Source organism: Platichthys flesus, chromosome 13 (assembly GCF_949316205.1).
Source record: "Platichthys flesus chromosome 13, fPlaFle2.1, whole genome shotgun sequence".
In the NCBI taxonomy this organism is placed as follows: domain Eukaryota; kingdom Metazoa; phylum Chordata; class Actinopteri; order Pleuronectiformes; family Pleuronectidae; genus Platichthys; species Platichthys flesus.
In genome coordinates, this window is record NC_084957.1 from 6,459,575 (window position 1) to 6,747,932 (window position 288,358).

The 288,358-nt window shown below is 41.5% G+C and overlaps 1 protein-coding gene across 1 annotated transcript; it reads left to right on the forward strand.

The window, feature by feature from the left end:
- The first annotated feature begins 9,742 nt into the window (after positions 1-9,742).
- On the forward strand, positions 9,743-239,939 carry lrp1bb (low density lipoprotein receptor-related protein 1Bb). The gene is made up of 92 exons (XM_062402272.1): positions 9,743-9,833; positions 70,749-70,871; positions 88,680-88,817; positions 106,730-106,849; positions 107,529-107,657; positions 109,955-110,212; positions 111,220-111,382; positions 116,202-116,424; positions 117,615-117,807; positions 117,947-118,090; positions 119,340-119,576; positions 119,968-120,148; positions 123,436-123,655; positions 125,501-125,690; positions 127,476-127,598; positions 127,911-128,054; positions 128,742-128,867; positions 129,753-129,866; positions 134,459-134,539; positions 135,007-135,177; positions 136,405-136,587; positions 139,534-139,734; positions 142,193-142,438; positions 146,754-146,951; positions 147,664-147,868; positions 152,223-152,387; positions 152,723-152,967; positions 159,123-159,254; positions 159,458-159,685; positions 159,882-160,056; positions 160,354-160,448; positions 163,338-163,487; positions 167,908-168,048; positions 168,138-168,263; positions 168,414-168,545; positions 171,837-171,971; positions 172,222-172,351; positions 172,849-172,975; positions 173,104-173,255; positions 173,930-174,054; positions 174,207-174,578; positions 177,132-177,321; positions 179,324-179,528; positions 181,673-181,865; positions 185,105-185,230; positions 186,442-186,570; positions 186,734-186,853; positions 187,722-187,835; positions 188,285-188,434; positions 188,687-188,809; positions 191,448-191,567; positions 193,282-193,410; positions 194,003-194,125; positions 194,876-195,016; positions 195,266-195,453; positions 196,808-196,991; positions 197,084-197,169; positions 199,144-199,266; positions 202,229-202,410; positions 202,630-202,829; positions 203,243-203,431; positions 203,555-203,703; positions 203,970-204,063; positions 204,301-204,417; positions 205,189-205,308; positions 206,142-206,261; positions 209,306-209,422; positions 210,504-210,610; positions 212,202-212,334; positions 213,944-214,050; positions 214,285-214,417; positions 214,840-214,962; positions 215,111-215,233; positions 216,480-216,620; positions 216,896-217,030; positions 218,021-218,140; positions 218,281-218,522; positions 218,832-219,055; positions 219,702-219,808; positions 221,341-221,457; positions 221,676-221,849; positions 223,050-223,175; positions 223,959-224,123; positions 229,397-229,558; positions 230,106-230,280; positions 230,567-230,671; positions 232,751-232,864; positions 234,751-234,827; positions 235,368-235,458; positions 235,733-235,883; positions 237,311-237,385; positions 238,735-239,939. Exons 1-92 carry the CDS (start codon positions 9,743-9,745, stop codon positions 238,873-238,875), a joined length of 13,932 nt encoding a protein of 4,643 aa, XP_062258256.1. The 3' UTR covers positions 238,876-239,939.
- Positions 239,940-288,358: the final 48,419 nt, after the last annotated feature.

Consider the following 288,358-nt stretch of genomic DNA (forward strand, 5'->3'; position numbering starts at 1 on the left):
GGCAAACCACAACCACAGACTGTCAGGTTCTGTAAATGCAATCAACACCAACTCATGCAAGATTAACAACAGAGAGAGGGAGAGCGGAAGGAGGTGCAGCTAGGGAGGCCCCGAGTGCATCTACCGATAAAGAATCTGTGAATGATCAGCTGTCTATGTAACACGGAGATCCTGTTCCCTTCTACAGCGCTCCTCCGACTGCCTTTCAAGCATCGGAGGAGTTATAGAAAACAGATGGCGCCTATCTGTAGATGCATCCTGGATGATGGCGACCATGCGATCCAGCCGCGGTGTTTTAGTGTTTCCGTTCTGCAAACCTTTCCGAGGGGTAGAGCTGCGGTGAGAGTGGAAACAAAGCCGGCATTTGAGTTTAATCCAGGTGAACCAAAGATCCATAGATATTTTTAAATTTCAAAGCAATTAAATCAACCTCAACAATTTTTGCTTTTGTGGCGAATAGAGGAGAAACGTATGATAATAGCTTTCAATATCCTTTAAAGACTAAATCAGTGTTGGTCAGATTGTCAGATTGATTGGGACTGAACTCGAGAGACCAGCAGGGGCACGAAGGCCACTGCATGGACGGAACCTGTATTATGATGTCACAGTTTGCGTCACAATTTGCCCACCGACTAGTGAACAATCTACTGTAATGCAGGCAGTGTCACATTCAGTGCTACCTCATCTACTGAGATAAGAAGTATAATACATTTGAATATAGGTCTGGCTCATGTGCACGCATCGGCTCTGCAGGGCTGTTATCTTGTTTTTTAATGGCCTGAAGGTCTGATGATGTTTTTCATGTGAACATTGAACACAAAAGTAGTTTTCTCTTGATGAATGGATAAGATGATCGTGTTTAACTTTTCAGCTCTGAATGGAAAGGACAGAAAATCCCAGAATCATGCTTAAGCCATTTATTTATATTTTAAAGAGAAAACATCATGGCAAAATAAATTGGTAGGATTTTGGCTCCCGATAGATCAGCAAGTGTGAAGAGTAATTTTGGCTTCTAGGCGTACCAATCCCAATTTTAGATAATGATGGTTATTAAACTCAAATTATCAGTACAAAAGAGTTTAATATGAGTATAGTTAAAACGACTTAGTTACCAAAGTAACCAAACCATTTACAGTATAATTCTGCCTTCCCAGCAGTACTGGGAATTATTAAATACATTAAGCTTAGAATTGAATAGAATATTATAATAATAAAAAGATAATACTAATAAAACAGCACTGTTCTGAACAATGTCACACAGTGCCTTATATTGAAGAAACAATAGTGGAACATGACCATTGAAAAAAGAACAAGAAAACAAGAGAAAATAGAATCATATATACAAATATTATTAGTCATTATAAATAAGAGCCAATGCCAATTTTTTTATTAAAAGCTTTCATTAAAAGGAAAAGTTCTAAATAATTATTTTCCAGGGAGTGAATTCCATAATGTGGAAAGCTTCGTCACCCTTTGTTTCAGGTTGAGAAACTGGGAGAAACCAGCAGGGCTCCATCCGTGGATCTCAGCGGTCGAGAGGGCACGTACCAGGTCAATAAATCCGAAAGGTATTTGGGTGCAAGGCCATTTGAAGGTGAGCAATAGAATTTTAAAATCAATACAAAATGCAAGAGGGAGGCGAGCACATGCAGGGCAATGTGGTCCAGCCTGTTTGTCGCAGTGATGAGCCGGGCAGCAGCATTTTGTATTAATTGAAGACGATGGAGGGAGGTCTGAGCAAAGTGCATTAAGGCGGGATGGAATAATTTATTCAGACTTGTATCTCAGGCTACAATAGTAACAGTCGTGTTTGATATGGATGACGACCGAGATCTGAAAGCCATATTGTATCCTCACAACCTCAGCAGCTGTCTGTCTGTCTGTGTGCTTGTTAATGTTGGACTGCGACCAAACACTGACGCTTTTAGAGACGCCTCCCTTTAGTGAGTGCCGGCTTTATTTTATTCATTACTTACAAGTCTGGTAACTCACCAGGATAATGTAAAGCTACAAATACAAGCTGTCTCTCTCCTGTCCCGCTGGGCATTTAGCTTCTTCCCTTACAAGACAGATCAGAGACACAGCAATAAAACCAAACCTCTCCCTCCATCCCTCCCTCCCTTTCTCTCTCTCTCTCTCTCAATTCAATGTATAGGCATGTATATATATACTCCAGATATTAATACACTCTCCAAAGTTGTCTCCACATGTTTTTCAGCCACTTCAGTTTTGAAATTGGGGTAAATGTCAGTGAAAAGCATTTTATTCGAAAACGCACATTTGAAAATAGAGAAACCTTCTTCAGTCGGTTTCTTTTTTTCCCCAAGAGCGTATTTCTTGTAATGCTATAGCTGCTTTCAGACATTGGTGATATTGGTAACACATGATGGAATAGACAAAGAATAGAAATATCTCAGGATGAAGAAGAGGTGGCCTGCCTCCTGCCTGTTTCGCCACCATTCACCTGAGTGCTCCGGAGGTTTCTGTGTTGTTGTGAATACGTCTGAGTGAAGAATCTCCTGCTGCGTGCCAAACACAACCCTCCATTGTGTGGACGTCCTCAAGAGTTCATGTCTGAAAACCTTTTGTGTGTCTGGGATTTTTTGTTCAATAACGGCAACAACAATCTGAACCGCTTTTAAAAACTCAATGTAAAAAGGGTTTCACTTCCCCACCGCCTCAACTCTCATGTTGTTTAGTTTTTTTCTTGGCTTGGTGCATTTCACAGTAGCTCTTTTCTCTTTTCACACTTAGCGCTGATAAGACTGCACATGACATCATGGAGTTTTGATGGCAAATTACAGACTTGGATCTGGAGCTCAGCGGGGCACTTATCCGTGTAGAACCACGGTGCGTATCAATAAGCCCAGGCAAAGAGAAAAAGAGAGAACGTAAAAACCCTTTCCCGAGGCACATGGCTAATATTCTTCATTACGAGGCTGTTCTGACGTCAGCAGCTGCAGCTTCACAGGAAAAGGTCCAGGTCGCCATTGTATTTGATTTTCCTCCGTGATCAGAGAAGGCCAATTTCTGACCCTTCCCATAGGCATGAGGAAAACCTGCATAATGGATTATTTCTCCTCGTAGCCACTTGCCCTCCAAAGACCAACAACTCCTTTCTCTCTCTCTCTCTCTCTTCCTCTCCTGCTCTTCTTGCCCTCTCTTCCTCTCCTCCATCCAGCGCTGAACGAATATCACATGTTCTTACAGGTTAAGACACAAAGCCGGAGGCAAAAGTAATCGCCGACATTATTGCCACCCTGCTCTCCTCCAACAACAATAACACTATTCAGCGAGCTTACTGGGACACTGTTAGCCATTGCCTGTTGATAGGCAACTACCTCTCTCTCTCTCGCTCTCTCTCTCTCTCTCTCTCTCTCTCTCACTCTCTCTCTCTTTAAAACTCTGACTGCCTGTCCACTTGGAAAAGGTCATTAATATTCCTTTCCTGAGTGGAGGCTTTAGTTTCAGGCGGATCACGTGGAGCGTTCTGGCTGCGGCAGCCCCACCAGCACACCACCCCACTCTTACAACTCAGATAATTACCTAGCTATTTAGATGTTGCTGTGGGAGTGCGTGTGTGTGTATAGGCTGTGTGTGTGTGTGTGTGTGTGTGTGTGTGTGTATCGGCTTTGTGTGTTTGTGCGGGTGTTGGCCTGCTGCCACAACTTGTGAAAGAAGAACCATGAAGTGGATCTGTCACTATGAGTTAGGGACACCGGGCGGCTGCTGGGACAGAAGAAAAAAAAAAAGGCACAGGACCAGTAAACCAAACTATCAAAGCCACCCAATCAGACTGTGTGTATATTCATGCTCAGTGAGCAGATTCAGACATTGCATTTTCTTTCTTTTTTCTCGCGTTGCAGTTGCGGTTTTTGTGATGCTAAACGCAGCAGTCCACAACTCTCATTCGTGTCCCGATTAATTACGGAGGATCGAATCGAAAGCTGTCATATTTCTGCAGCTAATAGGCTGGCGAGGTGAAGGGCTTTTTTCCCTGAAAGGTCAGCTGCTCGACCCCCCCCTTCGGCTCAACCCACCCACACCTCTTAAATCTCTATCAGGAACGGGAAGAGCCATTCATTAGCTCCGTGCCTAACGCCTGTTTCCTTCATCTTGCCCCTCAGGTGCCTCACGCCGCCTCCTCACTGCTGCCCCTTCCTTATCCGTCCATCTTCCCTTTACCTCAGTAGAAACACTTAACATGGAAACACCCCTGGAGGTACAGTGAGTACTGCTGGGTAACTGCTATCACACCCTTGTAGCTCACATGCACACACACACACGCACACACACACACACACAGGAACCACCTTGTCTCTCCTCTCCCTCCTCCATGTTGAAATCACCACTATCCTTCGATGTCTCCTGCTTCCGCCTCCTGTGTATTTCTTTCCTCTCCTCTGCTGCCAATCAGAGAAGCATTTCACGAAAAAAGCCACTTGTGACAGCGAGTGTGCACGTGCAGTGACGGCACGCTTGTGTGTGCACGTGCGTGGATACTGTACGGGCAACAAAGCCCTCGCACCATGCTTGAGACGGCTCCAAGCACCTTCCCACCCCCCGAGCCAGGAGCTGAGATTGGGCTCATTATTCACTTGGGTTCCATCGGTGAGAGGAAAGAGACGGTCTGTGTTGAGGCTCCTCTGACCTCACAGTCCACTGGGAACCAGCAGAAAACACTGGGCTTTAACTGTCACAGTGGTGGACACATAGCTATTGGAGTTTCTCTGCCAGTATGGTGTCCAATGCCTAAGGAACACTTTGCTGACGCTGGAGGTTTTTATATTTGAACATAAAGTCTATTTTCTATTTGTCCCTTTGGGCTTATTATCTCATAGTGTGATTGCATGTGTTGTGCCGCTGATGTGAATATGACGAACTCATGAAGCAGCACTTAAATGGAATTTCCATGCATCCCTAGATGGCAGTAGTAAGTTAGATATCAGTGCGCTGCCTGCCACAGAGAAGAGAGGGTGTCTTTGAATTTGTATGAGCCTGTGTCTGCTCGTTTGTTTTCCCCTCGTGGTTGATAAAGTGTGCGGGAATAATTTCCAAATAAAAATGTAAAAAAACACCATGATATTGGAATGTGGGGGGCGGGGGGGTATGCAGGCTATTCAAAACCGCCCTGCTGTTACTCTCTTTCACAACCCAGGTTTCTCCTTCACTCCTGAATAAATACAGATTGGGGAAGCAAATTATTATTTATTTTTTTTGATTTTTTTTTTCCTTCTTCACGCGAAGGCAATTAACTTGAAATTGCTTTGTTCAAATTGCTCCTGAAACAGCTTAGTACCAGAGCAGGAAGCGGCATCACAGCTACTCTCTGTATATGTGAGAATTAAATGTATCATGTTCATCTCCTCTGTGATGTGCATGAAATTGCACAGTGTTTGCATGAACGCTGGCTCTTGATGGAATCTCTGTATGCAAGCAAACAAGTAATATCTCCGTGATGGAAGTCATATTCTGGCAAAAACAACGTCTATATTTAGGAGAGGAAACACAAAAGAAAACGATTGTTTTAGCCACGGCCGACTGGCTGTGAATGAGGAGTCTTTAATCGGTTGTGAAGGGAGCTCATCCCACTGAAACACACACAGCTCTGCTCCCACGTTACTCCGACAGGGACCAGCAGTTTAAAACTCACCCCTCCCAAAAAATGCAAGTCACTTTCGTGCAGAGTGCAGTGATTCATGCAGCAAAAGGGCCTGTCATCCCACTGCTTGATTAACAAGCACTGAGACCCCGGAGGAGCCCCCGCGGGTCCTCATCACATTATGGCCCCGGCGGAGAACCGTGCTCACCTTTCGAAAAACAAGACGGCTCTGCTCTCCATCTGATGCCATCCCTTATTTCAGGATAATAACTGTCAAAAGAAACAAAACATGGACCTCAGAGCAGATTGGTCGGCCGATCTCTGCTCATTCTTCATTTTCTAGAAGTGCGTTTTTACCTCCGAGCAGGCATCTAGTGCTAGCGCTGCTGGAAAGAGTGCTGAGGCTTTAGGCTGGGGTGAAGAACCACAAGCATCGGTGTTGTTAGCCTGATAATGAGCCTGCGACTATGACAGGGTCAAACAGAGTCAATGGCTGCTGCTAAGTTTAGAGGATGGCACTGCCATCTGAAGCGGGGGTATCTCAGTGCGGCCAAATGCTGTGTAAGAAGTAGCATGCCGAGCAGCAGTCATCATGTCAGTCAGCGGGAGGAGGTCCGAGGGCAGAGCGTGACCCGCAGAGCGTCACTGCACACAGATCCAGTTTGACCCTGAGGTAACACGGGGGCATGCGCCGTGCAACCGCTCTGTCCTCTCAACAGGGGGGGGGGGGGGGGGCAGGACCCATCCGTTCCTGCACGTCAGGACCTGCACCGCAAGTGAGTGACACGCGATGCATGAGCGGCCTATTAGGCGGCCCTAGCCTCTGCCATTCAGCGACTGCCCCTGTCTCCTGATTCCCTCTGACTCATCTGCACTGAAGCAAGGTCTGTGCCGGACTGCGGTGAGCGTTACTTTTATTGACAGGTTCTTGGCTTCTTTGTGCACAGCAACACTCAGATTTACCCCGAAGGGTGTTGAATCGAAGCTGAGGCGATTGTGTAGAGGGGGAGGACTTTTTTCTTTTTCTAATTAAGGGTTAAGGTGAAAAGATAAGGACACCCGGCATTGACAGCTCTCACAGCTCCAGCCATCAAGGATGTACATTAAGTAGAGCTCTGCACAGCGGTCAGGAAAAAGTTGGGAGCATTTCAATCACAATCCTGCCTCTATGATTGCCGTGGAAAAGTGCTGTCTGCTCGCTCTATTCAGAGGAAAGAAAGCCTCACGAAATTATTCTTCTTTTTTTTTTGAGAGAAAGAAAACTGTGCAAACCTGGCACGGAGAAATAGCAGATAGTCTGTGAAGAAAATATCCTTGAAGACTTGGACTTTCTCATTTCTCTGCGACAAGTCAATAATAAAACATGACACACTGTTCTGGATGACAGTTGCCACCTCATCCAGGAAACGTTTTTTTTTCCCCGTCACCTTAAACAATGTTTCGCTTAATGAATTCACGTCAGGGTGACAGGACACGGCTCCTCGAATGTGCGTGTCGCTAACAGCTCGGTTCCTCAGCGGATCATAAACGTGTCGCGGTATCACGTGTGTTTTAGAAAGCCACATTTAAAACAGGATACGTGGATAAGCTGAGAGGGATCTAGCTGTTTAATTTCTGTCTGCCATGAGCTTCAGAGACGGGTGTTAACAGAGGCCGTGCTCACTGACTTCATTAGCGCCAGACGTCACCTATTAGCACCGGATCTTTTATTTGCAGTCGCTCCATTCTCATCGCTAAAAGCATTGCACAACAAGTGGTGAATGAAAGGAGATGGCGAACCATCCTTAAGGTTGAGGGAGTGCTTATCGAGGGTTCTAGCTTGGATCCTGGCGAGGCGGTCGGCTGCGGGAGAAGTCTTTACAAAACTGCTCGTTGCCATTTACTTGGCTTTTACCTCTGAGATCCCTCACCGGTCCAGAAGAGAGAGCAGCAAGGATTTTTCTTTTTCCTCTTCTTGTCTTCGCTGTAGTCGAGTGTAAACACTGAGGCCTCATTTCTCTCGGATATGAAAAGTACCTTGTAGGATTTGTATATATTTAATGTTTTCTTAGGCCAAAGATGATTCGGGGCAACTGCTGATTCCAAGGTCGTGAACCCTCACCGCACGGACATAGCACATTTGCATTTGTTTGCAGTCAATCTCTGAGTCTACTGGGAGTATCTGCACATTACCACAGTATATGAGTACAAGCCAATAAGCTTCTACCGTCGAACTCCTCCAGTAAAAAACAATGCACCTCATGCATTTGGCTTCAGTCACTACTGTTCAGATCATTTTGAATGATCTCGCTTTCTTCTCCTACGGCTCCTGTGCAGTGCGATGCCGTCCTGCTTCTCTGAAGTTCTCCCACTGTCTCGCTCAGAGGCAACATCCACTGAAAATAACAGAAAACAAAATGCAGGAGACTCCTCTAACGTCGGCCAGTTCCCCGGCAGACATGAGGAACAGTCCACAGAACAGAGCAAAGCCTTTCACCCACGAACAACAGTGATATCGAGACAATCCAAGAGATTTCCAGTGCAGGGAAATGTCCAAAAAAAGGCAATGAAACCAGTTTCACAGGTGAGTTCTGGACTGGGAATGGCAGACATGAGTGTTAAGGCTGGTGTAATTAACAGTGTGGGGACCACAATCAGCCTTGATGAAATGAGATAAGAGACGTACTGCAAGGAACCCACATAGTTCAATAACTCATTTCGTTATAACTACCGTCTTTCTGTCCCAATTCAAAAGCTATGTTGGGAAAAGAGTGATTCTTTACTGGTAAAATACCCGCACTATGGGTACATTTACCTTTGAGTTCTCCTGTAATGTGTCATGATGATGTATTGTGCGTCATTGTAGTTTTTGATACTCTGGTGAACCATTTGAACTAGAAATGAATTTGTATTTCATGACTCAACATGCAGGAGCGTTGTGTAGAAGCATTGTGCACATACACTTTGAACTTGTGTTCTCAATAAACAGTTCATGCAAGATTCAGTAGCACGTCAGCCGGGATCGACGGCACTTCATTCTTCTCCCATTAAAACCAGCCGATTCCTGAGAAGAGAGGAAGAACCAGACTGCAGCGCCCACCAAAGGACCGTTTATCTCAGTGGCCAACATCTGTTAAGCAAACATCTGCTAAGTCCTACAGGGGGGGGGTCAAGTTCATTTCTCTTGCTCTGGCGGAAAACATCCACACACACACACGTGTCTTGAAAGCCAGCAACTTATTGACCCAAATGGATGTCATCAAAAAAACTACAAATAATAGCTGACTTCATGTGTGTCACTTCACACATACCAGGAACCGTGTCACTCTCTGTATTTCTGAATTAGATTAGTGTCATGTAGTCTGGTTTCCCTGCAGAATAGGATCTATGCTAAACCAGTCTGTGGTGTCATCTCTGCGGTCCAGTCCCAGTGAGTGACGCTCTGACGTGTCCTTGAGAGTGAAGTGTCTGCAGCTTCTAATGTCTCAGATTCTCAGATTCACGGTCTGATCAGTGGCTCGATTCTCCCGCTGCTGCCTCCATCCCGCAGGATGTGTGTGGTTTTTTGTCTATTTCGATTCATTGAATGTGCTGGAGACAATAGTCAGACCTGAGATTACTCATTCTCCATCATCAGACTTTCTTTCTTTCTTTCTTTCTTTGAGGACCCTCCTCTGAAACTCCCCCCCACCCCCCACCCCCCCACAGGACCTCAGCCCGCAGCCTGACACCCACTCCTCTGACTGTACAGCTAACCTTTCAGAAGAGCTGCGCCACCTCGGCGGCATTTAATCATTGAGGGAAGACAGGGAACGTACTCATTCTTTCTCCTCCATCCACACTCCCACCCCGCCTTCCCTCTGCGCCTCTGCCACACTCGCTCCATCCCTCTCTCCGCCGCTGCTGTCTCCGGTGCGACTGCTCGCTGTGTGCGGAGCGGCGGTGCGTGTGCATGTGTCGGGGGAGCCGGGGGAGCGCTGCACGGCTCTGCGCACTGGTTCCACTGGACATCACCCGATTCACGGCGCACGGCAACCCCGGTGCTAGTGCTGCTGGCGGCGGCGGCGGTAGTGGTGGAGGGGCAGACCGGACCCGGACCAGGAGCGAGGAGCGAGGACCGGGAGAAGCACCGTGGCTGCTCGCAGCCCGCTCTCCGAAATCATGTCCGAATTTTTCCTGCTCGCCTTCCTAGCCCTGTTCTCGGGATTATTTCCGTGCGCCGAGCCCTCGACGCTGTCGGACGAGGAGAAAGGTAAGGAGGAACCGGGGCCGTTCGGGAATGCGCAGTCCGGGGGAAACTTGGCACGATGGGCCGTCCTCCCGGCGCGGCGGCGTGGTACCAGGGGCGCAGAATGTTGTGCGGCTGCTGGACGCAAACCTCCTGTTCCCATCTGGGGAGGTTCACGGATGCTAAAGAGTTGATCCTGATTTAATTCCGTGGGACGCTTGCATCTTTTTTTGTGTGTGGTTGTTGCCATCATCATTCAGGGGCTGTTAGAAATGTTGGATTATTTGCGTCCTGGCTGATAAATCACAAACAACGATGCCCCCCCTCTCTCCTGCCCTCCCTTCCCTATATAATAAGTCTGTGAACTTGCTCTGTGCATTCATCAGAGATCCTGCTGGGTGTTTTCAGGGACCAGTCTCGAGGCTTGTTGGGAACCAGGAGAGAGAGATTCAGGGAGATTCAGCAGCCGCGTAAATAGCGGCGACATCCCGCGGTGCAGCAGGTGAAAACCTCCCTGTGCCAAAGTGGCTTCTGTGGCTCAGTGCATCACCGCCGTGGATCGCTCATTGTTACAACGACGCGATTGATGGAGAGAGAGTGTGCGTGTGTGTGTGTCTCTGTGTGTGCGCGTGTGTGTGGACGTCGGGGAACTCATTGTTGAGCCGCCTATTGATTGTTGCATGTCTGAATTTCTTATCTCGATCATAATTACGGAACCTTCGCCGCTGCCTGTCTTTATGGAACATGCATGTGGAGATCATGAAGGTTAATCAATCCTTTTACATTCATAGAGCTCATTTCATTTCCTAGATGGCAACATTGTTGAAAGTATCACAGTTCTATAACCAGATGGAATCCCTTAATATAATGTTTAGGACAAAACTGTGGGGATACTTGCTTACAATAAAATATGAATTCTTGCTCAATATAGTTTCCCTCATGCTTGGAATTAAACATCCCATATTTTTAATTCGCTCCACTTGCATACACACACATGCAGAATTACATGTGTCGGTCCCACAAGCAGTAGGATGTAGAAGAAATACATACTCCTGTGGAATATGTATCCAAGTATTGCATGCCTAGATGTCACCCCCCCTCCCCACTTTTTAATTCCCCTCAGCATACAGAGCAGTGACTGCTCGGCTTGTTGTGACATCATCCCAAATGTCACCAAATAACTCCCCCTCCGCCGCCACCCCTCCACCTCCCCTCACAACACAGTGTCCTGGAGTGTGCCCTGGCAATCACACTGCAGGCACGAAGAGCACTCTTTACCTCTCTGTGTGCATGAAATGAAAAGATGAATTTGTGTTTTGAACTACCCCGAGTCCACTCTCTGAGAGCTGGTGTGTGTGTGTGTGTGTGTGTGTGTGTGTCTGGGGGGGTACTTTAGGAGTTTGTGTTTGTCAGCATTGCTGGACTGAGCTTTATTAGTGTAGCTTGACTCAAAGTGAGGAATTGTGTCCTGTCAGATTGTCTCCTCTGGGCTACTTGAGCAACATTAAAACTGTTCATGTCTTGAAGAGTTAGGATGACACACACGCACGAACACACCCACACACACATGCAAACACACACACGCACACACACGCACATGCACACGCACACACACACAGATCTTAAAGTAGATGTATCTCAGCTCATTTCGATTCTGTCCTGCCCCCTCTGCTACGAACTGATAATAAATGAAAGCTCTCATGGCTCGCTCTAATTGGACAGTAATGATAATAGCATTTCTTATTTCTTCCAACACCAAAGCTGGTTGTTAGCGTAATTAGTTTGAAATTAATTTGCTTTGTGGTAGCGGGCGTTATACCGTTGAATGCCAAGTAGTGAGGCTGTGGTTTGCTCTGCACGACTCTGAAGCCTTTCCAGAGCTCCATTCATAGAAGGGGATTGTCTGTTTTTGAAATGTCTCCGCTGTTTTCCTTATCGCTCGTGTCCATCCCACATTGAGCGAGCTTGACCTGGCCGAGGCCGGCGTGCACGGCAGCGCACTCTGCTGATGTGACAGAATTGACAGGCGGCGAGAGGTTTCAGCCCGTCGCCGCCTGGGCTGCCTGTTTATTTTTGAAAATGAAAATACCCTTGGTCTCAGGAAGCGACATCAGTGCCAGATAAGCATCATCCAGTAGGAACAGCTCAAGGTTGTTTGAAACGTACACCTCATTTAAAAGACGATGGTATAGTGGGGGACACAGATAGGTCCGTGCACTAATGCATCGGAGGCTGCCCTCGGGAGCTAATTGAATAAGATAGTGAGATAATGTGGGTGAAGTGTATTTAAGTGGTTCTGTACAAGTGTGTTAGAGTCCAGCACAGGGAACCTGCACAAAGTCATTCAGTGTCTCTGTGCTATATCTGCCATACGTCTATAGGTTTGCTTTATTGTAATGGCTGCCTTTACATTTACAAAAAAGTCATTAGCAGTATACAACGATTTCTAATGAGTTTTCTTTACTTCAAAAAAGTACATTTCAAGGTTAAATGACAATGTAACCAAACTACGAATGTTTAGGAGATTCATCAATATTAGAACAAATTTTCAATTCAACACAGATTTTAAAAATGTTGCACTTTCATCAGTGATTTAAGTTGATGTTGAAGTGATTTTTTTTATTTTTATTTCATTGTTTTATAACTATTTAGCTCAGTAGAATAACAAAGCACAGTGAGGACGTTGACCTTTCACATACAGAACATTTGAAGAGACACGGGTCACCACGAGTACAACTCAACCTGGAAAAAGAGTTGTTAAAGTGCTAAAGGCCAAAAATAACTCGTATCTACTTAGACTTTGACTTTTTGATTTATGCAATTATTTAAAAACAAATCCAGTGGCATTGTGGGAAATGTAGGATCCAGTGTTCTTGGAACATAAAGGGACTAAATCCAGGGTATTTCAGTCCACGATGCATTGATATGTCCTGTGGGTCAGTTATTTAAAAACAGATTTATTCCTATTTTTAATACGTACCAGTCCTCCCACATCCATGAAGACTAGCAGTAGAACTAATAGTAATGATTTATATTTCTTAGTCCCTAACTTGTTAAACTAGTCCTGATTCCGTTGAGTCACGATGTTATCAAAGCCAGACAGTTGTGACACAGCAACGGGCTTCATGCTAAAATTGAGGGATTTGGGCATTAATAATCTGAGACGTCTCCACAGTGACTATCTATAACTCTCCTTCCCTCAAGCTGCAGAGTTAAGTAAATGTTCATCCCACTTAATGTCATCATTGTGTCCTTACTCATTTAATAGATAGCTTGGAAGCAGGAAATTGGTCACTTAATAGCAGCTGGACATGATACATTGCAACCAAATGGAGTTTATGTAAATCACTCGTCTTTCATTACACTTAACCCAAACATTCATACTCCTGTTTTTCCAGCCGGTTCATTCTGAGACACTCAGCACCGAGGTTGTTGTTCTATGAAGATCAGGATGTTGTTTTTACAGGAGAATCATGGGTAGTGACTAATGGTTGACCTTCAAAGGTTGGACGGAATTCTGTTTTCATAGCTGTTTTACGTCTTTTTCTGGAAGGTATCAACAGAGAACGAGCTCGGCAGCGGCACGGCTCTCCTTTGTAGCTCAATTTTCTGCCCGCGTCCTTTTTTTCCCGACCGGCCGGCGAATGTGCCCACATCAGCAAAAAGGTGATCCTCGGGACGGAAGGTGGCCCAGCTGCTCTGTCTTTAACCTGCTGATTGAAGAAACCACGTGGAGATTCGAGTCAGAGCTGGTTTGGCGGGAGTAGACGAGGTGAACGCGGGGTGGGGGGGGAGACAGGATGAAGGGAGGGAGGGTGGTCTGAGTGGAAGTTGATGCAGTCAGCGCTGGAATTAGAACTCAGCGGTGGGAAACCTGTGGAGCGGGGCCCTGCCTGCTGTTTTTATTGGCATCAGGGTCACATGAACTGTACTTCAGGTGCTTTCTTCTTTATTGAGTGTTGCTTCCCAAGTGTGTTTTGGCTTAAAACCAGACGTGTCATCAGAACAGCGACTCAGCTCTTCACATGCGGTGAAGGTCAGCTTCAGTTTATACATATATGATTATAAACTAAATAAATGCAGTTCTACCAAACCTCAGTGTTTACTTTAACTACTTTAGACATCATACAAGTCATCACAAGTTTTATGGGAAGCATATGTGCGTGGACAGCACTTTTGCAGAATGGTCTTCTATAAGCCCTGAAAGGACATTAAAGCAGCTGACACGTTCATCCGGTGATGTCAGCTAAATGTTGCCGCCATTGTGCTCTTAGATCTATATCAGGGCAGAGGTGAAGAATGGCCTGGAGCTACCGGAGTGCAGCTGTGAAACCGGCCCCCGCCCGTCTCGCTTCAGTTCGGTTGCAGCTCAACCCTCCTGTACAACAAAGTTATTGCATGAAGCCGCTGGATTTTGATAGTGTCACCTCTAATATCACCCCCTCGCGGTCTTAATGGGCCTGAATTGAATCAGTGATGGATTTTCTCAGGTTGCGAAAGCCATTGGCTGCAAATTGACTCGCAGCATTGATTACCGATGGGAGGAGGAGCAACGTTTGTGACCCACATGATCTATTTGTGTTGATGTTCCGGGCAGACTTAATTATGTGAGTGTCACGGGGTTTCATATTAAATTTTTTCCAAACTAATACATAATTTAAAAAGTGAATAATGAATCAGTAATTATTTTTACTTAGATTCACTCCTGCTGCTGGACTTGAACCCAGTGGCTGGGCTGAGCCGTGCACTGGAATGACTGCTGGATTAACAAAATATGTAGGTACATTATTAATGGAGTAAAGAGTGTTTTATGGCCAAATATGCTAATGAAAATTGGTCTTTTAAGGGCAACTGTATTAGTAGAGTATGAGGTCTTAATGGGTGATGGATGAGATTGAGAGCAATTTGAAAACACAAAATATAGAGCCCCTTTTCTAATAGTCAAAAAAGCCACTAACACCCGCTATCATCTGAATTTTGTCCCCAATGGGGATGGATACAATCTGCATTCCAGTTTCTTCATCCTCATTATTTTGGCAGTGGAGCTGCTGTCACTGTATCTTTACCTGCATGATGGTAGTACGTGCATAGAATTTCCAGCCTTGGAGCTTAACTACCCATGAACATTTCACAGTTTCTTTTTAAATCAGTGTTTTTGCTTCATATCGTGCAAACTGCAACGCTGGCAAGGCAGTGGGTTAGAGAGCTTCTCAGTTTTCTGCACTTCTGTGATGTCGAACATGCCTCACCAGGGACAAAGAAAGAAAATTTAAAGGATGTATACTCGCTAATTTTAATGTGATAGAGATATTTGTTTAATGTAAAGTGCCGTGCGAACAAGAAAAACCTCTAGTCAAGCGAAACCTTCAGCTGAAACAGACCTGTGTCTTGATGGTAACACTTCCAGTTAGCATGCAGCTAGGTGTGAAAAGCACGGCCTGAGCTGAGCGAACATCTCTGTGGAAGTGTCTCGAAGGAGCCAACGAGTCTCTGTCTCAGGCTAAAAGTCTGTCTGTCAGTTTGAAAGGGGGGAACAGTGAGGCTGATGGAGGCGGCACCCTGAGGAGATGTCCCGTGCATCGTGCAGACGCTCTGTGCGGCGGCGGTGGATCCGTGGTTTGAAGATGACAGTGATTGCTCTTAGCTACGAGGCTTGAACCTGCAGCCCTCTCTTTCTTTCTTTAGCTTTTGACCGGTTGGTTGAGGAGTGCTCGTGGTGTACACCTCAATCTTTCACCTAAATACCAAAATAGCTTTTTCCCGTCAGTGGTTGAGTTGCAACGGCTGTTGAAGAGGATTGTTCAGATTTTGAAGATTTTCTTAACGGTTTAACAATTCAACCTTTCACTTGACTGGCCTGGTCTGTTCTGTCTGTGGTGTCTGGTTTGTATCAGTGCCGAAAGGACGGCACTACTTTGATTGATTAGCTGAATGCTTGGCAGGCTGCAGGCTGACCTAAATCAGTTTCGTGTAGGTGCTACTCCATTGCTCTATATATAAGTCTCAGAATGACATATGACACGGACAAGTGGTCAAAGCTAAAATGATAAAGTACATTTAAATAGAGTTAAGGTGGCTGTCTGTTCCAGTACGCGTGTTAGGTGTTTCAGAGGTGGCCATCTTTTCGGGGGGGGGTCAGTCCACCCTGCACAAACAGATTTCTCATTGTTGTTTGAAAAAGGTGTTGTATTTCTCCCCGCACTCGTCTCCAAGTATCAAATTGACAATCCCCTGGTCAATGTTTGAGCTTGAATGAGCTAAGCATCTTGCCGACTGATACTTAAAGACTCGATTCATCACTTTTCGCGAGCAGAGAGCTTTACCTGCTTGTGTCCATACCAGGCGCAGCAGAATTTAATTTAGGAGAATAGAGTGGAGATGGATGCTCTGCTCGTGCAGCAGCCCCTACTTTGTGATTGAATATGACCAGCTCGATGAAATTCCACAGGAGTAAAAAAGAAGAGGCACGGTTTTCACAAGGGCGATTCCCTGAGTGGAGGGGCACATCTGAAATGATTGGCTGACCAAATACAGTGCGGACAAAAGGCAGTTCCTCAGGCGAACTGGATATTGCCAGCGGACCGTGACCAATCAGCGGGTCAGGAGTGCTGGTGTCAAGCCCCGAGTGGCAACGGTGGTGGCCAGAGGACCAGAGTGAGGGCTGCTGAAGCCTGGCCGGGGACTCTCTCTCCCAGCTGCCACCTGGCACGGACCGAGGGCTCAGCGCCCCGTCATGCAGACTTGGCTCGGAAAACCAGAACAGGGGAGGGATTCATCCGTCCCCCAACGAGCTTCATTCAGCAAGACAAACCCGCGGCCAGTTGGTGATGGTGTGCCGTGTCCTTCTTAAGAGAGAAATTGGTGCACGGGGTAATTAGGGAACATTGAGCCGTCAACGTGTTTCGTTTTAACGTATAACTCTGCAATCATCCGTAATATCCTTTTTATGGATTTAAGGATGAAATGCTTATGCATTAACAGCTAACCACAGAACTATACGCCTCTTGCCTTTCAGTCATCCTCACAGCCCATTGCCTTTTAAAGAGCGGAAATATATTTCGGCCATTGAACAGAAGATAAATACACAGAATGAAACGATCTTTGGAAAAGATGCAGGGCATTGTATTGTGTAAGATGTTTAACAAGAGGCACACAAGGCGTCCTTGGTTTACTCCGTGGCAAACTAAACCTTCTGTCGCACATGCAGATCATGAAGGATGCTATGTACACACGCCCAACACGCACAAATTAGGCCTCTGTAAAAAATTGTGCACGTGCCCTGTTTGTGTTGTGGCTGCCTTCCCTGGCTCCGCTCACTGTGGTCCAGAGGTTAGAACGGGAAATTATTGGCATCATTTCTATTCCTGTGTGTGCAGAGCAATGAGTGGCTAACATCTACTGTGCAGCCAATTCATTGTCAACCGCTATGAATTGCAGGGGCGCGCTAAGAACATCTGACAGTCCGATTCGCTCAATATCAATTTGGGGGAGTCAGTCAATGTGCACTCTATGTCCAAGCCTGACAGTGCACTAAAAGAGGTTTTAGGGCCTAAAATATTTGTGAGATTGCCACTGAGGATGAATAATTTAATGCACTTTGATGGCAAAGTGCACGAAACAGAAAGTCAGAGAGAGAGCTGCGCCGCTGCCCCTGTACCTCCTCCACCTGCAGCAGGAACACAATTCACTCTCGGCAGCTGTGATGCTGCCGGGCCCAGGAGGATTGAGTTCAGTCTTGTGCTCGCACCATCACTGAGTAACTTTGTGTTAAAATTAGATTGCCAAATACATCACCACCAGCTGTCATCAATCTGATCCTGAATGTCTCCCTAACATGCTTCCGAGCTGCTATTGATCTCCGTTCCCCCCCCCGCCGCCCGCCCGCCCCTCTCACACACTGTTGGATCGGGAGTCCTATTAACTGTGTTCCCATCAATCACAGTTCACCCATGTTTGTTTGTAGAAGTCTTTGATACGATTAAAGCGTCACGCTCATGCTATGTGGTTTTTCTCCCCCCCCGTTCCCTTTTCTGGTTTCGGCTGATTTGAAATGTGTGAAGTTTCTCCCTCTTCGCTGCGGTGATGTGCTTCACTGCTCTGGAGCAGAGACCAGAGATTAAGCACTTGGGCCTCAAACATGTTGACTGTTGCAGGTATCTCTCAGTGCTCTCCGCATGATAACGGCCACTTGTTCCTGAGACAGCCCCTTGCCAAGAACAGAACCAAAGAGAAACAAGGGCCCCACTATATGGTCTTACTGAGATTTAATAAGCTTCTCCTGGAGAGAGCATCCCTGTGATTGCCTCTTTGGCCTTGTACATGTCAACAACTGAAGTTTAGTGCTGACTTTTGTTCTCTCTTTTTTGAAGATTTGTGATTTTTCTCTAAAAATGTCTCATCTGATGTTTTCTTTCTGCGGGCCTTTACATGAATACCTTTATTAAGCTGTGATATAACTGATTCATTTCCATTAAGTTCTGAAGGTAGAAGTCGCCCAGAGAGCCAAACAAAGCCCGCAATTAGTCTGGGGAAGATTTCCAGTAATTATTTTACATTTTAAAACTGATTCAATTTTCTGTGAAATTACCATTTCCTGCCAACAAGAGGCAACACAGGACAGGTAGTCTGCAGGGGCTGGTAATACGTATACTGAGCAGAGGAAACGATGAACATTGAAAAGTGAAATCAGGACAAACCTTTTTGTAATATGAAAATGGGAGGACATTGATACCAATCTCAAAACCGCAGTAGAGATGATAGGTACACTGTCCAGAGTTTTCTTTGAAATACAATTACATTTTAATTGGATCAGTTAGTCCAGACGTCTATGCAACTATGCAATATGAAGTATTTCATGATGTGAGTAGTTTCTTCATTGTTTCATTGTTCATAAAACGATCTATATATTTCTGTTGTGTGTTGATTCATCATTCAATTTGATATATTTTTTTCATCAGCATATATATCACAAAGAAACTCACAGAGACACTAGTTACAGCCTTTCCGCAATGCTCACACACAAGCACATACACGCGCACATATTCACACAGTGATGATTACGCAGTTTAGGGTCATCCCATCAGCACAGGTGCACATATATGGACTTTGCAGGAAACCCAAACCACTTGAGAGTATGGGAAAGCATTCAGACTTCACACAATAACAGCCAGAGCTTCTCTCTCGTCTGCGGAGACGACAGTGCTAACCACTCGGAGCCGCTCACATTTATACTCCCAAATCTCTGTCATATATTTATAGAGAAAATTGACCCGAGTAAAGTGGATTTCAAATGAAAAAACTGAACTGAATAGATGGACAATGAATCTGTCTGTGGAGAAATGTGTGTGGAAAGTCTGTGTAGGTGTGTGTTCTTGCGAGAATGCATGCATGCCTGCTGACAAATGTAGAAGGGGGGGTTTGAGATAAGGTAAGCAGTCAATAGGTGCAAATTGAACTGGGCTCGGCAGGAGGTAGCCATTTGTTTAGAGAATTAACAAGTGAAGCAGCAGGATGGTGTTCGCCTAGCGCTGATATATCAGCTCACAGTCACTGTCATCATCAGACGACAGCTGGATATGAAAACCTGGGGTCAGGACGAGATGTAATGAACCCCTGCTGTGTGAGAGCCAAGGAGGTAGATCAGCTGCAACCATCTCTCAGTGGCTGGACTGGGATTTGAGTAAACCAGGGGCCGTAAAGGGGCCACAACTTACATATAGGGGCTGATTATATGACCAACATCCATGCTCAGATTCCTGATTCAGTAAGGTGCACATTTAAGTCATCCCTTGTTTGCTGTTTGCTCTATGGCTCTGTTTCGAAGCCACACATCATTGGCTATATTTGAAATGAAATGGTGATGGTGTTTTTAGAACAGGGAGACGGAGCAGGGGCTTGCTCCATCCGATCCACAGATCTACCTGGTTTTACAGTATTTACACTAACACAGTAGATGGCGGTAATGCACCTTGACCTTGGTCTCCACCCCCTAAATACTGAATAAAGAAGAAGTGATGGTGAGAATCGTTGTACAATTACTTTAATTGAATGCTCTATATTTGAATTGATCCTGGGTTGATCTGCTGGGGGCAGTTTCTGATAGTCGGCACTGTTTTGCTACAACTAGTTAAGGTGGAGAAGAGAAGGAGAGAAGAGGGAGGAGGTGATTAGGGCTTGACTCGTGTTGACTCAGCTGTATTGGGACCTCACTAAAAGTACTCAGCAAAAGCGTAGGACTGATTGATGTCTCCGCACCCACCCACATCCTGTGTACTGGGAGCACTGGTGAGATGATGACGATGTGAAATATCGTCTTGCGGGGATTCTGCTCAACTTGGCGAGTCTCTGTATCTATCGGCTAAACCGCGAGTTTAGTGTTGTTCGTTGTTTAAGCACATTGTGTACTTCAGAAAACGTACAACAAAAAAACAACGGAACAAATTGTCACTTTTATTGTATTAGTACGTGACATGTTTATTATAGAAAACGATTACTGACAGGACGGGGGCATTTCAGGGGCCAATCAGGTTTCAGCCCGTGCCCCCTCTTTCCCCTCTCACAGCTGGATCCGCCTCTGGCTGAGTTGATCATTTCAAACAAATGCAATCACTTCATGACAGCAGCAATTATATCGAGTGTGGCTGCTTTCAGGCGTATTTAGCTCGAGAGGGGAGATGACATTTTGTGTGTAGCATTGCCAAACACAATTTAAATAAACATACAGACACTACGTAAATTAAAAGTTTGCCTCAGTTCATGTGATCCAATAAGTGCGGGCGGGTGTGTGTCTGGCTGGGCCACTCGTGTGTAGACGACTGTGTTGTCTGACGTTGTTGTCTCATCATTCACAGAGCAGGGTTATTATTTGAATATGCACTCTCTCGTCGAGCTTCTCCTGTCATCTCTCTCTCTCTTCTCTTTTCATCCCTGCCCAAGGAATTAGCAGCTTTTAGTGGAGGCATAATTCTAGTGAAGTTGGGTGGGGCCAAATGAACAGGAAGGCAGCACAGACGTGCACTATTAAAGGTATTTTATGGAAATAAGAAAGCGATGAAAAGTGCAGTGTAACGCTGTAAAGACATGAAGCCTTTATGATCTGCTCCTCCGTGCCGAGGTGACGTTTATGTTGATGTGCAATAAGCATGGGCACGCGTTCAAAACAACAGATTGCAGGAAGGCTGTTTGGTGACATAGGTGTTGTTCCGTGATTCCTTGGCTGTGAAGTAACACTTTGAACCCCCCCCCCCCCCCCCGCCCCCATTGATGTACAAACAGCCTTCACCGGAAAAAAAAAAAAAAACGTTCTGTTTGAAGAAGAAACAGGTTTGATGTTTGATTATTTTGTTGTCAACTCTGATTGTTGGAGCTCTTGAAGGAATCATCAAGCTGCAGAGACACCACATCTGCTGTGATCATTAGAGAGTCACTTTATCATTAATCAGGACGTGAGCAAGAGAAAGTAGATTGTGCTTACCTGGAATGCAAAGTGATAAGCATCGTAATTAGACACAAACTTGAGAGAACTGTCTGGCATTGTAGCTCTGAAAGAATTTTTTTTTAACTGTCATATTAATTATGATGTATTGACAGTGTAATGGACTTTATCATGACCCTACACGAAAGAGAATCTAGGCCAAGGCTCAACAGTCACTGTATGCAGTTGTCCAGGAAGTACTCAAACGTTTTAATTAAAAAGTGAAAAGTACCCTGAATTAATTCTGCATGGTAAAGTTCTTTGTAACATCCCAATCATGTACTTATGAAACAACGTTTAAATTCCCCATGGATTTCATTTGGATCAGTTCCCTAAACATGTCTGAACTTTCTCCTTAAGATCTATAAATTATATTTTCAGAAATCAAGGAAAATATTGAAAAAAATTCCTATCTCACAAAAGGAAGTCCTCGGTCTGCACCAACAGTTTATCAGTTATATCTCAACCCAAACCACATCTTTCCAGTTTCCTGGTGATCCATCCAATTCTGCTAACAAACTAACAAACAAATGCTGAAGTAAACATAACCTCTTTGGCAGAGGTAAGAAAACAGAAAATAAGAAACAACACAACAACACAACATAAAGAGTTTGAACAAACCTTTATGTGTTACAAACATTGATTTAGAGTCACTTTATTCCAGTCAGAGCTACAGAAAATGTACTGAGCCGACGCACAGTTTGTTCAAGGCCAATGCATGTTCCTAAAACACACAACAAAAGAACACACAAAGTTAATTCCACTCCAAGTGGAACGGCACAGTCTTTGTTCAGTTTGAAGTAGATTAGTAGATAGTCGACATTATGAAAACATTTAAACAGAAATTTACTGAACGACATAAATAAAGTGTACACCATGTAGCCTGAAAACACACACTAGCTGTGCGATGTGATGATCTAGTGATTTTTTGCTTCATTAATGATAAATGGCTTAGTCCGTTATATGTTGGGAAATAATGAAACATTCCCGTGACAATTTCCTGTAGCCCAGGCTATTTTAATCAAAGATAATGTTTTGTCCCAAACACAAAGATATTGACATTTGTGATTAACGACTATTCTAAATTTAAATTCTTATCAGCGTTGCAGGTTATTAGCGGATAAATCACAAACACTTCAGAATCAAATAGGAAAAATCCAAAGTAGTGTTTGATGATGATGTTGAGATACCGTACTGACAGAGGGGATTATTGTTGCCATAAAGGTGATTTATGTCGTGGTTCGGTGCTATGTTAACAAAACATTTAATTTAATTGATGGCGCGGTGATTGTTCTGAAAGCGGTTTCCCTCCTGTTACTAACCTCTGAGATTGTAAAAACAGCGTGCCTAAACGTTGTGAGACATTGTAATGACAGTAATTGGCTATGTGACTCTTCCCCTAATCTCTGATGCGGCGACAGAAATCACCTGACAAGTGGCTTCAACAACAGAGCGACCTCTCCTGAGAGGCGGCTCAGCAAAGCAGCCGATTAGCTGTGTTGACAAGTGTCTTCTTGTCTGGTGTGTCAAGGCGTCTTTTTTTTTTATTCTGTGAAAATTCTTAAAAGCAACTGCAATACATTAAAAAAAAATATCTAAAAATAAACAAGAATAAATAAATAAAAAAAGCGCTGTCATCATCATTTGTAGCAAGCAGGACATGACAGCTCTCATTTTTAGATACATCCCTCTCGACCTTCGTCTTGTTCAAGTAACCGACATCTGCGTGTCTGACTCAAATTTACCTCGGCGCTCTGATTCATCGTTCGTAACAGTCGGTTAAGACGAGACATGGCTGCGCCCTCGTCGGCTTTGATGTGCGCTCCGGAAAAATGACGTCTGCGGAGACATTCGGAGGCGGCCTGTGTTTTTTCTTCTGAGTGCACCGAGCTCCCTGACACAGCAATCAGGGGCCAGGCTGCAGCAGCTGTCTACCTGAGACACTCCTCACACAGGACATGTCGCTTATCTCCCTGGCTACAGTATCCCTGAGGAGGTCCAAGGGGGATGTGTATGCCAGGAATGGAACTTGTCAGACGTAAGTTAGAAGTGCACATTGGTTAAATAGGCATCTAAGAATAGCACCGCAGAGCTGTGGTGATGGCTGATTGGATAAAAGGAATCGATACTGGCGGCGGTATCTGTCTAATAACTCTGTTTGTGGCTCACATCTCAAGAAGCGTTCATCTTACCATGCGTTTTGTTAAATGTTAAATAGGTATATAATTGGGATAAACAGACGACCAGTGCTCTGTAGCAGCGGCAACTGGGACTCATTGACATAAGTGATGTCAACCATGAGAAGTGGCTCTGCATACTGAGTTGAATAAACAGGTGAACAGCAGTAGTGGCATTCAGGATTCTATACGAAGTTTATAGAAATGCGTGAGGGGCGCATCTACCTCGTCCTAATAGACAGTGAAATTGTCTCTGTCGAAAAATGTCACAAACATAAATATTTGCTATAGTTCCTGTACCTGTTTCAAAGTAAAAGCACTGTAGTGTTTCTTTCTGACTGAATTCATTCATTTATTTAACAAGGTTTTTTTTTTTATTAGAGGAAAGCTTCATATTCATAGTGCCCTGGCATTTAGTTATTTACATAGACCTAGTTTATTGTAGGAAGAACAGTGGTCCTATCAGGAACGTCACGTAGCAGCTCCGCAGCAGGCATGCAGCAAACGTGTTTCCTGTGTGAACAACAGACGCTCGCGATATGCAGCCGATCAGTGAGGCCCAGTGTGGCCCAAGTGTAATCCGGTTCTCGAGAACCCCTTCATCTCATCGCCTTCACACTGGGCATGTGTATTGTTAAGGGCCCAAGGAAGTGCAGTGTCGAATACGGTGCAATACGGAATAGCGATATTTTCAATATTGATTCCTGTTGAATAGAAAAGCAACACAATAACAACCCCGGATTGTCCAGTTCGAGGTTCTGAGAACTCGTTAGGCTTCACTGAGCTCTGAATAAAGAGGGCAACAGCTCTTAGTGCAGCAGCGGTGGTGCAGCTTCAGGCTTCCAGAGACCGATTCCAGCAGCATTTCTTTACTGGCTCAATTACTGAAGGTCACTTTTACAGTTGCAGAGAGAAAACTGCAACTAGCATCACCACAGGCAAAGCAAACAGCTTGTCCCAAACCAGGCAGGTTAAGCACGTCCATTGCACTAGTTTCCTAGAATTTGGGGATTTACTGCTTGAAATTCAGATTTGCAGTCACTGTTCTCGTTAATATTTTATGTAGGTGTACAAATACTACGTGGTTACAGCCTCTTGTTACCGTACACATAAACTAATGATCCCGATCAGTTCCACATCGTCTGGAACAGATATAAAGAAATCTGTGTCTCGGATTTAATGTTTTATACAGGCTATAAGCTGAGAGTATATGTTGAAAGTAGGAGAACAAATGTGGGATGTGTGGATCCCCGGTGACCGAAAGTGGAACGGTGGTAATATAACACTACCCTTCTGCAGATCTTAATGCCTTGATAAGCCGCTGCTTTTATTGTTAAAGATATGAGGCTGAGGGGAATAGGACTGATGTTGCTTTCTTATTGCTTGATAAAAAAAAGAAGCATATTGCACAGGGTCAGCTTGAGAATGACAGGAGCTTATGAGTGTGTCACCTGATAGTCAAGCTTTGTCGCTCTCGCTGTGACATGAACTGAGCCCGGCTATAGAGCTGTTTGAGAATGCAGTGAGCTGCATGTGCACCAGCCAGTGGAGCCGCTAGTCTTCTCCAATAAATTGCAACTGAGACCTAAATTTGGATGTTCATTCAAAGCAGTTAAGTCCCGGAAGAGGATTTGCATCTGCCCATGTATTTTGATTTGCCCAATTCCACTGGTGTGTGTCTGCCAGTGCCGAAGGTCTCATCCACTTCACGCTTTGCTTTTTAATTTCTGTCTTATTTTGGTGCACATGATGTAAATCTTTAAATAGTTTGATATGTTTTAATTGATGACTTGCTCGCTAGTAGAATTGCTATTCGTATTCACATTTTCATTTTGATTCCGTCTCAGATTAAAAGGCTGCCAAGCGAGTCACACAGCTATCACTTTAAGGAGTGTTAGCCGGCCCGTTTTCCTTTAGAGGCATGCTGGGACCTTTCTGCACCTCAAAATCTTTCATTTCCATAGCCGCCTTAGTGCGAGCGCCTGCTGCAGGCGGTGTTTCCCTGTGGAACACAAGCTCTTCATTATTAAAGGCCCCTTGTCGACCATCCTCCACACTTCTGACCTAATGACTTTCTGAAGAGTGGAGCCGCAGTTTAAGGCTCATCCCTGTTTTGCTCTTTCTCTGTATTCCTCTGGAACCGGAGCCTAAGCATTCCATCCTCGTTGTTGTTGTTTTCCCCACAAATCACTAGGATACGAACATGAGATTGGCCTGTAGATTAAATATTGATATGTTCGATCTGACACATGCTGGGCATCTTGTTATTAATTATTTTTTTCATAATTAAAAAATCAACATGATACAGTTTTCGGTGTTTATGTAACTCCATATTTCAGGATATAGTGAGCGCTATCAATAAACCAATTAATAATCTAATGAGAAGCAATTTCATGTTAAACTACAAGCAGTAGACTCTTCTGATGTCATGTGCTGTGTTGTGTTTGTACCATTCACGAGAAGGTTGACAACAAATTGCACATCAAACGCTGTTTCATATCTGGCTTCCCAGCCACCAGACCATTTACAGTTGCTTTGCACAATAAAGGACAGTTAATTGTTGCTCGCCTGGATGCAGCTCTCCACCGCTGTTCGTCCCAGAACAAATACTGTATCCTCCAATAATCAATCCCCAAATGAAATGAGTTTAATTTACATCATAATGACTCACACTGTGTTAATGAGACATGCCTGCAGTACATTTTTTACTGTTAATTCTGCGCTAATTTACACAGAGGACCCAAGGAGAGAGATGGAGAAATGGACACCATATATAATTCATTACACATATTTATTTAAATTAAAAAGTCTAATTTGTCTCTTGTTTTCAGAACTACAGTGTTAATACCCGAGCCGAGTCTGTTGGGACCATGACAGGGTTCTCACAAAAATATTTGAAGTTTGGGTTGGGTTCAGTCACGTTGCCCGGGGTATCTACTTAATGTTTTATGCTGCTCATGCTTGTAATCAGGGAAAACATTTGGCTCAGTTAGGTTCGGACAAAAAAACAGAATGCCTGTCGCTTCAGGTTGGGCTCAGCTCATTTTATCTGGGGCTCCGTCGGGTTTGGACAGAAAATTGCTGCCTGAGCCACACACTCATCACAAGAGTCATGTCTTGCTTATACACAGGAACAAGCAGCATGTGTGTAGTTCTACATGAAACACAACACAACAATACAACAGATTTAGATTTGACCCACTTTGCAATATAACAAAAAACAAGATCAGACAGAGTCAAAATCAAAAACAGCTCTGGTTTTACCTTCAAACTGTGTAGTACATTTTAAACCACTGCGTGTTACTGAGAATAAACAAATATTTCAGGCTTAAAAATACCTGTCTTCTGATTGTGCCCGAGGGTTGGTATTAATGAAAAGAGATAAAAAAGACATGCAGCATCGAGACTGCCTGTGCACAAAGGAAACCAAACATTCTGTAATTAAGTAAATAACGTTTTATTTTTATGTGGCAGTTGTTACCACCCACTGATGTAAAACCCCTTAAATTAAAGTGGAGGAAGAAACAAATTTACAGTATTTCCTTTGCAAATATTTTATTATTATTATTATCATTGTATTATTTTGCATATGTTTGCTTTTCAATTCTCAAAAGGGTCATTCCAAGCCCACTCACTCAGAATAGAAACCTTTCCGTAGTTCATGTCATGAATTTTCTCAAAAGAAAATCATGGAAAGGTTTTGCCCTTTTGAACTCAATTTTATAATTTGTGTGATTCTCTGTCTTTCTAAATCTCGTGCATTGCTTGTATTTCACTCGATTGTGTTTAAATGAATAACCAAAAATTGCCAAGGCTAATTTTTTGTAACATGTCATAGGGTTAGGAATTAGTTGATCACAATTTGTAACCTAGCAGTAAATCTTGAAAGGGCAATTCGTCAAATATATTTAAACATGCATATATATAACTGTTCTATGTTGACTGAGGTTTTATGGAAAAGGTTTTTGGTCTTCTTGCTAAATGGATTTAACGTTCTTCCTAGTTTTCTCATTGCTTAGTCATAGTAGTGGTAGCAGTATTTACTCAGTTCCTGTTATGATTGTCTTGCTCTGTGCATGGATGGAGGTGGTGGGGGGGTGCTGTTCTTTATCGTTTTTTATTGATTGTATTCTATGAAGCCCTTTGTGTAACATCGAGTGATTGAGCATACCCTAAAAGTACACACAGTGGAAAAGAGTGGAATCCTAATTTAACTCCTCATTAAACAGCTTGATGAGATGGTGAGATAATGGAGCCCTGCTCATGAGGAAAAGAAGCAGAGAAGAATAGGCCAGTTCTTACCATTCAGACAGGCTGCACTAATGGAAAAGTTGATCCTTCCAGTCTGAGTGAAGAACAGACAAACAACTATAAAAGCTGATGACACAACATGTCTGGCCCTCGCCTCAGTTCTTATACATGTATTTCAGTCTGCAGGATGCACACCGGGTCTTACTGCATGGAAAACTGAGAACATTTTTTTTTTTCTGTATCCATGAGTTCATGGAAAAGTTACCATCAGGATGTCAGTGTGAGGAATTAATGTGCTTAATGTGCTGCATCTAGTTACCATCATGCTGTTCCTTACGCTGCTGTGAAAACACAAAAGTGATTGTGTGTTTGTTGGCACATGCTAATTCGGAGCTGCAGTTGTTCGGCTGCAAACAACAACCAGCCATCAGAAAGATGTGCACACTACTTTCAAATTATATACTAAATTTTAAATTATATGGCAGGAGAAGGCAGAATATGGGAACAAGTCAAAATGAATAGACTAAGTGTCTCTCAAAAGGAGTGTTAGAGAGAGACAAGTGCAAAAGTACAACAAAAACAGTGAAAGGCACAATACTGTGGAGTGTTTCCATTCCGTTTGATACGTTTAAAATAGCGATATCAGTCGGGTACTTCTGACTGTATTCCCCTCATGAACCATGGTTGGGAGGGCATCTTGTGGATAACAAGCAGGTTAGATGAGGACATGTAGGGCTTCCTATGTAACCCCATCAGCTTGAAATGTATAATTATATTATATAATTATGATCTGAATATTGTTAAATTTGACCCACGACCTCTTTCAACCTGCCTGTTAGTCCGGCGACTGTGGCTCTAAAGGTAAAGAGGGTCCTTTCATTAACCAGAAGGTCATGGGTTTGATGCCCTGGCTCGGTTGCTGAAGTGTCCTTGGGCAAGATAAGATAGGATAAGGTGAGTTAAGTTTGGATGAGATAATCCCTTATTCAATGCCTTTCACAGAAATGAGTATTAAATGAGCCCCGCTAAATGAAGTTAAACCTGACTGAGTTGATTGTGCTGTTCCAATGTGTGAATAGAACTGCAGCATATGTAGCGTTGTATGGATTTGTAATGGATGGGGAAATGTGGCTTTTAGTAGAAAGTGCTTAAGGTGGTTGATAGAACTAGAAAAGCCCTAACTTAGCAACTGAGCATAGCATGTTAGCATTTCATGTTAGCCAGGTGCGTTTTTTTATTATTTTAATTAAGTTTTTGTTTATTTGCAAGCTTAGTAGGACTTTTTTTTTTCCGAAATTCTGGACACGAAATAACTCGCTACTTGCTACTGTGCATTAGCCTAGCAGCTACTGAACTGTAGCCTAGCAGCTACCGTGCATTAGCCTAGCAGCTACTGAACTGTAGCCTAGGAGCTACTTTGCATCAGCCTAGCAGCTACTGGAAATTAGCCTAGCTGCAACTGTGCTTTAGCCCAGCAGCTACGGCCATTAGCATATAAGCTACTTTGCTTTAGCTCAGCGGCTACTGGACATTAGCATAGCATGAACTTTGCATTAGCATAGCAGAAAGTGTGCAGTACGCTAACAGCTTCTCTACTGTAGCATTCCTTTGGAGTGACGCTTCTTACCACCTGGCGGATGTAAGTCCAATATTCATCTTCCTCTTAATTGTGTTTTGGTCCCTTTCTACTTTTGCTGAATATGTATTCAATAATTCTGATGCACATGAATCAGTCTCAGTATCTTCTGTACACATGCTAGTGTTAGCCAGCCGGCTAGTCCAAAGCTACAGTTGTGTTACGAGCTAATGAGCGTTAGCTGCTCGTCCTCAAGTTGTCTTCTGAGACAGTCAGCGTCCAGTGGGTCTTCTCAAAGTTTCCCAGTAAAAATAGCTGCCAGCTGCTGCTGCAGAGAACTGGGGGGACTTGAGTGCGTTAAATGTGTGCGCTGTAACAGTTAACAGTGAACCGAGGGGCTGAAAGGCTTCGTAGGGCTGCGGAGTCGGAGGATAATTATCCGTGGGTTTGTCACTTGGAGTCACACACTGTATACATGGCATGAATGATGAGGAAGCCATTAGTATATAATTAGAGAAGCTTCTTTTTTTTTTGCACGCGCTGAATTACTTTGATGAAAAACAGCCATGAAACAAATGAAGGGTTTAAAATGCAAACAGCTGCTCATTACCACAAAGGTTTTATTTGATTTATTTATCCAAGTACCCTCCATCACATGGTACTCAGCCCGTTTGACTTCACTATAGTGTGTGTGTGTGTGTGTGTGTGTGTGTGTCTGTACAGTAGTGTGTGATAAGTGATGAAACTGAAATCAAATTCTGCTTAAGGTCACCATTGGGCCAGGGGCAGCCTTGAGAACAGTATATCTTACCGCTATCTTTCGAGAAGAAAGCAGTTCTTATTGGGATGGGGGGGGGGCTGTAGTCTTTGTCCCGCTGCACTTTTAATTAAAGGAGAACATGAGAGTGTATAAGGCACCTTGCCCCGTGGGGAGCTACACCATTTCATATTTCCTTTTTAATAGCTGGTTGTATTTTTCAAAGGACCTTCACCTGGCACCTCTGACTGGTACTGATCACAGACAGCAGTCATTTGCGGGGGGGAATTGATTTTTACTCTGCCTGTCACCATGACTCGTGCACGTCATGATCTGACAGGGTGCTTCTGTCTTTTCACTGTGAGTACGAGCTGTCAAATGAGGGGGTTTTTGCAAGTTGCATGGGAGTGAGAAGGATGTTTAGTCAGTAGTGATGGTTTAACTTTTATATAATGCTGCAAGGTTTTGCGATAGGTAGCACATTTTATTATATGCCTACGTTTGTGGGATTGCTGCGTGTTTGCACGGGGCAGCCCTCGACGGTGCTTGTGAGGCTTAACGAGTGCTTAATCTCAGTAAAGAGAGTCTTATGCCTCCTGCATGGTATCGTAATTTCCATAGGATGTGCAGTCAACTGTTAATCTCACCAAATGACTCTGAGGACCAGTGGAGAGACATTAGAACAGCTGGCATCAGGCTGTAAAATGAGAAACTAGAGTTTGAAAAATCTCTCTGAAGAGACGGCGTGGAAACACTGTGGACCATCTCAATCAGCCCAGAGCAGCAGGAGGCTGCAACTTCACATTCAGCGTCGTCATAGATGGGTGCAATATGTGCAGCAGTGATAACAACAAACAACACCGTGCAAAACCCTCCTGCTGGCATGAACAGGCTGATCTTTTCACATATCCTTTGAATTAGGGCTAGTGTTTTGCTTTCAATTTGAGCCATGCCTATCTACATTGCTGAACAGCGCTATCACCATGCTGGGGAGCGGATCAGACACCCTGACACTGAAGCTACAAACCGCTCTTGTATAGATGTATGTTGTTGGAACTTGTCTTTGGTCATTCGTTGAAGATGCAGGTTTTTAAGAGAGAAAAGAAGCTTATTTTTATATATATTTTTTGCTTTGGGCTATTTGCTGCTTCAGGAAAGTGAAATCAGAAACAAGAACAAACATTTATCAATAATTCAAATCATTCAAAATGTAATTCATCAGAGGGGTTTATAAATAAAAATGTAACAGCAACTTTGGAAAAATTCTGACACACACGTTTTTCCCGACCAGACGACTGATATGGAAGCAATTTCTGTTGCTACATCTGACAGTATGTTAACACTGTGGGTGTCACACCATATACCACTGTCATTCTGACTGACTGGAAGACAACGTATCTCCGTCAGTTGTGCGGTAACACAACCTTTGTAATTTCCTCACACCATTTTTGGCACCGGAATATGCCAACAGAGAGCTTAGCTTGGGACTTGCCACAGCATCCGGCTTACTGCTCTGTGACTATGATGGGATTTGCTGATAATGTTAATGTAGTCCAAGAACCCCTCTGTACACCGCCATGCTGTCTCCCACCCCCACCAGTGCCCACCGACGAAAGATGGCCGTCGACCAGAAAATGGAAACCTGTTACGCAGAGCCAATACATTCAGTGTGAAACATTGTGCTTACATTTGAGGGGTGCCAAATTCACTGCTTAAGAGCAACCATTATCGGTTCCATTGAGGCCACGATAATTGACTGAGGATTAGATTTTCTCTGGACAAACATGATTATGGTGTTGCTTAGTAGGTGTCTGTAAATGCTGATTTGTCGCAGGTTGTTGAGGCTAGAATTCAATCAAGGTGGGACTTTTGATAGAGCTCTTGTCCTTGTTCTGAGTTCACAATGTTTCAACAAAGAGGTGGTCGAATAGAACAAATCAAACCTTATTTCTTTGGGAAAATACATTTTCTTCCCGGTGAGCCCTAGTCTGTCCGTGTTATTATATTTTCTCAGAGGATAACTGGGATGCAAGACAGGAGAAAGTCTAACTAAATGCATCAATATCATACAATTTTGTGTATAACTTTATGTGTTAATGAAACAGGAAGAGTATTATACCAAGACTTAAGTGCTGTACATCCTTGACGTATTTAGCAAAATGTGAAAATGTGCGGATATTGATCAACTAGTCCCAAGGTCTGAAAAATCCTCGTCTCTATCCATCATTACAGTATCTAGTGCGTATATGAAGGCAACCGGTAACAGCTGACATTAAGCCCTGTGGTAAGGCGTCCCATGTGGCCAGCCATAAGGCCAGAAGCAGGTGGTGAGGAGTCTTCGACATTGACTTAGAGCAAAGTGCATATTAATCAGTGTGAAGAGTTCAGACTTGAATTAAACGGTCCCTCTTATTTCCAAACCTTGCCTTGATATTACATGTGCTTGTTGCCAAATAAAACAAAATAGTTTTGCTTTTGGTCCACTGCAAACACACTTTCTTAATAGTTTGGCAGTATTGTTTTTTTTTTGCAATAAGCTTTATGGACAAATACTTCTTTGTGGGGCAAAACGCTGTAACTCTCACTTTATAGCTTTACATTACACAATAATAGGGTTATATAATATTCTCCTGGTGTCACTTCTTTTTGCTGTACCAAGTCATCACACTATGTGATGTGCTGGACAAGTGCTGTGTAATACCCTAGTTAGTAATCAATGAGAATATAAAGGATTCGGTAAAAGCTGTAGGTTGCAGGTTCTTATAGTCCCCCTGCAACCAAGCTGCAATGTAAATAATAAGCAACCAATGGTTTAGGATATTCATTCAGACTGCAGCCGTACTGACATAAAAATCACGCCCACTCTGTCAAATATGTCACACACATAGTTATTTACACTTCAGATACCCATTTCAAAGTAAAAACACTTTGGACAAATCTACACATTTATTTTAACAAGGTTTGATCGTTATCGTAGGATAGGAAGATGCTCAGCTTTACACCGGGAAAATACAGTAGTCATACTAGAAAGCTCAAGTAGCAGTACCCCCTCCAGACCTGCAGCCGACCAGCTGCCTGTGTGAACAACAGACGCCCATGACACCCAGCAGCTCAGCGAGGCAGCCGTCACGCCATGCACATGCAGCCAGTGTTGCCCAGGCGTCAGAGGGCTACTTATGGAATTGCCAAGGAGCAGCCGAAGTTATAATCTTTCTCTGAGGAATGTGTTTAAACACTACATATGCTATGCAAAATCTTGCCTGCAATTAGAAGATATATTGTAAGGCACTAAATGAGGGGCACAATATCGCCATAGAGGATGACATTAGAAGAAGACTCGTGATGTGTGTAGTACACAATGGAAATGGTTCATCCTTTATAAAGCATCGAAATATGTATCATATTTAGGAAATTTACTTTAGTGAAAAGCTGGTAATGCCCAGGTGATCACAAAAGCAAATTAAATCATCCATTGAAAAATGAGAAGCTGGCCAGTAGTTGTTGAGATATTTGAGTTTTGACCAAAGTGCTGAATAATATAACTGACTCATAGTTGCCCAGTTATGCTGTGCTCTGAAATATCTATAAAAGGTCCAGATAAAATCCTTTAACTGAGCTGCAGCTTTTCATTCACACCCTCACCAGTGTGTACTTTCAGTTTTGGTATGGATGTGTTATTTTGAGTTTGACATTGGCTCAAGGTGGCACAAGGAAAGTTTTGTTTTATATTGTCGTGAAGAATTTACTCTCTATCTTCTGTGCCTTGACATTAAGACTCTGCCATCGTAGTGACGGGGGCGTTTTATCGAATGGCTTCTAATCATGTCTAATGTTCCATGTAAGAGTCCCCCCTGTGTCTGTCCTGCCTCGTCCCAGAGGCCACACTATGTGACTGTTAAGTGTGTGTCTACGTACACGACCGCATGTGTACGTTTGCAAGGCAGCAGCACATATGGCCTCTCAGTGGACCATGGAAGTGCAACTCAGATTTGGAAGTGCTCAGATGTCTCTTCATAGCCAGGGTCTCTTGGCGCGTGACCTTATTCCCTGTGACATTTTCAGCCATTAATCCGCAGACGTATAGTGATGGAGTGGCCCTCTTGGGTTACATTGCGCTCATGTCACACCATTTTCCAGATAACAGAGGTCGCGTAACCCTGTGGTGGAGGGGACGCTCGAGTGAAGTTTAGCTTTGATTCAGTCAACCTCCATAGGAGCTGGCTGTTCGGCTATTGACATTTTTATGATATTAACAAGAACTGCCATTCGGAAATACTTGAATAGTTTGGGGGTGTTTTTGAACCATTTCTACTTTTAGCCCTTCAGATTGATTTTTCCGTCAATCCAAGGGTTTAATTTCTATCGGGAATGGGATGGACTGAGATGTGCAGGGATCCTGTGTTATCTGTTAACACCAATTCCCCAGACGTATGGGATTAGAATTGATGATAATATGATTTAAACTTAAGAGCACAAAGCTCAGATCCAGCTACCTAGCGCACCATTCATTTCATCATCATGATTTGTTGCTCAGGTCATTCGTCTCATGTCATGTTGTGCCCTTGTTATGTCAGTAGGGGGCAGTTATAAGTAGTGAATTCACACTTTGATATGATTCAGAATTTGGCAAATGGTTGAATGTTGTCAGTGTTTTTCTATGTACATGGAGATGCATCAGAGACAATGGGTTTTAAAGTGGTTTAGTTAATACTAATCGGGTTTAAGTAACCCAACATAACACATTCAAAGTGTCCTCAGCCTGTTTATTTCATGTAGCTGTTGTGAAATTTCTCTGTCAAATTCTTTGTAGCTGAGTTGTTTTCGGAAGAGAAAAGTGCTTTGGTGAACATGCTGCTACAAAAAAAAGTAACTTTAGATTTGTCAGAAGGAGAGAAGTTTTTAGCTTACATTATTTTTTTATAGGCAATTCAAATTCCAATTACAAATGCATCTAGTTAAACACCCACTACCAGGTGTCAAACTGATTATATGGTCTGATATTTATCTTAATTAAAAAAAGCTCTAATCCGTCATGAATAGATTTGGTTCTCTATATTTACAGTCTGTAAATTAAACACTTGAAACCTGTTGTGTATGGGTCAACTGATCTCATTCCAGTTATCATAATCATCATTTAAAAATATGTTTTACCTCAAGCAATTTGCTGCCCACAGCTGATGTTATATAAATATAACAGGTGGTGAAGGCAGACATTGCCAACGTTGCAATTAACATCACAAGCCTCTCCACTTAACCTGTGAAGACAACACAACATTTGTTACAAGACACACTGAGCAAGAGAGGTCAGGGAAGTTTCGAGCAGAAAACGCGAACAATCTCTAACTGCTAGGCTAAAGAAACTAATGAATCTGAATAGTGAGTAAAATGTGGCCGAACTGGGAAGGAAGTAGGATTATCGCTAGATGTTTACAATCAGGAAGGTAAAGACTTACAATATGTGAGATCAGCATATATTGCAATTGTATATTGATCCTGCCTGGTGGGTCTTTCCCCCTCATCGTAGACAGTCCTGTGTATTTCAAGCTTGTAGCCAGCACTTGTAATCCAAATCTTTTAGCACTTTGTGTAAGGGTCTCCTGTGGGCTGAGTTTGGCAGAAGACTGATTCAGTGTCTCTTGATATAGGAGAGCAACACCAGGGTAAACAGTGGAAGTAGGCAGACATCAGGTGCGTTGCAGTGAAAGGTTGGGCCTGTCACTAAAACAGGGATGTGGAACAAAGCTGACACGTACTTACAGCTGCGCATCCGTCCCCTTCTATCGACTTTGCTTTATCTTGAACAGTAGTAACATTTTATAGATCTGTTGACGCACCGTTCACGGCAGTCATTACACATCGCTCCTCTCTTATCACAGGCGTCTAGAATTAATGTTTGCTCTCTGTTCAGAGTCAGTAATGCCCACAGGTTTTAGTAAGCCGGTGTATCACAATTCCTGGTGACATGATGAATTGAACTGATAAATCGTGAAAATCAATGATGCTGATGGGGGGGCTTAAATTCCAAGCATCCATTGAATTTCTTTACGTTGCATTTCTTTTTACGTTGGCAGATGTTGAAACAGTCTGTAAAGACTTTTTTCAGCACCGAGCTTTCAGCAGTATCTCCAAAAACAGAATGTATCTTCTTGCATGAGGTATTCCTCTCTTCCTGCTTTTCAGAGTCTTAAGACTTTTGAGTGATACGTTCCACCTACTTTTTGTAGTTTATCACCATGAATAGCGAACAGAATTTGGATTCAGATGGCGCTCTGTCTTGACCCGACATGTGGGCAGTAACCTGCTATCTCTTCTGGTGTGGGTATTGACAGGCGGGCCAGAGAGAGAAGCCACAGTATTACACCTCCAACTGTTCCAGTTTCTCATCCCGGCCTCTGAAATGATGCTGCCACTGCTGTAAGCCTGAAACTGAATTAATAATGAACAAAGTCAATAGGTCTCCGGATCCCGTTTTTCCAGATATCACCTTCAAGTGACTTTGCTCAGGTACTGAGGCTCCAAGTATGAAGAGTAATCCAACGTATTTATGGCCAGAGTGAGGAAAAGCTATAGCCGTTAGTGAGTTTAAATGATTGCTGCTGTTGGCGTGTTATCGTCTCAGGCCTCTGATTTGAACTGCTTACGAGTCTTTGTTGCCCAAAGTGAAGGGCAATTTCTGGAACACTTAAAGTTATTTCGAACAGCAAGTGGCCTCTTTGTATTTTCCTCTTTGAAAGCACAGCCTTTAAGAGTAAACAATTTCTCAAACTGTAGCATTTCTGTCACATGTTTTCTGTGCCTTCATTGTCCAGGCCATCTGTGATCTCTGCTCAGAGACGTTTCAGTGTGTGTAAGTCATGGAAATGAGATTGTTCTGCATCTGTTTTGTTTTGTGCAAGCTAATAAAATATGCATCTGCTGGACGCTATTTGGAGCCCTGCTGATCGATACATGTTCCCATTCTATGAGAATTCTCCAAAGAGAAGCCTTGTCAATCTGTCAGAGATCATAAGCAAGACTGGCGATGTGATAGATGTGGCTCTGATAGGAGAGGAAATCAGGTGGACCTGTCATTGAAATCTCAGTGCCAATTTTTTGTTTGTCTTTCTGTTACCAATTTATTCTGAGAAATGTATGTAGAGAAACAGACGTAACTATTTAATCGCTCATGTAATTGAATCCAGGGATAGCATTATATCCTACAAGACAATAAAGGTTATTTATGCATATTCACATCATGTCACACAGCGTTTAGATTTTTTATTTTCTATCAATGATAAAAAAGCATTTCCTGATTTATAAAAATATATGTGACCTTTCAAGTGCAAGTCAGTCAATCTCACCTCAGAAAATGATTCACCACAAGGTGTTAGTAGTCAATTAAATTCAAAATGATTCCATTTAACTTTCGGTGTAAAACTTGCAAGGGTTCAAAACCCAAATCAGTTTTTCATTTCTGGCCTAAATCTGACATTTTGAAAAAAACAGCAGGTGGAAATGTTGAATCCATTTTGTGCTTTTGTTACTCATTTAAATTCTACCATGTTTTTATAAAATATACCACTTCATCTATATTTGTAGTATAAGTATATGGGGGTGGAGGGAAACAAACGGGTGCAGTATGTTATTATAACGTTAATAGATAAGTTAAGGAAGTGATTTGATTAAAACTCTGGTGATATGATGAAAACATTTTTACAAATTAATTTGTTAACAGTTTCTCAGATACAAATGTGCTGTTGTTACTTTCTGCCGTCTACCATTCATCATTCACAAAACCCACAAGACATTTGCTGTTAAAAGCAATGTTTGTCTATTGGGTTATTTGATATTAAATCCAGTTATATATTTTCAGTGTATATATAACTACTATGTCTATAAAGTCCTCTTTTGGAGCCCACACATAGTGAACAGATAGGCAGGTGGCAGGGGCATGTGTGTACCAAAGCCCTGTTATCTAGGCTATACCCACTTTGTCTGGAAGTTATATTATATTATGAATGGAGCAGAATATACTGCCAGCTCTTGTGTGTGTATAACTCATGGTTTAAGATATTATGCAACACATTAAGCTTTTGGGTTGCAGCTCCATTTTCGATTTGACTGAAATCATCAACATGTCAGTTTCCTTCTTCCTGTTAAAAGTCCATGGGACATGTTCACACACCGTCCAACAAAACCACACCTCCAGTGGAGGAGGTGCAAATTCAATAAGTGTCTAGCCAAAGTGCGCCACAAGGGTGCAGAGGCGTTTGAGAGAGAAGGGACCTGCTATATTCGTATTTCTTTTGGACCTAACAGAGCTAAATCCTAATAGCAGAACTGCTGTAGACAGTGCGACTTTACACTGGAGGATTGTGTGTGTGTGAAGAATTGCATCATGGGGCATGGCAACGCAAAGACTGACACCAGAGCGCTTTATGTCTGAGAAATAAATGGTTTGGATGCAGCAGTGCATACAATTCATACACACAACCATGAGAGAATGTATTTCAAACTGAATGCTGGGACTAATAATATATAATATGGAGGAGTGGATCTAAAAATGTACAATTCCTCTAAACTGGCTATACTAGCCCCATGCACAGACTTTATCACTACCTATTCTTAGATATTTAGATATTTATATTTTTTATTGTTTTTATATATATACATTTTATATTTTATTGTACTATCCACTCCAGCAGCACAAGAACACTTTCCTACTGGACACTGACACAATCACTTCATTGCATTCCATTCCTGTATCTTTAAAGTTGTTCTCCGTATGTGATTTATGTATGTATGTCAGTGATGTGTTATGTGTACAAGCTACTGGATGATCTGAATTTCCCTCGGGATTAATAAAGTATCCATCTATCTATCTTTCTATCTTTTGAAATAGCCTCTTTGGACACTAGCCGGATCATATAACGTTTCTTGGTTATGCAAGTTGTTAATGCTGTTTTCTTATATCCTGTCATGACATTTGACCTTGAGTAGACTTGTCTTTATTCTCTTTCTCCAAGGATGAATTGTGGTAAAGAAATGCTAATAGCGTCTTTATTTATTCTTTGGCAGGAGGCAGTCAAGATTGTGTGTCTGCTGCTTGAGTGAAAACACCGGCCAACGGGCCAGCTCAATTACTGTCTTACTGGGTGTCTCTCTCAATCCACTGTAGCAGTCAAAGGTGGTGGTGGGGGGGGGGGGGACAAATGCCTTCTCATTATCCCTCCTACAAAACCCTGCTTCATGCCCATTACTATTCTATGCACAGTTAATTGGGCAAGATACGAAGGGTGACAGCAATGGCGATATTGGAAACTCTCACTATCACTATTGAAACTCTTATTTTTGCCAATTGGCGAAACAACAAACCACAATCCTCAGAATGGGCAGTTTTTATTTAAATTTTCAAACACTCTTTTTCAAAATGCCAATCATAAACTGGATATTAATTATTTTACTCCAGAAAAAAAATGACTCAAAAAATCAAGAGGGGGTATATAGGCATCATACATTTCGTTAATCAAATTTTACTTTGGAAGTGCAGTGTTTGCAGTGTGATATGATCACATGAAATGAGAAAAATAATTTTTGCTCCACTCAACAGACTTTTATGGGCCTTGTTCACTGATGAAGCACTTTTGAGCGATTCAGTTGAATAACTGCTGTATTCACTCATCTATTACAGCATGAATAGAGAATAAAACAGTGGGCAATCAGACGAGTACCTGCGGGAATTTTTGAACTTGTTTAAGGGCAAAAATAGCTAATAAATGATTTTCCAGCCAGATTAGCTGATCTTTAAGCAATGGGTGGCCTCTGGCAGCGTCAATTGTGAAACTGCTGCTCCATCATTTACTGTGTGTGTCACCAGGATTAAAAAGGCTTGATACTTGGTTAATTTTAGGAAACATCATGGTCTGGTTTCATAGAAGAAAATGTCTGAACTGACCGTGACAAAAGCTTTCTCTTGTACCTTGAGTTTTATAGAAATGTCAGAAATTATAGAAACATTAGAAACTTCAAGGAGAAAGGGTCGTTCTCTGGAGAAAGAAAATACGCTGCTGGCCCAAAGATCCCCGAAGAAAATTAGTAACAGGACTTTCAACATTTCACACACGGGTTTGTTGGTGTGCGTCCCTTTGTGTGTTTGTCTGTGCAGGACAAATGGCTCTTCCACAGGTGCGTTCGTCATTGAGATGTCAGCCTTTCGCACCACAGATTTATCTCGACAGCAAGAACAGGAAGGAGCGGGAGAGTGGGCAAAACGATAGGTAGAGCTAGTGACAATTAAACTGTAGCTGTTAAGCAAAAGAGAGGATTTGGATCCGCCAATGTTCCTGTGTGTGTCAGTCCTGTCTCTGTCCGCCGTGCCCCTCCAGGCTTAGACGGACAAGCTTTGCCTGCACCTGTGCCGACTGTAGTGGGCAATTATGCAATCACAGCTCTGCGTCTGCTGTATTTCACTGCTATCTTTTAATTGGAGGAACAGGGGAGACATTTTATACCGAGGATGAAGGAGATGTGTTGTACCTGCCCTCAGCTTGCTAAGAATAGAGTTGAATAGAATAAGAATCTTTAGCCGTCTCTGTAATGTGATTTCACCCCCAGGCCACAATTTTAATAGCCAGGGAAGGCTCTCCTATCGAGGTTACTTTCATTTCACTGGCATGATGCGTCTTTTGTGCTGCCCTTGCACAATAGGGATGAAGGATTTTTCAGCTTTGTCATTAATTTGTCCTGTATTTAAAAACCGCCATCACATATCTGGAAGGGTTACATTAATCATATTAGCACAAGTGGACAAGTGAAGTTAAAAGTGAACGAAGGATGAAATGTAGTGCTAGTGATGAACGATATAATCGGGTTACAGGCGTGGTACTCCTCACCTGTCCTTGGGAGCAGAAGGAAACTTCTAACCAAGAATTAAGTGCGAATCAATTTGATTGATTTGCCCAATGACATGGTAAATTATGCATAACTTTTTAATTGGCTGGAGGATGGTGGTTGTGGAATTTCTTCTGAGGATATGTGACGTGAAAGGTGAGGGCATGTTGTGTCTTGCAGGGCTGGATGGTTTCCAGAGGTCACTCAGCTGAACAGTGGGGAGCTGACTACCTGCTGTGCTGCCTCTCCCCGACATACCTCTCCCACTGCCCCCTCACCTCATGCTGCCTCTTGATAGCAGCCAGTTTACCCTCAGGCCAATAAACGGGACATATACCACATGTTCTTGCAGCTCTGATTCACTTTCTGTATAAATAGTCTTAATATAGCCGCCCTTCTTCTGATGAAGGTGTTAGATAAAGGACATGCTTCTGACCTTATCAGGTTATCCTACAAATACTTTGAATGGAAAGGCCAAGCTATCCCTGACTTGATCCTTTGAAAGGGATTCATATCCAAGACAATGCTTTAGTTTTATTTATAAGAGCGAAATAAATATAAGAATTTTCAGAATGTACCTTAGTGTCACTGGACCCTAAGGTACAAACTAGTATTGTGCTGCTGATGTGAAGGATTTGTCTAACAGGTTTTATAATATAGAATGACCTTTGGCTAACAGCTACCTGTGCAGGCTATGTTGACCTGTGAGCAGAAATACAAAGCCCTTACATGCTGTAAAATGTAGCTGACATTTGCTCCACCAGTTTGCTTTGCTCCCATTAAGAGCCAATACATGCTATTACTGAGATATGGTTAAATCACTGTAATGGACCGATGTAAATTATTGCAAAAGCTTTTTGGAGTTTTAAATCAAGTGCTACTATCAACTGCAATAAATTGCAATTAACAGAACTTTTACAACAACTTCTCCCACAGCTAATGATCCATTAGCTTTTCTACTGCAAGGTGTCTTCTATTCAGCTAAAGCCATCTTTGTACATCCATATTTGTGGAAATAAGACAGAGAGCCCAGAATTGAAAGCGTTAAAATGATGGGTACTTTTCCATTAGCTAGGTGAAATGTGTACTTACATAAAGATATTAATAAAATGCCGTATCTCCAGTAAGTGGTGATTTGCAATTAGCAGTGCGATATGTAAGACGGCTCTGTATTGTATCAAAGCTGACTTAATGAGGTTTCTTTAGATAAGACTGGAGAAATTGGCTTGTCTAAGCTTGGGCAGAAAGTGCAACTGAGGCTGCTAATGCATGACTTATTGTTGAGAAGTAATTAAAGCATTAAAATTCACTGAAATGAGATAAACAAGGACACAAACTTTAATGTTGCACTTGGTTTACATGCAGGATTGTAAAAAGTTAAAAGATTGATTTGTTTTTCAAGCGATTTGCCACATTTAAAGATTCCTCTAGTTTCCTTTAGTAAATCTTGCACATCTGTTAAAACTTTTAATTCTGTCAATCCGCGACATATCATGTTCCCAGTGTGAGCTCAGGTAACATCAGTTGAGATCTGTGAGGCACAAAACTATCACTTGGCTTAAACAAGTATTTATGAGATTACCTACAACTAATATTACATAATACACAATATTGTATCATTTTTTTACATGGTGGGCTATTTTGGAATTTGATTTAAATTCTTAGTTGGTAAGATTAAGAGAAAAAAAAAAATAAATACAGCTTTTGAACACTGATTTGGACCCTGATTACCTGAAGTCTTTCGGTCAGTAGTTTTGACAGGTTTCCATCTTTCTCAGAAGGTGACCTGCAGGTTATTTGTGCGGCTGAGCTACCATGATGATTTACCTCAGTAAGAAGTGAGACTGCCACTCTGAAAAGACCGGGTTAAACCTGAAGGTGCCTTGCTAACCCCAAATCCTGTGTGCCAGTTGGAGCCTATGCTGTTTTGAACTAAAGGCTGAACCTTATCTCTATAGATGCTCACTGTAATGGGTCTTTTAAAAGACGAAACATGGCCTGTCCACTCTGCCGGCTGCTTTATAAACATTGGCCACGGTGCATGTTGCTACCAACCCCCCCCTTTCTAGTCACATAGGTTACCCTCTCTTTTTGTAGCAATGCATGATGGGAAGAGCGTCTGATCTTGGAAAAGCTTCTATAGAAACAAACTGATGTATAACTACACAACAAAAGATAGAGAGACAAGATGCTGCTGTCCTTTGGACACGAATAGAATCTAGTTGGTTATGACGAAACATCATGATCATGTTTGTCCATCAGCTGGGAAATAGCACTATAGATCTCAATTATTCTTTCTTGCGTGTTATTGAGGTTTAACATATATGTAGATTTAGTTCAATTGCAGCATTCTTCTTCTTTTTTACTGACATGGTTTCCTATATCCAATACTTGATGAAGTTTTTAGTCTGATAAGCATACGATAATGGCTTTGGGTAAAGTTCTGTGGCTGCGCAAAATATATTTTTGCTGTTGTCATCTCATTGATATTGTTAATGCAGCAAACTTCAAGCCTGCACTGTGTAGACAAAGTGGTGTGAGATTGTTAGGAAGCGGAGTGTGTGGGTGCTTGTTTGTATCTATGTGGGACCGTGATTAGTGCTGATGCACAGAGGAAAACCCAGGATGAAACACTTATGCCCAGAGCAGCCTCCAAAACCGAGCTCGCCTGCAGCCACACCCGCCAGGCACCAGTGCATCTCTTTCTATATACCCGGGGGACTCGCTCGGAGGTGTGATAAATGTTTTCTTCTTAGATGCTGCTACAATGTGACTTTGAGTACGACGGCTGGTCTTCAATAAAAGGAAATGATCCAATCCGGTAATGGCAAGATATGTTTTTCAATGACTACCTCTGTCTGCACATTAATCGCATCTTATGCCAAAACCTAGTGCCGTTAAGATATAACTACCTAATCCCTTTCATTACAGTATTGATATTGGAGCCACTGAGATAATGGACTTCACGTTCTTGTCTGTATTTTGTTACAATTTCCTTTAAAATGTGAATAACTGCTCAGCATGCTGGGTAACAATTCATCGTTTGACCCTCTTACTTACTCAGTAGTTATGGAATTCCTGGAGTTTAGTTATCCGCCACGTTTCAATTTGCCCTTTGTTTAAAATATTATATTTTCAAATGACTAAATGAGGAAGAAAATTATCTTTAAACCAGGGGGCAGGTTCTTTTTGTCATCTCCACAACAGAACCCTGTGGCAGGGGCTGATTGCTGCTCTGCTGATTCCCATGGAGCCGCTGGGCTTTGCAAATGCCTTTTTGACATGGGGTGCATTTTTAATGTGTCGACTGAGACCTAAGGCAGGCCATGAACTAAATCATAGGCGCATTGCTTCTGGTAGTAGAAAAAAAACGTATGCGACTTTCAGGTGCATTTCGCGATGTTGCCGGCGTCAAAAGCTCATTTATCTGTTAAAGGCCGTTTTAGTGTTGTATAACAAATTATCATCTTTTCACCAATAAATTAGATCAGCTTAAAAGCTGACATTGAGTTTCACTAGAGGCTATTTTGAACACTTTGTGTTGGCTAGGTAATTTTCCAGCTGTGGACCAGCTGTGAGTAGGGGAACCTTCAGTTCTCCACACCAGAGGGGGGGGGGAGTTGCAGAGAACTGCTGTTTGAGCCACCACACTGAGAACTGACCTGCATTCTGCCCATAGCTGATGGGTTTATCCTACACATGGGTAGATCTCATGGAAGGGAACTGGCTGTTTGTGCTGGCACATAATTTTGCGATGCCTAGGTGAGCACTGTCACGCACCACAGTCGGGCGTACCTGGATCCGCGGCTGGCCAGGACAAAACAAAATCAGCTGAATAGTAACAAAGGGCTTTCTATTACTGTCAGAGAAAAGAATTGCATTATACAGCGGCATGCTGAAGTCTCGGATTTTGCAGTCCTCACAGCAGCGCAGTACTGCTTATCAAAACAAACTCAAAGTCTGGTCTGCGACATGTCAGAGATAAGTCTTATCATCAAAAACAAAACATATTTTCCTTGAATACAGAGAACAAAAAAGCAACGGCTTACAAATGCTGTTGTATTAATGCTGTGTCCCTCTCAGTGCTCTAACAAGCTCAGCCGACCTTCAGGTGATACAAATCATTTGTATCTAATTGCTGGTCTACCTGAGTCAACAAAAGGTTTCTTCTATACAGCTGTACAAACATTAATCATCACTCAGAATAAGAGTCCTGTGATGAGCTGGATAACAATAATTAAAGTTTGAAATATGGAGCGATGCTGTCACATGAAGACATTGTTAATTATCTAAGGTGACATTTTCTAAACAGACAAGGGCGTTGTGAGCTTTCAACATGACTCCGTCGAGTGCTTTCAAGAAACATCTGAGATAAACTGACGTTAGAAAGTCAAATAGAGCCTGCGTTGAAGGATTTTCTCACTATACGTTTGGCTCAACCCACGTCACACAGGATGTGTTTGTTTAACTTACACTAACACTTCGTGATGTCTAGCCCCGGGTTGCGCCTTTCATGTATTGCCATATGATTTGAGTCACAAAAGTAAGCCACATGTTTTCTTCTAGAGGATATTTATATTATTCACACTATTTAGAACATTTTTTTTATCTGCTGCACAATATCTATTTTTTTACCTTCTTCCCCATTCACGTTATCAACTATTTCTTTTCCAGAAAAGACCCTAAAAACACCTACCTGCTGTGGCTGAACAATATGTTGTGGGATCATTAAATCCTGGATGATAGGTCACTTCCTTGGTTAAACACAGATAGAAATGAGTGGATTATCTGTGGCCTGAAAGCACATCAGGAATTCATGAAGCACACTTTTCCTCTCATATCCATGACTTCACACCGCTATCTGTGTGCTCTGGAGCATTGCGAGGACACAACACTTTCTTCCATTCCAGTACACACAACCCCTTATCCATGCCTTTTGTTCAAAGCCATGTGGACTACTGCATTCCTTATTCAGTGGCCTTCCCCAGTAATCGATTGACAAGAACTCGAAAATATGACCATATTTCTTACTGTGCCTTGCACTACCTGTGGAGGAAATTTACTTTAGACTTATGGAACTTATTCTGAGGCACAGATACAGTAAGTCTTGCTGCGCCTTGTACAGTTCTGACTTGCTTGTTCCCTGTAATCTTCTAGCTCGTTGTGCAGTTGACTGTCAACAGGTTTAGGCAGCTTTTAATTTGCTATATTTAACTTCTTGTTTCTATTCTCCCAATTAAAATGTTCTTTAATTCAAGTACCATTTCCTGTCCTAACCTTCCAATCAGACAGAAAATCCTCATTTGTCTGGCCTGATACACTGCCAATTAGTAATCCATCCATGAGGTTATCAGCAATTAAATAAATGTGCTAAGATAAGAGTTGTTTTCTTTGTAGCTAAGCATGAAGACACAATTCTTAACCACATCAACACTTTGTCCATCCTTTTAGAAATATCCATTATTTGGCACAACACCAGATTCACTACAATCTATAATGGAACAAATCAGAAATGTGATGGTCTAGAATTGGCTTACTCCTGTCCCACTGTTCTGACAAAGCTTGGTCTCTGCCATTTTTAATCCATTAGGTTTGTCCTACAAACACAAACTGTCTGTTTTTAGGATACTGTGGATACATTTATTTATCACAGGTTATCAAGGTGATGCAAATATTTCAGTGGTGGTCTGTTCTCTTTCATCTTTGTGTTTTAAACCGAAGCAGTCAGCAATGGAAACAGTGACATGCAGTTGTTATTGTGACTTTAAGAACAACATCTGTAACAAGTTTATAAACAGTTGTGACTGAGCCGCTCACACACAGAGAACCACACAAACTTTCAGTTGTAATCCTGCGGCTGCATTGTAATAAAGTGTGCTGACATGTTTGCATGTTAAATATCAAAGCTGATTTTTCAGTTAGTGACGCTGTATAGAAATGTGTATTTCAAAAGTTTGACCAACAAAAAACTGATTTTCCTTTTTTCCAATTCTTATTGTTGACCACTTTGATTAAAATGTAAAACTATCAATTAGTATCTATCCATAATGTTATTGGCAATGGAATAAATAGGCAGATTCAAGAGCTGGTTTTATTGTCACTGGCTTTGTGGGAATATGACTCTCAACCACATCATGACTTTACTCATCCGTTTGGATTACAATTAGCATAGAACCCAATTTCCCTTGTTGCATTGGAATGGATACAACGATTCACAGACAGCGTTTTGCATGTATATGTCAGAGCTTTTAAATTACAAGTAGCAAAAGCTATCTCATAATGTCTGTGTATGCTTCAGTTTCCAGGGGTTTGGCTTCAACACTTAATTTCATCTTCAGATTGGACAGACCTTGGAACCCAAACAATTACTCTCCTATTGTCACATAACTTTCCGAACTTTTGAGTTTTCTCGCAGGACTGGCGCCGTAAGAGATTAACTAAAACATGCAGAATATATTAATTCTAGACCTCTATCATTTCATTTCCACCCATCCCTCTGAGGATGCTCATAGCTAATTCGCCCTTGAAGCCACATTTTCCTTGTTAAGACTCGAGGGCTTCTCTTTTATCTCAGCCGTGCCGGTGCTGGTGGAGTACGCCTGATGTATGTGAAGTGAAAGGCCAAATCTTTGCATAGAAAGAAAATTGGATCCGCTGTTACATTCTTACGGAGGAAAGCATTATTTTGTATCCCAAGGAGTCGCTGCTGTTGGGCAAACATCTGCCATCAGGTAGACCAACAGCCAGGCTGTTTTTTGTCCAAAAGACAGAACATTATTCAGGATGTGAGCCTCCACAAATTACTGGGCAGCCTTTCAGTCCTCGCTGTTTGGAGGGATATTTAGAAAGTAATACTAAAAGGAAACACCTTGGTGGTGGAATCTGTGGGGAATAACGGGAGCTACAGTACATGGCTGTGTGATTATATTAAGGGACTATTAACTGGTGGAACATAGTTTTTAAATAGATAAGTTATTACTGTGGCACAGAGCGGATTATTTTTAACTGAAAGGTTTTAGGAAAAGATTGAAAAATGATGGATTGATAACATTTTTAACATGTGGAAATATAATAAAGTACCATAATGGGTATTTGTATTTTACACACACACACACACACGCACACACACACACACACACACACACACGCACACACACACACACACACACACACACACACACACTCATACACATATGAGTTAAGCAGTGTGCATGCGCAGCTACAGATCAAGGACAGCAAAGTGTGGAAAGGCCCAGAGCACACTGATTGATTCACAGCTTTTAACAATACAAACACATTTACATTTCAATGCATTTGACTCCGGGGAAGTCACAGCAGTGTCAACACATCTATTAGTGTGATTATTCTCTCACTTTGAAAATTGCGGTCAGACATGCCGAGAGGTCACAGTAGTTTCAGCCCTGAGTCGTGCGCACAACCACATGAAGCTCCAATTATTAGAAGTCAGAGTCTGTATTGTTCGGAGCCAAAGCACAGAGCAATACAATTCAAACTGCACTCACTGTTACTGTGAGAACACGGTAATGACTTACGGCAAACTGGATGAGCATAATTTTATTTTAAACTCTGAGCATTTCTCGTCTGGAGGCGGTTTGGTGGTAAGAAAGCCTTGATAAGAGATTCTGGAGTGTAAATCAAACTTAAATTGAAGTAGTGGGGACAATGTGCAAACAGGTTTAGAATAAACAATCTAATCCAGCAGCAAACAAATTGACTCAATCAACCCATCTACTTGTATTGCTATTCTTCCTTTCCTCCTGAGGGCCTCGGAAATGATGGTAGTTAACCAGGAGAAGCAACAGAGCCAAAGTAAAATAGGTTCAATTAGGAGTCGACAGGATTTAAGTGAAACCATTGTTTGTAATATACTGCAATAGAGTGAGAGCTGTGGATGCTTGGCTGCTAGAGGAAGCTACTGTACCTGAACCTGTCCTGCAACCTGCTATTCTTAATGTTGCAATAAACTTAGTTCTGCAATATTGTGTTTGCACAACTCTAAGACCAACTCAAAATATCAGCAGCTCTAAAGTAGAAATATCAACAGTGTGATAATATCTAGGGCAGGTTGAAGTTTTTCTCTCATTACAGATATAAAAACAAACTCACCTCAAAGGTCCTTGTACTGTAGAGCTTTGAGTCTCATCACACGATCTTCATTCATGTAACACTAGAAGCCACAGTGAGGTGTGCTCAATCTACTTTCACACTATAAACTGATGTAATACTCGTTGTTGGACTGACTGGTATTATTCAGATTTCTTGTTGCTCTTCAACACGTTGCCGTTTGGCCCCTGTTCCTCAGAATGTGATGAGGGTGGGCATGACGTTCACATGGGAAAACATATCAGGCGGAACGATTGGGCACCAGAGTCACCTTGCCTGGGTGTTGATGGGGACATGGAGCCAGTGACTCATGCTGGCCCAAGGCCACTGGAGTCTATCACCTTCAGATGGCCGTTTGCCCATTAGTGAAGAGTTGCTGTGACTGCTGGTGCTCAAAGGCCCGGAAGCAGGTGGCACCAACATGCTCCAGGGAGGTTTTAGGTATTTTTTGTGTACGATTTCCAAGTGGAAATAATCTTTCTCTCCTGATTAACTCTTAAATAGAAATATGTGTACTTTGCAGCAATCTATAGCAACTTCTTCTGACTTCAATTTGATCAACAAATAAAAGGGATTTCTGAAGCTATTCTGTTTTATTTGCACATCCAAGCAGTGAACTTAAACAGCGGGTTGAGGGTTGGTTGATAGATGTTTGTTTTTAAAACTGTGGTGAGCTAAATTCTGCAATTGTGAATCCTAGGTGGTGTGTTGGGGCTATTAATTGAGAACATCAATAACAGGCCCTGTTTTTCTCTCTCTTGAGGAGCGCATTCATCATGTGAGGTCAGTGCAGCCAGGCAAGAGTAAACAGGGCAGATTTGGTCATAGTAAGCACGGTCTGGCTGAACTGAAAATCTCCCCTCCCCTCACCGAAGTGACAAAGTGCAACAACATCAGCCACACTTTAGTGTGAAATTACTACAGCATGTTATTGCCCGTGGTCGTGTGCATGGGCGACAAATCCAATCAGATCTTAGACAGGTTTCTTTTTTCTATCATGCATTCGTTTTTGTGGTGGGCCTGAAACACATTTCTGGGTTTGTGGAATTCACCTGAGTTCACTTTCATCACTATTACAAATTAATAAAAATTTAATGTAAAATTATTTTGTTTTAATTGTCTAGTATAATCCGACAGGCCTTGAGCAGTTTCTCCAAAACTAAATTCACTCCTCCTGATCAGTTTATAAATAATCTTTTTTAAATAATCCACTCATTAATTAGATATTAGGCCTTTAAAGAGAGCTATGTCTCAGGGTGGGGTGGAGGGTAATTCACTATAAGATACCTCCAACAAGTACCTGGAAAAAAACAAAACAGAATTGTGCATGCTGTTAAACTGATGTCTGTGTTCCACTTTGGTGTGTATGCTATTCCGTATGAGCATCTTCGGCAACTACACAATATAGTCTTAAAATAACACACACACACATGCAGGAGAATCTCAATTTAGAAATTATGTTCAGTCAAAAATAACCCACCCATAGTGACACCAACCAACTTCCGATTCAGAGTGCACATACAAACCAGGCTCATGAATATGCAAGGATACACATGTGGCCCCTACATTATGTACAATACATAATGTGCATAAGAACATCTGCCTTTGTATGAGTTTGTTCATTTGATACTGTAAGCACATTCACAATAGTTCTGAACTGAGGCAGACGGTTATACGCATCTCATGACAAGCTGCTTTACTGTATATATATATATATATATATTTTTTATTCATTGTGACCCATTATGTCGCAACTCTCTGTGTTTGTCTTTTACTGTTATTTGAAAGTATGTAAAGAGGTACACACTCTTCTTCAAGTAATTTGTGTTCAATTTGTAGTTCTGTCAGTGTAGTGAAGCTCATGTAAATGAGATTTATACACATGGTGATTAACAAATGTGCAACAAGTAAACCTAGCGTGGTTCAATTGCAGTGCATTTTCAATTGACTACAGAAGCATTGTCTGGTTTGTCGCATGATGAATCAGATAGGACACTAATGAATTGGTGTTTTTATTGTCATTAAAAGTGAAACATAGGACTCAGGGAAAGCACAATCTCTCATATCTGTCTTAATCCTTCATTGTCAATGATCACAGCCAGCAGCGTTTAATCAACATTTCTATTATTTATGTTGTTGATTAAAGCTGAAGTAATAATAGCCTTGTAATTAATTACAAATTCTGTCAACACCTCCATCAATGTGTTTGTGTGTGATTGTAATACATGTTGCTATTGTTAAAATCCACATCAGACATGCTCCATAACTACATAAGCTTAAATTAAAAGCTTCTCAAATGTACATTCATTTCATAATCTACAACATGAATAGAATTATAAATGGATGAATTGAGTAATGTGGGCCCACGACTCAACATTACAGCAGAGGAATCGGAGATGAGAAACCACAGTATAGAAATGAAACTGAATTTACAGAGTACAGTGCTTAGTGCAGCAGTGTAGCCGCTGTAGGAGTGTGGAGACATGTTTTCAATTATCTGCCGAGATTACTTCATAATTTGAGATAAACTTTATGGCCAACTGTGAGCAGCTACTTCACAGGGAGCAGTGGGGAGCCTGGTGTATCTGGTCATCTGTGTAGACTGGGGTGCAGAGCCTCCTTGTATTCTCAATTAGATCAACCCCTCGTGCCTCTCCATCTCCAGCCCTCCTATCCAAATAAGATCGCTTCTGGTTCCCAAAAAATAAACAAATAAGTGTAATGGAAATGTAATGGAGCCAAAAATGCCACTATCAGGGCTTCACAACTCCATTTCACAAACCGATGGGTGACTTCATGGTGATATGACACCCGGGTCAAGCCACATATTCCGGCCCCAGAACAGTAGTGAGTGCAATCACTTCCATTCCCCCCCATTCCTTTCAAACAACCCCTTCAACAGCTCTGACCTTAGCCATTGGATTGTTAAAATATAATTCAAAGCACTAATTACAAAGCATCAGCACTGCTATTACCTTCCTTGTGTGTATTATTACTTTGCATAAATCTAGCTTGCGATTGAGGGGTAGTAGCTGTGTGCCAGAGCAGTAAATGTCATTGACTGCAACACTGTATGACTGTGTTCTCTGGGCTCTCTCTCCATTCAAAATTACATAAATTGAGTTCAATGTATTATTAATGTGAAAGAGTCTTTTCTTCAGTGAGGCAATCGTGGATAATGTGGATGGGTAATTAATTGTCCGTCAAGATATCAAATATCATTTTAAACTATAACCATGGTAATACGTTTACAACTGATGTCCCAAGCCAGCCAGGTACCAAGATAAAGGATATGAATGTGGACTGTGTGTGTTCTGGCTTCGTCTCCAACAGCACAGCTTCATCTGAAGTCATTCTTAATATAAGTTAGAGCAGTCATCGCATTGCCTTAAGTTCTGTTTTCTGAGAATTGTACTAAGTCTGGTTTTTATACCTCACAAACCCCTCAAGGACTGAGACTGACATTTTCATTTTCACTATTGTCAGTCAGAAACCATCTTTGGGCAAAATTGATTTGATGTGTACTCTGATTTTTTTATTTTGGTGGATGTCCCATCAGCTAACATTGAGGGGGCGGTGTTTATGACCTATACTGCTGCCAGCCATCAGGGGGGCTACCTGATGTTTTAGGGAGCTATCAAATTGTCCATCTTTTATATACAGTTAAAGCTCTAGACCCTCCTGCTTCAAAGGATTCATACTGACATGTTCTCTCTCAGTGTTGGTCTAAACCTTGCAATAACAGTTGAATGATTTAGGGGGAGAAAGTGAATTAAAGTATATATATATATCTATTGCAGCACGTTGTCAGGACGGCAGAATACAACAGCATACTGTGAGAAGCTACATTGGCTAACAGATTGGAAAACCCAGTCCTACAAACCAAAGTTATTCAGTAGGTGAAGTCATATGTTGAGTCTAGTGGCTCCACACCTGTTTCCTTGGTAGACAAAAACAAAAACAAAAAGACATTTGGTGAAAATGAGTCATGTTTTGCATGAGGGGTGTGAGTATTAACTGTAAGGTTGTTTTTTTTCCTGCAGGATTTAAGTGAGACAGCTTTCTTTGCCAAAGTCACTTAGACCATCAGCTGGAACACGGCTTTGACATCGCCTACCTAATGAGATCTTTATCAAAGCAGCCTTTTCACAGCCTTTCATGAAATATGTATACGCTTAAATTCAGGTGTTGACATGATTTTTCTTTTGCATTTCACTGAGCATATGTAACGCGCTTGAACCATTCAATACAGAGCTAAGTCTCCAACTTTGAATCTCCTCGTATTACATCATGGCTTTCTTAGGCAAAATTACCCAAAAGAAGAAAAAAAAACATCCATACTCACAGAAACAACCGCCCCCCGCCCCCCCCTTTTAAAAAAAACATTCATTCACTTTGAACAACTTCAATTTTGAACAACTGTTTCATGTCCGCTTCCAACACCCCACTGTGCTCGCACTGCCTTGGCATCGCAACTGTGTCTTGGAGGAATACCAAAATACCGGGCCTTATTCGAGCCCCACAACACAGCTACTAACTATCGTGTTCCTCTGAAAAGCAGCCGTGAAACAACCCGTAGCTTATGTTTTGACATCATTGACAGACAAGCTATGAAGAATCCCAAGAAGGGAGATAACAGAGAAGCACAGAGAACATTTAAAATCGTATTTAAAAAAAACAAAAAAAAAAACGGTTAATGTCACTCTTGACACAGTTTTGCCTTTTGCTTTATCTCTGGAGTTTAATTCCTTAGATATGACCTGAAAAATATTATATTTTAATAATATATAATCCAAGTAAGCATTGATCTCTTTTCTTTCACATTTCAGACATGGGCATTGTTCAGACATTCAAGGGTTGATGTCATGGCCTCCTGCTAAACAAAAGTAGCGAGTGAAGCTTAAAAAAGAGCACCCCTATTATGCCGTCCTACAGACTTGGTATCAAAGTACTGTTATCATATTTTTTGTGTTTGCCACACAGTGTATGAGTTGAGCACCCATACAAGTACAGAACCCTCTCTTTACTTGTCAAGATTGAAAGCTTGAAAGCCTTTGCCTTCTGAGAAGTGGAATTGCTATCATTTGTCTTGCAAAGCTTGAAAGCTTTCAGCTCCTTTTCCAGAGGAGGAATTGCAATAATTCATTGAACAACAGGGAAACGACGCTGAGGTATTTAACAAAGCTCGCAAAAATGTCAGCTGAGAGAACACCAAAAAAAAATCAGCCCTAACTTTTCTCAGATTCTGCAGCCAACAGATAAGCATGCCTCTTCCTTTAAGATTTAGTTATGCTCATTGACCAGTATTTGCTATCACTTTTTTTTAAAGATTACTTGGGCACACATGGTACGAGGCAAATGTGATAGTGTCTTTCTCAATTAGATGCCATTCAAAATGCAGAAAGTAAACAGGACTTCCACAAGGACCTGAAAGAATCAACACCTTCCAAAAGCACTTTGACAACAAAAGTGAGAGTTGTCACTGCTCCTGATTTCACAAGCTCTCCCTCGGAGGAAAATATGAACTTTAGCTGAAAAGGCCTATATTTTATCTAAAGCATCTCTCAGTCAGTTACAGTAGTTTTTCTCACACATATTGATCTGTACTCCTCGAGAGCTGTAATAAACCTTTTTATTGGTTCTCATTAAACAGTGAAGGAGCACAGCAAGATGACTACGTCTTGGTTTGGCTTTGTGGTCAGAGCTTTCTGACCGACTCTGCAGTTTTCCCTCCATTTACAACAGAATCTTTGCTTTGCACTGATTTTGTATTTTTTAAAGGCACTGCCGCAGCTTCCTGCAACCCTGATGTGGGTGTGATATGAATATTTTGCTGACAATGTTGACTAGTGTACAACAGAAGCCATCTTACAAACATGTTTCCCCCTTTGTAGGGAAGCCCCCTGAAGAGCACTTGCACTGAGTTCAAATCTAAATCAGAAAGTGATATGTTGAGCTGTAAGAAAAACAAAAAGAAAGGGGAATAAATTAGAGTTGTATATACAGCACCATGTATAACGAATGAAAAACATAGTGAGTACAGTTATTGAGATCAAAAGGTTCAGGGTCACCTATAGTACAGTTATGCACAATGAAATCAGACTTGTACTTTGAATACTTAAAACAGGGGACAATGTGGTGAATATTCCTCTTGCATTTCCAGGTTGCCAACCACTAGCACATGTTAGGGACATATCATTGGTTGTGTACCTTAGTGTCATCGGGTGTTTTGGCCTGTCAATCACAAGACGAGATCCTGCAGTCCATGATGTTTAATTTATGGTCGAGAGCAGGGATTGTCCATGTAGGCCTTGTTCTTTGAGCAACCTTGAATACTATTCTTTGAAATATTCTATAAACTCCAGTATTTATCTTGAATTAACTGTACATGTGCTGTGATTAAAAAAAAAAAAAATTGCATACTATTGGATCTCATTAGTAAACCTACACGTGACTGTTTTTCTATAAAAAGGTAATAACAGGGAACAAGGTCATGCGGCTTCATCTTTCCAACCAGTCACCACTGGCTTTGCCATTAACTCTTATTCTCATTATGTTGCATTAGATAGCTTGGAGGACAAAGAGATAGGTAATATTGTAACAGGCTATGGATGGCTTCATAACTAAAGCTGCATATTGGATATAACAGAGAGGTGACAGAGGCAGAGAGGAACAAGTTGATGGAGGTGGAGTAGTAGTGTAGTAGTGGAGCAGTCAGTTATTGGCTTTATCTTCTGTGTCTTTATCTTTTGGTAAATAAAAGATACAGGACATGTGTTTGTCTATTGATCCACTGGCCCACAAAGTCTGTAGTTTTGTGGTCACGTCTTTGGGGGGTAATTGCTATATGCTTAAGTCCCAGTGTTGATAGATTTTCCTTCTCCTGTGGTCGCACCACATCACATTTAACAGACTACTGCTCCCACAAACCTTTGCCACACTTTATCACTGTTATGTGGAGAAACCCAATGGTTCTCTTCAAATATTATCATGGGGTCTGGATTCGAAGATATGAGGACGGTACAATAATTCAGTTCTGGGGGAGTGTTTATTCGTGGCTCTTTTTTATAATATGTTGGCGGATGTGACAAGTCTGTGATCCATCGTGTTCCTCCCAAAGGTATAAAGACAAACACAGGGTGAAGTGTTTTCGAATCTGCTCATTGTGTCATAGAAATGAACATGAATTGCTGTTTTCCCCACTCTGCTTTCTACTAACAAGTACCATGGGTCTCCTTTTTAAAGCTTTTAAGTTGTTGGGATTTTAAGGTACAACGAGAACTTTACGTACCAATTTGCTGCACGGGGCTTTGCTATAGTTTCGTTCAAAGCTGTGTGTATCATGCTGTTTTACCTTTTCTCCCATGCGTTCTCAACATATTAACCCAAATTCAAAGTTGATGACAACCATGTTAATTATCTGTGTAAAGGTCATCTACCGAGTAATGAGGCAAGTTACACAACTCCACCGCCATGACAAAATGTTCTTGGTAATTTCGAGGAAAAAGGTCACACTGTTGTTTTCACACTTAATTACACAGGAGAGTGAATGGAAAAATGAAGCTCTCACTGGACACTATTTTGCATTGATATGGATTGGTTATAACATTTTGCTCTGACATATCTGAATCAGGTCATGTTCTCCACCTAGTTTGTCATTTTCATAGACGATGAAATGAGCAGAGAAAGCTCAGGTCACATGTGATAACTGTTGAAAATAAGTGGAAACGTGTAATTGGACTAATTGAATTTGATCTTGCATGCATTGAATATGTGGGTTATTCATTCTAATCTGGGAGTGATCATTACCGCAACATGTCAAAATAGTATTTCATAATCTGTCTGTTTTGCATGATGGCACACATCTGATGACCTTTCTGTTTTATTTCCTGTACCATGAATCACAGTCATAGAGATGTCACAGCGGTTTCTTCCCTCCACACACTGTTCTGTAGCGAGAGAGGAGGAGATGCTTAATCGTCTCCCATTGCCTTCGCTCCACCTTCAGCATTGGACACACCAAATTGATTTTAATCAGGCGATAAAGCAGAGCCGATCCTCCCTCTGTTGACTCACTTTCATGCCCCAAGGAGGCCGACCCGATCGACTTTCCTGATGGATTCTACTCATAACTGCCTATAGCCCTGCTCAATATGTACAATCTCCTTTTATTTTGGTTGCATTAGGAAGAAAGACTGATGCTGTGTTGGTGTTTGCTGTGAGGTCTCATCAGTTTATTTATTCAATTCCTGTCCTGTTGCTGAGCTGCTGCTCAGGAAGAAAAAAGAAGCTTGAGTCTGAATGTGAATGTTTTTTTTTCTCCTAAAAGCTTATTCTGGAATTAGCTTGGAAAGATCCAATAAAACCCAAATGACCCTGAGATAATCAGCCTCCCTGTCTTAGCCTCAGACACCTTTATTTATTTAGTGATTCCTGTAAATAAGTAGCTGCACTGGGATGTAATTACTGAAGATACTGGTGTTGCACTGGTGTTCACTGCCACTTAATGGACAGAATATCAAGCATGGGGATGGATATTTATGAATATGCATATCTGAATAAAATGATTAGACTGTTTTGCTTTGGTGGATGTATGCACTCATTAAGTGCCCTTATAGTATTGAAAGTGGAAAATATTTTTGATTTGAAATGTTTATATCTACAAACTGTCAACTTGTTTATTTTTTGTTGAGGTTTTCAGACTGTAAATATGTTTCCCCCCATCTGCTCAACAGTTTGATGATGAGTTTGACTGTAACTGCACTTTCATTATATTGTACCAGATCCTAAAACAAAACAAACTGAACGAAAAATTGCCAGCAGTCATAACTTCCATCTTCCATTAGATTCCATCTGTTATTTTATTGTATTTCCCAAATGAAAGGCAATCAAATCTGCATAGATTAGACTCACACAAAATCCTCCAAGCTGTGATATCCATGGTTCCAAACTGACTAGTTATTTCACATGTGACTTTAAATCCAAATTAAGAGGCAGCTGCGACCGCTCGTCAATATATTGTCCCCTTGTCCATCTTGGTAGGCAATTTGAAACATAAATTACCTTTAAGATTTAAAGTCCCATAGGAAATGTTTGTGTGACCTGAATGTTGCAACAACTGCGGGTAGTAACTGTCACTGTGAGCTATGTGCTGCAGAGTCACATTGTGGGTTTGTAAAAACACTGTAAAAAGGCAACAAGTGGTCATAGGTCACGATCAACAACCACAGAGGCCTGGTTTTGCTCTTTTACGTTCAATCAGGCCTTGGACATCAGCCAGTGACATAACTAACATCATAAATGTGTAAAAAGGCTGCTGTTCATTGTCCCACAGCTTTGCAGAGAAATCGTTTCTCTTCTCGGAAGTGTTAATGGAGCCAGATTAGTCTTTGCTTCAGGCCGAGATGTGGAAAGCACTCCGTTCTCAGCTTTGTTTAAAAAGTAATGTGTGTTGCTTATCATTGCCTTACTTTCATTAGCTTCAGGACCTAAGGCAGCTACTAAACACACAATACACCCACTTATATACGCTTTGGCATGTTAATACATAATTAATGCAATTGTCCACAAACTGGTTGAAACACCCACACCATATCAATTTGTAATGTGTAGCAGATTTGTTTATTTACATGAAAGTCTCTCTACTTTTACAAGGTGTGACACCCGACGTCTGTCTCATTTTTATAGCAGCATCCTTTTAAATCCTTGTTTAGGAAATTGGTTAACTTACTGCTTCCCTGCAGCGGTGTAAGTAAACACAGCCTTGACTTACTAATGCAAACAAGTCCTACAGGTGCCCTATCTGTGGTTCATGACTTAAGACCCTCTGTCTCTAAAAAAGCCAGCGTTGGGACAAAATGTTACAACGCCCTCTGGGGCATCATAGACAGTACTCAGCTGCAGGAAGCAATAGAATATATTTAGAGTGGTGAGGAAAGAAGATAAGTAACAAAGGGAGACATTCTGCCTGATTGGTCATGGGTTCAACCCTAGAGGAAGATAATGAGAATTCAAATAATGGAAGAGAAGCACTCTAATCCCTCAGAGCTGGTTTTGAAAGAATTTGAGCTTGAAATCTGAACGAAAAATCCAAAGTTTGTATTATAAATTTCCCTCTGTAGACATCTAAAATAAAAATAAATTAAAATATATTTTACAGGCTGATATTAAGTCAGACTTTTTGTGTTATCAGTGTTGATCTAGAATTGTGGGCATTAAGATTACTTATATGTAATGTGAAAAAAGACCAGTCACTAAGATAAGGTTTGGTTGCTGCTTCTCGGTCTGGCTTATCAACTTCAAATCTGCTGCAATCACAGTTTGTAGAGGTGAAGCTGTGGGGGGGAACTGCACAATCCCAGAGAGAACAGCATTTAGCCAGATCATCTCTTCCCTCAACGCATCACATAACTGTAATTGTAACACAGTTGTTGTCAGTCACAGAGCCTGAATGATTAGTAAATTAAGTTTAAGTTAGAGAACCCCCCCCCCCCCCAAACGAGTCTTGATCTGCCCCCAAAATGATAAATCATAAGGGTAGATCAATAGTGATGTAATTATTTTAAATTTCTCTCCTGTCTGCAGAAGTGTGTGTGTGTGTGTGTCTGTGTGTGTGTGTGTGTGTGTGTGTGTGTGTGTGTGTGTGTGTGAGCCCGTCTCTCTTCACACAAACTGAAATAATCACATTTATCCAGTTATTAATCGATAATGTCCGAACACGAATCCGGAACGCTCCGGTCACTTTGACCCTGATGTCCTGGCTTTGCGCGTCATGTCCAAAATCATGTTGTGTGACGCAGGTGAACCTCTTATCAATGTGTTTCAATACAGTACATGGCTAATAAACTCAGAAGCAAATCTAACAGACGCAGAGTAAACTTCAAGTACTGTACGTGTCCTTATAACTTCTTGTTAGTGATGGTGTTTATTAACGTGTTTAGTGAGCGCAGGTCAGCGGGGTAGTGAGGAGAGAGGACATGGTAATACAACACAAACGTGCCCTCACATAATGTGCGTCTGCCCTGATCCTGAAGCAGCTGCGACAATATTTTTTTGCTGCAAAGATCACTGTTTTTATCGACCTTATACATGGTTGTGCTCATGCTTAATTGGTATCATTTTACTGTAATAATTAATAATAATAATGCTGCATTTAATTGACCTGGATTGTATTTGCATTGTATATTTTTAAAGCACCGTACCTAAGTTATCTCTCTGCTGTTATTGAAGTTGATGCTGCATGAAATGATGCCTCTCAGCAGTGTTGACGTGTCTGTGGCTTCGCCGGGGGAACTCAGATTAGCTGACACTCAGGGATCTGTCCAGACATGTCACTTCACTCGACAGGGGCAATGCTTAATCTGTTTACACAATATAGTTTCTACAGTCATGTTAATTTGAGTCTTAACTGGTTTGAACTGTTGTCACACACAACATCTCGTTCATGTAATATTAATCAATTCATCAGCCACTGGGTCATTTCCTCAGTGATCTTATTTTAAATGCAACAATGCGGCAAATCTTGTTAGGTTGTTTTTCCTCAATTATATCAGTGTGTGGATGTATTAGAAGCTAAACAGCTGGGTTAGAGTTTAGGGCACCACGATGTCTGGAAGCTGAAGCATTGAAATGATTGAAACTTCATTTATTGAGTAGACTGGGTTTAAAACACATATTTGTACCTAGAGTTTTCGGTATGAGCATTTCAGTTTGGCAGTCATGTGTACTGAGCAAATGCAACCACTGCAGGTTTTAAATAAATGATGAAACTCAATCCATATAATACATTCTTTGATTTACTTTAAATGTACTGAAGTTAGGTTGCCACCAGTTGTAGCAGTGTTACAGACTGTATTACAGCCATTGTCATTAACAAAACAAGAAAAATAAGTCTAAACATATATATATATAACCGTAGGTGATTGTTGTGTAACATCCCTTTTAAAAATAATTTTCCCCCGGAGACTCCAGAAGTGTTTAGTGCATCGTTGTGAGAAGATAATGACAGAATTTTATATTCTCTGTGAACTATCCCTTTAAGAGATAAAGTCATTTACCCACAATTTTAGCCTCTTTTCTGAAAAGAGATTATTAAGCCACACACACCCTCATGATTTATATACAAATGACTTCCATCCCACTTCGATAAGGTTTTGAGTTTCACTCTTAAGAAAAATGCCTTTTGCTCCAATATGGCATTTTCTTCAGTTCCCGGTCCACAGCACAGTTTAAACAGTTATACTGCTATCATGGCTATAAGGCTTCTTTATATTGTGATTCACATTGGAAGAGACACGTCTCTCTGCTTCTAATGGTACAAAACTAATCAGATTCCCAGCTGTGCAACTTCCACTGGGGAGAGGAGTGGAAAAACTCAAATAAAGGCCAAGTCCATAGTAATCACATGGTTCTATGGTCCAGGTTGCAGCCAATGAGACAGAAATGCCACATTAGCAACGTGTAGGGTTATATTTAAATCATATAGAGAGTTAAACCAATGTGCTGTTTGGAGATTTTTGCCTTTTATTGGACAATGCATTTTTGCAGGTTGATAACTATTCAATATCTTATTTCATAGTACGTTTGAAACAAATACACAATTCAAAATATGGACTGTTTCAGAAGCTCTTGTGTTGAGTTGCATTTGAATCTAAACAGAACTTAGACAGGAGACTTGCAGCAGATCGAACTGTTTTATCGAGGAGCGGATGGGGGGAGCTTTCAGGCTGCTGACTCAGAGCTACGGGTGGAGCTGGACAGGCGGAAGGTGCTGGACTCTACGCTGGAACGTAGATTGTGAAACGGTCAGACTGAGATTACAGGTAACAGCCTGAGGCATACTGAGCTAGACATGGTTCAAGCAAACACAAGAAAAGTACAAACTTGACCTTAGGTTTGGCCTCAGTGTTATTACCACCTTGGCGAAACCAACAATCTGCAGAATACTGGAGTGTGAGTCTGGAGAATATAGTGCACTACAGAAGCTTGATGGGAGGAAGGTTAATGGTTACACAGAAAGATTGGCTGCATGAGGAAATCGTAGCCCAACAACTAAACAAACACACATACAGACAGAGGGGGAAATGTTTCAGACAAACACAAGAGAGGGGAAAGATCTGCAGAAAACACTATAAATGAGGAAAAGGCTTTTTGGTGGCACCATGACATAAAATGTTGCCATTGTGCTGTGAACGCTGGTTATTCAAAATTATTGCTGCATCTGGATTAGGGCCTTCATTCTAAGGAGAATGATTTATATCCAGCCCACAAAGGAGGTGGGGCTTCGTGGGCCACATAAACCACAAAGGCAGAACCAAAATAAGTTAGTTTCCACGATCGGCAGCACAAGCTTGTCCCGTCCTGACTGCTGTTGCATTAAGGGTTTTAACGGCCCTTGGTTTTTTAACATGTGTACCGTTAGCTGTTTGATTTAGTTGAAGTGCTAAGCATCAGACAACTTTTCACTTACCTGCATCACTACCCCTTTGAAAAGTGGTTGGTCACTGAAGTGCAATGAATCCTGGGATAGGTTAGGCCAGGTAGGGTCCCGCTTCTTGAGCCGTCGTTTCTCTGGGATGGAAGGATGCATTTGTCGGCAGCACTTGAAGGAGCCTTTGAAATGGGACTATGGGTCTAGATGCACTACCGTGACTTAATCGGTCTTGAAATTTAATGTCTGAAGGATACAGATTTAAAATAAAACAAGCTTTTGTCTTTAAAAATCAAAGGCCAATATTTATTTCCCTGTGAAGATGTCCTTCAACCATGAATGAAATCTGCAAAACGCACTGCATGGTAAATTGGTTGTTAAGAACATTTGTCTGTGAGGCTCATCCCGCCTTTTAACATTTGTTTTATCTCCTTGATTAATTACTCAAATTAATTACTTCTTCTGCTTACAGCTTAATGGTCAACTTGATTAAAATCAACTCCAGTGTGTGATTAGGCAGAAATGACAATCTAACAAACCCCAGTTCCATTTTGTGTTTAAATATATATGAAATTATATTTTTCAATTTGTGGTTTTGGGATTTAATGAAGAAATGTTGCTACAGTTGAAGTAGGTGATATTTTGGTACTGTCGCTGAATTTCAATTCATTCCTGTTTGCAGACTTTTAATGAAGTTAACTTTGTGGGAGTTTCAAGGTGGATATGGAGTTGTTGGATAATGGACGGCTCGATGAGTGTCTGCTGTGGTACAGTGACGGCTGGCGAGGATGTGATCTCCTCCTATAACAGCTCTCACTCCACTCCGATAATGCAGTTTAATCTGGAGGCTGCACCCAAGGCACTGACATGCCCCACAGAGTATCAGCCAGCATTGGACAAACTCAGTGGGAACCTTGACTGGCACTTCACCCCTCAGTGATGACAAAAACCCTGTCTGCTTAAGCAGCCATTACTCCACCTGATTGGTAATCATGACATGGAGTGAGACATAAATCCCTCAGACCGCTCCTGGTTAGGATAGAGGTCTTTGAAGGAACATGGTGATTAGGTGACCTTGGGTGGAGCACGGAAAGGGAGCCAGGCCATGAGAGGCTTGGGGGGGTGGGGTTGTTCTTTTCTATTATTGGCAGTATAATGACACATTCTCATGCAAATTAATTGCACGTGTATAGGCCACAAGTCAGAGAATGACTCAGAGCCCTTTAAAATGTGTAGAAGGATTTCTTTTCGGAGGAGTTTCAATTACAATTCATCTCAATGGTCTTATCTGCCTATATCAATTTTTTTTTGTATTTTGCACAAATTGTGATGTCATTTGGCCAACATTCATTTGTGCTGTTTAACACACACAGATGTGCACCACTATCCTTCCATGGGCTTTTTAAAGTATCCTGTTATTGGGTTTAAGAATATATTTCATATCGTAATATCAGTATCTTGGACAAGTCCATAGCCTGCTTTTAATAGAACCAATCTTACGAACTAGATTACTCCGTGAGTAAGAGGGATACTGGTGCATGTATTCATGTTATACTGGATTTTGACCACAGCAAACTGCGTGTGGAGTTATGGCTTCCGCCTGTGACATACAACCGGTTGAAGGATGCCCTTCTTCTCTCCGTTCTGTGTCACTGAACTCAGTCATGACGACACAATCCCAGAGGTCACGACTGCAAAACCTCATCCACTAAACCCTGGTTCTGTGGCAGTAACAGCCGACACATGCCAAAGCAGAGAACATGTTCAATATTTGTGGTCGCTCTCGTCTCCCATTGCTGGTAATAAGCCAAATCTTTAACATAATGTTGGAATTTAATAGAGCCAAGCCCGCTATGAGCCAAATGTATCAACAGCCACCATTCAGGAATCAAAATTGAATGTTGGTTATAACAAAGGAAACATCCTAGGCCATTGCACAAACAGCCCAGTTTTGGGTAACATGGGTAATGGGAACACTTTTTTGTACAATGTTGTTAAAGCTCCTCACACTGCAGTTACTGCAATCACCCAGATGTAAGAAGAGACTTTCATTCATTAGCAAATATTACATTTGTGTCGGTAATAAGCTTATTATGTCCAAAACCACACATTCTTCCTGCTCGTTCACAGAGAAGTGAAGTTGTTATCAGTAATGAGTTTTAAGTTTTTGTCGCTCAGTTCAAATGCCGTAGTGTATACGCACTTAGCAAGGTTTGTTGTGAGAGGTGTCATGAAATAATGAGACGAGGACTCTGCAACAGAGAAAGAGGCAAGAATTTAATCAAAGTTATTCACGTTTTTTGTCACCTCTGGTAAACTTTTAGATGAAAATCATGATCTCAATCATAAAAAAAAAGATCCCAGGCTGTGGCTCAGGGGGGAGAGCGGTCGTCCTCTTACGGGAAAGTGGTCGGTTTGATCTCAGTCTTCCCAATTCTGTATGCCAAAGTGTCCTTGGGCAAGATACTGAACCCTGAAATGTAACCTTTTCATAGTGAAAGTTCTGCACATAGAAACAACGTATGAATGTGTGTGAATGGGTGAATGGCAAAAGCTGTACTGTTAACAGCTTTGAGTGGTAATCAAGACCAGAAAACCCAATATAAATACAGACCATACAACATTTACACATTCTAAATACACTTAAGTAGCAACATGTAGCAGTAAATCAAGCTTTTTAAGATTAATTGGCACACTGTTAAGATGCAAAGGCAATTTTAATTGAATAGTATGTTATTAATCATAAACATAACTCCAAAAATGCTGAAATTACTTGTAATGTTGTTGTTTATTTGCAAATGTGCTGTAAGGTAAAAGGGCAGCATACAGCATACAGATTCAAATTGGTTCTATGAGTCACTCATTGTTTACTGGAGATGGGATTCATGCCGAGGAGCACGAGGCCATTCTGCAATTGTATTCTGAAACTTTTCATGTGGTGTTCGCTTTCGATAATTTGTTGACATGCCCCTGCTGTTGTAGAGAAAATAAAAGTGACCTCACTCTGTGCTTAAGGTCAGGCAGTATCTAATGAAAACCCCAAAGTCTTCTAGCATTGATTTCTTTCCCATTTCATGGCTAGAATGCAGAGTTGTTCAGCGTTGCCATTTGGGATGGCCCCGGGTACGAGCGGCCGTTTCCTGGAGCCTGTTAAACCTCAGATTCTGTCAATATAATTACCTCTCGCTCTTACCACATCCTTTCCTCTCTCTTTCTCGTTTTCCCTCTATCTCTATATCTCTCTACCCTGAGATGGCTTTGATATTTCTAAGAATTCCCTTTTCCCCCCCTCTACAATCAACAAGAAGGGATGAGTGCTGCAGAACTGCCAAGCACATAAAATCTCGGGCTTGCGTCCAGAAAGTGCTGTGACATTCTGAAATCGTTCATCAGTCAGCGGAGTCACGGTACTCTCTCTAGTCTCCATATTCTGATCAGACTTGACGCGGTTGACATTTAAGTCTAAATACCACATGGTGTATGTCGCCTCTCGTGATCCGCTTGTAATAAAGATTCATTATGCAGGTGAGACTTCATTGAGATGCGCCGCACTGCACTGAATCTTTTGGCAGATTCAAGATATGGAGACCAACTTATTCTGTTGTTATTCTTTATAACCTGCATAGGTTGGCTCATAAACCTGTGCTTATTCATGATGCATGTGCAACCTGCAACTGGCCACAATGCCAAGTCTGCTGACACTGTAAAAAGGGTTTAAGGTCACTCTATATGTGTGTGTGTGTGTGTGTGTGTGTGCATGCACTTGCAGAAGAAAATATTCCAAGTACATTTTAATGTCTGTGCCATAGTGCATTTGCCCCAAGAAGCTAGTGAAAAATGTATTTATTCATTCGACTCATGTCACAAACCCATGAATCCCTGAGCAGAATATTCCAGCCTCATATACTCACAATGTTATTTATATTAACAGTATGACATCAGGGTGATGGAGGAGTTTTTTTTTTTTTTAATATATATATTTAGTTTTTGCACGTGCTTTGGCTACTCATTTGACATATTTCCTATATCATATATATATTTACACAGTATATGATCTGAGTGTGAACTGAGAATGAGGGTGAATGATTTGTACATAACCTTTGAAAACCCAGTAACTAATTCTTCATTTAATGTAGGACGGTCATGGAAGGACGTTACCCCTTCATTCATGAAGATCTACTTCACCTCTCAGGACCATCAGGTTTATATGAAGGGAGCGAAACCACCCGCTGATTGGACTCTGCTCTGTAATTGGATCAGGTTCAGGTGTAAAGACAAAGTGTGCACTTGTAACAGTCTCACTCTGTGTGGTAACTGTGAGGCCTGATCCTTACGTATGTTTTTTTTACTTTGTGTCTGTACAGAATTCCACCAATCGCTTCTTGTTTGTTTTTTTACAGTATCTTTGTGTAGCATCTGCATTCATTTCAGATATCGATCATTGTCCCATCGTCTCTTTTACTTTTCAAATCTTTAACGGCAAAACCTGAACATCACTCTACACAATCTTTTTGTCCAATACAATGGTTTCCAATCCAAGAGGCTGGTAGGCTGTTATCTTTGCTTGGCTTCAGAAACAGAGAAGCAACGTGATAATCAGTTTAAATAGTTGTGTATCATTTGTTCGACATATTACTTTTCATGGTCTTTTGGGGAAATGCAGAAATAACTTTGCTCTTAATAAAGTGTCACCTTATTCACAAGAGGCAAATAATGAACCTGGAGGAACATCTAGCTTGGCTCTCAGAAAAAATATCAGAACCACTTATCTGTACTTCTAAAGCTCACTCATATTAACCTCCAGAAGGTTTGTCATGGCCATGAGATTGCTATGAAATCAAGAGTGACTCCATGAAGTCCTTGACATTGGCCTTTCACCTAATCCCATTAAACCGCTACTTGATATTTTACACATTGATTGTACAACTGTGAGTTAATTAGTGAGAAGTGGTTGTCGTGATTGTCAGGTTTGCTTTTTCCCTCTTCTTCTTGTCTCTGTGCGAGCTGAGCTGATGTTCTGTCGGTTATAGTTTCTTACAACAGCCAGTTTACTGCTAAGTTTCTTTGTGTGGGTTCGTGCAAAGTGCAATTTTTTGCTTTTAAGGACACAATGTTTTTGCTGCCATGGTTGCAATGTCCATGGTTTGATTTCGTCGCACGTCCTCCCTGCTCTCTCTCCCAATGTTTACTGCCTGCTTCTACACTGAAAACTGAAGTGAAGTAAAAAATGAAAGAAAAAAACATTCTGGAAAAACATTATTCAACTTAAAGACATCAATTATTTTTTTGGCCATTTTTCTCCTCAGGAGTGAAACTTTTTGTGAGTCTAAAGTAAATTGTTGTTTATGCTTCACAAATTTATTTCTTGCCAGAGCTATACAAACACTTCTCTTTCCGCTACACTCGTTTGTCGGGTGACTTTGAGTGCCCTGAATGCAACACGGGTCTAATGGACTATCACTGCCCTGTCAAGTTCACACACAGCTTTCTGTGGAGCGCTGAGCAGGTTGGAGGAGCTGCAAATAGCTTCTCTGAGAGGCAGCTCCTCCTCAACCTGCAGCCGTAAGATAGCTCAGACTCAGGAATATTCTCCGATCTTCCTTTTTCCAGCTGCACAGCATAGCTGACGTTTAATTTGCCAGTTTGAGCTGTGCGCTGCACTGCTGCTTTTATAACATAGGTTTTGTTTGAATAGGCCCGTGGCTTACGACTTATCCCCTGTACCATATTGTGAACTGTGTGTCTGATGCAATTCAGAGGATTGTAATGCCTTAGTGCGTTATAGCTCTGGAATTTAATATTGTTTAGAGGGATAAATGAATACCTAAGCTCTCATGTAATTCAGACTTTAATAGGACTGAGAAAATGTGAGTGGATGCTGTATTACAAAAATGCAGGATGAAGAGATTTGCTGTGTGTTCATGCAGAATACTGGGATTCTTATAGATATGATAGTTTACTATGTACTTATACTTACACAGGTGTGTACACTATCTAGCCTGCCTGCCTTACTTTGCTGAAATTTTGCTCCTGTGAAAATCTGTCATCGCTTCAATGAGCCACAATTTTGTGCCGATGGCGGCTCTTGTGTTTCAGGAATGAAGCCCATGAAAATGTGCCTGGCTGAGTGCATCAGTGTGTCTCCCACTGTCATGATAATGGAACCAGGTTTTCCACACTTACTGAATGTCGCTGCTGCCTATATTCTATTCCTGCCACTCATATTTCTATAAAATTACCTGAAATCACCTGCCTCTCTTGTGCAGGTCCATTATTAAATGGAGGCGGAAACAAAGAAACAACATGGGTTTTCCTATTCAGCCGTCTCCTTGACACTGGCTGCACGTGGAGCCAGTGTCAAGGAGAAGGCTGTGTGGAGAAAGAGAAGGGGGAGATGAATTAACACAAGAGGTCATTTGCCTGATTCATATTTGGCCTTTTAGCTTTCAAGGTGAAGTGGCATGAAAGGAGGTAGAACATCAATAGGTAACTGGCTGCTCTGAGATTCAGGGGCAGTTTCTTTCATGGCTTCCATCACGAGCCTAGGAAATGGCCCTTGTGTCACCAACTCCTCTGCTTTTCAGTGGTAATCAATTCGGCTTTAAAGGCTTCGGAGACATCCCTGTAGAGACTTCGGCAAACTGAACATGCTGCTGCCAACCTCCAGCCCAGCATGGGCCTTTAGATGCCTTGGGTTTTTTCTTTATTTTATGTTTCTTTTGAGGAGAAATGTAAATAATGTAGTCAGCACGCTCGGCTCACAAACACTCGACATGTGTTTAAAAATGCAATTAGTGTCAGTGTAATTAATGTCACAAGAATGTGTGACCCTCGTTGTAATTCACCATTAAACTGTCAGAGCAGGCACAGTCCATCATACTAAAATGTCCTGTGCTGAAGCTGACAGCCTTGTTTTTGGTGAGGATCACGGACAAGAATCTCGGCCTTGCTCCAAAATAGTGTTTTAATGAAGTTAACATTTTATTGAGAAATAGTTCTCAGACTACATTGTTTTGTGTTGGTGGTATTTCACAGTTAATGGGCAGAAATAATGATCGTGGACAATTTCCTCGAGTATTATAGAGGCTACTTGGAGTTACCTCATTCTCTGATCAATACGACATGAATTTTATTAAATTTTTTTCTTTGAAGGTTTGACGGCTTAGGTGTTTCATTTTAAGAACCCCCCTCCCCCTTCTTTAAAAATCTGGGGGAAATGGGCTTTGAATATTCAAAAGAGACCTTGATCTAACTTGTACAATTATATTGCATCAGCGTGAATAGAAGAGGAAGAATGGATGAGATGTTTGACCTTTTCAGATTTGTCCCCGGGTAGTGAATTTGCTGGAGGGTGCCGGGGCAGGGAGCAGCCGTGCGTTGAATTATCACTCCCACTGTTCAAACGCTGCAGACCTGATCTCCCACTTGCTCCACTCCCACCACTAATGGGTTAGGAACACACTGGGAAAAGGAGACGGAGATAGGGAGAGGGAGGGGGGGGGGTCGCTGCAGCCTGCCGGATCGTCCGCGGGTCAAGCTAAGAAACAAATTACCGTTTTTCCTCTGGGCTGAGGAGAAGTAGCGACAGGTCACTTTGTGGTGTCAAATCTTTAGCAAAGGCTTATGTCATTCTGCAGAATGATGGAGCGCAGTCTCTGACAGCTACCGGCAGGAAACATGTCAACACTTTGACGGATGCTTGCTATATTGAAAGGCTATGATGACATTTTAGTTGACTGTGCTTCACCCCCCCCCCCCTCCCCATTCAGCCATCAAATGCAAGTACAACACCAAGGAGGCAAGACGATAAGAACAAACTTGCCAAACTGCTTTGTAATAGTTTGCCAAGGCGCGAAGGACATCTTGTCTTTGTTAGAGGGAAAGCAGCTGTCACAATCACAATGCCAGTGAACCGCCTGCTTCTGCTTCTTTGGGTTTTAATCTTCTTGAAAAAAATGTATAGCCTTCTGCTCTATCAAAAAAGAGTGCTTTGCAAAAAATAATGTAGTGCTGACAAAAGGACATGCAGTTCTTGAGATTAAGCAGTACATGACTGTACATGACTGTTCATTCAGCTCCATGTAAAGACAATGGTGTCAGTGTCTCTTCACTGGATCCATTTATGTGCACATGGTTCCAAAACAACTCCTCTCACACTCATGCTCAAGTTTACCTCCAGTGCATGTTATCTGGTGAAACATGTGAACCACCTGCTCAGTGCCATCACCTCATGCTGCATCTTCTCTGTCTCTTTCTCTACCCCCTTTCCCTCATGTCATCCAGAAGCCATTGTGTGTGACATTGGGGAGTTTCACTGTCATGACAAGAGCACCTGCGTCCCGGAGGCCTGGCTCTGCGACGGCGAGCCCGACTGCCCCGACGACTCAGACGAAACTGGTCCAACTTGTAAGTCAGCCATCGCATCCATTCCTCACTAATACAACACTGTCAACACCTCATGTGTCAGCAATTCTCATATCTGTTGTATAAAGACCTGCGTTTGTTAGAAAAGAGCCGAACAAGTGGGAATCCACAATCTGATTTCAGTAGGAACATTCATCAGCCCTGTGATGAACTGGTGACCTGTCTGGTGTGTGCACCCAACCCACTAACTCCAGTATAGGCTCCAGCTTCACCAGCCACTGCACTAGATTAAGCAGTCAGAGATAACTTCTTCAGGAACAATTTGTTTTTTAAATTAGTAAAACTTATCACCTGGAATGCTATTACTATTTTTTTATCAAAACATTTTTAAATGAAGTTGCACAATAATAACACAAAGTGAAGGTCTCAACCAAAACAGTTATACAAATGCCTCCACCCCAGCACAGAAACCCAAATGAATTGAAACATAATAAAACCATAATTAATTAATGATAAATTCTCCAAAGCCAAAACAAACTAAGTATATAAAAAAAAAAAAAAAAACAAGGGGGGAATTGAAATTGAAAGTGTGCTGACCCAACATGCCTCACACCATAGATGTGACAGATACATTTCCATCTAATCTTGCCGCACATTTAAGCTGCGTTCAAATCTCGACACAATCATCCTCAAAATGTTCTTTTCACTTTGCAATTCGTGTCGTGTGTGCTGGCTGCCAGGCCTTATGAAGGTTGTTATTGGATCTACTCAGATTGGATCCAACTTTCTCTAGTTCCAACAGCTCTCATTACTTCTCTCATCCAGTGAGTGGAGCTGGGTAGAAGTGACAGGCCACGTGTGTTGTACATTCAATAATCAAGCAATCATCACTGTGACTCTGGGTTTTTTTCCGAGACTTACTCTTTTGAGGTTTTCTAGCACAACAACTGATTATTGTTAACAAGATAATTGCATGGTCCTTGATTCAAGTGTTTTGGAAATTGCAATCAAGTCTTATGGAGCAAATAATTATAAAATTGCAGTGTTGCACTTTCTTTCTTTTAATAGATTTGATCCATTTTGATGGTTTTTTTTCTTTGTTGGCTGAAGTGCTCATTTCTTTTTCTTCAGTGCAGTGAAATGAGAAACACCTTGTGTGATCGAGCAGTTTGAAATTTATTTGACTGTACGACCTATAGATACATTTAGTTCCACTGCAATGAAATCGGCATATGCTGTTATTAAATATTAAATGCTGCATCTGAGTGCAATTGAGCTATTCCAATTACAGTATCATATATCACATGACAGACATGCAATGATAATAACAATGATACTAATATATCATGTTTATAATCTGGGAGAAACTAAATCTCTAGCTATTAAAAAAAATACAAACTACTGACAATATATTATGACTACTTTATAATGTATTTTTGTTTGTCCTCCACATTAGGATTGGCTCATTACTATCATTATTTACATGCTTCTCAGACATAGATTTCCTTTAATGGATAAACAGAGGATCAGTTTCATGTTATTATGAGTTTAATTAGCCTTTGTAAATAATGACCCAAAAAAAGGAGCCAAATTATAACCATCATTCCTGGTTCCTCATCTCTGTGTCATTACTCTCACTGGCTAAAATGAGATGATCATGAATCCCCTTGTGTGCAACAGGTCATTTATATAGTATGCTACTTGTGGCTGGAAATGCTTTTTACAGAAACAGATATCATGATGAAAAACTATATAATTGCCTGTATTCTAATGTAAACATGCATCGATCGGTACGTTTGTTTATGGACTTTCCAAGCAGTAAAGAGAAAGATAGAAGGTTATATTGGGTTTTTTCTTTGTCCATTTGTCTGCTCCATTCTCATGAAGGCCTCAAAATAAAATTCTGTAAATTTGGCACAACGGTCGACTTGGACTTGAGGATGAACTGATTAGATAATAAAATAGTCCAAGGTCAAGGTCATACTGGCATCACAAGACAACTTTCACCATATCCCCCCCTGCCCCCATTGTTCAGAGATTAATATTCTAACTATGACAAATATTCAGAGAAGTGGAGGCCTCTAGTTGTCTTCTTCCTCAGAGAGAGCATTCAAATATTTGAAAAAAACAACAACCATTAATGATATCATCAGAGTCCCGAGACTTTAACTTTCCGGCTGCTTTTGCAGAAACTGAGCAGCTCTAGGATTGTGTGCTTTTTGGAACTTGGTCCACGCTGGGTACTGAAAGTCAGGATGTCTAGACTGTCTCTGTGCATTAGGTGGTTATCAATCAATGGGTTGAACCTCCTTCTTTAATCTTTTTTCCTCACAAGTTAGCCCAACTTCAAACGTCCCTTTAACCATGTCAGATTGGCCGGCCCGGTCGGGCAACAGCAGCAGGAAATGTGAATCTTCCTCTGTAATCAAAGCACAGAACCAATACATATTAAAGATTAAACACATTAATCACAATTTTGACTACATTGATAAACAAGGAGGAGCTAATTGCATGCATGTGGTGTGTAGTCTGATTATTTAATTTTTAAAATAAGTTTTAAAAATTAAGTTTAAGATTTGCTGTATATTATAGGTACAACCCGTCTCTTTGGCTTTGTGAAAGATGTTTTAAATATAATTGATAGAAAATGACCTATCCTCTATTGCTGTAGGCCAAGTCGTAATCTCCAGAAGGCCATTCATTATCAGTGCTATTAATGTTTGCGCTGCTTTATTTAAAATGCCTGCAACAAAATGACCTCACATATAGATGTGCAATCTGGCTCAACTCATCATCATTGACTATGTATTGATTAAAACAGGAGTTAGATCAACTTTACCCTGCAAACAAAAGACAGCGTTGGAATGTATTCTGTCTTTTTCAATGATAGCAAGGGCTGCAGTAACCTGGAAATAAAAGATCCTTTCGATAGGATGATATACACCGAGCAAAGCGGTGGGGGATTAAAGTAAAAGCACAAGAAATGGTGCAAAGCAAGGTGGGAAGCCATCATTACTCTGATACCACTGTGAATATTTTGGGCATTATATAGAATAGTTTATTATCTTTGGAATAAGGCAAGGTAATACATTACACTCCTGTCACCTCGAAATATGAAAATGGAGCCACTGATGGCCTCTTCCTACCCTGCTCCCTCTCGGTCAGGGAGATGCAATCTGAATCTCCACAGCCTGTGGGGAGGAGGAAAGGGAAGGTGGCCTTGGATTGCAATTCCAAGAGACTTGAAGGAGGCATTGGTTTATCCTCTGAGCCACGGCTCCCGTGGGACTGGGCAGCTGACGACAGTTATTCAGGGAGTTAGGAAAAACAGCCTGTCCCCACTAACGTCTGGAGAAAACCCAGCAAAGAGGCATCTCTCCAATTGGTCATCAGCTCAAGCGAATGCTTTCTGTGCAATGAGTCAAAGTTTTGCTGCGTGTTATGTTATGACACCAAACGACATCTTGTGATGTGACAGTTAAAGTGGAAACATTAGAAATTCACTGAGAGCGTGATAATCACATTCTTAGTTTGTGTGGCATACTTAGAAGGAAGTCTAAATGCCAGGGCTGTCTGTAGACATGCACGTCTGCTGTTTGCTCTACGTCTGAGATTATGTGGGACAGTCATAATTTACTTTCTGTAAATATCACTTCCAGTAGAAATGTATAACAACTCTCGTTTCTAATGGCTGTCTGCGTGAGGCTCTCTCCCTTTTTTGATGCTTCACGCTTCAAAAAAAAGTGACTCAGAACTTAAATCCATGCTGAGTCCTTCAGGAAACGATTTCATGGACTTGGCTCGATTCGGTAGTCCTGCATGAGACACTTTTTGTGAATCTGGCGAACATGGAGACCAATGCATCCTCTGATTGAATTGTCACTCCCAGAGGAAAATACAATATAAAGGGTCAGCGGCTGGCTTCAAAAACATGGCCACTGGAGCTGTAGCCCAGCCCGACCCAGTCAAAAATGATGTTGATCTCGGTGTCCTCTAAGCACAGGGGAGGAGAGCTGTTCAAAGACGGCTCTCTCAGGGGTGCTTTCGCTTATTCCCCTTCAACTACAGGGGAGGGCATGTCTCCCCATGAATTCCTCTAAACTCCTCAGATTCTCTACTTTGGGCTCATCGGTATCCTACGGAGGGCTTAAAAAACAAGCAGCATGTTGAAAGACCAGTAATGAAAGAAAATAAAATATCCTCCATGATCCTGCACAGGTTGCAGCAGGTTGATTTCCTAGGTTTGCCAGTGGGTATATCTGGGTTACAGACTTCTTGAAAATGCCACTTGAATAATAATGAGAGCAAAGTAAAGACATCAAGCATATAATGTTGTCTGTTTCTGCTCAGACACGCAGTAACACTGCCGCCTCCAATGATAAGTCTCAACACTTGTACGATGCATCTCAAACATTAGTTTCCGAACTCCATCTTGTTCACTGTCTGTTCTATTTCCTCTCTCCAGTGTTTTAGTATCCTTGTTTTGATTACCAACATTTACAGACATGATGTGAATACATTTGATAACTTAAACATACAGATGTGTGTGTAATGGAAATAAAGACTTTTGATTCTGATTTATTTTCCTGTAAGTTCCTATTTAAAAACAAGCAACAAATGCGGCTATGTGTTCCCTCGCTGAGATCGTCTGAAACGCAACTTTCAGACGATTTATCTTCAGCAGGCTACGAGCCCTGAAAAAAAGGTTTATATAGATATGTTACATCAGGTCTAATCACAATAGTTCCCTTATCTTATCCATACCTTGTTTTTTCATAATTGAACAAAACATAAACACATGTTGATGCTGTTGTTTGTTGTTTTTTGGCTGCATAATAGTATCGTGGGGTAACTGCAGACAATTACACCAAGATCCCTCTAACCATACTCAACCGTTAATGCTGATCACGCACTTATGATTCTGATCGTGACGCACATCTGCAAGATGTTACACTCTCAAAGCATTTCACCATGTGGAAGTGGTTGATAAAGCCCCTCTGGAAACTCTGCTTACAAGTGCAAACATCATGAGGGGGGTCTGTCTACGATGCAGCTGCAGTTACCACAGTGAGTGTATTTTAAGTTGCCTATCAACCTCCTGCAGGGTATTCTTTCTGGCAAGTGCCATATTGAAATAAGTGTATCGCAAATGTGCCTGGTCCCCATGAGAATTGGTGCCAGTAGGATGGAGGTTTAGGGGGTAATGTAGCGTAGCACCTTGTTATTGAGCTGAAGGACAGGGCCTGTTGCATTATGTAACATTTACTTTCCCTCCTCTCCGTCTCTCTCCTACTCCTGAGAGGTAACCCTCCTGTTGACTCATCCAAAACTCCACTGCGTTGCGTGTTTATTTTCAATCACCACTTTTGCATATATATCGGTGAAGAAGATTCATGGACAGTGCTGGACTTTTTTTTTTTAATTATGTATGAGACGATTACATCACGCTTTCATTCTGCTGTCTTGCGATAGGATGATGTGCCAGTAGGTTACTGGGAAGCTCACAGGTTATATCACACTATAGAGCATGTGTGGTTCCTCAGCCTTGTCCCTAACAGCTGGATATGATTCCAGATCAAATGCAGCACATTGTCCTTCTCTATCAACACAGTTTTGAAACAGAACTTGTGTTCACTTCCTTAGGCTCTTTCCATCTATTTTCGTAGTAGTTCCAATAGACAGGGAGCCGGCATGACCATTACTGTGTGTGTGTGTGTGTTTGTGCCTGGAAACACAAATTCCCACAAAGACACTGTCTCCCTTTATACACGTCTGTGATCACTGCCATCACAATATGGCAGACACATCATCCTCTTTGCCCTTAACAATTGTTTTTATGCAGGTCTCCGCTTGCTGCGTCGCCCCTCTTCCTGTAGTTCTACACATTCCTCCATGTTTAAGCATCAGGCAAAATCATTAGTGTGGGAATGAACGTCGTTGCTCTGTGACACTCTTGCGCCTCCACTCCGTGTCTCCTCTGTGTCAGAAGTGATGCACCAGCAGGAGCTGCTTTGTCTCAGCTCCCTCAGCCCCCATCCTCAACAGTTAAGCTGCACTGACACATTTCCCCCTTTGTATTCCCGCCTTGTATGAATATTATAAAGGATAGCGTTCCCAGCTTGTCACCTGAAGAACCAAAGAAAAGAGCATACTTTATAAACTTGACACGCCTGCTGCCATGGCACCAGTGTGACATTTAAGCGCTAAAGTCTGCATTATCTCCCTGCTGCCACAGCAGAGAACAAAGCATCGAGGCGATATGAGCTCTAACTCCGAGCAAACACAGTGACACACACTTACAGACAGCCAATGAGAAAAACTGAGAGATGAACAGCACTCATCGATGCTGCATGCTGTTCATCTCTCAGTTAAACAGTAGCCGAGACTCCACTCTTAATGAGCACGACTCTGTGACTCTGGCCTTTATTTATTTATTAATAATGAATAATGGGTTCTTTAATAGATAGTGAAAGGAATGAGCTAATGCCCTCTCTTCCAGTCACTCTATAAACATCGTCATAGTCCAATGATTATTTCAAGGGAGCTGGGCCAGTGCCAGAGAAAAATACAGGTCCTCCCACTCACTGTGTGTATTGTACTCTAACCATGGTCCTCATTAAATGGGCCTTCAAGCCAAATCAGATGACTTATTTACTCACTTATGATCAATTGGTAGAGGCCAGCACACCAATCAGGGCCCTGACACTCATTTTATAGTGTGAAATATATAATTAAAGGCAAAGGTCAAGGCTTTCCATGAAAAGTGTATGGAGGGATCCAAGGTTACGGGATATAAGAGCTCCTCCAATTTATTTTTAAAGTCGCAGGGTTAGTTTGCTCCCTCAACCACATACAACAATTATTCTCTATCTTTCAACCAAACCCCAAAACGTGCACATGTCTACCTTGATTTATTGGAAAGAACTCACATCCTCCTGTCAAATGCCAGAAGAGAGGTAACCAGTAAGTTCTGCATGTAGTGGAGGTGGTGTGGATCGAATCTGAGATAGAAGTGAGTCAATTATATGCTAGAATGTTTTCCCACAACAATCTAATCAGATAAAATGGCAAGGCTTTAAAAACTTGTTTTGCTGCTCTCACGTGGCCACATACATAAATAAATAAATGTAGATTTATGAATTCCATGACTGAAAGTGACAGTGGGTAGATTATAGAATGCAGACAGTAGTGTCTCGTCTTAAAGTCACATACATTGTTCAGTCATTTTACGGTTGTGAGCAAATAACCAATATTGTTGTTTTTCCTGCAAAGATAATCTCTTTAAGGGATATTTTCTCTAAACAAAATTTACTGTGCATACATTGGAATGGTTATTGGCTGCAGTGATTGCCCCCCCGTCCACAAAGAGACCCCATCTTAAAGCCATTTCAATGAAAGCGATGGGGGTCAAAGTCCAGTGACCTCATTCCGGGGGGAGGAAACAAATCCATTCTCACGCTCAGCTTCATGTAATGTGAGTTCTCAGCCGTCTGAGCGATACAAATCAAGTGGGGTTTATTTAGTTTGTTTAAATCAACACTATAAATCTTCCTGCAGGGGATCTTAAGGTGCGTGGAATCATGTTGGGCTCTGTCTGCTGTGTACTGTACCTGTTGGTAACATTTGTTATTCAGAATATGTTAAGATTCATTAGCCCACAGCACCACATGTGGTGCAGGGATTGAAGATCTGCGCTGTAATGACTCAGTGAGTGAATCCCACATGACAACGTCCCGACATGATAAACATGAATTCAGTTCGGGCAAAGCAATACATCCGAATCTCATTGCAACAATAACAACATTATCACAATTGTGTATTTACTTCATTGATGAAAGAATGCCAGCATTAAAAGCAGCACTGTGTATTGTCCTCCTAATGAGATCATTCTTCTCCGTGAATATTGGCTTTAACCTCTCTTACTGCAATATACAGTATGCATTATTCATTTGAAGCTGCCCCCAGAACAATTAGATTATCGCATTTGCATAATGGTCGGTCACAAAAGTGTCTCTATCGACTAATTATGTCGGTGTTTTCCAAATAATGATAAATGGGAACATTTGCAGTTTTTTTTTTTGTATGGCGTTTCTGAGATGCAGCTACAGTGAGCTGTCTCGGGGGGGGCCCTCGTTCCTCTCCTCAGACGGATGTATTGATTCTTTATTACACAGAAGAGCCAGGATGACATGGATGCCAACACCTGGCTTCACTCCACTGCACAGTGGCAACATCTCCCCTCTTTCAAATAGATCGGATTGAATACGCAGCATCATTTACAGCAAATAATAAGCAAATGCACACAGGAAGCTAGAGCTTTTATTCATGATTAAGCTCTTATATACTGGACCAGATGCCTATAGCATGTAGCAGATGGTATTGATTTGGGATTTCTAAAGCGATTTTGAGTGAACTATGTATTATGCATGAGCTAATTTGTCATTTTTAAATGTTAATGCCCCAGAGGAAGGAAAAACATGAGCTTTTGACATTTTGACAAATATGCAAACAGGTTAATTCTTCAATATTCGTGTTGGACTGGACTGTTGGAGCATACATGCACATACAATGCACGTTGCACACGATCCAGATAGAGAATAATTACTGTAAAACGGTAAGAAAAAGGCAAATCATAAACTACCTTTCACATATGAAGAGCGCAGCAGGGGATTCTCGAGTCAGAAGCTTTCACAACAACACCAATCTCCGTAGTGCTCCGGTAATGGGTTGTGCAGCATGCAGAGGAAGGAAGTAACATTTGAATTGCACGGCCGGGATGATGTGTTTTTGTTTAAAGCACATCGACATTCGGCCTGTTCCACAGAAAGCTCTCAAATCTCGTCAGCATCTTCCATGGGAATGACACTGCTCTTTCATCCTGACATATGTGTTGTTCTTGGCAGTTTGTCTGGTCCATCGTGTGTTAGAAACCTCATCCATACGGCCACTCTCTGGATAATCTGTATTCCCACGTGGTCTCACAGCCGCAGTCACGCTGACATTATTCAGAGTTCTTGTTCAGATGCTGGCAGGAGAAACTGTGGAGACTGTCCACATGCGTTCTCACATAGGCAGATGCTAAAACTGTGAGGTATTGGGCTTTCGTTCTGCAGAGAAGTTCTGTTCTCAACCTACATGTGATAAGAGCTGCACATGTGTTGTCTGTTTTAACTGGTGTGTCTATATGTAATGCTTGTGTGTTTGAAGAATCAACGTCATCACTCAGAACCTCCACTTCAGCAGCCGCATTTTAATTTCTGCTGTGCACAAAGATACGTATCCCCATACTTTTCTTCTGATCTAGCTGCACTGTAATCAGGCTGCTCTCACTGTGGAGGTGGTGTTCAGATGCCTCATTATATATTCATTTTGGGCAGAAGTTATATACCTTTTTTTTGTGCCTCAAATTCAGTGTGGACTGTATTTTGTTTTGTATTTTACACAACAAAAATGTTTTATTCATGTCCTATGATTATACAAGAAATAAGATATACTTAAAAACTAGACTTGCTATAGTTGTTTTGTTTTGTAGTTTCCGCATTTTGAGAACCACACCTACAAGCCTGGCTGGTTTGCAACCATCCCAGCACCTGTGATGGTTGAACTCATGAACCATTTAGTGGAGCGATGGAATATGTTCTCTCAGTTTAGTGGGTGTAACACTTCTACTTCATATAAACCTGTTAAGTTGATCAAATAAACAGGCTCCTTACGGTGTGACTGAGAAATCCATCAAGTCAAAGAGAAAAGTTAATGACAGCTGCTGTGAAGTGTGAAAGTGTGAAACGTGGTGCATTGTGATCTCCTATCAGAGGAAAGCTGCGTCTCTCCGAGCTGTGAAAGTAAAGAAGTGTTGAGCTTGAGATGTAAAGTGTAATAAATCCTGCAGCCACCGCCCCGATCTTCACTGCAAGTATAACAGGTAACGTTTTCAATTCGAGAGCCTAAAGGTGTGAATGTGCATTTCTCTTTCTCTGGCTGTCCCGATGCAGACTCACTATTTTTCATCATGAATAAACAATGTGAAGCAATATATTAAATCAGATTACGGGTCGCCAGGCAGAGAATATATTGAGGACATTACAACTAAGCAGTCAATCTGTCTGGGGCGAGCGCACGGCAGTGGAGGAAATGGAACACCAGTGTAGACAATAACACACGGCACAGTGCACGGTAAAAAGGGAAAGTTTGTTAAATTACCATTGACAATGCATTTGTTATCTGACAAATGATCTGATCTTGCAGCAGACGACAGTATCCAGTTGCATCGATTACAGAATTACTAAACTTTTGTCTGGGTATGCTTGGACACAGCATCACTTTGAAAAATCATGGTCTGGTTTAATACAGAGCGTTATGTCTATTCTAAAGTACAATGAGCACACATACTGTACATATTTGTGGGCGTGTAAATTGCTGATAAAAGGTGATTGACTGATTTCCCATTATCATAAGAGGAGTGTGCCCTTCAGTTTTTTCCCATGCTGGTCCTGTTCGACATCATAAACGCACCAGAATCTTATCTTTTATTTTTTTTTTCAATTAGATATGTTTATGTCTAAATAAATTTTACTTTGTATAGATATTAGAAAAAGGGAGTAAATAAGAAGTAAATAGTGAGTAAATATATATTGTTTTTTTTTATTGCTTTTCTTATTTGTGTTGTATTTATTGTGTTTTTATGTTTTTATGTTTCTATGTTCATTGTATGCACCAATAACCAGAGCAAATTCCTTTTAGGTGTAAACCTACTTGGCAATAAATACTTTCTAATTCTGATTCTGATTCTGAAGATGAAATTAGCGCATTTTATTATAGTGAAATTCACATTTTTCAATGAAAACCTGGACCTACTGCAGAGTCATTTGACCTGTGAGTGAATACTGATTGTATCCATTCCTCTGGCAGACAAGCTGAAAAATATGTTGGTGGATTTTGAGAAAAAGGGCGTTGAGTTGCAATCGAGGCTCAAAGCAGCAGCAGCAGCAGAGAATCAAGATGTCAAACCTGCTCCCTGGTGTCAAACAGTCCTCCACTTAGTATGAGCTGCTTTTATTGCAGCAAACCCCTGGTGAATATCCTGCCACTAATAAATACATCACATCATTCATTTTAAAAAGATCTTTCCTGTAAAAAAAAAGAGAATCGAGCCAGAAATGATGTTTGTCATCACAGCATCATTAATACGAGTGAACAGTTGTCACAGCAGCCGCCAAACCCTGAGCAGCCGCTGCCATGACAACATGGAGCACTTGTCCCTCCCTCCAGTCATATTGTCAACAGGACAGTATATATATATATATTTTTATAGATTTGTGATGCAAAAGCATAAAACCATGATAATCTAAGAGCTCAGGACTTTTCCTCTGCCTTGGTTTCTCGTTAAAGCACGGTTTACAGTAGGTGATGCAGACAGTATAGTTTATACAGACATAATGCAGCATGATGGGACATACTGTTAGTGGGCTACCTGGGAAAGCTGTGTGAGCTCAGCACCATTAGACTGTAACACTGCAGTCATGTTAGAGCTGCAGCCATTATTGTGGACGGCTGTGACACTTTGAAATGCTGCCAATGTGCTGCCCTTCTGAAAAGTCGGTTCAAGAGGCGCACTAGTTGTAACGTAGCTAGTTACTGTATTCATTTAATTGTGAAATTCATACACTTTGTGCATTTACTGGTCCTAGAGATTATGTTATTCCATCATTTTGTCAGCTTTTTATTTTTTCTACTGTATAACAAGAGGTTTGATGGAAGGGTCATGTGACATTAATCCATCTTGTGTAATTGGAGAATTTAGTCAAGAAAATGTAAGCCTGGGGGCTCGAGATGGAAAACCTCTCCCGGTGACAAAGCGTTGACACACGTGTAGAAGACACAGACAAGGATGTCAAGAGAGTTTGTGGTGATTAGAGCTTGATAAACAAAACGTGTTGTACGCAGCAGAGTTAATACGTCACTTCCTGCCTCCGTCTGCTGCACCCGGCTGCTCCACCTCTCGTCTGAATAATGCGGAGGATTTGCTGCTGTTGTGAACGCGAGAACCTCCCGCTGTGTTGTGCATGTTTGAAATGCAAACTCTGGATAAACCCTGTAGCCAGTTCTCCAGGTGTTATCTGGGTGACACTTTTCTGTTGTGGAAGCTTTTAAATTGTTGGAGGAGCCTTTTCAGAGCTTGACTGATAAACACAGGATAGCAAAACATTGTAACATAACCTTCTAACAAACTTACGGCTTCATATCTGATCCCTTGTGTATGCACACACCAGGGATTGTTTCTAAAGCCAAACTGAAGAACAATAATCTTGACTGACCAAGTCGGGCTGGGTTTATTGTGCTGAAGGTGTAATGCTAGAGAAACAAGAATTGAGGGAGATTATTGTACCAAGCATCACCAGAGGCTGGCCATGCATAACCACATGGATGCAAAGCCATACACATTTCCCCAGCAGGGAGTCGTCCAGCTCATACTGTGCTGCTGGCTGCTTCTCAATAGCTCCACATGATGTTAGTCGTTGGATGACTACTCACTGTCCTGCTGATGCTGAGGAAGCAGGCAGCAGCTACACATTATCATTTCCCAAAGGCAGCTACAGCGTTCTCTAAATGGGGTTGATTGAAAATCAAGCATTTGATTTGCTCATAATTTGGTAAATGTGTTTCTCTGTCCGGGTAGACACTGAGTCCTTGCGGGTTTTTTTGTGGAAATTAATATAGACATATTGCGTTGGTGGTCAGAAAAATACAGCAAGATAAGCTCTTTTGGGAGAGTAAATCACTTTAAATGTCAAGGGTAGAAAGGCCACACGGCAAAGTAATTCCTCTAAAGAGCCCTTCATGTTAAGATGAGTTTTTGGAAGACTGTGGATTTGATGTTTCTCATGCATTGATTATTTTCTAGCAGCCGACCACATTATCAACATCGACAGCCACATTTTCTATTTTTTACTACTTCAAATCTTTAAAAAAAACCTCATTGACGAGGACCATCTGTCCGTCTGTGAACAGCCTCTCGTCTCCGTGAGCTTTGAATCCAAACATGTTCACGTGCAGGGGCGAGGATTGTTGTCGGCTTATCTCTTCAGAGAAGATGGCTGGCAGAGCTGCTGGTCAATATTGACTCCTTGCACAAGTTGATAATTTTAAAGTTAATTCTTCAACTCTGACACAGAATGTTTGCTCCCTCATTCCAGAGGAGTTCACGTTCAAACACTCGTCGGGCTTGTGGATGAGCAAAGACAGTCTGGACAAAACAGATCAGGGTACCTAGAAACCTGAGAAGCTACATGTGGGAAAGCTGAAGGGTGCGACCACTGTGATTAGCTTTCCAATTAATTTGTCCTGAATAATTTCAGGCTTCAACCAAGGTGGCTGTGGTAGCTGAAGCAGCGAGAGAAGGTCAGACAAGGAAGCAGCTAATGAAGAAAGAGATGTGGAAGTGCAGGAGGACGACAGCCAGCTACAGCAGAAACAGCAGGATTTATTGACAGCAGACAGGAATAAAACTATAAGTATTTATTCATTTATATATATTTGTCCCAAAGTACAACTAGAAATAGTATCTTATTCTGAGGGGAAAACTCTAATTTATTGTATTGCACTGCATATTCCTGCATTTACCTGTTTTGTTGCTAAATACTTGGAATGCTGTGAGGATTCTTTCCTTTTGTGTTATTAATGCAGAGCTGCACACAAGCAGCACATTGTAAGAGGAGATTTTGGAAAATTAATGTCACACAACTTCTATTAATACACAATTCCTCCAGAATCTAAGGCAATATCAAATGCTAACGCAACCAATCACTGATTCTTGCACATCTCACAACTCTGAGACTTATTTTTACAAATCATCACGTTTCATTCAACCAGACAAAATGTTGAGCAACTTACATGATGCACTTCGTTCCTCTCTTGCGGTTGTGAAGGAGATGCAGACATGTGTGACACAAATATCTCGTATTTACCAGCAAAAATTACTTCTGCACACGACCGTGCAACGCAATTCCCCAGTGCTCTGCATGAAAGCAGACTTAATTTGATTTGTACTGAATGCAACGTTGTGTGGAAACACAAACACACAGAAGAAGTCGTGAAAGGATGTGTAAGAATAGCTTAGGAATAGAAAGTAAAATGTTTAAACATGAAGGAAAAGCTGTATACAAGAAACATAGCGATGGTTTTTGCTACTTTCAATTGCTACCACAATTTAATTGCAGTAAACATGAATTCTAATGTTTTAAAAAAAAGCTGCTGTGATCCCGAGAATAAGCAGATGAATTCCAGGAGGGTCGGCGGTGCATTCGTTATTCAAGTCAAGCCTCCACATCACACATTGCCCAGACATATTATAATCCAAACATCCTCAAGCTTTAACAATGACAGATTTGATGTTCACACACACACACAGACACACACACACACACACGCACACACACACACACACACACACACATGGTACACAAGCAGAATACCTGAAATATTCCTCCCTTTTACACTTTTTAGTCATTCTTCCACCCCAGTGATGCGGCTCATCAGCTCAGAGATTAAACATCATCCGTTTATTTTGTTGAACTGTTTGTCCATGAAGTTTGTGAAAGTCGTCAGTTCTGTAGCTCAGGACAAAGTAAACTTATTTCATATATTTATTTATTAGTTTACAGAAAGTACATTACTTGCTTTTTTCAGAAGTATGATAATTAAAGTATTACTTATTTGGGATAAGACCGAATCACTTTATATACAAGTTCAAGACTCTTCCACTGCTGATAGATTATCTGTTATTTTCCTCTAGGTTTTAAATATTCCACACGCGCTGCCAGCTGCTCAGATTAAAATAATTATCATAATGAACATACTGTGGCTGCTGAAGTTTTAGTCTGGCCCAACTGATGCGTTCTCAGTTACTCAGTGGGGAAATCGGAGTGTTTAATTATCATATCCTAGTGTGTAAATGCTCGGTAGTGCCACCTACAAGCCACCGTTTCCATTAAAGCCCCAATGCACAAACATATCATTCTCGTTCTAGAATAAGAAACATAGCCTCACAGCGCTGTTAGCACAACTGCAGAATACGTAAACACAATTACAGCAGTTCGCATATTCAACAATTTCTACTTTTGTGAAAAATTCACTTAAATAATATCTCATTAATGGACATTTACATTTTTCCAAGCAGTCCAGAGCATGTCTGGTCACATCTGGTAATACTAACCCTTGACCTGCTGCCCTACACTCGTTAATTCCTGTAATTATCTTGTTGTAAATTATATTTTCTAATATGAATCTTGTTCAGTAAGTTGGAACACAGATATGTGCTGGTTTGCAGCACATATATATGTAATATATGTGAAGTATTTAGACTAGATGGGGACTTTTTTTTTATTTTAATTAATAGTTGTGCTATTGTAAAGTAAGACATTGATAAATATTGATGCAGAACTTAAATGTTTTCCACTTTGCCTGAATAAGCATATCTCACTGTGAATATTTTTTTTTGCTTACCAAGGGAACATCTGCCTTCCACTCAAGGTGTTATGATTAAACTGGTTTTGTGTGCTTGCCCATTTCATCTGCGAGCATTATTCATTTATCAAACCATTACTGGGACAGCCTAGTTTTTTACCAAAAATAATTAGAGATTAGGAATTCCCCAATACTGCAGCGATCTAACGCGTTGTATCTGCTTTTAACTCTTTGACTCTCTGTCATCTGTCATCCAGTACATTTAAACTACACATCCATATGAATGCATGAAAAGATCTATAAAAATATATACTTTTGATATTTTTTCGAGGGACAGAAAATTGCATTTGATGAAAGACGGCATTTACACTTTATGACATGTCAAAGACACATATTTGCGGCTGAGGCGGTGCTCATCTCAATGCTCATCATTATGAATGGTCTGTAGGGATTCTTATAAGTACCATTGGGTTGCGTAGCTGTCGTAGAGGATGTGTTCATTGAATAAAAACCAACCCTATCCTGCATGTTTGGCTCTGAGCGGCGGTCCAACCCAATACAGTAGTGTGGGACCTGACAGAGGAATCCCGAGCACCTCAGTCGTTGAGAGACCATCTGTGTACCCCTGCATGACAGATCAGAGCCACTGAATATTCATGCTCCATCCTTTCCCCTCATCACATTAGATTAGAAGCCATGCGGTGAGGCAGCGTGGGGAAAAGGCTGACAACACGGCTGCGTTGTCAGGGACCCTTACAGCTGCGTGTTAAATAGCACATTTGACAAAATGGACATGAGCTGTAGTGTGATGCCTGGTTGAATGTTCAGTGACAGTGTTCCATATATTTTATATCACCTCTGCTGTATTTTAGTACAACATTAATGATCTATTTATATTGAAACCTCAGGAGGAAGTGTTTACATTTACATCAATAAACACACACATCTGATTACGATAAAATTGTTTGATTATATTTTACCACTGGGTCTCTGTTAAATATAAGATCTACCACTTATTGAGTTTGATTCCAAATGTGTCATATGTCTCAGGTGTTTTGCAATTTTCTTTTCCTTTTTAATTCATCATTAATCACTGGCATAAAAGTGAATTGTGTGAATACAGTACAGCCTCTTACCACCAGCAGCATTTTGAAGATGGAATCCTCTTCTTAGCAGTACAATGCAGATTTTTAAAGCAATATATGCCTTTGTTCTTTTTGTTTTCATTATCATATATATCATACATTATCATACATCTGTATGATGGATCACAAATTTATGTTTGTACTTGCAGCAATAAATAAGCACACACATCAAAAAAATCCATCCCAAAAGCAGCAGGGAGCGAGGGAAATGAAAAAAGGCAAATGCTTTAAACATACTGGAGCTCAGCAGATGAGGCTGCCAGCTTGCTCATGTATGAAATATGAACTCGCAGAGACAAGGTCACTTATATTTGACTTACCTAAATGTGGCATAAAAATAGTGCAAATCACTGGGGCTTGAAGAGATGTCCAAGAAACCTTCATTAAAGAAGAACATCTCCCATCACCATTCTGAGGCGATAAAAATTCTTGGGTGGGGAAACTAATGTGAGTCATTATTGTGTCAATACAGACGCTGTCCTACTCGTCCACATGTTCCCTCTGTAAATCAGCGCCGGGATGACAGCCCTCTTTGTAACAGCCGCATTAACTGAGGCATCTCTTACCTTCCAAAGTAGAAATGGAAGCTGTGAATAAGTGATTGCCCAGTCGAGATGGTCTAAGTGTGCCGGCATGTGACTGCTTATGGGCGGTGGAGCTCCAGGGATTGTCACAGATCCCGTCACGTGGGTGATAAATCTTCCCATTAAGTGGCTGCAGCGGCGCACTGGTAATTGATATCAATGTAGTTAAGGTGGAGATGTGACACATTTACAGTGGCGGTGCAGTGGTCAGCTGTGTTTTATGTGCTCTTGTGGCTGAGGGTCGTCTATGTGCCTCATGAATCCTTAAACAGCCGCTCGCTGCTGGCAGGGAGAGCAGTTTGTTACAGGACAGCGTCGGGAACATCTGCTTTGTGCAGAGAACAATGCTGTGAAGTATAAATACATTTGCATATGCATAGGTTTTTTTCCGCCTCCTATAAAAGAGGTCATATAGTCTCAGCACTTGGAAGGGCACTCACAGAGAAAACTGCAAAAAAATTGATAATGACAATGATATATGCAATATGTTCTATTTCACATATGGTCTCTCTCTCTCATAATGTCCCAGTCCACGTGCTGATGAACACACTGTTAAAGCTCATGTGGCTTTGCACTAAATACATACTGATACCACGAGAATAATGACTGTTATTAAAAGTAGTTCAGAGGGTTGACTCTTGTTTCTCTTATTATTCCAGGTGCACAGGAGGTGGTGATCAGATGTCCCCTCAATCACATACAGTGCACGGGGACAAAAAAGTGTATTCACTTCAACAAACTTTGCAACGGGGCGAGAGACTGTGAAGACGGCTACGACGAAGGAGTTCACTGCAGAGGTAAGAGTTAACGGTGTTTTCATATCCTGATTCTTTTTGCCTTGGGTTTAGAATACATAATGTAATAAGCATTCTCATTATTATGGCAATTAATTAAATCAAGCTCACATCTTATCTCCTCCACGTCTTTCTCATTTTTGCCATTGTGAGCAATTAAATCTGTATTGGATTTGTAGAATATAAATCTGTGGAAAATGTAAACCTTTTATATTTATTTCCTGCTAATGTGCTTTGCATAAGATGTTCATTATTCCAGACGTTTAGTCAAGTCAATTTACGTCGGAGTGTGGTTTTGTGTAATAGTGGAGTTTATGGTTCATTTTCACATTTACATTGATAAGCAAAGTTTAATCTGTACTTTGTCACATGGGCATTCATCGTTTAATGCTTGAGGTTTGGATTAAAAATGTTCATTTGTAGTTCTTGTCAAAGCATTTTGTGAACATGCCTTGGTTGGAATGGGCTTAAGTAAATAATCCTCATAGTTCTATGATATGGTGTCGTTATTGAACCGCAGTTTGACTCAGTTAACCCACCCTTGTAGTTTATCTGAGGATGTAAAAGAAGTTCATCTCGGTCCATGGACTGAAGGCTAACTACCCGTCCCCCAGCTACAGCACCGAGCTGGTGGCTGTTTATTCCAGTTTACAATCCAGTTGCAGAGTGTAAAGCCGATTAGATGAACGAGATATGATTTACACGTGCAGAAAGATAGACGGACGTTTTGAGCTCCCACTTTCTAACTTCTGCTGTTGACCCGGCTGCCAGGGTGACTCCTCATCATCCTTCCTGTCAGAGCGGGCCGGAGGAACAGCAGGACGGCAGCACCAGGTGTTGTGTTGTACATACGTTTTTTGTTGTTCCTCGCATTCTTAGCAACTATATCAAGCTGCTGTACGGACACCTGGCTTGTCCGATAAGGCAGCATCTGCCTCTTGATGGCCGTGGTCCTGGCAGAACATTAGCCCGTGTCTGGCAGGAACCATGACCTTTTTTCTTGACCTGTAAGACAGTTAAAGTCACGCTGGGCTTTGTCTCTGCGTGAGTGTAAAGTGCAAGGAGCCGGTAGCCTCTGACTCCGAGTCCGAAAGGTTTGTGTGTTGGCGCAGGGCAGTAAAACTCTGGTGTTTCACTCCCCGACACTAATGCTCGCACTAGAGAATTTCCCTGGAAGACTGATAGACTGCCTGTGACGAGAGGGTGAAATCAAATCAATATTGATTGATGTGAGAAGACATTGTCCGGGTGTGTAGAATAGCTGGTTTGGTTACAAGTAGCAAATTAAGTTTATAGATCACCTTATTGATGCACGCGGAAAAAGTCTCAGTGCTACAAAGGCCTGGGAGGGTTTATATTGCAAACACATAGATATAAATATGATTTCCTGCTTCTCAAATTTGACAAATTGTTTCTGGCGGACTCTGTGATTTTCAGGGTTAATACTTCAGGTCTGTTCATTCAACTACACAGCAAAACAGAATGAGGTCTGTGAGCGTGGTTCAAACAGAAGACGGCGTTCATTTCATGTAAGGTGTAATGAAAATGCAAAATGCCATCTGGGAGAAATGCTCATCTCAGCCCCGGTGAAACACACATGAGGTTTTTGCAGCCTCAACTATATCCCATCAAGTTCTTTCAGCTGCATAAGTGAGTCAAGGCAGGCGGATAAATGACGGGTGATCCACCGATGCTGGAAGAACAAGATGATAATAATCTGCATTGTCAAACTTTACATTTAGATTTATTATTCAGGTTCTTCATCGGAGTCCCTTACACGTTCATCGTGAATTATAATAATACATTATTTCTGCCTCCAGCTTGTTAAATACCCGTTATGTTACACATCCCCGAAAAATAAACGTCTTAGCCACTATTCCAACATCCTGCTGGCTCACAATTAAAATATAAGTGAGTAACAATAAGCACGACTCACCTTGCTGCATCGTACTGGGAACACCAAACCCCCTGCGCTGGTGACCATGTCTCCAAGATAGAAAATGGAACTCGGAACCTCCCTCCTCTTTAAAAAAATGTTAAATGAAGGAAAGAGCCACTGATGAAATTCCAATAAATCCAGAGGCACACATTTTCTCTCATTCATCAGTTTAATTTGGACGTACTGCTTTGCATTGTAAATTTCAAAGTGTCAGGGTTAGAATGTTTTTTATTCTAGAGCTATCGAACGGGCGAGCCACTGTCATGTGGCAGCCGCTGCAGTGAGGACAACACACTGCTGCACAGCAGTATTTACCGTTCACTCTCCAAAGAAGGTTGCAGCATCTGCAACAAACAGAATATTTCCACTATAAATCAAGAAGTTCATGCTTTTTGTTTGCACGTCTTCCCCCCCTCCCATGTTTGCATGGGTTTTCTCCAGGTACTCTCCCACAGTTCAAAGACGTGCGGATTGGAATCAGGTTAATTGGAGACGTGAATGTGAGTGAGAATGTTTGTTTGTCTTAAGATGTTGACGCTGCAACGAACCAGTGACCTGTCCAGGTTGTCCTCTGCATCCTGCTTTCAGCTGGGATTCGCTACAGCTCCCCCGGCGGTGCTCAGAAGGATAAGCGGATATAGATAAAGGATGGAGCTACACATCGACTTTCCATAGCTTTCAATTAAGGGCCTTTTTTCGAACTACAATTTATACTGAAATCTTAATTTTAGTACACAGAATGGTCATTTATTTTCACAGAAGAGCAATATTTATGGCTCCTTAAGATGTCTTCTGCTAATGCATTCCTGGTTATATTAATATCTATTATAAATAATGCTCTTTATTTTAATGACCACCATAACTCCAGCTACATCTGCTTTTGTGCTCATTTCATATTGAGCACTTTTTAGTCCTGTTGAATTGTATGGATTTTTATCACTGATTTATCTTTGTTGGCTCCATCCCCATTGTCTGGCCTTTTATTACTGCTATGGGTTCAGCAGTCTGTTTGATGGTCCTTTCACGCACCCGTTGTCTATGGAGGGGAATCGAACGTGTGTAACATGGGCGCCTCTGTGTTGTAGATACATTTTAAAAGGAACTTGATGTGTATGGATGAGTGAGCTGAATGCAAACAGTCATACCTCATTATGCAACACCGCAGTCAGCTGCCTTGAAAAACTTCCTAGCCTGAAGTTATAAAAAATATCTGCTTTTTACTCTCGTATAAAATATGAATGCATTTGTTTACTTTTCTAAAAAAAAAAAAAAACTTTATTTTAATGATAGGGCTGTGGTGATTTCATGGCAACCTGCTGCCTAATTTCCACTTAGGGACATATGCTCTAAACTTTGTGCTTCGTCTCACTCGCTCGGAAGCAGGAGAAATTGAGGTCACAGAAGAGAAGTTTTAGGCAACCAGCTGGGTCTCCTGCAAAACTTTTTTTGCCCTCCCTTTCCTGCCCACCTCTTATGAATATACATGCCGAACATCCCCAGAAGGGATTGGTATGAAGGTGCCCTGATGGAAAACCACCAAACTCACCTTCAGGAGACTTGCTCGTTCTTAATCACACGCTCATGGCCGTGCCGTGGGATCTGTGAAGTCTCCAATGCTCGCCTAGAGAAAGACAAATGTCGGAATTAGATAAACACAATTCGGCTTCAGACTTCATGTGTTATCTTTAGGGCACTCCAAGAAAGTGAACACAAACATATTTAAATCAAATGATGGAAAAAAGCGAATCAGCCTGGAGCTGCTTAGAAATGGAATTTGAAGACTTTGTAAAAGCGTAAAGCCAGGGATTAGATTTCTCCGAGATTTAAAAATGAAAGCTTAAATCTGGTGCCAGGCCTAATCCATGCCTGGACACTGCTCATTCAATATTTTCACTTTCCCACAAAAAGAAGTTCAATATTGAATTAGTGTTATTAATTCTAAATCAGAGGATGAACTGATATCCTGTTCAGGACATTATTCTTGTTAATATCTCAGTCTCTATCTTTATCTTTACCAACTAAAGTATCAGATCATGACAGAGGGATTAAATATAGATACACATATTTATCAGTGTCAAGTTCACAAGTGTGAAGCAGTGATGGGATCTTGACGATATCGTGACAGCACATTGACATCAGTGTCAGTGAAAGATTGATCTGACACGTTGGTGCTTCAAAGTCAATGTCAGCTGTGCAGCCTTGATGATATAAAGTGCTGGAAATCACCTCAGTAATGAAATCCAGTGATATTTTTATAGAGACTTAATTTATTAAGGGGAAATTATGACATTTGATTGAACTTAGATCCTCATTCAGTTTTTTTTGTATTGCTTAACATATCTGAGCTCCTGTTTTAGGTTTTCTTTTGAGACTTGTTTTTGTGATAACTGTGATTGATGAACTGACACAATATCAATGTATGTCCTACTTCAAACCAAGTCTGGTATGATGCATCTATATCACCAAATCAGAACCAATCTGTTACTGCAATATGAGTCATTCAGAAAGTCACCGGAGAAACAAACTTTATAAAATAACCTTGTACAACATCATTTTTTTTTTTTTTTATGTTTATAAGATTCTGGGTAAGAAAGCACGTCAAGTAGATAAACTGCAAAAAAAGTTGTGGTGTACAAACTTTTTTCGAACTCTGCCAAAAGTATAGCCTTGATACTTGATATGTAAATTGATAATGCAAAATGTAAAATAAAACTAACAATCGTCCACAACAACAAACAACAACTATTAGCCAGTGTAGCTTACTGGGCTACTGGCTTAAACTAAATCTTCATTTTCAATCAATACATTTATTTTCCATTGTTGTGAGATGCTGATGGTTCATGTCACACCACTGACTTTAGTAGTTGAAATTAAAGTATTATCGATACAAGCTCCCTCAGTTTCTGCGTGTTCCATCTGAAGGTGTATCCTCAGCTTTGAGGTTGTCACAGGGCTTCTCTCCCGACAACACGACGCAGTGACTTTCTCCTCTCCACCGCTTTATTTCTGAAGTGGATCCAAATGTCAACCTGTTTTGTTTTCCCGTCTGGTTCTTTCCGCTTCACTGTGTGTTAAATGATCTCCTGCAGCCAGCTAGTTGGAGGTGAATGGCTCGAATCAGACGACATTTTCACCGTGCTGCAGAAATATGATCTAGAAGCAGACAGCAGGAGGAATGTGCTCAGCTTTTCAAATAAGGTTGTTCCCTTTGCTGTCAACCTAAATATAGAGATTTAAGTTTTTTAATGTTTTAATGTTGTTGGTCTCATTGTCGTCTCGTCTGAGTCCCAAAGAAGCAGTTACTGCAAACATATTTCATTGTTAATTATCGACAATATGAGACTGGAGAAATGATTATATCAAGCACAAAGCCTTAATCACACGGAATTATAATAATTGATTTTGAATGGCATGTGGCCTATCACAGCTGCGTTGTCCTCTACATTCTCTTTATTTTAATAGAAAAAAAGAAGTTAGCTCTTGTCTCACTATATTTCTGAGTGTAGGAATGTTTAATTAACAAAAAAAAAAAGAGGCCGGTATACACGTACAAGTGGACTGCAGACACACGGTTCACATCTTGTTCTCCTGCTGACATTTACACAACACATTAATAAGCACTCTGGTATTTGAATCCCTGACTAAGCTCGACCCACATAATTATTCTCATCTTTAATAACCTCATGATTGTAATAGCTCATGATTGCTCGACATTTAATGCAAAAAAACAGTCCATATGTTGATGATGTGGAGAGAACAGAAACTGAGTTTCAGTTCTATGAAAGGAAAACAACAGATATTCTTCATCTTTAGTTACATTTCCATTTCTTAAAAGAACAAGGCGTGGGAAGTTAGCACAGACAGCTGGAGAAACTGTTTCACATGATGCACTTGGCTCTCATTCTGTCCAGAGCCCTTCTCTAATATAATGCTCTGTTTAAGCTGTTAAACATGTGTTTACCCTCTCATTGCCAATAAAAAAAAGAGCTGCTTCACTGCTCACAACACAACCATAGGGGCCACAGTTATTGGCGGCTCTTACGCTTCCATCTCATCCTGCTGTATGCCATGATGCTGAGTTTCCCCCCGGTGGGGAAGTTTGTTGCTCTCACATCTCACCCCTCTCTCTTTGTGCAGAGCTTTCAAGTGTGCTCTCTCTGGGAGGAAATGATCAATGTTCTGTCTCGACTATCTAATATCTCCCTTTGTATCGGGGATACTTGTCTAAGTGAACTATAATTTTGTCCGTTAGCTTCCACAGCTGGTAAAATATGAGGATTTCAACAGAATTATTCAACTGATTTTATGAGGAATACATAAAGGATGCATGAAAACACTTTTCCACTTCCTGTTCCATGTGGTTCTTCAGCTTACCTTGACAGGGAGTGTGATTGAAGGTCAGTCGGCTCGTTATGGGGCTGTCGGGTAACGTGAGGCTGCTGATGATGACAGACATTTATAAAAACACGACATCACAAAGGCTGACGAAAGGTCGATGCACATTTTTCAACTTGAAATGAAAAGGACACGCTCAAGGAAAGAGGTACGAGTGACATTTCTCCACATTTCTAAAGAAAGGCCTGAAAAAAGAAAGATTCCCTCTACACATCATTTCAAAAATGTTTATGATACCTCAGTATCAAGGAAATTAAGAAGTGTGGAAATGGAAATAAGAAATAGTTTTACCCGTATATACCAAAATAGTTTCACTGCATTGTTGTAATCTTGCCTACAAAACAAACATGGCAGCGCTATGGGCTGAACAATATACAGAAGCAGATGATTAGGTGTTATCATTTAAAACCTTGTGTAGGTCAAGGTCTTTGAGCTCCTCTTCATTGTCTTGTATAAGATTGCCTTCCCGAATTGTTCAATGAAAGCTTTTCATAGAGCAGTCGTAATTATCAAATAACCCTGAGCCTCAGTTGAGTACTGATTTCAAGTAGTCATTCACAAACTTATTGTATCATAATAGTGTCCACATTTTGTTGAAGATGTGGTTTTGTGAAGTTCTTTTCTGAGCAAAATTTGTATAACTCCCTGAAGGTGTTTCAGCAAATAAGTCCAATGACAATATCCTTTTGAGTCTTTTTCAATGTCACTGTCTGGCCACCAGAACAATCGATGTAACTTTGAGTCCTAGGGTGCATATTCACCGTAATGGTACATTCCCTTCAGTATAAAACTGCCAGTGGAAATGTACCCACTTGTGGAATAATAGTAAGATTGACCCTAGAAGCAGCTCTTGGTTCAAGATATTCTTGCAGAAATGAGACAAAAGTCTTTTGAACAAGGGCCTCACTCCTTTTTTAATCATGTCTTCCAGGAAATCATTTCTAAAATTCAGATACTGAATTAACTTTTTTTCCAGTTGGCGACTGTAGTGCAACAGAGTTGTGTTATGGTAATTTGAGCTTGTGATGTTCACAATTCAATCAGGCTCATGTGGACAGGATGTGCACAAATTGGTTGTTGTTCCATAGACATTTCAACAACATATTGTTCAACACATCTTATGTTAATCGCCTCCGATAGCTCCACTATTTTAGATGTGCAATTCCAATCCAGTCCACTATCTGCACCAGTGTGGTTCAGTTTTACATCTTTTCGGACAACACCTTCCTTCTAACCTTCTTATATAGTGATTTATTACTTTGCATCTGGTTGGATGTCGGGTTTTTCCAGGGGAATATTGGCTTCCTTTTTATGACAGTATTTTATTCCTGTACAAAAGGTTGCAGCACTTCCTGAGTCCAGGAGACCACACACACACACACACACACACACACACACACCTTAATGATCTCATTACCATTTGGCAGCTTGACCTGGACTGGCACAATCGCTAGAGATGGTTATTGCTAGGAATTCTCGAAGGAAACTAGTGGAGTATTCACTAGTGCTGCCGTAATTGCCTCAGTGCAGCGGTTCTCAACTTCAAGAGCTTTGTTTTTCCCAGCTTTCAACATCGCAAGTTTTTTTTCCACTCAACACACTTTCTGCTGAGCATCTTCCCGAACTCCTTGCTTGAGTGAGTAAGGTTGTTCACACATGCAATGCAAACTGAATTTAAAGAATGCAGCCTTCTCCTCAAGATTTATTTTGCTCAACTCTTTTACAGTTTTGAGTGGTGTGGGCCTTTTCACAGTAAGACACAATCTGTTTTCTGCTGTTGTAACTAATGGATCTCCAAGGTCATGCCCTGGCTGTTCCAGAAGCGAAGCAGCTCTGAAAGACTTTCAAGTCTCCTTCTCGCTCAAGGCGTCGTGTATTTTCCTAAACAAAGGCTCACATGTGATGTTTGCTTCCCTTTCATTGAAGTAAACCAGTTGCTTAAAACTGATTCTTTACTTATACCTATGCCACTGAGTCCTTCACCTGTGTCAGCTTCATCCCCTACATCAGTACCATCATGTCCAATGGTGATAGGGAACATTTGCCCTCTTTATATCAATGTTTCCCTCTGACGTTTCATCATGTCCTTCATATTTTCATATTCCATCATTTCTTTAGAATTTGCTTGGCCTCCTCTTTTTTCCAAAACATCTTTCTTTAAGACCATCAGCTTCAGCAACACTGCTGCCCTCTCCTCCCCTTGGCTGAGGATTCACTTTGTCTGCTTCTAGCGCTCTTGTCTTTGGGTTCTGATGTGTGTATTTCCACTCTGACAGTCATCTGCAAAACTCCTCTGAAAGTTGTTAAATGTTATGGTGCTGATGACGTTTGGCAGCTTCCTCCAGCCCCCTGATTTTATAGGCCCTCTAATATATTCAATATGTTTCTGCCATGTTAGGTTAATGCCGACTTTCATACATCAACGATTTCATCTCACAGCACAACTCTTCAAAGGCAACTTGTTTGCCCTCTGCAGAGACGACACTGATTTAGGCCATTTGAGGATTTGAATCAAAGCACCGGCTGAAAAGTAGGAAAATAATCTCATTACTGATGTGTGAGTGAGAAACTAATGTCTCTGGGTTCATGTTCTGGGGCAAACACAAAGCATGAGTGTACACTTAAAATAAGTAGTGTATACTTTTTTTTGGGACTTTGAGCCCTCTGCAAAATAAACAATGTCTAACATGCACCTACCCTCCCACACTCTGTTTCTGAACAACATCAAATTCTCTCACTTGATTAACTTTTCATGACAACATCTCAAACACAGATGGAGGAGCTTAAGATAACTGATGCGCTTCTTCCAATGCGACTGGTCATGAATGCAGCTCTTAAATGTTGTGCTCCTTCAATGGATTGAGAACATTTGCAGTAAATCGTCATTGTCATCGCTTTCCTCTCTCGCTGGTGATATGTGCCATTCTTTCACTGCAGTAATCGACCTTTTACTGTTTTTTCTTTTTTTTCTTTTTTTATCTATATAGCGCATTTCTAGTCTTGATGACCACTCAAAGCGCTTTACTCTACAGTTTCAGATTCACCCAATCACACACACATTCATACAGTGCATCGATACGAGCACTTTTTAATTCTATGGGGGCCATTCTGGGTTCAGCATCTTGCCCAAGGACACTTCGGCATGCAGATTGTTCAGACTGGGGATCGAACCGCCGACCTTCAGGTTGGAGGACGACCACTCTACCCCTCAGCCACATCCACCCTGATGAAGACTATTTTGTATTCACCTCCACCAAGGATGTCTTCTTATGCATCTGTTACATAGATCAGGGGGTGGATCCAGCAATTTATTTCCTCCTTCTTAAACATTGCGAATGTGGACATTTCATTCAAATCCAAATAAATGCCTGGATCTAGTGACTTATCACGTATTTTTATTCAGGGACCGTTAGAGGAGCTCTCTAAATATTGTAATTCATAATTTCAACTTAATTATATCAATTAATTCTGATGATTGGAAGGCCCTTTCTCAACCTAAAAAAACAAGCTACTTCACATATTAATCTCTTGCAATTTTCGATTCTGTCTCACATTTTGCTTCGCTGTTTGAGAAGTTGAAGTTCCAAGTGTTGTTGTCCTGATAACACTTGTTTCGATCGACTGCCAGACCCCACTGCACACTTACACAAACAACACACACACATCAGCAGACACTGACAATCAATATTTCATGCATCTCACTTTGTTGTTCCACAGTCTGGGAAGATATTGTCACTCATATCATTACTTTCTCTAATATGAGGAAACGATCTGGTGTCATCAAATCCTATTACGGCGGATTTCCTTCCTCAGGAGTGGTTAGAATTAAAATTTCATTGTTTGTCGGAAGATTTCTACACCCACACCCGAGACGTTTCTTCCAGTATTTAAGGGCATGTCAGAAGCCTGGCAGTGCACCAGTTCTGAAATCCCTCAGCAAATTGTGCTTTGAGGGATTAACAACATTTACTGTCACATTTGAGCCGTATTTGAGCTACAGGATTACATTTTTTTCAAAAGTACATGTACATGCACATGTAGCTCTCAATTTCTTGGGGAAATTATACCTTGTAGACCATCCGGACAGCTCCATGTCACTTCAAAGCTGACATACTTGGGCTTCTCAGATAACTATCTAAATACTTAACTTGTGTCACTGCAATCACAGCACATCTTATAGAAATGGTATTTCCCTGCACACACTTCTTGAATGTTTGAACCCCAGAGAGTATCTGACCCAGTTTCATCGTTTGTGGAATCAATCTTGTCTTTCTTGCCACCCAGAGGATACCAACCACAGCTTTCCACTTGGAGAATGGGTTAAGCTTGTAATTTATGGGTGGAAACTCCACTCATTAAAGGTCCTTGTGCCGGCCACGGGTGTATACCTCCTGTGTTGGGTTTTCATATTAATCTAGTCCCACATTAAATATAGGATTTTCTTGCAAACATAGATTTTTTTGGGGAAAGGCTGGCTATGCTGAGGCATCCCTGAAGGGGAGCCATAATTAGGCCAGATGGGGCAATCCGACTGTTAGCCTTGGGTTAGTTTCTTCTTGTCCATGGTCGGGCTTCTTGTGTGAGTTGGCAGAGGAACAATGCCACAGTTACCATTCATACTCTGCCATCTGTTTGGCTGAACGGTAAGGTCTGAGAAACTCCTGCTTCGAGTGGTCTGCTATAGATGTGTGAGTTTTTCCTTTGACTGATGCTTTGAAGGGAATTCTGTGTCCCAAATACTCACCATTGCCAAGCTTTTCATTGATATTAATACCTTTCATAAACAGCTTTTGTGGAAATTAACATAAACTCTGCAGATATGGTGTTTTCAAAAGGATATATTTGACGAAAGATTACATATTTGGCCTGGATTTATTTGTCCGAGGGATGTTGTGCGGTTGTAGCATAACCTTCACTGGTGAATTATTTTCATCTCATAAGTTTCCATCTCATAAGTTGGTATTTTTTCAACCCATCTCAATAATAATATCAGCCGCAATCAACCAGTGTTGCTCGAGGAGCTCGCTGTTTCACATATCACTTAAATCCCATCTGAAACAACGTCCTTGTATTTTTAATTAAGCCTTGCATTTTTCTCATGGGTAGTATTGTTTTTTTTGCTTGTTTCAACGATAGTCTGATGTTAGGTAAATAGTCTCACGATATTAACAAGGTGTTATGTTAGCAGACATGTTGGCTGACATGGAAACATAGTGCCCATCCAAGCAGTTCTACCTGGTGGAGCCATAACCTCAAACCAGAGCTAGTTCTGGATTTTCCTACACAACATTCAGGAGGAACGTTGGACCATTCGTCCTGAAATATGACTTCTGTTGTCTGCTGAGAGCTCCTGTCACGTGAGACTATTACCTTAACATCAGACTATCGTTACAATTAAAAATGCAATTCTACCTGGCCTGGAGCTGCAGCTGGTGGATAGCCATCTTGACATTATCATGTGAACTCGATAAACTTGGGAATTCATTTTTCCATCCACGATGGTCGGCAGGCAAGAAACAGAGGAAGCAAAGCCACCCAAATCACGATCTGCATGTTAAGTAAAGAAAAACTAATCTGTTATAACATTCATCTGCTTGACCAGGACAGATGAAAGCCAAGGCCTGGTTCAAATGTTTTTATGACGTAATAGTTAATGATGACATATTTTTCATTCACTACACACTGCAGTTGTACTGTCTCTAAATCGGTTGTATCTCCTCTCTAGTGCGAGAGCTTGACCACACAGTTTGAGCTGATTTACGCTCGCCATATGTTCCGCCAGTGATATGCTGACATTTCAATTTTCACATCACTGATAGAATTTGAGGGAATCATAACTGGCTCAAAGTCCCAATTTAACAAAGCAGCAGAGTCTCCTGAGCTTTGCATACAGTATCGTAGCCAGTAGCTTTTTCTTTTTTTTTAAACCAGGCATAATGTGATAACAGATGGAGTTAATTTTGTGCAATTGCGAGAATCATTGTGTTGATACATCTGATTACGGAAAATTACACTGCTGTAGACTGCAAATTAGCACTGGGCTTTCTGCTGTGAATATGCATATGCCTCTGTGCTTCAGACCGACTAACATTTGACCGCATATTCTCAGTGATTCAAACATTTTATAAATCCCAGCTTCCTATTGTGCGAAAGGGTGTCGGATGACAAGACACCACTGTTTGTTGAGCAACGAATGAATTTCTCTGCCTGTGCTCTGAACCTCAGCAGTCACCTCTCAGAATGTGCCGCCATTGTTCTTTTAGGATAAAAATAACAGAATAAAATGAATGGTGCTGCCTCTTGAGTATATGCTCACAATTATTAATATAAATATGAAATTATTTAAGTGGTTATGTATACCTCTGTGTCTCTCACCGCTGTCTTATGCCTGTCATTTGTCGTCTATTAACGGGTTTAAAGTGTTTTTGTTAATGCCAAATAATTCCGGTATATATTCATAGTAAGTGAGAAGGTTATAGATGACGGGGGGGGGGGAAATAAGCTTTTTCACACATGTCATTTTCATAGCCTATTTGCAGACCATGGTATCAAGGCTACATGCACTTGTCTATTGACTCATGCTCTCAGTGGAAGCACGGCATAGCTCTAGATATGTGCAAGGCATCAACCAGGCTCAGTGGCAGATATACAATCCCTGCAGCACTCAGTGTTTGCCAAGAGGGAAGGCTGATCATCTGGTGTCTTTGAGCTGATATAAGGATTATGTTTGAATATCTTCAGCCCAGCATGTAATCATTTTGCACACTGCTTCACAACAGGGAAAGGTGCTACTTACCCGTACCACGCGATGAATAATAATAAAACACAGGTCACGTGGGGACCATACTCCAGCCGGTGAACGAGCAAACAGAGACGGCTGCAGCAGCGTCGATTTTTGACCGATCTGTCAAGGGGCTGAACAATTTTTCAAAACTACCTCAAAATACTTAACAGGGCAACATTGTGGATGCTTCTCACTGTAGCTTAGAGTATTTTGATCTGAATTGTCAGGAATGAAACTTTATTTTAATGCAGTAATTCAATAGGACGTCTCTCACTGCTGCATCCATTGAAATCCATGCACAGAGCAAAACAATAACAGGAACTGAGGAAACTCAAGCATCACTATGCATAATACATGACTATTACACAGCCTCTAGTCCACATTTCCTACTTCCTGCTAATTCCTGTCCTGCTTCTATAGGAAAACTCATCACAACTAATCTACAGATTTATTTTTAAGTTTCCAAAGCGTTTTCTATTACGGACCCTACTGTGGAGCCAGTATAACAGCCAGCCAGTCTGCTCCCTGTTCTTTCACCAAACCATTGTTTTTCTTGGTTTTGACTGACATACAGTGCATTCAAAGTGTGTGAGAGTCAGACGGGCCTGGGAGTCTGTTCATACTGAGACCATTCAAATGCTAATGCCTCAGAAAGATGGCAGACTGTGACAATGTATCGCATGTGGCTCTTTGTAGCTCGGTGTAATTGTGGTTATTTTCAACCTGCGGCCCTCTTCCCCCCCCCCCCGAGCTATCATGATGGGCGATTATATTTGCCGTTTTTGTCATTTCACTCTGGAGAACTTCATCGCTCCATTTTGCCTGGAGTGTCGCCTGAAGTCCACCCCAATATGTCCGCCTCAATCTCACTCCATACAATCCACAAATAACCCAGACACATGCTTGCCTTCATGGTGGATGTGAAGGTTTTTCCTAGCTTGTTGCTTATGCTCACAGAAAATGTCCGTCAGATTGAGAGACTTGGGAAATTTAACTCTCTCCTAAATTATGGCACAGCCTTTAAATATAGAAATTCATGCTGATGACAGAAATTACGACTTTAATGTTGACAATGAATGTAGTGATCCTTAAGATTCAGACCCGGCTTGGCTCCATAGGCTTTAGTTCTGAACGAGTTAATCAGGTTCTTATAAAAAAAGAAAAAAAAGGTTTTCTAGTGCATGTTTCTAATTTACCCCTGTAATGAGTAATTCAGGGCTGCACAATAGATGCACTTGTTTTATGTAATGTCATAATCAGCGCCGCATTGTGTCAGCGCATTAAAAATGTGAACCAACAGACTGTCACTTTCATTCTCAGAGGGTAAAACTTTAATGGTGTCTTGTTAAATTGGGCTGAAAATGCATCCCGAGCCACAGAGTGAGCATTCTGTGTATTCCAGAGTGCCTGTGTAATTTGTGTATGTATGTATTTCTTTTTAAGTGTGGCGCTTCCCCTGTACATCTGAGAGATTTACATTTTTCACTTCCAAGCAGTTCTGTCTTTAAATCAAAGAACAGAGTAACGGAATGAGCTCCTGAAACACATCTAAAGAGCTGAGTGTTTCATAAATAAAGAAAAACTAAATGTAATTTGGCAGCAGTACGATTCCTATAAAAACCTGTGAGCCAATGTAAATTATCTTCATCCGTTGTATAAGTGCACGTATAGGCAGCCGGACTTGCTTGTGTGTCTTAAGAGTCTTCTTCGGTTCTTACCCACTAATGGGAGGTTTCAGGTATTTAACCTCTGTGGGTCTGTAGCTGTGTTGAGAGTCGTTATGTTAAACAGGCAGGTCGTTGGCCACCTCACCGGTTATGGGTTGTTGGGGTCCTCTGAGGTGTGAATGTTTGTTACCAAGTTGCAGACCCACCCTGCTATTGGTTGAGTCCCTACTGGAGCTAGGTTGTGATTGGGTATTGAGCCGTCTGGGGAGAGAATTTAGGACATTGTAGGTGCATGGCTTTAAGTTGTTGTTTTATAACACCTCCTCTGTTCAGAGAGGGATTTTTCCAGGATGACAAAGGTTCATTCTGCAACCATCTGTCTTCTCTCGGCCAAATTGGGGCCAGCTGTGGCAGAGGGGATAGAGCGGTCGTCCTCTAACCAGATCAGAATGGTTCGATCCCGGGCGAGATACTGAAAGAAAACAAGCTGCTGTGAATGTATGCGCGGGTGGGAAACCAGTGTACTGTAAAGAGCTTTGAGTGCCCATCAAGATATATAAATACATAACCATTTACCATTAAACCTCCACAGAAGAGTGTAAGTGAACTGCTGAGTCCTGGCCTGTGGGAGGGGCTAACATCACATCCAGGGAACAGGGTTAAAGAAGTGCAGCTCGCCCTCCAACTGAACTGAAACATTGAAAGAAGAGTTTCTTTCATCGTCTTTTGTCTAAAACTGTGAGGCCCTTGCTAACCTGCCTGACATGTTTAGTAGTTTGAAATAGTTTCTTTTTTTTTTATCTCGTAAAGATGTTACCTTGTCTTCAAGTGAGAAATTGAAGGTCTGTCTTAGTGGGAGTAAAATTACTTTGTCTGAGAAAATCTCTCCAGGCCACGTTGTTAGAAAGCCTCATTTTCTGCACAGTTTGAGTCTCTGGTAGTTTAAGCATCGAGGAGAACAATTTGGCCGGTGAATGTATCTCCGAGGTCTTTTGACATCATTAGAGAATCTCAGGCTGAGAATAAGCAGCACACGTGTTTTTACAGGATGGGAAATTGCTCTCAGGAATTAGGCCTTTTGATAAATCGGTTCCCCGTTGATTTACATACAAATTATTCGTACAAAAAATGTTGGTTTATATTTCAATGTCACACAAATGTAATGGATTCATTTGAATTTGCATGGACAAAATGTTTTTATGCACTGGATTTCAGCAGAGAGCGACTCCTCTGGACCACACTACACCTATGTATGTGTGTTTCATGTCTCTCTGTATTAAATCGTACCTGGATGATTTCTCTATACCAGTAGATCTTTTTTTATATTTAGATATTTCTTTTGGGGCTCATGATTCTGTGTCACGCCTTGTCTAGTGCAGAGACTTATTTTGTCTACCGCCTAGTGTGTTTGAGCTTCACTTGGCAACTTTGGATAAATGCCTGCACGTTTAACTTATAGCAAAAACCTCCACCTGACAGTCGCAATTATCTAGAGTAATGAAGTATGGAGCAAGCCCAGGATGATTAATGTCAACAGCACGGCCTTTAAGCACATCAATGCAGGGCCTTTCTGCAGGAGGAGTTTCTTTCCAGAGTCAGCTTCAGCTCTTTGCTGCCACAAAAGCATCTCCTCCTTATGAGCAAATATCCAAGCAGGCTCTCTCTCTCCCGGTCATTGAGGACCGCTCCGCTGCCATTTACCTCATTCAATACGTCTAAGTTTCCCTGTTCTCTATCTGCTGCAAAAAATAATCCCTAAAAATGAAACAAATTCAGTTCACTCAAACCTCTGTCAGTCACAGCTCCTCTGAGGACTGTGTGGAAACCAAAATGAACATAAAGTTCAGCCCTGTGGTCCCATCTCAGCCCCCTGTGGCGCTGTTAAAGGATGCAGGATTATTATTCTGCACCATTTTGTTTTTAAATAGCAACTCCCTGTATACACTTGAGTGGAGCTCACACTCACACAGTTGTGACTCTTTTCTCAAGTCATATGGAGTAATTATTTAAAGCCCAATCAGATCTTAACACAGATTAACAACAGTGAAGAGGTGGAGTTGTGATTCTGTACGTCTGTCAGAATGCTTCATGCCCGGCCTCAGCTTGTTAGTCACACGCCATATTTCTTGGCTATATCCTCATTTCCCTTCGCTATTAAACCGATTTTATGATTATCAGTTGACGTATTGCTCCACAACAAACATTCACTGAGCTCCGCAGCACATATTGCTCTCCAAACAATCCAGCGGCACCATCCATCTTAATGTGTCAGTGAGCCGCAGAGAAGTTTAGATACTGTAATGAGAAACAGACCTCTGATAACTCGCTGTTTCTTAAAAGTGACTGATCCACTGACATCACATAATTCCGACTTCTCAGAATTCTTCTCATTTTATTCAGAAAGCGATGATAACTGAAGCTTTGATTTTCACTCAGCTCCCATTGTGCTGTTGGATTTAAGTACACCCTGTCAAGATTTTTGTTTTTCTTCATAACGTCTTGAACTTGTTATCACAGGAAAGACCAGGGACAATCAATGCAAGCTTTTATCTTTTGACTGTAAATTGACATTAATTAATGTTCTGCAGTGGCATATCAATCATTGTGCTGTTAAAGCTTTGTTTTGAGCCTTTTTCCACTGTGCCATTTGTTCTGCCGAACATTCATCCTGCCATAATTAGTCATTCTCTGTTCATTTCGGTTGAAAGATCAGTGCTATGCAGCATCCTCACCAGTCAATAATCAGAAAATACGCCGTATTTCATAAGCTGCCGGTCAATTACTGTGGCAAATGATGACTTCACAGGAAAATGGCAGAAATATCTTTTAACCCTTTATTATCAGATTTCTCAGAAACTTTACGACAGCGTTTTACTCCCCAGCTGCTGATGCTGTGTGACTTTCAGATGGTCTAAGCTCTGAAAAGATACACACAAATGTAAGTGAGTCTTAGAAACTTTTGTCTAATAGCTTGTGGTCAGCTTTTTTTTTTGCCGAATGACAAGGGAGCAGTTTTGACCGAAAGAGCCAAGAAAAAAGGAAAAAAATGTAAAAACTAATTTCCCATTGCACCGACCCTTTCTTACCCTTTTTCCTCCAATCTCGCCCCCCCCTCTCTTCTCCCCCGCAGAGCTGCTGTCAGCCTGCCACGAGCTCAGGTGCCGCTACGGCTGCGTCATGACGAGAAACGGCACCTTCTGTTTCTGCGCTGACGGCTTCGAGGTCGGCGAGGACGGGACGAGCTGCAGAGGTAGGATTTTGCTGAGGCGCTGGTGGGAGGCCTCCTGCCACAAAGCCCCCCCCCCCCCCCCCCCACCCCACACACCAATCTCTCCTCATGCCCTCGGCCCAGACTTCCTTCAGATGAATAAGCGGGAGGTGCTGGGTATATGAGAACCATCTGTCTGCAGGCAGAGCCTTATGTACAGCGCATTACACCCCGAACACACACACACACACACACACACACACACACACACACACACACACACACACACATATTGCAGACAGAGTGCACGGTTTCACGTTGTCTCTTTCTCTTCTTATTCGTGCCCTTGTTATGTGCCACAGGCCTGGTTTCTGACAGCGAGCCAGGAAGACAGGATTTTGCTGTCGAAGGTGCCTCGAGTTGTTGTGTCTTACTTGGACGCTGCTCGTACCTTAAAGCAAAGACATGGCATAACATTGCATAATTGCACTGGAGGAAAAAAGGTTTAACAAGTAGCAGCGCTCACTGAACTTGATCCTGTTTTGAGGGAGACATGAGAAAGAGTCACTCGTAGGGGACAGTAGCTCCGAAAAAAATTGGTTAGAGCAGTAATTATACTTGAGGTTCTAGAGTGAGGCCACATTAAGTATACTTTATGTATTTGGGTCATGTTTGAGCACACCTAATTTGTTACAAATGACTCACTTCCTTTTTCCATAAGATCATGATGAATGTGCCGTATACGGCGCATGCAGCCAAACCTGCACGAACACCTACGGGTCGTACAGATGCAGCTGCACCGAGGGATACATCCTACAGCCTGACATGATATCCTGCAAAGCAAAACAAGGTGAGCGGCACACTTGCAATCGGGGGAAACAAGTTCATCTGCATCCTATGTACTTTCTCATTTAGAAAAATAAACAAGGCCAGTTTTCTAGAGGGCGGAATTCTAGCTTGTAATCTCCACGGCGCTCGCCAAGATTAATGTGGTTTAGCAGTGACCACATCTATCACCCACATGGGAATGGGTAGACATGGTCAGGCCGGGATAATGATAAAATTAATGAGCAGGAGACTTTAAGTGGGAGCAGTCTGGAGTATTTTGTGCAGAGACAATGCCCAGCGTCACCCTGATTTATGTTAATGCCTGATGCCTGTGACAAATCTGTCCCGATGAGTAAAACAGCCCACTTAGAAATAAAACAACCAGAAGAGGTGTTGTTTTTGGTGGTCCGCCATCCTCGGGTACAATCTTAACCACGTGCAGTGTGTATTTGTGTCTTGCGTTGAAACATAACATCAGACAGATTATTTTTTTAAGAATGTTGTCACAATGGCATATACGGTATGGGTTGAAGCTAGCCTGAGGCCCAACACAACTAGCTGGGGAGAACGCCACTGCTGCAGCTTTTAATCAATGTGACTGGTGTCCTACCAGGAATAAACTGAATATGATTACCCATAAACTTAACTGAACCCCAATGCTCACATGCATTAATATTAATTTAGCAGAGAGCGATGGTGGTACAGGGATAACTATTGGGGCTACCCTTGGTTGTAAAAAGCGTATGAATATACATTTCAAATAGAGCTCTCTGAGGCCAGAAGATGAGGAGCAGCAGGGTATGAAAAACATATTAATGTGCCGAGAGTGAGATTAAAGTTAAAACTCCACAGCACAATATTTGGGAGGCGTGGAGGGGATTTCATCCTGATTTAATCTCTTCTCATTTGGCTCCGACTAATGTGAAAGGTGTAATATATAATTTTTTTCTATTTGTACTTTTGTCTGCAAATCCGACTCCACTGATGGTTTTCATGTCTTCTTGATTTTGCACTTCACTGACTCATGTGAAGTCGCAAATTACAGATTATGCAGCAGAGGGGTAATTGTATGTTGGAAACAAACATATTTATCCGACTCCTGTAGAATATATTAGGTGGCAGGAATTATTCGGGATGTCTGAACAGCAGACCCACCACTGCAAACAAAAACAAAATAAAGTATTTTTCTACATATATGTATTTTTATTCAACAAATTCAACAATTTTGATTCAACAAGCATCTTTCTTCTCAAAATTGTGAGACTGTCACTCAGTCCCAAGCGCACAGTGTTCCTGCCTGAGATGTAGATGAACTTAAGGTCCAGAATATCTATTGATTTTTAACTAGGGGATACCTCTCCTTACCAGGGACTCTAGCTTCTTGAAAAATATTTTTTCAAAAATTGGTAAATACTACATTTTCAAGATCTACATGCTTAAATATTAATGGCAATGAAGGAGTCAACATGTACAAGTGTCCACTCATTAAAAAATGTAACATCTGATGCTAGTACATCTGGTCTTTTAGTATTTTTTAACCATGGAGGTCTCTTGCACAGACCAATAGGCTACATCAGGTTTCTGATTCTCTATACCTGGACCCTTCTTCATAGGCTCTGGTCTTTTTCTGGGACGTTTTCCAGCAGGAAAAATACACCTCCTTAATTTCAAACTATTGTTGCCGTTAAACCAAAACCATCATCATACGAGCCACAAGTGCACAATTCAACAATACATAAAAAAATATGCATCAGTGCTCAATGTTGACTCAAAGGGATAAGGAAGGGAAGAGCCACTCTGATTAAAAGAGCGACCCTCGACTTGACTGTGTCCTTCTGAAGTCGTTAACCTCATGTGGGAGAATGGGCCTGCACCTCATGCAGTCAAGGCCATAAAGCAGCTGATCTCAGTTTTAGCACCGTGGACACCAAGCAGGGAAAATAGTCTGTTATGGTTAATGTTCCTGGTTGTGTTCGTTCAACTCAAACAGTTTTGAAAATCATTTTTTGTTTTGATTGCTTTGGGGCTGTTTCACCCAGTGTTGGATTTGAGTTACACCCTTTGTTTCTGGCTTGCTGTCTCCTTTGTGTCTGTGTTATTCTAGTTTCTCCCTCTAATGGTGAAGGAATCTTTAATCATGGAAACCTTCTGTTATTTTTCTTTTTCTGTGTTCCTCAAAAGTGTTTTGGCTCCTCTTTAAAGTCCATATTTAGAAATTATTCTCCCTCTTTTCCTTGAGGTCTCTTTGGTCTCTTGATGTAAGATTACATAATTGTGAAATAGAGAAAGAAAATAATGCCTCCATATTTTCCACTCCAGATCCCGGTGACAGCCGACCGGCGCTTCTCATTGGCGGCTCGGATCGTATTGTCATCACCCATCTAAATGGAACGGGCCTCAAGCCCCTGAGGTCTTTGAGTGCAAATGGAACTCTGGCGCTGGATTTCCAGCACAAGCAGGAGAGTGTGTGCTGGGTCCTGTCGACTGAGTCCTCCGGGCAACTCCGCTGTGCTGAAACCAGGAACCTGCGTGGATTCACACGGGAGCAGCAAATCAAAACACAACAAAGTCTGCAACGTATGTTCTCCACTGTTTTAATTCTCCCACAATCCTTTTTCTTTACTCTGATGGTAGTTTTTGAGTAATAACCTGTTTCTTGCATCATCAACACTTTCATTTACGAATAATGATACAGATCAACCAGTGCTCTGTGACTCACACGCAGGCTTTTACTTTCTCTTTTTTCTCTTTCCCTCTTTCTTCTCTCTCTCTCTCTCTCTCTCTCTCTGTGTCTTGCCATTATCTGTGTGGTTGTAGGCACGTTAGACTCAGTGGTCGAGGTCCACACCTTTCTCTTACAGCTGTCCGTCAAACGTGCAGGATACACAAGCAGCAGTTCTCTCTCTCTCGCTCTTCCTTCGCCCAGTTGATCTTGTCCAGATTCTCACACATACCAGACATACTTGACATTAATATGCGTGTCAGTTTTCAATTTGTCATTTAACAGTTTCCAAGTGGAACAACAGATCCAAGCCTGCATCAGAGGAGTCAGGGTTTTAGACGCCTGTCCTTTAGAAGAAAATAAGCAAAACCGTCTAATTAATCAGGATCTCAGTGACTTTGGTAATTTAGATGTCCACTGCACCAATTTCACACATCAAGATAAATTTACCTCGTCATGGCGAGAATGTTTTTTGATTGCCGCCTGTGCCTCTCAGGGGGTCTTTTCAAAATGTTTTAAAAATAACTCTGAATATGTCATTAGGGTTATTTCAGCTTTGACTAATGAAATACAAAGACAGCAACTCTGCACGTCAAAGTGGTTCCTGGAGTCTGAAAGGTGTTAAGAGATCCTGACAAGCTGCTTTATGAAAAGAGAACAATCAAATATAATTGCACCTTGAATAAAAATTAAAAGTTGACACGACTTAGCCTCAATTTGTCTCAATAATTTCTATAATAATTTTCTTTCAAGTGTGTCCTTTGGTTATCAGAAAACCTGATGAAGAAGTGTTTTATATCTATTAATACATTCTATTCAGCTGTTTTTCACAAGACTCTAACTCAAGCTCGTCCCATTGCAGATGTGGAGCAGATGGCCATTGACTGGTTGACGGGAAATTTCTATTTTGTCGACCGGGCCAACGACAACATATTTGTCTGCGACCGTGGCGGCGACACGTGTGTTACTATCCTGCAACTAGACCTCCTCAATCCTAAAGGAATAGCTCTGGATCCTCTCATGGGGTGAGTATCCTGCAGCCTACTTAATACACCGTCTCCGAAAGCCCGGCGAGGCTCATTTATCATAATGCATCTTTTGTTAAGCTGAAGAAAAAAAAAAATCACGGAAGAAGAAGAAGAAGATGAAAAAAAATCACTATGCATAACAATTGACTTGTCTGGAAGAATATGAGTGAGTTACAATGAAGGGATTTAAATGATTCCCCATCCTTCGACTCAGCCCTTTTCTCTTTGAGCTGTGTAATTTGGTGGATGGCTGTTGACAGCTTCCGCTGTCTAGACATTCATTTGTATTCACTGATTTCACCCTACATCCCTCAGTAGAAAATTCCCCCTGCAGGACTTTCCATTACAGGATTTTTGTCTCAGTAGAGATCACACACACACACACACACACACACACACACACACACACACACACAGAAAATTACTTAGCCACTGTGAAGTAAAAAAATATATTCCCGCGGTGCACTCAGTGAAAACGGAGACATGTCCAGCATGTGGCTGACAGTCACATGGACGTTGACACTGGTGCAGAAGTTATTATGTAGATTTCTTGGCAGTTTCTTGTGTCGTCTTGTGTCTTTGTGCAAAAGCGCAAAACAGCCAAATAATTTAAATGAATTGCATTCAGCAGCTGAAGCAGAATGTGAAGCATTTATGAGCAGCTCAGACTTTTCTGGACTTTTATTTCCAGTGAGCAAGAGAAGAGGTAAATCATGACGACTCAAGAGCAGGTAGCTCGGAGTCAAAGCAAGTATTTAATAATGCACTTTCTTTTTATGATTTTGGAAAACTGTTCTGAAAAAAAGCCCTTGAACTTGTATCCAAGAAAATAACCACTAAACATTAATAACAATGGAACCATCTTGCTGCTGTACGTGGCATGACCTCCATAAGACCAACTTGACATAATTATTGTATTTATCTTGACTAAATTAATTTGCAGGTTGAAGCTGACCTACGTTGCCTCATTGTGGATTTTTTGAGATGATAAACTCTCTTCATTTAACAGCTACTTTAAAGCCACTCGGTTTTCTGGAATAATCAGCTGCTGGTTTCTTAATGAAACAAATAGTTTGGATTTGGTCGGCAGCTTCTCTGTGTTCTCATTAGATTCCGGTCAGCCACTGGAAAGCCTCACGGCTAATAATACATATTTTGTATGTTTGAGTTTCTACTTTGGCTGGCTCCTTGTGAATAATGCTACACAAGTGAGCTTGTGGATTCTGTGTTTTTGACGGAATCACACATGACTCATACAACCGCCTGTTCTGTTGTTTGTATAGAGGTATGGTATCATGGATATACTCTGCTGGCCCCAAAGGGAGATGGACAACATGCAGGCTGCAGCTAGATTGACATTGTATTACATATAAGTTTTCCAATGCCTCCTCCCGACTCTAATTGGAGAGACACGGCTGCTTCTGTTTCTGTTTCTGTTTCTGGAAGAAAAAAAGACAGAAGAGCCTGAGAGAGGTCTGTCAGCCCGGAGCAATGGAGCGAAAACAAAAGAAATCAGGGAGGTGTTATAGAAGCATGGCGTGTGGAGGTGTTTATAGAATATGCTCTGGTTTGCCGATCCATTTTTATTGTTATTTGACTTCCTGCCTCTCACACTATCAGGTACGGCGTTTCACACAGGAAAAAGGTTTTGACAGTAAAATAAATTTTTCCTTTATGGTTCATTTGCTCTTTTTTTTTATTTTTTCCCCGCATATCTATACAACTCCAATACGTTGTATTTTTAGTTAATGCCTGTTCCTGAGAAGGATGTGGTCTAGGTTTGAAAGTCCAATCCATTCATGTTGGAATTAATTAGTCTAATTTTAGCAGAATGCCAATAAGTGAGCCATGTGATTATATACAATAGATGTGTATGCTACTACTTGTTTTACCAAATCCATTTTGGAAAACGTTTGCTCCCTGAATTGTGTTGTGTGACTGTTGTGTGTGATGTTTCCAAGTAAAGGAAATGCTATGTTATTACTGATGGTGCCTGATGTTGGTTTTAGATTAAACATTAAGGCCTCACCATTCGTCCTGTGGGAGCCATGAATGTTTGTTCTAGTTTCCATCGCAATCCATCTCATAGCTGTAAATGTTCCTGCCATGTTGGAGCTTTAGGTAAAATCAGGGCATCAGCAAAGTCACACTAAGTCACCCAGCCTCATGCAATAACATTTCCATATGCATGCTCTAGTATTTTTAGTATTTTCTTACTCTTTTCTCTGACGCTTGTTCATATGAATCAATCCAGAATCAAGCAAACTCTCTAAACTTGACAACTGTGCCACAAATAGCTTGTTTGTATCGTTTGTTTCGGACAACACTGTCCCAGAAGAATCTCACACTGCAGATGCTTATCAGAAATCAGCAGACAAAAACATTACACATTGATTTTGTCAGTTGTCGTATTAGAGGACGCAAAACAAGTGTGGCAGCGGCAAAGAGGCGATGAGAGAAACAGGCTGTGATGAATGTGGGAGTCGGTCACGGGGGGGTGACTCTCACTCAGATATTAGACAGTATTTCAGCGCAGAGCTGGTGACATGTAAATGGCGGCTCTTATAACACAGGACACTAATTGGCAGGAGCCTGTATAACGACTTTGAGGCTTTTGTCAGAATGAGAGAATTAAATGTATAATCACTGTGATGAAATATGCCACTAAAAACCACCTCTCAGTAAATAAGAAGTGGAATTGTGGAGAGAATATTCACACACTGCATTAGAGTGTTTGGGTTGATGGATTCTTTCCACAAGGCCATCGTGTGAACATGGGAATTATGACTCATGTCTGTCAGGAGCAGGGGAGGAAGCAGTGTGACGCTGGTGTTGTTCAACATGTCAGACTGTCCACTTATAACTCACAACGTTTTGTCTATGACCTTAAATGATGTTGGTCACAAAAACGTTTCCCACCAGTGGTCAATGCTGGTCACCATTAGCCCTGATTTTCAAAATGCTAACCAATGCATTTTGCTCTGTAACTGAAACAAACCCCAACAGATTATAAAATAAAAAATTATAAATTGATTTATTGATGCAAAAACTCAAAATAATTACGTTCCAAGGGGTCTTGTCTCATTAACTTCCCCTGCAATGCTGCTCTCTGATACATAGACACTGGAGGCAGGCACAATAAAAGCAGCATTTCCCATTTTCTTTGTGGTAATTTGGGGGATGTTTAGAAGGCAGGCTGCAGAGGAGCTCAGGGTGTGTGAATAGACATAAAGTGATACACAATATGTGATGCACAGAGGAGCCAAACCACTTAGTACCTCAGAAACCATAAGGACAGCTTGAGAATCAATTTTGAAAGACACAGGAGCCAGTGTAACTCATTGAAAACAGGTGTTGTATTTAGCCTAACTTTTTTCTTGCAACAGGGAACCGAACAACACCGCACTAAACCTGAAATGTCCTTTAACCGACATAAAGACACAGCGCACTGCCTCTTTAAGTATTTCAAATTGCTGGGTCTGCACAACCGGTGCAATTAGCATGAGGCGCTGGCCACGCTGTCTGACTGTGGCACTGCGAGGACAAAGCTCCAGCAGCTTCCACTGGTAATGAGCTTCAGCCAGAGAGCAGCGGGAAGCTGACTTAATCTGCACGAGTCAAGTCAGGGGAGAGAGTGGGCCGCCCTTTGAACCGCAGATCAGGCTGCTCCGGAAAAGCGTCGGCGTCAGCAAGGAGCACGGCTCCCCGAACAGGTGCACCTCCACGTGGCATACAAATCATGGCTTTTCTGATATTACGATTGTGCTGTGGCCATATCTGGAAATACTGCAGCCTCAACGAGATCCATGGAAGATGTTTTGAAATGAGCCCCCCCTGATAACATGATGGCATGGGACCAGAGCAGAAAAGATTCTCACGGCAAAACAGAAGATTGAGCAGACAGTGTTACAACAGACTAAACTGCAAAGTCATGTTTTATTTTACCTGTAGCTTTCTGTCTCTTTCATACCAAGCAGTGGTAGAAAACAGTCGATTTCCTTCAGCTGCAGTTCAGGTTGGATTTTTAGGCTGAAACGTCCCTTTTACAATAAATGAAAACGAAATTGCAAACTTTGACACAGTTAAGAGACATTTCTTCCTCTTGAAGAGTATGAATCCGTTATCTCCACTGCAAAATGACGGGCTGCTTCAGCTGAGTGTTTTGTTAATTCAATTTTGCGAAAATCCTTAATCTAATAATTATTTTACTACGGCAGTGAAAGTGGTTTAAGGTTTTAAAGGTGTCTGCTCGTAGTTGTAATCTTTTGCAATTTTACAGTTAAAGAAAGCAAGATAAGAAAATGATGAAGATAAGAATGTGTATCTTTAACATTTATACTAAATTAGGTTTTCTATTGCCAGCACCTGTAATCCACATCCACTGCTCTAGCACAGTTTCCAGTATTATTCAACAGACTGTCACAAAAGAAGACTTGTTTTTAAAGCCAAAAACTACAGTAGAATAATTTGAACGCTGCTAAAGCCACATCAATGCTCTATGGCACATTCGTAAGTCAAACTGGTGCTTGGTTTCTGAGGAGCAATTCTTTCCCACATTTGAAATGGACCCATTGTAGGTGTGTTGCTCTAAATAGGCAGAGAAGTGGAGGCAGGAGTATATGCAGCTGTGCTACTGAGCTATGATTGGATGATCGGTGTTCACAGGTCAGGTGAGGCAATATATTACACTGTCGTTGTGTTTCAGCGAATGTCAGTGATTTATGTGTGTAGAAGAAATACGGGATCAGGAGGACGGAATGAGACTCTGCTCCACATCCCCATGTAAATAACCATTTGATCCCTCCTCCGTCTGCAGAATGCTCTTCTTCACCGATTACGGGAATGTGGCCAAACTGGAGCGCTGCAACATGGACGGCACCAACCGCACCCGGCTAGTGGATTATAAAATTGAGCAGCCCACTGCTGTGGCATTGGACCTGGTGAAGAAGCTGGTGTACTGGGCGGACGCCTACCTGGATTACATCGACGTGGTGGATTATGACGGCGGGAAAAGGCACACCGTGATCCATGGGAGCCAAGTGAGTATCACGTTCCCCTGTAAAGCTGCATTAGATCCTCCAACAGGCTCCACATATTGAGGGGCCATTGTGGACACATGTCAATGGGAACCTGAAGTGACAATTTGCCGCTTTTAATAGCACTGTCTCCCTCTGGATTTGAGAGACTTTTGAGATTGCGTCATGAGAGCATGTTTCCGTGTTCATTCTCTGTTATAATTCAGCCTTCCTTTTAATAGAGGAGGTCTATTGAAAGGGGAATAGCTGGTTTATTAACTGGAAGGAGCAGAGGCACATGTGAGGCTTTCTTCTAAATGAGCGTATCTAGTTTCTCTTCAGTGGACCACTTTGAGGCCTTTCATCACAAATATGACTATTCATTAAAATAACCCTTTTAAACTACTTGGACTAGATGCTCAACATTCATGAGGAAAGGAAAAAAAAAAAGTGTATTTCTGATGATTTGTTTGGAAGGCAGGTGTTCTTTGCAAAAATAATTTCCATCTCTATTAGTTGTCACCTTATTGGAGGATCACTGCTTGTGCTTAAGAATTGAGATAAAAAAAGAAGAAGTGTATTGTTTCAGTTCAATTAAGCTCCTTGTCTGCCGCCGCTCCCAGCTTTCCTGGTCTTTCCTCTGATGCGGCTGATCCTGATTGATGGGTTGATTTTGTCATTGTGTTCAATCCAGCATGTGGCACCGCTATAGCTGGAGGTAAAGATCCTTTGAAGCTTAGTGTCGGGAAAGTTACAGTGTTAAGGTAGAGGGCTGAGGTATATTCCATAGGGGGAAGATGGTTGAGTGGTTTGTGCTTTACTTTTTTTGTTTAGTAATTTATTTATTTATTCTGACGCATGTTTCTTGGTGCACCTCATGTTCAGGTGTCACCCGGCAAAGCTCAGGGTTTTCTTCTTGTGACTACAGCTCATCCAGCCATGTCGCTTGGTGTCAGGCTGCTAAATGTAGCATGGAGGCTGTGTTGTCAGGGCCAGTGGCTTCCCTGTGGACTCTAGGTTTTGACCCTGTGTGGGTAGCCAAATTTACAGACTGCCCCACCCCCCTCTCCCATACCCCTCATGCTCGCAAGATAAAAGCCCTCTCATTAATTTATTTGTGTTATTCTTTTGCCTGCATTCCTCTTGAGGATTTACTTATTTTTGGCTTCAGGGATGAAGCAAACAATCACCAATGGTTCTCTCTTATTTTCCAGGTGTCGTACATTTATGCACTCGCTGTGTTTGAGGACTTCCTCTATGCTACCCACTCTGACCCTTCCAAAGGGAGTTCCACTGTGGAGCTGCTGCAGATCCAGAGGTTCAACATCACAGCGGATAGCACAACACTTGCCAGCCTTGGGAATACCAGAGGACTCCGGATTTACCACAAACTCACTCAGCCACGAGGTAAAGAAACAATTTCTATATAGGTTAATTTGAATCTACCTCACATTGTGGCTCACACACTGGAGTCTGTTTTAGTGCAGACAGATGATGCTTTTGATGGTTTATAATGATTTCCTGTCCTCTTTGATTTCTTCCACAGTCAGAAGTCATGCATGTGAAACAGATTCATACGGGAAGCCGGGTGGATGCTCCCATATCTGCCTTCTGAGCGGCAGCTACAAGTCCAGATCCTGCCGCTGTCGAACTGGCTACAGCCTGGGCTCTGATGGACAGACCTGCAAAAGTCAGTGCATGCATGTATTCTGCCTTGGGTGTAAATAAGGTACATCATTGGGTACTTTAGTGCATATCTGTAAAAGCGATTCTGTTTCTTCCATGGAAATTGCCATCTGAAGGATTGTCAGTGCACATGTCTTCTGTTATTCATGAATAGGAATCGTGACATATGCCTGAATAGGACTTCACGCAGCAGTGCTCTCTTTGACATGCACCTATAAAGGTCATGTGTCATATTAGAGCTGTGGGTGTGCCAAACATACGTCAGCCGGCGACCCGCAGGGATAACGATCAGCGCTGGTGGAGACAAACCGTTTGAAAGCGACATTCCCCTTTTCGCGATCCTGATCGATTATCATCATAATGAGGTTTTAAGTTTGTCTGGATTTGTTGTCTGTCCTGATCAATTGTTGGACATTGTGTAGTTGACAATAAAAGCATAAGATCAAATGGATGACACAATCAGAGGGCCCACCATGTTTCGATCGGGGTAACGAAGCACTGGGAGACCTGGCATGACAGATTTGATTTATTCCCCTCTCAGAGATGTTCTGATGACACCAGCTATCTCTCTCTCGCTCGCGCTTTCTCTCTCCCAAAGCATAATGAGATTCAGTGCTAAATGGTAGCGCTTCTTCATGCAGCAGTCACGGTGGGGTTTGATATCTAGGTCTCTCGCAATGTTTAATTGTCTCTTGGGTAGTTGGTCTCTCCCTCACGAAATGATAAATTGAAGTGAGGCCTGTGTGGTCCTCACCCCCAGCATCCCAGTCTCCTGGGTAGGGGCTGAGAGCGAGGAGAGGTCTGCTTCCCTCACTGGAAGCCCTCCTTCATTCCTGCTCTTCGCTCTCCAGAGGATCCCAAAGGGTTCGGGAACGTACAGCCCCCTGAGCGGCTGGCGGGCCACCGAGGAGTTGCCTCAGGTTTCTGGGCCTCTGTTTGCCTTTCTACCGAGACACCGTGTTATTTTAGATCAGAAGCGGTGTTCGCAGCCAAGGTTGCCATTGTGTGTTTGCGCAAGCCTTTTCCTTCTTTTACTGTCACGGCAGCTATGTAGCAGGACCGTGATTGAGGGGGCCGAGTATAGTCACTGGCACTGATTACTGTCTCCATTAAGGTGAATGGATAGTGCTGGCTCTGGCTCTCCTTTAAGAACAATGTGGCCTGTAAGAGGGTTTAATGCTGGGATCAGCATTGATGAATTAGACCAATTAATTGACAATAACAGTAAAAAATTATCCTTTCTTGCTTTGTAGAGCCCAAAAGCGATCTCTTCCTGTTCTACGGCAAGGGGCGACCCGGGGTGATCCGCGGCCTGGACATGAACATCAAGTCCAGCGATGAGCACATGGTGCCAATCCAGGACCTGGTCAACCCTCGAGCCATCGACTACCACGCAGAACTGGGACACGTCTACTTTGCTGACACAACCAGTTTCCTGATTGGGCGGCAAAAAATAGATGGAAGCGGTAGAGAGACGATTCTCAAAGATGGTGGGTTTAAATGCTGTTTTATAATAACAGCAGTGATACCCTTAAATAAGTTATGCTTACTGCGATGTCTTAGAATACTGAGCCTGTAGTGTAAGGTTAAATTAAATTGTTGCACTCTTAATCTATTTAATACTATATAATTAATTTGTTATACTTATCTGACAAAAGCCATTTCTGTTGCCAAATTTGATTTCTGTTTTATTTTTGCAACCATCCATATAACTCAATGTTAAATGGAGTGAATAGAATCAGGTGATGATAATTAAATACTGATATTCCCTTTGTTAAAAGAAACTAAGTCATGGTACTGCAAATAAATGTTTTCTAAAAATGAGATACCATTGTTTGTGGTGATTCAGATAATAATTCTGTGCTGATGGTTCTGTCGTAGATCTGGACAACGTTGAGGGAATCTCCGTGGACTGGATCGGGAACAATCTGTACTGGACCAACGACGGCTACAGGAAGACGATCAGCGTTGCCAGACTGGAGAGAGCCTCTCAGACCAGAAAGACTCTGTTGGAAGGGAATATGTCGCACCCACGGGCTATCGTGGTTGACCCTCTAAACAGGTCAGGGAAATGGAAACAACTATACAGTTTGACAGCTATTTGAAGGAAAGCATGTATTGCTATGGGTAAAAGTACAGGTATGAATACAATTGACTTAATCTGTGCAGGCTATGCAGTTATAGCTTTGATAGTATTGACGCCTGGAAGTTAAATAAAATAGTTTTTTATTCAGAATTTAGAAGTTAAACTTGCTGAAAAATGATGATCATATCTAAATCCTTAAATCAAACTCTATATAGTCCATGTTAGTTCTGCCTCACACAGGATTCATCACCCATACCCATGGAGGAGGTGAAAACCCGTCTAACAGATCCAAAGACCACTGTGCTTTTATAATCTATTTATACAATAATACACATTTCTAACAGACATGCAGCGAGTGACTACTATTTAAATGTATTTCAAAAGAAAATGCATAGGCCTAAATGTAATTCCAAGTAAACCAGCATGGTTAAACTGAACCTGAGAGCGATCTGTTGTTCCCTGAACCTAAAGCACAGCTGTGAGCTTAGCAGTTCACCTGTGTGATAGGTGTTTCTCTGTAGCACTCACGGATCATCTTCCTATGCAAACGTACATACGGAGGATCCCACCGGCCGAGATGATAATTAGCATATAGAGAAGATGCTGTAAAAATTCATTGAGTGTCTTTAAGGATCTGAAGGATTAACTCTTTGGGGCTTAAATAGTATTAACACACACCAAATCCATCGCAGTCAGAGATTAGTTTTCAAGCCTCAGGGGGGTTGTTCTGAACATTTTTCTATACTCTGCTGTTCCCCTGCTGTACTGACGGCACATACACCATGCCAAGTTAGTTTTGATTTATTTTCTTTCCACTCGTCTGCAGCATCTGTATATCTTCGATTCCTAAATGACAACTGCCTCTGCTGTTTGTCATCTTTCTAGTGTTGTGTCCTTTTCTCCGTCCTAATCACGGCACTCATTCGACTGTTCATATTGAAGTCACACACCAGTCACAAAGGTGCAGACTGGATATTGAAGGAAATTGACATTCGTTGGCGCTGATGTGACACAGTGATTTTGAATAATATAATAGAGACATAGCGGGCCGGGCCTCTGTTTGGACTCCCTTCCTGAATCCTACAAATCATTAGAAAAGCCACTTGTGGGCTTCTGAGGGAGCGTTCAGCCTGAACCCGACACTCCGCTGATCTCTATCTGGTGACTTCAGGTGAAATGGATGCATGACTCCTGCAGATTTCTTGAATGCATTCTTGTGGCCTAATTTTCTGCTCTGTTTGCTTCCTTCAGTCTGTGTTGACACGATAAGGACTACTAGTGTCAACTTAACTGTGTCCGACCCCTCTATCTCACTGCATTAGGAGCCTCATACATATATTCACATAAAACATAAATCCTCTCACAAATCGCATTTGACAGGAGCGATGCTTAACTCAGCTCTGCTCATCTCTGGATGATCTCCGGTCTTTGTGACTGTTATGACTTACTCACGTAAACAGCTTGGTAGCAACATCAGAGCATTTTTAGTTTAGGTTCAACTTTATTGTTCACAATGTGGAAAATTGTCTTTGGCTGCACAGACAAACAGCTTCAATCCAAATTTAATCAGTTCAGTTAAATCAGGTTCAACAGACTGAAATAAATGTTAATATTAAGGACAATAGTATTCTTATATAACAGATGCTATTTTTTATATTTCAATTTGTTATTGATTTGGCCGACATTTTTGAAATATGTACCAAGGTGATGTCGTTACTTGTCTTGTTTTGTCTAAAACCCCAAAATATTCACATTTTCTATATCTCAAGAGCGAGAAACAAAAAGAAAACTATTTACTTTCGAGAAGCTGTTACCTGTCTTACCAAATTCTACCTTGAAAACTACCTAAACAATTTAATCGACAAAATATGAATAGAAACTTGTATTTACGGACAATATCATATTAACATACTAACTCAGATTTACTAGTGATATAAATGAAAAATAAAATAAACTATTCCTGTACGATTAAATGGCTTACACTCTCAACTCAAACTTTATTAGCATGTTTAGTGCATGTTATTTGGAAAATGTATTCACGTTAACAGTGTAAGTTATAATCTCTTAATTTACATTGCAGCTCTAAATATAATTATGGCACAGGGATTATGTTATATTACTGTATTTGGTATTCAGAATAAATTAATATTGACATTTTCTTTCTATGACCCAGCTAACTGCATTGTGCCTATCAGCCCATCTGGTGTGTGTCTATGCCTCTGTGCATGTAGACATGTGTGAGTGCATGTGAGTGTGGCACCCCACTGAATGATTCATGAGGTTGTAAAGAAGACTCGGAACAAGTCTCCGTTCACCTCCATATCCCATTCCATCACATCTTCCCAGGGCCAGTCCTCTGTCATTGATGAGGGACAGGGGGCCATGGTTCAGTCCACAACACTCAAACGGAGCAAATCCCCGGAGCATGCTTACCAGAGAACAGATCACGTCAAATTGTGCGCCCGAGTCATGTTTTGAATACCAGCGGCCCGCTGAGGGATGCAGACTCCGTATACACTGAAAATACTGAAAAGTTGTTTTTTTGGTGAGGAATATGGAACTTCAACATTATCTCATGGGATTGTGTCTAGGTAGCGCTGCACTTCTAGGACATTCCCTGTGTTGTGCGCATTTAAAACACTTAACACAGTGTTGGTTTGGGTTAGGAGGAGGTGGAGGGTTTAGGGGTAAAATCTGCTTGGAAGTAAACTGGAAAAACTAAAAAAAGAGATTGATTTAAAACATTTGGTGATACCAGGCACATCTGGATCCCAGTTGATTTCCACTTCAAGCTGCAAAACTCTTGTCATGATGTAAAACATTTTGTACTTAGAAATGCAGGTTGGAAAAAGGAGCACTGGGAAAGAACCTGGATGGGACCACACTCATGTTTTTCCAGGGATGTACAGAACAAAGCAAGCAATGAATTTGATAATTTGGTCTGCAGAAATGTGTTGTTACATGTGTGTTGACTGATAAGGAATCAGAGCAGGAGGATGCCGGTGGGGACAAATGAGTGACACGGACAACCACTGGACTTCAAACAGCAAATGAAGAGATGAATAAGGAGCAGACAGATCAGCTCTGAACCTTCTTAGTTTGAACATGAGTTATTGTAATTGTGACGGTCTGGAGGTTATGGTGGACGAGTGCTGCTGCATGACAAATAGCTCCCCTCTGAACTGAAGCTACGCCTCATTATACGAGTTTATTGGTGCGATAATTGTTGTGTTCGTCTGTTTGCATCTCCCTCCGCACGGCAGCTGGATGTACTGGACGGACTGGGAAGAGGACGAGGTCAATGACAGCATAGGGCGGATAGAGACAGCCTGGATGGACGGATCCAATCGCCGCATCTTCGTCACCTCCAACATGCTGTGGCCCAACGGCCTGACGCTGGACCACGGCAGCAGCACCATGTACTGGTGCGACGCCTACTATGATCACATCGAGAAGATTCACCTCAACGGAACCGGGAGAATGGTGAGATTTACCGCAGTGTGGGGGAACTCATTTGCAGGAATTATGTTTGCTGTTATTTTATTCAAGTTGAACATTAGTCAGCTTGTTAAAGTTTAATAGAGTTCAAGATCCCAACGGAATAAGCAGCACTTTATAAACAATATGGAATTATTATATATCCACCTTAGTGGTCCTCTTGACAACAAATTCTAATTATTATCTTAATCATTTTTCCAGCTTTTTTCTGCAGATTCTCATTCTTACCGTTTTTATTGTAAAGTTCTATTTTAAGTAATGTTTGATCAGACAAAGTTTATTGTAGAAGAGTATGAAGAAGTTTGAGCAATTATACTTTAATCTACATTCATGTGTCCCCACTTCATTGTATTGTTGCTCTGTTAACTATGTATATAGTAATTACTGATTTATTTATACATTGAAATTATATCCACGTCTTAAACATCTGAAAACACCTCAGCTTGAGAGTTTTAGAGTCGCTGAAATGGTCAAGATGGAAATGCTACTGGCCCAGGTTTAATCTGAATGAGTTTGAGTCTGGAGGGAAATGGATGTTTGGAAACGATGACATAGTTGGGTCATTTGGTCACAATGTCCTTAGCCCCCTATCAGATGACCCCTTCCGGAAGTAAAACAAAAAACAGCCTCGGCCACCAGGTTAAAACGCAACATGGATAATCAATAACAAGATGTTTCCCGGTTATATCCTGCATTTTACAACATTTCAACTGCTTGCTAATTCTGTACACACCTCTATGCATATGCCAAGTGCACGTGAGAGGTCACATGATATTGCTTTTCATGCTTGTTGGTATGGATTAGTAGAGTAGTAATATGAATGTAGCCTGAGAACAGACCCTCGTTAACACCGGCACTGATAAACCACCAGCAGCAGTGCAGAGGTGTGTTCACCTGAAACATCACCGAGACATACCACTGTATCTTTATTTTTATAGATTGTGTGACTCAGCAGGTCACTCACTCTCACCCCGTCAGTGTCTTATTGGACCACAGTGATTTCCACAGCTGTCATTCCAGGAACACACATCTGGATTTATAGCCTATAGGCTACACATGCTAACCTAAGTGTTTATCATTATAGGCTTACGTGTGTTAAACCTACCAACTCACTATGACTCATGTCAAAGGACAAACCTGCATTATCCATATCTTCATTATATTTAATCCCAGCGTGTGCGTGGAGCATAAGTAAAAGTTTATATGTGATTTTGCAGTAGCAGAAGTGGTTAGTGGAGAGTTTGCCGGCAGCTTAGTGTCCTTCTGCTGTCTGTGTGTAGTCGTCTCTCAGCACCATGTGTTTCGTGGGGGCAGGGAGTTTTAACAAAGTAAGGGCTGTTTTAAAAGTTTGAAAAAGAGATAAGAAGCCATCACAGAATATGTATTATTCCTCTGTTGTTCACCTTTCAAGTTTCAAACCTTTTTTTTTTTTTTTTACATTTTAACAAGTAATACATTGATTTTGTTTTCAAAAATGTGAAATGATCAAAAACTGCTCCTCTTCCCACATGAACTGCAAAACAAATCAGCCCATCATCCACTACCTCTCTTGTCAACTGTAGCCGTGCTGGAATATTAAGCTAATTAATTCTTTGCAAATGGTATTTAATCAATGCCAAGATTCTAGCAAACATTATTATAAGCAGACAGCACTGCGTGAATAAATTTCCGCAAAGAAATTGAATCACATTCATCATATACTGTGATCAAATAATTTCTAAGCCCATACTCAAACAGCGAGAACCCTGTTTGAGGTGATTGATTTTTCTGTTGCTTTTCTGTAACTCCCCTAATCTGTTGATTACACTGCATGTTTGCTTCATGCCGCAGGTGGTGTACAACGGGAAAGAGCTGAACCATCCGTTCGGAATCTCCCATTATCGTAATTTCATCTTCTGGACGGAGTACATGAACGCCTCGGTCTTCCAGCTTGACCTGACCTCCAGTGATGTCACTCTGCTGCGGAGCGAGAGGCCGCCGCTGTTCGGCCTGCGTGTCTACGACGCACAGAGTCAGCAAGGTTGGCCGCTGTCTCTTCATTTACTACCCGCCGAACCGTGACTTCCCTAAGAGAGAGAGTAGTTGCCATGCTCCGAAAATAGACCAACTCTGTGCTTTATACAGAGACATCTGTATCCATCTGTATATATGCCACTTTATATGATAAATATACACCAGAGAATTACATAGAGGCTATGCCATATGGTGTCAGATTTCCATGGTGAACGGCAGCACATTGATCAGCCCTGATACCGACTGAAAACAGCTGGGGTTCCACTCTATGAAGTCAAATAAGGTGGCTGGGGTTTAGAGGTGTGTGCTTACTTCTTTAACAAATGATGATGGATTCACGCTGTTAGAAAAGAGCTGATAGCCGGGGCTCTGGATACAGCTGACGGTGGACAGCTGCATGGGGCCGTCACAGCAGACATTACTTTTGTTGTTCTGTAATCGGCACAATCAGGGAAGCCTGATGCCATGACTCTCAGTATAGAGAGACAGAATTGTGCACAGTTCAGTGCTGTATTTCAGACACATCACCTGGTTTGGGTACTGGACTCCAAGTGACAATCCACCACCAGTTCCTTTTCGGCCGGTACCTATCAGAGCCAATCACAGTGCAGATTCCAGTGCCTCATTTCGGTGCCAAAGGTCTGTACTGAAATAGTTGCACCTGCTTACAGGTGACATAAACCTCAGTGCACGTGTCTAGTAAACATTAATGCGGATGGATGTAATGTTAGCCTACTGTTAGCTAGTAGCTACCTCAAACCTGAGTGAACACCACAACAAAATACCTAAAGATGAAGAGTTGAAAGTGTGGCTGTATTTCACTCAGAAAGGATTCTGACCCCAGGACTTGCAACAAATGTCCGAGAAAGAGACGGGAGTCCAGCGAGACAGCTGGTTGGGGGATTCGCCAGTAAACGTAAATTTAGTTTTCTTTAAATTTCAGGAAAAAACTTTATATTTATACAGTTAATATGTTAAATTTAAACTTCATATTCACCGTAGCAATAAGAAAAGCAGTTCTTAATGTCGATAGTCCTTTTATATATATATATATTAGTTTTTGCACAGTTGAGGTGCTGGTACCATTTTTTGGTACATTTTGTAAACTTACCAATCCATACTCACCATACTCGTTACATGAGTTAGTTTCATAACTTCAAAGCTCTGGATTTGCAGGATAAAGGCCAAACACATGACTCTGATACAAATGGTCGGCTATTGCAGCCACAGTCTTGTTCACACCGTGCAGAGAATTTCTACCGGACACGTCTCCATTGTTCATGTCACTGAAGAGATTAATTGGCTCTCCAGTCCTCCAGTATTACTGATTGGTTCTCACAAAACCACAAGCTTTATCTCATTGGCTCAGGCGGTGCCTTTGGGCTCAGTGTTAAATGAAAGTGACAAAGGTGTCCTATGCCTTGACTCTATATATATGACAGTATTATTTTTTTGGTGCATTTAGAGAATGTCAGCTTTGTCCAGCAAGACAAATTATTCCTCTGAGAAGGATAAAAATGTCAAATGTCTTCCAGCCGCAGTGTTCCCAATAATTCAGTTCAAACATAGTCATAGATCACAGTTCTCACCCTCTGCGAGTCGCTCACATGCAGGGAATGAGTTTTTCTATCATTTAAGATGATGCATGTTTTCATGATTTGAAGTGACCCCATGAACCTCTCCTCTTCACTGAGCCGAGGGGTGAATAGAGAGAAACAACTCACTTGAGATGGGGGGTAGAAAATGTTGCTTTGAATGTGCAAGACACCTTATCCTGGCTCCATTCCTCCAGGTGACAACGCATGCAGTGTGAATTATGGGGGCTGCGGCACCCTCTGCCTCGCCATCCCAGGAGGGAGAGTGTGTGCCTGCGCTGACAACCAGGTCCTGGAGAAGAACAATGTCACCTGCGCAGGTAGGAGGACATAATGAATCAGACGGAGAGAGAGACTCCTCTCGTCCCACGACGCTGCAGTCCCGGCTCCGTCCTGTGGGACAAATATCAAACATTAACCCTATCCACATGCAAATCTGCTAATAAACAAGTAAATAAGTGGTTTTCCACAAATATGAGGCAAATCCCAGTTGTAAGACTTGTTACACGTAAGGTCACAAGACATCATTAACATGCTTTATGTGCCATTACAGCTATGCCAATACTTTCCCTTACACACATGCTTCATGGGAAGTCTCCTGTTGATTTTGCCTCGCCACTGTTTCCCATTAGAAACATCCAGCGGTGCTTCAGAGCCGCAGCGTTGTAAAAGCGATGAGTTCCTGTGCCACAACTATCGCTGCGTGCGGGCCGCGTGGAAGTGTGACGGAGACGACGACTGCCTGGATGGAAGTGACGAGGAGACCCACATCTGCTGTGAGCACCTTTTTAAACATACATGCAGGCAAACACACAAATATGTTGTATGTACAGATACTGAGTGTTTTGTTTGAATCAGTGATCTCAAACTGTAGTCACACTAACTTTGATAAGAAGTAAGATGATTACAGAAGTTATCTGCCCAATACAGTCTGAGATGGTACAAGTTGTAATTCATCATTCGCCCACAGCTCTGTCACAGTATTTCAGAACTACACCAAAATGTGCTCACGTTAATTTACTGTGATTTATGAGGGGTGAGCTGTGATAAATCGAAATGGTCACTGTGTAATTAAAGTGGGGGGGGAAACAGCTTGGTTTCTGGTCCCAGTGATGAACAGACTGGAAGAACAAACCACAAAGGAGAAGCATGAGCAAGATTATCCATATACAGAAGCTGATGGATAATTTTGTGTTTTGATTAGTTGAGCCAAAAAACTGTGAAAACACTCTATGTAAACATGTGTTATGTCTTCCACAGCACTGGGATCAGTCAGATCCGCTGGAGAATTGATAAAGTTTTAAGATTAAGAATTCCAGATGCCTTTTGCTATTGGAATACAGTTTAGATATGACAGATTTGTCTTAACTTTGTTTAAAGTTGTTTACTGGCCTTATTAATGTATTTAGCTGCAGAGTAACCAACTGATTGATTGTGTTGGGGGGGGTCTGATCTCGTTGCAGACAATCACAGTTGTCCTATCGATCAGTTCAAATGCAGTAACAATCGCTGCATTCCCAAGCGGTGGCTCTGTGATGGAACAAACGACTGTGGTAATAATGAGGATGAAGCCAACACTACATGCGCAGGTATGAACTCTACCACTCACTTAAATCTATATAATATGTCCTAATTTCAGCATTTTAGAGAAATCTATTGTCTGGTTACCTCGGCTCTCTTTGGACAGATTGATTTTTTTTAAATTGTTTAAACTCATTTGCCTCTAAATGTTAATCAATCATTCCACTTCATTTTCTAAAATAGAAATTTAAGCACAACATATTATGGTTTTATCAATATTTGTCTTTTAAAGCAAACTTTCAACAAGGTGCTGTTGACAGAAATAATTTAAGATAGAAAAAAATGTCTGTCTTCTACGCTGTAAGGCAACTTCAAATGTTTTTACATGATTCATTGAAAACATTAAAGGGCGTGAAAACACTTTAAAACCTCTTCAGGTGATACTTGATTCATCCAGGTCTTGACCGGGGCTCTGCCACGTTGCCTAAGCAGTCGTTTCACCTTCCAGTTCAGTTCAATCAATCTCAGAGCTCGAGAGCATTGTGAGAGCATCGAGTGTTGTCGAACCCCAGAGGACAATATATCACATCACTTCCCGTCTCCTCGTTGATGCGTCTCAGGAGCTTTGTTTTATCCTTAAGTGATCAGTCAGTGAGCATTACAGGATGATGTATGTTCTCTTGTCAGCAGATTGACATGCACAGCCCACATCAGAGAGACACGTGTTCTTGTGTTTTGTATGTGACCGAGCAGCAGTCGACTGACAGCAGCTGTAGATTTCCGGTGGCCTTAAGACCTTCTGTGCTTTACCGTGTGATTGAGTGATAATGAGTTCACACCAGGCAGATACCGAACTCCCTGGTGTTTTAGTGAGGGTTAGGGTTGCTGTGCACATCTCTGCATTGACTTATGCACATGTGATTGACTTAAGCGGCACCTTGTGTCTTCCACAGCCCAGTCCTGTCAGGCCGACCAGTTCTCCTGCCAGAACAGACGATGTATACCTCAGGCCTGGAGCTGCGACCGGGAGGATGACTGCGGGGACATGTCAGACGAGACATCATGCAGTGAGTCACACGTGGCTCTTTTCCAGGTGGCACATGTGTCACCATTTGTTTTGCTCTGTTTGGATGAAACAGGTCAGCTTGGTGAATGAATCAATTAACGATAAGAGCATTTAAGGCAATGGCTGTTTGTTCTTTCAACAATAATAATATTCATAACAGGTATATCTAATCTTTTAGATTTACAGCTACCATCAGTAAGATTTTTTTAACACGCTTATAAAACTGATCAGCTGCAGTTTGTTCACAATGCTCTTGCTGGAATCTCAACCCAAACCAAGAGAAAACCAGCACGAGCGTCATGTCACTGGTTTCCAGTAACACAGAGGACAGATGTTATAATTATCTTGTTTTTAAAACCAGAAGTGTTCAGGCACCATCGTTTCTTTTGGGATTAAGTTCCTCTCTGCTCGCCTTGGTACTGACTCGTTGAGCGTTTCTAACGCAAACTACAAAAAATATGATGAAAGATCTTTTCTGTAATTACGCACCGAAGAGCAAACCGTCCACAAATTAGAAATACATTCTCTGTTGACACGTTGACAAACATTTTAGCAGCTCACTCTTAAAAAGGGAGACTTCGGGTTTCACCTCTAATGCACAGACAGGAAAAGTATTCTTTAAACCCCTCGTATTGGATAATTTCCTATAATTTGATGAGTGCTTTATTTTTCTCACATAACACCCTTAAAAGCAGACCACAGAGAAAGATCTAATGAAAAATCGAATGTGCCTATTGAAAATAATTGGGCCTATTAACTTCTATTTCATATAGCTGATCAAGGTGTCCACCTGGACTGGTATTTGTGGTTCAGGTAAGCCATTGTATATTAGGCAAGTTTTAATAAGGCAGGACTAGAAACAAAGATGATGAAAACATCCAGTGTTTCACAGTAAACTGGCTCAACATCTGCATTTAAGCATCATTGGTAGCTTGGTGACATTAGCATAGCAGCACTCTCCCAGTGTGCAGGCTTATTTAAATACCTTTTTTCATACTCTCGTTTAAAATGTTAATGGGTTAAATTGAACAACAACAATAACAACAACAACCCCTATGTTGTTGCACATAAACAATTTCACAGTTTACCTGAATTGAGTAATTCAAGAAACATTTGGGTTAGAACAGTTAGAAGAATCAAGATTTAATAGAAAAATAAGTAAAAACTAGACTTTTCAACCTCAAAATGCTCAAAGAAATACAAATATATGAGCCCAAACATCTTATATTCAAAATAAATTTGCATGAGCCAATTGCAGCAGGGAACATTTAAGGACAGAAGTGTTCTTAATTTAAGGGTTTGCTTTATTTCGTTCCACAAGTCATGTGCACTAAAAGAAAAGGCAGATCTTCTAGGTTCAGAACAAACTCCTGGGACGTGCAGTGAAAACCAGTCAACTGAGCTGGTTGTGATAAAGTCCATCTGACTGCTGGAGTAATGCTGATAGATGCCCGGCCTCATAGAGCCTGTGTGGCTGGGGCTTGTTGTGCTGCTCTGCGCTATCTTCCCCCGAGGTATTGAGAAAGTTTTATTTTTAAATCGTATTTGCTAAGGATTAGGCAACTTTTATACATTTTCTTTTCGAAAAAAAAAAAAGAAACATCCATGTTGGTTGTAGCAGATACTTTGAAAATAATTCTACTCACACCTGCTTATCATTTCTTATTCCTTATATTCCTTATTCCCATATTTTTGCAAGCCTCTTTCAAATCCACCACTTTGTTCAATCGAGAGAGTTTTAAGACTAGAATTATTGATGTTGCGTTTCTTTGGTCCAGGAACTAGACAAGCCCCCACTGAAGGCATCAGCTTAGAGCGAGGGTTAACTGCATACTTTTGTATGCAACAGTTACTGTTTTTAATTTTTTAAGTGCCGTCTCAGTGGTATTCTACAATCTGTATCTGTAGCTCCAGTTTGTAAAAGTCTGTTTTTGGTTTAATCTCGAAACCATGAATGAGAAAAATACATGGTGCGACAACATGGTGGCCTGAGCTTCAGGAAGTTCTTTGAAGTAGAAGTGAACCTTTTCTCTATAGTTAAGGGAAAAAAGAGCATTTGAGGCTGAAACATATTTTCTTCAGGAAAGGGAAAGTTAAACTGGATGAAAACCCGGCGCACATTTAAACGATGCGCGTAAAGGTTTAAAGATCCCCCTTTAATCACTGGCTGTATTAAATCAGCGTGTTACAGTGATTGATGTTTGCCAAACGCTGCGGCGGTGTGCTCCGTCGCCCCAGCCGCCCTTTGTGTATCCTAAGCTGCTTCAATACACAGTCACAAACAGCCAGGGTGTAAGCAGTAATTAAAGTTCATGCTCGGCTTCATTCAGTCACAATCAAGCTGTGCAGCAAAACATATTCTCTCCCATACTGTTGTCTGCGCGTCCTCAGGCATCACTTCTCTATAGGCACTCAGCTGTGCAGCGCTGGCAGCTCACTTAGCTTCACTGGAGCTACTGTGGGTTTTGGAACACCTGAAGCTCAGTGGTGGCCCCATAGAGATTGATGCTAATTTGGATTTTGTTTGTCAGTAGTTTAGTAGTTGTCACACACTGTCTCATATCGGGCTCTCTGTTCACTTGCAGAAGACATTATTTATGGAAGCCGGTGTTACATTTTTAGCCAAGCTCAGTGTTTACTTGAAACCTTCATTATTTATGGATGTGCGTGCTTCATTTTGAATGAATGTTAAATTCCAGCCCGTCATGCGCCGTCAGGAAGACCGAACGAATTTGAGGGGGAATGTAGAAGACACTTGTCTGATAGAGACACGGTGTCTCCTCGACAGAGCCGGAGGAATTCCAGGGCACCGGCAGCACATGCCAGCAAATCAATTCAAAAGTCAACATTTCACACCGACGTCAATAAAGCTCCAGGCATCCGATAAGGATATCTGAAAAAGTAATATGTATGTATACCGTATCTCGGAGTCGGAAACAAGGCTGGTATCTGGTGGGAATACAAATGTTGATCCTGACTGTCATGTCATCAAGTCTGGAAAACGCTGGACGATCGGTGCAACATTCGAAACATGTACTGATGTTTCAACGTCGATCAGTTTGGTCTCATTAAAGGCAGTGGTGCACGTCAGATCAGATGTTAAATGACTAGTAATTAGCTTTTACCCACCACAAGTATGGTGGACATATATTTTGGATTGATCAACACAAATTGGTCTGTTTTGAGACAGAGGGTGAGGAAAACTATTCCAGATATTGCAAGGCAGAGCAATGGAGCCCAGAGTAACACAGGAAGTTACACTTTCGCATTAGAGATTTTATTCATCAGCCAAAAGATTGCAACCCTAAAATGTCGACCTACCACAAACTAAGCGATTGTTAAACAAGGTTATGAGCTCCTGTAGAAACCATAAGTTTCAACATAATTCAGAATCAGAAAGTATTTATTGCCAAGTAGGTTTACACCTACAAGGAATTTGCTCTGGTTATTGGTGCATACAATGAACAAAGAAACATAAAAACATAAAAACACAATAAATACAACACACATAAGAAAAGCAATAAAACTAAACAATATATATTTACTCACTATTTACTTTTTATTTACTCCCTTTTTCTAATATTTATACAAAGTAAAATTGATTTAGACCTAAACATATCTAAATAAAATATATATATTAGATAAAATATATACAAGTGAAGTAAAAAGTGAAATGCAAGACAGTGAACAGTGTCAGATTGCAATATGCAATGTAATGCAGTATAATATAATATAATATTATGTGTTAATTGAACACATCCTTGAGGTGTGGGGGTGGAATAAAAGTCAGAGTCGGGTGGGGGTCCCGTGCCTTGTTGATAAACATGTTATTAGCAATGTTACCATGGAAATGTTTACAAAAACAGTACAAATCCTGTTGGCTATGATTGGATGGTTCTGTGAATAACACCCTATCTAACATACAGTGGTTTTTAGAGAAGAGTGTAAGAGTCTGAAGGGTTGAAAATCCTCACAGCAAGGTTACATCCAAGGTAATGGTTTATAGGACACGTGGATCATTCATAGTCTTTACATTTTTCCAAGTTGCAATTTTTTTTTTTCTTTCTTTAAATGATATATTCGATTGGCCCTTGAAAGCCCTGCTTTCTGAAACGTCAATGGAGACGCTACACTCTGGTCTTCATTGCACGAGTTACTGTGAAATGTCAGGTCAGTTAGTTAATTACAGCTTTCACATTACCTGAGTGATAAGAATCTACTGATGCATCATTTATGTCCCTCTCTCTCTCTGCCTTGAATGCCCGATGTGGACTCAGCTCCTGGTGTCAGACTCAGTTAGCCACAATGATTAGACTCTACATTAAACCATCAGACTCAACTAACATGTGGACTTTGGGTCGCGGTTCTTTGTTGGATGATTCCCACCTTTTTATACCGTTTGACTTTTCTCCACGGTATTAAACTGACTCACATCATAATGCATCATAATTCATGTTGGCACAGTGTTTTAGCACGTGGACTTTTGCCAGTTCCCAGTGAAGCAAGCTGCCGTCTACTTAACTTCCCTCAAAACATCAAGATGTGTAAATGTTTCTTCTCTTCATTGGACTTGTTGACGTTTGTCTTTTTCAGCTTTCCCCACCTGTGAGCCCCTGACCCAGTTCAGCTGTTCCAATGGCCGATGTATCAGTGGGAACTGGCACTGTGACTCAGGTGAGGACAAGAGACAAGATAATCATCCCGCATCGAATTGCGTCAGCCGTGGTGTGTTTGTGTTGTGTTGGAGAGATTGTGCAGTAGCCATCCAAAGCTTGTAGGCGTGTTTAGGTTCACATATGTCATTGCTGAAATGTATTTGCATCATGGAAGATGTTTAAAGTGTAGAGGTCAAAGTAACTGGTAAATTGTATAAGTGCCAGGATAATGTAATGCCTCTTTCCTGATGGACGTCTTTTCTAAGAAATTATTGTACATGTTAAAAGTTATTGTGCCACATTCCCAGTTTGGAATTAATCCGTTGTGTTTGTTGCTCCTTCTCTGTTGAGCCAGTGCTGTCATTAAAAGCCACTAAACTGCAAAACCATCATGTGTCCGAATCCAACCGTCCTCACTAAGACTCGTCTCCGCCGCCATCTCAAGCAATAACCGGCTGTCGTGTGGCGTTTTGTTCACGTTTGTAGATGACGACTGCGGAGACGGCAGTGACGAGGTGGGCTGCAGCCACTCGTGCTCCAACAACCAGTTCCAGTGCTCCAGTGGCCGCTGCATCCCGGACCACTGGGCCTGTGATGGGGACAACGACTGTGGAGACTTCAGCGACGAGAACACGACCTGCAGAGGTGGATCAGCACGTAAGGATTCCAGCGCTACCTTTTTTTAAAATGCTGTGACATATTGAGTGAGATAAAAAGTAGATAGACAAGCTCAGCCCCTCCAGCTTGGCATGAGCCCTGTTATTAATCAAGTTTTATATCAAAGTCTTAGTATGAAGCCAGTGTTAGTGTGTTTTAAGATTATACCATCATTTATTCATTAATTGCAGGAATGTTCTGAATTTCATAAACTACCTGCCTTGCACAGTTACACAGGTGGTACTGCTCTTATATGTGTTTTAGTGTCCTAATTATTTTAGTCACAGTTGTAATCAATGTGTAAATTTAGGTGTGTAATTACAAGTCTAACAATTAATCAGCTGGAGTCCAATAACTTTGTTTTCACACCCACATGGGACTAATCTTATCTAGTCTCTGTTTGGGGGGAATTCACCGTCAGGAGTTGAATCATTGAATTTAATTACCACAGAAACCTCATGCAAGCTCCTCGAGAACTCACAGCTCACTTGCTTGTCACTAGGATGTGTAGACTATTCATCAAACCGCTTCCTGATGGGAGCTGCGGGCTCCTCCACTCCCCCGTGTCTGCTGCTGCGTTTACCCCAGGGGAACTGAATCTGTCTCTGCTCTGCTCGGGCTGTTGAGGAAATGCTGTTTGGATTTGACTTTTACATACGAGGCAAATGGTTAATCCGATTGCAAAGCATCATATTTACTGAATGCTTTATAGCGGGACTCAAATTAATTCGTAATTCTGTCCATTATGTTTTTTTTTTGCAATTTTGTTCCTCTTAAATGATTCAGCGATATTAAACCATTAAGGAAACTTCCCAGAAAGCCTGTGATTTATTTCTCTCGTGTCCTGTAGCATATTTTATCTTCACAGCTTGTGTCCAGTGACTCCAGCAAACTGCAAAGCAACACATAGAATTTAATGGTGCAGTGCGACCTGCTTCTTTTATCTGTGATCAACCCCTGCTGTAGAAAGATAGAATGAAATAAGAGCCATTAAAAAGACTGAAACATCTTTAAGACATAAAACTTGAATGCTAGGAGTGAAATAACCTCCCTCTTTGGAGCCCACTGACCTGAAGTAGCTGCCAAGTGGCCAGTTGCAAAGATAAATGTTTTAAACAGTAAACAATCCTAAAACAATACTCGGGCTCTGTTGTCCCTGTAGTCTTTGCCCATGACAGTGCGCTGTAGATGTGTGGAGCCGTGATTGCCAAATGACTTCTGTTTCAGTGCTGCCATCTGTGATTGAGTGCAGCGGGGAGGAATTCCACTGTGTCACAGATGGAACCTGCATCCCTGAGCGCTGGCGCTGTGACGGAGACAAAGACTGCGAGGACGGAACCGACGAGAAGGAATGCGAAGGCACCAAGAGGATGTGTGACCCCAAGGCCAAGTTCACCTGCAAAGATACAGGTAGTGAATACAGTAGAATCACACAATGAGCTGTAGAAATACTTATGAAATGTGTATTGACAAGAGGATGCTACAGGCAATGCTTCCTTTTCACTGTAATCCTCAGGGTTGCTTTTGAATAATAGAAACTGGTCGATGTTGAAATAGCTTTGATGGTTTTAGATCAAATCTGACATATTTAATATATTCTACTGTGGATTTTTACTCTTTGCTCTGTTTAAAATCTGATGGTCAAAAATACAGCTTGCATTTCAATTTGAAATCAACTATGAGTTGTTACTCCATCGTCCAAAAGTAGTCGCAACCTTTTTTTTCTCCTACTTCCTGTGTTTAGTTTAATATTTCCACTTTCTCACAAACGCTGTCCTTGTTCACATGAGGGATAAAAGGCGACACGCTTTTCGGACGTTTTGAGATTTGTCAAGACTGTTTTAAACGATTTGCTTCAAGTTTGACACAAACACTCACCTGGACCCGGAGAAGGAAACAAGGACACTAATTTGGCAACACCAGAAACTGTTGGGGCCAAAAGCTGCAGCCAATGGGGAAAGTCCGACAGTCGGCCAATGGTATAACTCCATTGTGGCCCAGCCGTAAATGTAGTTTATTGTCAAACCCTTCACAAAGAAAGCCTGATGATCCTCTCAACAAATGAAATACAATCTTCACTCCAGTCTTTTCCTTAGAGAAGAGCAAAGCATCTTATTCATTCCAGGAACATTCTCCTTTGCACCACGTAGAGCTCAAGCTGCCAAATGCCTCGTTCTTTTCATAAAAGCTTCATTCTCCGATGGACTCTCGAGGTTTGACTAATCTCCAACGAGGAGCCGTGCGGTGAAGTTTGCATGTGCTTGTTTGACCAATTAGAAGAAGCCGTTTGAATGGCCTGTTGAAACAACCCGTGTCCCCAAACCCAGCATCTGCTTTCTTTCACCAACTGTAAGGAGAAGGTCAGAGAGGGATTCAGTCGCTTTTCTGTTTTTAGCTCCGCGGCATTCCACTCATCCCTCGACGCTATTATCAAGAATGGAGGCAATGCAGCATGGTGAAGGGTCGGTTAGACCACACAATTATTATTCACTCTGATTGTGCTGTGTCACACTGCTGTGCCCTGGTGCAGTATGTTCTGTCCTCCCCTGAATAAGAGTGCCCTTTCCAGCAGTTTGAAAAAAAAAAGTGTTTCTGAAAAGACCCAACTGTTCTGTTCACTTAACAAGAAGAAAAAAGTCTACTTTTATATTTCTACTTATATACTGTATTTTTATGTGAATATCAATCGTCCCCCCCCCAATCTTCTTTTCAAACACAAGGTTTTTGTACAGGAGAATATTTTCCAGACGTCAGAAAATGTTTCAGATCATGTTTTAGTGGCAATAAATAACCTTTACTATCGTTGATGTCAAGTGACTTTGGGACTTATTACAGGTGCTTTAAATTCCACTCATTAAACATGAAATTCAAACAAATTGATCTTATATTTTTCAAAACCAAACAGAGTGACACTTAAGCAACAGCTTCAGCATGGTGTTATATGAGGCTTTAATTCATAACATTTCTGAGTTGGAAAATGCTAACACATGGAGGACCACAACAAGGTTGTTCCAAAAAAAAAAAGATGAAGAAAATATAACAAGATTATGATTTACTTTTTGCATAATTTAAAATAAGTGTTCCTCGAGGAGCAACATAAACAACATAAATTAAAAAGTTACCTAAGTAAAATAATTAAAAGTCTGTAGGCGATCGATCTGTTGATGTGCTGCAGTGCTGTTGGATTAAAGATGAAATATTCAGAAATTGGAGTTGTCTGTATTTTGCTAGAACATAATTTATAAATATATTCAATATATTTTCAACTTAAAACAATAAACAATGTTTATGTTTGATAAACTGACCCAGAACAACTTATTTTTGGAGCCTCCTGATGTCTTTCCCTTTCAGATCTAACCCAGCTGGCTCTCCTCCTCCGCTGGCCTTGTGGTTTTGTGTGTGTGTGTGTGTGTGTGTGTGTGTGTGTGTGTGTTTGTGTGTGTGTGTCGTTCAAGGTGAAATTGACAGAAATAAGAGTTGTTAATTAAATTATACAAATGATTAACCTCCTTGTCGGTGTGTATTATCGCCAACACACACATTTTGATAACACTTAAAATTGGAACACTTCTGTTTCCCCCGAGTGTCATCCATATTACATGCATGGAAAAGCTTGTACTCCTCGAACTCAAATAACTTTTCCCTTTTGTCTGTGCAGCTACGCTGTCGTCACATTACACATCCAGAATAGCAAGGCACTTGAAGGGTTAAATCCCAAATGTTATGGGACTATATTTTTGTAGGCACTGCTGGAAGGCTTGAACAAATATTATGAACCAAACACATACACAGAAATACCTGAAAAAAACACACCGTGTAGTCGCTGCAGCCCCCCCACGTCTGTTTGCACTGATCCAGCACCAAGCACAAGCCAGTGGGATCTCAAAACGCTATGATGTAGCTTTGATGGAAAAAACTGTAAATTGGAATATGCTGCGATCCTAGCCTCACCTGGGAGAGGGTGAAAATGATGATACATCCCGGTATCTGTATCTCCCCCCCCCCCCAACCCCCATGTGTGTTTCCACCTATTTCAAAGTTGCACGGCGAGGGAATTAGACTCTCGTGCAGCTATCAGCATCAGGGATATTGATCTTCAGTTGTTTCTTTTTTTTTTCTTCATAAAGTCAAACATTTAGCACGTAACTGAGAGAGTTTTAGGCCCCCTGTGAAAAGGGAGCTTGGCAATTTTAGCTATCTAATGTTTATTCCAAGGGTACCAGTAAAAAAAACCTGAGAAATGCAACTTTTATCGACTCCAACGTGAGGAAACAGTGAATTCACCAGTTAGATAAGGAAAATCAAGTAAATCTTGTTCAGGTGCTTAAAAAAGTGTCCATGTGTCTTGCTCTACAGGCAAGTGCATCACAAAGAGCTGGGTGTGCGACGGAGACATCGACTGTGAGGACCGCTCCGACGAGGAGTCCTGCGAGTCCGCTGTCTGCAAGCCGCCCAAGTACCCTTGTGCAAACAACACGTCCGTCTGCCTGACTCCTGATAAGATCTGCAATGGCAAAGTGGACTGTGCTGACCGCTCGGACGAGGGACCCATCTGTGGTAATGTCACGTCTCTTTCTTTGTTTGTTTTGTTTGATGATCCTTTAAGATATGGAATGATCCAAAGTACGTGGATGTGATTGAGGCTAAGCAAGGAACTGAAAATAGACTTTTATCTTTGGACCTGGTTTTTTTACAGCTGTCCATTCTGAGCTGCAGGGTGTGGGTGATTGTGGAAGCAGGCTCAGTAAGATTGCCAATAAAATACATTACTCTACTTAGTACATTGTGATGTTTAATGCTGAAGAAGGCCATTCACAGTTGTGGAAAATAAAATGTGAAATGTTGTTTACTGTAAAAACAGTTGCAAGTTGCCTTAAGTGAGTTAATTGGAACTAAGGGGCCTTCCAAGCGCAATAATCAAAAGTATATTGAAAGTTAGGAGAGTGAAAAATAATATTAAAAACAAGCCGAGGATAGAAATACTAGCTGGGAATAATACATCGGCTGGTCAAGGTTCACAGATGTGGCATTGTGAATCTCAGAGTTCCAGTGGGTGGGTGGGCTGCCACACAGTATCCTCTGTCCCCACAGGTCTGCTGGCTGGTGGGGTGGATGGGGAGCAGACCTGCATGTGAGGCCTGTGGGTTCTGTGATGCAGTGGACGAGGTCAGACCGGTACTGGTGGGCCGAGTCATGCAGGATTGTTTTTTTAATGTGAGGAGGAGGATTTTGTATGGAAGCCAGTGTGAGGATGGATTATTCAAACGTTCCTCTCCTGAGGCTTAGAAAGTTTGCCAAATGTTTTTTTTTAGTGGTTGAATTGTATCATTGCAGAGGGATTAAAGTTTCACACGTTAGACGGCAGACAAATGTTAGGAACACATCTGTCTGCTCACTCCACATATAGACTGAATGCACTACCTAGGTTCCAAAGAGGGGTGATAGGCTGAAAGTACCATTTTGTCCCTTTTGAGATCTTTATATTGATTTTTTTTTTTTTTATACTTGAAGAAACATTTGAATCTGTCGTTACCATAATTCAAGCTGACCAAAGTGCTTTTCTTGTTGAGGAACATTTTATAAACACCTTTTTTAACCCGCCAGGGGCTGAGTGTTTGATACTCAAAAGATGCATTTTGGACAATGAATCACCTGTGAAGTGAAAAGACAAAGAAAACCTGTCAGAAATAAAGATTTCCAGGATACCAGTAGGCATTATGGAAGCTGCAGTGCCGCAGCTGTGTTTGAGTTCCTTTGATTGTCATATCTTCAAGGATAGAAACACTGGAGTCAGTGGGGCTGTTTTATGAGGAAATAAAAGAGCGGTAAATAAATAAACCTCATTAACATTGCAAATAAAATCTGCAGCACAATCTTCTGTCTAACTCTATGTTTAGCTGTATAACCTAATTCCACATATTGTGCATTAGAGTCAAAATGTGGAAATATATCCACACTGTCACTTCTTCCAATGAGGAGATGTTACCTGCTGAGAACCTTCTGCTTACTCCCACTTCCTTTCTGCATCTTATAAGCTCATTTCAGGGGATGTTGAAGTATCTCCGAATGAAGATATGCTCTCTTCCTCTCCTTTACATTCAGCTGCTTAGAGCCTGACTAGGAGCCGATATATGTTGCCTCAGAGACCTTAAGGGCCAGAACATGAAGCACATGATGGCTAATGTTTGTCCATCAGCCTATAAAGGGGAAGAGATGGATCTCATGTGACCAGCTCTCGCCATCTAATCTCCTAAAGTGAGCAGTGTAAACACGGAGGTTCATTTTCTAGAGTGTCACTAGCCAAGCCTTGGGGGGGAGCCCACAGGACCCTTGAGTGCCTGTGTTATGGAGGCTGAAAAGAGGGCTTCTGCCTCCTTATAGACAATTAGGATGTGTTCAGAAGGACCTTGAGAATCTAATTGATTTCCACCAACTCAGCAGGATACAAGCCCGACCATTGACAACTGTACCCACATGGTCTAACCCCCCTGCTGAGAGAGTGCAATGCTGCCCTTGCACATAAAAGTCTTAATCACAGTGGGAAAAGAGAGGGAGGGCAGTTTCATTCCGCTCCGTCTTGACCTGGCAGCTTTAGACAAGAACCAGGTGTGCAGGGCAGACGAATCAAAGGATGATGAAGATTAAGAGGATGAAGTTAAGACGTGTCTTTCCCTCTATCACTATGAAGGGAAAAGTGCATTATGTTCCCTTTTGAGGCAGGGACAGATATGAAAGCCGTACATCCTCAGGTGAATCCACACAGCCTGCTCTCCACAGGCACGCTCATTATACAACACCTTCATCTTTGTTAGACTAAACACAATGCACGTGCTTGACGTGTGTTAACTCTTTTTTTATTATGTTATAAATCAAACCATTTCAGATTCATGGAATAATTAGAAATTAGTATAATACCACAGTCTTGGAGATTCACCATGCTTTTTCTTTTTTTAAATCTCATCCTCTCTTCCAGTTTGTGTAGCTTCTAAGAATCGTTGTTCTCCCTTCACCACAGATATGTGTCTCGTAGCCAGAGGGGGCTGCAGTCACCAGTGCACTGTTGCACCGGGGAAAGGGGTTGTGTGTTCTTGTCCCCCTGGGCTTCACCTGGACTCCAGCAACAAGACGTGCGAGGTGGTCGACTACTGCAGCCGCCACCTGAAGTGCAGCCAGGTGTGTGAGCAGTACAAGACCACAGTGAAGTGCTCCTGTTATCCAGGATGGATGCTTGACCCAGACGGAGACAGCTGTCACAGCACAGGTAACAGACTTTGGTTTTTTAATGTTTGTTTTACTGATGCTGTTTGTTGTCTTGATGCTGTGCGGCTGTGGGCTTGTGTCTGCAGTAATATTAAATTGTATCCTCGGGCTTAACTCGTTCCTCTACAATCTTTGCTGCTGAGATGAAATCATTGGTCCTAGACTGTTTGTCTTGCTATGTTCGTGGGGCCTTTAACTGGAGTTTTGCATGTTATTTAAAAGCAAAGATTCCCACCATAGTGAAGAAAACAAGAGTAAGGTTCTTCTTTGACTGCTGAACAAGTGCAGGGGTGGTCGGAGGAATAGCAATAGATGGTGATTGAGAGTACTGTCAGGTCAAATTCAATCAGTTTCAAATCTGGAGAGGCATCTGGGTGATGAGTCCTGTCTGTTTCCATCTGTCCTGATGCTGAGTGAAGGAAACATGCTCTCCCTCCTCAAACCACCAGAGCTTTGTTACTTCATTCAGCTGAGCAAGAAGTTCACCTCGGGCCTAATCTCTCACAACCAAATGATTCACCGTTGTAATATCACATTGTAAATTAAAACTGTGTGCTGTTCTGAAGCCGTCATTGAATAATCCATTTGATGAGACAGCTTGAAATACAATAGTTACACACACTCACACGTGCTGCCGGCTTGTCACATTCAGATTTATGGACCTCGCTCTGATTACTTGCCTCTCTATTTCACTCCAAGATTGATGGCGGTCGCAGCTCTAATCGTACATTAACGCAGGAAGAGAATACACTATTTTCCCAGGAAGCTAATCAGAATTCTACACCCTCATCATAAATCAAATATTCCACACAAACATTCCAATTTTATATCGAGAGAGGTGTTATTGGACTGTTTGTAGTCCCGAGCACACATCTGCACCTCCTTTTCCTTTCCTTATCGCCGTAATAAAGCATTTGTTAGGAAAACCTGCAAATGCAAATCCTCTCTCCAGTAGTAGGGAAGCGAGTTTGGTTACTGCAATGAAATGTGTCATTGAAGCAAGGACACAATTTTAATTGCATTTGTGTGCAAACAGCGATGTTCCCTAAAGTATTATTTAGTCTAGAGTGCTGTGAAGATAAGGCTTTGCGCAAAGGCCCATATTTGAAAGCTTGTGTGTGGAAGTACAGGGTGCATTCTGTGTGTCGATAAATTAGTTTGAAAGTGCGAATGTGTGTGATGGATTTTGAGTTTTAGTTTTACAAACATTTCTCAGAAGCAGAGCTGTTCTGGTGCTGGAAATAATCTCGCTGATTGAGCTAAGCCTCAGTGGGCAAGACCAGTTCAGTATGCAAGCACTGCCGCCAGCTTTAGGACTTGTCATTAGATTTAGCCACTTCTCAGAGACCCTACAAATGTTATTCCTCAAAAGAGACTGCTTACAAATGTATCTCCTTTTTCAGAAAATGGGAAATGTAATGTGTTGATTCCCAAAGCATTTGGTAGCAAATTGGTTTGGATGTAACTGATGCATATACTGTACATTTCCACTACGTGTTGGTGAAAGCATGTCCTCTAGACAGTGGATCAGCAGAGCAACAGCCAGCTGAGTGAAATAGATATGAAACTAAATTAAGGGCATTCGTTCCAATTCCCCTCAAGAATTGACTTGATAGGAGCAGATAACTGTAATTAATCTTTCACTGTATTGTGATATAATTTAAAATAACTTGATGAAAAATGTACTTTTGGACATTCATACATTGCACATCTATAACATTCAGTGTACCCTCTGCTTTGGTCACAGGAACACCCTTCTACTCGCTAATGTTCTACAATATATAATCCATCCATCCATGTTCTGCTGATTAACCAGAGTCGCAGTGGCAGCAGTTTAATCAGAGTAGTCCAGAAATCCCTCTTCTCAGTAATTTCATCCAGCTCCTCCTGGGAAACATGCCCAGGCCAAATAAGATACTGTGTATATAATCACTCCACCAGGTTCTGGTTCTAGCCTAGGGACACCTATCAGTTTTATATGCCTGGAAGACCTCAGATGAAATGCATCTAGGTCTTAGTCAGGTGTCCAAGCCACCTTAACTGACTCCTTCCGGAACATCTATACTTTGAGCTCCTTTTCGGATTCCGTAGCTCCTCACCTTGTCTTCATTCTGTGTAGGGAACCTGTGTCACTGGCTTGTATCCACAATTGTCACTTCACAAAGCGCCTGTCCATAGGTGAGGGTTGTAACAGAGATGGTCATGTAAATCAAAAGCTTTTCCTTCTGGCTCAGCTGCCTTTTCACTTGGGGCAGAAACTATGTCCCAACACAGAAGACAGCAATTCACCATTTATTTATTTTTTTTCCTGATGCTTCACACACATAGAGCTCTAGTGCATACTGAGGATCACAGTCTGATGAATGCAACAGAACCACATAATCTGCAAATGGGAGAAAGGAAGTTCCAAGGCCCCTAAACCGGACACATTGCATCCCATGGCAGCGCCTTGAAGTCCTGTCCATGAAAATCACAAAGAGGATTGGTGATGAGGGACAACGCTGTCAGAGGACGATGTCCACAGGGAGTGTGTTTGACTTCCTGCTGAAAATAAAAACTCAACTCACGCTTTAGTTATACATGGACTGGATGGCTTGTAGCAAAGGCCCCGGAGCCTCATATTTCCACAGGAACCCCCAGAAGACTCTCTGAAGGACCCAGATGGAGGCCTTTTTAAAGTCAACAAAGCACATGTGGCTGGAATGAGCAAACCACCATGATATCTCAAGTAGCATTGTGAGATTAAATAATTAGTGCACTGTTCAATAGCCAGGGCAGAAGTCTAATTGAACTTCCTGAATCTAAGATCCAACAATCGAATGGAGCCTACATTCCAGACCCCTGGCATAACCTTTCCCTGGAAGGCAGAACAGTATGATGCCCCAATAATGTGATGCCCTGTTCCATCAGTTCATAAGTGATGTCCCCAATCTCCATACGATAATGACGAGGTGTGTCGGCCAAGTTATCCCAACAATGTTTAGAGACTTCGGCATCTCACTGCGAATCTAATCTACTTCTGGCAACTTGCCCCTGAAGAGCTTCCTGTGCTTTCCCAGGGATGTGGGTGAGGTTTCCTCCAAGTCCGCCCTCCTTCTCAAAGGCTGTGTTCAGGAATTCCTCAAAGTGGTCCTTACATGGACCGACAATCCACTCAGCAGTTCTCGTTACCTGCCAAAAACAGCCAATAAAAGTGCACCATTACATAATGACTGTATGACAGTTATCCAGCAGCTAAATGGAAGTCCAGCAATTTTGAATTGTATTATTTTAACCTATGGTTTCCTACTGTGACATATCCCAGATTATGATAATCAGGGCGTATTGGCTGTGTAGCTGTGTTTTCTTGGTTTACTCTGTTAACTTGTGCTCTCACTGCTTATATACAAATTCAATGTTTTTATTTGATGAGTTTTATTGAAGCTTTTAACTACAATATTTACTCACAGGATAGAATGATGCAATAGCACGATGAATTCGATAAAATGCTTTTCACAAAACTAAGCTAGCGTTGGTAAACGTGTTGTAGTCGCTGGGTAAACAATCTAATTTAGATCTAGTTGCATGGCTGGATGATAATTCTAATTGGATTGATTGGTTTTCTTTGATGTGCACTATTGTAAACAACAATAAAGATCAACACAACGCTTAAAGAATGTGGGTAATTAAATGAAAGTAGGGGAAAATAAAGACTTTATGAGAGTTTGCTTCATGTTCATTATGAGTCAACTGTTGGCACTATAGGATAGAAAGGTAATTATTGAAGATTTAAGGACACTGGAGGCAAATTAGGAGTCTAGAAATCTAAGAGTACACTTGTTTTTGTTTGTTTATAATCTCTGACCTTAACCATCAAGTTTTGATGAGCTTTTAGGGATTTTAATACCAATAATTTTCCAACATAGAATGATTATTGGTTCTCAATATTTGCACAAGGAAGAACATGCCCCCATATGTATTTGTATATTCGTAGATTACTGCAGGTAGCTTTCTCTTTCTATATTCTGTTAATGTGCATGGCTGAATTGCTTGGTTTGACTTCATTTTAGTTATTGGGTACATGGTTCTTATGCCGCACATACTTGACAACTATATCCCTCAGATGTACTGAATGTTTGTGTGAAATGTCATTGATGAATACCAGTTTACTCCTTTTGAAGAAGGGGGTGGTTATTGCTTTTTATCCTGTTCAAAACACTCTCGACTACATGATGTCACACATTGTGTATTTGCAATTTACTCACGACATCGGTGAGCCTGTGGTCCTACTGTTACAATAAATGTGCTGCTCGTTTCCTATCTCTCCCCACGACCAGATCCCTTTGAGGCTTTCATCATTTTCTCAATCCGGCACGAGATAAGACGAATAGACCTTCACAAGCGGGACTACAGCCTGCTGGTGCCGGGGCTGAGGAACACCATTGCACTAGACTTCCATTTCAATCAAAGCCTACTTTACTGGACCGACGTGGTGGAGGATAAGATCTACAGGGGAAGGCTCTCTGAGTCTGGTGGTACGCAAACATACAAACACAGACTCACGCACACAAACACACACTGCCATGTACACAAACATTTGCTATAAATCCAAAGGCTGTTGTGATGTATTGGCTACAGGGAGTCATGTCTTGCTCATCTGTTCTCCAGTAGCTGTAGTGGAAGTCAAAGACACTGCCGGTGATAACGCTGCTTTATTCTACCGTCTTTACACAAAGTCAGCTCTGATATATTGGGTTGATATTGTCGCTCCCTGGACATTTATCTCAGCTCATCCTATTTAAAAATGTCTGCGGGTCCAGAAACCTTCAGCTATTGTCGTACAGTATCTACCTCTTGTAAAAAGATGAATCAGGACTTCTCCCTCACTGTGTTTTTTTCTGAGTGGAAGAACATTCACACAGTTCTTTGGCCTTTATTTCCCTCCATGGAGCTATGCCTATTCCACCCTTTTGTGAGCCGCACATAAAAGCCCCAATAGCTGAGAATAATTGTAAACAACTGGATTATAAATATTGTGGGAAAACCCTTTACCGTGCTTAACTGAAGCCTGTGGAAAGCAATCTTATTTATATTAAATAGCTTTCCTCAAGAGTCTCTGAGCCTCCTCTTCTGCTTTTAGAATGCTTTTTTTCCCAGCACTTTGAAGCTATACTAATGACTGCTGCCTCTTGAATACATTTACTGCTTCATAGTCATGTTGTCGTAATGTTTATGTCGTTGTTTCAGGGGTGACAGGGATTGAGGTGGTCGTGCAGCACGGCCTGGCCACCCCGGAGGGCCTGGCTGTGGACTGGATCACAGGGAAACTGTACTGGATAGACAGCAATCTGGACCAGATCGAGGTGGCCAAGCTTAACGGGGACATGCGGACCACACTGATCGCTGGAGGCATGGAGCATCCACGGGCCATTGCTCTCGACCCAGGGCAGGGGTACGTTTCACACTGACTCCTGTTCAAAGCCTCCTGGTAGCTCTGCCATCCATCAGCCAGGGACATTATTGGAATGAAGTCAAATTACAGCTTCCTTGTGTTCCTCACGTCTGCATCTGCCTTGATGTATGAAGATGTCTGCTGTGTTAAGGTCCATTAAAGCAGCAGATATGGAATACATCAATAACCGCGCAGTGTTCTCCATCCCTGTTATGTCAACTGATGTAGCTAAAGCCCCTCCAACCATCACTCCAACCAACGCTTTACTATTGTTTCAACTCTCTTCTTGTGCAATGCTTTTCTACATTTTAAGCACGACCTTCCACTTGAAGCCCAAAATTATGCTTAGTTTTTATTCGTCCATCATTCCCCTCTTGGCCAAATTTTTAAATTATAGTGGTTTATCCTGCTGAGATGCATGGGGAGAGGGTTAGTAGGATGATCTGCGGCTCTGAAATAGCAGCCTCTCATTTGCCTTAGCAAGCAAATCATTAGAGGAAACAAAGCACCAATTGCATTGCATTGATTATACTTTCATTTCCTTGTTACGACAAGTGTTATGATTAACCTTTTACTTTGTTAAATGAGGTTGTTGGTGGGTCGGCACTAACATCAAACTGGGGGTAAGAGGTCCGGCTCCCCCTGATGCTTCACACCTGCAATAGTTTGTTATGCTGTGCAACGATTGAGCACTTTGCCTTCCTGCCATTTGAGAAAGAAACAGAACTGCTCCAACAAAACACATTTGCATTCCACTAAAAGGAAAACCCTATTTTTATATATATCCTATATGTTCAGGTTTGTCGTGAAATACAAACTTTGAATTAGTTGTAAGAACATATCAACTTGTTATCTCCTTACACACATATTTCATATATTAAGATAACATTTAAGTCTATACAGAGGAAGGAGTTAAGCCTATTTGTAGCCCTTGAACATTGACAAAATATGTATGTGTGTTTTCTTATGTACAGTGAATTAATATTTAATGTTAAAACGATTTACTGAGCAGTGTATCGTTTTGTATTGCCTTTAGGTTTTGGACTGACAGTGTTTTAGTCAAGACTAACTATCATAATATAAGGCTTGTTGGGGTCACACAATTATTTGAACAATTTACATGTTGTTGTCCATTCTCTTTTGGGTAAAGTTTATACTTAAACCACTTAAGCTCAAAGTGTCAGGGAGGTGCCAAAGAGCAATAAACACAAAACTGTAGGTTGATTCTAAATCAGTGTTTACGTGATTGTTCTGCGTGTGGCTCAGTTCACTGTTCCTTACATTCCCCTTGTAAATCCAGCTGTGGCAGCAAAGTGCAAAGTACGTCGCTGGCCTTGCATCGCACTGCGTTAAATGATGTGCAAGATGTAGAAAATGTACAGTATTCATATTAATGCACAAGTACATGCAGGGGTAGAAATGAATTATGTTTGGACAGGCACAGGGGGGACATGAGGAGAAGATAAAGCAGAAATCAGGAGTGAAAATAAATGCATATTTGAACTATCTGAACCAATGTATCTCATCAAGCCTCATGACAGTCTGCCTGCCTGCCAGCCACCCCACTTACATCCTGGTGATTCTGCTGCTGTTAATAAAGCGCTTCATTCACTCAGAATAAAGGAAAAAACATTTAGCCTTTGAGAGTAAACCAGACAGTTCTTATGTTTGTAACAAAACACATTTGCTGGTGCAGTTTAATCTATTTACACCTAATTGCGAGGGGCTGGACTGTCACTTGTTGTATGTGGACAGATCATTACTGCAAAATCAGTTGTCTTTTCTTATTTCTCTTTGCATTTCATCAACAACAAGTGGGAGCGTGGGCTGGGGGCATTTGAAGGACGGTACATTTTGCAAAACGGCCTCAGAACAAGCACGATTCAAGTTGTAGCTGGACGTAGAGACAGTGAGAGCTCAGGGTTGATCCACCGGCGAGTGAGTAGTTAATGACTCGATCAAGCTCCCGAACAAAGAGCAGCTATTGATCCATTACTCACTTTGTAAATCAAACAAACACCAAAACCACTGGTGCTGGATTTTGAAGCAGCCAGATGTGGACAATCCTTTTTGTTCCACTACTCAATTTAACTTCAATACTGTGAATTAGCAGTTAAGAACCGTTGCCTTGCAGCAGCTGCTGTGACTCAAACACATGAGCTCTGCGAGGAGAGATAGATACTGAACATATTTTTAAAAATGTAGGGGCATCTGAGTGGGGGATATGGAAAAAAAAGCACACACCCACCACTGAAGAGAGACCCAGGTTCACTTCCCAGCAGGCATGCAGTTCTGTCTTGGCCTGGCGCTCCATCAAACACAACTGTCAGTGTTTGCCCGTGCTGTCAGGTGGAGGAGCTGGTGAAGGAGCATTTCAGTGTCACTGTGCTGTGACTCTCCTGGCTGGTTCAGGCACTTTGGTAAACAAGGTGGAGATATTGGCAGGAGGATGTGATTTGTTTTTGTTGTAATGTTCCTGCTAACATTAGCTCACAAGACGACTCTGCACTAAAACCTGTGAAACATATGCAATGTCTTCGGTTTTGATATGATTTAATAATGATTAGTGGAGTGGTGGTTGAGTGCAGTGGTTTGTGGTCATTGTCTTGTGTATTGCAGGTGTGGGACTTAACACTGTGCAAAATCAATGCACTTTGATTTAAAAAAATGTCAGATATTTCTCTTTGAACAGTAAAGGCTCTCAGTGGCTATATTTAGTTGCTTCATTATTCCTATTCTTTCCCAGTGAAACAGCAGGCGACAGTCACAAGTTAGAAAAACATGTCCTGCAGCTGCCACCGAACGTGAGAACTCAGCCTGTGCGTGTTGCAGCTCTGGTGTTCTTGTTTGTCCCTCATGAGTGTGCTGATCCACGGGAGTGACTCAGCTGCAGCCACAGCACTGGAATCTGTGTCAGACACGTAACATCATCATGCAAGGCTGGTGATGGTAGTGGTGGCGTGGCGGGTAGGCCTCTCGCGGCCCTGCTCCTCATTTAATGTGGGGTTTAAATAAACATGTCAGAGAGAAGTTCACCCTACTAGCAGGACAGTTCAACATTAGGACATGTGCTCTGCTGCTGTGTTTGACGTGTTTTTGCATCATCAACTAATAATGAGTGAGACCTGTCCCCCTTTGTGAGACTTCAGCTCTGATCCTCCACTCTCTTTACGCCTGTTGTCATATACCAAAAAGGTATCTGTTAAAATTCACCTTATATGACATCCACAAAGTGTTTTGCCTTTAAAAATAAAAACTCAGATGGTAAATGTATGTCCATCTAGGTAGTTTCCACTCTGGTAGATTTATAAACACGTTAGTTTTATCAGAGAGTGATGGCAGAATAACCGACTGGCTATTAGCTATTAACTGAAACATTTGATTTACTTTCTCAGAGTAACTGCTGGAAACACAGTTTGGGTTATTTCTGGCGCTTCCTTTTTTACATCGCACGTTTTTATTTCTGATGATGTGTGAAAGGGCAAATTATACCAAAACTGGAATATTTTTTTCTCTGCTGCTGCTGAAATGCTACTTATTCATACTGGGTGTTTAATTCGGATTAATGCATCTTTGATCTAGCCAGTGGTTGTATACTGTGGCCAGTATATTTCAGATTAGAGCAAAACCCAGACAAGTTTCCTAAAATCAATTTAACACTCTTAAAAATTGACTAATCTGCTCATGCACTCTTTACAATACTACCCGGCCTCTTTGGGGAGGATGACTACGTTTCATGGCTGTGCAGAGTAGGATTAATGGGTGCTTTTGGTGCCTAAAGACGCTTTTCCATCCCAGGGCAATAAATTTAATCTAATTACTTGAATCCACTCAAAGGAGTGGGTCATCGATCAGGGAGGCCTTATCAAGTGAATACTGCTATTGATCTGGACAGGGATATTTCTGCCCAACGCTGTTTGGTTGTCGTCAGTACTTGATTTAAGCCTGAACACCCATTTTCTCTGGCATTCTATAGCTGACTTTGTGGACCATGTCAGGACAGAAGTGATGTTTGCTGGGTTGGAGTAGGACACTGTTCATTTTCAGGCCTCATTGAGCTGTGAAAAGTAATAATAAAACAGATGGTCTGCCATTTCAAGGCCTGTCACAGATGCTGAGGGTTGCACTGGATCGCTGGGGCTGTTCTTGGGACAGGCATCCTCATCACTGTCTGTTAATGCATAATGTCAGAACAGCATTAGTGTGTTTGCAGTGTAGGGGTCATATTGTTAAAATGTCTGACATCCCTTTATTTTAAAGAAAATCCCATTAAGTTAATTGCTGCTATTCCTTGTAAAAGCAAACAGACAGTGATTGATACTAACTGCTGCCTTCTTTGTGTTTCTACACCAAGGATCCTCTTCTGGACCGACTGGGACGCTACTTTCCCCCGAATCGAGGCCGCATCAATGAGTGGAGGAGGTCGGCACATTGTGTTTAAGGACATGGAAATTGGCGCCTGGCCTAATGGACTGACTCTGGATCATCTGGAGAAGAGGATTGTTTGGACAGATGCACGGTATGCCGTTTAGAGTTCTCCTGCTGCGTGCAGAAGCTTCCACACCTTTTGTTTTGTGTGTATGACATATTCTACTGCAAAGGATTCAGTAGATATTCCCCTTGATTCGCCGATGTACAACCAGTGGGCGCTCAATAATGGATGACATGTAATATTTAAAGATCTTAGTACAATGGCCATGTTTGGTATTGAGAGGGTCTTGAACAATTTAACAGTTCCATCAGTGGACTGCTGGGTTAAACTTTGATCCGCCTACTTGCGTTGATCCTTTTCAATGCATTTGAAGAGCAGTTTGAACTTTCATGTGGCCCTTTATTTCCATGTCTTTTGAACAGCTCTGATGCGATTTTCTCTGCACTCTACGACGGCACCGGGGTCATTGAGATCCTCAGGGGCCACGAATACCTGTCCCATCCCTTTGCTGTGTCTCTGTATGGAGGCAACGTGTACTGGACGGACTGGAGGACCAATACTTTAGCGAGAGCCAATAAGTGGACTGGGCGAAATGTGACAGTCATCCAGAAGACAAGTGCCCAGCCTTTTGACTTGCAGATCTTCCACCCCAGCAGGCAGCCACAAGGTGAGAACAGATTTACTGCCTTTTCTGCTTGTGCTCATAGTATGTAAGTAAGTTTTGCTGAAGGGGTTGTTTCTTATTGACATTAAGCTTATAGTGAATTAAGATCTGTTAAGATGTTTTTGTGGATTGACAAGAGAAACAGCAACTATTGAACATGTCCTCCACTTTGACCCGTTTGTGGTGATATCACCAGGATGCATTGGATGAAGACTGGAGTGTGTGGGTTCTCATTCCGGAGCTTAGTGAGCGCAATATTCTTTATAAATACGGTTTCCTTTTAGAGGCTGTGTATCAGAGTTGGTCATGAAACAAGAGTTGAGATGCTGTTGTTGCCCCAATTTTTTCAGCTACGTCACTTAGCTGAAGCTACACCTGCACAGGTGGTCGGCAGTGCTCAGACAGCGGGATAAGATGTAAACATGCACCAGTATCTCAATGATTTACGTAGTGATCCAACTTGTAAAATCATGTTTCTCAAAACGAGGATAGAGGGCTTATCTAGGACACTGGAATAGAGTAAATTATCAGTTCAACACCAGATAATAACCGGGATGTAAACACAGTCTATGTGTCTCCACAATCTCCAAAGTGCTTGCTCATGTTGGGAACTGTTGGGTTTCTCTATAAATGTAAGGTTTTGACCTTTTTATGTTATGATTTGACTCTTAAAGAAGAACTGATTGCCTTTTTTTATAATTCATTCCTCATTTTCCCATGGGTTTTTTGTGTGATAGGCTTTGTAACCATGTTTAGATAAGTGCTATACAAATTAAGTTATTATTAGTATACATATCACAACAGGATAAAATTCTTGTAAATAAAACAGAAGGGTATCATTTGTATCATGCATCTGAATCTATAAATTTGGTTCAAGAGCAACTGACCTCCATATCGCAAACTGTAATTAATTGTCATTCATAACAAAACCAGTAAAATAACTGGTATTAGAAAGGTTCAAAAACAGTGATCATTTCATTCCAGGTATGTCATGACACTAAAAGGGTTCAAACTCATCACATCCTATCATCTTTTAAGAATTCAGATGACATTTATCTTCAGTCCCACCAGTACTTGAGTTGTGGACGAATAATTAATTGTCCTTTAAAACAATTAATTCTCATGAAGTGACAGGAGGTAAAAAACAGCACGATGTAATTCATTTCAACTTCTGCCTCTGCCTTCATTTGGCCCATCAATCAGTGAGCACGAGTCTGAGTGAAAGAGGTACTCATGCAAAGAATTAGCTTTGCTTGAGTTAGGTATACCTCTGAATGTGTTTTCTCATTATCCAAATTATTGCCATAATACTACATACTAAAATGTCACATTTTTTTCCCCCAGACGTGAATAAACAGAGCTTCAGAATGAATCTGCCTTCGAATAATGGTGGCACATCCAATAGACAGATCAATTAGTAATATGAATAGTGTATTGTGATGCCAGGAAATACATTAAAAAGGTCTGAGCCTTCATTAATATTCTTAATATACTTCAGTGAAGGCTTCTGAAGTGAAGTGTCACAGCTGAATAAGTAATACATTTTTATGAAAGCTGAGAATTCCGAGATTCTGACCATAAAAGTTCCACAGCTCATATGCTGTCTGATAAAACATTGAGATACATCAAACCATTTGTATTTCATATATGCAGATCAGCATATATGAGGTTAAAATGAATGAAAACTGTTTCCAATTCTCTTTCAGTCCCGTTAACAGTCTGTATACAGAGATTTTTGATTGATTATTAAAGCAGGTCGGCCAAAATAAGACACTGGAGGATGGATCACTTTGGCTGAGAGCGACTGACTGAGCACTCTGTTCGACAACTGCCCTTTTCTGCATTGCCAAGTCTCCCCGTCCCTCAATGGGCATTACTCCGGTGCTAATGCACTGCTCCGTCAGTGTGTCACAAGTTCATTTGCATGTTGCCTTCCTGTATCTGCATCCTCCTGACTGTTCACTATAGATAAGTGGAGGCAAATGCGACTGCTTATTCCAAAGAAGACGGTAAGCGTTCCTAATCCGATTTAGAAGAGCTCATCTGGGTTGGGTGGGGGGGGGGGGGGGGTCTGGCTATTATCCACTCTAGCCACAAACCCAGGCCTTAAAGATGTGACGCTCCTCTAGACCCCGATCAGCTGGAGGGATGTGGTGAGAGGGGGTGAACTGAGCAGCACATATGAGGCTTGTGTCAGGAGCTATTCAGCAGGTGCAGGTCCACTGGAGCCCGGCAGCCTTTAAATGATTCGTCATTTGAAAAGCAAGGCAGCGGTTTAACGAAACACTGGGGAACAGGCAGTCACAAGTCAGGAGGTTGATTACAGTTATTATAAAACAAGTGATTAGTTGATCATAGACTGGGGGTCATAAAGTAACTAGTAGTATATTCATTACTTTACTACTATTATAAACACCCAAATAACAACCAGTGAAGGAAATAATGTCCCCTGTCAACAGCTGGGTTGGGTTTTAATCAATTAAACAGGAAGTCAATGGTATTCAGTGGTGAGAAGTACTAATGTACATGTAACTGTACTTAAGTATATTTGTCATGTATCTGTACTTGTATCAAGTGGAGTTATCGTCAGGTACTGTTTAGATCCATTTCACTACATTCTAAACATCTGCACTTTCTACTGCACTTCACTTACAATGGATCGCCTTCCTTATTCATATTGTTTATATTTTTAATATGAAAAAAATTGATACATTGAGAGGAGAATTGGTTTACTGATACAACATGTACGTATACTTTACGTTGATTCAAAGTACTTGAAGTAAGAAGGTGCTGAGGATAATTTAGTTGGATCGTAACATTCATTAATGCTGTTTGGTCAATATGTTCAAAGCTTTGCAAATACACAATGATATTTATGCAATTAAGAAGATACAGTTACTGCAGGCAGACAAACTGCTCTGTAATTGTGTCAGCAGCTTTGTGACACAGGCAGAGAAACAAATGAGCGCAGCAGTTATAGGTTTCTCAGTGGCAGGAATAACTTGTGTATTAAATTGTATCGTCACTGATATGGATGCACCTGGATCTAAATATGTTATGTGAGAGAGCAGAATGAATGGAAAGCAACTGATATATTTAAAGTACCTTGAACTGAATGAGTTGATTAACACCATTTTTGATGGTCTCAAGATAAAGATGCTAATTCTGTTTGTAAGCAAGAATGTGTATTTATTAGCAAGTCATTGTAAAACTTCTGTAAAAAGTTCACACTATATTTTTGTCAACATTCGATGACCTGTGCAAATACTCCCTACAAAATCAAATAGGCACACATGCAGCGTTAATACACACAGAACAATCAGCCAAGCCGTCTCTTGAATCGAGGACGAGCTGTAGTGAGCCAAAAGACTTCTTTCCTCTCACACCATGAAATGAAACTTGGAACCTGTTGAAAGTCGTCTCATTTGTCTCTACGTTGAAAAGGGATTAAACTGTCGCATCTAGAAAGATGAGGTGGAGGTAACAAAGGAAGAGCCTTGTGTTGTAGCTGGATTATTGTCAAATCCTCACATTGTGAAAAAGTTTGTGTGTTTTCTGTTCTCCACTTATAAAGTAGTTATTTAAATTTGCGATGTAAATTGCAGGAACATTCTCTGCATCAAACCATTTTTCCCTTCAACAGAATGCTATTTTACCTCATGTCTTTATCTTTTACAGTTTCTATTTTCTTTTTGAAACAGAACCTGTTTTGTACAGATCTCTCACTTGCAGATTCCTGTTATTGAGTTTTTTGAACAGATAGAGATAATGACGTCTTTGAACATCTAATCACGACGCTGCCTCTTTTCACAATATGCTCATTGAGATTGAAAATAAGCATCTGCTCATTTTTTCTGAGTACCATTATTTCCTACAAAGGAATCCGACAGGTTAGAGCCTCTTCTGTGTTGTTGTCATCTCTCAAGAGCACGAATCAGGTGAATATACCGCTGCTGTGATTGGTCCCCACACTGAGTCAGCTGGGTGTTGTTTCCTGCTCGCACAAACACAGAGCTGCATTTCTTTTGGGGGGACTTAAATAAACCACATTTGTGTTGCAATGCCGCTCTTCAGTGTTCTACTGAAGGAGCCCTGGAAATGAACTTTGAATGAGCTTGTTTGACATGAATCACCCGCGGTAGATGGAGGAGTTTGATGCATGAAATGTGATTGCAGAATAATGGGAAATAGCTGAACTGTGGGTGACGTCCTATTTTTCTGGATATGGTCCTTCAAATGTTTTGTGCCTTTAAACGTTAAGAGCTGGTGAAATTCAGCTTGCTGTGCATGCCTGCTGGGAAGTGACAGGTCTTCACCTATTATGCTGGTGCCCTACAGGAACATGGTGGATGACATAATGTCACCCTCAACCTCTGACAGGTCACAAAGAGTAAATATAGCAATACCTTTTTGCTAATATTTTTGAGTAAAAAGGACATTGTGTCATTTCTCCTACTTTTTAGCCTGTGAGCTTGTTTCAGATTGAATATAAAAACTGAATTGATTTTTGTATTTCTCTACGGAACTATCATGGTTTGATGCTTTGTAATTTTTTGTCAATAACAAAGAACATTAAGAGGATGATGGTTGTTTTCAGCTTTGCTTTATTTTTCTATTTAGACATTGCATTTTCTTTAATGGGCATGATGACACAGGGCTATAAATGCAGCGTGTAATGGTGCAGGACCATTCAAATAATGTAATGTACTCTCTTATCTCTGTTTAATTGTTTATCACCCTCTGGATCCGATTTAGTCTTCCTCTCAGAGTTCTCTGATACTTCCTCATATCAGTGCTGACTCTGACAGGTTGTTACAGTCTGCTGTTTCAAGTGGAAGATTGTTTAAACTCAGCCCTCTCTGAATTCCCATGTATCACAGATTTATCTTGATTGAAACAAAACATTGATAATCATGGCCACTTGCTTGACTCGGTGTACATACATGTTTTGAGTTATTTATATTTATACCATTACTCCAATTAACTGTCTGAGAAACTAGTTCTGATATTGTTGCACCAGTAAACAACTTTAATTATCTTTGAAATGTTGCCCCTGAAAAAGACAAATTTGAAAATTATATTGATTTTCCACTTCTGCTCAGTTAGTCAGAGAGAGAGAGAGAGAGAGAGAGAGAGAGAGAGAGCACAACACCACACACTAAGTGCAGTAGCAGCCGATAAAGACAATACTGGCATCATATAATAAGCTTGTTAAGACTGAGGGCTAAATATTTTTCAGATTTAATGACCATACCCAAGCGTAGTCCCAGGACTCTGTTTAATATTGTTGATCGCCCTTTAAAGCCATCTGCTCTTACTGGTTTTACCTCCTAAGTGTTGATTGTACATTTCCACCATTACACAACTTAAGGTTTTACACACTGGACTGCTGCACAGTGGTAGAGTGGTTAGCACTGCCTCACTTTGGCACACTATCGTTGAGGGAATGGCTGTATGTCAGCCTCTTGATTCACTGGTGACCTGTCCAGGGTTTTAACCAGCTTCCCGCTAACATTGGGATTAACTCCAGCTGCTCCTGAAACCCTCAGTGGATAAGAAGTGAAGATGATGGGAGGATTTTTTTTTTTTTTTTAGAGAGAGTTTGTACACTGGCTACCAAATCTTTTTATTGATTTTAATCTTGTTTTTAATTCCTTTTTAAATCTCTTCATAGCAGACTTTCTGATTTCTGCTCCTCCTCGACCAGCATGTGTGCAGCCTGAGGTTCTCACTCACAAACCAGATAATACTAGATTCATGGCTCTAGGGAATCTTTCCTTTGCTGTTTCGGCACCTCAGCTCCTGAATGACCTGCCTGAGGTGCTCAGACTCACCAGCTCAAAATCTCCTCAGAAATTTCTTCCAAAGCGTAATTGTTCTTGGTTGTACTGATGGAAGATTTTATGATGGCGTCTGTCTCTCTTGTTATTACTCCAGCAGCTCTCTTTATAATTGTCTGCTGTGACTTTATTTTTGAAAAGGTGCTACACAAGTAAACTATAATTATAATAATTATACTTTATTAGATTGCAGAGGCTGTTTGTTGATTTCAGGTCCAATATTCATCCCGGCCTATCTACGTGCTTGCCACCTTCCCTGCTGACACTGTGTGTTCTGACACGTCCCTTTTCTCTTTGTCTCCCTTCTCCTCCCATCAGCCTCCAACCCATGTGAAGGGAATGATGGACGTGGTCCCTGTTCACATCTCTGTCTCATCAATTACAATCGCACTGCTTCCTGCACCTGTCCACACCTCATGAAGCTCTCGAGCAACAAACAGTCCTGCTTTGGTGAGTAGGATCTTTCTCATTCTGCATTGTTCTTATTTTATCAGGGTAAAGAAACAAAAAAGATTGTGTTAATAAAAGGGGGAACAGGGTTTTGTTTTACATCCCATTTTACTGTCCATAGCATTTACATTAGGGTTTAACAGTCCCACCCCCCCACTCGGATCTGATAACTCAAATGATTATTCTCTGAATCCCCTCGCCAGCTCTGAAGCGGTTCCTCCTGTACGTGCGGCGCTCTGAAATCCGCGGTGTGGACATTGACAATCCTTACATGAATGTCATGACGGCGCTGACGGTGCCGGACATTGATGACGTCACCATGGTGGACTACGACGCCCAGGAGGAGAGGATATACTGGGCCGACATCAAAACACAAACCATCAAACGGGCCTTCATCAACGGCACCCAGCTGGAGACCATTATCTCTGCAGGTGGGTGTTGTTGGCTGGAATTTGTGTCTGTTTTATCTGTTTGAGATGATTGCATCAATTTAGAGTAAACATCATTTGTTGAATATCATAGTATTTGTTCCGTATTTTGCTTTTGTTCGATGTAGCCAATTTACCTGAGCTCATTTGCATTATATTTTAAGCACACAGCTCTCTCCATGTTCTTTTCCCCCAACAGACATAGTGAACTGCCGCAGCCTGGCTTTAGACTGGCTTTCAAGGAACTTGTACTGGCTCAGCTCTGAAAATGACGAGTCACAAATCAATGTGGCTCGCTTTGATGGCTCCCTGAAGACCTCCATCATCCACGGCATTGATAAGCCAAGGTGCCTTGTAGTGCACCCCGCCAAGGGGTAAGTAGATTAGAGCCGTCTCTTCACTGTGTCAGCACCTTACTTTCGATGCATGGTCTTAGGAGACCCGACGATGGACCTCAGCCGTACAAGTAGGATCAGAGCCTCGTGGTAAAGAGACGATGTATCTTGTATCTTGTATGTTCTACAAGCTAGACATATTCACAGGTCACGTGGAACCAATCTATCGGGTTACTAGGGACAATTAATAAGAAACATGTATTGATTGTTAAACACCTTGTTATTTCTCGTGCCTGACTGGATCATTACCTATTCACCTCACACCTCCACACACAGGAAAATCTATTGGACAGATGGCAACACCATCAACATGGCGAACATGGACGGGAGTAACAGCAAGGTCCTCCAGCAGAACCAGAGGGATCCCGTGGGTCAGTATCTCACACTCAACTGGAACAGTTGTAGCTCACATGTGACCGAGCTCTGTCTGTCTATTATATGTTAACATGCATTTTATAATCTGATTTACTCTGAACGTAAATGACAAGGTTACATGGTTTCTAATAACTTGGTTTCCCAAATAACTCGGCACTCGATTTGTCATTGTAGCCCACTGAAAACATCTTAATACCACGAAACAAGAAATACATCTGAGGGAATTTGTCAGTTTTGTTTGGTTATAGATTCAATTTATGGTAATTTAATTCAATTAAATTTCCCGGCTTCAGCAGCTGTTTCACTGCATGCACCGTGTTGCATCTGTGCTCACTTCATTCCCAATTCATTTCAGCTGCGATATGATGAAGATAACACCACAAAGGTGTTTAGTAGAAAAATTCTAATAATCTCACTTTGCCATAATCTGATTATCATAAATTTACTCCACGCAAGTACACATATCGACTTTTAAAATTAGAATCAGACGTGGTGTTTGTACCTGCTCTGACATTTCCTCTGCTTTAACAACGTCAGGGAGAATCAGAAAGAACAGCCACCTCCTCCGTGGTGATGTTATCGAAACAGGCAGCGTCAAAGACACTCTTTGAAAATGTCAGTGTCTGGTAGAGACTGTCCAAGGCTTTGCATGTGTGCCAATGCTCAAGTCCTGTGAAATCTATACAGATTAATGCAAAGCTAAAGTGTTACATGTGTGCACCTATGCTTAACAATATGAATCCCAAAGAAATAATTTACATTGAAATCTCATTTATATGTAAATCTATAAAAATGTAATAAAGTGTTTGCTGTAAGTGATGATATTCTTGTTCTAAACCTGAACTGACAGACTTGTGTGCATGAGTATATCACAGATTACAGATGCTCTTACAGCAAACATGCATGTTTATTCATGCAGATTAATTATTATTAATAATTTCATGCAATGTATTAGATTGTAGTGACTCCATCATTCTTATCATTGCATGTGAACAAGTCCTGTTCAAATATTTTCCTACAACAGAAACATAATCAAGCAGAGTGCATCCCTCTATTTGGCGGCTTTAACATGACGGCTATGAAAGGATGAACCTGGTTTGCTCTGCCGTTAAAACGCGTTACTTCAATGTGTCGCTCTGCGAGGCCACAGTGAAGGGATCATTACACCACGTCACATTCAAAGCTGCTGGCTGTACGCTGCATTGTGTTGTAATGGTAACAGCTTTCATTTGGATTGCGTATCGCTCGAGTTCACCGCCTCCCACTTACATCAGCCAAACGCAGCCTTCTGCTTTCCATGACGCGGTCGTAGGTTCGGGTTCATCTATTGAACATCGTTGATATTCTCACCTCTGGAGAAGGTGAAGGATCTCTGCAGCAGAGCACAAACCACTCTTCTGACTCGATTAGGCCTTTTTATAAAGACTGTAGAGTGTATTTTAACAGGTCAACTTTTCAGTGAAACATGCAAATAGAAGGGGAGAGTTGACATCTTCCAAAAGAGAAAGGTTTTGATTGCTCTGTCCCCCGGCAAAGAAACCAGACAGAAGTCAAAATCAAGTTTTCTCAGCAGCAGATCATTTTGTGTTATAATTTAGCAGATCTTAAAAGTAAAGGAATACTCTGAGGCATTAAAATAGCTGAGGGTTAGGGGTCAGAGTCTAAGTAACACTTTTTGTCTTGGAAACTTAATCCTCCTGATTCTTTCAATCATGTTTCACTTGCAAAGCACTGATTCCAATAGATTAGTGTCAATGATGAGTGAGTGCTGTCTGATCTAGAACATTTTAAACATTAATATTTCCATAATTATCCCGTCTCCCCTTTTGAGTGTAACTCCAAAAGACATGAAGTGTGCTTGATCGAGCAGTTGTTGCCTGATTTAACAGAAACAATCATCTGGCCCTCATGTCTTGTTGTTGTTGCCACACAGTTGAAGGTCAAACCCTTTTTACCACAAAAACTGCATAATTCACTCCACGTATTTCCTCGTTCTCCTGGGCCTGTCAGCGCTGCAGATAACAGAGCACGCTGAATTCGACCGGCTTCATTTATGAGTGCGGTGCGGACCCGGGGACGAGGCTAAATTAACGGCACATTGTGACTGTGAATCTGCCAGGCATGAATCTCACACACGGTGGCATGGTGTCAACCAGGAAATCAGTCTCTGTCTTGTTCATATTTCATGCCAACTTGTTATAAAGAGATCCCCGGCAACACGAGCCAACAGACACATAACCATTTCTATCAGACCTCAACCAAATACAGTATTTAGCTGTTACAGTGATGCAGTTCTGAAATAATTATAATGGTTATAATTGTTATAGCACATTTCTCTGGACGTATTTGAGGGAGAAGGACAGATTGTGCTTTAGTCAGAAGAAGCGTTTTTATTTGCACCTTCTCAGTGCTGCATATTTTTCAGAATTCAAGCCATTATGTTGCCATCTTATGAAACTCTTAAGAAGGTCGAGTTTAGCGTTTATTCAATCTGAAAATCTGTGTACGTAAAAAACTTCAGCTGTGCACTTGAGACAAACACACAAAACTTTATCAGTGACTTCCCTACACACTGACTACTGCTCAGCACTGCCCGACAGTCGCTCTCTGGTCAAATCTCTAATCATAGTTGACAATCAAGGAATAATCTTTGCTCACTATCTAGTTATATTTAAATGATGTTTATGTTACACGTCTGACCTACTATTGATTTACCATTTTATGATTTAGTTATTAAGTATCCATCTCTATGTCTCGGGTTTTGTTTGCAGTAAAAAAAGTGAAATTTTGGACCATGTTTTGAAAGTCACGCTCTGTATCCTAATGCATCCTTTCACAATGAGAGCTAATGTGGGATCCTCTCTTCTCTTGTCTCTCTCTCCCAGGTCTCTCAGTTGACTACACCGCCAGCAAGCTGTACTGGATAAGCTCGGCCAATGGCACTATCAACAGGTGCAATCTTGATGGCAGCGGGCTGGAAGTGCTGGAGTCTCTAAAGAGGGAGTTAGCCAAAGGCACAGCTCTGGCGGTGATGGGTGAGCGCGGCTTGTCACAAGTGCATCAGATGGCCATTGGGGGGATTAGTTCAAGAGTTGCGGGGGGGGGGGATTACTTGTTTAACCAGTTAAGTGGCTGGAGAACGGAGCCATTAAGGCGGCGCTCGCAAGAGTTGTGCTTCACGTGGTGTGAAGCAGCACGGGCGGCAGATAATTAAAACCCAGGACAGCAGTGATTGATGATTGATTTTCTCACCGTCTTTCGTAATGAAAAGAGACGAAAGTGTTCATTACATGTTGATTCCTGGTGTCGGTGCTGAATCCGGTGTGTCGCCCTATCCATCAACTCATAGCTTCATTTGGAAAATCGCCCTGAGATCAAAGTCAACGTGTCCGGGAACAAGAAAAATCTCCTCTTTAGCTCGAAGGTTCTCCAGACCTTTATTTTCAGTGTGGCTTTTCTATTTCTAAATGCGTTCAAACTGCCAATAGGAGCATATGTCAGTGTAATTTGGTTGTTATTCATCAGCGTAGCCGAAACACATTGTCGCTCTCACATCACACCACCCACAAAGTGTGCAACACAACAACAGCAGTGGGCACTGCGCACAGTTTTCAAATATCAACCATTATTTTGTATTGTTCACACTGTGCATGTCCTGCATATAAAAATAAAATAAATTTCCAGTGATTCATCCCCTTTCTTTGGGAATTTTTATTTATTTTCTACGGCAGACGGGGATTTAAATTTGACATCGCCTCACTTCTACCAGCTTGAAACTGGGAAGCTTCCCAGTGAGCCCTGTGAATATGTGAACGCGTGTCGCTTGCCAAATATGTTAATGTGAAAGGAGCTTACACACTGGAAATAAAGTTGTTAGTTGAATTTTTTTATGAAAGAATGTATAATGATAAAATCAGCAAGTGTTGTCAGGGTGATATTTTGTGTTCTGGAAGAATGTTATTAATCATGGCAGCCCTCCACTTCCTGTGTGCTGGAATCTCTCCCTATGTGCAGAGCATTAATCACAAGGTCACGGAGTTGCACAGCAGTGGCAGAAAGTTGTTTTTGTTTGTTTTTTAACATTCTGCCACTCTAAGGAGGAAGAGTGTTTGTTTTTGTTATGGCTGATCCAGATCTCATTATTGCATTTTTCTGAATTGGGAGGTAGAACACAAGGTGACATAGACTAATGGCTTTGTTCCTGCACAGTGGCACGTACAGCAGAAGGATGAAGTCCTGGTCTCCATCAATCACAATTAATGGCATTTTGTTATGTTGAGGAAATTGTTTTTGAATGGTAGAATGAACATTATATTACCATTGCATTTGTTGCATGAAACTGTGTTTTTCCTGTTTTAATGAATATCACAGCTTGATGATTGGCTTCACTCTCTCAGACTATGGATGTTGATCTATCAAATATAGTAATTATAGTATATTAAACATGTATTAATGATAAGCTTTATGCTTTATAAATCGTAGAACTATTTTTAACCTCTCCACCAGTTTCCAGATTATATATCGGCAATGATAGAAAACCTACAACCGCCAAATATATAAAGACTATTTGTACCCATTTAACACTACAAGATGAATATTTACTATAAACTCTGTTGCTATACTCATTGAAATGCATTTAATGTAATGGTCACTTGTTCCTTGTCGGTCAGACATTGAGTTTTCCTCCTTCACTATAAGCTATGGGGCCTACACTTGTGAAACGTATTGGGTCAGCTGAAAATGAGGCGGGGGTAAGACAGCATGACAGCAGCCAGACAGGTCATTTTCCACTCAGGAGCTTCTTCTTGCTGTTGCCAAGTAAATGGACTGTTGGTGAAAACCATTACAGAGTAATGTCCCCTTCTGCAGATGTTTGTTTTGTCTCCATGGTGAAAGATGCAATTAAGTGCATTTTCTGGACATTCACTGTGTTTACCAGCAAGTTTCCTTCAGTGTCCTCTCCGTGTCTCCTCTGCTCAGCCCGCTGTGATTAGACACCTAATGGAATATGACCAAATGTGCATTATAAATGTTATTAGAATAGCGATATTCATTTACAGAAATAATAGCAGTCGACTGTGGCAGGGACATAACTTGCAGGCATCATTAGGTGGCGGTTGGTATTGAGTTTTCTGTGGGGATTTGACCAATCAACATTCATGAGCATTAATCTAACAATGGCTCTCCTCTCTCATCTGCTGTGTGATAGCTTTCATTGACCAGTTGGTCGTGTTTGAAGTGGTTAAGGTTGCCCCCAAAGCAGCATCATAAATAAATGAGGAAGGCTTGAATTCTGTCAGGTCTTCTGGCTCCCACACAGCAGGAGCTGCAGACACACACACACACACACACACACACACACACACACACACACACACACACACACAATCAGGAGAAGGGTTTCAGCAGCAGCTTGTCTCAGTGCACTGATAGTCTGTGGAGGGCAGTTCTCAGACAGCTTCCTGACATGTTGTCTCGCTGAGATGCTTGTGTTTCCTTTTTTTGGTGTTTTTCCATTTGCAGTGTGTGTGGTGGTGATTGCTTGCGCTGGTTGAGAAAAGGCATAATGAAGGCACTGTTACTGACACAAGGTCGATCCACTCAGGTCCGAGGGCGCTGTAATAATTTGATTGGCTTGAGGGAAAGGTGAGGGCTTCTATTTAGAAACTGTGAGTGATCCATCAGCCCTGACTTGCCTGGAATCAAACTAGCAGCTGAGATGGAAATTGAATATGATGTACCACAACAGAGCAATCACAGCTAGCTGCCGGTCCCCACGGCATCAAATTAACACTGGGTGCAAAGCTAATCTTGGCTAGCGCGCCCTCCAGGGTCAAATGTTTGTAAACTGCATGTAGACTGTCATTTTCACTCATGGGAATCTGTCTGATTTGTGGAAATGAGTTTTACATTCCTTTGAGCCTGAAGCTACCAACGCATGAGGGGATTGTTTGTATTTGTATATGTTAGTTGAATATAATAAATAGACCTTAAAGGTTTTCTCACCTTGTGGGGATTAAGGAAATTGCACATGTTGCTTTAGTGTTTGGAAATGAAAAAATGCTGCTACTTACCTGATGAGTAATAATTTATTTGGGGCACACTTTTATTTTCATTTCAGGTATAGGTAGAGGATTTCTGCAGGGTCTTAAAATGTCAAAATAGATTAAAATGGAATAATCTGAATTATAGGCCTCACTCTTGCATATATGAGATTATTATGCACTAGGTCTTAAATAAGTTAAGGTCGCTCTTAATTATTGTGACGTTCATCCAATGCCACTTCCGTTGAGCTCTTAAATGTTGTTGTGTTTGGCAGCATGCAATATGAAAAAGTTTGAACATGTTGAAACTTGCAGAGACCCTGTAGGTAGACCAGTGCTTTTTGCTTAATTAGACTGCATGAAAGGAAGCGGTTGCTGCAAGTGGTTGCTGGTTGCAAGAACTGGTGCAAGAACTTTATTTTTATTTTCTTTCTCTACTAATGAGTTTGTCTTTCTATGCTCTTGCCTATATTCAAACATACCGCCTTAGGGTTATATGTTTTCACATTTGGCCTGAAATTACCTTACGTTATTCTCCCCCTCCACATCCAGTGCCTAAACTTAGAGGGACAGAAGCCACCTGATTCTTCTCCACTTTGCACCTCAATGGGATTTTAACATTGAGAGTTCATTACCCCGTCCGAAGAGGCTGTGGCAGAGTGCCTGGATTGTGTGTCGCTGAGGAAAGAGCAGGGGGCTGGAGGATAGAGTGGCTGTGTCGGTGGTTTGGCTTAGTGCGCCATGGTTAGGAACCTTTTTGTGTGTGTAATGCATTTACAAAGACAGGACACAAAAGCAGTGCTGCTGAAGCCTGGAGGTTCAGTGTCTCACAGAGCCAGACAGGACAGGAGTCTACCTCACGAGGTTTAAAAGAATAAAGATGAGGATTTGCCAGATATGCGTTTGCATGTAATAGAACCAAATGTAAATGTGTATACATCTACAGAATTTATACATATCCAATTGCCCATTTCACTTTGCTATGAACACTCCAAAACTGTTGAAGTACATGGAGGATCTAAACCTTTGTTTTATGTGCCCAGGCTGCAAGATACCCACATCATCATCATCAGAGCTGGCTGTGCAGTGTGTCTCACTCTCTAATTTCAAATCAGCTTGGAGAATGGCTCAATTATTTAGGGGCTTATACGATATAAGAGCGCAAGCCTTGGTGTGTTAGACTTCAAGCTGAAGCTCACTGTTTACACTCGGCATTGGTGTTGAAGGGCGCTGTTTGATTGTGCTCGAGTGTTTCTGAGGAATCGTTCCAATCACATTCCTGTTTGCATACTTCAAAGAAGATGTAAAGAACCATTTGCAAAGAAGAGTGCTTCCTGAAGGAAGAAAATGGAAATCGTGCTTTTACTTTGTGGCCAGATTTTTTTTCACACAATGACATTGATGCTCACAGGTGGAAAGCTGTGGTGGGCGGATGAGGAGACGGCTCAGCTGGGAACCGTTAACAAGAGGGACGGGCGGAACCCTGTGACTCTGAGGAACAAGACGAGCGGGGTGGTTCACATGAAGGTGTTCGACAGAGAGGGTCAGAAAGGTAAGCGGGGGTCACACAGGCCACACACACAGATACAGACCCACATTGTACATATGGTTTACATGTTGTTGGTTGTGCACGATATTCAGGAAGAAACCCGTGCCAGCTGAACAATGGAGGATGCTCACAGCTGTGTTTCCCCACCTCTGAAAACACCCGGAGCTGCGCCTGCACCGTCGGCTACAACTTGCGCAGCGACCGCATGTCGTGCGAAGGTAAGTTTCCCAAGGACTCAATCAACATTTGACATTTCATGACCCTAGCTAAATATTGAGTTGTCGCCACATAGATCAGAGGGCTTTCAAAGTTGACCGTGCTTTAGTGCATGTGTTTCAGGGTATAATCGGTCTTGTCTCATTCCTTAGGTGTTGATTCGTTTCTGATGTATTCCATCCACGAGGGAATCCGGGGAATCGCTCTGGAGCCAAATGACAACAGTGAAGCCCTCATGCCCATCACAGGAACTCTGTTTGCTGTGGGAGTTGACTTCCACGCAGGTATGATACCATAAGACACACAGAGTGGTTGTCCCCGCTGAATGAGTGTTTGATATTGGGTTTAACGCAGCAGATACATAAGCCTGAAACCAACTAATTTAGTAATTTGGCAGCTGTGTAAATGCCTAATGACTGTGGTTTACCAGTTTAATCAACTCAAGTGTAAATTTGAAAAAACAGCAGTTTTCCTGATAGAATAATTTCTCTATTAAATTGTATTTTATACCTGTTGTTTTGATTGGTACAAGTAAAATTGTATTTGTAAAAACCTTTACCATACTATTGGTTAACAAGATGCAGCATATTCATAATATGAGACAGGAAACGTATTAATCCTTATGAATTATAACTTTTTTATTGTAAATGTAAACCTAATCTATTATAAATTTGGATTTTATTTTTCTCAATATAACACATTTTCCTCTTAAAATGGCCCTGCTACTGCGTTATTACCGTATTACTGTGTGGAAATTAACTCTTAAAACCAGAAAGGTAAAGATGTGCTTCTCAATGGTGGTGATAGCAGAGGATGTGTACAAACCTGATTGCGTCCTTATAATGTGAAAATATTATTTAATTATTACGTTACCTTAGAAATCCTTTATCAAACAGAAATGATAATGTAGGAGAATTTTACAGTGACTAGAAAGGCCATGCTGAGGTGCACATGCCCCCCCGAAGTGTCTTCAAATGTCAAGAGGAGAGATAATCAATGAAAGTTCCTACAGTCTGCTCTAGTTTACTGTGACAATCAAGCAGGAAATGTGAATTATTACTCAGAATTTGAAATGATAACATTTCCATGTACAGCATATAAAACATTTGACTGTGTTTTGAAGTGAATTCCTCTATGTAGCATTATCAGGGTTTCACTACGGCACAAACCCTTCTTAACCCTGTCTTAAAACACTATTTTTCTTTTGAATAATGATCTGTGGGCTTGCAGAGTGCAGTGTAGATGGAGGAGTAATAACTTCACATTATAGGGGAACCACAGCATGAATATGATCAAACTATTTCCTCACAAGCTTCTGGAACAATCATAATACAAAGCAATTCCACCAATATGGTATAAAATGAAGGCAGCGTCACATACCTAGCAAAGCATGAACCCAATAGCTTGTGCTGTCATTTGTTACATCCCTGCTTATGATAAAAATGATAGATTCATTACACCGGCAAGTACCATGAATATACTATAGGCCGGTTCCATTCCATATATGCAATAGGTTGCTGCTGATGCATGATAACAAACCCTTTGTAGAAGAAATTGCATATGCATGGCTGAAATGTACTACATTTATATACTAAGGATTTGCTGCAAGTCTTTTTTATAAAAAAAAACAAAACCTGAAGCAATACTGAGAATTCTGTTTGAGTAATTCCATATGTATGCTATCAGTTTGCTACGTAGCTCCACAAAGCACGAGGGTGGAAGATGTAAATGTATACAAAAGGTTGCTGGAACAGATTCCTCACCGGTTGCAGCTGCCCTGACTGTGCCAGAGGCAAAGATCAGCAGATCCGTCCACAACTCACAGGATTTAATATCTACGGACTGTTAACTAATGAAGTGGGACATACAATACCTCAATACAACAGAGGTAACAAGAAAAGCTTCTAGTTATATTAGAAGTGTTTGCGTTGGGACATTGTTTATGCCTTTTGCAGATCAATTCTTCAATTTAGTAACAACCACAGGTAAGTGGTCTGGTCTGTGGTTTTAGAACAGTTCCCTGCTTCTCTAGTCCTGAGGATCATGCATCACCCACTCACAGAACAGCTATTCTCTATCGCACATCGTTCATACACTGCTGGCCCAGTCGTCAGGGACCTTTTGGGCTTCAGTATCTTGCCCAAGGACACTTTGGCATGCAGAGTTGGGCAGGCTGGGGTCGACCCTCTGGTTAGTGGATGACCCACTCCTCCTCCCGAGTCAAGATGTCAGATGGGATTTTTGGTTTTGGTCACTCTATCGGTCATTCCACCCCTTTGGTTCACACTGAACAGATGTTGGATGGACTATTATTCTATTTGGTATCCATTGTTATCTATTGTGTTCTGAAAACACACCACCTAAGCTTATCTGGTGAAATACATGAACCTATAGCCTACAAGATAGATGAGAGCTGTGCTTCTGTTTTAGGAACTGCAAAGTGCTTCCTGCTAAGCCTCATTTAATGCTAATTAGCGAGTATTGGTCTAGCATGTTAAGCTAAGACAACAACATTAAACCTACTTAACCTCAGCATGCTACCATTGTCATTGTGGGCACATTAACATGCCGACCTCGGCATTTACAGTAACTCAAAGTGCTGTTGTGCCTCCTTATGTATAGTTAGTACCTCACATACACGCTTTATGGCTGTAAACTTTGAATCTCTCAGTTTGCCTGATCTGATCTTTTAAACACACATTTTGAGGCAAGCATTTTAAAAAGCTCAAGAGCAAGGACACTTGAATAAATAATGACAGAAATCTTTCCAGATAAACTTCCCCTTACTGATAAAGGCGCAGTGTTAGTCGGCATCAGTCGGTTTGTTATCCAGTAAAAAGAGCCTGATATCTGAAACTGAAACTGAGGGATCTCGATGTGTAACTACAGCTTTTGGAAATAGAATAAAAGCTGAATTCATGCCAAAATTAGACACGATATTATAGAGCGAGATTGCAGATCATCCTCCCCTTTGTTATTTTGTGCAGGTGAACATGCAAATGCATTAGTAAGCCCATCCGAAAAGAAGCAGCGGATAGCATAATTTACATGTCATTACAGGAGCCGGGCTGCCAGAGCAGAACAGATGAAAGGCCCGCAGCTGTATTCTGTCATATGTGAGCTACGTGTTAAGTGTGTTAAGGCAGCAGGAACAAGAAAGTACAAATGAACATATAACGCCCCCTAAACTCCTAACAACCTGCGCAGAGCCAAAGTGACAAGCAATGCACAGAGATGCACCTGAGGACCGCACCGCAGATAAATGACCAACTATTTGAAATGCCCAAGTAATAGGGTTTTAAAACCAACTCCATGTTTTACATGAAGCAATATACTGCACTGTCAAATTTGGCAGACGACAGCCTTTTTCCTGCTCAGGCCGCTTTACGTCAACCAGGAGCTTAGGCTGAACCGTGCGAGTGTTTTCCACCATCACAGTTTATAGTCCCACACAACATTTAGTGAAATGGGACGAGCTGCTGTAAAATGCGGTTTCATTAGCAGCTTTTGTTTGTGGCAGCTGCATTAATCAACCTATTTCTCTCCTGTCATTAACCGTACGGTGCATTCTGCAGGAAACGACACCGTGTACTGGACGGACATGGGCCTGAACAGAATATCCCGTGCCAAGCGTGACCAGACCTGGAGGGAGGACATCATTACCACTGGCATCAGCCGGGTTGAAGGCATCGCAGTTGACTGGATCGCTGGTTAGTATCCAGACTTTATAACCACACATGTCCATGTTGATATTACCTGTTTAATTCTCACTTTATTATAAACGGCTTCTTGTTACAGCATAAGGTAGATGTCTTAGTCCTAGTGACAATAGCGGGTACTCTTCATACAATGAAAAGTAATCCACAGAACAAATGTGCTTTATATGTATAGTATAAAATGTTCATGCTCAATCAACCGCTGCTGTAGTTGAACACTTGGCCATTGCTTCTCTCTACTCAGGGAACCTGTATTGGACAGACCACGGTGTCAACCTCATAGAAATCTCCCGTCTGAATGGTGCATTCCGCTCAGTGGTCATATCTGAGGGACTGGATCAGCCCAGGGCCATCGCTGTTCACCCACAGAAAGGGTAGATAATGTCTTTATTTGTGTTTTTATGTTTTCCTTTTCATTGTAGCTGTGCACTACTTGATTTAAAGTATAGCATCCCTATTAACGGTGGCTTCAAAGGACTTTTCTTGCAGAGAGAAGTGATGTTTAATGCATTTGCCTCCTGGAACTCTAAATAGTAATATAGGAAACAAAGAGATGGCTGGAAAGTACATACACAGATTGTGTATTCAGTGTGTTGGCAGTAATACAGATTGTCTACATTCCTTTATGTTTAGTGTGTGTGGGCCTTTATTTCCCCTTTAATTCATGTTGAAACATTTTAGCTGGTTTGTTTTTATTCTCAATAATTTACAAATGGCAATGCTCGAAATGCACTTGAGGTTTATCCTTTAAATTGCTAAAGCGAACTGTTTGTGTGAGAGGAAAATTGCCCGACTAAATTGGAGGGTTCTTAATTATATTACAGATATATTTCAATAATGCATTGCGTTTGTACGTCACTGTACTGACCAGGTATCTGTTCTGGACCGAGTGGGGTCAGAACCCCTGCATCGGCCGCTCGCGCCTGGACGGGTCAGACCAGGTGACCTTGGTCAACTCGGGCATCATGTGGCCCAACGGGATTACTATAGACTACGAGGTGCAGTCACACACAGTCACATCCACCTCCCCTCCTTATCTACATATACCCTACCTCCTACCTGATCTTTTATATGACTATGCCTAAGCCGTTCAGTGTCTGATGTGCATTTTAAAATGACCCTCCAGGAAAATACATTATACTGGTGCGACGCCCGCACAGATAAGATCGAGAGGATCAACCTTGAGACAGGTGAGGGCCGGGAGATTGTGTTGTCGGGGGCCAACGTGGACCTGTTCTCAGTGGCTGTGTTTGGGCCTTACATCTACTGGTCTGACAGGTAATTTATTATTTACTTGAATGCACACACACGCATTGGCCTGCAATGTTAACCTGACATTAACCCTTCCCTGTGAGGGTCTCATATGAAATCATAAACGATGGCAGCTCCTTCTAGCAAATGCAGAGGGTCACCACCTATTTTAGTAAATACTCCAGACACAATTCACATTAGCAGGAACAGGAGATCCTCCCTCCACCATCCGTAAAATCAGGCACACAGTTAAATTTAATGATGCCCTATTTCTTGGTGTTTTAATGCATATTTATTCTCTCCTGCAGTTCTTTGGAACAGTGTTGTTGGCTCTCTGTGGCTCAGGCAGATTTTAAATTCCTGCAAAATAAATTGTTGTGCAGTAAATAATCCCGTGTCCTGTTTGTCGAGCATGTTTTTTAACATTTTTTGCATGACTTGACAATCAATCATCTCATTCTCTCCTCTTTACAATGAGGACGACAATGGAGGGAGGCTGTTAGCTTTATTGCACTTTTATCTTTTCAAGCTTGAATTCTGTGTTAGAATGGGCTGATAGCAGTGTTTGGATTTTAACATTTGTCAGATAAAACGCTCTTCTGTCTAAATTTGTCGTTGCCTTTCTTCAGAGTGAAATCAGAATGCAGGAGGCTTTCTGCTCTGAAAATGAAACCACTTCTTTTGCCTCTGGTTTTCTTCAGAGCCCACTCCAATGGTTCAATCCGACGTGGCTTCAAGACTGACACCAGTGAGGCTGTGACCATGAGGAGTGGATTAGGGGTCAATTTGAAGGATGTGACAGTCTTCAATAGAGGCAGAGAAAAAGGTAGAGCATTCCTTTTATCGTTTAGTTTCTGCTGCTCTGCACTTCACCTGTGATTCTAATCTGTGGTGCAAAGTGACCAACTATCTAAATATATCACTGCACAAATGCAAAATATGAGACAAACCAGTAACCACACGTCTTGTGTTTTGAAGGCACCAACCCGTGTGCAAGGAGTAATGGAGGCTGCCAGCAGCTGTGCTTCCACCTGGGCAGTGGTCGCCGGACGTGCTCCTGCGCCCACGGCCGCTTGGCGGAGGAAGGCTTTGCCTGTGAGCGCTACGAAGGTTATCTCCTCTACTCTGAAAGGACTATACTGAAAAGCATCCATCTTTCGGATGAGAGCGACCTGAACTCGCCGGTCCAACCGTTTGAAAATCCTGCATTTTTCAAGAACGTCATAGCGCTGGCGTTCGACTACAGTCAGAAGACCGCCGGGACCAACCGCATATTTTTCAGTGACGTCCATTTTGGAAATATCCAGATGATTAATGATGACTGGACAGGAAGATCTATTATTGCAGAAAGTAAGTGAAGGGTTTACTCCGACTGTGTTTTACATTATGTGTTTAAAGACACGGGGACAACATGCAAACTCCACACTGAACAACACCCGGCCAAACTGGGATTTGAACAGGAAACCTTCTTGCTCTGAGTCATCAGTGCTCCACCACAACACCTATCGTTTACTTCTCAATCGGATTTCAAGAGCGTTGGGCTTTTTTAACCTCATGTTGTAATCATGGCTTATTGTGGCAGATACAGTTTAAATGTTTTGATTCTACTTCAGTCTTAAATATAGGACAACCTCTATACACAGAGCATTAATAGCAAGTACCCTTCCCATTCTGTGGAAAATATATTTTTTATTGAATCACTATAGCATGATAATAAAATGAGAGACTGCACCATTACTGTCACCGGCTACATGATGGGACCAGTCCCTCTCCATGTCTCCTATAAAGCTCAGTAAGTCATGTCTCGATAAGCATGACCGGATTCAGATGAACAGCGAAAGCCTCTGTTCTGCTCGACTTGCACCTTCTGCCATTATGTGAAGTTTCCACTGGGAGCAGAGCTCAGCACCTTCCCGCCCCCTCCTCACACTGGGGGGACTGGCAGGGTATAATGATCAACTCGCTCCCATCCTCTCCAACCATCTCCCACTCTCCTTCTGCTGGTGTATTTCTCTTCTAGAAGTGAACAAGCATTATTCCAACCATCTGTCGAGAATGTTAGGTGTCCTTCGCACCTCGTGACATGGAAAACCTAAGTGATGTAAACAGTTGAAACATAAGGGACGTGCACTATAATGCATAGCAGTGTGGATTAAGTGATCATAGTTGGTGTAGAGTGAAAGCAGCATGTCCTTCTGGTTTATTTTGATGAAATCAACAACTCCAGGCAGTGTCCAACCTTGCACTGTATATAAAATCAACACTCTTCTCTTTTCCTCTAAAACTTTGTGCCTGCATCTCGTCATTGAAGAAAGGTGAAGATGTTAATCATCCATATTTCCCTAATTAAACTCCATGTCCTCCATTAATTACTCCCTCGGCCCGCCAACAATTTGTGAGAAACTTCGAGCTGCCAGACAGCTTTTATTGCAAACTATTAATTAGTGATCGGCTGACTCAGGTAGTGTCTTAAATATTCCGGGTTATGGTTTATGCGTTTGTAGATAAGAGGAAGCCAAATTCAGTTGCATCGGCCACATGCTCACCATTAAGGCAAATTAATGGGCCGTGTGGACGGATGAAAGTGTGTGTGTGAGTTACAGCAGAGGGATCCGGCTCGCGGGCGTTTGCCAAATGACGGACACTCATGTTATTCCAATACAGAGACATTGTTTAATGTATTTACATTTTTTAATTGTCTTGTTGTCAATTTGTGGGTGTTTCATTGAGCCGAGTATAGACAGGAAGCTGATTCCTTGGGCGGACTCCGTGTGTCGGCCTTGTGAAAGAAGATACCTTATTTTGTGAGGCAATACAGAAACATGTTTGCAAATGGAGGAGTTACACATGAGCAAACACACACAGAGAACCTGGTTCATGCAGGTGATTTTTCCAAAGCCCTAACAAAGCCATGTTTCCTCTCTGGTATAAACTAATATCTGACAGCTTAGGCTCCACCGGCTTTGCAGAGTGTGACTCAATTGAATTTTCATATATAGGCTCCACTGCTACATGTTTCCCCCCGAAACACTTTTTAATTTTCCTCAGCTGACATGGATCCATCCAGAAACATGATCCCAATACTAACACAATATGAGGCTGCCATCTGTTAGAAACAGAGTCAGTGGTTTTATTTTTACCTACATCTGCGCTGGAGACGACTTTGCAGTTTAGTGCCCCCCAGATGTCAGTGGCAGAGCAAATTGTTATATTTGGGAAACACAAGAGTATATCAGTGAACTACACAAACACTTTTTATGTTTTACTCTCAAATTGTTTCTACCACCTTTTTTGTTGTATATGTAGCCCAGAGAAGAAAATCAACAATAAAATAAGTTGAATACATTTCTATCAGTGTTGAGAAAATCTATTTAACATAACACATTTATATGTTCAACTAGTGAGAAGAACGTTTCGATCAGATTGGCCAACAGCCAATAAAGTCAAGTTCACTTCTCTTTTTGGCCAATCAGAAGTTTTCAGCCCACGTCCCCTACTCATAGTTTAAGATATGGACAAAAAAGACACACGTGAACCAAAGGACTTTGAAACATCTGATTTAAGATGATATGTTGTTCACTCCGGGCGGCTGTGGTTCAGGAGATAGAACAGGGTCGTCCACTAACTAGAGGGTCGGCAGCTCGATTCCAATCTAACGCTTTCTGTGTGCTGGAGTGTCCTTAGGCAAGATGCGTGATCCTAAATTTCCCCTGATGATGGAGCCAGCAGTGTATTCGTGATGAGTGATAGAGATAGATGCACTATATGAATATGAATATGAATATGAATTGCCAAGCTGTACTGTAAAGTGCTTTTAAAACTAAAAGACTGGAAAGGTGCCAGATAAATACTGAGCATTCACCATTAAACTGTGACCCCGGTCTAACGTCTCTGTGGTTTCAGATGTGGGCTCAGTGGAGGGCCTCTCCTACCACCGGGCCTGGGACACTTTGTACTGGACCAGTTCCACCACCTCCACCATCACCAGGCAAACTGTGGACCAGACACGGGTCGGTGCCTTGAGCAGGGAGGCTGTGGTCACACTGTCCGAGGAAGACCATCCACATGTCCTGGCCCTGGATGAGTGTCAAAGGTCAGCAGCTCTTCTACTTCTCCTCACTCACTCTCTCATTAGCCACATCAGTTAATCCAGTTAAAAAAAACGCCCGGACCGAAGTTCCACTTTAATGTTTATAGGTTGATATATGTTCGGCTGCGCTCAGTTTTATTATCACCAGGGCTAATCTTTCTCCAGCAGAGTATTGTTTTGCTTTGCTGTTCTGACAACGCCGTACACTCCGTAGCTTTTGATCCTCATTATCTCGCTTAGTGTCAAGATGAACCAGCAAAAGGCTGTGATTTTATTTAATGGTCTGGGAAAATAGCAATATAACATAACACCATTATGTGTGCGAGCAGCGTAACTAAAGTCAGGGCTTTTCTACCTCCCTAAGATACAGAGAAGCATGTGGCTCTTAAGAGGAGGCTTGACTAATGCAGTGCATTGCTCTCAGATTTTCCCCATAAAGTCCTTAAATAAATTTCATTTAATGCAGAAGGTCACTGTCAGAGTTTTAAGTAAAGGGAGGAAAAAATGCACATTACTGATGTTTTAAAATCTGGGCTCTGGCCTATTAGTTTTACGACGTATTTTAAGATCTTTGTACTTGTCTATAAATCTATTCATTGACTATATTGTTGATATGCTGCCAAGATATATCCCAGACAGAGCTCTCAAATCCACAGGCTGTCTACTGCTCACGTATCATAAATGCAGAGCAGTGGTATGCTCTGGATCGGAGGACAGAGGGAAACTGAAGCTGTTACTATAAATGTTGGGCTTTAATGTACTAAAAAATTGTTATTACATTGTATAATGAATCAATTTAGCTTTTTTGCATAAATAGTCTATCTAATAAATCTCTGTCTGTATGTTGCTTGCATATCTCAAGAAAAAATCCTAAGCTTTTTTGAAATACCTGATTTCACAGCTTCTTTGGTTCTTCACAATATAGCACCTCAGCATTCAAATTACATGAGGTTCAGATGGTTAGGAAAGAGTGAGTATCTTGCTCCAGCTGTTGGATCAACTAAATTAATTTCTCGACCCCAGACTATATCCTTGGTTGGCAATTTGGCACCATATCCATCCCACTCCAGAAACACTGTCTGATAATTAGAATTCCAACTCAAGTGATTAATTAGCAGACCCTGGTTGTGACTTCTGACCAGAATCCTTATTATCGCTCTACAGTGGACTTCCATGACTTCATTACAGTACGGAGTGAGAACCCGGGAGCTGGGGAGCGATAATAATCTGAAAATAGCTTTTTTTCCCCAGTTCTTTCTTTCCTGTTATTTGTCAACATAGTTGCTGATTTAAAACACGCACCCTCCATCTCGAAAAATCCATACAAACAAAGATAGATATTTTTAATTTATTTACTCTGAAGCTATTATCTGCTTTTCATACTCCTAAGGCCTCGCAGAGAAGAACATGAATAAATTACCTTTCTCTCAAAACATGTGATGCTAATCTCCTTTATCCAATGAAAACGGAGCTGCACTTTATTACTGATGAACGCCTTCAGGGCTTATAATGGAGAAGCCGATGGTCCTGGGAGCTACGGGATGATGCTGATAACTGAGTGACATGAATAAACCTCAGGGGATTTAATTCATTGAGGAATAATTTGTCCTAATTATTAGGAGTTTGTTTTATCTCTGCTGTATAACATGTAGACCAAATCTAAATTTTATGAAAATGTACTTCTTATTACCAGTAGATGGCGCTGTGACTAAATATTTGCATTAAGATGACTTCGGTAAAGCATCTTATCAAAGATATGAAATTTGAATCAGACTTGATGATATATGCTTATGCTACAACAACTTCCTTTTTTTACATTGAAAAGTCAAAATTTGCTGTGCTGCTAAGGCAACACTATTCAAGAAAAGCTCAGAATTTATGTGATATACCATCGTCTAGATCTTGAGGCTTTCAAAGGTATTTGCTTTTACAAAGCCGGTGGAGCCTAAGCTGTTATCTACAGACCTTGAAATTAAAGTTCTGGTTTGCCTATTGCACCTTCTAGCCTGATGTTTTGGACCAACTGGAATGAGCAGAGTCCCAGCATCATGAGATCCACGCTGGCGGGGAAGAACATGAGGATCATCGTGAGTTCGGACATTCTGACGCCCAACGGGCTGACCATCGACCACAAAGCAGAGAAGCTCTACTTCTCGGATGGAAACCTCGGCAAGATCGAGAGATGCGACTACGATGGTTCAAGCAGATATGTAAGTGTGAAAGTAAATGTCCGTAAGTGAAAGATATGAACTGTGTTTGCAATACATCCTAAATGAACTCGTTGGATTTACAGCGCCCCCTCTTGGCTGGTGTTTGCCACCTCATAGCCAAGTGTTTTCTAATAAGACGAATGGCTGCTAATATATACAATACATCCTGTTTGAATGCATTTGTAGCCAATGATTACTTTTTTTTCTTAGATTTGTATTAGTTATACCCTGACACAAGGTATGGACATTCCATTATTTATGTACATTTCTGAATGAATGAATGAAAGACATTTTTTTTCTATGAACGGAGGCAGTGGCTCACCAGGTGAAATCTATTTTCCTCTTTTGTTTTTGAGGAATGGAAATGTTTCATTACAAAACATCGGAGAATCCAGGCACATATTCAAGGACAGAATGTCAAATTGATCTGCCCTTTTTCCTCCTGAAATGAAACTGTTTTTGTGTCTACCATTTAATCTCCCGTCCCTATTGAGCTCCCGGAACATGATCCTGTATACGGCGAGAAGGATATGAAATACCTCTTGGTGCTCTCTCTTATATCTCATCTCTGGGGGTACAGATGGTCTCCTTAATCACCAAAGTCATTCCGTGCTAAAGTAAACAGGCTCAGCTTGGAGTTAGGACTCAGGAGTTCTCATTTTGCCCGTGAAAACTTGCATGCATAATGTATGACATCCCACCTGGTTATATATCCCCTGTATTCCAATGTGTGCAAGAGATTACAGTACAAGATGGTGCTTTTTGCTGTGGATTTCACTTTTGCTTAACATGACCTCTGCCGCTCATCTCCTTGGCCCGTTTCAATTAGTTTCCCATATGTTTGCTGATCTGGGTCACAAGGCTCGGGAAGTCTTCCCCTGTGCCCCCCCCCCCGCCCTCACTGCAGTAAAATCCTGCTAACGAAGGCTTTGCAGCGAGACCACTCCAGGTGCGGATCCTCCGTTCCAATTAGAACATGCGACTTAAACAGTCTGATCGTCAGCTTCAGCTCTTTCCCCCCCGACGCTGTAGACGTTTGAAATCTTGAGACAACCCATCCACCGCATACAAGACATTAATACTGCGGAGATGGCAGCTCCTGGCTCCCTGTCACTTTTAAAGTCCTCTGATTGCCTCATTTTTGTATTGAGTCACATGAATGTCAACTTGGATGGCGGTGAAGTGCCCCTCGAGGGCTCGGCTACTCTTCGCTGCAGCGGTGCCATCGCATGCTGCCAGTGTAGTTGGTGACAGAGAAGAATAAATGCTGTGGCATGAGTCTCTCCCCTGTGCCACTTTGAGAGTGGAGACCCATGTCCTTAATGACGGCGGGGCAGCAGAGTGCATGGAAAGGGAGGACGTCAGCATGTTTTACCACGAAGAGAGGGACTGTAAATAGCGAGCTGTCGGCCGGTTGAAGTACTGTATTTAGATATTGTTGGGTAGTAAATGAGTAATAAGAATAAATGAATTGTGTATGTTCACATTTACCCAAAACACGAGTTGGGCCCAAACGTAATGTGTCGCTGGCTGTAAACCCTAATGTGTCCCAAATCTAATTTTGTATCAATATGTTCCGTCCTACACCATCTGGCGTCCCCCCTCTCGTTCTCCGTCCGTCTCTGTCTCTCACTTGCCTGATGGCCATTTGTTGCTTCCGCACGCTGGGCTCCTTTAATCAACACCTGTCCTATTAATCCCAGTATGGCACAGGGCTAATGTGATGCCGCTTACAAGCCTGTCCCACTAATGGCTTAGACTACAGAGCTGCTGGAGGCCCTGATCCCCCCCCCCCCCCCCCCCCCCAGAAGCCCGTAGAGTCCCACAAGGAGGCATTTGATGGATTCCTGCCTCCCTGCCAAAGACACTGTCATTTACTCCTCCAACATCTGGGTTAAGCAGTCATGTGGGCGGCCTGGGTGATGTGTTGATTAATGACTCAAAATATTACTCGTCACATTTATCCCTATACGCTTGCACCTGAACCTCTGCCGGTGCTTTCTTTACCCTGATCCTGAAAAGACCTTGGTTTATGGGGGGAAGTGAAAATATTGACAGTATGAAATTAATCTTGTGCTATAATAGAATCATTCCCATAACCAAAGACTTAGGTAAACGCCTTAACATCTGCTCTATGCTTGTAGGTCATAGTTAAATCAGGACCAGGAAACTTCTACGGGCTCGCCATCTACGCAGACTTCATCTACTGGTCAGACTGGGCCCGCAGGTCTGTGCTGCGGTCAAACAAATACACAGGCGGGGACACCAAGGTACTTCGATCGGATATACCCCATCAGCCAATGGGAATCATTGCTGTGGCCAGAGACACAAATAACTGTGAGTATTTACACACCCTGGAATTAACCTGTTCCCTTTCTGTCGATTCTGAAGACACCTCTATATTCACACCTTTAAGGCCGATGTCATTCTTCAGTTCTGGCTCTTCACCTCACCTTGGACTAACTAGGTACTGCTAGTTAGCTCCATTTATCAGGCTTCCAGCTCTATTAACATGACTGCTGGAGGTTTGGACATTTCTTGATTCTTAGATGCATCGCGATGCCAACGTGGACGTCCCTGCATCGAGAACGAACATAATCAAATCATGTTTTACACCATATTCATTTTTTTTAGTGATGTCCCTCCACTGCAATAATTATAACCACCACTGCTTCATGATCAGGACAGATGCACAACAAATGTCCAGTCGTCTTTCACCGTGTCAGAGTCTCTGTCTGAGTGTCCTCCCTCCACTCGCCCGCTGACCTACGCTCACTTTACTCATTAACAATAAACACCGGCACTAATCAGAATTATTATTAGGACCAGGACGTTTACCTTGTGTTTGTTGATTCACTTTAGAGTTAATGAGCCACGTAGTTCATGTGCTCCAAACAACACCAGACGCACACAGTCAGGACATCGTTGTTAAAGTGATTCATGATCCGACACCATTGATTAATAACTGAATACATGTGGTTATCAGTTTAAAGGGATATTGGATGACATCTGTGCCGCTGCTAGTTTGTCATCACTGCACACTTTTGTTTGTTTTTTTCTGTTTGGACGTCACAGCCCCTTCGGTGGCTCCTGCTGTTCGTTCTGCTGGTTCTATGATGCACTAGAAGCAGAAATAAGAAGATAAGAGTTAACTGTTATTATCAGGCTCAATTCTGCAGATGCACTTGTCCCTCACTGTCTTGACATTTTTCAGTTGCTATAACCAGTAGTGAAAGGCAGCATTTACTCAAGTACTGAACCTCAGTGCTCTTTTGTGGTATTTTCAATGTACTCAAAGTACTTCAACTCGACTGCATTTCAGAGACAAAAATATTGCACTGTCTACTTCATCACATTGATGTAACATATGTATTTGCACGTTAGATTCTACACAATGGATAATATGAAAAACAAGATTAAGCCTGTGGTTTCCAGTCATTTGTCCAGTGGCTCATGCTGTTCGTTCTGCTGGTTCTATGATGCACTAGAAGCAGAAATAAGAAGATAAGAGTCAACTGTTTTATCAGGCTCACTTCTGCAGATGCACTTGTCCCTCACTGTCTTGACATTTTTCAGTTGCTATAACCAGTAGTGAAAAGCAACATTTACTCAAGTACTAAACCTGAGTGCTCTTTTGTGGTATTTTCAATGTACTCAAAGTACTTCAACTCGACTGCATTTCAGAGACAAAAATATTGCACTGTCTACTTCATCACATTGATGTAACGTATGTATTTGCACGTTAGATTCTACACAATGGATAATATGAAAAACAAGGTTAATCCTGTGGTTTCAGCCTTTGGCAAGTGGCTCATACTCAAAAATTATTTTGAAAAGGAATTTATCTGCTCCAATACAATATTTTGACAGTATATATTATCCGCATGGTTTGAATACTTAAATACTGAAATGTCCAATGCAATTATAAAAAACAAATTTGTGTATCAGAACTTTTTTCTCCTATATGACTGTGCTGTCTTAAACCAGTTCCAGCAGCTAAAACATTAACATGCTGTTCACACACTGATTATTCAGTAATAAACCATCAAAGGATGTTATAAATAGAGACATCAGTTGGTCAGACAGACCAAAACATTACTTTTACTTTTAGACTTTAACTACATTTCACTGCTACTTTCACTTGTAATGGAGCATTTTTCATTTAAATCTCTCAAAATCTGTTAGCGACATGCTCTGTGTATTTAAGAAAATAAACACTTATTATAGAGTAATCTCAATGTAAACTTAATAAGTATTAATAATCAGTTGAGACTGGTGAATAAAACTAGTCCATTGGTATGTCGCCTGGGTTTGACTAAGTAAAAACTAAATATTTAAAAACCGGGGCCTCGTTTGGATGAACAATATCAGCGCGGATGATAAATGAACATGGTCTTATTTCGAATGTCCAGAAACTAAAGTTTCAGAGGTAATTAATACAAAAAACAGACCTATGTTGTAGTGGGAGTCTCCGAAGTGCCATATAAAGTTGAAATTCCAAGTAGGACAAAGGAAAGTGGGCTTCGGAGTGTCCCACTGGTTGGACTTGGACGCCAAGAGCCGTGCTGTTCCTTGTTTATCCCATCATGGGAAATAATCCTATCCTACGAGGCTCCTGGTTATAGCCGGGAGTCGACGGCTTCATGTGCAAGGACCATGATCTTTACGTTGTGAAACTCTGTTTACATTTTTCTTGTCATGATTATTCATAATCATACAAATGGTTTACCTGAGCTGAAGACCAGGAGACGATTCTTGTCTCATGAATAACTCGGAGCTAGGGGGCAATTAATAACTGGGGGTCTTCATTGGACATGCATGTCTGTGATCACTAACAAATGAGATGTTGTTGCTAAGCTTCTTTTATGCATAGCTCCTGAGGACTGAAGCAGCCCTTGCTTTGTTTATTTGTCTTTAATGATTAAAGTTGGTGATATTTGTATATTCAGCACCATGATGCATTCGGTAACAGAATGGCACTTAGTGAATACCTCTGCCAAGACATATCCTCCATATGAAACCACTTAAAAATTTACTAGAACCAGATTTTTAATTTTATTTTGCCAATAGCCTTATTCCTTTAAGTGTTTTGTTATTGTTTGTAACTGGAGTTACCACCAATATCATGCCAGAGACCATTACATCAAGACATCCTAATTCCATATACAAATCTTATTCATTAACGGCAAAGTTCAGTTTGTCATCAGACCCTCAGATTCAAAACAAAGACATAATAACTTGATTAACAAATCATTTAAGGGATGTTTTTCTGTTGATATGCAGCCAAATCTGTGCCAGTTCAATCCCTTGAGATTTCTAAAATGTATGTGGAATATGTGTTTGCAATACCACTTGTCCTTATTGCTAGTAATTAAACTTAAATGTGGGTTATCAGCATTATTAATATTACTTACCAATAGATAAGGAAGGCTGAGTCCAGTTGTCAGGCTCGTTGCAGTACTTCCTCAGAAGAGGAATGTAGTGAAAGTCTCAGACTGATTAAATCTAAAATAAGGAGCTGTCTGGGGAGAGTGCTTCTGACCCCCTAACCAATTCCTCTCTGATTGTGATTGAAGGTGAGCTGTCCCCGTGCCGACACATGAACGGAGGCTGCGGTGACCTGTGCCTCCTCACTCCGTACGGGAGGGTCAATTGCACTTGCCGAGGAGAGCGGTTGCTGCTGGATAACAACAGATGCGTGTGTAAGTCATGAGAAGCTTCATAATTAATTCTACTGAGGGCGAAACCTCTAGCCTGTCGAGCATCTCCGGTATTAACTATTGATTTTTATTGGAATTTCGAATGTATTTATTATTACGAAAATACGTCACCGCCTGAATTTGTATGCACGCTGTAACCTGGCATCTGTTTTCACCCTGGGTAAGACATTCTCTGTGCTGTTTACACAAACCCTCTTTGAATTCATCCCTTTGAACATAACCACACACAAACAGAAAAGTGTTGACCAGCTGCTGACTCTTCTTCTTTGGCTTGGCAGTGAATTTGTAATGATTCCAGGAGTCCTAGTCGATACCGCTCAGGGAAGATGCAGCTCTAATGCAGTGCTGCTTTAAGTTTCGCCAAAGCAGAAAACACACTTGAGAGGGGTAGAAGGTTTTGTCACAATTAGTCGCCTGAAGTCACAAGTGTGGAGCCTTTTTCTAATTTGACACACGGCTTCGTGAATTCCATATGCAGTGTGAGGATATAGAACATAAGGTGGGAGGAGCTGTTCAAATGAGGGAAGTTTGGCTGGACTGAACGTGGCAAGTGACTCAGAAGAGCTGGATGGAAGCCTGGATGTCACAGCAGAGGACAGTGGGCTCCATTCCACTCGTTACAAGAGGAGGAAGACGTTTCAGATCGTTGAATTGTGAAGCTGTAAGAAGCTCAGGGTGGGGTTCGTAGATAGAAGATAATTATGGTAGAAATTTTTTTGTTATACCTAAAAACTGAAATAACTCAGGGCATTAATTATTTGAATGGTGTACTGCTGTATATCAAACAAATAAATCAAAAAATTAAGTATAACAGAATACCAGGCATTTTCCCCTTAACTTTGAGTGTATGGGAATGGGATCATTCAAAAGCATTAACTCTGCTACTTCCTGCCTGGCGTCCACAGTACTCCTCACTACTGGGGCCACTAAAACAGAGAAGTTTGGAAACACTTGCTGATTGGCTCTTCTTTGTGACAACGTAGCCTTCATAGGCGATTCATAGGGCTCCTATCACATGACCCCCTTCTGGCAGAATACAATGTGCATTAGCCTCGGCTACCAGAGTAGAACGTGACATGAAGAATCAAATACCATCATTGTTGTCTTCGCTAACAGCTGTTGTACAGTTAAATTCTCCATTTTGCCAGGCATGATCAGTCATCCTCGTTATTCACCATTGTTTTCTTCTGCAGCAGAAAATTCCTCCTGCAACATCCACACTGAATTCGAGTGTGGGAATGGAGAGTGCGTAAACTACCAGCTGACCTGTGACGGAATAGCCCACTGCAAAGATAAATCCGATGAGAAGATGCAGTACTGTGGTAAGAAACACATCACAGCTCTAAATCTGAAGTATATACGGATTAAATACAGATATTGAACAATTTACCCTAGTGATCGCTGTTTGCCATTTACAGTTCTGGTAGTAATATGTTCCAAATATTTGTTTATTTCTAACACGTTGACACATTTCAATTTGTTCAGACAACAGAAGCTGTCGGAAGGGTTTCAGGCCGTGCTACAACCAGCGCTGTGTGGCCAACAGTCGCTTCTGTGATGGGATTGATGACTGTGGGGATAACTCGGATGAGGCTTTCTGTACCAGTGAGTCACAGCCGTTTGATCTCCTGTTCTATCCGTCCTGCCTCAGAGGGCAGGATCCAGCCACACACTAATGCTCATATTAATACAGCACGCTAGGCTACATGCTGGGCTAAGCCTTCACTGTCTAATGAGCCCCAAGATCATAAAGGGTGCACAAATTCAAAGAGGATTCAAACCTCCACCCTGAAAAAGTTGCCTCAGAGAAACCTGCATGGCACAGATTTTCTTTTTCACCTCGACGGGGAAATAACGCAGGAAAAAGAGCAGTTGAGTTTATTTTCACTCTGTAATTGGTGAAAGAGGGAAACCAAGGTGAAGAGACTCTCACCGAGCCGATTGAGCCCAGGAGGAGACAGAGGGGCTCTCGTAATTAATGTGGACTCGGCATTGGGGGATTTCAGGGAGGAGTTAATCTCGTTACGTTGTGTCATCTTCAGCCTTGCATTTTCCTTTTAATGGGACATCAACAATAACTTTTCCCATTGCCGCTGGAACATTTAATTATGGTATTATGTTATATACGATAATAAAATGCAGCGAGGTGAAATGACCAGAACCATTGTGCATTAGGTGGTGAATGAACAGCACAACTAAGGAGCCCCCTCTTGCATATTTAGTGTGATTTGCTCTCGCACAGCACTTAAGGGGTCGTGAAAGTCAAGCAGTTTTTTGTATAGCCCAGGAAGACCGACTGCACAGATACTGCAAGTCATCGCGAAGCCTTTTTTCTTCTCTGTCAGTTTGCGACCCGGAGCTCATTTTCACCAGCGAGCTTCTCAGCATTGTTGTGAGCTGTACCTGTTACCTCCGTCTGAGTGCTGTGTCTCTTCTGTTATCTTTTTATGAAATGCTAATTTTCCTCCCCGAGATGTCACGTGCGGCTTGTCGGAGTCATCGTGCCGGGACGGGAGCTGTGTACCCAGCTCAGCCTGGTGTAACCAGGTCATCGACTGTGCCGACGCCTCCGATGAAAAAAGCTGCAGTAAGTTCTTTCTGCCTTTTGCTATGCATAACAGGTACAATGGAAATATAACAGTGGCAGTCAGTAGAGGTCATACCACTGCAAAGGCCCAACTTAAATTCAATCAACCTGCACCAAATAACACACACACACACTCATAGATATCAGTTCCCTATGTATGCCTGTTGTTTTTCCATAACGATCCATTCATTATTTCCTGGGAAAAATCTAAATGCTGACAAATGCTTAAGAATGGATGCATCACCATATCCTTCCACCAAGTTTTGTGGAAATCTCTTCTGTTGGTTTTGTGTAATCTTGCTCACAAACCAAACACACCAACCGACAACACCACCTCGGATCTGCGCTCGTCACTGGGATCACGTTGACTGCTGCCACCCTCGTCCTCGCCTCCACCATCACGGCGTTTGTGACAAGACCATTGTTGTTGTGCTGTGTTTTGTATTCAGACCACACCGACTGCTCGCACTTTCACAAGCTGGGGGTGAAGGAGAAAGATTTCATCAGCTGCAACTCCACCTCGCTGTGCATCCACCACTCGTGGATCTGCGATGGTGCAAATGACTGCGGCGACTACGTTGATGAGACCAATTGCCAGGGTGGGCACAGCACACAAACACACACACACACACACACACACACACACACACACACACATACTCATATTTTGCCTGTGCGTTGAGAGGCAGATCAAGTAAGCCAGCTTCAATTAGAAAAGACTTAAAACAGATCTCATTTTGAGAGATGATAATGACAGTGGAATGAGAGATTCTGAGAGCTTAGTATGAGATAATGACCTCAATCATGACTAATGCCCAGAAGACTGACTTGGTTTTCGTCGCTCTACCCAGTTTCCCATGGACAGCAGTGTGAGGAGGGCCACTTCGCTTGTCCGAGCGGGAACTGCATCTCCAGCGTGTGGCTGTGCGACGGCCAGAAGGACTGTGAGGACGGGGCCGATGAATTCCAGTGCGGTAAGCCCACAAATCCAACCTCACACGGAGGAGCCCCCACACAATAAACTGCAATGAGGTTTTGTTTCCTAACAGGCTGAAATAGATGAGGTGTGTGGTTGCTCTAAACAACACTGTTGGTGGTTGGAAGGATATTTATTATCCATTAACTAGAAGCTATTTGTTGCACCAGATTTTTTTGTATAAATAGATCTAGGCCTGCAACGAATATTGTGTACAGTACAGTCTATACACTGCGGAGACAGAAGGACAAGAGATGATTGTTCATCATGCCACATGCAAATTCCTCCCCACTTTGTTTTGCTCCCCCGTATTGTCTGTGTGAGATTTCTCAAGTAGGTGTCTCTGAATTCAGAGTGCGGCTGTTTAGGGCACACGTTTCCCCCCCTTTCTCTCTTTGAATTATGATACACAGCACACCCAGTGTAACAATTAATTAATGAGCCATCACTGAAACGGTTATATTAAAGACGGAAATGTGGAATGAATGGAAACTCGTGACATATGAGAGGATTACACGTTATGATGCCACTCCTCTTCTTCCTCTCTCCACTTCCCTCACCGGAGGCGGCGGGAGCATTCCCTCCTTTTTGCTTTGATCCACGCTAATGTATGCAGAGAACCTACCGTGACAAAGTCAGAGACCTCCGCAATTAAACAGGAGGGCCATAATTATGTCATGGCACGGATTAATATAATTTGCCCTCAAAACCAACAGCTCACTCACGTACCCGTTCACGTGTCACTGCCTTTGGCATCAAAGCAAAATTGACTGGTAGCTGTAAATCAGGTGGTCAGAATGTCTGCCAACTTCATCACGGTCGCACACGTGTTCCACACACACTGTCACAACACTCACACTCTGTATGTAACGTGGATTTAAAACCTTTGTTGTAACATAACAAACATGTAACCATTGTAATTTGCATCTATCAGAACCAAACATATCCTTTTCTACACACACACACACACAAACTCAGAGCGTGGATGCATGGCACATGGAAGTTCAAGCAGTGTTTTGCGATATATATTTATTGTTGTTGTTGTTATGTTATATATCTTGCAGCCCTAATAGACAGCATAATCATAATTATTTGTTATTCGGATCATGTCAATAGTCCTTGTCATCATAAGGACTGCTGTGCCCGAGTGCAGCCTCATAGACCCACTAGTGTTGTAATTTTCCCTTTAAATCATCCAAACCTCAGGGACTAACATCCAGAGTAACACAAATAAAATGTGACAATAGAACTTACGGGTCTTGTAATGGTCAATGTTCGACTAGGATGGAGCAGATCACTAATTCTCCCGGTTTCCTCTTCCTGTATGATTAAGCAGCAACTCTGTTTGTTTTTTGTTTTCTTGGAAATGAAAAGCAATAGGAACACTCGTTTTCATTTCTTAGTGCTGCTCCACTTATCAGATTTATTTTATAAAACGTCAATGAATGTTGTTAGAGCGATGCATAACACAAGAACACCATTTCCATCGTTTTATCTCAATGTAATTTGTGCCTGTGTGAAACGATAACATCCTGTGCTTCAAATGTGCTTTTATCAGGACTGATATGAATTACTCCTCAACTCTTTGAGATGCTCTGAATGTTTTTTCAGGACAAAAAGACAATATTCCCATTCCTCTGAGTTAATTATCATATAAAAAGCTCCAGCCACTGATAATCTGTCTGCAGAGGGAAAGTGGTTTGAGGAAAATGCCATTACATTTCCGAAATGTCCTATTCCACATCTGATTAGAGGAAATAGTCATTTGTCACTTCACAATGCATACTGAGTGTTTCTACTCTGTGAAACACTGTTGAGAGTGAGTCATGAAAGGCTCTTTGATACAGCTCATGTGCTGTAGACCTGTAATGAATCTCCCGCTCACATTTGATCTGGAATCCCATACAGAAAATCGAGATAATCACCATTTCCACATTAAGCCATTTTATGTTTATCTCGTCCTTATCTCACATCATTGTATCAGTGCACGTAAAGCTAACGCAATGTGCATGACGGCGAGGAAAGCAACGCAGTGGGAGAGATGCCCCCCCCCCCCCCCCCTCCACGCTCAGTGGGATCCATACTTCCTTGCACTGTGGTCTGACCCGGAGCACACATTCTCCCTTCCTTCTCTCAACGTCTCATCAAAGCTCTGGCAGACTTTTCCAGGCCTGACATCTGAGAGGCAGAGCCCACAGAACAACTCTCCAGGGAGAGTGGGCGGCTCAGTGGCACAAACTCAGCAGGGACAAGGAATATATCCTCATGGTTCACAATGGCTTTTACACCGTGATCAGCTGCATGCTCGTTAATGACATCCAACAGGTTACTCTCACCTTAAGTGTCTGGCTCTCTTTTATTATTTGATTGTAGAAATATAATCTGAATTACTCGTCACTTTGAGCATCTATCCAAACGCCTTCCTTTAAAAGACAAAAGGGAAAAAATAAATCTACAATCCTTTGTGCAGCAGCTTTACTCCTGTGGTGCCACTAAGCAAAGACACTACACACAGAGAAAACAGAATGAGCCACTGGGGCAAATAGGAGCCACTTCTATAGGCTGTGCTGCTTTCGTTGTTGCGTCCTCCCCACTTTGCTTGATTTATGGAATTGAAATGTCCCGGCCCTCCGCAGATTCATCATGCCTGTGGAACCAGTTCGCCTGCTCGAAGAACAAGTGCATCGCCAAGCAATGGCTGTGCGACGGCGAGAATGACTGCGAGGACGGCCTGGACGAGAGCGTGCAGATCTGTGGTGAGTGGCCTTTCGCGTGTCACGGGGAATCTGCTGTCGGTATAGAAGGTCACATCCGCTATAATTCATATGGCGGCTCCATGTGTTTCCTCCATCAGAGCTGGAAATTAATGAAAAGAGATGAAACAATCTTAATGAGACAACAAAGGGGACTGCAGGCATTCCTGATGACTGGAGTGGGCACTGAGGCAAATCGATTTTTCATCACCGAGACCCAAGAGGCACAGTGATTTCAATTGGCAAATGAGATGTGCGTGTGGGTGTAATGAATACTACAATAAAACAAAAAAATCCAACCACAATAAAGAGACAAGAATTGCAGTGAACGTTGCTTGTATAATTGGATTGTAATGTGTCAAGGAATTATTAATGAAATGGCCCGTAGGTTTCTGAAGCACAGTTCTCGTCAAAAAAAAAAGATATGCACGTTAGCGCTACATGCTTCACTGAGCTACTGTATTTACCTTTGTTTCCCTGAGCAGCTATTTGTTCCTCTTCTCTTTGTTCTAATCCAAAGTAATGATGACTTAGAGGATTGAAGTGGATATTTTTACTCGCGATAGCACGATCTTTATGTGTTAGCTGTGAACAAGGGCAACTGCTGCACAATGAAAGTCTGTTTTATGGGGATCAAAATGTGACGGACATTCCAAACAGTGACCAGAGCTTTAATTTTATGAGTTCCAATGTTTTATTGTGGAGCGCTTGTAATTATTTTGAGGATTACTTTTACTACTTCTCTTCTGCTATTTCTTCTGAGCCATATACAGAATTTGGTATTAACCCCTCCGAGTCCAAGAGAAAACTAACAAGCTCAACCCAAACCCAACAGGGATTCTTATTTTTGTGATGTGATTTGAATGTTACTTGCTTACAATGATCACTAAAAGGAGAACCACTGTCATGTTCTACATTATGAGTGAGGGAATGTTGTGACACTTTCTGACCAGATCCGAGCCTGATGCAGTTATTGTAAGCTGCAAAGATTGAGTTACCTATTCCTTCACACATGGTTCCCTGATGACATCTGCATTGTGAAATATCAGCTCAGCCAACGTGACCGACCCAAACCTGTAAATCATTTCAAAAGCTGTGTCCGAAACCCGGACTAGACTTATTGGTCCCGACAGGCTCTGGTGTCCAAACTCTGATATGTGGCCCATTCCCACCCATCTTCGTCCACTACAACCCTGCAGTATGGAACAGCTTATTTAGTTTTACTTTGAACTGAAGCACTCTGATATAGTGCAACCGATCAATAGGCCTGCTTATATAACATAATAATATAAACAAGTGAAAGTAAACAAATTCTTAGATCTAGAAGTCTCTCAAGAAGAACATAGTCAGCCTATGTTGATCTGCAGGATGCTGTCTCATTCATTTAGACTCAGTTACTGGACTCAGGAAAAGGGCATGGAGAGACATAACTGCACACTTGTGCAACTATAATGGCAGGATGGTGTCGCATGATTGGAACGGGAAGCCATTGCAAGATAACACAAAAGTATTAAGAGATAAGGCAAAAGTAATCCCCCCAAAAATGCTTGTCCTGACCCTTCAGGGGCTCAAAACAACATATTCTATGAAATAACTGAACCGAAACCAAGATACATCCCCTTCAGCTCAGATCTACCTGTTTTTCTCAGTGCTGCCTTTGACCCATTGTATTCTTTGGCGTTTGAAAGTAGAGCATGTGCTCCTGTTTTCCTCCCAGGCTTGGTGACATGTGCTCCGGGGCTGTTCAGCTGCCCTGGGTCGTACGCCTGTGTTCCGAAACGCTGGCTCTGTGATGGCGAGAGGGACTGCCCTGATGGGAGCGATGAGCTCTCTGCAGCTGGCTGTGGTAAACTGCGTCTTCTAGTTCACAACCTTTAATACCTCATTGCAAGTTTAAAACTTTATGAAATCCCAGGGCAAAGGAATCACTGCCTGTTTGCAAATGATTGTCCTTGAGAGGCGGTGGTCTAGTGGCAGAAACTTGGACTATGGGCAGAGAAGGTCTCTGGTTCGACTCCACGGAGAGACAACAAAAGACCAACCTGGATTGATCTGTTCAAAAATCCAAGAGTCTCCCTACCCTGTCTAGTGCCCCTGAGCAAGGCACCTTACTCCCCCAACATCTGCTCCCCGAGCGCTGTACATGGTCGCTCTCTGCTCTGTGTGTCCTGCACCAGATGGGTTAAAAGCAGAGATTAATTATTTCCCTACCTGCATGAGTGTGCCTTTGCATGTCTGTGCATGTGTTTGGGACAAATAAATGCATCTTAATCTTAATCTTAATAAAACAATCGCTCATAGATCATGAAACCAGTACAAAGTGGACAAGTGGATTAGCATAAAGTGGATTAATATTGACTTGCATACTGATTGCCATGTTTAGAAAAGTTGTTTTTCTATTGATTAGCACGTTGATCTCACTTCTTTCCGTGCATTAGCACCCAACAACACATGTGATGACAGCTCATATCGCTGCCGCAACAAGGCGTGTATCCCCCAGCGGTTTGTCTGCGATCACGATGACGACTGCGGAGACGGATCCGATGAGTCAGTGGAATGTGGTGAGTTGAATGCACGTTGCTCTGTGGTGCAAATCGCTAGTGTGTAGAATATGTGTGACCTCTCTCTGTGGGGGGGGGGCAGATTGTATTTGCAATGCGCTTCTTTCAAAACACGGCGCTATGTGGAGGAGGACCTGCTCCTAACGTTGCTATAAAGAGCTCATTCCAAGCTAATGAAAACGCATTGATTCTTGGTTTCAGGTGATTATACACTAATGAAATCTTAACTATGAATATTATATTTAATTTGTGCTGATAGATCCCCTTAAGCAGTGGATGTTTAGAAAGGAAAAAAGGCAGTGTTTATACAGGTACAGTTTCTCTGGACTTCAATCAGTCTTTCTGCAAAATAATGAGGTTCAATACAATTGTTTTGAATGATGGAACGATTATCTAGGGAGATTATTGTGTATGTGTATTTATTATAGATCAATCCATGAGCAAGTTTTGATGTCAAAACTAGAGGGAATTATCTGTTGCTGCTTTAATATGTCGTAGTGATTCTGATGATGTATTCATATTTGAATTATTGAACAATGCAGCTATCGACACCATTATACATCCAGATGGCTTTGGCTGATAAACAATATTTTATAACACAAGTATTTGTTGAAATAATTAGACAAACATTACCTTGTGCAGCCTAGTGTAGCCCATCGGATTAGTACTTCATTCTACCACCACCATTAACTGACACCATGTCACTGCCAAGTGGAACTCGATGAAAAACTCCTCTTTCTCCCTCTCCAGTCTATCGCTCCTGTGGATCTGAAGAATTCCGCTGCAGGGACGGCCGCTGTCTCCTCAGCTCTCAGTGGGAGTGTGACGGCCACGCAGACTGTCCCGACCACTCTGATGAACTGCCTCTGAACCTCAAATGTTTGGCTGCAGGTAAGACTGCTGTTTGGCTCGCTGCTGGAATCTCTTCATCAGTGTCACAGGCAGCTCCTCTCGCCAAGGAAACTGGTGGGGACATATGGTGGAAACAAAAGCTGCTACAACCAGGAGACTTTTTCCTGAAAAGGATTAATCTGTCAAGCCCCATCGTCTGGTTAAAAAACGTTCCCCAACTTAGATGAGGAATCGTTAAAGGATGTTATGAGGATGTGTGCCAGTGAACGTCATGTCTCGTGTTTTCAGGAAGCTTGTGCAATGGCTCCTTCTTCATGTGCTCAAATGGACGCTGCATTTCTGAGGGTAATCTCTGCGATGGGAGAGACGATTGTGGAGACAAGTCCGACGAGAAGAACTGCAATGTGAACGAGTGCCTGAATCGCAGAGTCAGCGGCTGCACGCAGGATTGCCAGGATCTAACTGTGGGATACAAGGTAAGTGACCATGGCCACGGTTCAGCTGCTTGAAAAGCATTCTGCTTTAGAATGGCTTCCTGGCTGCAGTTAGTCGATAAAGCCTAACTCCTCGGGCTAAAGGTTAAATCAAGCTACGGGACGATAACAACTGTAGAAATATTTAAAACAACAGATAACACAGTCACTGGGGTTCAGTGCAAGAGCAAACACCATCCTGAATGCAAATCCAGTGATCCCACTGCACAGTGAGAGTTCCTTCATAAATATGACTGAGAGATGTGTCCTTCAAACATTGTGACAGTGCATCATAAGAATCCAGATAAAGTTTAGTACACCTATCAGGTCATAGGCTGTGTGTGTGTGTGTGTGTGTGTGTGTGTGTGTGTGTGTGTGTGTGTGTGTGTGTGTGTGTGTGTGTGTGTGTGTGTGTGTGTGTGTGTGTGTGTGTGTGTGTGCGTGTGTGAGATTTTAATTTAAACACTTGACTGACCTGCGGTTCTCGGCTTTAACATAATTTCCAAATCATGGGTAGATAAAATGTGGAGCCTATATTAGTAATAGTGTGGACATGAATGATTAATGACCAATAATGAATCAAGCCTAACTTCTCACATCATTAACTAGATAAAGATGGGTGGGAGCATACATACATTTAGTCACTCCCTTCCTGAATAACCTTGAACGCTGTAAGGAGTTTAATGATATGCCAGCAAACGTCTGCTCTCCCTGAATGTGCCGGGAGATTGTGCCCTGCCTGGTAATTGTGGCATGATCGGGTTGGAACCTGGTCAAGACCACATCTGCCGCCTTATTCTGTCGGTCAGTCGCTTTGTCAGTCTGTGATAGTTTATGTCTTCATACCTGGATTTTACGCTCCATTTCTTCCTCACAACTGCGTTCAGTGGCTCAGAAAAGTGTCTGTAAGCTGAAAGTGAAACCTCTCTTTGCTGCCATGACGGGGGCAGAGCTGGACAGAGAGCACATCAATGCAGACACTTTGCTCCTCCTGAGCAGGGTGACCAGTAGAAAAGCCTTGGAGGTTATAATGTTGGATAAAAAGGGATTTGCACTGACTCCAGAGCAGCTGACACAAGCACTTAGTTATCTTTTGGAGGCCCTGGTCACTGAAGTGTGGTCGGATTTTTTTAGCTTTGGCATATTAAGTGTGCATCACAGCTTTGACAACAAATAATTGTATGAATGAATAAATCATGTATTTTGTAGCCAGGCATAAAACCTTGAGTTATTTGTTGTACCCTTCAATTGAAAGCTAGGTGACCATTAATTTACAGTGAAACTAAGCCTCTTGTTGTTTGTGCTCACATTTCCTGCCTCATTATCGCCAACACATATTTCTGGTGTTTGTGATCAGTGTAAATGCTGGCCGGGATTCCACCTGAAGGATGATGGGAAGACTTGTGTGGACACTGATGAATGCTCCACTACCCTTCCCTGTAGCCAGCGCTGCATCAACACTTACGGCTCCTTCAAGTGCCTGTGTGTGGACGGCTACGAAGCCTTGGAGCGCAATCCCAATAGATGCAAGGCTCTGTCAGGTCAGCCCGATTTTTTTTATTATAATTAAAGCCTCAATGTGCAGGATTTCAACTCTCATTTGACCTCTAATACTGCGTGTCCCTCATTTCAGCTGAAGAGCCTTTTCTCATTATGGCCGACCACCATGAGATCCGGAAGCTGAGCGTGGACGGCTCAAATTACACCATCTTGAAACAGGTAGGTGATCCCTGCATCAGTAGGAACTTGTGACATTTTAACTGGATAGCCGGTACTAGATTGAAATACTGCTGAGAGGTGTCAGCACCTTGTCAATACGAATGCAGCCTTGTCTTCTATTGGGTTTCCATTTTGAACTTTCGGAGCCTGTTCTGTCAGCTGTACACTACAGGAAGGAAATATGGCTTTAAATTAGTTAATTGAGATTTTAGTGGTCGTGGGATTGTGGTCATTAGCTGAATGTGTGGATTAAATATGAATTGTAGAAGACAGGATAGAGTTAAATTGTAAATGCATTGCTTTGCATTACCAGACCCCCCCCCCCCCCCCACACACACACACACATATGGGCAGAGGAACATTGCCATTCTGACTGGCAGAGATCAAAATCACCCCATTGAGGACCCCATGGAAAAGCCATTTCAATCATTCCTAGGTCTCATCACAGCTGCTCCGGGCAACGCTTGAATCTGACTGCTGATTATCGTAAATGCTCGGCTGTGATTTACTGTAAATCAGCCCATGTGTCCTGGAGCCTCCTCTTACAGTCACATTAACCTCTTTACTGGACGTAAATCTGCCGTCTGCCCCTCCGTTCTCCAGAAGCCACTACTCACCTCAACCAGTGCATTTTAGCAGCAACTGACCTCAAATCACCTCCCCACTCCATTACCTTCCCTGTTCAGAGTATACGTCCATGACATTGCTTTTAGAATACATTTGTCCTCCCACCACAAACACAAGTGACTCACAATATTGTATAACTCCAACACATTGTGTTATAGTGCAGCTCTGTGCGTGTTCTCCTACATTGTTAAAATTTGTATGTGTAAAATATTGTGGGTTAGAGCTGATTAGTACAGTGTCCTCTCTAACCCTGTCTGTTCGGAATCGACTTTTCTCTTGATGTGTGTTGATGCTCTGGAGCTACTTCACTATATCAGTTCATTTTGTATTCATATTTAACGTAGTCTGTATCCAAATCGCATCATATTCCACTCTGTATCCCCTTGGGCCCATTGTGCCGATCCGTTCTGTTCTGTAGATATGTGTTCTAAAGACAGACAGAGATTTCTGGAATAAATATATGGAGAATAGTATTATATATTAATATTGAATGAGTAGTAGTTATTGTTGAGTAGTAACTTGATAATAAAGTTCTATATAATTTGAATCTGAATCATTTCGTAGCCACTGGGTCTCTGGTTGGTTTGTGGGGATGAAGAGAAAACACACAGCAGCTGTGGATCAAAGTGTGGGGGGGGGGGCAAGTTTCATCTCTGCAGCTGATGTTTGTAGGGGGGAGAAGCTCCCCCAGGACACTTTGGCGCCTGTCTGTGAGGGTGTTGATGATCTGATGAAGATGTCTAATTTTGTCTGTCAGATAATCCGACACCCTCTCTCAGCACCCACGGTGTCAGACAGCAGGGTGGGGGGGCACTTGTTTGCTGAGCGGCTCCCTGTGTCCCTCGCTCCTCGGCTTTGATAGGACCTCGACTCGCTTTTCACAGGCTCTTCAAATGCTTTGTATAGTGGGAAGCAGTGGAAGCTGTGGGAAAGCCATCGGGATCAATACTGCGTGTGGAGTAAATATCACATCACACACAGCCACTGTAGTGGAAGTTGAACTTGTTTTGATCCGTCTCTTTCTGCTGCTCTTGCCCGCTGGTGGGTATTTCATCAAAGAATCTCATTTGACCTCAATCATCAGTCTATCTGATAACAGCGTTTGCATTGTGTGTGTTAACATGAACATTATCTCCTCAAATGTATAAAAAGGAGGAAATTCACAAGTGATTTGAAGACCTCTGATACTATACACTCACATATTAACATTACATTTAGGATTAGTGCTGTGTGGGCACGCCCTTGCTGCCAATGAAAGGGACTTTCATTTATTTTAAACTTCACAAGGAACTCAAGAAAGATTGTGTTCTTCTGTTCTCAAGTTGTCTCTCTCCTTTGTATCTGCAGGGCCTCAACAACATCATCCACATAGACTTTGACTACAAGAAGGAGTTCATTTATTGGGTGGACTCAACCCGGCCAAGCGGGCGAAAAATCAACAGGATGCGTCTCAATGGGAGTGACCTCAAGGTACCGCAGGATTTAGCTGCTTTGTATCTGTGCCATATGTGAGCGTGCCTGGGGCTAGTTTACTCAAGACTCATTGGCTTTACTTTATTCATCTCCGGCTCGTGCTGAAAAAATGTGCCTTTTCCATCAATGTGCTGTCTTTTTCTTTAACTTTATTCCTTTGTCCTACTTTTTCTTATTCTGAAGATCTGTCATGTTTGGAAGACTGAGAAGTATTTCTCTTAAGTGGCTCATTAGAACCATTCAGCTGATGATGGGCGCCCTTTAATCCTTTTAGAAGCCACAGAGTGGATTTGTCTGTCGACAGCCAACATCCTGTTAGCTTGACACCAATGAATGAGTGTTAGCGATAATGGGAATATCACCAACGATTTTCAGATAAATACAATAAGCATAATGAGTCAATGCTGCATAAAGGATGGTCTGGGTCCTGGGATCAGAGCCCAAACAGTGGAGGCACCGGGACTTCAGCAGAGCACCTGGTGGGTCTTCATCCTACATCTCATTAGCAGGGGTGTGTGGGGGGGCATTAAGATCATTCAGCCCAATTACTTGCACCGTCTCTGTTTGAGCCGGTGCCGCAGCGAAGCAGGACGACAACCCGATCAAGGAGCTTCTCACATCAGGTTAATTTAAAGAGTCACTCACACAAAGTGCTTTTAGTATAGCGTTGTCGTATTAGTAAGAGAAGATCGGGGGGGGGGGGTATTCACTGAGAGTAATTGAATACTGTGGTTTAACTTACCATTTTAGATTTGGGGCTTTTATTTAGTTTGTTTTTCTTCTTTTTGAAACTTGAAGTCCCGTGCAGTTGCATTTCTCGCTACACAGAGGACATGTACTGCAGAGCACACACGGAAGGGGGTCTCCATAGGCAGAACTGAAAAGAGGCAGTCTGGTCTACTTAAACTTTATGTGAATGCGTCACCATCTCGCCTTTCTTGCTTAGCAAGAGAAGTGGAATTGAACTCGACAATAAGGTTTTAATGCCCCTTCATGTGCACTCTCAGCTGTTCAAATGAATTGAAGCATGATACTCAAGCACCGGATGTATTTCCGTGAGCCGGTGCCATTAACTCTTTGAAAACAGTTCAGTGATTGGGTTGGCCTATTTGAAGGAGGCTTCAAAATGGGACAGTTTAGTTGGGCCGGTGCGGCAGATCGGTCAACAAATGCAGCGTACGAATGATACAACCCCTGAAATCGGACAAAGCAGGGCCCAATCCCATTTCACCCCTTCCCTCCAACCCTTGTCCCCATTCTTGTTGGGATGGAGGGGTAGGGGCATTTTTCACTTCAAAGCGAGGGCTTTGAAAATTTCCCAGATTGCTTTTCGAAAAAAATCAACGGCAAGATGTGAGAAAAACTCACAAATGTTGTATTGTGTCCATTAATAAGGATTTCAAAATTACAATAATGATTGTAATATCTAACTCTAATTTTGTTTATTGAAGATCTCAACAATGTTATCACAATGACATCACTGGCTATGGTTTTTGCGTCTGTTTAAATGTTTGTATTGATCTGGCACTACTCTCCAAACAGAAATGCATGTGTCCATCTTCAGGGCCAAGCCACCATTGTATGGCTGTTGCTTTAGTGACAAAAAAATAAAAAAATTATTTTCCTCTGAGGAACATTTTAGTTCTTTATTAGCTTGAATATAAATTCTAAAGGGAAAAGAAAAAGTTTGTGTCAGCCCAAGGTGAAACAACAACAAGACTGCAGAGATCTCTCATCCTAGATCTCATAGACACTCTCTCTGAATAATGCAATCTTTCTTTTTTTTTGAAGAGCCATAATGTCGACATTTGTGGAGTTAACCTTCAGTTCTATGTGAAGCTAAATCTTTTTGATCATAACAATGAGATGCTATGGATCAAGTGAACCAGAGGGACTTTGTGTAATCAGGATTGGCTGCTTCTTCACCGGCTGACTTTGATCAAAATCACTGCTTCAGGAACGGCCCAGTCTTTTGGCAAGACTGGATATTTCCTCGCAAGTTCTGAAAGCAAAGGCCTCAAAGCACCCAACGCTTCTTAATGACAGGTTGCATGAGCGCAGACATTCTTTTTATATTATTTCCTTTTTCATTTATTTATTTAATGTGAAATACGTTTTTTTAAAGGCATTTGCATTATCTGCCAGCTGGCGCAATTATTGTCTTTTCGAACAACTGCTTTTGCAAATTCAAAGGATCGACTATCTTGGGGATATTAGTTGGTGTTTCTATATAGTTCCTATTTTGTGCTTGAGAGAAATAAGCCATCAAACAGCAGTACCAATGCTTTTTTGCTCTCCATCTGTTATAGGAGAAATGCAGTTCTTATGATAAAGAAAAAAAAAAAAAATTGCAGTTATTATTGGCTTCTAAGGAAAGTGTAATCCCAGTATTTTCACCGTAAATGTATGTCATTAAAAAAACGGTTTCAGGTCATTTGAAACAGTTTTCCATCTGTGACACATTTGTTATAAAAGCAAATCGTCAGCTCCTGATGTGCAGTCCGGATCATTAATGATCCCCCTGCCGTAACCTTTAGCAGCCTTTCATTACGGAGGAAACACATGTCGAGCAACTGTCATGGCAACACAAGTATCCCTGATCTTAAACAAATCAGTTGCACTCATCACAAGACTATTCAGTTCAGTTTGTTTGAAAAGGAACAAAAAACTAATTTAGATTTCGATGCAGGAGATGCATCATGTGAACAAAATCTATGTAATATTGATGTTTGTGGGACGTTTAATGGTTTGTGAGTGACTGAGATCAATTTTTATTTGTGTCTGTATTCAAATAATTTGCCACTGACAGAGAAAGACCTGTCGTTTGTTTATGCCCCTTAGTTTTCAGTGATAAACCACTAAAACATTGGTTTATTATATATATATATATATATAAACATAAATCAGTGTTATGGATTGAGACGTTCAAAGCCTGGTTTCCCTCTCCCTGCCTCACCAGGTAGTCCACAGAACAGCAGTGCCCAGTGCCTTAGCAGTGGATTGGATAGGAAAAAATCTATACTGGTGCGATTTGGAGAGGAAAACACTGGAAGTGTCCAAATCCAACGGGCTCTACCCGACCATCCTAATCAGCTCGAGCCTCAAGAACCCCACAGATCTCGCTCTGGATCCCCAGACAGGGTAAGCACATTAATATTATTATTACTCCAAAACATAACACCTGAGTCCACTGATTCCACAGCTTGAGGGAGAACAGGGATAGAGTTACTCTTTACAGATGCATATCCTGATATGTCTCTAATCTAAGGAATTTTAATCCACAGCACTTATTTTGTATTCCCAGGATGTTTGCCTGCACTAGTACACGGCTTCTTACAACCGTGCTATTCTTCTCTTCAGATACGTATTCTGGGTGGACTGCTGTGAACCCCCGCACATTGGGCGTATTGGCATGGATGGCCGAGGGCAAATGGTTATCATTGACACAGAGATCTACAGCCCCACCGCTCTCACTATTGATTATACCAACAAAAGACTTTACTGGGCTGACGACAACCACATCCTGTTTGCCAACATGGATGGCACCCAAAGACGCAAAGGTCAGGATAAAGTGCTGTAGGTGCACAGGAAGTGTCTGACCCTCTCGTTTTCACACCTCTTCACCTTCTGTGTAACAATTATGAATTTTGAACGTGTTGTGTTCTCACCAAATGGGAGGCAAAATGTTTGTGAGATGAGTGTGATGATATTCCAAAGTAAAGACACAAATTAACGCAAACACACTCGCCACGCAGTGCAAGTGGCTTGAATTGAAATAATTCACTTTTAAATAAAACTGCTGCTCATGACGTTGGAACATTGGTATATCGGCCAAACATATTAAATCACTGGTAAACATTATAAATGCATCTGTTATTGCTATGGGGGATCAGAAGTTTAAAAGAAATGTGTTCTTCAAGTGCAACTGTTACATCACAACACCCTGATGGCTGAACTCTCTGTCCACCTCCAGTGTCCTATGATCACATCCAAGGGGTAATGGCGCTGACTTTGTTCGAGGACTTTGTCTATTGGACGGACGGGAAGTCCAAATCGCTTCGACGCGCTCACAAGACAACTGGCACTCAAGGGATTGAGCTCCTCAATTCCTGGCAAGCCATCAAATCCATCAAGGTCTACCACTCCCTGCGCCAGCCCGAAGGTATGGAGTCCATCTGGTGCTCGTGTTCGGCCTCCCATGCAGAGCCTCCAATGTACTTTTAAGTGGGAAATGGTTTGTGTAATTCAGCTTGAACTCAGTCATGAATTCCGTCCTTCTGTGCAGTGCCCAAGCACCAGTGTCAAATTGCGAATGGAGGATGCAGCCACCTGTGTCTTCTGTCTCCTGGTGGGGATCACAGATGTGCCTGTCCCACTAATTTTTACTTGGCTGCCGACAATAAATCCTGCCTCTCCAACTGCACCTCCAGTCAGGTCGGCAGCATTTCTCCATCTTCTTACATCTGAATGTACTTTGACCGCATGTTGTTCCAGCTCTGATCTGATCAGTATCCCTCCTGAAGGCAAATAGCTCCACTCCCCTATGTGTTCTCCTTCTGATAGCTAAGGTAGCGGAGGAAATGTTTGTGTATCGATTGATTCAGCTTTGAAAGTTGTTGCAGCTTTTTAACGACTGAGAGTGGAGAGATATTCCTGATGTTTCTTTTTACCTCTCCAATAATTGTCTGTGGTGTAAATAGTTTCGCTGTGGGACAGATGAGTGTATCCCTTTCTGGTGGAAGTGTGACACTGTGGATGACTGTGGGGACGGATCTGACGAACCTACTGACTGCCGTGAGTGCCACTTTCTTTCAAGGATGTTTTTCTAATATTAATAGATAAAGGTCGGCGCCTGTTTTAACAAATTCCCGGGGCTTTTTTTTCTGTGTTTGCTGCATATTTATATTAAATCTTGTGACTTTTTGTCAAATTCACTATCATTTCGAACCATTTTGTATCAGAGTGTCTTGTCTCTGATTTGACATTTGGGGTTTACGCACCGTTTCGCTGTGACGATTTCCTTCGCAACAGCGGAATTCAAATGTCAGCCGGGGCGTTTTCAGTGCGGCACTGGACTCTGTGCCCTTCCTCCCTTCATCTGTGACGGAGAGAACGACTGTGGCGACAACTCAGATGAAGCTAACTGTGGTAGGGACATAACACTTTGTCTTTAATTTTATGTCTTTCATGTTTTGAGCTGTCTCTGCATTTTTGCGGAAATGCATCCTATCCCTCAAAAAGCATTGAAAGTGCCCCCATCTCTTATTGATTTTTTTATTTTGGAGATGAAATCTGAGTTTGTGAGGACGGCTCTGTTGAGTTCTGAAATATTTATTTCATTTGTAGTTAATCAATAGAAAACTATATCAATACATCACTCATCGGAAGAATTACCAAACATTTTCTCGTTACTGCCTCCAATTTTTTGGAGCTATGCCTGAGACTATATATTTGATGGACATTTGTATTGTTGTTTGACATTTTACAGAATATTTAATCAGTGCTTTAAAAACAAGTTGGTACTGTAGATTAATTTATAACAATAATAATTAGTTGTTAGCCCTAGTACTCTTATATACATATATATATATATAGTCTTTTTATTTTTGTATTATTATTTATTTATAGTATAAACTTCTCAATGTTTGATGTGTAAACAAAAAATGCCTTTTCATCTCTACCCAAGGATTTTGTTTCACTGCAGGAATCCTACCAGACACCAGTAAATATTAGATACTTATGCCAGTTTCTGAAAACTCTGACACACATATCTAATATTTACTGGTATCAGAGTTTTCAAAAGCTGACCATATGTATGACAGGCAGCCCGTCAGTTGTAGTAAAATCGATGTTTTTGCTTTGTTTAGATTCGAAGCATTCTTATTGATCCGTCCTCCCACTGCCTATTTTCCCTTTCAGAGACATACATCTGTCTGTCGGGCCAGTTCAAGTGCAACAGGAAGCAGAAGTGCATTCCTCTCAACCTCCGCTGCAACGGTCAGGACGACTGTGGTGATGCAGAGGACGAGACGGACTGCCGTAAGTCATCACTTTAAGTCTCCATGTCTTAAAAATGTCTTTGATGAGCTTTTAAACTGGGAATCCTATGAACACACTCCACATTTGGTCAGTCCACCTCAACGTTGCTGCCAAATAACAGTCACTGTTTAAGGTTTTTTGTTTCAATGCTATATTATAACCGGTTGACATGGAAAACCTTGATTGTGTCTTGTTGAATTGCTTAATTCATGTCTGTGCTTGGACAGAATATGTGATGCCATGAACATGACATACTCCTCATTAAGTATTCCGCAGGCAACCCTTGTTATAGCCGGTGCCTGTGAAAAGGGATTAGATATTGAATCACACAGAGGACAAGAGCAGATTTTCTCTGCCATGATGTAACTCATCAGAATATCACACCCCATTCAAGGCTTTCAGACGGCTGCATTTGTCTTGCATGTGATTGCGAGAGGGACGAGAGTTAGGGGGGGGGGAAGACAATGCAAGAAAGTCAGGAGGAGAAAAAGAGACTTAAAAAAAAAAAAAAAACTTTAATTAAAGTCAGGCTAATTACTTCGCCCCTACTTAGACTTCCAGCCTGATTGGATGAGGTGTTGAATGTACTTTTGTAATGAACACACCACTGAAATTGAAATGCTCTTTGAAACAATCTGAGGAATTGGAACAAGCAACTACTGCAACCTTGCTATCACGCTCCAAAGGTATTACTTACCCATTGGGTGCTTTATCAAATTGTTCTTTTGTGGGCTGAAACGTTCAGGTTACTTCCACCGATCCTGATTTCCTCCTGTGTGGTGATGTAGCTTATGTTCCTCTTTCCCACACACCACCTGTCTCTGTGCCTGCAGCTGACAGCACCTGCTCCCCAGACCAGTTCCAGTGCAAGGCCTCCATGCACTGCATCTCCAAACTCTGGGTTTGTGATGAGGACCCTGACTGTTCAGACGGGTCAGACGAGGCTAATTGCGGTGAGTTGTTTTAACCCACTTAACCATAAATCACACCACTCAACCTCTTTCACCAGTTGAAGAGCGACTGAATAGATTTAACCTGAATCCACAGTTGCCTTGACTCTTCTCTTCTTAGTCCTTTTGCTTGTTCTCACCATCTCTCTTATTGGGCTAAGGGAAGATGCCATGAAGGATACCTGTCCCTGTCCTCAATAAGAGCTCGACTTTATGATCTCAATACGTCTAACATTTCATTTTCTAACACACACACACACAAGCATTTGGATTTTCTTTTTCTCAATACTGTGACTTTTAGGTCAAAGTCTTTTTTTCTAGGGCAGGTAAACAACCTTGGGAACTTTTCCGACCTCCAGACTAAAGCAAAACAAAAATATGTTTAGCTATTAAGGATTCGAATTTGACAATGCCACAATAAATGCAAACGTCTTTAAAATGTAACCATGTTAGGATAAAGGGTTGGAACAACTTCACCTTCCTCTGAGCTACCTGAATCACTGTAGTTATCAGAGATTCAACTCTTTAGTTACTTAAGATGATGCAAGCTGTAATCTGCTCTGTTGGCTTTGTTTGAATTGTGCTGTATTGTTATTGTACTGTTATTTATTTCAATCTCCTATAGCTCTAATTCTGTTTGTTAGACTTCATGCAATAACTCTGAAACTAGCACATCAGTCCAGGGCTCATCTCCATGAGGACTGATTATCATTCCCCTTGTGACAAAGTACCCTTTTCACCAAGCTTTTAATTTGTTGTTTTGGTTTGGATTGATAATTAGACATTCACCTTAAAAGTTTTTGTTAGTAATAGGCTATGGGGAAAAGTACAAAAGAAAAGATTTGAATCGGTATATTGATGGCTTGAACTGCCGTTAGTGAGACAGAATTATACATGGTCATGTTTTGCAATTATTGGGTTTGAATTTTGTATCTTTTACATATAAATCCTTTTGACGTGCCGGGCATCTTTGGCCTCCGATTTCAATGACATGGTACAATGATGAGCTGTCATTAATCAACCTGCCTGGTGCATACACGTTTAATTAGTCTCCAAATTTGCGAGTACAAAAAAATAGCCTGCTTTTGCTTCCTTTTCTAGGATTACCAACCCTAGCTTTAAACCATGATTATAGAAATCTTGGAAATATACACCACTAATAATGGTTATAGGGTGCAGATAAAAATGTCTTTGGTGAGATCCCACTTTCACCCACAAACTATACACAACATGTCCAAAGATAAAGATATCCTCTAGCTCTGAATGTTTATTTCTGTGTGTTCAGTGCCCTCCTTCTGTCGTTGGGCTTCAGAAGGTTCAGCAGCCCAGCGCTTGTCACTCATCTTGATGGCCAGTCTGTCTTTGTCTGTCTGTGGTATGATGAAGACATAAATCAGCCGTCGGCAAAATAGAGCCACTGTTTTTTGTTCTTGGTTGTGAGTCAGTAGTCCTTTTTCTGTAATTCAGGGATTCAGTATTTACAGGGAGGTTGAATGATAGTGGAAGGTTGCACAATGGGACTTTAACGTGCTTGTGCATGTGAGGTGCTGTTTGACAAATACATTCTGCCCACAGCTGCAGAAGACAAAACACCTCCTACACACACACCCTATAGTGTGTGAGTGTGTGTGTGTGTGTGTGTGCGTGTATCCGGGGCAAGGTGTCATTTCCTCATGGGTGTAATTGTGGAGGAATTAACTGTTGTTTGTGTTATCTCCATACAGGACGACATATCAGTTTGAATACCATTAATAGAGCTTTCAGGCTTTAGTGTTTGATGCCTCACATCTCCCAGTAATTGTTGGTGCGTTTCATGTTGTGGTTTTGTTATTTCGCAGCCGCTTTAATGTCTATTAACTCAACGAGGCCCTGATGTAATATGAAGTCACTGTTAATCTCGCTTTGTGTCGTTTACTGATGTTTGACTCCCGCCCCTCAAACTGCATTATCTGTTGGGTTTATCATTGTCGGCCACTGATTCATCATCTGAAGTGCGCTCACCTCTTCAGAGCACGGGAGAGAAGCTGCTGCTTTGTTGATATTTCACTTTGAATTACTGCATGACTGCTAAAGAAAGTTTAGCTTGTTAGCACCGTAATGAGCTCTGACTAAGAAAGGAAACATCGTTGTGCTCCTGTGTCCAATCCTTCCTCTGGTGTAAGTGACTGAGCGGCCACCTTTTCCTGCCATGTGTCCTTTGCTGTGTCCCTCTGCTCCCGCTGTCGGGTTGCAATGAGATCCAGGCAGAATCTGCCACCCTCTTCTCTTTGAAGCTTCCCTTCCCTAACTGATAACAGCATTACCTCGGCCATTATCCCCGATGTTATCTGTGCAGAAATGACTTTTTAAACGGAACCTCTCAGTTTGAATTTGACAATCCATTCTGAGGAAGTACTGCAGGAGCTAATGTCAGAGCTTCTGAGATATTTACTAATCCTTATCCTGGCCATCTCTGAACTTTTCAGTCTGTTTAATAGGATATTTAAACCAGCATTAGTGCATTTCATCAAAGAACCATCTTATAATTTAATCTGCAGCTCCAAAACACATTGATTTGTCCAGTTTTACTTCAGAAATATTGCACTTATAATAATATTAATTATCAATTGTATCACGTTAAAGTTTTGAGCCGATATACAAACTAGCAACTCATTTTCTTTCTTAGTCTTTCAAATATCAGTACCCACCACAAACACTCAGGTGAGGTTCGGTATGTTACAAAGACCAAAGTCATCGGCATTTGAAATGTTCCTTCTTTTCTTTTCAATTTTTCTTGGATGTTTTCTTTATGAAAGTTCAATTTTGCCAACTTTCTGTCATAGCTCCTGAGGTGTGGGGATGATTGGTAGCGCAGTCAGGTATTTCATCTTACGGCGCGTTAGCCTCTCGAGTGCAAACTGTGTTTTGAACTCAGCGTCAGACTTGCTCGGCGAAACCCTGAGGAAACGATGATTACACATACAAAATGTTATAGCTAGCACACCATTAATATTCATGCTCTTTGAAGCCATTTTCATCTTCATGTTTGTTTGCTCCTGATGAAAAAGATGAAAAGACCTGTGGACCACATGAATTCCGCTGCGAGAATAACAACTGCATCCCCGACCACTGGAGGTGTGACAGCCAGAATGACTGCGGAGACAACTCAGACGAGGAGAACTGCAGTGAGTACCCGGCTCCTTCACTTTCTGTCAGCCCGGTTTGTTCGCTCATATCCGCTGTTGACGCTCTACTACACACACTCTTAGGGAAGAGTTTGACTTCTCTGAAGACACCTGAACGCCCCTCCTACCACCACAGCCTGCCTAACAAACACACAGATGCACACACACATACACACACCCACACACACACACACTTGTACGCCCTCTGAGATGTTTCCCACTATCGAGTGAGCCAGGCCCTTCTCTCTTTCAAGCCTTCTATCTGTTCTCTGAGAATAATGAGGCTGTTGAGCTCAACCCTCCTCTGTAAGTTACCAGGCCCACATTCCCTTTTGTGTAAATATTCATCACCTTCAGAACAAAAATGTGTATTTACTCACAATATGACACCTCATTAAACTTCTGTTGTTGAGTATATTTGACTCCTTGCATGCATGTGTGTGTGTGTGTGTGTTTACATGATGCGAGTGTATGCATGTCCACTGTGTGTCTTTGCTGAGTGGACATCATATATGTGATTTATCAGATGCCTATTAATGTCACTTAAAATGCAAATAAAAGCCAGTGAAGTGTTGGAAGGCGACGGATTAAGCAGGTGGACCAGCAGACAGGGGGGAGGCCACAAATCATATTTCGCTGCAATGCCTGCTGGGAGCCTCTGTTGCAGCGCAGCTCATAGCGCATGCCCCTGAGTTCGCTAATAGTCCATGATAACAAGGGGAGGACCCAGACGGTGAATCTGATGCAGCTGTTTAGCTGCGTCCTCATATTGTCCTCAGGGACCGTCGGGCTCTAAACTGCCCACACGAGAATTTTTTGGCTTCAGAGAGTTTGTTGCCCCTCCATTGTGAGAGCTGCAGTGAATGTATTTACATCCTGATTACATTTGCTGGGTTCTCCACTCCTAATGCAGAATGACTCTAATTAGCTAAAGCGATGGTTTTGCCAATGCATTAGCATGTGATTGTAAACACAGATCATTTGGCTCATAACTGTATCAGGGGGACGTCTGTTTATTGTGTGTGATGCTGGAAACAGATTCAGTCTGATTCCTGAATCCTGTGTGTTGCTCTCCACTCAGAGCCGGTCACCTGTAACCACAAGGACTTCGCCTGCACTAACGGAGACTGCATCTCCTCCCGATTCCGCTGTGACGGGGACTACGACTGCCTGGATAACTCAGATGAGGCCAGTGTTTCAGATATATATTTTCCAACACTTACTTTCTAAATCAAAAAGGAAGGTAAACCCACGAGAGTCCTGCTAACGAGGCACAGCAGTTAGGAAGATGCTAAATTTAGAGTTCTGAATTATTAGACAATAAAATATAATTACGAGGTCATATAAATGACAGGTCACCCAAAATCTAATATTGTGAAAACAATTTTGCGATAATTATAAAGTACAAGTATGAATAGTGTAGTTTGGTGTATAATTGATCTCTTGGAAATGTCTGTTAGTATCTGAACCTGCAGCTCAAACACAGATTAAATGCTTTTGGGGGGAAAGGGAAATAAGGTTGGTTGGGTATATTGCCACTCGCAAAGAAAATAATCCCATTATAGGCATAATTCATTGCACTGGTACAAATCTCCTCATCACGGTTGCCATGTTCCAAAACAAAGCTGGATAGAAAATATCACAGTAATGAGTTATTGTACCTTCAACCTCATCGGTGCTTGAAACACCTCGTATTCAATTTCTTTCGGAAATCCTAATCCTTCGCCGCCTTTCAGAAAAACAAAAGCTTCTTGTTTTGTTCATCAATGTGCTTGAATATCTTAATTTAGAAAAGCTTAAAATTTGCCACTTTGTACTTTAATGTAATATGTGAAGCAATTCACTTAAAAGGGCCATCATCCAGTGCTGCATGGTGTAAAGAGATTTCTGAAGGATTCATACACAAAGCTGCCCCATCATTGGTAATGATTCAGTGCATAATTCAAGGACAAAGCCTTGTTATAATGATTCATCACTCGTGTTAATGTATTGCACTGTTCAACATTTGCAAAGCAATTTTTTATATATAATTCCTCTCCATGCAAAGCAGTGTAACCCTAATTAACCCTTTGTTCAACCCTTTCCCCAGTAACTGCTCACTGGGTCAGCACAGTCAAATACTTTCAGGGAAGAAGAGAAAAGAAAAAAGTTATTCAGCATTATAATGCACAGTGATTATATAAAAGTTTGTCTATTGTCTGTAGGCATCATGGGGTGGATTTGGGCTAATGGTTTCCTGAACAGGAAACAGTAACATGTTGGGGATGAAAGTAAAAATAAAATTCTAGATGTAGAAAACCACAGAGAATAAAATGTCCTCTTGGTCATTCTGATTAATAACAGATACTTAGAGTATAAGTGATTGGGAAAAACCACTGTAAAAAATATATATATTCTAAAGACCATCTAAAGCTAACATGAGATTCAGCATAATTTGTATCAGTCAAATGTTATTGGTATGTGTCGTTGTTGACCTGCAGCTGAGAGTCGGTTACTTTGACTGGGAAATACTCATTGAAACTCAGACTTTCCCTCATATTAACTTTATTTCTTACTTTACATTAAGGAACCAGACTGTGGATTTAGTCACTGAGGACTTAACACATTAAGAAGGTTCCTTTATTCACAAGACAGTATGAACAGAAGGGGCTGACTCTAGCAAGCGAAAAGTGTTCCAGTGTTCAGATGGGCACCAATTAAAGGAATGCTCCCTGTCCTGATCCTTTTGACTGTGCTACTTGATGACAAATTAATGTTTTTTTGCTTGATTCGTTAACAGAAAGGCTGTGAGGAACACTGTGCAGATGACCAGTTTCGGTGTAACAACAACCTCTGCATCTCACTGAAGTGGTTGTGCGATGGCCAAGAAGACTGCAAGATGGGGGAAGATGAGAAAAGCTGCCAGGGAACAGGTGCAAAACAATATTTTTCTCACTTACGAAGGACTTCTGAGCAGATGAAGGTATAGATCACTGTCTGTCCCTGAGTTCTGCACCATGTGTTCTCTGCAACTTGTACAGTAGCTGCAGAAAGAATCCAGATCCTTTCACTTTGCTCACTTTACTGTGTTCTAGATCATATTTCACTTAGTAACCCATGACGGTAATTACAACATATGTTGCACACCGTTGTCCTCATCTGTACCTCCACACAATTTAACCACAGAGGTCCACAGAGAGGTTTTTTGGCCTCGCTTTTGATTTTGTCCTGACAAGCACCGGGCTTGTGGGACCTTGTTTACACATGTGCCTTTCTCAGCTGTGCCAAATCTATTCGGCTTTGCCACATGAGGACTCCAATCAGGTTCCAGACACATCTTAATGAGAATTCAATCACACTTCAAGCACACCTTGCCTTCTCTGGGTTTGAATATTGTTTTGTAAGTTTTGAATTTTAATATATACTCAAAAATGTTAAATATATGTATTGAATTTGACATTGTGAGTAACTGAGTGTAGGTTGATATCCATTTTTCTGAAACCACTCTAAATATTTCCATATTCCCTCAGTGGTTACAGCTGCAGCTACAGATGCATTATGTTGTAAGAGCAGTCCTATGCATGCTCCACACTTGTAATGTGATATACTAGGAACGCTTTAAGGGGATTTTTCATATTTGGCACAAATTATGAGTTGATGACATTTTCTATCGGAACAGTCAAAGGTCAGGTTCAGTGTGTTCATTCACTCAGGAACAGAAGGGCAGATCCGGACCATACTCCCTGTAACCTGATTGGTTGCTGGAGGCAAACAACTGCAACGTGGTCATTTAGTTTTTTATTCTGTAGGAGTGGAGTTCATAATCTCAGTTCAGTCATTTTGATTTCTCTCTTATAAGGTCAGTAGCTTAGAATATTGCGGAGTGTGCTTCAGCAGATTCAGCATTTCCCTGTGAAAGGTCATTATTATCTTACATAATGTAAAAGCCAAATGACAATGTAATAATAAGACTTGTATTTACATCAATGAGAAGGTAACTTGTATAGCATGGACATTAATCCATTGTCATACATATCAATAATCTCTTTAGACATTGGTTGAGGAAGTGGTCAGCATGTTGACGATCTGGCTTTAAAGATACCCCACGCTACACAAGACAGAGTATAAGAAGAATTAGCATCACAATGTGGCTGATTACCAAAGAATGTCTCAATTCTCTCCATGTACATATATATTTGTAGATATTCTGCAATTCAACATGAGATAATGAGTCGAGACGCAGGAATAGCCTGAGCTCTGCTGATTTGCTCCATTGAGTTCCACTGTTCATCACAGTGCTGTTCTCCAGTAGGAGCTAGGACACAGTATGAACCCTTTGGCCTTAATGGACAACATTACTCAGTATTAAGGAGTGACAAGTGCCAACCATTCCCCTCTAAGAGCCTCATTTTCACGCAGACTTACCCCAACCTGGTGTCCACTTGTTCACAGAAGAAGAAAGGGAAAAAGCTCTCGCTCCAGTGACTTCCCAGGGAGAGAAGGTTGGCTTGTTACTGACTGATGTTCTCTGCCCCTCTGCAGTCGTCCCCTCGTGCTCCGTGAACGAGTATGTGTGTGCCAGCGGAGGATGCGTTTCCGCCAGCCTGCGGTGTGACGGACATGACAACTGTCTGGACGGCTCAGATGAGGTCAGTGTCCCTTCACATGATTCGAAGGGAGCAACCAAAGACAAAACATTTCCTTATAAGCAGAGCAGCTCCACAGTGAGCTGCACTTCGATGACGAGGTTCCCAGCTGTCCGATAACGTTTACAGTTTAAAAAAAAATGAGAATCGGAAATGTTGTGTTTCTCCTGATTGCAGTCGACACCTCTAGACATCAGCAGTTTTGACGTGTGACGGTGTTGTTGTTGTTGTTGACAGATTGGCTGCGTGAAGGAGTGCAGAGAAGACGAGTTCCTGTGTCTGAATCGTGCTCACTGCATCCCCCGACGCTGGCGCTGCGACGACGTGCTGGACTGCATGGACCACAGCGACGAGGAGAACTGCAGCCAAGGTCAGTCCCAGAATGATCGATGTTTGACTCCTAGATACTTGAAAGTGAAAAAAAAAAAAATCACACTTCTCACAGTGATCCAAAGTCTTTACACTGCAAATATCATTACAGAACGATGAAGCCATTTCAGAGCATTTAATGTCAGCAGAGAATAGAATATGACAGATAAGACCAGAGCACATCTGGCACAGGTAGGGACTTTTAATATGAGAATGAGGGATTTGAAAATGAGATAAAGGACAGAAATGGATGCCTACTTTGCTTTTTGTGAAGCTTAATGGTGCAGGGCTGTGTGGATCATTATGTCTTCTAATCTTGTCGCAGTCAGGTTGTGAGTCATATCCTCCTCAGTGTGGAAAACGCACTCCTCCACCCGAGTTACAGTGCTCACAGGTATCTTGGACTTATCTGTGTAATTGCAGGTGCTTTCTTCTGCCGGGCTGATGAGTTCATCTGCAACAACACCTTATGCAAACTCCACACGTGGGTGTGTGACGGCAAGGACGATTGCGGAGACAACTCTGACGAAGACACAGACATGTGTGGTGGGTTGTTGATGAAATCTCTCAAAGCCACTTTCTTTCTCGGTCAATTAATGTTTGTTTTATAAGCCACTCTTTATCCAAGGAGTGAATATTTCATTCTTATTTGAAGATCCTTACATTAGCTCTTTATGTTCTTTTGCTTCCACAGCAAAACTCCCCTGTCCACCGACAAGGCCGTTCCGCTGCCGCAACGATCACGTGTGTCTGCGCACGGACCAAGTGTGTAACAAAGTGGACGACTGTGGTGACAATTCAGATGAAGAAGAGTGTGGTGAGCACAGAATCTGCTGATATACTGTATACCTGATATTATACCTGCATTATTAGTGAATTGTCATATTGAAGCAAATTTAAATTTAGGGTCAGTTTATTAAATGAAATGTTAGAACAAAACTTAAGAGAGACTCCACGATGTGTTATAAATTAGTGGTCCTCAAACTTTTAAAGCATGCAATCGCAAGTTGCTGTGTTTTCCTCCACCCTGCGATTTTACTGCCAAGATTAGTTTTAAGGTTTGTTTAAGGTGTCTGTTTGTGTACAGATATCTAAGTGAGGACCGTTTTGAGCCGAGAACCAAAGGAGTGAGGACAACTCCTCACTTGCTGACCCGTTCAGGTGGTCTGTTTCAGGGTTAAGACTTGGTTCTAGGGTTAGAGTTAGGATTAAGTAAGGGTTAGGTGCTAGGAAATGTGTTATTTGAGTGTCCTCACTAAGATAGATGCACAAACGAGTGTGATTGTGTCAACAATGGCTCTATATTGTCATTGATATGCTCAAGATACAGTGGCCCTGACAGCACTGCAGCAAACATATGCAAATAGATGCAACACAAGCAAGCGTATTAAGACAACAATCAGTTAACAACAATCGTACCATATAAACACACAACACACCCAAATAAAACACACACATTCTGAATTTGCACCTGTTGCCTTGAATCACAGTGTATTGATCTCTCAGGGCCACCGTGACAAAGTCATAAGGTGTCCTGACATGTTCCCTCATCACACGTCCAGCGTGAACGATCACACACAGCAGACAGGAAAGAGAGGGACAAATCACTGCCCTCATCGTTCACTCTTTCATTCCCCTGTCCTCTATTCATCTCACTCTCTTATTCCATTAATACGCCCATCCATCTCATACCTCACTCCATTACTTCCACCCATTGTATGCCTCTTCCCACCATCCATCTCTTCAGTCTCACCTTAATCCCATTGTTCCCTTCATCTGCCTCTCCATCACTTTGTCCCTTTCCTTCTCTCGCTCTGTGGTGCCGGCCGCTGGAGTCGAACATCCGTTCTTCTTTGGAATATTCAGGGAGAAAAGATTTATTAAAGAAAATTAAGTAGCAAAAAGAAAAGTGCAAAGAACCTCAACATAGTTGTGGGGTAGATAATTAGCAAACAACTGTTTCTGTTATAGACACATGGCCACTGCAGCATATTTGCATCGTACACCATGAGCTTAGATATGAGTGTTGTTGTCTTTTTAACTGACATTGCTTTTTAAAGCAGAGGTGGTGGCCGGCAGACCTCGGCCCTGCGGGAAGACCGAGTTCACCTGCAGTAACCGACGCTGCGTCCCCATCCAGCTGCAGTGCGACCTGTTCAGCGACTGCGGCGACGGCGGCTCAGACGAGCAGGACTGCAAAGCCTGTGAGTGCAGCACCCGCTTGTCTGTAAGCCACAGATCACAGAAGTATTCAGAAGAGATGAGAAGTAACGCATGTTTCTGTGATGTGATCAGGAACGTCCTCATTTTAGACCTGCTGTCTTATCATTAATGGTAATATATGTATGCCCATGTTTGAGGTGTGTGGCTTGAGATGATGAGCATGCCCGTTTGGCTTTTGCACATCAAAAGAAAGGCACAGCGGGTGTTGAGGTTGCAGAGGACCGGCGTGTATTCAAAGTCCTGCCTTTATTTGTAGATTCCAGCGGAGATGTATGCGGAAAGAAAACAAATCCATGTGGAGAAGACGCAGTTTGCAACCAGACATATGCAAATTCTGTATGTCAGTGCAAACCCGGCTTCAAAAGGAACCAGAAGACAGGTCAATGTGAAGGTAACATCTGATCATTGTTTTAAGATTTGCATTAAATTACAATTTATATTGCATTTAGTGACATTACAGTTAAGACATTTGTATTGACAAAGTCATGAGTAAGTGAAGTAACTGACAGCTAGTTCCAACTGAAGACAAGAAATATGTTTTTGTGTTATTGCTTGTTTGACTTATGAACATATGTGATTCATATTCAGTTCATTTTCAGTATATTTACTGTATTGATCAGGAAATCCATAATTTTTCATAGAATACTCGGATCGATATGTAGACTGAGGTTTGCTGTGAATAAAATGGCATTATAAATTATGTGACCTGTTTAAGTATAAGTAGCAGGCTTCTAACGGGTAATAGACATAAATTATTGTTAATCAAGAATAGTTTGATTTCAACAAAGAGTATTGTTTCAGACAATACAAAGATGGAGAGATTAAAGCAAAAGTAACAAGAACATTTAGATGAAGTTCATGCATCTATAATTAAGTTGTATTAATACCATGATTATTATTAAATATTAAATGTGGGTCATGAAGGTGCATTCATTTCTTCAGTGATCCATCTACTTCATTACATTTCATTTAGCCAACGCTTTTATCTGAAGCATCACATCCTTCAACTAAAGGATATGATGAAGAACATTGTATTGGTCCATTATTGTCTGAAGAGAGGCAGCTTTTGATTATTGAGTCAACCCTGTGACCTGGTTCTTGTTTCCCAGTTAATGGCTTTTTTCACTTAGTTAAATCCTCTCTGCCTCTTTCCGCATGCAAATAATTTTCTCTTCATGACAGGTCTTGGACAGAATTGAAATAAGTTGTATACTGTTTGAGGATTCCAGATGAGCTGCTTATGGCCTTGCCCTCTATCAGTTATTATCTTTAAACATGTGTTAGGTGTTTCAATCGTGTCGGAAAATTACAAATAAGTAATAAGAGACTTTTCTGGAGCAATGTTTTCTTTAGAGAATAAGACTTTTTTCCTTGTTTTCAGAGATAAATGAATGTCTGCAGTTTGACACGTGTCCTCATTACTGCACGAACACCAAAGGATCTTTCAAGTGTACGTGTGACCGCAATTATAAGGAAATCAATGGCAACTGCATAGCAAAAGGTATGATCGCAAAGTTGAATATCACAAACTATATATTTATATGTTCATAAACTGTAATACTGTGTCCTGAAACTGTTGTCTAACATCCAAAATACCCAACTTTCCCTTGTTTTCTTTTTTTCTTACTATGAATAACTTAGGACCGGAAGATCGAGTGCTCTACATAGCTAATGACACTGAAATCCGAAGTTTTGTGTATCCATTTAACCAGAGCCATGGACACAAACTGCTCACTCACATTGAGGACAATGCCCGCATTATTGGGATGGACACACTCTTTCACCACCAAAAGTTTATCTGGGCTACCCAGTTTAACCCGGGTGGGATTTTTTACAAAGACACTCTAGAGAGGAGTCAAACAAAAACAAATGTCAAAAACATCGTAAGTATATTTGATCTATATTCAATCGTGTGAAATGTGTTGTAGCCTTGTTGTAAAATATGTTTACTTGTTGTATTGTGTTAATATATTGTTATGTGTCATAATAATTCATTAATCTAAAGGTACATTAAAGCTTTAAATGTCATATGTGCTCGTGTTGGCGGTATATGACAGGGTGATCAAAGTTATCACCCTCCATGTTAAACTGTTTCATATTGTCCCACTGTCTTTCATGAGCCACATCTTAAAGTCAATCTCTGCACAGAAGTGAAATCGAGCTCCTGACATTGTGGCTCTTATCGTGTGCAGTGTTCAGACTTCCGGCGCCCGAGAGATATTTCTGCTGACTGGATCACAGGCAACATTTATTGGACTGATCACTCTCGAATGCACTGGTTCAGCTATTACACAGCCCATTGGACTAAATTACGATATTCCATAAACGTGGGCCAGCTTAAAGGACCAAATTGCACCCGCTTGATTACGGACATAGCAGGAGAGCCATACGCCATCGCTGTCAACCCCGCCAAAGGGTAAGTAGTGTGAGACTTTCAAGCCATTCTGTCTTCCTGACGACAATTCTTTACACACATATTCACTGCATCATATCAAGGATATTTTACTTCAAGTGTGAAGCCCCTTCGTCCATCGACATACTGCTGCTATGAGATGCTATATTAATTATTAAACCTTTGTCAGATCATGTTTCCCAATTTTCCATTTCTGCTAAGAGAAAGTGTAGCTGTGACATTATTATAAATGGAGGGCAATCATTGGTAAATTCTAAATAATTAAAAATATAATTTTGTTATTAATTACTTGGCTATAGTGGAATTATCCTAATCACTAACGTTACCTATCTCATAATGACAACTCAGACCAGTGCATCAAAGGTGCAGACTAACAACAACAACAACGTCATTACATCCATGTAATTAAGAGATCACGTGTTTGGTAATTGCACTTAACATTACACCAGTGGACATGACATCATCACCAAGGACACAAGCATCAATGAAAATCTATCCTCAAACACAAATGTGTAAAATCAGACTATATACATGTTATATAGAAGCACGTATTTATCTAGACTCTTTATACTATAGATACAGAACAAAGTAAGTATTTTAGAAGAGGATGGTGTCAGGGCGTTACAGTATTTGTCTTTGTCTACTTCAGGATGATGTACTGGAGCGTCATAGGCGATACCTCTCATATCGAAGAATCCGCCATGGACGGCTCTTTACGGAGAGTACTCTTGGAGAAAAACCTCAGGAGACCCACTGGTAGGAATTTCATTTAAATCCCATTAATTACTCACATCGCGTAATATGTCTTCCCTGTTGTAACTTAGATACCTCGATCAATAAGTATTAGTGTTGAATGCATTTCCTTTCTCATAAGAGATGCATGTTTACGTAACTGGGACACAACACCACTGCTCTGTAGTGCTACTGGTCAACAGAATCTCCACAGGGTCCCTTTATGATTGGGCACATATATGTATGTACATGTATGATTTCTTGATCTATTTTTGTTTATGTTTGACCACCTTTTCTTTTTAAAAACATTTAAATAAGGATCCCCTCTGTTACTAGGGAATAAGTCTGCAGCACAGCCATCTTTTTAAGTCAGTTCCATGATCATAAAGGATTGTGGGATGTGATTTACTTGGCTGAGACAGAGTGAACTCTTGGAGGGATGAAGTAATGATAAGTTCAGAGTAACACCAGTTTATTAGAAAAAACATCATTCAACATCAATAACTGTCAGGGACATTCTTCAGTCTTGTTTTCACTGCTGTCTCTGTGCCTTGAAACCTTGAACTGTTCACCTTCAAAATGTCACAATGTCTTTCATCGCATATTGAAGTTCTTCATCGGTACATAAACCAGTATTGTATGTTTCAATTCCATAGAAATACAAAACAAAATAGAACAGACATTGGAACTTATTCTATCACAAGCACAGAGAAAGTAATACAACCATGTAACTGCCATAACACAAAGGATAACTACACACAATCGTCTGTACATCACAGTTCTGCATGGTATACAGAAGGAATAATATAATCACACACCCAGTATGATGTGTGTCCCTGCACAGGTGAGGTGGAAATACAAATATTTAGAGATGCCACATATGCACTGTATATGATTCTGGCTGTACAGTCAGTGTAATCATTGTGTCCACCAATGTATGTGGCTCTAATGGAGAAACTTCTTTATGGTACCTGAAGATACATGTGAAACATTGAAAAGGTTCTTTCTAACCAGGAAAGACTGGCGTGTCTACAGGGAGAGACTTAGTGGTGATCTAGTTTTGAAGAGCTGCTTTGGCCTCCTTTAATTCAAAGGATCCGAAGCTCTCTCTTGGTCTTAGAAAGAGGAATCTCTCATTGATGAAAAAGCACAAAGTTATTTAAATGTGGCCGCCAGGTGCTCCATCAATTAGTCCAACTTTTGGGGGGAAAGTTAGAGTTAGTCGCCGCTTTGAAATTGTAATGAAAGTGTTCCTCAACTCCTCCATCAGAAGTGCAGTGCACAACAAGATAGAAGGTGCAGGAGCAGGTTGAATACTGAGTGTAAATATTCAACAGAAGATCTAAACAAAAGAAAAATGTGCCTCTCACATCATCTTGAACCATCATGACCTGAAAGGGATAGTTCACCGAAAAATGAAGATGCACTCATTATCTACTCACCACTGTGCCGATGGAGGGGTGGGTGGAGTATTTGACTCCCGCACTGAGAGATGCCATGAGAATCCCTGTGTAATTCTTTCTGGTAAATAAGCTCTTTTCATTATTCTCCCACAGGACTGGCCATCGATTATTTCAACCAGCGTTTATACTGGGCTGATCCGGAGCTCTCACACATAGGGAGCATGAGATTGGATGGTTCAGACCCTCTGGTGACAATCAGTGACAGACACGGTAACTGCTCGACAAAGCAAGACTTTCTTCTATTAAACACACACTTTGAGTTCTGCTCGGCTTTTTGTCAAGTAATTGCAACAATGCCCCAGCTTGCCCTCTTCCAAATAATGTGTAATAAAATGAATTAGCCCACATACATACTGTATATACATCCTTCTACTATCTAACACAAAACAAACTTAGACTATCCTTTCCTTTATCTGCTGGTTCTACAGGAATCTCCCAACCATACAGAATCGATCTATTTGAAGACTTCATCTATGGAACTGGACTAAAACACGAGGTGTTCAAGATCCACAAGTACGGCAAACAATCCGTGGAATTTCTCAGTCTGGGGGTGGACAAGCCCACAAACATTTTAATCTCCCATCGTTACAAACAGCAAGATGGTAAGTTGTCTTTTTTATTGAAAGTATATTGATAAACATGGCTCTTGATGGTTTTATTATATTTTATTCTTTCCAATTTTTTGTTTAATAGTTTTTATCATCACTAAAATAAAGTTCTGTTACATTTTCACTTTATTTTCTCATTGCCTTTGGCATTATCGTCTTTGACGAGCTGAGTCTTATTGCCTTTAGTATTTATCCGGAAATGAACCAAGCTGGCGTTCAAGGCAAAGCGTACATGCAGCAGTTGACATTTAATATTGGTAATTAACCACACATTAGATCCACCTTGAGAGCGACCACTGATATTGTCCTGAATAGAGCTTCTTCAACCTCAAAAGAATAAGTTATCAAAAAGGTTGAGGAGTGGAGAGTATCAGCCAAATAAGGCTATTTAACATAATTGTTTATAGACAGTCGTTCCCGTTTCATCCTGTGGACATATCACCATGATAAAAGAGACGTGAGCAAGGTTCATGTGAAGAGGGGTTGTTGAGGTTTCTGTGTAAGATTTAGGTGAGCTGGATCTATTGGTAGAAATTGAATATAAAATAATCCTAGTGATGTTTTCACAAGTTTTTTTATCTAAATTAGACAAACTGTTTTTTTTACCCTAGAATTGGCCTTTATATTCAAATACTTTATATTTAAGATAGGAGCAAGTCTTCTCTACGGAGGCTGGCATGTTTTTTTACAGTCGCCCAGCCTGGACAAACTTACCCCACTTAGTGAATAGCTTCTACCTGCTCTGGTCATCAGTCCACAAAGTGAGAGTGAGGATAGTCCTGGAGCTCATGGAGAAAGTCCTGGGCTGAAGTATGTGGCGTCTCCTGGTTACACAGTGGATGATGGGTTTACTGATGATTGTCCTCACTGGGGCCCTTAGCTTGTCCATTTTATTGGATTCAATGACAAGAGCACGTCAAGGTCGACGCTATTCAATAAGACGCCGAGAAATTATGTGTCCAACTATCCCTGACTATTCAGCCTGGAGACGAGACGTGTCAAATCATTTATATGATTTAGCCTTGAGTCTCTGTTGGTTTTCAAGAAGATAAACACCCTTCAAAACAGAAATAAATCGTTTTGGTCTGACAAAGAACAAACAAACTTTTCATAAACAAACAGCTGTTCTCATTACAGGTCAGACTGACGGATTAGCTTCTTGTCTTTTATTTTTATTTTTTGCTTTCCCCACAGCATCAAATCCATGCCTGAGAATGTCTTGTGACTTTATGTGTCTGCTCAACCCAACGGGGGCCAGATGTACCTGTCCAGAGGGGAAGTTACTGCTCAATGGCACCTGTAGTGATGTCAACATCTCAGGTAAGACCCATGTCACAGATAACAGCAGGGTGGGTAAGCAGTTTGTGAAATCCTCTGACAGCCATCAATAGTCAATAATGTTAAAAGATAAAAACTGCCCTCCTACCTACTTTCACTGCGAATGACCGGAGTTTTCAGCCGGTGGGAAATACACAGCTGAAGATGTGTAGCCTGCTCTTGCCAACTTTTCCAGAATTACCAACCCTGGCTTTAAGTTGGTTCTTGTTACTCTGTGATTCAGCAGTAGATCAAATGATCAATGCAGAGTCTCTTGGTCAAAAAGACGAAACAATCACAAACATATTCAGCACCTTTCTCTCCCTGAATAGCAAATCACCAGCAAATGGGCTTTTTTTTCCTCTGCAGACATTTTGACATTTTCACAGTAGGAAAAGCAGAGGTGGAAATAATAGGCTGAATGAGGACTGGATTTCATGTAGCAACTTCAGTTTCAAGGACCTGATATTTACATGTTGGTTCACTGTAACAAGGTCCTCTCTTATACCTTTTTTTCACTAAAGTTAGCAAGTACATGCAGGTTTTTTAAATTTAGGAATGTTCAAACTCAACAGAGCCACCTTGAATCTTATCAGTAAAGCCTGCTTTTCCTACTTTGACATGTCAAGATGTCTGCTTTTGAAAAGGCAGATACCCATGAGCACAGCCCCCCCCCTAGATCCAAGATCAGTTGGGTACCCCAGTTGTTGTACATGCTCATCCACCACTCCCTCCACACCACTCCCTCCTCCCTCCAGTGATATGGTCTTTTTTGCGGTTGTACAGGTGAGCTGTGTCGTCCACCCTGTGAGAACGGAGGCCGCTGCTTAGCCAATGAGAAAGGGGACTGGAGGTGCTACTGCTGGCCGGATTTCTCCGGCGAGCGCTGCGAGGTCAACCACTGTACAGACTACTGCCTTAATGGAGGCACGTGCATGGGCTCACCTCTTGGTAAGTCATCTTCAAAAAATCTGAATCTGAATCATGATTCTTCCCTGCGTGCGTTGCAGAATGTTTCACTTTGGATCTTCATTAGCATTCTTTTTACATTTATTTGACTTGTTTTTGCGGTTTTACATCTCAAAATGCTGCAGAATATTTTATATTCAGCTCGAGGGCAAAACCAAACTTGCTGAGAAAAACTTTTCACCGGCACATACAGATATTTTCAATTCAGAATCACCTGCCCATTTCCTCCCTGCACAGTGACCCAGTGCATGATGGCGTTCAGCTGCATTTGTCTTCCTTTAAACTTTCACGCCTTCCTTACTTCAGCTCAAATGTGCCACATTACATCTGCCAGTTCAGCAATTTTGTCTTTGATGCTCCCGTCGAATAGGCCTCAAATATCAACCTTCTCCCGTCAAGGTCTCTGTTCATGCTTTCATGCTTCCTGGAACAACCTGTTCTACCTCACAGCTTAGTGAATGTATATGGCTGTGCTCAGATGACAGTGGTGGAATTGAAATAGGATATATGTCCTTATTAAATATGCATTCCTTGATTTACAAGGATGTTCATCATGGTCCAATCATAGAGTCTTACCTACAACATCTTCATTTCCATTTGTCATAAAAAAAAAAAAAGGATTCCCGAGAACGAAGCGCTGATACAGATTGTGCGGCTTCTTTTCTCACGTAAATATTTCTGACGGCAGAACCTCATTCAAGTGGTTCGAATTCATTAACTATGTGTGTGACCTCCACAAATTAAATGTGAACAGGGGCAGTATGTTTGTTTGAATAAAACATTCTAGTTATGCCAACGACTGGGGAGATGAAAAAAAATGAGCTTTTGATTTGTGATGCAAATTATTTTGATTACACTTTTACTTCTTCCCATTTCTTCTTTTCCCTTCTCCTTTTAAAAACATAGAATAACATCTTTTTAATTTTTCACTCAGACTTTTGGAAGCATTTCTACCCGGCAAGAAAGAAACTCATACGGTTTTAGAAGTCAGGATAGTCACTGCTGCGTATTAAATGAAATGTCGTCCATAAGGATAGAACAAGAATAATCTTACATACTGGAATGAATAGAGAGAGAAGGTCTTAGCTGCTGTTGATGACAATCAGTGTTATGTTGTGTTGGTTTCATTATCCAAGTTCACAATGAAAAACTGGATGGATATATCTTTAGAAATTTGGTTTGATTTTTAGTTTCATTCAAATTTTTGGGGATTTGTGAGCTTGACTTCGTTTACTGACGATGACTGACCGGAGGTGGCAAAAGTCAATTCTTTACTCAACCTTATGTTGAGAAGACAACTTGTTCAACCTCTCATGTGAAAGTATGTTTCTTCCATGTTGTCTCACATTGTACGGACATATGTGCCGTGTCTCTCCTTTGGGGTTGTGTCTCCATCTCTCTACGTCTTTCACGCCGTGTGAATCATCTTTTCGGTGTTATTGTCAAATCTACTGAGGTAAAAAATTACCTGCATGACATTGGGAAATAACAACAATTCTCCTCAAATTCATTAAAACGTGAGTTACAAGCCTGCTTTGAAAATCTAAGAGTAGAAAGTGCCGATATTTGTGTTAGTATGTGTTACCATCGGACGCTCGGCTGGTAGAGTCTTTTCTTACTGGCCATTCTTCTCTCAGCAGGATTTGGCACAACCAGTCCAGCCATGTACTCTGTTTTATCTCTTTTCTTAAAGGAAGAGCTTTTTTCTGCACTGAACAAATGTCTTTGAGGCAAAAGAACATCAGTCTGAATGAATGACCAAAGATGAACAAGGGAGGGATTAGAGTTAAACGAGTTTCCTCAATTTGCTGCTTTGGTGATAAAAAAAAAAAAAAAAGGAACCGAAGGCAAACTCACAATCAATTAGAGGCTGGAATTTTTCCAATTGTATCTATAAAAGTACAAGGTGTCATTGAATTCCTGCTCTCGTGCTTTTGGCTGGTTTAGCGACACTTTAATGGAACTCTTGGCAGCAGCGCTCACACATTCAACCGCAGACATTCACATCTTCTCTCGTTTTTCTGTATTTTTATGTTATTAATGTGCAACAAAAAACGTGCCTACTGGGTAGTTGCTAAATTATGAAAAATGTCATGCATTAAATTACTAAATTAAAATATAGTCAAGACCAGAACAAAAGTTCTTCACAACATCTTTCAACCTTTTTATGGATAATTGAAATTCTGGACTTATTTTCTGAACACCATGTTTTATGTCCAAGTGAGAACTGTGTGTGTCCCTAAGCTGTAGTTTATTATTAATGTGCAGTGCAGGTGAAAAACATTCCATACTAATATATTTTATATAGATTTATATTTTTTATTATCAAGCTAAAACAAAGATACCAAAGCTAAGGTCTGGTCTTAGAGCTTCTGCAGTGTGTGTTTCTTTGACCTCATTTACTGTGGCTCAGTCCAGTGACATGTGAAATATGTGTTAGTACGAGGGTAGCGATAGCATTGACCCAAGGTATCTGTACAAGTAAATCTGTCCACAATTTATCCATCCATCACAGCCTCTGTCTACACCTGAAACTTTTTTTTATTTTCCCTCTCAATTGTTTTTTTCCAGAAGTAATTAACGCCCGGGTCTATATCTTCTTCCTCTTGCAATATTTATCTCTCCAAACACCTCAAGTGTATTCCATCAGTGTCAGCGTGCACACATCCTGATTGGCTGTAAAGTTGATAAGGGGCGTCGTCATTGAAGCGAATAGTTTTTAATATCTGCTCCGCTGGCTGATAAGAGTGATAAGAGAATTTCAAACTATTTGGTGATGATCAGTCTTAACAAGTGAAGTGCTTTAACACCTCGTTTTCTCTTCTGATCACTTTCCACCTTTTCACAGCTTGTTCTCTGCCTCTTGTCTCTCCTCTGTGTGTGCATCTCACTCACCGTCACAGTCACAATGATTGTCTGAGTAGCATCATGTGAGATGATTTACAATGCATCAAACCAATCTGTGAGATTCCTGCACCACTAAAACCATGCAGTGCCATAAAGGCTAGAACATTTGAACTGGTAAAAAGAGAAACACTGTCAACATTTCATTATTTCTAATGATTTATCACCTATAGGTGTGGATCTGAATAGCTAGCTGAGCTAAACTGTGAGAACATGGCGCTCACCTCCAGCAGACACTGTGGATGCTGCTCCCACTGTCCAGGTTTAACAGAATGGCTTTGTAATGTCTCTGATGCATCACATAAGGTTTACATTCACTCTGACTAAAGTGAATTACTGATGTTTTGCTGCCTTTTCATCTTCACTTTAACGTTGGCCTTGTAGAGGATGTAATTCACTGACATTCAAAGGCCGGGATCACAACCCCAGCAACTGAAGGTACTATGTTCTCTTATGTTGTAACTTGGTGTGATTACTTTGACCACCCAGATGATTGGATTTCAAAGTAAACTGTACATAATTTCAAAATGGTGTGAACATTGTAGTTATGGTGCCCTTTGACAGCACTACACCTATTAATGTTGCCAAAGCTGTGTTTCAACTCCGGGGCCGTTTCCTTCAGAGGACGTGGTCTACCCGGCCCACGCAGCATGTGGTCTTAATGGGCTGTGTAGACCTTGACACAGACGGTCTTTAAATGCAGCCTCTGAAGGATGCAGCCCCTGAATTGAGACACAGTTTACATGTGACAGTGGTGAATCCCAAACCATCACATGTATGACTCAGTCGAGGTGGTTAAAGCCAAACAAAAAGGGTCAACACTAACTCTAACCCTTTTTTTCACAACCTGAAAATTGTTTTCCAATTTAACTTGAGTTTTACAGGAATGAAAAACAAGAGCTCAGCACAGAATAGGTAGTTCAATGGCCCCTGAGCTACCTTTACTCTGCCCGTTTAGAAAAAGCTTAAACTCCATCAGTCGCTGAGTTAACAGAGAAGTGTCTGGGGGGGAGAGTGATTGTCTCTTGGACATTTCAAACCCAGATTATCCCTGGCACAGAAGGAGTGTGAAATTACCAAGAAGTGTAGAGTGACCCACAGTATCCACTATGGTCCACTATGCAAGCAGGATTAATGATGCTCTGTTTGTTCCAAGCTTCCCAGTAACAAAGGACAGTGTGACAGTGACTCAGCATGTAGAATATACCAGCTGAAGATGCTAAAGGGAATTCAGACAACTTTTTTCTTTTTTTTTTTCTTTTTCTTTACCTGCACTTTTCTGACTGTGACATGTCAAAATGTCTGCTGCGAAAAAAGGTGGAAGGATTCCAAATGTAAGGAGATGGAATATATCTCTACCTGTTGATTATGTCTCACTTTTACTAACAAATCACACACTCCAACAGAGAAAAGCGTGCATAGGGAAAAAAAGTTGTTCTAGTGACCTTGACTCCAATGAACAAAACTGCAATATCTAGTGTCATATAGCTAAGCCTTGAGCTAAAGTTCTCTATTGACATACTGATCTATTCAGTCCAAGTCCTGAGTGTCGGCTGCAGGCGTGAGCTCTGTGACTGAGACATTAAAGCTGCCTACTAATATTTTATATTCCTAGTGGATCTAAATTACTGTTTGTGCGTGTCCTTCCTAGTAATCAACCCACAGATAATTATCACCTGCCGCTGAGGTCCCGCTGAGATCTATCAGACAATTTCAGAGTCGCTCACTCTTTTACTTCACTGTTTCGTTTCACACTTATTAACTTTGTTGACAGCTGCAGTAGACCTCCACTAGTTTTGTTGTAAAAGAGGAAGATCAGAGAGAGTGTGATTCATTTACAGGATAAAACAGAGGGTAAAACTTGTGAGAATTGAAAATATGAATATGAAAAGATATGGTTGAAGCTGCTTGAGGTCACCAGGACATCTGATTAGGATGCTTGCTGAACATCTACCCGTTAGAGATATTCCAGACATGCCCGTTGAGTAAGGACACCGGGCAGACCCAGAGCAAACTTATATGCATCCTGTGTCTGACCTGGAATGATTTGGGTTGCCTGAGATGGACCTGGAGAATATAACCGAGGAAAAGGGGGCACCTTACTATTCTGCACATGTGCCAATCTGTGTTCACCTTGACCCACACATGAATTTGTGTCTGAAAATGATGGATATATTTTACTACTCCTGCTGCACTGCACCTGTCTTGGTCACCGTGACTGTGTCATTTCCATATGACATGCGACTGTGACTGACAAGAGTGTGACCCCTGAGGAATTTGGCTATGCAAACCCTACTTGTAAGGTTTTTGTCTTTTCATGCTTTTGACTTTATGTATTTGTTTTCATCTAGGTAAGCCCACATGCCGCTGTAACGTTGGTTTCTCTGGGCCTTTCTGTGAGAAGAGGATCTGCGACAGCTACTGTTTAAACGGGGGAACGTGCGACATCACTCAGGGGAACCAGCCTGTGTGCCGCTGCATGGCAGAATACACTGGGGACCGTTGTCTTTACCGTGAGTCCTGCACCCCAGTGGCAACAAACACAACAATAATGACCATCGTCCATTTAGCCCCCCATGATTGACATTAGCCTTTCAAGAGCAACCACAACAAAGAAGCCCTGATTATTCTGCGTAGAATCTGTACAACTTTCAAGCGTTTCAAAGTTCACACACGGAGTTCGGAACAAAAACAATCCCCAAAAGTATTTCTTCACAAAAACACCACATTTGCCTTTATTTGCAGATAAACAAAATCCAAATACCACCATCAAATAACTTTTGGGTGTTTTCCGACTTGAAATATCGTATCTTTTTTTGCAAAGCGTTGACATTATGGGTTATGGTGGAAACAATTTCAACTGCAGATCATTAGTATTTTCCTACTCTTGCCTGCCCGCGGGGTAATATCGTTTCATCCGTGGCTAACATGTCATTTGATGTGGGTAATGAAGTCCCATTAAATCCGAGAACGATTCCAATACAAACCAGCTTAAACTATCTTCCCAGTTTCTCACTATACGCTGTCCCCTCTCTCATTATCTCCCTGAATGTGGAACAGACATCTGTCATCACTACTGTGTGAACTCCAAGGCCTGCACGCTCTCCAGCAGTGGCTATGTGGAGTGTGTGTGTCCTGCCAGGTTTGAGGGAAACAAGTGCGAGGTGGACAAGTGTCTCCGGTGTCACGGAGCACCCTGCCTCATTAACGAGGAGACAGGAGATGTGGTTTGCAAGTAAGTGCCCGGTATCTCATCACTATTCGTGTCCCTCATCCTCTTTTGTTACAGAGCTGAGGCTTAACTCTTCATTTTTTGGGAAACGCTGCATGAACTGATTTGATTAAACTTCAATTATTTCTGAGGTTTTGGTAACGTCGGTGAATTAGAAGGCAGTTGAGGTCTGAGTGGTTCTATGAATTATACATATGTTTGACAAAATCACCTACCGTGTCATTTTTGCTTCTTGTAAAAGTATAGCCCTCCGCCTGTCATTTACATCCATTATTCCTTCACCCTGCAGTTGCACAAATGGCAGAATAGCACCGAGCTGCCAGTTGTGTGATGGATATTGCTACAACGGAGGCACCTGTCACCTGGACCCCGACACCAACCTGCCTTTCTGTCAGTAAGTCACTGCTTAATGGGTAAAAGGAAAAAAAAAAGAATGTTCTCCCCCTATTACTCACACTCTTACAGTTCACAATCAAATGCTGGCTCTGTAGCCCCGGAAAGGCCCCGCCCTTAGAAGCAGCACTCAAAATCCTCACGAGGTACCACTTTCCTCCTTCCAGAACAGTGTGGGACAGACGTCCTCCTCTGGAGAGAAATCTCTGAGTTTAGGGGGAAGTTTTGATGTCGCTCTGTGGAGGCCGTGGCCCAGCAGGGGGTCTGGACTGCCAGTTCACCATCTTCGGCTTTGTGACATCTCACTGTGGCTTAAGGTTTTTAGGCAGATAAAATGGTTTCAAACTCTTCCAAATCTTCCCATTCGCAGTTTATCTCACGGCTCCTCTGTGCAGTTCAGAGCTGATGTCAGGCCTCTCTGGCTCTTTAGATTTTAGAAGTGTGTTCTGAGGGAATTTGTCAGTGGTTGAACATGTCACGAAACTCAGCAGCAAAAAATATTGTAATTCCCAAAGATTAATATCGCCTCAGCTATATAATCACATGCATTGCTGTGTTAAACTCTCACCAAGGAGGAAATTGGAAATTCCGTTTCAAAAGGCAACTCTGTATTTATTTAACTGCCCATTGTCCACTGTAGTTAAATTGAAATTGGGGGGATCCTCCATCACGAATTCCAGGGGATAGAATCAATTTCTATGCAAATGATCCCATCTTTTTCAATGAGGTTAGCTGATCTTGATAATGTGGTTTATTATTTGCTGAGAAGAACAGATATTATGGAGATGATGGATACGTCTGTGTCAAGAAAGCATACAGTTTGACCTTAATACTGGGTGTAAATGTCGATTTCATCAAAGTGTCAACCTTCCAGGGCAGAGTTGCCTCAATTGTAATTCCAATAATTCCTGCATTAAAGTCCTGAAGAGGTTGAAGAAAAATTCAAAATACAGCAGCACTGCAGTAAAGACATCTATGGTAAACACTCCAGTCCACTAACAGTCTTCTTGAAAAGTTATTCAGCTGTACAATCAGTTTGTATTCTATAATAGAGAGAATCTCAAAGGTGGCTTAGCAGCTGTATCTTTTTACACAATAGTGGGAGTAAGTTTTTTTTTCTTCAAATGAAAATATGTTTTTGATGCAGCACATGCTTTGTTAGTTGTTAAACTTTTGTGTTGTTTTATTCCCTAAATAGTTTCCCCTGCAGACTGAATAGGACAAACCTTATTAGGTTGTATTTGCAGGATTAGCAACAGATTGAAACTCAACAAACAGATTTACATTCTTATTGGACCACCACATTGAATTATTGTAAATCTCCACACTGATGCATTTCTCAAGGTTGAATCCATTCAGTCATGATAAAGTGCAGTCTTGTCCAACTTCAAAGGAATATAGAGAGCCACAGTCACAATGTCATCTCTGGGATTCGGTACCTTTAGATTCTGTATCTTGATGAAGTTGTTGACTAATTTTATCAATGTGTCAAGAAACAAGAGGAATGTGTTTCACTTTAAATTCAGAGCCTCCTGGAAGACTAGTTTGAGTCAAACTGAAATCTGAAATATAAAAGGTGACAGAACTTCAGATTTGTCTTTGTCTCTCTATATAAATTCAGCTTTTTATTTTTTTTATGTTTATGGATGACAACGTATGCAGCAGGGAAAAAAAGCATTTTGTGTCTTTTTTGATGGTTTGCACAATTTCTGTCTTACACAATCATATGTTATTGCATGAATATAATATTTAGTTAAAATTTGTGTTGTTATTTTTTATTATTGATATGAATTTTATATGATATTTATCTTTTGTTGATCTCAAAGCTGAGATAGCTGTAACAGACTCTTCCCTTGCAGATGTTCCTCTTCACCTGGTGAGCAGTGAAGTTGATTTGTCTTTATATAATTTATTGTTCTGGTTTGCTTGATGCAGACACAACTCTGACTTACTCCATCTTACAAGTGAAGATGCTGAATTGTTTTTTCTAGTGTGTCAGTGTCCGTTCAGCAAGCAGTCAACAGTTCTACAGTTTACGTTCTCTCGGCCCTCTTATCACTCCCAACACAATGTTTTGCAGCTGCACGTCAGGGTTCAAGAACCAACGTTGTGATGAGCTGGCCAACCCCTGCGATTACTTCTGTCAGAATGAGGGGATGTGCACATTAACAGCTCATAACAAACCACGCTGCAAGTAGGTCCCTCTCACCTCGCTAGCTGTATTCAGAGCCCTCTCACACCCTCTGTCCACACCCCCACCCTGACTCCATCCGGCTTCATCCTCAGTCCAGCCTCAGTCCAGCACATGGGATCGTTGTCACAGTGCAGCCTTGTAGCAACTTATCATGTAATAAGGGACAGAGTGATAACTTGTCAAAAAAGTTCATTAAGGTAGAAAACACTCAACTGAAAGATACTGAGATCATTGTTTCACTAGATTATGATCATTTTTTTTATTTATATTCTACAGTCAGAGGCTAAGAAGTTCTAGTTTAGCACAACCCTCACCAACTGAAAAATACAACTTGTCATTTGTAACCATTGGTTATTGTATGATTATTTTTATTTTTCAGTAGGCAGGTTAAAAATTCTTATTGTATTTGAAATGGATCCAGAACCAGCTAAAACCTACAACCTAGCAGCAAAATCACAATAAAGTAAATCAAATATAATTGTATTTGCATAGCTGCTCTTCACATTTCACAGTTTACCACACAGAGCTCAACGATCTGTGTCAAAAGGTGTCCAGACATACAGAACCCTGACCCACTTAGAAACGAAAGAAAAACCCTCACTCGAAAGGAGCAAGTAATAGTTCATGTAAAAAATAACATATATATTTTTAACTCATGAATTGGTACGACATCAATAAATTCTGTCCTAGTTTGCTCTGACGACCAATGGTGTTTCAGCTCTGGTAATATTCTAATATCAGATCTGATAGAGGCATTGGAAATGTGTTAACATTGGTCAAATAGGTCTTATAGCGATAACACATTTCCTTATGAAACCAACATCCTTTACTTAAGAACTAAGCACTTTTATTCAATTTTGAGCAGGTATTAGCTGATGTGGCCCTTATTACATTATCAGTTGCTGCATAACTCTGCCCCTTCGCTGTCCCTCACTGCCACCCAGTCACCCAGTCACCCAGTCACCCAGTCACCCAGTCACCCATCCCATGCACTCCTCACACACCCCACTCAAACCAGGGGGGGACTAAAACATGGCACTATGTTTGTGATGTTGGAGTCAGTCTGTGCATTTGCAACCCGTGCATGATGGAGAGTTGAATGTTTGTCATGGACCAGTCATCAATGAAGCATAGATACCGTACACCTCGGTAGGCTGAAGGAAGCTCATCAGTAATTAGTCATTCATCGTGAATGCCCACACCACGGGTTAAGAGAAACTTTGTGTGGCATAGGGAATCAGTATTTCTGTGGTTTACACTTCCCAAAGCAGATCAAACTCCCCATTGCCCCAAATCTCCCATTAAAATTCATGTTGCTGTGACATTTCATCTGACGAAGACTTGATTCATTTCCTCCGGGTGTGGGGCTGCATTCTTATTTTTTGATAGCCTGATGTTCAGATTCTTGGAGTGCGTGTAATTTAGGGTAATTTCATTCTGTCATCATGCAGTCACGCCCACCGCATCACTCATGCTTTACAGACCCATCTGCGTCAGTCGTGTGAAATTAGATATCACCTTCACTAACAAGGGTCATACATCACGCCCATCAAATCCCATTGAAACCCAAATGAGATGACGACTTGTTGTCCCACTGTCATCCTTTGATTTTTTCTTTCCTGCACTGAATATTCAACATGTAAATCCGCCGCACACCATGAATGGACACATCATGTACACATAGTGCTCTCTCTCCAGGTGGTGTTTTGTTTTTGTTGGATCAAAGCACTTCATAACAAAGTCTGAATCATAATGTGTTGTGTACACGTGAGCCACAGTCACATCGCAGTGCAGTTCATTTTGCAAAAGGTGTTTTCTCAGCAGTCTATTTTCCTACTGTGAAACGTACGCTAATGAGAGTGTATTTATACTCTGACCTCCTTCAGATGTTCAGCCAATTGGGCGGGAACGCAGTGTGAGAGACCCGCCCCCAAAAGCAGCAGATCAGACAACACCAGCGGAGGTGAGGATTGGGAATTTCAAGAGGCCTTATTATAGAACCTATCAGTTTCCCACAGGACACATGTATGTATGTCCCATGCTAGCTGAATAGCTACATGTGAGAATATCTTATTTTTGAACATCCTGTCTTCAAGTTAAAGGTTGGGTTGGTAATTTGTTTGTTTGTTAGGGGGGGGGGGGTAGCTTTGATGAGGGGGCCAATGGGAGGGGCTGGGATGTATCGTTTGCATATTTTCAAAGTGTTGCCTGCTCGTTGCAGCTTTTCCAGGATTAACAACCCTAGCTTTACGTTTTTTACATTCAGTTAAGGGGATATATTTATTAAAAAAAAGACTATATAATTAATATCCAGAGATTTAGTTATCGACTGAGTTAAATATTTATTCTACAACGTTTTTATAGAAAATACACATAAATTACTCGAGGACACATTTTCGGAGGTGGGTGTTTTGTGGTCACTATCAGTAATGACAACATCCAAAGTGTTACTGTCTGAACTCATCTCCTTATCAGTCCACTTGGTCTCCCCTCTGTTCTGCAGGGAGCATAGCTATCATTGTGCCTCTTGTCCTGCTGGTCATCTTGATCGTGATGGTGGTCGGAGGTGTTTACATCTGCAGACGGCGGCAAAGGTGGGTACTGACGTGGATACACTAAGATCATGAAAGAGGCAACACCGCAGCACACGATTGATTTATGAGAAAAAGTTTTGTTTGCTTTCAGCATATTCTACAGAACTATTACAGATTTCTGGGTCTCAGCTTTTACATCCGCCCAGTAAACCTATCTCCTCCATGTGTGCCAAGTCGTGTAACGTGATCTGCATGTGGAACAGGGAGGCGCTGCACAGTGTGTTGACCTGCATGTTTGTGTAACACGTTAATGATGAGTGGCTCCACACCTCAGGGGAAAACGTGTCCAGAGACAGCCCATGACGAACGGCGGGATAAACGTGGAGATTGGGAACCCGTCATACAACATGTATGAAGTGGACCATGACAACCATGCTGATGCAGGCAGCCTGCTGCGACCCAACTTCACCCTGGACCCTCACAAGGTTTGATTATTGAACTATGTATTTAACTAAACAGCACAAAGCTTCACATAATATGCCTTAAGCATAAACTAAACCTGCAACCCAAATGCTCAGATTCAAGAAGGTTTTTCATATTTATTGTCACATTTATCCAAACAAGGTTACAAAGTGCTTCACAAAGTTGATGGCAAAAAAAACTAATTAATACAAATAAAAGATATTCAGTTTAATTAAATTTGTAATTTTATCTTAAAAAACGAGCACTGAGCTGTAATTATCTGTTTGGCTGCAGCAACAAAGCGGTTCTTTGTGTTTTACTAAATCGTTGGCACTCTTTGTCCTCCAACGTGGGAAAGGTCAATGTTATAAAAAGTTTGAATCATCTGCTGCGACAGGGAAACTTGCCTCACATAACAAGAAAACATATCACAATATGCAGAAGAGCTGGTTATCTAACTAATCATTAATTCAACTAATTCAAAAGGGATACGTCATTTCTTTGGAATAGAAGCCAGTGGAACACATTATTTGAGACCATAAAATATGCAGCTGTTGTTAATGTGTCAGTGTATTAAGAATCCATAAGGGCAAGAATTTCATTTTTTCCAATATTAGGATTCTGGATCACCTGGTTCTGAGAATCATGTGTTGAATTAGTATTTTGAGTCGCTCTATTCATTAGTCTGTTCTAAGATATACATGATTAATAATTCAGTGTGAGGAGCAGGTTTTAGAGAACTCGATTGGTGCAGATCTGTATCACATGATCAGTCCAGCTGTAGCAGGTGAGTCGCTTCTGCCCTGTAGCAGCTCAGGAAACGCCCAACCACAAACTCTCAAATTTCAATTTCCCAGCTTCATAGAAAATGATTTGTTTCTTGTCCCTCTTCCAACTTCTGTCCGATCTGATATCTGGCATCGGGACACATCAAGTTAAATCACATTAGGCTTTTTTGTAAAGATTTTTTTGATGTGAAAAACCTGGCAGGTGTACTGGAATGTGCAGGTGCCATGAACCAATAGGACGTCTCATCTGGCTGGTGATTTATTCTGTTAATGGCCCCCAGCCCCGAACTAACACTCCAGAGTGAATCACAACACCTTCCCCGATGTGATCCCGCTCACCTGCTGGAGCTTCAGCTCTAATGCTGCCGCTTTTTCTTTGCCAACTCTTTCACCTGCTATTGTCGGTTCTATCTGGCTGCTGTTCCAACCGAGACGCTTTGGCTTGAATCTGAAGCAGCTTCTATGTTCCACTACATTCTCTCCGCCCCCAGTGATTCCAGACTTATCTAATTCAGTGCTGTTTTTATTTTTAAATGAACAGGGTTATGTATATAACCCAGAACTGCACCGATTACGAAGTGTGCACATACAGATAACCAGTAGACCGTGATCCCTGTGTGAGTCTAACTTCATGAACACAGTCGGTGCTTGTTGTGTTGCAGGGCTGGTGTGTAAAATCCAGCGACGCTCGTACCTTGGGCATGAACTCCGTGCCCAAGGAGGTAATCCCAGGACAGGTGAATTCTTAACAACTTTACAATCCAGCATGAGTGAGACAAAAAAACAAATCATCCTCATGTAGATTGTTAGCTAACACTGTGCAGCTACCTGGGAAATACTGTGACTCTTTGACATCTGAACCAATTTTAAGTTCATATTTAATCAGACCAAAGTGAGTCAAGGTAACGTTCACAGTCGTCCATCACTCACATCACTCTGTGAAACAGTCAAGTGATTTTAATAGGATTCTGGACCGGCATGGCTTTGTGTTGGACTCGGCTCATTCCTGCATGTTGCCATCAGCTGTTCACGCTTGTTGAGTGATCGTCCACAGAATCCATGTGTCGTGTGCTTTGTGTTGCTCTGCTTTAGACGGAGCACTACTCAGGGATTTTTACTCAAAACCTCAATCACAGTGGAAGTTCCTTCGAAGCTAGAAAATGTATAAGGAGCATGTGTCATTTCTACCACTTGTCATCTCTCAATCAAAACAGTGACAAAATGTGTATTTTGTCTGATTTGTTGTTCGATGACATTGTGAAGTGTCGTGGGAGACGTTGTCTTCACCACCACTGCTCTACTGTTGTGGTGACATGACTCTCTAATGTGTATCGACTCATTCATAGTTTATTTTGTCTGATTTGTATTAATCCTATGTCTTTTCATTCTAACATAATAAGTAGCATTAGCTAACATGTTATATCACAAAGCTCTCTCCATCCCGGAAACGGCCGACTCATTCTACTGTTTGTTTTTCTTCTATAATATCCAACTGTTGTTTGTTTCATCCTCAAGTTTCTGCTTCATACTGACAGAGCGTCTGTGACAGAAAGTGTCAGCTAAAGGCAGAAAATACAAACAATCCATCACATGTAAAAATTGAGGAAGAAAAAAACAATAGAGTGGCTATCAGCTCCCAGATGTGTCATTCTATAATGCTTCCTACCGGTGATCAAATCAAAAGGAACTTATTAGTAGTGTTTTCATTTTAATGCCACATTGTATACCTTAAATTACTTTGTAACTTCAAACAGAGTTAATTAGTTTAACAAAACCAGCATGATTTATTACCTGCTCTGACATTTTGACTGTCCTCTACCTAATGCCACCACTAGAGGAGCTGGAGCTGAGAGTGAAACAATGACTATAGATGAATAATAAAAGATGTCAATTGTTTTCTTGATTTGATTCGAACAAGAAACTGTTTGAATCAACAACTTTGTATCGTGATCATATTTCAGTTTCCATCCTTGCTCTGCTGCCCCTAGTGGCCAACAAGGTGCTAATGCAGCTTTAAGGCTTTCACTGTTGTTAAGTGATGTATGTGTACATATATTTATTTCCTCCTCTTTCCTTCCCCATACAGCCAATGAACTACTCCAACCCTGTGTATGCAAAGATTTATATCGACGGACAGAACTGCAGGAAGCCGGTCATCAGTATTGACGAGAGGAGAGAGCTACTCCCAAAGAAATTAGAGGGGACAATTCATGAAACCGCCGCATAGCCTAACTTTACACTTTGTACTCCGTTTTTTACCACAGTGTATAATGTATAATACGAAGAAGGATTTTTATTTCTATTTCCTAAGAGGCTTTTAGGTTTTACTGGTTTAGCATCAGCATAATGTCCTTGTCGGTGTGCTGAAGAGTTTTATTTTCCATTAGCTGTTTGCTTTCCAATGTTCGTCAAACACCAGTTACGCAGCGCTGTGCTGTAAACCGGGTGACACTGAAGTAAAGCTGCTGATTTGCAAAACACTTTATTAACACCATGAGCCACACCTCGTGCACAGTCTGGACCTTAAAGATGCAGCGCTACAACCTGTACCCATATCTGTTTCTAGTTTAAGCTCAATATGGACTCTGTCTGTTAGTGACGGTGATGAAGGCAGGTTAGGACAAATATACTAAGTATCGTAGAGAAGAGTTACATCACTTGTTTCTAAGGCTTTTGTTCTGTTTTGTTTGTAAGTCACGTGACACTTGAACAACTAAGCTTCACATCTGACTGGCTGTGGAGCTCGGCGCTCTCGAGGCTTTTTGTTTTTATCCGCGGGACCCGACGGATCTACCACCTGGATTTCCAGAGAAGGCCACAATAATCAAGATGATCTCTTTCTCACACACTATGTAACTCCACAGGTCCTCTTGTCTTTTTCCATTTCCACGGATTTTCGAGCTCTATTCACCCCCGCCGTCTCTACGGTAATATATCACATGAACTTGAGAGATTGAAAAAGCCCACCTTGAATGTTCTCCAATCAGATTCCCTGGATCTGGACCTGTACACTGAAGAGACAGATACTGAATAAACCATATTTTTCTAGGTTATACGTCAACAGATGGATTGAAGACGCAGACACGGGGAGAGATTTACCACAGTTACCAGAAGGTTATAAAGAGTTACTATAGAACACATCTGTTGTTTCAGAAAAAAAGGGGAAGATGATAAATATAAGAAATTTTATAATTTTGTATTTGATTTGTATGTTGTTTGGCTGCTCGTATTTTGAAGAAATGTACTAAATGTAAGTAATTTTTATATAAAAAAATGTAAATCAATATTGAATAAAGGGGGCTTATTTCCACTGTGTGTCCCACAACGACCCTTTAAAGTCAAACACAGAGTAATGTGATATGTAAGTGCTGGTGTGTGTGTGTGTGTGTGTGTGTGTGTGTGTGTGTGTGTGTGTGTGTGTGTGCACACTTCTATCTGTTCAAGCAGTGATCACACTGGAGAAGTTGTTCCACATGGTCGGTGACCTGACGAGTCAATCAGCAGTGTGGGGTCTTTCACCCGCTGCGCTGAGGAAGGTGGTGGACTGGAGATTACTGCCCCCCCCCCCCCCCCCCTCACACCAACCCCCATTGTGTGAGGGCAGGCCAACAGCCTTTGTTACCTGGTGGCGAGCCGACACACACAATACCAGGGCCACCCACTGAATGATAATTCCGTCTTTCTCCCACTTCTTTTTTTTTGCAATCGCTTTCTCCTCGTACACTTCACTTCCTCCCTCACCATGGCAACCAGAGGAGGCGGCCTGCCCTTCTCTCCATCTGTCGGTGCTGTTGGCTGGATCAGCCAGCCCCCCCCTCATCCCAACGCATTTGTGATGATGTACAAATGGATAATATATAAGAGTTAATTTACTTGTTTTTCCATGAATGCAATGTGTTTGGTTCCTGTACAAATTTCCTATTTTACTGAGAGTTTATTCATTAAGTAGATAGATGCAGATGATAGATTGGTAGATGATACATGGATAGATTGATGGATAGACAGGCAGACAGTTAGATAGATGGATGGAAGGATAGATAGATAGATAGATGGAAAGACAGACAGATTGATATATGGATAGATGGACAGATGGATAGACAGACGGACGGATAGATGGCTAGATGGATAGACAGATAAAACTCAAGTGATCAAGACTCCATGCGTTAAACTCTTACACCAGACTTGCATATTATAATGATTTGACTTGACAGTGGTTTGGGACTTGACATCCTGGCGGGTTCCCATATGTTGCTTTCCTCAGAAGACTTGCGAATCTGGAGGAGTGACAATGTTTCACATGCTCAAAGTTCTGGAAGTAAACATCCTGTTTGTTCTCAGAACAGACGATTTAAGATCAGCAGGCATCTGGAGCATCCCCCCCCCCCCCGGCTTGGACAGATATGAAACTCTTCTGGTTTTAATTATTTGGTACTAAAAGGATGACCAGCTCTGTGCAGAAGAAAAGAAAGTTTCTCTGATTAAAAAGTCAAACTTCTGTTCGTGGAGAAGAGAAGTCAATGCCTGCCGCCCAACAGCGTTTCCTTGAACTCCACATTCTGCTGCTGCTCCTGCTGACAGATGTGGTGACACCCTCAGCAGTTTGTTCACGTTCAGACTCTGGGTCAGTTTGAGATTAATCATGTACAATGTTGTGTTGCTGTTATCTACACATCCAAGGGCTCGTGGTTATTGTAGTCGGTGCCATCTCCCATAACAAGCTGATGGAAAGAAAACAAAATGCTCAAACAGCAAAGTATCCAGGAGCCTCCTGAGTTTCTACATTGAGGAACATTGTTTTGAGAAGGACACCAGGAGATCTTAGAAACATTCAACCTAACTGTAGCTCAATGGTGTTCAAACAGCAGTGACTCTGTGAGACTCGTTCATCTGCAGAGTACGACCTTGAAATAATAAGTTTAACACTTGTGACCTGAACAATATACAGAAGGCTTTGTACCGGTTTGAAAGCTGCTGCTAATCATTTGCTCATTTCTGTCTGAGTAACTGAATTGCACATATTTTGTCACTGCTGACCACTTTCACAGCAGACCATGGTGTGATGCTTTACCTCTTTGGCAGTCACTGTTAATCTTAAAGCGATTCAGTTGAAGGAATTCACTCTTTAAAAATATCAGCTTTGATTGGATGACGTCACTGGAAACTGGAGAAATGGTTTTGATTGCTTTGGATCTTATTCTGTATTAACGTCAATGCAGCATTTGTTTTCTGACTGATGATTTCCAACAGCAGGACTTGAAGTTGGTGTCAAATTCCTGAGAGGAAATGGGGAAGAATGAGGTTTAGGATAAGAAATGTTCCTGCGTTTTGCAATTATCAGTATTTGTAGCTGTAATATTTAGCAATCTTGCAATTAGTAAAACACATTTTAACTCCCTTTGCTGATCTACATGTGACACTTTTAATAATATTTATATGTATATTAACATTTTTAAATGTGTTTTAAATGTATTTGAATACTGTGCTCTGCCTCAGTGGAATACCAAATACCACCTCCACCACCACCAAGACCCAACACTCCCATTACATGTCAGTTCCTTAAATATGATTGTTGTATCTTTGTATCAGCCTGTATTTTGCTGGTGTCAAGTGTTCACCCTGGTTCTCTGATGTGTAGCTGAGGACTCCTACAGCAGATGCATCATTAATTAGGAGACGTGTTCTGCTGAGTCTCATAAGCTCAAGTACAGTAAAACTTCTCTCTATACAAAACGCTCAAAATGATGAAGAGCTCCAGCTCAGCAGCACATGGAAAGAAAAGGAGGAAGCAGCTGCCGGCCCACTCACTCACTCAACCCCCAAAGTGCATCCAAAAAAGAGTGAAAAACAAAATTTGAAAAACAAGTCCTGAACTCTGAGATTGCTGGCACACCCCTCCCTTCACCTTGCCCATTGATTTTTTTGTCTCTTTCCCACTTAGCACGCATCACCATTCTCCTGCATAAACATTTGAAAAACCCAGAGGGCTCATCTCTCGGACAGAATCAATAACAGCAGGAGTCGTATTCACATTACAAACAACAGGTCCTGCATACTCATCCTCCGGCCTGCACCGCGGCTGCTAATCGCCCAGTGTGCGGAGAGCAGGAGAGAAACTACCAGGAACTACGAGAGGAAGGATGGAGAGCGAACGTGGAATCGGTTAACAAAGCTGATAACATCCCAACACACACACCGGGGCACTAACTCCGAGAATAAGCAAGGGGTTAAAAAAACACATCTTACCTGACTTACATCACTTTATGCATGGGAATTAATAAGATACAAGTTATAAACCAATACATGCAAGTAAAAGAACTGAAGAAATATCAAGTTTGACCCGATGAGGATCAGGATTCATCCTCTGTGGGACATGAACATATGTACAATATATAAATCCATCCAGTAGCTTTTTATAACCACGCTGCCAGACTGGCACAAACAGCAGTAGAGGCAGTAAAGTATATATACGACTTTTTATGCACTAACTGCAGATCTTAATTAGCTCCACCTGCAGATTTGGATTAGAATCTATTTTATCGAACCTGGCAGCTCCTTCGTCACCATCAACATCCCATTGAAGTCCCTGTTAAACAGCTTGTTTGCCAATTTTGGCCGCGTTTTGAAAAAGAAAAGAGAGAGAGAGAGAGATGTCAATCGCTCAGGTCACACAGTTAAGTGTGTGGAGTGTTGTTTGGTATGTGCAGCGGCTGAGCGTAGACCCACTTGAATGGAGAAGAGGAGCTAGGAACACTTTGTTAAGTTTTCTTTTGCCTGTCGACTGAAGAGAAACGAGGAAGCGAAGGGAGAATTGAGGAGGAATGAAAGAGCCGTGAGCCGCACAGGACCCACCGGGCCCTGTTGATTTAGAGTAATGTGAAAGTGCTCTGATATTGACTGTGAACAATGTTTTCTTATTTAAGCAATGACAGTTTAATTTAGTTTAGACATCTAACACTCAGGTGTGTAAGGTTAGTTTCCAATCCATGCAACTCCTGGACCGGCCATCAGAGGCACCAGGATCATCCCAGTGGGTTAACGGACCCTCTGAACCTCCGCAAACTTTTTACCAGCCCTGTCGGTCTCCATGTGTCATTTGAGCTGTGCATGATTCAACTTCTGTTAAAGGCCCCCGCACTGTTTTCTATCTATTCTGAGGGAGCAGCCCCCTCTCTGCTCTGTGACCCTCTAACTTCCAAACGAAGCTGAAGCTGATGAGGTTCATGAATCAGTTTTACTCCCAAACGTCTTCAAACATCTGTCCCTAAAAAAGAAGAAGAGCAGAAGCATCCGCTCAGAAGCTTTTCTTACCCACTCCCAGTGATCTCCTTTCTGGAGGCTGCTCACGACACAAAGGATCTTTTGTTTTAGAAATGTCGGTCAGCGAGTCAGGGTGTTTACATGCAGCAGGGACGGCCCGACGTGGAGGATGTTCTCTGTCCTTCCAAAAGCCTGAGTAACGACAGGATTAACGGGGGAAACGGGTCTGAATTGTAATCCCGGTGGTGAGAGCGGCTCTCTGCGTGGGCACGGACAATAAATCTGTGGGAGGGTCCACTCTCTCTTTGGCAGCTTTTATGTTCCCGCAACAATTCCGCTCACAGCCCTTGATCACAGCAGCAGTGAGGAACGCCTGCTGAGCGCCGGCTGCACATTTCATCCACTTAATTCTGACACTTTGACACCTGTGTTGATTATCGGACACTTTTCTAAAAATACACTGCGGGCTGCGTTTTGAAGAGCTAAAGGAAAGGAACAAAGGAAACGAGGTTAGAAGACGTGAGATGAAGATTAGCCAAGATAAATATGACGGCTAACCTAACCCAGCAATTTGATTCACATAGGTGCCGTCACCTGGTTTAATGCATTCATCTTAGAACAAATGAAACGTTATATGCTTGATTGTAATTACAGTTGTTTCTGTATCTGATATGTTGCAACACAAATACAGACCTAGAGTCCGTACCCACCTAGAGTCCGTCTCTGTTCAGATGAACATGTAGAACCTGAGGAAGCGGGGGGGATTTGGGTTTGCGGCCTTTTGGTTCCGTTTCTAGTTTGAGCAGGTTTCAGTCGCCTGCAGGTAAATCCTCCGAGAGCAAAAGAGATGGAGCGCGTTGACCAAAATGAAAACGGCCATCTGCGTTCACAAGCAGATATCTGTAAATCAAAATGTCGCCTCGACCTGAAACAACAACAAAACGTATCATTGTTTGTGTTTAGTTTGGAGAAATGTTCGACTCTGGTAATAAAAGACACTAATTGGACAGAAAACAGAATCTTGGCAGGGACGTCCACAGTTTACATTGGTGTGCATTACATAGACCTCACCGGTGGAGCTAAAGGAGCCAGGGGTTGACCTGACTGTGTCGTATCTATAGTTAGACAAGAGGAGAGAAGGAGAGATGTGAGAGGTTTAACTTAACCCCAATAAGCTCTTCACTGCAGTCGTTAACCATAAAATGCATTCGCAAATAGCCACCAGTGTCTCCACCTCTCTATGTATCCCCTTCCTCCCCGTGGACCTCCTCTCAGATGTGCTGGATCAGAGAGAGGAAGCATGGGGGGGGGGGGGGGGGGGGGATGTATGTGTAGCACAACAACTGCTCTCTACCTGCAGCGATATATAGTGTGAGGGGGGAAATGAAGGAGGTGGAGTGGAACAGAGGTGCTGGTAGATCTTATTTGTTCTGATCCAGCCAGATATGCATGGCTGCAGGGAGGGTAAACAGAGTGGACACATCTGACCTATTAGTCACAGACTGACCACCTCCATGGACCATTACGTTTGATGGATATGTACAACCATCCTATGTGTGTGTGCCAAGGGACCAGGGGGATGGGGGGATGGGGGGTGTACTCCTCTCTGGAATTGTATTCATCTGAGCACGAGGGGGAAAAAAAATGTTAACATTCCCAGAGTAGCTCTGGGCTCACTTTTATCTACCATCCATTCCTCAGTGCCAAATTGGCCTCTTACAGCCGGTCTGTCTGTGGCCTGATACGGAGCCGTGTGAGGTGGCCTTAAGTACGAGAGCATTCAAAGTGTCTGGCGGATAATAAACGGAAAAACTGCCTCGGTCAACATTGGCAAAGTCCGGGTCCCTGTCTCGCCGCGGCATTGGTTTAACTTGGCTCGGTGTCAGTCGGGCGGTGCTCCCCCGGCCTGCAGGAGGCACTGGCCTGCAGGAGGCGCCGGCCTGCTGCTGAGTGGATGTGGAGGAAATGATACGTTTGCTCTTTTTCCTCCTGGTGTCTCTGAGCTATCAGAGCCCCACGGATCACGGAGGAGGAGGAGCTCCTGACCCTCTCCGCTGTCAGAGGAGTGACTGGTGACAGTCACAGGAACTTCACTTACATTTCACGGCCTGTCAGAGAGGATACAATGATAACTGGCCCTGTTCAGACAGATGACAGCTCTGAGACCAGCTGGGAGGTGCATTGAAGACGCAGTAGAGGCCCTGTTCAGACCTGGAATTAACATCCGTCCTGAAACATCTGATCACAAGAGGACAGCTGCTCGCACCTGACATTAAAATGTGTCCTGTGACCATTTATGATGAGATCTCACTTCCCCCAGTCAACAAGAAAATGACCATGCACGTCAAAGATCAAATTATGTTGCTTTCACCCAGTTTGAGTAAAGAGATGTGTCCAATGACAACGTGTGTGTGTCTGTGCAAGAGAGAGAGAGATAGAGAGAGAGAGAGAGCGAGAGAGAGAGAGGGGAAAAGAGAGTGGACGGATTGAGGACGAGCTGAATGAATGAAGAAGCTGCAGACGTAGAAGCGTAGAAATATTTCTGATTCATAGTGAAACTAGCAGGTCGGAGGACGTCAGCTGAGCAGGCGGTGCTTCACGTGTGGCCCCCTTGTCCTCACATCTCTCAGGACGGATGTTAACAGCAGAGCTGAGGGGGGTCAGAGGTCAGATCACTCACAGGTCGTCTGACACGGTTTCATATTCAAGTGAAAGTGAGTTTTATTTGATAAGAAAGCAGACTCATGTGGGGTCAAATCATTTCTGTGTTTGTAAACAGAAATGAATTGCCCCCCCCCCCCCCCCGATCACTTTATGCACTCAGGACACATTCAAGCTTTCCAGTTGAGATCAGGTCCCTGGTTCAGGATGCTGTTACCAGGTGTGAACAGTGTCTTTATGATTCCTGCCCATGACTCCTCTCATCCAACCTGAGGCACGTTAGCGTCTCTGGAGCCGACGGATTAAACGAAGCAGTAAAACTCTGCTCTGTGTTTTCTGATCTCTTCTGATCCGTCCGTGTGAATGTGAAATAAATAAATATATTTAAAGCCCAGTGAATTAAGATGTCTTGTTCTGGGTTGTTAAACTGTGTAGCTCCCTGTGAGCACATGACCATGACTGAACGCTTAACAGAAATACTACACGAGGAAGAAAGAGAGGATGAAAGCACTAGGACCCAGAGGCCGAGCTGAGACGACATTAAGGGACTGGAGCCTCACCTGGGTCCATCCTCCTGCATTGAAACAACCCAGGAGACAACACAGGCCAGCTTCTGTTTTGGTCGAACTCCAGTGTGGTTTGATTTATCATGTGTGGTGAGGGACAACCACAACAACAACTTGAGGTAATTGCAGACACATCAGCCAAGACACGTGATTTATGTCACCTGCATTGAGCTGGGCCGCACAATTGTTCCAAACAAACAGGGCCTGACGTGCAGGATAACACAGCCACTGTTTCTCTTTCAGTCGTCAGGTTGTTCTGTTGTGTAGCTACAGTGTTTGTTTAGGATGTGTTTGGCTCAGCGGGTATGGGGCCATTTGGACTCTTTGCCTACGTGTGTGTGTTTGTGAGTCAAACTAGATCCCGAACATCAGATCCCTAAACAATTAAAAACAACTCCACAAGTAAAAGCTATGCATTTGCCAAAAGTTCAATAATATTACACAAAGTAGCCCTGTTGTTAAAATGATGCAGGATTATCGTTGATGAATTTATGTTTAGGAACCACAGTGTGTACTGACACGTTATGTTTCACAAGCTCAACTCTTTTGATCATGAAGTTTGAATCTGTAAAGCCGTCAAACGAATGGAGTCATAAAAATAAAATGTAATAATGACCAACTATCATAATATAAAAATGCTCCCTTGCATGTAAACATAATTTAGCAATGTGTGTAGGTGATTGTGTGTGTGTGTGGGGGGGTGAAATTACAAATAATATTATTATTATTATTATTATTCCTCATCAAACTGCACTCGTGACTCGTCGGAGCCTTGATTACACAGTGTGTATGATTTGATATTTAAAACTGGACAATGACAATGAACAATTAAAAATCTAATATATCATCATCATCATCATCGTCATCATCACTTAACACACTGTTCAGTGAAAGATTAGAGACGCAGATGTTTTAGAGCACAATAGTTTCCTTGACAAGGAAAACCTCAATCTGTCCTCGGCCATTAGTCTTTAATTACATGATCCACTTCAAGATGTTTCTATTCACTCCAGGTTTTAATGTGTGTGTCTGAGACGGTGAAGAGGAGGACACGATGAAGACCTCCCTCCGTCAGAGGAGAAGGTTTTGTAGAGGGACAACAAAGCGTTGAATAGGAGAGCGGGGGAGATTCTTCTAAACCTTTTCATCACACCTGCTAATGAGTTTTGCCTTTTTGCCGTGAATTCACTCCGTTGACTTTTCTCTCTAACCTTCAACACTCTCGTCCAGACCGTGTGTCGACGCAGCCTCACTCGCTGGCAGCTGCTCAATCTGAGTCCTGCGTGGCTCTGAACTGTCGGAGCCGCCTGAAGCTGCCGATCGGTAATGATGCCCTAAATGTGCAGATAGCAGACGGGTCGAGATAAGAGATAAGATGAAACAATGACAACAAGTTAAAAGTCAATTACGACAATGGTGAGCACAGGGTCAACGGAGCTGCAGAGAAGGTTCTAATGGTTTAATTGTGTATTTTACTCAACATATTACACAATAATACCGTATAGACGCATTTACCCTCACCACTTTCATCCTCATGTCAAGTTTCATGACCACATCAGCACCGCAGGGCAGAATGAGACACGTTCCATTTGTAAATATTTACCGAGGTTATTGTGCGTTAATCAGTTCACAACACAAAGAGTTCCTCAGGTGTGTTTCTCTCTCTCTCTCTCTTGGCTGAAATGCACTCAAAGTGACAATCACTGGGAGCAGTGGTGCATAACACAGCTAATATCACAGCACTGTAATAATCATAGTTATTATTATAACATGTACAGTGTAACATGAGCGGCCGTATAGAATCAGTTCGATTCATTATCCCCCACATGCTCCACCTCAGCAGTATGTACTGGTCTGTGCTGCTTTATGGAGATTTCTGACAAAACCACTTCACTGTGGCAGCATCACTGGGGAGAATCTCCCGCTCCTTTTGATCTGGTTAATGTCAAGTGATGGAACAAGCAACACAAATACATCTCACACTTACACGTTAGAACAGTACAAGCAGGTTGTGCATCTTAACACAGTACAAAGCAGCACATGTGTCGTTTAAAGACCAAAACCAGTCATTTATTTCTCAGAGTGCTGTTGGTGCAATGGACATGTTTAGTAAATTGCGATAGGAGCGATTCATTTCACTTGTTTGCGGTTGCGATTATGGCTTCTGATGATATGAAAAAAATAAAGTAATCGATGAAAAACTATTATTTTGTGAGGTTCTCAGTCTTGACTTATGACGCCCGAGACCACACGGCCTTAAGAGCACCACGTGGCTGCACCACAGTTCTGCTGGGTGAGCTTTCTGGTTTAACCACAGTATTTACTCAAATTATAGCCCGGCTATGTGCTCCACTAAATGCCAGGACCTCACAGCGGCTGCGCTGCTGCAAGATGATTGCCGCTGCTGCAGACATACATTGTACATGTATGTCCTGGATCCTTGTAACGTGTTGTAGTGCCCTGACCTGTCCTCTCTCCCCCATCGACCTGCGCTCACTTCACACGTTAACAATTTGGATCTGACTAAAAAAACGTGATCCTCAATTTGTGTGGAGAGCGACAGAAACACACACACACACACACACACAGACACACACACTGCTTCAGACAGCAAAGACGTTCTTGTCGACACTGATCTGTCGACAAGGGCTTCAATTCTTTTAAAGTTAAAGAGAAACAGGTGTCAGGCACTTCTGAATTGGATTCACCTTCCGTTTTCGGTCTATTTTTTTAAATGCAGACTCTGGATTCAACATCACAACGAGTTTGTTGTTCAGAAGAAGAACCGTCTTTATTAACCATGAGCTCGTTCCCGGTGTTGCAGGCAACGATAGCACAGGGACAGACGTTCCTCCTCTGCTGCAGCCGCACTGCGTCCAGAGGAGGTTTTAGAGTTTGAACAGAGAACAGGTCACATTCACAGCTCAGTTTTCACAGTGAAGACGCACTTTACTCCGATTAGTGTTCCTGTTTTGAGCTGTTGAAGCCAAACAATGCTGCCGCGGTGATGATTGAGATGATCACTGCCCAGATACATGAAGATGTACTGTAAATGCAGTGGGAGAAACACTGTGAGGGTTTTTCTAAACCAGGAAACAAACATCTGTTAAAGGTCAGAGGAACCTCTTTCCAGGAAGATGATTTTGTTTTTTTCGACTTTAATTACATTTGAATTTAACCTTTAACATCTAATTAATCATAATAACAGCTAATTTACAACTTCACTTCAGTAGGCGAACATTCATCCGTGTTAACACCTAACTCAGTACCGCCATCGCCCCACACTGCACAACGACCACACAACTTGCTGCAATTAATCCAGACACCATCACAACCGAGGCATATGGTGGCTGAGAGGGACATTATGCAATCATCCCGATAAATGCCATATTTTATCTCACAGCAGGCCCCATATGGGACAGGGCCTTTCAAATGCTCAAAGCACGGAAGCGAAACACATGAGTGATTGTGGGTGTTTTTCAAGTTGTGTACATGAAGTTGCATTTGATTCAGCCCTTTACATTTTGTCCAGCTCAGGTCAGTAGGATAAAGAATCTGGATTTGACTCTGAACACTTTCAGCTGGAATATGAACTGAGACATGAACGATATAAAGAGAAAGCTGCACGTGACATGAAGAGTTAATGTAAAGGTTCTTTCATTGTGTGTTTCCTCAGTCTATGTAAAAAGCGTCAATCAAGAGTACTGTAAATTGAATTGACAATATTATGATATATAGTCCATTAGGGAAAATAACTGTAACTACCTATATAATAAACAAAGAGCTGTTAGTCTGATTCAAAATATGAATATAGAACAGAAGCTAAATTACTGTACATTCCCAGGGTTCATTCAAATATATTCATATAATAGTTTGCATCATTTAATAATTATTTAAAGATCAGCATGTAAAAGATTGTTTTGTGTCTGAACCATAAAACCTACTTTGTGTGCAAAGATGTTCCAATACAAACTTTTATTCTTTAATTTAAAAGCTGATGTAAACTTTGTGTAACACAATATATATTTACATCACAAAGACCTACAAAATGAACAGAGTACACTGAAATGTTTCTGGTAGAATCCAAACAAAACAAAAAAAAGATTTTAAAAGTATGATTTATTGCAGAGGCTGTTGTTTAATGTTCCTTATTATTATTGTGTTTATTAATATGATTATAAGCGTTATTATTGTAAAGTGTGAAAAACTTGCAGAAGCATTTAACCTCATCCCTGGTTGCATATGTGAAGAATTGGCAAACACATGATCTACACATCTGAAATGGAGTGAACCAGGAGACCGAGCTCTTTTTTGTTTTTTTATGTCTCTCACATTTAATCCAATAACAAATCAATAAGTGAACTTCACTGACCTCTTGGTAAAAGAAGATGATGAGTCGAGGGTTAAATTGCCTGAGGGGGAGAATTGTTTGAATCACAGTCAAACATTCATCAGGAGACGCTGTAGTAAGATTCTTCGAGACTGGATTACTTGGATAATGAGCCATGCGGGATTCCCAGCTGCCTCCCAGTGAGCCATACCAACAAGTACTTCTACGACCATTAGGCACTTGGCATGTTTATGTGTCTGCACACATGAGACTGGTCTATTTACACAGTGCTGATGTATATGTGTATGTGGAGCGCGGAGAAGCAGCAGAGGGAAACTAGCTGTGCTCTGCTAACCTCCGCTGAGTCACCAGTAAAGTGAGGAGTTGTATATCTTTCATTTCCATTGGATTCCTTCACATACTTCTCTTCATACAAACACTTATTTATCACATTGACATAACACATTTTCAGCAAATTGCATTTGTTAAATTTAGACATTTTACACACAGTATGAACAGAGAATGCAAGATGAAAATGACGAACTGTGTAAAAGTTGAATAACACAAAGATGATAGCCCATAAACAATTTAGCAGTTTCAAGCACATTTCTGTCTAAGTCTACTTTACGTGTTTCACCATAACTAATGTGAAAGCGTTCTTATTTAATGTTATTATTTGATTTTCAGGAGAAGTGAATGTCTTCCATCCCAGGAAGGTGAGTTTCAGGCCTGTGAGACATAACCTGGTTAAATAAATAAGTTAATGAGCATCACTTCATTCCAGCACCCTGTTGTTTGCCTTCCTTATTTTAATGTCTGTCATTTCCTTTTAGAATGTTTTTCTGTGAAATGCACCTATCAGAGACAAGTACAGTGAAGGGTCGATGCCTGTGACACTTCTACAATCGATGGTTATTCCTGGAAACAGTTGCGTATTAACATTCCCTATTAAATTAACTCATCAGCCCATTTCAACGTGAAGCCCCTCTAAATGGTCCAAACCCGTTGGTATTCATGAAGCTTAAACCAGTGAAATGTTCTGTCCTGAAAGGGAGACTCGCCGTCAAGGGCATTCTCTGCCTCCAAGGGCAAAGCACTGAAAAGATACAGCACGCTTCAGTGGTGTTAATTTGCAGGGAGGAAATGACGGCCCCCCCATAAGCCACCCTGTTGTAGAGCCATTCAGCTGGATCATAATGTTATGTGCCAATAGGTTTGAAAATTAAGGTTTGTGTAGAACAGATCAATCTCCCGGCCCATCATCCTTTGAGGATCAGTACACACCCTTGTTAATATTGAGTGAGGAGACAAAGAGAAAAAGAAAAGATGTCAATTTACACTTTTCACATTTGGAGGCGGGAGAATAAGTCTCTACAATAAGAGTTCAGATACAGAACTCGATGTCCTGTGGGAAATCGGGCTCCGATTGCATTTCAGAGTATTTCCAGTGGAACAGAAGCCTTCAGAGGAAAATGCACATGTGATGACAGGAGGTGAAAATTGAAGACAGTCCCTTCTCTCTCGCCACCTCCGTGACTCCAATTTTAGATTTTCGATTTGTATTTTAACTTCACTGTAAATGTAACTTTTACTTCTTAGGTTGGAAACAAGACAACGGCACACACAGATACGTGTGACAGACTTTCATCGTATTGATTTAACAATGCAATCGTTATCTCAATGTCTGAAAACCCTCAGCTCATTTACTGTGCAAATATTTGACTGTACAAGTTTGCAGCACCATAGTACAAACATCACAGTGTCACACACACACACCAAGTTGTATCTTGTATGTGTGCACTGTTGCATGTGCGACTGAAAGTAAACTCCAGCAGATGTATGAGATGTAGGAGATGGAGGAAAAACACTGTCAGGGAACACATGCGATCAAATATCTCTTTATTTTCATCACTCTCCTTTTTTTCAATGCCATTCATTTCAAATCCAAGTTTCACTGGGACATTATTTTGTGATTTTCAAAGTAAATGGAGCATTTTCTCGAGGAAATGACAGGCTGTGCTTTCTGGGCGGATGTAATACATTGTGAGGCTCTTTCAAGGTTTGTCATCATGTGTACAAAAACATTTTGGAATTGGGTCAGTCTTTACCTGGACTGCACCTTTGGAGGGATAGAAGGTCCTATTATGACAACTGTACAAAATGACAAAACATGTCATGAATAATTTCTTTATTGATATAATGAATCAAATTATCTGTTTGAACAATGAGCAGCATCACTGGCATGACAGACTGCAAGCGGGAAAAGTATTTGTGAATCTTCAGTCCCTACTTTTTAGTAAATTTTCACCTTTTTATCAACTGCAATACGTAAAAAAATCACCTGAGGGTAAAAATCTTCTAGTTTCTTTAAGTGTGTTTCTTCAGGACTAATTCATATCCTGGGCTGCACCAGCTCATACATTTTTGAAAAACACCATATTCCTGTGTAACATTTCAGTCCCCCAGCCAAACTTTATGGGAGCTATGAACTATTCAGTTTAGCACCTCCTCACTTCTGTGTAGCTGGGACATTTAGCACCTCTCAGAAGTGCACGACCCTGCCTGCTCACATTGGACAGGGCTAATGCCTGCATGTCTTTGTGCTAGAAGGATTGATTTCTTTTGATAATTGGACTTGGGACAATACTGTCTTTCATTTTTGTTGGACTCTCTTGGAGATGCTAGGATGAAGCCTACTGACTTTTTAATCAAGTTGCATTTAAAGTGATTTTAGTTTTGCCTGTATCACCCCAGCGAGGTGACAGCGTCGGCAGAGAAGAAACAGAAAGTAAAATAGAGGCGAGCGAGCCAGCACCGAACAGGCTGCAGCTACTCGCCTGTTGGTCTCTAACACCCGGTCCATAGTCTAGACTCGACAAGATGGAGAAGCTGAGGCTGAGGATTCTGTCGCCGATGATCAGCTGTGGCTCTTATTGCAGGGAAACCAGGTTGAATCCTAACATCCCTGACGCAGCTATCGACAACAAACAACCCCATTCTTAACCTGAACAAACAAAAGATCAGATACTGGACTTCAGGAGATTATAATATAATACATAACAGTCATCAAACCATTAGCATCAATGGGGAGAGGGTGGAGGCAGTTCAGCACTTGTAATACAACATCAACAGTATTGACCAACAAAGGCTTCTAGAGACGTCACTTCCTGAGGTGCCTGAAAAAAGCTCCCACAACAGCTACTGGTTGATTTCTACTGGTTGTACCCCAGAGAACAAGAAGACCCTCCACCGCATCGTTAAACCAGCTCAGAGGATCATCGGTGTGAAGCTTCTAGACCTGGAAGAACGATACCGAACCCTCTGATCCAAGTATCTTTGCTCTCTATAAGCTGTGGAATGTGCATGATTACTTTTTTTTTAAAGATACAGTAATTAAACCCTGACAGTAATTTGGAATAGGGGAGTGTTTGAATGTCTGTTTGAACAAAATGCTGGATTATAAAAAAGGCTACTCAGAGGAGAAGCTGTAAATGTCAGTAATGACAAAACAACATCTGCATAATGTGAAGCCATGAATCTGAATGTGATGCTGCTAATTGTTCATTACTCAGGATGAATTTGGCAGGATTAGAACCCATTATGCTCAAATCTGTGTTTGTGTGTGAGGGACAGAGGATCTGATGGAGGCAACCCTCCTCATTTCAATTTGGCATATAGTTTAGAGTCAGTTACAATACGTCTCGCTGTAATCGCATTTAGGTCACATGCCTTTAGTATTGACCCTCAGTCTTCAGTGAATCTGCCCCAGCGTTGTGGCTTTTAACTTCATGCATTGTGACCATTAATCAGATATATTACATTTGTAGAAAAAAAATTGCTACAGTTTGATCAGTTTGTGTTGTTTTTAGTGTAGTGTCACTTTGTAAATGTTTTTTCCAGATCAGTTTTTGTCACACACTCTCATGAGAAGTTGTGAATTCCTTGCAGGGGCTGAAATCAATGTTTAGAATATATTCCACGATTTGTGGCTTTGAATAAAAGGTATCGATCAAACAGTAAACAAGGAATTACTTATTAATTGTCGGATATGTTTTTGGCCCCTCTGTGTAACTTTAGGAAAATCCAAAATCATAAATCTGGGGAATTTCACATTTAAATTCCTAAATTTAAAACCCCTGAATTTTCCTCTAATATTCCAAGCAGATTGATATTTCGTGTTCATAAGTGAATGGTCCTGGAACTACTGCCTCCAAGTCTGACTCATACATTAATATTCTCCTCAGGATGAATAGTAGGAACTTCACCATCATGCAAATCAAAAGTAATGAATACAAGAGAAAAATCCAAATGTGTCTTCTTAGATAAAAACCACACGCTCCACTCTGTGCTTGCCAACCGTTAGTATAAGAAGTGTGTTGCAGATTTTATCACTCAGGCCACAGAGCAAATTTATTAGAATTTAATATCCTGCTCAATTCCCTATACGGTTGATTTGATAAGTGATTGGCTGTTGATTTTTATTTTGTTAGTAAATCAGTCTCTCAACGAACTCTCGCAATAAGAAACGTATTATGCGTCTGATTACAAGGACTGCTTGTTTTTATTACGGGACGTTATTTATGTTCTTGTTGAGATTGCTTCTGGGAAATAATCACTCAGAGCCACGTCACAAAAAGCCGTGAATTATCAATTGTTGCCACTTGTGGAAACATACATGCAAACTCTGAGCACCTACTTGCTTCGATGGTACTTGCCTGTTGGTTGAGTGATTTTGACATTATTTAACAATGGCAATCAAATGTAGTCACACAACTTGATGGCTGCAACATGCAATGTTCTCCGAGGTCCTGACGCTGTCTCCGCTGGTTGAAGCCTCCGTTCTCTGCTATTTACTTCATTAAATTTGAATTGGCCTTCATGAATGAGGAATGTGCCTGTCCTGCCCTGACAAAAGGTACATCATGTGATTATTTCGTGCCTATGTAAAGAATGATTTCTAGTATCGATGTGCTCTGTGACTTCTCGCACTGTAGCAGCGTTTCTGACTGGAAGGATAACATCGACCCCGTCTTTCTCTATTTTTGTGACTGTTAAGTTTGTAGTGAAAACATGAGCCAAGACAGATATACACTGGTCTCAGCTATTACATATGAGCTTCAACATGTTTATAAACTACAGCATTACTGCGTAGGAGGGTAAGAAATTAGATTTCACTTCACTTTTTAGGAGAACTGTCTTTTCTTACAGTCTGTCCAACCAAGAAAGCCAGACGGGTCTCATACTCTCCAACAAATGAAAGTTAACAACGATCACTGTGTAATACGATTGTCCATTGATCATCCTTTGAGATATGAACCTCCTCATAGACAATGGAGTTCTGCAAGTCATTAGTGACCAGCAGTAGGTTGGCATCAATGAATGTGTGAAATGTCATGGGGAGCCAAATAGAGTTATGGATCTATTGGATTTAAATGTTGTCTCTTAGGAAAGTGCAATGGTCCTGCATAAAAATATCATCCTATACCTGTGCCAAATGTAATTAATAAACTTTATAATATGTTGATTTTGAATAATAACTGAATCTGAGCCCAAAACTCTGTTCAACAAAATGGCCACAACCCAACCTGACCTGCAGTTATTGCTACCATCAGGTTGCTTAACTCTAGAATGAATATTTTGAAGAGTCGAGCAACGATCTTTTAGTCTATTCTCAGCTCAAAAGTGAAGTGACTTCATAACAGCCACCTTCGTATTTTCTTTTATGATAACATGTCCACTGATAAGGAAGGGAAGGTTGAAGCAGAGGAAAAACACTGAGCCGAATGTTTCACAGGGAATTGTGCTGCTGGAAGATATATGCCCCTGTTGCATTTCTTTGCCTTGTGTAATTGTGGAAGGAGGAGACAGAAAGAGAAGGGACTTAATGAAACCAAGCCCAGAAGAGGAAAGGTCTGACGTTAGCACATTGCTCACTGAGCCATGTCTGTGGTCATTTGGAGCGGTCACTGTAGTTTCTTTAAAATCACTCTTTAAGTCACTGGGAAGACTTTGTGGCTGCAAAGATTTAGAGCTTCATTTTTCCTTTGTTTTACTGTACGTATTTAGAAAGGGCACAATTAAGATTTTGCATTTGAGATATATATCTATATATAAAGCATTTGTGAGATAGCTGAGAGCACCCTGCTCACTTTTTAACATTTGTGAAGCAGAGAACAGCGCAATAACTGAAAATAAGCAAGACGCTACAGGAGGTCAAGCTCAGCAATAGTTTGAAAAGCTGTTTACCTACTGTAAGAAGTATTTTTCACTTTGTTTGAATATTAGTGATTGTTTTTAAACAACCAAAGCAAACAGAGCGTTTTTTACTCCAACACAAATAAACTAATTTAAACAGAGTAGTGCCAGAAACAGAGCTGCTCTTCAATTTGCTTCCAAATTAAAATGGTCTAGCGAAACAAATAGCCAGTCTAGTCTTTACTCATTCCCCATCCCCAGCAAAGGAAAGAAAACTTAGCCTCTGAATGCAAGGAGGCTAAAGCCCTCAAACAAAATAATCAATATAGAAAGATATAAATTAGCTGCGCTAAGTGGAAACCTTGTAGCAACAGCTCTGACTAGTAAGTGCAATTCACGGCACCATCATGTGCGGGTTTTAGTTAATAAGCCTGATAAATAATGTAGATACAGTTTAAATTACACAAGAAGATTTCATTAATAAAAGAACAGCTTTAAGCATCTTTACAATACAAAAGGGAGAAGTCCCTTTTTTCATTGCTAGTCATTGCCACATGTTGGCTCAGTAGTTGCGCAATTAAGGTTTGTAGAAAATACTTTTTTTAATTAATTGCCTAACCTGCTATTTCTAATTATTGATGCAGATTGTGTGATGGGGTGGGCTTCTGAGAGCTGCTCATCTAGAATAAGAAATTATAATTCTGTGCTCTCTCTGACAAGGAGGTGGCTTAATCACCTGTGACATCTTGATTTGTCCTCATGTAGGAGTCACTTAAAAAGACTAAAGTGAATTGGACCTGAACTCAGGCAGTTGACCCTAAACAATTAGAAATGCGTAAAACCATTCAACAAGATCCACAACAGTCACATTTGCTCTGTGAAGTGGGTTAAGTGTGAAGTTGCCCTGATCTTCTTTCTGTCAGATGTTATGGATCAGGAAGTTTGATGTAGAAAATGCATTGATAAATATGTCTCTTCCTTTCAGCTCATCGGGTGCATGACTGCAAATGTATTTACTGCCATCATTCCACTGGCTGTGTGAGTGTATGGGGAATAAAATAAAATTAAAGTCAACACATTAAGGCAGTTATTGTAACTGCTCATCCTAGCTGTGATAATGCAAAAAGTAGAATTAAGACCCTCTTGTTTTTCATCAGAGACTCAGCTAAACGCATTAGCTCAATTTAGGTTTAATTAAACTCACAAAAACGTTTTCATGGAGGACAGGAAAATACAAAGCTAAATAATACAACTTTCATATCGTATAAATTGTGGTTTTAAACTCACAACAAAACTGATGCCATGTCTCCTATTGGTTCTTAAACAATGCATAAGCATAATAATAAACAGTATTGCATAGGTACTGTTTATTGATGCATTGATACATACTTTAGACTTTTGATATATTTCTTTTGAAGAAAATTAAATTGTGATAATTATTATTGTTTTATTGCGCTCCCTTCATCACAGTCCTCCCCAACAACTGTGTGAATATTCTAAATGCAGGATTTCCGATTGACTAATATTGAAGTCACAGCAACAAAAAGTATTTAGTTAAAGGTTGTTGTCACAGTTAAGGTAAAAAAATGACTCCTTCCAGTAAAGTGTTGTCCTCTACACATTCATGATTAAACATGAATTGGTCATTTTCCGCCCTGTCTCCTGAATCTTATGTTTATATGTGACTATTTGTTTTCCCAAATGGATTGTGGTAGGAGGCATAATTCTGTCTGGATTATGTCCATTGGCAATTTATTTTTATGTGGAGGGAGGGAGCATTACCATTCTGTTTTCCGATACAGCAGTAGGAAGCGGTGTATGGGGCACAAAGCACAAAACTTTGATCAGGGTTCTCAGTCCTCAGCGAGACGACAGCGTGCTCAACACCCACTGCTGCAATTAGTACTATTATTAGTCTTTTTCGTTTCAGTATTATAACCATACATATCTCTGGGGAACTCGCATTGTGCTATATTCTCGCTCCACCTCTCTATCGGGAAAGAGGGATACGAATAATGTTAAAGGTTCAGTGTGTAGAATGTAGTGACATCTAGTGGTGAAGTTGTATATGGCAGCTGAATACGCCTCAAGTCATATTAAAATATAAAAGGCCCATTTTAGAGTAAAGAAAATAACAATTTGTACAATTTAGATTAAACACACAAGTGAAAACTTACAGTAGATCCCTTTCACCTAAATCGCACACACTGGACTTTTAATGTCTTTTGAATCTTCATTGATTATCCAGGACTCTTTCTTGGAATCACACAAATGTTATAATCACTCAATTACTGTCATATTGACTGTGAATCCAGCAGTGATGAATGGCTTTCGATCATGTCCAACAGCAGCAAGAGCTAGATAAATATGTATCATTACTGAAATTGGTATTGAAAAATCCCTTATTGTGTCCATCCAGTTGTTGTCCAAGTTGAAAGTGTCCTGTGTCAGAGTTCATATCCTCGAGGAATGGCCATGTCTTTGTCAGAATGGCTCCTCCTGGACGAGAAGTACGACAATCAAACATTTTCCTCGCACAACTACACACCTTGGACTTGACCCAGTCTCTCTTCATTGACCTCCCCAAAGTGACCTTTGATTCACAGGTCTCTTGAGCTCTGATCAGTTATCAGGACCTCGTCTCTCTACGAGCAACCTTTTCATTAAGCTTCATCATGTAGTGCGGCTCTAACCATGAAACCTGGCAGTAATATGATAAAGCATTGAGCAGATAGATGAGATAAAACCACGAGACTCTGTTCAGGAGATGTGGAGGAGTGCAGTGTGTCAAACATAAACAGTAGCTGGAAGCAGATAATTGGTGCTTCAGCGAATTACTGTGCAAGTTAATAATATTGTTGTATGGCTGAAGTCATTTCATTCAGTAACATGTTTATCAAACAGTCCTTTAACCTCCTCTTCCTTCTAGTCTCTTTATAATTTATACAATGTTGTTTTTTACATTCAGTACCTGGACTCAGTGTGGCTCTATATTTGACTATAGAGTGGCATTCAATAGAGCACCAACCCCCACCAGGGCTGTAAAATCCCCTTTAATTCAATCAAGCTTCACCAAGTTACACACAGTAAATATGTTTTTTCATCAAGAGCCATTAATTCGAAGGAAAACAGTGAAAATGTGAAAAAAAAGTGACAAAGAAAATCATGGGTCTCTCAACTGATCCGGATCCTCAGCTAAATGAAATGGGCTCTTTGGTATTCCATTACGTAGATTTTTTCGGTGGTGTAGCAAATGCATAAGAAAATACCTGAAGGCTACCTGGAGAGTGCATATCTCCAACATAGGTAACGTCTTGCTAAGTTAAAGAATCTTCGATCTGCCCATTTATCCAGATCTGCCTCGAAATTGAACGAGTTCTCTCTCCGGTCATGCTCCAACCCTTTTTTACACATCGTTTTATAGTAATGCTGCTAATTAAAACACACATGAAAACATAATCTGTGTGGGATGGTAATAATTTCATCAAAAATACAGTTTGCTGTCGACAACACATGCACAATAACAAAAAAAGAAAAATAGGCCTAATGTCTCATATTTATGTCACATTCATGTCTGTCACTCGTTCAGTGGGAGTTTGGACTTGTCTGTACCCAGGTGGGTTATTGACTTCTTTTTCAGCAGAAGGCCGATGAGGTCGTGGGCATCAGCTGGCACGGCGTCTTCCTCTGAGCCCACAGGAGACTATTTTTAGAGGAAGCAGACGTTGGTCATCTGATAAAAAAAATTCCCACTAAAGCGTAGGAGAGAAAAGCTAATTTCCTTTAAAAAGAAACATGATTTGTGATAGTGTTCAGATTTAACAGGAAATAAAAACCAAATGTAAGAGCAGCAGTTGTATAATATGAATCCCTGAATATGAGATCAGGGCTCCCTATTGTCCTGCGGATACAGGACCTTTTACAGTAACACCCGGGCCCCACTGGCTGCATGAGTGGTGCATGTATTTTTAATCTTTATGTTGAAAATGTCAACACTTCCTTAAAACGTCATTTCTAATTGTATGTGTAGCCGTCCGTAATATTTGATTGTGTCCATCCTTGAAAGTGTTCAGGGCTCCGGTCCACATCCGGAAAGAAAGAAACCTGAAGATAAGATTTAATAAAGATAAATACATAAAAACAACTCAAAATTATGAAAGCTGCACTTTGGATTAAATGTATTAGTGACACTTATAGCTATAACTAGGTAGCTTTTCTCATCACATCACTTTTTCACATTTAGAATTTTTTCGCCGCTCATTCGTGCTGTGAATCTCCTGTTAACACATCCCGGAGGTGTTTTTTTATCTACTTCAGATCTGGTGAATGAGGGAGGCCACTGAAGTTCATATATTCATGAAAACCGGTGTCAGACGACTTTTGCTTTGTGACACGGTGCATTCTCCTGCTGGAAGTAGATATTAGAAAACGGATCCCTCGAGTGGCGATGCCAGGTTCCAAGCACATCTTAAAATACATCCCTGTCTATTAAGTGGATTCTGAACTTCCAGACGGACAGAAACTACTTTGATATCAGACCTCAGCTTTGCCATATTAGCAACAGGTGAGTGAGAATGAGCTGCAGATTACAGATGTGCTAGCTGCAAGTTGATAAGTGGCCGATTGCCATTAACACAGCATGAATTCAAGCACTAACAAAATGTGAATAAAGAGCACAATGCAGAGGGCATTAGAACCTGTAATTCACATAAATGTATCTATAGTAGCCCAGAGAACACCTCCATTATCCCAGCTTTTACAGAAACTTAAGTGCTTCTTAACTTGGAGCATGGAACAAATACACAATAGGATTCAGAAGCTGCACACACTCATAATGTTCTTTTAAAATGTCGACACACACAACACTTTGTTTCGAAAGGTCATCCCGATACCACTTCCCACAAATATGTTGCACTTTCACCTTCCGTCTAGTTCGTCTCCAACCAGCTCCGTGGGGTTTGATTCTGGAGACTTGGCTCTTCCCTCATTTGAACCCGGGGAGGAAGAAGAAAGAATAAGAGAAGAACTTGACAGCTCCGTCTGGTTCTCTTCTTCCAGTGCCATCGGATGAACCGCTGGCCAACCTGCCTTCCTTTTTTCACCTGTCTTTTTTCTCATCATCATCTCTCTCCTGCAGTACAGCCTCGTCCTAAATATGCATCAGGGGGTGTTAGTTCCAACCCTGCCTTTAAACAGACAGAGGGTTTTTGTAAGCAATCATCAAATGTTGGTGCATTTGCAGGAGCAGCCTTTTTTTTCCAGTAAGAAAAACTCAGGTGTAAATATGATAATTGAACGAGGGTGACGCTGGCTGAAGAGTCCTTGTCTTGACTTACTGAGACAATTAACTTCAGTATTGTTCATTCAGTGACTGATTCACAGCTATTTCATGTGGAATTACAATTGCTTTGTCGTCACTGGAACAACTGCAATAACGCCTCAGTCCATCCATTTGCACACTCAATCTTTCCTGATCCCTGAGTGCGCCTTCAATTTCTCCGTCTCTCCATAATTCGGGTTCAATTCAGAATGTAGGGCACATTTTAACCACATTTTAAGACCTTTCGTAAAAATAAACAGATTCTTCCATCCATAACTGTTTTGTAAATATTATACAGATGCAGCAAGTGGTCTAATCTTCTAGCAGGGCATACAAACCAGGAGAAGAGGCGACCACTCAAGCCTCAGTGAAAAACAACTTAGAAAACACAATGGAAATGTGCAGTTTATGTTTTTTTCATGCAATTACCGAAGGAACATATGTTTATGAATCGCTCCATGTAGATGTGATGTTTTCTCTTCCGTGGAGCGGAAGCTTCACAACGTTGAGGCCTCATGCTTCATGCAAACCGGGATTCATTTCCAAATTCTGCCTCAATTGTACATTGCTTGTTTTACCTTTTATAAAAACACAGATTTTTCCATCTCAGCCAAGTGTAAAAAGTCTTCTGTGGTACTTTGTGATGTTTGTAATTTTCTTTGCACAGCAAATCAGGCTGATACACCACAAAGGTCAGGAAGGAGATAGAGTAAATGTAAGTCATGTCATATATGAGTCTATTACATTCACATACAACAACCTTTTAGTGATTATGAATAATGGACAAGCATTGGAAGAAAATGGAAATAGGCTGTAGTCTAGATGATTTGATGGATATCATTATTGGCTCCTATAAGTGAAACTGTCTGAAACTAGCGCACCAGCCTGTTAAAATCCTTTTACCAGGGCCGTCAATTAATCATATGCAATTAATGTTTCACTAACCACAGGCATCTCTCGATCATTTGAAAATCTTCTGAATGGCTGCGTGGGGATGGAGTCTCCAGGGCGGCAGATTCAGTCTGTATCATCTTTGAACTTGAGGTCAGCACCACTGCTGAATATCAAGGTCCAACGTACAGATCCTCGGATGTTTCCTGTCAAATGTCCCCCCCCCCCCTCGAACATGAGGCGTTATGAAAGGAAAATGGTCTGTGGTTAATAGAGGATAACATGAGCTGTGCACTCTAAGATATCCAAACTGCACATAGAACATTTTCTATATACATATATAAGTGTTTGCAGAAAATGATGTTGGAGGATTAGAAACATTTTATTCAAAATAATATTTGAACTAAAACATATGTATTTATTTTCTGGCCATTCTAAGGGCTCACAATAATCGCATCATCGACATATTGCTGTAAAAGGTGGCGTATTTCTTTTGCTGCACTTTACGAGTGGAAGAACGAGATTCACTCTCTTTTTTTGCTTTGCTTTGGTCTCTGGTGAACTCGTTAGAAACAAAAGAAAAATATCCCCTCATTAGTTTGTGAGCTGTGGACTATGCGTGTCTGCCAACTGCTGCCAGGGAGGTGAAGAGCACAGTGGATATATCAGATCGCTTCAACTGAAAACTGCTGCTTGCTGTTGGTGAGAGCAGAATTACGCCTGAACAGGAATCTAAGATAGACTAAAAGGATCAAATTAGGAGGAGTTGGGTGATTCGTGTGATTGTGTTTTTTCCATCCATCTTGTGGAACAGAGGAACAACTTACATGTACTGAATAAACATTTCCAGATTGTCCAGTTCATGGTTCTTGTGTATCTGGTCAGAGAGTGGAGTTTGAGTGCTCTGGGTTCACCGAGAGGTTAAATGTCGCTGACTGCTGCTGACACTGAGGTGATGAGTTCCCCAAAGAGGCTGGTGGCAGCAAACAGTTTGCAGATGATTGTCAAGGGTTGACATTTATCCGAGCTGTGTCTGCAGCCCACCGGCGAGTGCAGGTCAGAAATAAGGTGATCTGGCTAATCTGTGGTGGACCAGTATCCTGAGGTCTGGTTAAAGACACTGCTGGTCCTGTTTAGAGGACCCTCATCGTGTTTCCTTTAGAAATGAGCAACGTATGCTTGTGGTGCCAATGGCCACTATGCCGTAAGACTGTTTTCTTCTATCATGATCATTTACTTGTTAAATTGTTGAAAGAATTGGAATATTGTAGTTGGTCAAAGTGGGCAGTGTGAAGAAAATGGAGTTGACATGTTCCCTCTGTTTTTGTGTGGGGTTTCCCTTGGGCACCTGGGCTTCCTCCCACAGTCTGAAGACCTGGCTGTAGTGGTGAATATGAATGTGACTGGTTGTTTGTCTCTGTGTAGGCCCGATTGCCTCCGGCCCCCAAGCGACTATCAAAAGGATACACTGATGGATGGACTGATAGACGGATGAAGAGCAGGTCAAAGCGTTCATTATTTAGATTGTGTATAGCACACTTATTAATATGTAATCAGACCAGTTATCTATGTCATGTGGGATAGTTTTTTTTAAATGATCCCTTTGGTCCCACATCTTATTCTCCATATAGCTGCTCACTGAACGTCTGGTCCGTGTCTGCTTCATGTTGGCATCTTTATGCGCCATTTTTTATCTGTAATCATTTTGTGCCTCCAAAGCATTAAAATCACTTTTGAAGATGTTTAAAAGACATTTTATTATTTACAGTTAAAATGATTCCTTCAATTATGTATGTGTAACAATAAAACCTCTCGGAGAGGATAGATATCCTAATCAGCAAAGTAGCTAGTGGAGTATATTCTCTCTGAAATATCGTGTTTCAACTGAAATTCCCAAGTGAAGTACTGCTCACTGTGTTATCTTCTCCCACTACATTATAAATATTTTGCCTTGCAATGACAAGCAGTCTAATTCAAGCCATTATTCTGATTGAACAAGGACAAGTGAGTTTTCCCAGCATGCTCTTCACACAGGCCTCTCAAGTAGCCCTTCTATTTCTAAACCAGTCTCTGATTTGTTGTTGTACAAAACAGAGACAAATAGCACTTGTGTACAGTTTTTACAGAGGGTCAGAAGAAGGAGATTCAAAAATGGAGGTTAATGGATTGTTTGATCAGACTGTAATAAATGTGTAATGAATCTTTTAAGCTTTAAAGTGTTGCATATGTTAAACAAAATACATGAAATTAAATACTATATATGCTTTATTTAAAATATCTCTCTTCCTGGGCAGAACACATGTACTGGTGTGTGGATATAATCATCTGAGCTATAAATCTAGAGTCATGGAAACTAAACAAAACAAATCAGCACATACAGTAAAGTATGAATTAGATCAATAATTAATATGATTATTTTGGAGTACAAATAAATTACTTTCTACTTTAAAAGTGCCAGACACCCCCTCCCTCTTTCTTCTCTTTGAATGGTTTCTTGAATAGACTTAAATCTTTGATGTTTTGAAACGTTGCTTATATGAGCTTTAAATGGTGATATTCAAGATCTGACTAAAGCCTCAGGTTAAACTGATCCTGTGTAAGAAACAGTAGTTGTTGAGATTGTTGAACAAACTTTTCACTGAGGCTTCATCCACACTTCTACATGTTTGTCTCAAAACACATCAGCTCAGCCGCGGACTGTATTTTTAAGTTGATAATACTGCTGAAAAAATATGCAAGTTGTGTTATAGCCTGCGTTTTACAATTACACAACTGTTTGCATGTGTAGGAAACAAGCTATTGTTTGAGCAAACTGCGACAACTTCTGTGTGTGGATGAATGCACACGTCTTCCTGTTTTCCCCAGCACGAGGTTGTCCAGTGAGTGCTCACATGATATGTGTGTGCAGGCGTGTTTGTAGGTTTGAGTTTCAAGCGAAAACATAGGAGTATGGACCTTTTTTCTAATATTACCAAAACAATATTACCTTGTGTGCAGGTCTCATAAACTGACCTGAGATCAAGTAGGCCATATTTTACAGAACTATATTTCATTACCTTGTTGTGCTGCTCCCCCATGAATTGTCATCACTGGTCTGGGTCCAACTCTCTCTGATGACCAGTAGTTTTGCCTCCGTTGTTGACCCATTCACTTTTACGACCACCTGTCAGTGTTGATTTGACCTTGCTCTTGTTTTCTCAGGAATCTTTACCCAGCACATACTCTTCCTTCCTTCAGTGCATTGTTATTTTTATCTTTCTATTCTGAAAGGCGGCCTCTAAACCTACTGCTGCTGGCATAAGACCGGCACTTGCATCTTCTCCAACCTGCTGAATTATGTTGTTCATGTTAAAATACTGCTCCAGGTTCCAAGAGGGAGTTCTTCTGCCTCTCATCAAATCCATTACCATCTCATCTCGTTGAGACATATTCCTTCTGACAAAGTTAAGTGATTTCTTGATCTCCTTGACTTCCTCATTCTTGGTTTTCCTGACACTTTTGACATATTTCCTTACACTTTTTTGCAAATTTACTCCGGAGCAGCTCTTCACAATCAGTTCATTGTGCCTGGATCTCAAAAATGATGGCAGCAGACGAGCCGGCTCCTAGAAAAACTCTCAATTAACGAAGGATTAAAGAAATAAACACAGATGGAGCCAGAAGGAACCAGCACGTGTTCGCAGGCTCATCGCAGCTACTTATCAAAGTTACTTCTACCTGAAAGCATAATGATATGGATTTGTTTTTTGTTGTATGTTTAGATACACTGTGTTGATTTCACCACCACTGCAAGATATATATATATATATATGTATACGTGGATGACAGGATTCTTCTCCTCCTTGTGTTTTTGTGTTTAAATTCATGTTGTATTATTAGTCCAGGCTGTGAGACATTATCCAGCTGGAACGCATTTCTCTTTATTTTTGTCGGATCCGCTGTTTGTACCATTGTTTGTATTTCTTCACATTTTGTCACATTTTACAAAAATATTTTCACCAAATAATGACATAACAGCCTCTTTGTTTCACATATTGCATACTTTCAATTTCTGACATCTTGTTTTCTAATTTGGTTCGACTCAGTTTATTTAATAATCTGGCAAATAAGGCTCTCATCGTCTGCGTGAAGTTAATTTGTTTGTTTGTAGACACACTCTTTGATGGGCTGATTATGTCTGGTTACTTTTAAGCTTTTGATGTTTAATGTTGTTCAACTTTCTCTGTGTGTGTATATAATCCTCTTGTGTGTCATCTGGAAGATTTGTGCCCTTTATTCATCACGTGTATAATGTGTGGAATCTGACCACTTTGTTTCCCAACGTGTAACATGACGTGAAAACAACATCATGCCTGGATTCTTTTCATCATACATAGTCCTAACAGCAATGTGGAGAAGATGTGCATGTGTATTTAGTTTTTTCTATTCATATACAGCTCGTGGACCCTTTTAGGACCTGGAATTAACATTCGTCCCGAGGGATCCAATCACAAGTGGTCAGCACTTAGCACACAAATGGCTCCTCGATGCGTCCGGGGATCAAATCACTCAAAGCTTATTAGAGCAGCTCTGGGACGCGTTCGGCCACATTCTTGGCCGAGTTACCAGGTCACAGTGTGTCTCTCTCCGCTGCTCTGTGTCCTTGTCGTGGATTGTGTGTGAATGCCAAAGGGCACATTTGTTCCTGTCTGCTGTTTCCTCTCAGCTCTGCTCTGTGTGTGTGTGTGTGTGTGTGTGTGTTCGTGTGTGTGTGTGAGTGCGTGTGTGTGTGTGTGTGTGTGTGTGTGTGAGAGTGAGCTGCCCTGGGTCACACTGCCACACCGACCAGCAGCTCCTGATACATCCATGACAAGGACAACGAGTAGGGGACAGAGAGAGTAAACTGGTAACCTGTTTCAGTGAGTTTGTTTAACCTGCGATGAAAAGTGCTGGGAGTTCTGGTTTAGAGATTGATATTACTGAAGCTTCATTTCCTAAAGAGTGGATGATAAATCCCATGTAGTAGTTCATTAATGTGCTGAAGTTTAACCTTTTCATGATTGATCAATCATCAATGAGGACAATGTCTTACCCCTTAACATTAAACATGGTGGCTTCACTTGTTTTTGAAACACACTGACGCTGTGGACGCAACAATCTGATCCCTGCACTGAAATGTTAACCAAATAATATATAAATCACATCTGCTTAACGCTGGAGACATATCTCTGATCTATGAAATGTTTCACGATTGGTCACAATCCGATAGGCTGTTTATAGATTCAACCTGTACTACAACATTTCAATAACTATTTTCCAATGCACTACAGATGAAAATCGACTCAATTAATGCCGTTGAGAACGATTTTTTTTCAATCTATAATAGACATGTGAACAATGTCGACGCTTTTCAACTTCAAATCACGATTCTCACGAGGGCGGTGCCGGGTCAGACTGTGAGGTTACACTCAAATATCTTTAAACTTGTCTTATCTGTTTGATCTCAATTTGCATCTTCTGCCAGCAGCACTTTGTCACCGTCAGGTTACAGGTGATAAAATATATTTTTAAATTTAATCTAACAGTAGGATTTCAGCACTTTATCATCCATTAAGGATATTAAAGTCTGCTGAATAATGCTGCTGGTGCTGTCGACTCATTCACTCTCTTCTCCGACTCCGAGGCTCTTTCATTGCAGTTTTTTAAAAAAGATAAATGTGTGTTGTCACACATTAATCCTCCTGGTGCCACCAGATTAAAATGTACCTGTTTCCCTTTGTGAATCTTATGGCGCTCCATCGATGATGGATTTTTTCCCCCCTCTCACCGAGATCGTGCTTCAACTCAGAGTGAACATTCTCAAGAGTCGATGGAACTCAGATTTGCTGTTTCTTGAACTGACGAGCAAGAGTTTTCAATCTCAGGGTTCATCGTCTCAGAGTGTATAAAACCTGGTTCTGTTGAGAAAACGTCCGGCTGCTATGGTTTATTGAGTCCACCCCCCCCCCTCCACCACCACCACCACCATCACCCTGCCTTCACACCCATAGCAGTACTCTCTGATGGGGGCTACATACTACATACCATAACATAGTTTAATTTCAAGCTTTGGGAGGAGAATCCTGTCCTGTGTGGTAATATATTTTCCATCTCTACTAGTTTTGACATATTTGGCACTGCAGCAGCAGCAAGTGGACGATGCCGAGAGGGACACAGGTGTTGTTTTGGGACGTGCTCCACTAGCTGTGGTTGTCCTCACGCTGGGTTTGGCCTGGATGTGGGTCGTCTCCTCATATTCACGGACGAGCGATGGATTCTTTGCCTTCACAACATGTCAACGGAGTTTGCGTAATGGAGCGTGGATACCCAGCCTGAGCCCGTCAGGACCCAGGCCAGATTTGGATAAAAAGTGTTGAAATGATTTTTTGTGTTTGTGTCGGGTTCTGTCTCACTGGCTGGGCTGTTTACTGCTGTGATCAGGGGAAACAAGCTATAACCATGTTTGTCGGGGACGGAGCAACACAAACTCAGTGAAGCTTATATTAACTGCATTGGGCTCAAGTCGGTTTCAAATAGAATCAAATTTGAAAAGCCGACCATTCAGTCTGGGCTCTGTGAGGTTTGCTCTTGGACAGACACAGTTTACACCTAGAGAATAATGTGAATACTGTAGTTTGCTCAGTGTGGGGTGATTTGAACCTGAGCAAACAGAGGGGCCATCTTCTTGGGGACCTGCCTCTGTGTTTCTCAGGTTCCAACACACCCCTCGTCTTTTAAAGCAGCTTCAGTTTGGTGGCTCCCTTTAACCACACACTTTGCTTGACAGCAGCGGGTAGTGTTCAAGTATTCAGATCACAACTGAGCTTTCTCAAGATAATAAATCGCTTTATTTTCTATAATTGGTTTATTGATTTATCATGGTGATGAAGGTATCGTGGTGCACTATTCCCCCCCCCCCCCCCCAACTGCACACCCAGGGTCCAAACACAGCCAAATACAAGCAGAGTGTCTCTGCAGAGAAATAGCACCACAGACTTCTAATGGCTCATAGGTGACAACTAAGAACATTTTATTTTTGAGTGTATTTTTTTTAGGAATATCCTTCATCGTAAACTTTTACACTCATTTATATTATTTACCGGAAACAAAGAATAATCCATCATGACATTTACAGACTTCTTTTATCATTCGAAAATCAAACGTTACCATCAATTTCAACATGAATTTCATCATTACATCATTTATTACAGTATATTGTTACTATTACTAGATACTTATTTTGAAAGTGAGACATTTCTACAAAAAAGTAATTAGTTATTAAAGTCAATAACCTTTTTACCTACTTTAAATGACTGCTTCTAGTCTCTTATTAATGTACACATCCCGTAGCTATTTTATTATTACCACTGAACCAGGGACACAGTGTGGAACAAGATAACTGTTGAAATGTATCCATCATTTCAGCCATTACCATCATGATGACGGAAGTAGTGGAACAATAAAACACAAGTAGCATGTGTTGATAGGCCTTTTTATTGTAGCCTTGAGAGCTTGTGTGCAACAGTGTGTTGACAGTGTACAAGGCTATAACAACTGTTTCTCTGATGTTTAATAGGTGTTGCACAAGAATTGCTCTCATTTTATGTGGGGAATAAAATATTGTCAATATTTCCTGCGAAAAAAAGGCTTGTGATGCTAATAATGTTGATTGGTTTACTTGGCAAAAGCTGCTGGACGCCCAATTTTAATGATGTCTGAAAGCTGTGTGGGTTAAATATATATTTGTACACTGTACAGGGACCTTACAAACACCTTGTATGGAGCTTTTGATGTTGCTACAGACCTAAAAACCCTCACAGTGACTCAGTATTGTACTTTAATATCTGTTTTTCATGTTAAAGGGTCATCGCTGTTGGACAACATCACTTTTGTCTGTAATTAGTAGATAGATTATCATTATTATATTAATTTAATATTCGTTTTATTCTTATTAGTGCTATGAAGCTCTAGGTCTGTACGTTATCTCATGTCTCAGTCCACTTGGTTCTTTCCGCACCATGAATCTTGACTTCATGTTGCTGTCCGCTCTCACCTTGTCAGAAGCGGCCCTGTATACCCCTGGTTGTCGTGTTGTAGCTGCCGCCCCCCCCCCCCCCCACACCTTATGGGCTGTTGTAGCGCACGATGACATGAAGTCAGGGCTCTGCTCACTTTGTCCCAGGGCTCTCATCTCCGGTAAAGCCATGCTCCACTGCCGCTCCAAAAAGTATTTACCTGTGAAGGAGTCCAGAGCGGTGTTCTCATCCCTGACAAGGTGTTCCAAAACAAAGGGTCAAAGAGGTGAGTGCACACCTGACTGAACTCCTGCACACTGACACCCTGCAGATGTTAGTGTACAGTTTCATCTGCTCATATCCACCTCCTCTTTGTTGTCCCGCTTACAAGCAACCACGTTCATTAACAAAGCCGGACTTCAAAGGTCAAAGATGCACAAAACTAAACGAAGGTTGTGTTGACTATCTGACATTTGTTAAATACCAAGCCACATACTGTGCGTTACACTGTACGAGGCCATTTATACGAGATGCTGTGAAGTTGCAATTATACATAATTGCCCAGTTTTCCTTGAGGCATGGTAATCTCTTTGAATAGAAGAGGGTCATGGGCTTGTGGCCTTTGCTGCTGTCAACCCCCCCGGGTGAGAACTATTTAAAATAGTGTATCGGGATGAAATTAATCACCACTGGAGCGTCCCTCAGAGGTTAAACTGTCCAAGTCATTCTGTGAAGTTTCAAGCTGGCTGTCTAAGAAGGCCCAATTCAATTTTATATCTCTCTATAGGAAGCACAGGGGATTATTCAGATTAGCTAGAGACCAGGGGCCTATGGGAGACTAATCACATCCTGACTAAAATATTACAATTTGAGTAACACTCAGCAAGGCAGTGAAGCTAATTATATAATACCAGTAGAACCGATCATTAGCGTTTCCTTCATTGTTCGTCACTCAGGTGTCCTCGCCCTGTCACATGAATAATTAAAAAGGGAAGCACGTCATTAACTTCAGACACAGAAACCTACACGCACACATACCATAGACAAAACATAGGAATGCAAAATACAGAAAAATGGCACATAACTTCCTCGGTGGAGGTGTTGAAGGAGCCTGTCATTGGGTCACAGTTAATCAGGATTTTCCCTCTCCTTCCATGAGAACTAATAATTCCAGCTGAAGTCTGTCTTCAGGTAATTAGTTTAAGATGTTCGTCAGCTGTCATCCCTCTAACTCGCACTGTCTCCTGGCAATTACATTTGTAAACAGCTAATTTGTAACATTCAAAGTTTTGAAGGAAATAACACACGCAATAACACCCAAGTTATGCATTCTTTTTGTCAACGCAAGATTCACAGTAGGTCTCTGCTCGCTGCCAGATAGAGAGAGAGAGAGGGGGGGGGGGGGGAGCAGTTGGGTTCTAAGTCACAAATAAAAACACTCACACCCCCACACAACCCTGTGGGAAGGTACTGTATTGACGGATTTTGTGTTAATGCAGCCAAAGAGCATGCTACTTCCTGTTTACTTTCTGTGCATGTGTGTGTGTGTGTGTTTGTGTGAGTGTGTGAGAGAGTGTGTGTGTGTGTTTCTGTGTGTTTGTGTGTGTGTGTGGGTGTGGGTGTGTGAGTGGGATAGAGAGAGTCTTGCCCTCTCACCCAGTGCATTGTTATTGGCTGTGAGCTACAGCTGCCCTCAGCTTGCAGCCCAGCAACATACTGAGCACAACAGGGTAAGAAATCATTTGGTAAATCCAGTCAGAGGTCGGGCGTCTGCACATATATTCACTGGATACGTGTTGATTGAGAGGGATTTCATTTCTATGTATATATACTATCCTTATTTAAGAATCCTGCATGGTATATATTTTAGGCTATGAGGTTAGAGAAAGATTGTTGTCTTGGTCTAATAGAGAGAAAAATGTATTGATTCAAACTGGAAAAAACGTCTTTCTCTGTCTCGAGCCAGAGTGTTTATGTCCCCTGAATCTGCCATATGTTGCTCTGAAGATACAAACCGCCTTCATACAACCTATAAGCAGATCCTAGGTCAGTATTTGGATGCTTTGGATTAGCTTTAACAAGAGATGCACCAGTTCCAATTTACTTGGCCGATTCTGATATATTAATATCTGTCCTTCCGATTCCGAATTTGGCCAATTGCGAATTTTTCTTTCGAAGAACTACAATTGAACGCATGTACAAACATTTTTCAAACTTATCTATAAAATATGAAAGTTCACTAGATTATGATTTTCAAATCTCAAATAATAAAGTGCAGTCGTTGATAGGTACATTATCTATCTATCTATCTATCTATCTATCTATCTATCTATCTATCTATCTATCTATCTATCTATCTATCTATCTATCTATCTATCTATCTATCTATCTATCTGCCTATATGTGTGTATGTGTCTATATATCAATCAATGATGTCACATCATGAACCCAGATTGTTCAGGTCGCGTTAACCCTGATGTCCTGGCTGTGTCGTGTTTTGTGTGGCAAGAGTCTGCACAAAGTGTGTATTCCCCAATTAGTTTAAATGTGTGCACCATAAACTCTGGAGCGAACTTAACCAACACAAAGTAAACTTCAGTACTGTTCAGGTCCTAACAACCTCTGATTAGTGTTGCTGTTTGTTGTTAAAGTGTAAAGTGATTGCAGGTCAGCCGGAGGGTGGAGAGAGGACACAGACACAGGAGACTCTGACGTGGAACAAACCAAACTCTGATCTAGAAACAGCGGCACACTTCGTTTTGCATTGATGGAAACTCTTTATTCAAAGTTTTTGTGCCACTGTTCATGTTACTGAGCTGTTCTCATCTCTGCTTCACTGTCTGTGTGTGAGTGAGTGAGGGCGGGGCCGGCCCAGGGCCTGTGTGTTTGTGTGTGTTTGTGTGTGTGTGTGTGTGTGTGTAAACTCCACCTCGCTCCCAGAGGAGAGGAGATGAAAGAGTTTGTTGCTGTTTTGCATGTTTTCACAGATGAAAGCATTTTGGCTCAGGTAGTTAGTGGTTCACATATGACAGGTAGAAGTAATTCCTACCAACCAGTGGGTTATAGATCCTGTTGGTAGCAAAGTACATTTCTTTCGTGATGAAAATATACACATTTAAACTAAATTAGTGAAGGGCGTACGTATAAATATTTTAATATGATTACTGACAAGGTGTTTCAGGAGATTCAGGAGCTTCAGGAGCTTCAGGTCTTTCAGGAGCTTCAGGAGCATTGATTTATGTGGGCGAGCAACTCTCTTTATCACACACTTTGGTCTTTTTACCTTTTTATATACTCAAAAACCCTATACACCACACTCGAGGATAGAAAAACGGAATACTCATACTATGTCTCCTCTAAAATTGCTGCTGTAGTGTTGCGTTCATTTCCCCTGCTATGGTTTATCCACATACACACTCACAGATTACAGTGTGTGTGTGGCTGCAGCATAATTGTACATGAATTCAAAAACCTGGATTCAGATAAAATGTTTTATGTAGCAGTTCCTCATCTGAGTGTGTACCAGCGTCTGAAGCTGTCGCCGCGGCTGCTGTGCTTCCTTCTTTTTTTTTTGTCTGTCCAAGAGCAAGTGAAATGAGAATGAGCAGACTTCTAACCTCCCTCTGGGGCCGCCTCACTCAACAGTCACTGTGCCCTGCTGCGGCAGATGGCCCGCGGAGATGGCGGCGCATTCACAATCCACTTTGGTGTGACCACCAATGTCACTTTTTTTTTCTGCTAGGGATACGGAAGCAATTGCCCCTATGCAATTGTGTGCTTGTGTTTTCATTAGGGGGAATGAGCAGGTCACGGGACACCTCCTGAATACTGTCGCTCGTATACTGCGCCTGAATGACAATTTAAAGAGCTCAAAGCCATCGCAAAAAAACGTCTGAATTATTTCAGAGGCAGTTATCGCTCCGGGGATAAACTCGAAACGCTAAAGGACATGGTGGGAGACAAAGACCAGACTGAAACATAAAAGTTTTAATTGTATTTGAATAAGTGCGCTGGAATCTTTCGGGCTCTGGTGCGAAAGCAGAATATAGAGCTAAAAGGACACACATTTCAAGGTTGCTCCCCAATCCTACTGTTATCGCATAAACAGGTGAGCGTCTGACCACTGCTGCATCTGCTTCTCTGAGCTAATGGAGCTGATGGCGTGGCCAAAGATAACATGTCCCCTGCCTTCCCGAGCTAAATCCCCACATCAACGTTTAGCTCATAAGGTTGTTGGGGAAGGATCCAGGTCAAAGCCTTGTTAGATCTCAATCTCAGTCAATTTACACAGGATGACGGATTAGGACGATACAATCAACTGCCTCCTGGCACCGCGACATGGCTTGTTAATTAATTAACTTAGCTCGGGCCTGACAATGCAGCGCTTATGTGTCACCATTGTTTCATCAGTATTTAATAAATGACTCAGGAGAAGGAGGAACAATAAGCTGCTGACTGTAGCTGCGCAAAACCGGGAGGCTGCTGCACGTTAAAAATGGAAATGACGATGACGGAGTATCGAGATTTCACAAATGCTGTCTTCGGAGTGCCCGCATTGGACTTTCATCTCATATCTGCTGATATGAAGACAAAAGGTCTCGGCTAAACCTGCGCGGCACCGTGTCATAGATCCACATCAGAATCCTACCTGATGGAGAGGATGTAGATCATTGTTGTCGTTGCCTCAGAGACCCCCCCCCCATCCCCTCATTGGAATTCACAGAGCACGCAGTTCCCAATGAGAGCAGCACATTTATTTAATTTCCATAAACTCATTCCCGCTCATTTACACAGTCTCTTGTGTGTCTGCCCAAGAACCATGTACCTTTCCTCAGTGTAACAATCAGGCCCGGTGCTCAGGGGAGAGTCGCTGCTGTTTGAGAGCTCCAACCAGGAAATCGGCTTACACTGGTAATTAGTTTGCCCATTTAGCTGCTGACAGTTGAACTGCTCTCATCAAAAAAAATACCACGGAATACCACAGAGGTGCCTCGTTCTGCCAGCCATAACAGGTTGGCCTTGGTGACCGGTGATTGCCAGCAACTCCCAGAGAAACAAGTCCTCAGCCTGGTATCGTCCTAACTATCTATGTCATTCATTTAGCCGGGAATGAAATTCCATCTCCTGTGCACATTTTTACTCCAAAGAAAACAACCCCTCTATGCCGGAGATGTCAAACCTCCTGATTATCTTCGTAACAGTGCTTTGTCTGCAAGCCAAGGCCAATATTGTGAGTAATAAGGGGAAAAAGGGCCTTTGAACAATGTCAGCTTGTTTCCGCAGGTGTCCACATTTTTCCCACCCTTTGAAAGGCTCATTAAATTTATGCAAATGACATTGTCACCCCCTTGAAACATGCAAATGCAGTGTTATGAGATGAGCTCTCTGCAGAAAGGGAAAATTTCCTCCTGGCAGTGTAAAGAGTTGGAGCATATCAGATGCTGACAAGGTCTTTAAATATTTCCCCAAAATCTTATTTCCTGTTTTATAAACAATGTTGAGTGTTGTTTATCTTATTATCTGTAACGGAAATAAGAAATAATAGAGGACCAGCTCCTGATATTGAACAGCATACAGATGCATTGGTTTACGTATACCTGCAGCTTTCATCTTGACCAATCAGAAGACTATTATTAAGAAATGTTGAGTCATTTGCCAGGGAGGCGTTTGGAGAGCAGGGGAAATCGATCGTTAATCGTAAAACACACTTCAGGGTCTGAGAAACAAAGGGTAATTAATGTTAAGGTTTAGTGTCAGCCACAGTGAAGTAGACTTTTTTAATCAGCAGAGTCAAAAGGATTCATCCTCTGGACATAACATTTACTAGATTAAAGATAACAAGAACAAACAATTCTTCATAAAAATATTGGAGGTAATTGGATGTTTCATTTTGATCGGCTATATTTGGTTGAGATATGACACCTTGGTGACATCACAACTGCTTTACCTGTAGTTTTACCTGTCTCTGCCATGACAACTGACTGTTTCTATCCTTCCACGGTTTGCATTTATTTATTTCCATATGCTGCATAACACGAATAAGACTTTCATACGTTACCTTATATGTGAACTCGATTTGCGTCTAAGTCGTATCAGGTGGAATTGTTTTGTTGCTGAAAAGATCTCTGCTGTATGTGTCTTTACTTGAAGTTCCGGAATCTCCATTGTGACAGAAACCTTTAATATTTAGTTAAATATAAAAACACAAATTACTGCAGTTTTAATATGAGCCTGATATGCCAGCGCTGCATAATATAGAATATGAAAGGTGGTTTTCCTGCAGTAGACGGGATCAGCAGGGTGACTGTGATGAAAAGGCGTAAATAGAGCCACCCTCCAACTTCCTCCCCCGCCACCGCTGCTGTCTTAGTCTAATTGGCCTTGGCTGTTTGTCCTTTCTTTCCTTCTTCTGCCTCAAGTGCAGTTTATCTTCACCCCCCCCCCCATCCCCGCCTCCAGTGTTGACCACACATAATGTATTTACAACTTAGACTGTTGATGCCTCCAGTGGAGCTCCAGCGTGGCACCCACTGAATCGCCCGTGAGACCTTCTGCATCTTGCCGTTCAGCTACTCTTCAGTCTCTCCGGTCCAGATCTGCAGGGTCTAGTGGAGCACCCGGATCTCCAGGCTTTGGTTCTGGCTGGAGTGGATATCAGGCAGCTTCCCCCCCAGTTGAGCTCTTAAAATAGGATTAGGCACGCTCAGTGGCTTCTTTGGAAACACAGCTCCATTGGCTCACACTTATCTGTGATGAGCAGTCGTGAACTGATGGTGGAGGAATGAGAAACAAAATTAGCCTTGAGGAAACACTTCAAATGGAACACAGTCTGTTGTAGCTGATCTGATTTACAGCATAACCTTGGTCCATCTAATTATTTCAGGAATGGAGGTCATAGTTTATCAAGCTACGAAGTCATGGCCGGTGCCTGCTGGGTTGTGTAGTCAGTTTTTCAGGTACATATATTTCCATAAGCTTCATATTGTCAGAAAGGAAACTGCAGCAACATTGTACACGTGGTAGATATTTTATTAGTCAGATTTGAGGTTATGAAGTTTTCACAAGAAGTCCAATAAACGCTTCCATGTAATGGTGATAATAATAAGAAATGTACATTTTTTAAAACCTGAGCATTTATGTATAAGAAAATAAATATTCTCACATGAAAACTGAAGAATCTTGTTTCAAATTACTTAATTCCTCACTCTCACTCACTCGCTAAAGTGCTTGAATTAAATAGCTTACACTGCAGCTCTTTTCAAAATGGGCTTCAGTTGAGCTATGATTCTAACCTGCCACCTTAACAAGTCGGGGTGGGGCTTGTTGGGTTTGGAATTCATCATGATGTGTCCGATAAATTTAATATTTTGTGTTTAATGTGGTTAATATCATGGTGCCAACTGAAAAGTCAAAACACATGTTAATTTAAGATGTAAAAATATGTTTTATGTCATTTAAGGTACTTCTTATCTCACTAATATATGTTTAAGTGCTAATTTATATGGTATGTTTATATTAAATGTTGTTGATGTTTTAAAAAGATGAAATGCACTTCACTTAATTACATGCACTTAGTAGGTAAGGGGATAATTGTCTGTTTTATCAAGGTCTAACATAAAGGCTCTAAACATATGAATACATTAAAATATGGGCCATGTAATGGTTGCTGATAGGTAAAGAGTACCTCTTATGATTGTGTCCATTTTCCTTGAAAAAAACCTTCAGTGAAATATATTATGGAGCAGCTCAAATCTTCGTATAGGGCTCAGTGAACCAAGGATGTTCTGTCGCCCAACTATACTTTACAAGTGCTACTTCAAAATTGTGAATATGAATGTGACGTGTTAGGACCTCACACAATATCACCGGAAAAAATGGGCATTCACTTTGATAAATATATTGACAATTCCAAGAATTTACCATCCTTATCACCGAGCTTGTGCTTCACTTTTTTAGCACAGTTATCCCCCCGCCCCACCAGATTATCTCAATTAAATGCATCTCATGCAAGAAAATCACGGGCGGCATCGCACTCGTTGCTGTGATTTGTGACCCAGCAGATGTTAATATCATTCTCCGTGCCAGTTCCTTGGAAAGCTAAGAATAAATGACTGTGATTCTCAAGGTCAGGTAGGATCCAGCATCCTTTGTGAAATTCTCCTGAGTCTTTGAATCTATTACCGTGGGGAAATGCTTGAAATACAATCTGTGGCTCTGTGGCTTGGTTACACTGACAGGAAGTCGCACACAGGCCAAGCTAAGGGTCTAAAATGGCAAGAAATTATAAGTTACGGCACACTGTCTCCTAGTTCTATGATAAGAGATGCAGATTTGATTCATCTGTCCAATTTGCAAGGCAGATCAGATGTCCTTTTCTCTGTTGTCTTGCTTTCTAAAACGTATTCATAATTTAAGGTGTCACAGTGTTGTCTCGAAGTCCCATCCATTATGTTCTAACCCAGTGTTTTTCAGCACCCAGCCATTCTTTTTGAAGTAACATTTCCATTTTTATAATGCATATTTCATCTTACAACTGAAGGGAATGCTACATAAATACTCCTCAAAGAAAACATGCCAAACGATGTACAGGGCTGGCTTTGATTTACTGTTACATGTTATTAGGGTAGTTGTATCTGCCAGTTGCCCATTTTATTATATAATTTATTTCCTGGGCTGATGGAATAAACACAAACATATTTAAATTTGGACACCATTGGCATATAGTTCATTAAAGCCACAGTGGTGCTTTGAGCTAAAGGCTAATGATCATGCTAACACTGTCTGAATGACATTGTTGAGAAATGTTAATGTTTACTAATTAGCCTCATGTTAAGTTACAGTTAGTACATCTGTGGCTGATTGGAATGTCTTTAGTTTTGCAGGTATTTGGTATCGAACCAAAACATCAACCTGTGCTGCCAAAGAACGGCATCTTATTACTTCAGACAATTTGATGTTCAACATTCAAGTAAAGCATTATCGACAACAGTTTTTTAACCCCCCCCCACCCCCACAACCACCACCACCTACTTTTAATATATGATGCTCTGAACTCGAACTCTGATTTTGAGTGTAATCAAAATGATTACTTTCAAAATGTATTTGCTTTAGCATTAGTGGTATATTATTGTCATCTCTTGGAGACGGGGTTGAGACCTAACTGGTGGAACATGTGATGGACCTTCATTCTCATCTCTAAGACCCGCCCTTCAGCACAGCTCAACAAGTAGGATTGATTTAAGAGGTGATATGGCGGTTGGATTATAGCATGTTTTTCTACCCACTTCCCCCACTCGGTCATCCGTGGTTACTCTGTGGAGAATACTCAGAGAAAAAACCTCTGTTTGTCACCTTGTATTCAGCCCCTTCTGTATTCTGTGATTATTTGGCTTCTACCTGAATCCTTTTGTTTATTTCTCTCCAGTGCAGCTCATATGTTAGACTTATATTACTGTTTACTGATCCCTTTCAGCTCTATCTAGACTGTTGTTATTGCGCATAGAAAACTGACCCTGTGGCTGTTTCACGCTAAAAAATGTGCACCATCGGACCAGCACAGGGTTTTTATTGCAGAGGAGGTATAGAGGTGCAATATGTTTGTCACCAAATTACCTGCGTTTTGTTTTTTGGTAAAGTACATACTACTAGCCACCCACAAAAAACGTGAAGCACAGGAGAGTTGGTTTCTTTTTATTCGTCATTTCTACCAGTCTTCATGAACAACAGCCTTTTACACCACAGCAAAACAAGTCAGGTAAGTATCTCTGGATTCATAGCAAATTAAATGTCAAGGTTATATCTTAGAGTTAAGTCAGAGATGTGCCAGGTGGTAAGGTCACTTTATGAGATATAGTCCAGAGTGTTCAGGTCCATTTATACAGCCAGGCATTCAGAAGATCCTTCTTTGCATATGATGACATTTATGATAAGGCCTGAGGGGGAGACTGAATATGGAATAAGTAAAGTCAATGGAAAGTTTCTCCAGAGAGCTCGGTGCTGAGCCCCCAATGAGAAGCAATGACAGTATTCCTCCAAACATATTTATGGTCCAGCTAGAGATTTGCGAGAAATATAGTGGGCTGGATCAATACTGCCTCTCCAAGGATTTCTTCCATTCAAGATAACCCCGCCCCCCCCCATCCAAAGCTCTTGATGTGAATGACACAGAGCTAAGGGCTTTTTCCAAAGAGACTTGGATCTCTTTGTCATTGTTGTTACCAGATAAGAGAGGAAATCACGCTTTGTCAACCTATGCTACGCCCAATGTCTCTCTGACTACTTCTTATTTAACCGAGGTCATCACATGCAAAGCACTAATATTCATCACCGAATGACACATCGTATCAAAAACAATACTGTTGTTTATAAATCAAGGAAAAATAAAAGAGCAGAGAAAATCTGCAGCTGTGTCTTTTAATTGATTACCGCAGTAATTTCCTATTGTAATGATGCTTCTTTCAGCTCATGGTCTTGACTGAATGACAGGATCATAACAGCTTTTGGCTTTTGCTGCCAGAGCTCCCATATTACTGTGTTCCATTGTGTGTGTGTGTGTGTGTGTGTGTGGGGGGGGGGTGCTTTGTTATTTTCTATCTGTCTGTCCTTTTCCTCCCAGTTTGGCTCCCTCAGTTCCCTGTGCAGTGCAGACCTTGTCACTGCTAACCCTGCTGGTGGACATGCAGTGTCGCAGGCGCAACCACTGTGACAGGTGTCATCAGCTGCTTTCTCTTCCCTGCCAGCAGCGAGCTTCACAGGGATGGTGCAATGCATTAGATGTCCATAATATCCCATTCAATTTCCCCTCTCCCGTCTCCCACTGTGCCGGCACCACAGCTTAACAACGGGCAATAAGATCCCTCATTGGCTTCCCACCAGGAGACGTGGTCCAGTGTTTTGCATTTTGAACATACTGTTACAAAATAGAAAATCTGGACAGTGCTCCACTGAGTCTCAACAACACAATTGGAATGTATTTGTCTCTGTAATAGGTTATTGAAGTAGTGAAGATTTGTTTAGAATTTTTTTCTGATCTCGGAATGTGGTGTTAATGTGAGAATTTCTTTGTGAGACCTGTCCCGTCCTTCAATCTCAACAAGCGCCCTCTTGATGAACCCATTCAAATGTGGCCTAATGTCTTACCACGTATACAAGCATCAAAAAGGGAGGTTGATGGGTTTCATTCAGGAGCCTGGTCATCAGTAATGATCCCTGTATGCAGCTCTTATCAGTCCCCAACTCATATTGCATCAGCTGATGAACATTTAAAGTCCTCATTACGGTTATTGTGGAGCTCTGATGGCGAGGGCTGACATTTTTTTTTTCTTTCTTCACGTAGAGGTCATTACCTGACACACCCCAGAGGCTGATCAGTGAACCTTAGCTCGACAAAAATGTCTGAATCATTCCCTCTCACAAATATCTTACAGGCAAAAAAGGGTTTTGCTCGGACAAATCAATCTGACAACATATCATAGAATCAACACACAGCCAGGGTGTGCTGCTCAGACTTGACTGCTGTTTAGGGTTTGATGGAACACAGTGTTTTTTTTTACTGTTAACACATTTTTCATACAAATATTGTAATGGCAAATTTTGTATTATTAGTCAGACATTCAATGACAAGTTTCTGGGATAAAGTCCATGTACATATACAAATGATGTCTGTGTGTATTAGGGGTATTAGTATGACTAGCCAGATACACATACCTTTGTCCATATTGTGTGTAAGGTTGATGCCATGCAGATATAGACAATACATCAAGCTATACACAATTTAATGTTAAATAGTGTATGCTACTCCATTTTCAAAACCTTTTGGTTGGATTCCCTTAGAGAATGGTGGGATTGTTTTTTATGAACAATGTTCGATTCAGATTTGATTCTCAGTCGAGGCACTTTAATACAGCGCTGGGTCAATGTTCATTCTCAGCACGCATTCAAGAGGATATCAAGACAAAGGGATGCAGAGTGTATATATCTCTGTAGGGTAACACAAACAACGCATGAGACTTAGGCTCTACAGGAAGAGGCTAATTTCCCATGGGGCATAAAATATCAGCAATGATTCATGTTAAACATGTGGACATGACCAAAAAAAAAGAATATGTGCATAGATAGATAATGCTACATTTTAATAGCAAAACCAGTCAAAATAGTTCCCTCATCGCATTATTTTTTGAATGTGTTGTATTAATTTGTATTGTTGTATTTGTTGTTTCCTATTTTGGAAAATTCCAGATAAACGTAGATATGTGATGTACCATAATGTGGAATAATTTTTTTCTTTTAAGTGTTTTCCACTTTCTAGTCTAATTCTGCCTAAACCCCATGATGGACTTACAAATACAGAAACACTGTGCACAGCTTCTATCTGTTTTTATCCCACTGTTGCTGTGATGGCCTTTCTTTATAGTAACTCTCACACATTACCATCCTCATGTGTACAAGGCTGATGTGTCCCTTGAAATAAAAATGTCCATCCATCCATTATCTACACCGCTTATCCGTTGAGGGTCGCAGTGTGGCTGGAGCCAATCCCAGCAGGCGTTGGGTTGAGAGGCGGGGGACAGCCGGGACAGGTCGCCGGTCCATCACGGGGACAACACGCAGGGACAAGCAACCATTCATGCTCATATTTGTGCCCACAGGCAATTTCGAGGTCTCCAATTCATGTGATTCCTTGAACATATTTTCTTGTTTTACTAACCCATACATCACAATGGCCATGCCAAGTGTTTTATTTGGACACCTGGCCTTCTGAGCTCTGAACTGGAACTCCTATTTGCCTACTTCCAAGTTTGAGAAAATACTTCAAAAAGAATAGGCTCGTACTTTACATAAAATTAGGTACCCAGGATATGGTTGCTCCAAAATGTTAAACTACTTCACCTGCCGGTTTCTTGAATCCAGATCTGCTTTGCTGCCTCTCTCAGCTCTTTCTCTCTTTCTTGAAGCATCACATTCTTTGTTTCTACAACTTCTCTGAGCCCTGACGAACCCCAACAACATCTCGAGGCTACAGTGTAACATGTCAGGGGACATCCATCTTTTGGCAACTCTCTGACTTCTTTATCTTGGCCTAGTGCACATCCTTGCTACATGCAATAATAACACCTCAAGGTAAATAGTCAATTTTGAGAAAAATAATGATTGTCAGGCAGCAGTTTGTTAAATGTGTGCTATGGTATATCAAATGATCAGCCAATTACACATAATTTAAAACATCTGCTCTTCTGTATTTGATAAACTGAAAAACAGAAAAAGCAATGTTAACGCTATAACTCACACTTTATGATGTGCGTGCTAGTTACTGAATAATTTATTTGCCGTTTCAGTTATTCATGGTCATATTTTATAGGCGGGCCGCCTCTCTCATAAACATGGATGTCAACAATGTAAAATGTATACAACTTTGTTAAGATCTACCACGTATACAATTAAATAAAATACCGTAATATTTTAACCATTTATCAGTACAACAGTAAATTAAGCACATCAAAAATGTGGGACGTCTCTAGAGCAATATATACAAATTTGAAAATGTCGACACCCTCTAATCAGAGGTGGGTCGACGCCCCCTCCACCAGTGAACACTCGTGAGTGGGAATCTTAAAAGCTGCACTCATCCTCCATCTATGATAAAACTAAACCCCTGAACCACGTCACCATTCAGGGATGACCCTGCTACTGGAACTGTTGCTCCCAGCAGGACAACTGTGGTAACTCAGCTTCTGCAAGCTAATTGGTATGTTGTTTGTGTGTTCTTACACAATCACACTTTGTGTTAGGTGGTGGTTGGTTAAATTAGTTGGAATGGCATTTAGCAATTATGTGGAAAATAGTCCTCACAGAAGCTGCATAGAAACAGCCAGAGCTAAAAATATGACACAACAACAGTTTACCTTTTAAGACGCTAACAAAGCAGCTGACAACACGAGGAGGGATGAGACACAGAGTATTCTCTCAAAAGGGCTCGATGGGTATGATGTTGGACTGCAGGGCTGGCGAAAGGTCTCAGTCTCTCTTTCTACCCAAAGCAGTGCCTGAGCCAATGAGATAAAGGCGTCAGTGTTCATGAGAGCCAATCAGTAGTACTCTGAGCAGACCCAAGCCAATTAATCTCTCGGGTGACATGAGCTTTGGAGGAATGGCCTGGTTAGCTCCTGGTGGCGCGGTAAGTCGGGATCGAAACCCTGCTGCTTCCCTTTCATCTCGCGGCAGACAGAACCGTGATGTTCCCCGGCAGCTGAGAGAACTTTTGAGAGATTTTGTTTCTGTTTGAAACTCTACCTGCTCTTTCAAGCGCCGAGAAGACAAGCTCTATCCTGGAATCACCTCAGCGATCTTTTGAAGAATTTGAAGTCGGAATAATTCATGCAGACACTTACAGCATCTCTTCAGCCATTTTTTATTCCTCTGTAGTGACATACTTGACTAACTGGAAGACCAACACGTCTGCTCTCATCCCCCCAGTAGATCAAAGCTAAGGATACGGTTGGGTGTTCCACATCCTCTCCCAGGTCTTGATGTCACGCTCTCTCTCTCTCTTCAATCACTTAGAGCTTCATTGAGACCTGGATGCTGAGGAGCACAAGCATCCTTAGGACACCGTGGACTCCACATTAGATTGACTGTATCACTGGTGCTACATCATGTGTATAAAACAAGCAGGGTTCAATACAAAAAAAAAAATACATCAAAATGCTAATCCATTGCGTAACATTGTCCTCTCATCCTGCAGAACAACCACAGTGATTTTATTTATTAAATTGTGCAATTTGATTGAAATGTCATAATATTTAAAGAATGGAGACGATCACATCATCGGACCTGAAAGCACCCATTGAGCACATCTCTTCACCGGCACAGCTGTGGTTCAAGCCCCTGCTGCAGCCGAGATTAATGCTGTGAACATACGGTAACAAAACTCGGTTGTTCAAGGTGTTCTCTGTCAAAATTGCAGAGGAGGGGGAGGAGTAATACATCATTAAGGCCGGTGGTTCGATACCAGACAACACAGCTCTTTTTTGGAGGAAGACTGACTTTCACGTAGAATACTAATACATCAAACAATTTTTCATGTGCAACGGTCGCTGAAAGCCAAAAAACGCCCCCCTGATGTTTCTGTTGAATTTCAAATATCTAAATGCTGGTTCCGTTTGTACTATTACTTCTGAAATTACTATGCCAGTCTCAATTAGACTATAATGCGAGGTAATTCAAAACTTCAACAAGTAATCAGGTTCGCCCAGGAGCTTTCAATGTCATTCCTTCAGGGCGTATGTTAATTGGATCAAAATAATGAGTATATCATACATATATTCATTATACTTCAATTAAACAGGTGATTATCTTGTTATTAGGAATTATTTTTTGTTTTTGAGTTTTAATCTTCTGAGGACAATCACTGAAAATGTGTAGGTCAACGGCTCTTAGGGCTAAATAGAACGTATTTGCAGCCACTCAATGATGAACTACAGCACCAAATGCTACGTCGGCCAAACTTTGTAACTTGTTAATTTACTACCAGAAAGGTTGTGTTCAAGACAGTTAACAAAAACAATAAACAAGCCCGACGATTAGCCCGTGCTTCTATAGTTGTTATATGCTTCATGCCGATGCTAGCAGCGAGTCAACGAGCTTAAGCAACATTTATCGAACAAGATCTGATACAGCTAGTTAGCTAATGTTATGAAGGCTAGTACAGCTGCTCACTTTCATAAACAGGCATGGCTGTCCACCTCCGATAGGCCAGACCATCACTGACTTTCTTCTCACTTTTTAGTCATGTCCTTTGCTTCAAAGTGGACTCCGAGGTGGGCCATCCATTTAACAGGGAAGGATATGCAAAAACATGCTAATGCACTAGTATGCATAAGCAATAACCTACAACAAACAAAGATCAGAAAAGCTCAGATCCACCAACAATACAAATATGCATTCAATTTAGCGGTTAGTTTTATGCCTGTCGTCAGAAATCCTTGCCCCATGCAGCACTGGGTGCTTCAAGACTAACAATATTCTTTGGATAAGAACAGTCTGGAGGAGTTCAGAAGCAGTTGAGGGAATGTTTTGACAGAACCCGAGCCCCCTGATAACCAAGCATAACAGATCTGTCTGCTCTATTTGTCCATCTTGGCAGAGTGCATAATCCTACATGTCTCATCGCCAAAAGAGTCTCACTATCGGTTTGATGTAAGAAACAGAATGTGACAAGGGGGCTAATGGAGCAGGCACGTTGTCCTCATGCATTCAGGCCGCATAGCCACAACACTTTGACGCCACTTGCTACCCATCAACCCCCTTCTCAGCTTACACGCCATCCTGGACAAGACCCGAATCAAAGAGAGGTCAGAATGATTGAAGATAATCCTATGTCTTATCATGTTGAGTGGAATATGATGTGACACTGTGGAAGAAACAGGGCGACAGGGTTGGTTCGGCTTGGTGACGAAAGA

Bases quoted from the DNA above. Each gene is read 5' to 3' on its own strand.
- lrp1bb (XM_062402272.1), top strand. From the start codon at position 9,743: ATGTCCGAATTTTTCCTGCTCGCCTTCCTAGCCCTGTTCTCGGGATTA. The intron at 163,488-167,907 runs GTGAGCGCGGCT...TGATGCTCACAG, and splicing joins CACAGCTCTGGCGGTGATGG to GTGGAAAGCTGTGGTGGGCG. The intron at 203,432-203,554 runs GTATGGAGTCCA...CCTTCTGTGCAG, and splicing joins CTCCCTGCGCCAGCCCGAAG to TGCCCAAGCACCAGTGTCAA.